This window comes from Phaenicophaeus curvirostris, chromosome 20 (genome assembly GCF_032191515.1).
Source record: "Phaenicophaeus curvirostris isolate KB17595 chromosome 20, BPBGC_Pcur_1.0, whole genome shotgun sequence".
In the NCBI taxonomy this organism is placed as follows: Eukaryota; Metazoa; Chordata; class Aves; order Cuculiformes; family Cuculidae; genus Phaenicophaeus; species Phaenicophaeus curvirostris.
The window spans coordinates 6,901,748-7,147,170 of NC_091411.1; the positions used below are offsets into that span (position 1 = coordinate 6,901,748).

Sequence of the window (245,423 nt, forward strand, 5' to 3'; positions counted from 1 at the left end):
AATCCTGACTTTTGCATGTCTGGGACAAGCTGCTAGACCTCTGTGGGATGGTAAGATAAACCCTCTCCCCTGCCACCGCAAACTAGCCAGGCTGTAGCTGCTGTAATAGTAGGATTACAGGAGCAGAGGATCAATTATGCAAAATGATTTGAAAAAGGCTCCACGTATATTTTCTGCTGCATATATGTGTTCCCTGGGATGATACTTAACCTTTTATGCTTAATAAGAGAGCATTTTCTCTGTGTGCAGACAGCTGTGACTGGCGGCAGGACTCTGGGCATTACCATGGCCAGTCACTGATTAATATAGATGGTCATTTCCAAACTGATGATTGTAAAATCACGATGGTATAAAAAGGCCCAAAGGAAAAATTAACATATGCTGCTGCATTGAAAATTATTAATGCGAAATGTGTATCACTAGTAACTGTGTTCAGCTTACAATACTCGCAGCTAAAAATCAATTCTGAGGCCTCTAATGAATCAAGTAGTCTTTATTGGCACAAATTACAAGATTAGAAAGTAAATTATTTCACGATGGATTCTCTGGAATTGCAAAGAGCAGAAATGTATCTTTACCCTTGCTCCATGTAGTAGAAATGACAGTCACAGTTTTCTTCATACGGAGGCCATGTGTGCTGAATATCCTTACAATTAATTCTTACAGATGCTGTTCACATACCCAAACACTCTCCTGGATTATTTAAAAGAAACAAAATGCCAACAAAGAGCAGGAAGGCCATGCTATTGGCTGCCTCCTGCTCCCCCCAGTAGCCCTTGGTTCCACTCCCCTTGTCCAGCCCCGAGCAGATGGTGCCCATCTCCTTGCAGGGACAGGGCACCCAATTTGTGAGGGATAGGAAATGGGGGTGATACCGAAAATGTTGGCAAATTAAAACACTCTAAGTCTTGGTTTGGAGTTTTAGAAGGCAAGCATCCTTTATCAGGCCTGGGCAACATGCAAGAATGATCTCCATCAATTATGTGCAATGAGACAAGGGACGGTTACAGAATACATTTCCTACTTACATGCATATGTATAAATCTTCCCAGAAATCTTATGCTATTCTATTACTTTCCAAGGTCTAATTTTAATATTATGAAACTTTGTAACAGTCAAAACTTGCTAATTTGGAGCTGGCTTCAGCTCTCTACTTGACCTTGTCTTTCAGATTAGTAGGGATTCCAAACAGAGGTGATTGCAGGAGATACCTATTCAGTGCAAATTGTTCCTTGCACAATATAGAATCATAGAATAGTTTGGGTTGGAAGGGACCTTAAAGATCATCCACTGCCAGCCCCTGCCATGGGCAGGGACACCTCCCACTAGATTAGGCTACCCAAGACCCCATCCAACAGAACTGCTTAGATGAAACTTAGATGTATTTTAGCTTAAATCAAAATATTCCACATATTGTATCAACACAACAAAGAGTAGGAAACCCTTGCTGTCGGCTGCCTCCCACTCCCCTGGACAGCCTGTGGTTCCCTCTCCTCTCAAGGGGAGGGCACCCCAGTCCCAAGGGATGGGAAATGAGGTGCAGCCAGCTGGGATGAGGAGAAAGATGCCTTGAAAAACTCAATAATCAATGCCAATTTGATCATTAAACAGGTATTGCTTTAATAAATAACAATGGTGGACACGTGGGGAATTATTTCACCTTATGTGCCCATTGAGGCTGGTTACAGGATTTTTATACTGGTTAAACATACATATTCATATGGATTGCAGGAAACTGGTTAAACATACATAGACTTACACTGGTTAAACGTACATAAAACTCATTATCACATCTTATCACCCCCTCTATATGTACATCACAGCTCCTTTGTGTTTTCAGAATCCTTTTATGCTCTTTATCTTATCTCCTTCCTCGTTGTGTCCTCTTGGTGAGCTCAGGTTTCTTTCAGGTTTGTTATTTCTGCTTGGACCATCAGGGATAAGCTTCTTTAAGGTACACAATACATGCTCTGCTGCTTGTTTGAAGCAAATGGAATGGTTGGACTCGATGATCCAGTGGGTCTTTTCCAACCTGGTGAGTCTATGATTGAAATAGCAGACAAGCTAAACTCCTGTTACAATTATATTCTTTCTTACTGCAAGCCGGCCAAGATTTGATTCTTATTATTCTTATTATTGCTTATGCTAATCCGTTCTCTTAACATAAGGATTTATTCCTTCCTTCAGGAGGCTTTGGGGCGCTGCAGCCCCGTGGAAGACGAGAAACCGTTGTTGGAAGATGGAGGCGGCGGGCGGGGAGCGCCGGGAAAGAAAGAGGAGCGGGGCGGGCTGGGCTGGCAGGGGAGGTGGGGTTTGGAAAGCTCCTCCACAGGCTTGCGATGAGTCCGGGGGGAAGGAGGAGGAGGAGGCGGGGGGCTCGGCTCGGTGAATGAATGGGCGGCAGCCGCTCCCCTGCTCCATGGCGGCCGCGCTGAGCCGCCCCAGCCCCGCGCCCCAGCCGCGTTTTGTCTCGGGCTCGCCCCGCTCCGAGCTCCCCAGACATGTTCAACCAGCAGCAGTTCCAGCAGCAGCTGCTGCAGCTCCAGCACCTCCTCCAGCAGCAGCAGCACCACCACCACCCCGCCCCGGCGCAGCAGGGAGCCCGGTAAGCGCCGCCACGACAGCGCGGGGATCCGCGGCCTGCGCGGAGCCGCCTCGGCGGGGACCCCGCTCTGCTTGGGGGAGAAAGGGGGCAGCTCTGTCACAGCGAGGTTTGGGGGACGGGGAGGGAGCAGCTCCCTCACAGCGGGGGGAACAGGGGCGAGCGGGTCTCCCTCACAGTGGGTAGAGAGGGGAGAGTGGGTCCCCTCATGGCGGGTCCCTCCCAGGTGGTGGGAGAGGGAGAGCAGCTCCCTCACAGCGGGGTCTGGGGAGTGGGGAGATAGCGGCTCCCTTACAACGGGTCCCTCGCAGCGAGGGGGACAGGGGTGAACGGGTCCCGCAGAGAGGGGGCCGAGAGGGTCCCTTACAACGGGTCCCCATCCCAGAGGGCTTTGAAGGATGGGGAGGGCGCAGCTCCCTCACATCATGTCCCCTCACGCTGTGCAGAGAGGGTCTTTCACAGCAGGGTCCTCACAAGGGGTGGGAGAGGGGGAGCAGGTCCCTCACAGTGGGTTTTGGGGAATGGGAAGGGAGCAGCTTCCTAAAAGGGGGCTTTGCAGGATGAGGAGGGAGCAGCTTCCTCACGTTGTGTCCCCTCACGCTGTGCAGGGGAGGCGAGTGGGTCCCTCATAGTGGGTGGGAGTGTGGGGGAACAGTTACCTTACAAAAGGTCTCTCAGCGTGCAGAGAGGGGCAAGGGGTCCCCTCACGGGAGGTGGGAGCAGCTCCCTTACAACGGGGCCCTCACAGCTGGGCGGACTGGGATGAGCGGGTTCCCCTCACAGGAGGTCTCTCATAGTGGGCAGAAAGAGAGGCAAGTGGGTGCCCTCACACTGTGCAGAGAAGGGGCAAGCAGGTCTCTCACAGAGGACTTTGGAGGAGGGAGCAGCTCCCTCTCCATCCTCCAAACCCCGCTGTTAGGGACCCGCTCTTCCCTGTCCCTCCTGCTGTGAGGGACCTGCTCCCTCACTCTGTGCTGAGAAAGGAGCGGGCAGGTCCTTCACAGGGGCTGGGAAAGGGAGAGCAGCTCCCTCACGGCAGGTTTTGGGGAATGGGGAGGGAGAGGCACGCAGGTCCCTCACAGCTGGGGGGATGGGGATGAGGTGGTGTTTGTGTGTGTGTCCCAGTGGCTCCCTCGTAGTGGACAGAGAGGGGCAAGAGGGTTGTCTCATAGCAGGTCCCTCACAGAGGCCTTTGGAGGATGGAGAGGGAGCAGCTCCCTTACAACGGGTCCCTCACAGTGGGGGGGACAGGGGTGGACGGGTCCCCTTACAGTGGGTGGGAGAGGGAGAGCATCTCCCTGACAGTGGGTCCCTCAGAGTGGACAGAGAGGGCTGAGCAGGTCCCGGCACAGCAGGTCCTCTCCCTCACGGCAGGTCCCTCACAGTGGGTGGGAGAGGGAGAGCAGCTCCCTCACAGCAGGGGGGACAGGGATGAGCAGATCCCCCTCGCAGTGGGGCTTTCATAGCAGGCAGAGAGGGGGCGAGAGGGTCCCCTCACACTGGGCTCCTCACAGTGGGCATTGGGGAATTGGGAGGGAGCAGCTCCCATACAGCATGCAGAGAGAGGGTCAAGCGGGTCCCTTGCCGGGGGCTTTGGAGGATAGAGAGGAATCAGCTCCCTCACATTGAGTCCCCTCACCCTGTGCAGAGAGGGACTGAGTGCATCCCTCACAGTGAGTGGGAGAGGGAGGGAGCAGCTCCCTCACAACAGGTCCCCTCATAACGGGACCCTCACGGGGGTGTGGAGGCGGGTAAGGGTCTCCCTCACAGCGGGAGTGGAGCAGATTCCTCACAGTGGTTGGGGAGCAGGCAGGGAGTCCTCCTCACAGCAGACCGAGGGGGTGGGAACAGCTCCCCTGCAATGAGACCCTCATGGTGGGCAGAGAGGGGTGGGAGCGGCTCCTCACAACGGGCTGAGGACAAGAGGAAAGCACCTTCTCTTGCAGAAACACCCAAGAGCACCAGCCTGAAGCACTGGGGGTGGGCAAATTGGTTCCCCTGACCCTCAACCTTTGTTTTTTCTTCCTCTGGCTGCTTCTCCCTGCCCAGATGAGGGGATTGAACTCATTCTGAGACCTGTAGGTTGGGAATGGAGAAAAGGGCACGTAGTGAGTGTTTTCCCTGAAAATGCAAGGAGTAAAATCACTCTCAGATAGCAGCGTTTGTCTTTGGTGAGCAGAGATTTGTAGAACTCACACAAGGTCTCTGAAAGGATGCGTTTGTTTGCAGTTCTCTGTAAAACCTCTGGAAATGCAAAGGGATGTGAATTTAAGAAGAGAGTTAATTCCCTCTTTAATAAATTGTAATAATTACTTTATCCTTAAGGCAGATGTCTCCGAGGTAAATGTGGGAATCTGTCTGTTCTGCTAGAAATAGAACTATCTAAATACATATTACCATTTTTGTATGCTTTGTACTGTAAACAAAACTGCCCTTAAAATGCCAGCGTGAGCCTGGCTGTGAGATAGCAGAGGTGCACCGCACCCCTTTAAAAGTCCGATTTTTCTGGTATAAGTATCTCAGCCTTGAGACTGGAACCATCTAGAGCAACAAACGTGAAGATAAGCTACTGTAAATGCCGTGAAAAGAGCTGAGTTTTTCTGCCAGTGTGGTTATTTTGATCCGTGTTTGTACCTCTTCACAGCCCTACCAGGCTCAGCTGTGTCAGCAGTCCTGCTCAGAGCTGGGCCTGACCTTGCCGTTGCCTGAAGAAGCGCCTGCCAGTTCCTTCAGACTTTTCTCTCCTGTCTTCTCCACCCTCCTTAGGGCTGGAGAGTCCTTGTCTGCTCACCTCTTCCTCCTCCTGTTTTAAATATGAAGGCTGTGCTTTATTTTTCCTCACCGTTTAAAGGGCTGGCCTGTCTGGCCCCATGTGGGAGGCATTGGTTTTGGAAAAATGTGCTTTAGGCTAGTGAGAAAACTCCCTGTTTTTCAGAACTTTGTTGTTGTTGTGTTAAAATGTGGCTGCTGATTTACATTGCTGGTTTCTGCTGAGGAGTGCTGCATAATTCTGTAGAACTGCAGTCAGCTCCTGGGCTTTTTTTATGCTGCTTGACAGGCTTTATGTGGGCTTGGTGCTAAGGAGTTCTCTCTGACCTCAGATTCCTTGATAGACAATCTGTCAGCTTTGGAAATTCCAGGAGAGTGGAAGAAAGAGGATACAGTGCCGGTGTATGGTATCTTTTCATGCGTGTATATCAGCATCTCAGCTGTTCTTTGCTTTTCTCTTTTATACTTGTTAGACACCTGGAATTGAAAGGTAGAAGTTTTTTGGGGGGGTTTATGATTAATTCCTTCTTTTCCAGGGGTTTGCCACCACCGCAACAGCAACAGATGCTGAGCTTACGGGCAACAAATCAACCATCTCTGCTCAATGCCAATCCTATGCTTCAGCGGGCCTTACTCATGCAGCAGATGCAAGGTACTGTCGTTATGGGAGACACTTACTTAGTAGAGTTATTTAATCATCCTTCACGGACTGGAAACCATAGTGTGGCTATTTCTTGCTGAACCGGTGCAGTCCTTGTATTTGGCAGTCCCGTTTGTCATCTTATTTTTGTCCATATCACTGTGGTTCTTCAATTGTTGAAAATGCCACATGCCCAGCTATTCACAACTGGGAAAAGCACAAGAAGGTATCAGGTTAGATACTAAATTTGTGCCTTCCCTCTTAGGCTTGGTGGAGAGTATTCTTCCATCAATATATTTAGATAAAATGCTTTGATTTTTATTATTTGTTTGTCTTTCTTGGTTGGAAGGTTACAACAATTTGATTCATGTTCTGATATGTACAGGCTAACCTTGTTTGCAGTAGAGGCTTTTCTTTGTCCAAACAGTGCAGTAGGAACAAATGAAGTGTATTGTGATGGAAAATCGTTCAGGTTTCAATTTTCTCGTGAAATTTTGATTCTCTGAAATGCCTGTCATTTGTGTGGTGGATAATATCACTGTTCTTTTATCCCTGTGTTTCCACAAGTGGATTTTTTTGCCAGATGTGATGTTTGCAACGTAAATTTGTAAAGCTGCCTTAATTATAGCATTGCTAACATAAAGATATTGGGAATACAACTGTGTTTTTATTTTTGCTTACGTCTTAACCTGACAGCTCTTTTCAACACACAAAATCAGTACCTGGGATAGTTTTAAAGTGCCTAGTTTAGTTTAATGCCTGCAATTTTTATCATGCCCAGATGTGAAGACAATAGATTTATTCTGAATGTCGTTAACTCTCCTTTTGTTCTCTTGCCCATTTAACGGAGAGGGCTCTCTAGTGACTCCAGTGGTTCTCTACAGATCTCTCTCAGGTTGTAGGAAACTTGCAGTGAAAAAGGAAAAGCCATGCTCTGAAGACTGGTGTTTACATTTGCACCAGGAAAAAAGCTTAACTCCGCTCTAGTCAGCCGTACTCCTTTCAGATGCGTTTGGTGTTAGCTTGTGCTGACCTTGTCCTGAAAGCAAAATCTCCTATTGAGAGGTCATATTTAAACAATATGCCGAGGGCCTAAGGCAAATGAGATATGAGAGAGCAGGATAAGGTGTGTTAATGAGCACTCTATGTGCACTCTGACTTAGTGTTGTTCCTCTGCTTTTCACCTCCGTATGCTTAGCTGAGTTGTGACTTCTCGCTTGATAATCTACATCAGCTGGTTGCGGGTAACATACTCTGGCTGCAGTGAGATCTGATTTTTTTGGTCATTTCAGTTTGGGTTACGTGTAAGAATGTCTGATGCTGTAGTATTTCTATACCTGGGAAACATCAACATAAATAATTCACAGACTCTATGTGGCTTCAGCAGTGGGAATAGGAAAAATAAATACTTTAAGTTGAAATAGATGTGCAGTACTAAACCAAGAGCAGGAGGTGATTTCTTGCTTTATAGATTTTTGTTTTAATACACCTTTTAGAGTAAAGGATTATTTATGGTAAGTAATGAGAGATTAGATTACTTTTGAAGACAAAACATGGAGGACTACTTCCTATTGTATTGCGGGCTTTAAACAGTGTAGCTTGGTTTTTTCAGATTTTGGGAGCCTGTCTCCAACCTTCTCTGCTCTGTTTTGACAGCTTTGAAAGAGGCAGAGTATGCAGTAATTCAAGTGAGGAACTAAAAATCACGATATAAGTCCAGGTTGCTAGATTGGTGGAGAGCTGAGGATGTGCTGCAGCATCTGGGCATTCCTGTTCCCTCACCCCTCAAGTGGGGATAGCAAGGACTGCCTTCAGAAGGAATTATTGATGCTTAGTCTGTGGATGCTGAAAAGAACCATTCAGAAAGCAGAGTATTATAACTGGAAATGGCAGAGTCTCAGGTGTCAGAGTTTGGGTTGACATATTGAGGCTGCATGATAACCAGGTGGCAGAGAGAACAGTGGAATCTCTTGTTTGAAGTCCAGTGTTGTTTTACGTGAAATGCTGCTACTGGCCTGTGCTAAACAGCATCCATACCGTGGTTTGAGCTGCCAGCTGTATAAATGTATGATGAATTTTCCTTTTTTTACAAAGAATCTCTGCAAAATGAGACCCTGTTTATTGCAAACACAAGCGTTAGTGTGCTCAGATCAAATAATTGCTCTGATGATTTTAGCCTGCAGTGACAGTCATCTTTAATTAGCCTGATATGTCGTAATAATTGCTATCCCATCAAATAGTTCAGTAAGGGCTGAAGAGGGCGGAGTATAGAGCGCTCACACAGTGCCCAGTGAAGTCCAGGGTCTTGCATAGAGGAGCGTTGCCCCTCTCCCAGCTTCTTGTACAGGTGGGAGATTTTTCTCTCTCCTTGTACACTCTCCTTGTACAGGTGGGAGATTTTTCTCTCTCCTTTGCACCCTGCAGTGTGGTGACCTGCTGCGTGTTTGCATTCATAGGAAACCTGCGTGGATTTAACATGACAGCGCCAGCACTGCAGCAGTTTTTCCCTCAGGCTACGAGACATTCCCTCCTTGGGCCACCGCCTGTTGGGGTCCCGTTAAAGCCCACTCGCCTGGGCTTCCCCAACCTTCCCTTCCAGCGGCAGAACCGGACCTTTCGCAAGGTGGGCTTGTAGTTTCCAGCTCTTTGGGAGCTTTGTGCTCTGTTTCCACTTGCAAACGAGTAAATGCTGGCTGAGCACTTTGTTCTTCACTGAGGCCAGAGTTCTGCCCCATTAGCCTTCCAAAGCAGTTTGTTGGTCCCAAACGACTTGCTGCTACCACAGACGCATCACTCTGATTCTTTGGGCTGTTTTGACCTTTTTTAAGATTAGGATCATATTTGTTCTTATGGATTTTGTAAAATCTATGATGTTTTGTGTAAAAACCTTCTTCACTTCCTACCATTAAGACCACTTCTGTATCCTGGAAATGGTTATTGGATTCATTGACTGGTACTTCTCTCCTCTTAGATTAGCTTTTGCATATTGGGTCCCATTCTGTCTAAAAGACGTGGTGAATGAGGTAGAGTTCCACTCTTGGACTGGCCTTTCTCCACAATCGAAAGGAAGGGGGATAATTGGGACGATGCTTTTTCCCTGGCCCTGCATCTCTTGCCAGAGTCCCTCTAAAGTGATCCTACTCTGCCAGCAGCTGGGACTCCTGCGCTGGCTACTTAAAGCACTGGAGAAATGTCATGGGCTGCCTGTGGCTTTAAAGCATGTTGCTCTGTTTAACCGTGTAAACGTGCCCAAAGCACAACAGTCCTTTGTAAACTACCTATTCCTTTCCATTACCCTGTGCTGGAGTTCCTGTGCCTGCCCCACCGTAAAAGTCTGATGGTTTGGGCAGTTTGTTGGCTGTGAGGAAGGACCAAGAGCTGGTAGTGACTCTCTTCCAATTGCAGGACTTCCAGAGGGTTCCTGACAGAAAGCGGGAATTAGATCCTGGTTCTTCATCTCAGACACAAGGTGATGAGGGAGTGCAAGCAGGAGCAGAGCGGAACAGCTCCTCGCCGTCCACAGGTAAGGGGGAACAAATACTTCCAGACCTTGTCAACTTCTCCTTGCTACTCCTGCAGCAATGACTGGAGATGGCTTTATTCTTAATCAGCTATGTTTCTCTCTAATTGTAAACACTTAAACTGCCTGTCACTGCCATCTACTATTAGCTTCTTATATCCTTTTTCCTGGATATTTTTGGTTTTTATAAGCCAGCTCCATCTCTATTGCATGGAAACCTCTCAGAAATCACTTTGACCCTGAGCCCCATTTAAAATGAGGCGGGGGGGGAAGGCTGTTTCGAAATCAAAGCTTCCACATTGCCTTACCCGTGCTGACCTCAACACCTCATGGAGTCAAACACGTGAAGCAGAACCAGTTGCAATCAGCCTGTTAAGGAAAAGATGAGTTGAAGGAGTACTGGTATGCCAGTTGTCAGAGCAGAAACTGCTGTCACTGAATCTGTTAGTGTCAGATACAATACAGATGTGGGAATATTATTTCTGACTGAAGAGTGCCTAATCTGGAAATGCAGGGATGAAATGAAATTGTAACCAGTGTATGTGTAGTGGTGAAATCTACCTGTTTAAATAGTTGCTGTCAGATAGATGTGCCGCCTTGGCTTACATGAAATGTTCCTGTGATCTGGACTCTTGTCACCTCAGGGTAAGACGAAGACCCACTTAGTAGACATAAATGTAGATTTCTTTCTGGACAACACCTCGTGCAGTGACATCTGCAATAAAACTCAAATAACTTAGGTTGTTAGCTAGCCTTGTCACTGCAGTTCTCAAACTCAGAATGAGTGGGCGTATGGTATTATTTACTCTCACAGAATTTAATGGCATTGCCCGCTCAGTTGGGGAGTATGCTCAAGGTGGCATGGTCTGCTTTGCTAAGGAGATCTCCTTCTGTGTTCCTGCAGAGCCAAGAACTCCAGCAGATTCTGTGTTGAACACTGAGCCTGCAGCAAAAAGACTGAAGAGGTATTTATTGAATGGGGTATTGAAGTAGCGACTGGGTTTAGAGCTATTGTCTGGTTTTATTTTCTAATAATTAGCACTGCACTGTTCTGGACTGATGTCAAGGATGTAGGAGGTATTTCAGATGCTTGTTGACAGTTCAGAAAATCTCATGATGCTTGCTGAAATTCAGGGTGTTGCAGGGTCTCTGCTGTGGTTGATCCAGCTATGGGAATGAGAAATAAGAGATGCAGCTTATGGAAACCTGGAACAGAGTGGAGTTTACTCATGTGTTCTGCCAGGATTCTTGTAAGAAGCAGAGAGGTTCTATTCTGGTCCAATCTATTTTCCTAATTTTCTTCCCTACATGTCAAAAAGAAAAATGAGCAGCCATTTATCAGCAGAGACGAAGAGCCATGGAATATGTTAGGCTACAGTAGATGTACGAAAGGGTAGTTTATTTTGAGGAGTGAGAGAGGAAAGGGAATCAATAGTCCCTGTATTCAAGCCTGTATCTATGAATCTTGAGTTCTATATCTCTTCTGCAAAGATTGTCTTGCCAGTATCCCTGTCAGTTGGGTAAAAATAGACAAAGCCAATCCTATTATCCGCAAGGGGAGCCCGTCTTGGCACTCCCTGCCTCCCTGGGTGCAGGAAGGAAGAGCCAGGGCTGTATTGCCATCTAGTGGGAAGGTACATCACGTAGCTCCTGGTGCCATCCGTACGGTGCCGTTCCACTCCCAGAACTGTCATCGTAACTGGTGCAGAGGGAGAAGAGGAAGGAGTGGATGCAGATTTCTGGAGGCATTGATCTGCGAATTCTCCAACATATGTTAATGACTATGAGTCAGGACTCCTGGGTCCTCTTATCTTCCCTGTTAACAATTCACCATGTGGCTTCAGACAAGTTTCTTCACCTCTCTATTTCCCATCTGTAGATTTGGGATTAATGGCTAGCTTTAGGGAGAATATTTCAGGATTACTTCGATGTTCAGATCCCTTGATCATGTAAAACATTAAAGAGTGATAAATATTGTGTGAGCAGAGACCATCGTGAATTATGGACTCTAATTAGCAAGAAAGTGAATAAATTCAATTAAAGCTAAGTCAAATGCATTTGAGTGTATGCTTTGTTAATCTGTTTGCCAAAGCTAATTTAATTTTAATTACGTTAATATTTAGTAGGGTATTAATCAAAGTCCTGTTACGTACACTGAAAAAAGAATCAAGTCTGAAGAATGACAAATCTCACTGCAGCAAGCCTGCTATTAGGAAAATCCTTTTGTAAGCAGTAGTTGGGGACTGCCAGATTTGATGCATGTATTATGGCTGGTATTTACTTAGAATAGATCATTCCTTAGCTTTTTTCTGAAGTGTTTCCATTCACTTCCAGTGAACAGATGACAGATCTCTGAAAAAAATAGTTTGCTGTTCTCATATTGCCCTTCACATATGAGAAGGGCATTCCCCCATCCATGTCACAAACCTTTGTTTCGTGGTTCATTGTTCCATTTCCCTTTGGCCAGGAATACCAGCCTCCTCCTTCATTTCAGGTTTTTCCCACTTCTGCTTTTCTCCTGTGTCCCATCTGTATGCCTGGAACAACATCCTCATTCCAGTGCAGAAAGCACTCATCATCTTCATATCCTTGAACACCCACTTCTTCTAGCATGGCCTGACAAGTATCCATATAATACTGTTCCCTCCTTAGATCATGCCTGTGATGGCTTTTGCTCCCCTAGACTGCTCCTTAGATTTGTGGTGTAGACTGCAAACCCTTGCCCTGGAGTGCTGTCACCACCTCTGTGTGGAGCAGTGTTGAGCCTGCTGGCAGCACTTGACAAATAAGATGAATGCCAGCCACTCTTATTTCCTTCGTGTTTGCACTGCCTAAACCCTGCTGCATATTTATAACCACGTAACCCAGTTACATTATGACTTATCAATCTGATAAATTATCGGGGGGGGGGGAGGTGTGGAGCGCTGGATGCGGTACCTGCACAGTCTGTGTTCTTGTTTGTGCAGAACACAGTGCTCCCTCTTGGCAGGAGGACACCAGGACATCAGTGGGTGGGATATCGAGCCAGCCTGAGAGAGAAGGCGTTCAAGCCATAGTGGAAAGCATTCTCCATGATGGAAAAATGGGGGATGGAGAAGGATACTGTAAAGTGCACTTTGTGCCCTCTGGAAGTCAACCGGTTATTGTCAGCAGTCCCCTTGCAATCTTTTTTCTCCTTAGCAGCTCACCAGTACCAAATAAAACAAAGCCAAGTCCTTTTGTTTTGCATCTTGTACAGTTCCACTTCCCCCACAGGCAGAACTATAGGGACTCTGGGACGAGACAGGACTGATGGGAATGCAGCACGCAGTTGGGGTGAAATCCATGTACGACACTGCTCAGGGCCCATCCAGTTCTGGCAGTCTTTGCTCCCTCATGCACAGAGCAGCCTGCAGCACCGTCTGGGTATTGCAGTTCCCCTGCAGGCCACCAGTCAAGGCAGGAGTGAGCTCTCAGACTCTTATTAAGAGTATTTCCTGTATGAACTTGATTCTCTACAGGGCTCCTGCAGGAGAGAACAGTGATCAGGAAAATCAGTTGTAACTTTCCTGTCCAGATTATTTGGCTGTTTCTGAGTCTGTTCTAGAATGCCCAGTTGTCATTATTAACTTTTATGTCTGACCAGTCCTTGCCTGAAATAACACTTCCAGTAGTTCATTGATTTGGGTGTTTAGTGATGAGCATGATAGCTTAGATCCCAGTCTGTGTTTTGGTGTGTCTTCTGAATCTCTTTGTAACATGGCAAATAAGGTTGTTTTCTTTATATCCTTGAAGCATGACTACGAAGTCTACATTGGAGGATGCCAGAGACAGCAGGGAAACCGGAGAGCCAAGCACCTGTGTCCAAGCTGATGGTGAGTTGTTCAGCACTGTGGTTTGGACTTCTAGGGCGTTCCTTGCTGGAACTGCACCTGTAGATCAGCATCTGTAGATCCCACGGGCCTCATCAGAAACGTCCTTCCTTCAGTCATACAGGATGGGGAAAGGAGGAGAAAATCTAGGAACTGAATCCAAACATAGTGCCCTAATACCTATTGCCTACCGAACACAAACACGTTATGTGACGGTTCCCTCTTTAATAAGGATTTATTTGGAGAAAGGTTTGTGAACTGAGCTTATGGCTGACAGCACCATGAGAAAAGCTCCCTGACATCATTCACCTGTTGCTTTGTTTTTTCTGTCATTGCTATTTTGATTTAAAGGAGCTGAAAGGACTCTCTCTTCCTAGGCACTGGCAGTGCAAAGGAGTACACAACTGAAGATCTCTCTAAAGAGAGGAGATTCTCTGATGAACTAAAGACTCCTGAGGTGAGTAGACACCACTCTGTGCAGAACATACAACCTCCTCCTCCTCCATCCCAGAGAAGCCAGTTGCCACTGGGAACCAGATGGCACCCACGTCTGGAGCTCCGTCTCCTGTTGTAAGCTGTTGTCCCTGGCAATAAGGCATAATATGTCTGCAATTAGTGCGCAGTCTGCTCTGACTTGCTGCTTTTGTACCTTTCTAGCCTACTGCTGGCTGTTTGGGGATGCTGGGGTTCGTTAAGTTTTCAGTATTCACCTGGAACGATGCAAAGTTGAATTGAAAGAGTGTTGTGGTTTAGCCTCAGCTGCTTGCTCGCTCCCCCTGTCCCTGGTGGGATGGGGAAGAAAATCAGGAAGGGAAGTAAAACTTATGGTTTGAGACAAAGTTTAATAAGGCAACACAGGTATAATTATAATAAAGAATAGACAGAACAAGTGAGGAACAGTTGACTGCCATTTCTCACCACCCGACAACAAGCCCGTCCCAAGCACTGATTGTGAATCAGTGAGCTCTGGGCCCCAGCTAACATCCCATTTATTTATTGAGCATTAGACGTTACGTGATATCGAATATCTCTTTGGCGAGCTTGGGTCAGCTGCCTGGCTGTGCTCCTCCCAGCTCCTTGTGAACCTGTACACTTGCAAATCATGGGAAACTGAAAAGTCCTTGATTTTTTTAGCAATAATTGAAAATATAAATGTTACCAACATTCTTCCCATGCTAAATCCAAAACACAGCAGCTACTGGAAAGAAAATTAACTATCCCAGCTGAAATCAGGAAAAAGAGCCACTGGAAAATATATGTATAGAGGGCCATAGCTAATATATCCTGTATGTTGCTGAAGAACAGATGTAAAAAACTTCAGGTGATGGTAGTAAAGGCACAGCTGCTGTGGCACTTGCCATCACAGCAGGTACCACCAGGTGATGGGAGTCTGTGCTTTTGAAAGGCAGCTTGGAAAAATGAGGCACAGGTGAAGACAGCAACCTGAGAGCCTTTTGAATGAAATAACTTGCCCACAGGTTAGATGTTAAACTGTGATCTTGCACAAAGCTGGAAGCTGACAAAGATTTAACCCATGGTGTGACTCCGACTGGATAGTCTTCCATAACTGGTGGCTTTTGTTGATGCGGTCCAGTGTATCATTCTGCCCTTGTTTGAGTTTCTTACACTGTCTGGTGTGGTGCTGAGCTGCCATTAGTTCTGCAGGGGAGAAAAGGGAGCTGATCGTGTGCCTTAACACCACGTTGATCATTGCTCCAGCCTCCAGAGACTGGGTCATGCAGTGTCTGCAGTGGCTCTGGAAACAACCATCTGTTCTGATAGGCCTGGTACTGTGACACAGCTATCACTGGTTTGGCAGCGTTGGAGAAGTGTGCGTGAGAGTCTGTCGGATTAGCCTCATGGCTTCAAGCTTAAATGAATTTCCTTAAGGGGCAGAGCACTTGGGTCACATACAGAAAGCAGGTGTAATTTCTAGTGTCTTTTATTGAGAGACTGGACTTAATGTTGCGTTCTTTCAGCAGGTGTTGAGCTCTGGTGGTTCACTGAAAGTAACCATCCAGCAGAGCAGTGAGAGCAGAGCCATCAGTACAACAGCTCTGAAACCAGGGCACTGGGCCTGTGAGGTGGGCACCGCCGATCCCAACCCTGAATCAGCCCTCAAATTCTACTGCTATATCTGCAAGACCAACTGCTGCAGCCAGCAGGTAAAACCCCACAGGTCTGGCTGGGAGATGGGTGGTCAAGAGAAGGGAATTGGATGGCCGGCTGCTGTGGGGAGGCGCAGCAGGAGACCTGTTAGCAAGGGCTTATGCCTCAGGAGCAACGAACGTAAAAAATGTTGACAAGCATGCATATAAAATAAACCTCTCCTGAGGAGCTGGCAGGCAACCTGCTTGAGAGCCAGTGTGGGTGGATCCACAGGCAGCCATGCTCTCAAGCTTTTATACCATTTCATTGTTAAAGAGGAGTCAAGAGAATGGAAAGCATAGCTCGTACCTGTTATTTTCTGTATTTCTAATACATTTAAATGGATTTTTCTCCTAACCTCTCTCTCAGAATTTCCAATCCCACATGGCTGGAATTCAGCACCAGCAGCGGCTTGGGGAGATTCAGCACATGAGCAATGTTTGTTTTGTTTCACTGCTGCCCATGGTGAAGGAGCAGAAGGTGCTGGCAGAGAAAGATGGGTAAGTGTTGGTCTGCACTAGAAAACGCAATCTGAAATTAATCTGCATTGGTTCCAAAATTCCTCACTGCTCCAGGGTGCCCCTGTGTTTTTGGTAAGGTAGAAAATCCTTCTAGTTTCAGGATCCTTAATATCCTTCAGGCAGCTTTCTTCCTGCTGAAGGGTACCAGTGTTGACTTCAACCTGCTGTGTAGTTTTTAATATAGTGGATCAGGTCGGAGGCTTGTTTGAACAGCATGAGCTAAAACAACCTATGTAAATGGTTAGAAAGGAGAGATGATAAATCCAAGCCTGTCAAGACAGGAATGCTGGGGAAAGCAATGCCAGGAACAGATTGCAGTTGGCAGTATTCCATGGAGAAGGTAAAAAGGTGTGACTTACAGATATATCTATTGTCACTTCAGAGAGATGCAGCAGCGCTGGTGTAACACTTGTCAGATACACTTCACTGGGGATCTCATCAAACATCGCAGGACCCAAGAACACAAGGTAACAACCATAGCGTGGACTTCGTTTGCACTGACATTTGAGGGGATTGAGTGGAAATGTCTGGCTTTTCCTGCTCCCCAAGCAGCAAAGGAAAAGTGATTGGAGTGGAGAGATGCAGAGAAAGTTCTGCCAGTTACAACCTCACTGTTCAAGGGCAATGCTGTGCTACCTGCTGCCTCTGAACGCTGGCACTGTTGGAGTTTCCAGTTGTCATGGTCTGTCAGTATTGCCTAAAACACCTCTGGTTTATAATTCTTGACTTTTCTCAATAAATAGGGCCTATCATACTCACCTAATCAATCGAATGGAGGAATGGGTGGGCAGCCTGTAAATTGTCAGGCTAAAATTTAGACAGGCTATGATATTTATTGGCTTCAAGGGGAGAAGTGCCAGAACGCCTTTTAGAAGCCACATTTGTCTTGCTCTGCATGTTTTCCATCTTTTTGGCAGATAAGAGCTAGGGACTCATTTCTGCTGAAAATACGACTCCTTTTGTAACCTCCCTGTTTTAGATGCAGGGCTGTGACTTTGTCTCACTCAAGATTTGTCTGCAATTCTCCAAAGTAGTGCCTCTTGTGGCTTACTGGATCATCCTTCTTCCCTTAGCTGGCCAAACGCTCGCTTCGTCCTTTCTGCACTGTCTGCAGCCGCCACTTCAAGACGCCTCGCAAGTTTGTAGAGCATATGAAATCCCCCGAACACAAACAGAAAGCCAAAGAGGTAATACTGCACAGGACTGGAGGCAGCTGTGCTCTGGAGCAGGTTAACTTTCTACTTCCCTGACTTGCAGGGATGAAAGGAAGGCATGTAGTTCTTCCAAGCCAGTTTCAATATTCGTCTTTGGTTGGCCTTTGATTGTTGGAGCTTGAATGAATTGAGTGAAAAAGGGAAAAGGAGTTAGACATGTCTAGAAGCATGATAGCTTGTGCCTCTCTGAGTCTTTTCTACTCATCAGATGTGGCCTGTTCAGAGTCTGGGGTCTTCCTTGGTTAAATGGAGAGGGTGAAAAAGTAATCTGATCTTTCTTTTCCATACCTGACAGGTGAGGCTGGGGGAGAAGGAGTTGGGCAGCCCAGAGGATTCGGAGGAGTTGATCACGGTGGATGCTGTTGGCTGTTTTGAAGATGATGATGAAGAGGAGGAGGAGGAAGAGGGGGGAGCTGGTGAGGAGGAAGACCTTGATGTAGCACTGATGGAGAATGAGGATTCTGCTGCCAAGCAGGTATGCCACGCAAAAGGAGAAGGGATGATCTATCTGAGAATCTGCTGTGGGCTTCTGTGACTTGGTTGGTCTTGGCTGGTTGAGGCTAGGGTTTTAAGAGTTGAGCAGGAGGGTGAGGACTCTGGGTTTTTTCTGGAACACAGGACAGTGCAAAAGAGAATCAGGCACTACTTGTGGGATGCAGGAGAGTTTTTGCTGTGCCGTACAGCTCCTACTGGTGCCTTCAAACACTACCTTGTTCTTGAGAGGCATAAATAATGTTTTTTCAAGGAAAAGAATTTCTGACAGACATTGAAAGGGTCTTTTTGCATACCCCAGCAGCAGCTTGGTCTCAGCAAGCGTAGGTTTATCTTGAGAAATATCATTTTCCCAGTAGCAAGCAGTTACCAAGAAGGGGTACGTGGATAAGCTACCTAAGGCTGGGAGTGCAAGGGGCATTTTTAACCTGGTCATGAAGTGGCCTCCTGACCAGATGCTGTGCAAATCTTTCTGGTATGCAAATCCTCTGGTTTGCTCCCAAACTTACCAGAAAAATAGACGAGCCCAGGAAGGGGGTTGGCATACATACAGTAGGCACTAATGTTCTTTTGGTTTCCAGACTGGGCTGAAGGAAGTGTCTTTGGAGGATTACGAAGGAAGCGAGAAGTATTGTCCAGACACAGCCTATGGTAAGCAAGCAGAGTTAAGCAAAGGCCCGCAGAGTCTTCTCTGGCCACATGCTGTATCTGTAAGAGAGGATGGTCTCTGCTGACTGCCATAACAAGTTCTTGTGCCATAGTGCTCCAGCATCCGCGTTGGACTGGTGCAAGTCACTGCTGCCTGGAGAAAGGGCCAAACGTTGCTTTATTACCATATAGTAAAATGTAGGGATGTGATTGATGTTTGTCAGCTGCCTTTTGCTTTGAAGAAGAGAGGATGAGAGCCAGGGACCTTATTGAGGTAGGAAATGTGATGAGTAGGGCAGGACTACTGAAGAAAGTCGGTAGCAAATGAGGGATGCTCTGGAAAGATGGAGCCCGAAAGCACACTGATGAGAATGCTTTCCAACAGAAATGCAGCTTGTACGGAGATACTGAGCAGTACTGACAGTATCGAGCGCTCTGCCAAGCCCAAACTGTGCATGTTTCCTCCGCTTCAGAACCCCCACGCTCTACCTAGCGGTTATTCAGACATGTTGCTGGGCTGGTGGGCAGTGTTGCCTCCAGATGGCTGTCTCTGGTTCCCACCCTGTAAGTGATTGACTTCCAACCTCTAACGGCCACTCATGTTGTGAGGAGGGCAGCTCTGCAGAGGCTGTTTTGTGCCCAAGGAGAGCTCTGTTTACACCGATCTTCCATATTGCTGTAACCTTCCACTACCATGTGGCAGATGGAATAATGATTCATGCTGTGAATGTTCTCTGCGTGTTCCTCTTGCGCGCCTGCTGTCTTCTGCTTGGTTTGATCCCATTACATTAGATCACATGTTCTCTGTAGTTTTCCATTGTATTCCTTTTCCCCTTTTTTCCCTCCTTAATGCTCTGTGTAGTTTCTTTGCTCTGGCAGCCAGATTTCTCTCTGAATATCAACTACACAGCCATTCCATGGTAAGATGAGATATTCAGCAAGTCATCTTGCAAATCCCTGATTAACAGAAGCAAAGCTTTCCACTTTTCTTTCCCCCCCTTCCCTTTTAACATACTTTCATTATTTGAGTTCCATTCAATGTGATCTGTGATTTCCCTTCCCCTCCCGTTTCGCAGGCCTGGATTTTCTGGTCCCCGTCGCAGGTTACCTCTGCAGGCTGTGTCACAAATTCTACCATAGCGACTCTGCTGCCCGGCTCGCACACTGCAAGTCCCTGATGCATTTTGAGAACTTTCAGGTTAGACCCTTTGGCGATTGCATGGCCTGGCATTTGTTACCCCCGTGTGTGTCTCTTCAGCGAACCCACCATGTCAGCTGTCTTGTCTCCAGTTCATTTCTATCATCCCTGGTGTCTGTTGTGCCTCCTGGTGTGCTTTGTGTTTGTCTTCCATCACCCCTGTAGATCTAAAACCAGTCCAGTCCTGCTTCTCAGCTACCGCTGCTGTCACCTTGTTGCCCATTTCTGGCTGGAAATCTTCCTCAGAGTATCCGCTCTGTTTGCTGAACCTGTGGAGTCTGTTGTTCAGTCTAGGCCTCTTCTCTGCTAGACAGATAACAGGTCAGGATGGGGAAAGAACAAGAGACAGAGGCTGTTCCATTTAAAGAAAGCTGGCACATGCGCATCATCTTCTGCGATACTGCAGGAACAGCTGCTTTAGCCAAAATTGCGGGTGTGATTCATCCATGAAGCGGCCTGGTAAAATCAGATATTCCCTATAGAAATCTGGAAATTTAACATTACAGACTCTTTATATGATGGAAGCGACAAGCTGGTGAGAGTCCATTTGGTCCCCAGGGTCAGCCTGCAACAGGAAGTCTGTCTGTCTGTCTGCTACCCTTTCCTAGAAACTCCTGAGCACAAAGCTCTGCCAGCTGGTGCTGTTCCTTTGCTTTACTGGCTCTACCTAAAGAAGCCGTATTGCCCCTTGCTGCTTTCGTATCTAGAAGCTTTTTCCTACTGGGCTGGCCTGAATCTGCCTCCATCGTTCTGTCCTCGTTGACTTGCCAGGGGGTGAGGGGCCTGCATCAGTCCCTCGTGGTGGGTACGCAGGGCGCTGTCTCGGCCCTCTCCCGTGAGCACTGCCTGGGCCCTGCCTGTGCAGGAGAGCGGGATTCCCTGACCCTGGCACACTGACTTTGTCCTCTGCCTGCACCTGAAACCCACTTCAGCAAAAGCCGTTGTGCTTCTCTATCACAGGTGTATCCAGCCTTAGTTAGTGTTTTTTAAAAGAACGAATGTTGGTGTTTTTCTAGCCTTTGGCTATTCCTAGTCAACCATCACCGCCTTCGGAAGGGGGTGGGGTGCTGGAGGAGCAACACTTAGAGCAGTGAATTTGGAATGACAAGTAGCAGAAGACACAGCTGTTGCTGTATGGTTGCTCATCCTCTCTCGCTCCCGCAGCAGTCATTTCAGGAACGAAGGAATCGGCCCTGCAGTTTCCCTGGCTTATTTTATATCAGCACAGAGTGAAACTGCGGCAGCAGTGTGTCTGCCTCCCTTTTGGCCCACTTAGAGCTGAAATCAGACGTTCTCCAAATGGATGCTAGAGCGACCTGAAGGGATTATTTATGACTTGTCCATCCTTAAACATCTGCAGGCAGATGATTATTATTCTTGGCTGCCTGGGTGCCTTGGGGTTGTCGCAGTCAGAGTTAAATCACTGCCAGTTTCTGGGGTGCTTTCAGCAGGGGGTTTCAAGGCAGAGAATTGGTTGCTGGTGAGGCTGTTTACAGCATCATTCTGAAACCAAATTGGAATGCTTGCACCTAGTTTAGTTTGGGTACAACATTACAACTCAACTGACATAATTCCAGTGATATCGCACGTTTGGTGTTTGAGGACAGGCAAAGAGCGATCCTGCAGTGATGAAATTAATTACAGTTTAAAGCTGCCTGTGTGATGTGCTGTAATTCCACACTGCGGACTACAGTAGCACTGCTGAAGGCAGTGGTGAAAGCCAGGGCACTCAAAATCCTGTCCTGAAGTTGTCAGGTGTATCACTAGTGCCAGTTCAAGGGACCCTTCAGCAGAAAGTCTAAAGTGAGTTGATTTGTGAAAGGAATTCCTGTGGAAAAGAGGGAGCTTTGTTTTATTTCTATAGTTCATGCTCTGTGTGGGTCTTGAAGACCCAAGTCCTACTGCATGTTATAGAGCCGTACAGAGTTTTGGTCATGAAAATGGCTAGGAGCATTTTAATCTCTTCACAGACCTCTACTGGCTCATCATGATAGCGAGCGCCAATGAGTCGTTTAATTGATTATATGCTTATCTTCATTCTGTAGAGAATCAAGATATTTCTGCTATCTTAGCGTTCCCATTGCAGTGTCAGTGGCTGCACAGATTGTATCAGCAGAGTGAAAAAATCGTTTAGCTTTTGCTGATAAACATGAAATCACAGCTCTGTAGCCGAGGGCAGCGCGCAACCTCACGCATCCAAGGTGCGTGTCCAGAGTTATATCCTGGCGGTAGCTGAAGTAAGAGCTGTCACTTGCACTGTTACATCTACAAAGTCCTTACTCTGAGATTAACAGTTGCCAAAAGGTGATTTTTGTCTCGGGAGCTGCAGGTCTGCCATGTACTCGCTCAGCAATAAGTAATGCGAGAGGGACTTCAGTTTTTAATATCGCCACTTTTCCTCACAGGAGCTGACCCTTCTCTGCTCGAAAGCCTCAGCGGCCAGGCCGGGAGAGCTGCTGAGACAAGTCATGCCCCTGCAGATCCTAGCTGCGCTCACCACTGTTTTTGTGCAGGTTTTCCTGGACCAGCTGCCGCTTGCTGCAGTGACGGTACCAGAGCGGGGCTCGTCTCTCACCTTGCTTTGTTTGTATTTGCAGAGATACAAGGCAGCGAGGCATCGCGCCACAGCTGCCTACCCCGAAGCTCCTTTGCATTCCCAGGGCTCCAGCTCCCAGTTGCTGGATAATACAAACCAGCCTCCTGCTACAACAGGAGAAACCGGCAAGAAGATGAATGTCGCTTGTGGGATAGGCAGGGCGGGTACAGAGCCCTCAGCCCTGCAAGAACAAGCTTCGAGGTGTCTGGAGGGTAAGGGTGAGCTGGCCGCCTCTGTAGCAGAGGGGAGAAGCCAGGCCAGCGTGACTGATGACACCTGTGGAATCACGGTTGTAGAAGAAGAAAACCTGCAGGAGGAGAGCAAATCCACTGCTGTGAGTGCCGAGTGCCTGCTGCTCAAAGACAGCCGCGCAGGGGAGGTGCTGGGACACGCTGTGTCCGAGGAGGAGGAAGCCAGTGCAGCCGGGCGAAGCGAAGGCACGGATGACTGCCAGGATCCAGGGGATGGAGGGGGTGTAGGACAGGATGAGGCAGCAGACGCAGGCGAGGAGGCAGCGGCAGAGCCTTCCTCCCTAGCCAAAGGCGAGACAGCCAGTCTTGCCTCTGCTGGGTGCAGACGCTCCAATAGGCGCAAACCCAGATAGAGTGGCCTTAAAGGGAGAGCCCTTTACATACGATATTTGTGGGAAATGTTTATTTTCTGAGTCTTTTAATAGAGCAAAAACCTTCAACTTTACTGCTGTTTTTATTTTAAGAATAAAATAAGCCTGGCTTTAGCGTGTCTAATACAGGATGGTGTTGGTTATTACTTGTACAGCTGGGATACGACTATGTGGAAAGGCTGAGGCTTGGATTGCTCAGCCTGAAAGGTGCTAAAGTGATTTCCACAGGGGCCAAAGCTCATGAAGTAGATGGATGCAGACTTATTTTTCACTAAGAATTCTTTGTAGTTCCTCTCTTGCTTCTTTTCCAGGCATGGGAAAAGTTTCTCTCTTGGGAGTGTGCCCAATCCTGCTCTTCAGAACAGTTTCCTTTCAAAGATGCACACTCTTGGACAAGCGCCGTGCTCTTAAGCGAGGCAAGAATGTGCATCTTGGTCCTTTGTTAATACTATACGGCTTAACACAGGCTGTTCTCCTAGCAGAGACTCTCAGGAACAAATTTTGTTTCAAACTGATTTTAATAAAACAGATTTCTTGTAAGTAACTTTAACTTTCAAAAGAACTCCTTTAATTCTACAGAAGAACAGTAACTCTTGCTTCATCGTGCTGGCCCCAGGCCCTCCTCCCAGGATCACCAGGTTCCTGACCAGAATGCTCATGGGAGCTCTTGTCAGAAGGAACAGGGAGGTCTCTGCTCAGAGCCCAGGTCTCTGTGGTGTAACTAACACTGTGCTGGAGACAACCAGGCTGCTCTGCCTCTCCCTGGAGCCCGAATCCTTAATGGCAGCACAAGGAATCAGGCAGCTTCCAATCACAAGTCAAAACCATCACCTTGGTAGCTTGTCTGATGTGCCTGGAAGGCTACGTGACTGACTAGTGTTCGGGGGCCACCTGCCAGTGCTGGTGTGGATAACAGGGAAGCTAGTTTGAAGGCAGGAGCTGGCCTAGGGCCTCTCTCTCCAAGTTTGCTGCCAGTTACCCTTAGGAGCAAGCCTGGAGCTGGGACAGCCCCTGCCAATTGTGCTCTTTGGGAGAGGAGGCCAGAGCTGGAGTGCTCCCTGCCAGGAATTGACAATGGAAGAGCAGGTCAGGTTTCCCCTCTCTGAAGAGGGCCTGCTTGCAGCCAGCCGGCTCTAACTAGGTGTCAGTGCCGGTGGGGAGCAAACAGAGCCAGCTCCCCACCTCCACCACTGTGCTTCCACATTCACGGCACAGCTAACGGAAATCGGAGCACAGCAGCAAATGGCAGGATGCGGCCACAGGAAGGAATGAGGAACCTCTACTATTCAAGTTTTACATTAAATCAGTGACCACTAAGTGTCTGTGACCAGTACTAGACAGGAGGCTGTGACCCCTGCACATCCGTCTCCATGTTCTGCTGCTCGCTCTGCTGCTGGAACTCGAGGCGGGCCTGGCGGTTGGACTCCAGCAGTTCTTTCAAGCTTGCATGTAGATAATCATTCTTCTCCTCCAGGTGATCCAAGCAGGAGTTGATCTGGTCCAGCATGGAGTTTATTGCTGCGTATTCTAAAATGAAAAGAAAGGAGAGACTGAAGGATGCAAGTATATTGGTTTTGCCATTGGGGAAGGCAGCAGGAGCAGGGATGAGCCCAAAGGTGCTGCAGTGGCACCAGCACTTCCAGAGGGAGGGACGTGTGAGGTACCAAGTCCAACCATGGGATGTTCCCACACCATTAAGGCTTTGGGTACTTCAGATAAAACCCAGACTCATTCGGGATCATCCTGACAGGTGCTTCCCAAGGTAGTTTCTTATTTACAGCATTTGTTCCAAGTCAGTGTTTGCCTCAGTACAGTGACGTTCCACAGTGACACGTATTAGCACCGTTAATTGGATGAAGGTGGCTGTGCTACTGTGATGAAACACTTGCTTTTGGACTGCTCCAAGCAATATTTGCGCAATCCCAAAGAGTAACAAAAAAAATGACCCTGAAAAGCCAGACAAGATACACCTCTGCTGACAATTTATGCGGGAGCCCCAGGGTGTTTACAGGCAGAGCCAGGCCCATACCCCTTTCTGAAGCCGCACAGGCTGAGCGGATGCAGGGAAGCAGGCGGTGAGCTGTGACCTGCAGGCTGACGCCTGTGAGGAGCGTGGGCTGCAGGACAGGGAACGATGGCTGCGCGGGTGGGACAAACCCACACGTCACCGGCTGGGGCTGGCTCCTCTCCACTCGGCTCCTCTGCCAAGCGTGACGCAGGAGCTCCTGCCTGAATTGCTGCTCTGAGCCAACAGAATACACGGAGACAGCGAGGAGTAGGAGGATGTGCTGCAGGCCTGCTTGTCCGATGGACGAGGGCTGAGTTGTGCTGAAACCCCTCAGCCTCATCAGCCCAACTGTGCCCTTCCTGCTGCCCCCTCAACATTTCTGTAGGCAGGGTGCTCACAGCCCCCAGGCTGGTCCCCAGCAGCTTTAAGAGAACCGTGAATATTTAAATATTGCAGCCATTTGCATTCTTAATAGTGAAGAAGTTTCATTAAAAAAAGAATTGTTCTCCTTTTCTTAGACTACTTTGGAACCACTCACAGCAGTGCTGCAGCATTTAGTTCTTTGGAGAATTGCGTAGGCTGCATTTCAGCTTGTTTATAAATGTTCGCCCTTGAAGGTATACGCAGGGGTGGCACCATGAGCCAGAGCACTGCTGATGCCCTTGCATTTAAAAACCAATCGCACAGACATTCTTTCCCCAAAAGCAGCAGGTACCAGTATTTTGCAAACCCTGTTTCAAGGTATGCGATACCTGAATCAGAATCACAGAACGGTTTGGCTTGGAAGGGACCTCAAAGCCCATCCAGTCCCACGCCTGCATGGGCAGGGACACCTCCCACTGGATCAGGGGCTCCAAGCCCCATCCAACCTGGCCTTGAACTCCTCCAGGGATGGGGCAGCCCCCACTGCTCTGGGTAACCTGGGCTAGGGCCTCCCCACCCTCATAGGAAAACATTTCTTCATAAGATATCATCTAAATCTCCTCTTTCAGCTTAAAACTGTTCCCCCTCTTCCATGGGTTAGAGCTCTTCACTTAAACGCAGTATTTGATTCACCACATTCCAATTAAAAAGTGAGCAGATCCCTAGCAGATATGGTAATGACTTCTGACAAGTAACATTATTCATCAGCTTGCTAAGAAGTCTGTAACCACTGCACAAGCCTAAGAGTTCTCAGTGCCTAGAGCTCCAGTGATGGCTATTTAAGTTCTACAGCCCTGGGAAGTGAAAAAAAATATTTACAATTTCAAAATAAGCTCTAAAAGCATTTTGATTGTCTTCTATTAGTTGCAGGCATGGTGTGGTTTTCTGGAAACATAACCCTAATGAGAACGTTGACCAGGAGTATGATAATCACATTGTTGACTACTTCGCATTCTTACAAGGACAGAAATAAGGACAAATAAGGTTTCCTTTTTGAGGAAGGAAATGACCCACAGCTTCAGCCTCATGAGACCAGGAAACAGCTCCAGGCCTTCGGGAGCAGCTACTGCACACACAGCCCCAGCTGCATGACGGAACAACTTAATGCAGAGGGCACATTTAGCGACTGTCAAATCCACTGTCTCTCCCAGCTCTTCAAAGACTCTGAAACATTAATTGGTGAGGTGACAAAAAGCAGTGCACGCTCTCGGGGTGGTTCAGGGCAGACCTGAGCCTCCCATCACTGCAGATGGGTCACAGCCTCGACTCCAAGATAATGATCTGTCCAGATTCATAGAATCATAGAATCATAGAATCACCAGGTTGGAAGAGACCCACCGGATCATCGACTCCAACCATTCCTATCAAACACTAAACCATGTCTCTCAGCACCTTGTCCACCCGTCCCTTAAACCCCTCCAGGGAAGGTGACTCAACCCCCTCCCTGGGCAGCCTCTGCCAGTGCCCAATGACCCTTTCCGTGAAAATTTTTTTCCTAATGTCCAGCCTGAACCTCCCCTGGTGCAGCTTGAGGCCATTCCCTCTCATCCTGTCTCCTGTCCCTTGGGAGAAGAGCCCAGCTCCCTCCTCTCCACAACCTCCTTCCAGGTAGTTGGAGAGAGCAATGAGGTCTCCCCTCAGCCTCCTCTTCTCCAGGCTGAACACCCCCAGCTCTCTCAGCCGCTCCTCGTAAGACTTGTTCTCCAGCCCCTTCACCAGCTTTGTTGCTCTTCTCTGGACTCGAACTCCAAAGTTCTGTCTCCATGGTTGTCCACACCTTTACACCAAGAGAAACTAATAAAACACCCAAGGGTGGCTGCAGGCTGGATCTCTGCGCCCCATCGCTGGGTGGGAATCGTGGGATGGGTTGGGTTGGAAGGGCCCTCAGAGCCCATCCAGTTCCACCCGCTGCCGTGAGCAGGGACACCTCCCACTGGATCAGGGGCTCCAGGCCCCCTCCAGCCTGGCCTGGAACCCCTCCAGGGATGGGGCAGCCCCACCCTCACAGGACACCGTTCCTCCCAAGGTCTCACCCCAGTCCCCGCTCCCTCAGCCCAAGCAGCGCCCGCAGCCCCCCCGTGCCCAACACCCCCCGCTCCCGGGAGCAGCCCAGCAGCCCCTGGGCACACCCGGGCCTCCTCCCCGGGCCTCCCGCACGCACCTTCCTCCCCGAAGCTGTCCCCGTCGTCGTCGTTGCCGTCGCTGTCGCCCGCGGCCACGTGCGGGTCCCCGTTCGGCCCCGCCATCGCCCCCCCCCCGCCCCACGCCGCGCGGTGCCGGCGGGGACGTCAACCCACGGGGGCGCCAAACCAATGACGGGGACGGCGCGCGGCCCGGCGGGGCGGGGCGGCGCTGCGGTAAAACCTGTGGTTGGCGCGCAGGGCGCGGGGCGGGCGGCGCGCGGGCGGGCGGGCGCAGCAGCAGCCGCCATCGCCCCCCAGCGGCACGGGGTCACCTGCAAAGCGGCTCTGCCCTGCGGGAACCGGCCCGGTTCGCTCTGCCCTTCCCTGTCTTTGGCCCAGTACCTCATACACCCCGAGGAGATGTAATCCTTGTGTGTTTTTATTCATCCCTCGGGTGAGGTGTCGCTGGGATGAAAATAACTTGCAATTAGAGCATTAATTCAAGCGCGCTCCTGAGACAAACCCAGCCCGAGCTCTCTGTTATTAACTGGGTGCTTGCGGCAAAGGAGAAAGAAAAGGTTATGTCCTCATTTAACATCGCAGCCAGCTTTTCTCCTCCCTATGGGGTAACCCCGCTGCAAGCACCCTTAGCAAGTTTGTGGACGACACTAAGCTGGGTGGAAGTGTTGATGTGCTGGAGGATCAGGAGGCTCCAAAGGGATCTGAACAGGCTGGACCGCTGGGCTGAGTCCAATGGCATGAGGTTTAACAAGGCCAAATGCCGGGTCCTGCACTTGGGGCACAACAACCCTGTGCAGCTACAGACTGGGAGAAGTCTGGCTGGAAAGCTGCCTGGAGGAGAGGGACCTGGGGGTGTTGGTTGACAGCGACTGAACAGGAGCCAGCAGTGGCCCAGGTGGCCAAGAAGGCCAATGGCATCTTGGCTTGGATCAGAAACGGCGTGGCCAGCAGGTCCAGGGAGGTTCTTCTCCCTCTGGACTCGGCACTGGTGAGGCTGCTCCTCGAATCCTGTGTTCAGTTCTGGGCCCCTCACCACAAGAAGGATGTTGAGGCTCTGGAGCGAGTCCAGAGAAGAGCAACGAAGCTGGTGAAGGGCTGGAGAACAGGCCTTATGAGGAACGGCTGAGAGAGCTGGGGGTGTTTAGCCTGGAGAAGAGGAGGCTGAGGGGAGACCTCATTGCTCTCTACAACTCCCTGAAAGGAGGTTGTGGAGAGGAGGGAGCTGGGCTCTTCTCCCAAGTGACAGGGGACAGGACGAGAGGGAATGGCCTCAAGCTCCACCAGGAGAGGTTTAGGCTGGACATTAGGAAAAAATTCTTCACGGAAAGGGTCATTGGGCACTGGCAGAGGCTGCCCAGGGAGGCGGTTGAGTCACCTTCCCTGGAGGGGTTTAAGGGACGGGTGGATGAGGTGCTGAGGGACATGGTTTAGTGTTTGATGGGAATGGTTGGACTCGATGATCCGGTGGGTCTTTTCCAACCTGGTTATTCTATGATTCTATGACCTGATAGCGACCTTCCAGTACCTGAAGGAGCTGCAGGAAAGCTGGGGAGGGGCTCTTGATCAAGGACAGCAGGGATGGGATGAGGGGGGATGGATTTCAGCTCAGAAAAGGGAGATTGAGACATCTTGTTTCCAGTGAGAGCGGGGAGGCACTGGCCCAGGTTGCTCAGAGCAGTGGTGGCTGCCCCATCCCTGGAGGGGTTCAAGGCCAGGCTGGATGGGGCTTGGAGCCCCTGATCCAGTGGGAGGTGCCCATGCAGGGGTGGGACTGGATGGGCTTTGAGGTCCCTTCCAACCCAAACCGCTCCGTGATTCAACGACTCAATGATTCTCCAATCCTAATCACTGCGAGAGCGGTCACCTTGATCCCCCTACACCCGCCCTGTGCGGAGCTTATCGCCGCTGTCATCTAGCCAACTCAACGCGCCGCCTCCATTTCTGCTTCAGGCCGCCATTTCGGGGCGTGTCCGCCATTTCGGGGCGTGTCCGCCATTTCGGGGCGGGGCCGCCATTTCGGGGCGTGGCCGCCATTTCGGGGCGGGGCCGCCATTTCGGGGCGTGTCCGCCATTTCGGGGCGGGGCCGCCATTTCGGGGCGGGGCCGCCATTTCGGGGCGGGGCCGCCATTTCGGGGCGGGCCCCGCGCGCCGTGCCGGAAGATGGCGGCGGGCGGTAGGGCCTGGGCGGCGGCGGCGGCGCTGCTGTCTCCATGGCGGCTGCGGGCCCCTCGCCGGGCCTACGGCTGCGGGGCTGCCGCGGCGGGGGGAGCCGGGCGCAGGGCGCTGCTGGGCGCTGCCTTCGCCTTGGGCGGCGGCGCCGGCCTCTACCTGGCGGCGCGGCACAGGCTGCGGGAGCACTCGGCCGCTGAGGTAACGCGGTGCCCGCGGCGGCTGCTGCCCCCGTTCCCCGTGCTCCCCCGGCCGCAGGGAGGGCGCGGAGCGGGTGCCCCCGGCTGCTTTTGTGGGGAAGAAATGTTTTCCTGTGAGGGTGGGGAGGCCCTGCCACAGGGTACCCAGAGAAGGGATGGCTGCCTCTCAGTGCTGGATAAGAACTACGGGGAAAAGCTTTTTAGCAGGATCTGTAGCAACAGGACAAGGGGTGATGGTTTTAAACTGAACGAGAAGTTCAGAGTAGATACTAGGAAGAAAATCTCACGCTGAGGGTGAGGGTCCAGGCTGCCCAGAGCAGAGGTGGCTGCCCCATCCCTAGAGGGGTTCAAGGCCAGGTTGGATGGGGCTTGGAGCCCTCGATCCAGTGGGAGGTGTCCCTGTTCACGGCAGGGGGTGTTACTGGATGGGCTTTGAGGGCCCTTCCAACCCAAACTGCTCCATGATTCCATGACACCTTCACAACACAGGGATTCTCAGGGGACCCAGCCTGGCCGTTCCCACCATTGAATGCTCTGTGATTCCCACCTGGGCTGAAAATCAGCCAGAAAACATGGGAGAAGCGGCAGTGATGGGATACCTCTCATATCTTTGTCCTCACTCCTATTATCAGCACTAGGATCAAGGGAAATATCCTACTTTTGCCCCATCCAGGGAGAAAAAAGAGTTCTGGAAGAAGTTACCCCAAGAAGCTGTGGCTGCCCCATCCCTGGAGGGGTTCAAGGCCAGGCTGGATGGGGCTTGGAGCCCCTGATCCAGCGGGAGGTGTCCCTGCCCGTGCCAGGGGATGGACTGGATGGGCTTTGAGGGCCCTTCCAAGCCAAACCATTCCATGGTTCTGCAGTAAATGCTGTCAGGGAGGCAACACTGTACTTGAGCTGTGGGGAATCCATGTCAGTGAGGGCTTGCTGGGGAGGTGAGGCAGCGTTGTCTACTTGTTCAAGCACCCATGGGGGTTGTGTGACCCAGTACGTTACAAAGTGAGGTGCCTGCATTTGGTTTATAATGTCTGAGTGCCTGTCAGATTGTGAAAGTGACCTGTGCTGGGAAACAGCCCTCCCGGAGGCCTCACTGCCCCACACCTTCCCTGCCTTGTCTCAGCTGTGTCTGGGTTGGTTCATCTCAGGAATCTGGATTTGGACAGGTAGATGAAAATCAGCAGCAAACTCTGCTATACCCTCCCCGTGGCTTCCAAAGAGGTTACTGGAGGGGAGATTGGATTGAAAATGCAGTTGTGGTTCTGATTTAGAGATGATTTAAATACAGTTATGTTTTTCTTTAGTTTCAGAATTGTGTTTAGAGGGGTAAGCTGTAGAGATTTAAATTATTTCTTTGGCTGTGAGTAGGTGTTTCCAGCAGAGTAAATAGATACTGAGAAAAGCAAGTATTTGGTCCCCGTGGAAGGAGTATATTTGTGATGTGATTTGACGAAAGCAGCTGTTAGCCAAGGTATTTTGATGATCCGATGTTGAAACTAAATGTCAATTACTATGATTTTGTAACAAAAATAAGGGTGGAAAGAAGGTAGTATTTATATTTTTAGTAGAAAATGGAAGTTTCTGGTCTCTTCCTTCCCCAGCTGCCTGCCAGGAACCTCCAGCTGACTCTCTACCAGTATAAAACGTGTCCTTTCTGCAGCAAAGTCCGAGCTTTTCTTGATTATCATGGACTGTCGTATGAAATTGTGGAAGTGAACCCAATAATGAGGAGAGAGATTAAATTCTCTACCTACAGAAAGGTGCCTATCCTGCTCGCCAATGCTGGAAGCCCCCTGGTAAGTCTTACTGTGTTGAGAGCTTGATTTCGCCACAAGCAGTGGTTTGGAGGTTTTGACTCTGGTTTATCACATGCAATGTAATCTTTACATCATCTTTTATTCTCTCAAGAGCCTAAGATTTGTTTCCTACTTCATGGTTTCCTATGCCTTGGCCTTATTGGAGTTCTTTGTTGGTCTTTCTTATGTAGTTTGTGTAGTGACTCTTCAATCTGGTGATTATACTGCTTGTATCTTGTGGGAAAAGAATGAGCTCTCAAAATACTAAAGATTCAGCTGAGCCTTTTTTTACATTGATGTTGCTTTTCCTCCTTCACTTCCAAGACCCTAAATCCAGAACCTGTTAATATTGTGTGTGTACCTGGCCTCTGCGATACTGTGAACAGTCTCAGAAAAGGTCTGATCATGGGACTGTGTAGAGGCACAGGGACTCCTGTGGAAATGCATGGGAGGAACAGCAACTGCAGTGCTAACTTGGAACCTCAGCACGTAGGGAAAACTGTTTTGAAGAATCTCCTTTTGCATTTCACCAACTTCTTTTAAAAGACATTTGTTTTAATTGTTTTTCAGCAATTGAATGATTCCTCGGTTATCATCAGTGCAATAAAGACCTACCTGATTTCCAAGTAAGAAAACAGGATGATGGGAGACAAGTCAAATGTGAATGACCCTAGCAGACCAAGGACTGGGAGGGCCCTGTGAGGCTCAGTCATAAGTATCTTGCTGACCTCATTCTACAAAGCTCTGGGTGTTTTTTAGCCCAGCAGACCTGACCTTGGCTGAAATGGTGTGGATGGTGCGGTAAAGCAAAGTTTTTACCTTTCAGAGCTACACTTTTTTCACCCATGAGATTCTCTTGGCATAAAATCTATTTTAACATGGACTAATGTTAATGCTGGAACTAAGCTTACCTTTATTCAGTTATGACATCTAAGATGGAATGAAATTGCTGTGCCTGTGGCCTGTGCTTTAGATCTGTGCGACAAAGCATGTGAGAATGGGAGATAGCTGTATGCCTGCAAAGGTTTCTATTCTGACACAGAGAAAGGTATATACTGATAACAATTATTTGCAAGCAGCTGTTACGGAGTCTTTTCAGTACTTATTTCAAAGAGAATTTGGAGCCTTGTGCACTTATTCTCAGAATAATACATTTTAAAGTGTGCATCTTTTGATCTGTCCTTTTGATCTGCCCATTTTTATAGCAGACAGATCAGAGCTAACTATGTTTCTGTCCACAGGAGGAACAGCTTAGAAGAGATCGTGTCCTTTTATCCTCCTATGAAAACAGTGACTGAGCAAGGCAAGGAGGTATTTGAGTATGGGAATAAATACTGGCTCATGCTGGATGAGAAGGAGACAAAGCGGGTCTATCCTGTCAATGAAGTGAGAGTGTAAGTGTTCTTAAGTTTCTGGGCCCTCCAGGTAGGGTCACAGCCTCCTCCATATGTGCTCTGGGATGGTGCAGATATAAAATCCTGCAAGTGCTAACAAATCTTGTCACACCCCTTTGGTGTTTTAAAACCTGGGGAGCTGGAGTGGTTTTGCTGTATTTCTTATGTAATCTGAAACAATGCTGTTAGATGGTCCAGTTCCCCCAGTCCTAGTCGTGCAAGCCTTCAGTTGCCTCCAGATTCTTTCTCGGCCATTCCTTTGTCACGTACGAATGTTCTGGAGTGCTATTTTCCCTTTCTGCCTTAGCTCTCCTGTTGGGAGGAGAAGGTAGTGCTTTATCTTGGTCTTAATTTTAGTTTGAGGCTCGAGGAGCCTTGCCAGAGATAACGATCCTGAGTGCGTTTCAGAGAGGTCACCAGGGTAGGAGGTTTTGACACTTGTGTCCTTGGCAGAAGCTCCGGCTGCCTCCTGTAGCCCTGCACTCTGTACTGCCTTCACTGAAAAGTCTTTTCTGAATGTTTGCAGGGAAGAAATGAAGTGGAGGAAATGGGCAGATGATTGGCTCGTTCATCTCATCTCCCCCAACGTTTACCGTACCCCCAGAGAAGCCCTGGCGTCTTTCGATTACATCGTCCGGGAGGGAAAGTTTGGAACTGTGGAAGGTTTCTTTGCCAAGTACCTGGGGGCTGTTGCCATGTTTTTTGTTAGCAAGAGGCTGAAGAAAAGGTTGGTACCACTGAGCACCAGGCACACGAGAGGAATATCTCCTAACCCTCCTTAGCTGTGAACCCCAGGCATTCGAGGGTCAGAACCTCAGTGATTTAAACCAAGCTGTTGAATGCAATGTGAGTAACAGTGGTACTTCTTCAACTGGAGGTGCCAAACGCCCCCTCTACTCATCTACTATTTAATCACTAAATAGTATATATCACCAATTTAAATCACTTTACTCCCAAATACTTTCCTCATTCCAAGACAAAGATCAGCCCATAACATCAGAGATGATAAAAGGTTAAAGAGAGTAACATACCAGTGTTTTCAGACTAGTTCTTTTCTTTACCCAGACATCACCTTCAAGATAATGTCCGAGAGGACTTGTATGAAGCAGTTAACGAGTGGGTGAAAGCTGTTGGCAAACATCGCCTCTTCATGGGTGGAAACCAGCCGAACCTTGCTGACCTGGTAAGGGATGAATTCCTGCATCTATTCTTAGGTCTGCTACCGATTATCCAGTCGCTCATCTGTGTGAAATTGTTGATGCAAGTAGAGGCAGAGAAAGAGAGTTACATGAGATACGTTGTCGATGTGGTTTCTGCAGGAATACCGTTCCCACGTGAAGGGGACTTGGATTACAGAGGATTTGTTGTTTTCCCCCAGAGAAGCTTTTCCTAAATGGAACCAGCAGTTCCCATTTGCAGGAGCGTGTTACTGGTCATGCGGAAGCATGATAAAAGCTGATTACAGGCCAGGCCACTGCTCTGGCTCCTGAATGCTGGTGGCTAAAGCCTGACGCCTGCATGGGCTTTATGACATTCACTGTTGCTGGGTTTTCCTTTGCCAGCAGCAATGCAGAGCACAGCAGGATTCATTCCCTGCACCAGCAGTTCTCCGTGGAATGTAAGTGAAGCAGTTCACACCAGGGCTTGATGCAGAGATGGGATTAACTTTTGCCCATAACTACGTGTAGATCCTGATTTTCCCTTACTATTTCCTCATGGAAAATCGTGCATACTGTTAACTGCCTTTCTGCTCTTCAGTCTTCCTTGCTTATCAGAGCAGTGGTCTAGATGGCAGGACAGGGTAAGGGCCCTAATGGCTAGGCTAGCGAGTCACTCGGCCGTTTTCCACCGCTGACACTTTCAGCGTTGTTCTAATCCACGTTCTCTGGCACAGGCGGTGTACGGGGTCCTCCGGGTGATGGAAGGGCTAGAAGCCTTTGACGACATGATGGTTCACACCAAGATCCAGCCTTGGTACCAGCGCATGGAAGAAGTCATTCAAAAAGCTGTGGTTGCAGCCTGATGCCAGCTGCAGCTGCCTTCCTGAAGTACTTGCATGGTAAAACACTTCAGAACGAACAGCATTTATTTTTTAAGAGTCAAAAGGACTGGTCGCACCTCCTGGACCGGCGTGTGGGTGTGGACACTGTCCCGTTCAGAATATGAGGTTGCAGAGAGCAGAAGGGATCCAGCTGAGTGTATGTTTGAACGTGATATTTAGAGGGAAGGGATCAAATGCTGCTGGAGAGAAGCTCTGAAGTGAAGAATGCAGCACATAGGCTTCTTTTAGGCAAGAGCAATTCTCCTTTAGAAGCGAGCTGCTCTTGGCTGGTGAGCGTTACAGCCATCCCAGATACGGTAGGTCTGAGTGGCTTCTGCTTCAGGCTGTCTTCCGCTACTCATCCACGTCATCGGAAATGTTTTGCTGACTGAGACACTGGATACTAGTTCTTAAGTGACAATTTTTCCTGCAGTAGAATCCTGAGGGAACTGGAGGAATCCGTGGTACTGGGGAAGGCATCCTTCCTGTGACAGAAACAATGCTGCGCTCGGCAGATGGTACGCTTTTATTCTTCCATGTAAACGGTTCTTCCCGTACTTGATTCTGTACAGTCTGCAGGGATAAAGGCTTGCTTCTTTCTGTGCCCTTTGCGAGAGCCGTGCGTTCTTCTCCCGCGTTACGCCCAGAAAACATGCTCCACACAAACCACCAGTGCCCAGTAGTGATGTAAAAGATTAGAATGTGAAATCTCTCTGGAATACCTCTGAAAATCAGTTTTAATTTTGGAAAAAGAAATGTTAAGAGGAATGTGTGCCCCGGGGGATCTGTAGGTGTTTCTGCCCTACAAGAGTAGCAGGATTTGCTGTTGTAGCCATGGGATTAGGAGCTGCCCCTGCAGGGAGCAATGTGAAATAGTCGTGAGCTGTGTTGTGTAGAGATACCTGATGGCTGTTGTAGCGAGAGATGATGCATGTCAGAACTGAAGGGATCTGCTCTGCGGCCCAAGGCTTACAGTTCTGTAATTATCAGCCAGAAACCAGGTCTGTTTTGGCAGAAGAGAGGGCAAGTTCCAGGGAAGCTGGTTTGTGGAGGCATTTCAGGTACAGCCAAAGTTGGTCTGTGATGCCACTGCTGGCAGGGGCTGGGTACCGTGACAGGGTGAACAGCAAATCATGGAATAGTTTGGGTTGAATAGGATCTCAAAAGCTCATCCAGTTCCACACCCTGCCATGGGCAGGGACACCTCCCACTGGTTCTGGTTGCTCCAAACCCCATCCAGCCTAGCCTGGAACACCTCTGGGGATGGGGCAGTCTGGGCCAGGGCCTCCCCGCTCTCACAGGAAAACAAGATCTCCTCTCAATCTCCCCTCTTGCAGTTGAAATCCACCCTGCCTCATCCCATCCCTTGCTCTCCCTGATCAAGAGCCCCTCCCTAGCCTCCCTGCAGCCCCTTTCTGTACTGGAAGCTGCTCTAAGGTCCCCACAGAGCTTTTTCCAGGCTGAACCACCCCAATTCTCTCCGCCTGTCTTCATCCAGGAGGTGCTCCAGCCCTTGGATCATTTCTGTGGCCTCCTCTGCCCTCACTCCAACAGCTCCATGTCCTCCCTGTGCTGAGGGCTCCAGAGCTGGACGCAGGGCTCCAGGGGGGGTCTCAGAGCAGAGCAGCAGGGTGGAATCTGCTTCCACTGCTCTGATGCGCAGGGGTGAGGGGCAGGTCCCAGATGTAAGATGGGATCTGTATCCAGTGAAGGAGCTGGAGAACAAGGGTTGTGGGATGGGCTGTGGCACCTGGGGCTGCTTAGCCTGGAGAAAAGGAGGCTCAGGGGAGACTCCTCAGCCTACCGCTCGCTGAAGGGAGGCGGGGGCGAGGTGGGTGCTGGATCTCAGGGAAAAATCATGGAACCACAAAATCACCAGGTTGGAAAAGACACACCGGATCATCGCGTCCAACCATTCCTATCAAACACTAAACCATGTCCCTCAGCACCTCGTCCACCCGTGCCTTAAACCCCTCCAGGGAAGGTGACTCAACCCCCTCCCTGGGCAGCCTCTGCCAGTGCCCAATGACCCTTTCCATGAAAATGTTTTTCGTAATGTTGAGCCTGAACCTCCTCTGGTGGAGCTTGAGGCCATTCCCTCTTGTCCTGTCCCCTGTCACTTGGGAGAAGAGCCCAGCTCCCTCCTCTCCACAACCTCCTTTCAGGGAGTTATAGAGAGCAATGAGGTCTCCCCTCAGCCTCCTCTTCTCCAGGCTAAACACCCCCAGCTCTCTCAGCCGTTCCTCATAAGGCCTGTTCTCCAGCCCCCTCACCAGCTCCATCGCTCATCCGACAGGGCTCTCGGCCCTGGCAGAGGCTGCCGGGGCGGGTCCCGATCCCTGGAGGGGCTGAACCCGGGGCCGTTCAGCCGCGACCCTCCCCGCGGTTCCGCCGCCCGCGGAGGACGCGTCCCGTTTCCATGGCGACGGCGCCGCTAGGTGGGGGGGGTCACGTGGCCGTTCGAACGGGCCAATGGCGCGGCAGCGCGCGACCGCGGACCCGGAAACGCGGCGGCTCCCCCGGCTGCGGCGCGGCCTCCGCTCGGCCCGGCGCGGGGTCTCGGTGGCGCCGGCTCCTCCCGCGGCCTCCGGAGCGGCGGGGGCCGCTCGCCCGGCGCTTCTCGGTGAGCGGGGTGGGGCCGCGGGGGGCGCCGACAGCGACCGCCTCGCTCCTCCCCGAGTCTACAGGGACAGCGGGAACCGGGCGGGGGCTCCCCGGCCCGAGGCGGCTCCGCAGCCCCGGAAAGGCCGCCCGAGCCGCTGGCGCGACCCTCGTTGCCAGCGGCAGGCGGCGACAGCGCTCGGGGCGAGCTCTGTGGGTTCTGTAGCCCGTGGGCACGTTTGGGCACGGGGAGGGGGATTGGCCCTTGGGGAGGAGGGGGCTGCGGCGCCCAGGGGGGTTGGAGCCGGTCAGGGGACGGGGATGTTGCGCTTTCGCTTCCTCTGCTTGATCGTAGACTGAGCTGCCCCGTGGAACTGCTCCTAACGGACGCGGTGAGGGCTGCGCTCGGTCCTGGGCGCGTCCCGCTGAAAGGCAGGAGCTGGGCTGGGTCTGCAGGCGGGGCTGACAGGCTTGGCGAGCTGCAGAGTTAATCAAAGAGCTCTCAAGAGTGCCATAAATTCTACTCTAGCACAAGACTTGTACAAAATCGTCCTCTACCGCATTACAAGCAACGCTTTACTTGTCAAAGTTGCTCTTACACACTAGATTATGAAGGAAACGGCGTGACCAGCAGGTCCAGGGAGGTTCTTCTCCCTCTGTACTCGGCACTGGGGAGACCGCTCCTCGAATCCTGTGTTCAGTTCTGGGCCCCTCACCACAAGAAGGATGTTGAGGCTCTGGAGCGAGTCCAGAGAAGAGCAACGAAGCTGGTGAGGGGGCTGGAGAACAGGCCTTATGAGGAACGGCTGAGAGCGCTGGGGGTGTTTAGCCTGGAGAAGAGGAGGCTGAGGGGAGACCTCATTGCTCTCTCCAACTCCCTGAAAGGAGGTTGTGGAGAGGAGGGAGCTGGGCTCTTCTCCCAAGGGACAGGGGACAGGACGAGAGGGAATGGCCTCAAGCTCCACCAGGGGAGGTTCGGGCTGAACATTAGGAAAAAATTTTTCATGGAAAGGGTCATTGGGCACTGGCAGAGGCTGCCCAGGGAGGGGGTTGAGTCACCTTCCCTGGAGGGGTTTACGGGATGGGTGGACAAGGCGCTGAGGGACATGGTTTAGTGATTGATAGGAATGGTTGGACTCGATGATCCGGTGGGTCTTTTCCAACCTGGTAGTTCTATGATTCTGTGAATATTATCATAAGGTTCATTAACTAACCCTGATATACCACATCTCATCATCCCATGACAGACACTAGTCCTTTGGTAATCCCTCCTCCCTCTCATTTCTTCATGTCCCACCAGGTCAGAAGCTGTTGACGCTGTGGCTGACTCCCAGTTCTGTGTGTCCCACTACATGTCCCTCCTGGGCAGTGGTAATCACACTGCAACACGAGTCTGTGTGGCGCTGCATTTCCCTGCGGCATGGGTGCTAATTTGTATGCATCTCTTCAGCCTGCACAACTGCATAAACCTGTCACTTCAACACTTCCATCAAATTTTGCAGAATTTGTTGACAATTGCAGATTTTAGGAGGGTGTTGGGTTTGGGAGAGATGCTACAGGTACCCTGGAGCTGTTCAGACTTTGTTTCCTTATGAAACTGGTTTAAAATTGCAGTTAGAATTAGCAGGTTTGTTGCCCATCGTGTAATTATACAAAACATTTCCATTCAAACTAACCTTCATCATCATCATTACGTAAGGAATTACAATCTCAGTCCTTCCTACATTCCATGCTTGCCAGAGGAAGCCAGAACACACCAGGTTTTGTTGTTTGGGTTTATACATTTGATGTGTTTGAGCCTGCGTGTTCCCTTAAATTGAGAGGAAGAGGATGCTCAGAAATTGGCACCTTTTCGTATTAGTGATCATTTTATTATTTTTGTCAGGTGTCCTGGATCCATCAACGATGAAGTAACTTCAGTCTCTGCACAGAACACGCTGTCAAGCACCAAAACCTTTAGAATAACGTAAGTAATTTTACTTAAGCTGACAAAAAGCTTTCTGCTGGAATCAGATTAGTGCTGCTGGTAGATTTTTCTAAGATTCGTAATTATATTATGGCATTACCTCAGCCAAAGCATCAAGCTCAAAGGTGATGACTTTAACCCTGCATCTCTAGGCTTATCCATGTTGTGTTAGGTATTAAGGTTATGCGTTTATTCTGAAGATTACAGAATTGTCATAATAAAAAAGCCTTTAAGCATTTGTTTAACTTCAAAAAAACATTTTAAATTAAGCACCTGGGTAAGAGTTTACAAGGTGAGGGTTCTAGGATGGAAGGATCTGATGGTTTCCTGTTGATTTTTCTTAACTAAACTGTTATATTAACACTTCTCCCTCCCCTTTCACATTTCTCTTCATAATCCAGTTGTGTTTGTTACTGGAATCCTAGATCTGCTCACTCGCTCTCTCTGGCCTCCAATGATTTTAACAGACACTTGCTATCTATCCAACTGTATTTGGTCTTTAATAACCCTATTAAAAGCAGAAAATACCAGGAGCAGAGAAATTATTTGTATCAATCATAGCTTTACAGCAAAATAGCGTGCAATTCAAAATGACAGATGCTACTAAAAGAACCCTCAGGCTTTAATGGAGGCTGGCCATTGTTGTTCTCTGGCCCAGAGGGAAATGTTACTTCCAGTTTCCTTATTCACAGGTTTCCTTTCCCTGTATTGCCCTTTCCCGTTTGTGGGAGAAGAGCCATGAAGAACCGTTCCTCATCTCCCCCTTTGCACGTCCATGTGGATGAAAACACCCCTGTCCATGTCCATATTAAAAAGGGTCAGAAAACCACACCTTCAAAACACCAGGTAGGAGCGTGTAGCTGGGTGTTTGTAGGGGCTACAAAGAGAAAGGCGAACGGGCCTAGAAGCACCACAAAATCTTCAAAGTCTTTTTTGCTGTCGTATTGGAACCGTAAGACTTTAATTCATATTCAGTGGTGAATTTTCAGTGATGTTTTTTAAGATGATTCAAATGTGATACTGAATACACAGTTACTTCTTGTGTTCAGGTGTGTGGTTGCGAGGAGCGTTGCTTCCAATATGATGTGGTTTGGGGAATATTTTTTTTCTTGTATTTCCTGTATTTTTTCTCCTGATAATGGCTTTTCTTTGGCTTCATTCCTGTTTTTGTAGAAAAGTTTGGGGAAAGGCAATATCTGGGCATTTCAAATTCCATCTTGATTGTATTAAAATAAATATGTTTAGAAAAAAAAGAGCCTGAATTCAAACCATCTTTTGGCCTTAAGCGGTTTCTCAGTCTGCTGAGCCGTGCAGCAAAGAGGTTCTCTTCGTAGCCCTCTCCACAGGAGGTGGGAGGCGACACTGGAGCTGAGTTTCCAGCTGTCTCCTGTCCTCTGTTTTAGTTGGACATTTATGTAAAGTCATTCTCAAGAGGTGATGGCAGTTGCACATCCTGTTCGAAGTGCTCTGTTAATTCTGTGCTTATTGCTAATGGCAAATACTATAATGGGTCAGAGCCTGTCAGTGAAATCAATGACTCTCGTTAATTAATTGCCTGTGGGGAATATTTAGAACGTGTGGTTTTTCTCAAAGGTTAGAATTGTGCAAAAGCACTTCAACTTCCCTTCAGTTAGAGCACCTTGAGTTCAATACATATAAATGCTGATCTATTTGTTGTCTGCAAAGCAGGGAAAACACTTCAGGTGCCATTTATAAGCAATCGTGCCACAGTGTTCTTTTCTTTCTGGCAGCTGTAGCTGCTCTTTTGTGAGAGGAATCTAGAATGGAGAAGGAATCTTCCAGGTTGTTCCTTCTTCGTGTGAATGGGTTGTACTGTGATATCATTTTGTGTCTCTCCATACAGAGACTTCCTTTCCCCAGGCCCTGATCTGCTCCTGGCCTGCTGAGTAAGGCTCTCATCACATCACAAGTGCAAGTATCCCAGATGTAACAGTCGCTACGTGATAAACAAGAAGAATGCGCTATGTCTAGCCATACTGTCAACCAAACATGCAATAGCCTTTCCTTCTGGCCCATTTTGGCTCCTTCTGATAGCTGCCGATGTGAAACATGATATTTTTGTGTGAATGAACTTTCATCAGGTTTTGCAGCACTCAAAATTGTAAGTGGTTCTTTAAAAGCCTGTGATTTAATTTGTTTTCTCTTTTCTTTAGCCAAAGTGCAAACAGAAAACAAAAGGGGATACCATGAACACATACCGAGCTGCCCGGATGAAAACTAAGGCCCCCTGGGTGCCCCCAGGCAAAACATCCCTTCGGGCGTCCACCCCCAAATGGGAGGTATGGCTGATTTTGTTCTTTAAATCAAAGGTTTGTCTGAGATTGAAGAGAGCAGTTGCGTAGTGAGGGAGCTGGGCTGGTCTGAAAGAAGGCTTCTATCTCCTACCATCCATTTTAAGTGTTTTCTACAAGTCTTTTTCACTTTTAATATAGAAAAATTGGAAATTAACTAGCAGCTTATGGCCATATTGTGCCTTTCTGCTTCTAGAAGCCAGACAAATTTCTTTGTTTATTGTAGTTTTACCAGTCCCCTTCAGGATCTCACCTGGAGGCACAGCGAGGGGCTCCTACGCTTGGTCTCCCCTGAAGCATGGCGTGTGTGTGTAGTGTTGCGTGTTATTTTCTGTCTCGTGGGTTGATAATTTTGCCTTTTGTGTTCCTGACTTTTCCTAGATGAGAATTTGAACTTCCATTATTTTTTCTTGGTTTTTTTTTTTCTGTTCAAGTCTTTCTACATCCCTGACCTCTCCCTGATGGAAATGAAAAAGCTGTTTACCGATTTTCTATTCCTTAATGCAGTGATGTGACCTGGTCTCTGCTTTTCGCAGAGTTGGGGTTAGAGTACTATTTATACTAAAAAAAAACCTGATGTGTTTTATTTCCTACTAGGGGCCAACTCACCGCCTAGAAATTACAGCTCCGGATTCTGAAAAACTGCATTTAATATCGCGTCTGAGTGACCTCTCTACAGATGAGGAGGATGCTATTTGCTGCAAAATGAACAAATATGAGAAGGAGATAGACAGCCTGATGAATGTGGTGGGAAAGCTAAAAAATGAGGTGAGGAGGCAGTGTGAAGACCTGCTGGCTCAGGCTTTGTCACTAATTGTTTGGCAAGAGGAGCCTCCCTGCAATGGAGTTAGTTTGCTTAAAAAAAGCCCCGGTCAGAGTTGTTTAGAAGAGCTGAGCTATCCTGGGGAGAAATTAACTAAGCCCTACTATGAAATGTTTTAAAACGTTGTTTGTTTAATAAAATGTTCCTATGCTTCAGTTTTCAAATAATGTGCCTTCTGCCTATGCCCCAAATCTGAAAACTGGTCCTTCCAGAAGGTAAAAAATACAATGTGATGATGTTTTATTGTCAAAGAACCCACTTATTCAACAAGATGGTTTCTTCCGATTCCGTTTCAAGGTGTGCAGCCCAGTGATGTGTTTTCCAGCCTCTTATGCACTCCCCACCATTTAAAAAATGGATAGGAGAAGTTTCTGGATTTTATGAGATGCTCTGCCAATGGGCCAACTGCATTTTTACCTTTGGGTTAACACTGAGGGCAGCAAAGCTTGTATTTGTAATATATACTCAAAACTACATGAAGCTGAAAGCAGTGACCAGGAACAGGATTTGAGTGAAGTGGATTCTTTTATTAAGTGTTTTCCAATTTATTTATGCTGCAAAATTTAATAGGATTTCCTACATGATTGTAAAACGAAAATCCATTTTGATACTTTTAATTGAATTTAAATGTGTGATACTGTCACTTAAATCCATAGTGTAAGATCACATTATTTTTATTAGCTTTAATTCTGCGTGAGCCAGGGAATTTCCAGTGACCTTGACCTTTTCTGCTCCAAAAAGAAACAAGTCTGGTAGAGTAGTTCCGTCCTCCCGTGTTCTCTCTTTTGCACATCTTCTAGTGCTCTTAACGGCCAAAGGGGGTGCACGTGTCCTTCATGAGGAGCAGTAGCCGACTTCTGAGCCCTGTTCAGCTCAAGCAGTTTGTGCATAACTCCAGTCATGCTGCCAGCAGTGACACTGAGCTGCCCCAGGGCCTCCTGAGTAATCTAGGATGGATAGATAGAAACAAAATGCCAGGGACTATTTAGATTGATCTCACCCAGCTCCCTGGATCTCACAAAGCGATAGTGGAGCGGTGGGAGCCATCTCCAGCATGTGAGCTGCTACCAGAGCTCCATCCCTGCTGTGTTTGAGGTCTGTTACATGTTCTGTGACTGATGACAGTTTTTGGACTTGGAGCAAGGATGCGTGTGTCTCCCTGTGTTTGTGGGGTGGGAGGTATTTCCAGGCAATTAGTGAATTAATCTGGCTGTACGCAGGAACAGCCTGAAAGCATCTAGGCAAAAAAAAGCCCCAATCCATCACCCTTTGTTGTTTGGTGCAGCTGAGTAGCTGGTTCGCTGGTTTGGATGCAGAGTCTGTGTGTCACTTTAAAAGCACCTGGTTTATCTGAAGTTCTATTTAAATATCTTCATCAGGCCAAGCTGCAGAAAAAGGAGGAGGAGCAACAAATCACAAAGCGTCTCCTTGAGGAGCAGAAAGAAGAACTGAATGAGGTCACACAAGAGCTGGTAGAAACAGAACATGAGAATACGCTGCTCAGACGCAATATTGAGCGCATAAGGGAAGAGAAAGATCTGACTGTGTAAGAAAGCTCCAGTCCTCCATTACTACTGCAAGCAGGAGCATTTATAGGGCACCTATCCATTGCTAACGTTATTTGGGGCTGCTGAAGAACTGATGTTCTTGAATTTCTTGTCACCTTTTGAATTGTGGGCTTCAGATGGCAATAGCAGCAGAGAAGGGCTCTGGCTTTATGGTTGGGATGGAAAACACTGCTCTGGGAGGAACCCGAGAGTGGTTGGCCTGTGTGGTCATCTAGAGGGTCATCCTAGCTCTGCAACTAATATTTTGAAGGTTAAGAGATGCTGTTTGAATTGTGAGGGTATCAACAAAATCAGTAGACACAGAGCTGAAAATCAGAGTAGTTTTGGCCTTTGTAAAACAATCAGCCTGAGACAGGAGTGGCAGCCTCTGAGAGGCCTGAATCATGGTTGTTTGGGTTTTTTTCTTAGTGACCCAAAGGTCACTTAGGAAATGTCACCAGTAAATGCTCTGTGTTCGTTTTTTTGCAGAAAACTTTGTGAATACTTATAAGATTGTAAGAGCTGGCTAAAAAACTTTGAGCTGTCTATCTGGGTGTGCTTTTCTGTTTCATGTCCAGCCATTTGGAATCTTTTTTCTGTTGTGGCTTAAGTGCCCAGGAAAAGAACAGCGTTGAGTTTTGTGTTTAATAATGTGCACAGGCTTTGGTAGAAGCCCAGTTTGTCCCCTCTAAATTCCAGTTTCATAGCTGTGATCCTAGCAAGTTCCTGCTTTCTACTTACTGGCTTCTATCAGAACAAGTTCTGCACTGAAAGAGGGTAAATCTTAGGTAGTGTTTGTTTAGAGCTGTATCCCAGTTCAAATTTTATTCTGAGTTTTAACCTAATCAGCTCTATATCAATAGTGGCTGGTACAGCTGTCAAAGCTTCTTGTTTCTCTGATGGCTGAATTCTCATTACAGGCTACAGAAAAAGTGCTTGCAGCGGGAGAAACAGTGTTTGATGTCCAAGCTGAATGAGGCAGAAAGGGATGGAGCAGCAGCAGCCAGGGAGATCCACGCCCTGAAAAATACAATTGGGAGACTCAATGTTGTAGGTGTTGTCCTTTTTTTATTGCCTTTGCTATGTTGTCCTGTTACATGGCTGCCTTCAAAATGTAACATTACAGTTGCTGATCCAGTAAAATGGAAGGAAAAGTGGAGGGATTTAACATGCTTAAGGTGTTTGCTGGTTTTGTTTGGAAGTGGGGGGTTTACTTGCAGCATCCAGTCGCCTTCTGCACACGTAGTTCTGGCTGTTGCACTGCTTGTGCTTCTAACAGCTTCTTATGTTAATCCTACATGTACAATTATTTTCTTGTCTTTGTTTTGGTTTGATTTTCCTCTAGGAGAAGCACATGAGCAGCTCAGACATTAACGCACTGACAAGACAAAAAGAGCTTCTGCTCCAGAAATTGAGCACCTTTGAGGAAACCAACCGGACACTGCGAGAACTTCTTAGAGAGCAGCATAACCGGGAGGCAAGCAGTGCTGTGTGCTTGAACGTGAACGATTACAGGAGGCTCTGTTGGACTGAAATGGAGTTTGAGAGCCTAAAATTCCTCTTTTTTTATTTTGTTTTTTTTTTTTTTCCCCAACCTCACTGTTGATTCTGTATCATGAGGGATGAACAGGTTCCTTTAACCTTGCCCACGTCATAGTGTAAGACTCACTTTTCTGCTGATGGTAACAGTTCTTTCAGCCACCCATGAGACTGGATAAAAGGACTGAGTTTTTCCATGACCTTCCCTGAGTAATGCAAGAGTTCAGAAAGATCTTAAATTGTCATGCTTTTTCTTATAATTAGTAAAAGACTATAATAAGTGGAAAAGTTTTATGGGATGGGTGATATGTAAAATATTTAGCAAATTTGGTGCTTCTGGGTATTTTTTCTGCTAATTGCTGCTGCATCTGGGAGAAAGTGGTTGATTTGCCCAGTTCCACTTGTAGAATCAATAGAAATAATTTTTCTCCCGCATTTCTTTTGTAGAAGGATGCTCAGAGGATACGGGAGCGGCAAGCAGCACTGCTGCAACGACTGTCTGATTCAGATGCAGAGAAAGTGGTAAGCAAACCAGCAAACCACAATCTATTTTTTTCCACTGCTCCTCTGATTAACAACCCACATTTCAAAGCAGATTGATTTTCATACCCTTTGAAAGGGCTCAACGCAACTGAGAGCTACACATAAGCGCACCGTTAGAACTTACAGTATTCAGCCACAAAGGAGAACTTTAGCCAGTTCTCACTGTGTTTAGGCACAAATTATTCTACTTACCTTTTTTTATGGTATTGAATGTGCTAAGTAAGAGTTGTCCTACAATATTCTGAGGGTTGGAGAGAAGAAAATACTGACTGCTGAAATATCTCTGACACTCAGAATTGAATTCTTCAGTTTGTGAATCATCATATTGTTTCTGTGTGTTAAGCATGTTATCCTTGGAGATAGAAAAGCACAAAGAGGGTCAGCTCTCTGTATCTGCTCTGTTACTGAACAAGCGAATGACCAGTTTATGTTCATTTTCTTATCTGTGAACTGAGAGAAGAGTTCTTATATTGCCAGAAGTTATAAAATTTGCTGTGAGATATAGGTAATGCCCTTTTTTGTATGAGTATATATTCCTGTCAGGTCCTTGTTCTTGACTGGGTATCCTATGCCCTGATACACAAGTGTACGTGCATCCTTTCTGCTTTCTGCTTGAGGAGTATGCAGACGGTTTTTCTGGGGCTGAGGCTGCTGTTGCTGTGGATACCAGGCAGAGAGTGCTGCGGATCAGAGTCTTGGGAGGGAGGCAGTTCCCATTCCACCTGCCAATCTAAATGTGTTGGTCGCTTAACATCTGAGTGGTGTTTGTTTTCCCAGCAACTTCAGATGAAGCTTCAGGAGAAAGAAAAAGAAGTGGACGATCTTACCGTTCAGATACAGGCAGAAAAGGTAGTTTCCTTTTTCTGTTTTCCCTTCCTGCTCCACTTCCCAGTTCTGTAGAACCACAGATAGTCCAAAATAAGGGATTGTATTTGCAGACAATTGCTGTTTAAGGGATCAGATGACTACCTTGCTTATAAAACTAGACAGACTGCTACCTATTACCACGCACTTGTGGATTTAATCTAATACTAATAAAACAACCATCACAAAGACGAGTAGGTAGCACTCTACTTGCTCTGGCTGATCACTGAATTGCCTTTCTGTTTATGGTCCGTTGGTTCCTAATGCCAAATTCTAGTCTGTTGCCTTGCTTAGGAAGTAGAAAAAGGAGAGTAATGGAAGAGATCGGATACGAAGGATGTTTTTCCCTAGAACAAATATTTCAGGCCAATCATTCACATCTGATGTAAAATAAATGGTGACTAATTTGCTGCCCACGTTGTTTGAGCAGTGGAGTCGTGAGGGTCCATCTGAGGGAAGTGGAGGTGGCTGGAGACAGCGTCAGATTTCTTCACTGAATGGTTACCTGTTAGAAAGGTAACCTCTGTGAGCTTGGTGAGGAGAAAGTTGTGTGTCTTTACTTCTTATTTAGGACCAGGCAAAGTCAGCGTGTGAACTGTCCAAATCCATGGAGGTTGTGAGAGGCCGTTTACAAGCACAGCTGCGAAATAAAGAAGCTGAGAACAACCGTCTGAGTACCCAGATACGGGTGTGTCTGCAGTGGGGCCTGGGGTTTGTGTCTTCATATACTCATTAACTGAACAGACTGGTGAGGGAAGGAGCACTCACCAACTGTCCTTCTGCTGTGTTTGGTAGCCTGAAATATTGGCTAGTGATGTTTGTACAAGCCATACTTTTCAAATGAATTAAGAAAAGAAAAAGCTGTTAATTTCTGACACGTGCAGGAAAACCAGAGCCATAAGGTCTATGTGCATTTATTAGATTTTTTTTTTTCCAAAGTTAATTACTACATAATTATATAAAAGTTGGCTTGGTTTTATTCAAGCATCAAGACAGATCGTAAACTATTTAATTGCAAGTTTAGATTGGACATTAAGAAAAATTTCTTCACAGAAAGGGTTATCAAGCACTGGCAGAGGCTGCCCAGGGAGGTGGTTGAGTCACCATCCCTGGAGGCGTTTAAAAGGTGCGTAGATGAGGTGCTTGGGGACATGATTTAGTAGTAGATGGGTACAGTTGGAGTTCATGATCTCTAAGGTCTTTTCCAACCTAATGATTCTGATTCTAATTTGCTTTCTGGGAAAAATGCTGTTCTATGAGTTCCTGAATTTGATCGCGCTCATGCACATTTTCTGCACTGTTAATGAGGAGGTTTATCTTGATCAAAATCTCACATTTAATGTAACTGTTGATGTTGTTATGATGAACAGATGTGTGTTAATGGTTTAGAGGACCTTTAGTTCTGTTAAGATAAATAGATGCATAAAGCAACATCGTTATACGTTAGTATTTCAGTTAATAAAGAGAATATTCTCGGGTACATCAAAAGACTTGTAGTCCAGTATTTATCTTGGTCAGGAGAGGAAATTGGTATTCTAGAAAGCAGAAGAAAACAAGGTTTTTGGAAGGAAAGCAGATGTCATGCTGACACGTCTGTCAGCACTAGGACAGGGCTGTGCAGGTGAAATGTGACTGCAGGTACTTCTAGGCTGGAGGTCAGGGGGTTATGTTCTCTCCACCATTTCTAGGAAGTGAGCTGCTGCTGTGGGTGTGTGGGTACAAGGACATTATTCCACGTGGTGTGTTTTCTCCCCCGCTACAGAATCTGGAGCGCAGTGAAGCTCAGCATAAGGCAGAGGTGGAGTGTATCACAGAACAACTGAAAGAGCTGAGGCAGAAGGCAGATCGGGATAAAGAGGCCCTGAAGAAAGCCATCCGTGCACAGAAAGAGCGGGCAGAGCGGAGTGAGGAGTACGCGGAGAGATTGTCAATCCAGCTGACAGAAAAGGTACCTGATAACACAGGAGGAGAGACCTCATTTCAGATCATTCATCTAAACCCTTGATTTCTGGCAGCAGCCCTGGGGAGAGCCTCTGCTTTCAACTAATGAGATTTATTTCTATCTTGATGCCTTGGCCCATTTATGCTAAGTTTAGAGCAAATCCAGTTTTCTCGGCTGTCTCTATATACACTGCATGTCCTTAACTTAGGACATGCAATAACTTAGATCATACTAAACTAGCAGATCTGATTGTTTGCGTGGTTCTTTAGGAATGTTTGGAGATTGACAAGAGCCAATGAAATAAAATCTGGTAGTTTTGGCTGAAAATTCTGAATGGAGTTGGTTGTTAATCAAGAAACTAATCAGAGCAGAAGAGTACAAAGATGTAAAGGTGTACTGGAATTTCATGTTGAAAATGGCTGAAGGGTATAAAGAAAAAGTAGAGAAGTTAGGACTAAAACAAATCAGAAGGAAACATGGATTTCACACTACTTGATTGTTTTTTCTCCATTGTTTTTATAATTCCAGGGACCAGAGCCACTAGTAGAATCTTTGTATTTGTGATAGTTCATTTACCTTCAAAGAGGTTTCTTCTTTTGCTGTCTGTCTGTTGTTGGCTGACAGTCATGTTGGAGAACGCCTCTCTCTGAAGGATCGGGAAGAATAAAATAAATACTTGTCCTCAGTGTTTTGAAAGTCGTAGTGAAGTCTCTGCACATCATGCTTATCTGCACATTGTGCTTATCCTTATTGGCATCTCTGCATGTTGCCTGCATATCCCACGTCCCGTTACGTTTTTGTTGCCCTTACTCTTTTCCTCATGCTTTTCTTCTGTTCGACAGGACAATTACGTTGCTGAGGCTCTGTCTACTCTTGAGTCCTGGAGGAGTCGCTACAACAAAATAGTAAAGGAAAAGGGCGACCTCGAATTGGAGATTGTTAAGCTGAACAGGTTAGAATAAAATTAGTGTGGAGAAACAGGCATGAGTGGGGATGAGTTTGAAGTTGAAGGATAATGTAATTGAATTTAATTGGATGATTTCATCAAATTGAACAGTTTAATTGGATTGCTTGTAAATATCCAAACAAAACCAGCACTGCCTAAGGGCTAGAGCACAGTTTGGAGAGACAGAGATGTGGCTTGTGCTGCTGACTTGCCACAGCAAAGACAGGCTTTTTTAAGGGTTTGCTGACCTTTAAGACTCTCTGTTCCTTTGCCTTTTTGTAATGCTTTGAAAGAATTAAGATTATCTTTTTTTTGACATCTATTTGAGATGCTTGAATGGACGGGATTAGAAGAGATTTGCAGTAGAGTTTGTGCCAATTTTGTTTTGAAAGTAAATAAATGTGTTGGTATAACTACAGTACAGTTATTGCTGCAGGAAAAAATAGGTAGTATGAAATGAGGGAAGTAATGTCTTTATCATGGTATCTTGAAGAGAAAATGTTTGAGCTCCAGGAGGACAACTCAAGTTAATTTCCAACAGGCTAAGGAGATTGAGGTAGTAGAACAGTGTAATAGATAGGTGTACATGGATAACTGGAGGAGGAGGATGAAAGGATAGGGAAAAGCCATTTTTCTGAAGCAGTTTTCAAGGTCCAGGAGTCTTATTTGTTTCTGTCACTTAAGGATTAATTTTCTTCCTGTATGGCAGCCGAGTTGCAGACTTGCTGGAGCAGCAGACAAGCCTGGAGGACAAGATACGGGAGGACAGAGAAGCTCTGGTGGATAAACTGCATCACCAAACTACAGAGGCCACTTCTTTCAAAATGGAGAATGAAAAGCTGAAGGTCAGTTATTCCAGGAGTTTGAAGCTGAAATGCTAGGGGAAGAAAAAGATAAACTATAACAAGTTGCTTGGTCTCTGAGGAGAGAGTTGAACCTCACCCATCGCTGCCATTTAGTTTCAAACCAGTTTTGCCATAATCTGAGTGAGATAGGGCAGATGTGCTGGGAAGAGACAAAAAGAAAGAAAGCAAATGTTCCGTGAGGCCTGGGGTTGTTCCACATTTTGGGTTTCAATCCAAGTATTGTTTCTTCCAGCTGGGATCTTACATCTTGTCCTTACATCTTCGTGCTGCTGGCCAGAGAACAAACAAGTGTAGCTTATGCAGAGAGAATGGTCATCTCCAGAATAAAAGAAATAACTGGCATATTTCTCTTGTTGTCTCTTAGCAGTGGTGATCTTGTAAGGGACCTACATAATTTTCTTCTTGAGAAACTAGGCATCGATCTGAATAAGGAGTGGTCTTAATCCAAGTAGCATTGAGCATTCAGGCAGATGGAAAGGTTGCACATCCATCCCAAACCTCTGTGCTCTGCTGGTGTAGATTTGGCAATGCAATGAAGTCTGGGAAGTTTTACTAACTTACACTGATGAGTCTTTTCTCAGTCTAGACACATGAGACTGCTGGCGTGGCAGTTACTTCCAAGCAATCAATGGAAGATATTTTCTTTTTTCAGGCTAATATGGTCCCAATGGAAGAAAAGCTGAACCAGACACAGATGGAAGTGCAGCAGCTCAAGAGTTCTATCAGGAACTATGAAGGATTGATTGAAAACTACAAGTCACAGGTAGGCATCTTATAAAAAACCCTCAGCCCTCGCACAAACACATTTTCTCCCTTTGCTGATGTGGCTTATTCTGTAACGCCTTAGCCCTTTTGCTTGCTCTTGGAGGATGTTGTGGTTTCATGTGGTTTGGGTTCTTTTGTCTCTATTAGCCCTACTTTTTCTCAAACGGCAGCATCCAAACTGCCATGTGCTGTATGTCCAACTGTGGAGGACTTGCCTTCCTCACTGCATGCTGATAACTTGGTCATTGGGAAGAGCTGACTCTCGCAGCAGAGATCTCGATTAATGGAAAACAAAAGGCTGGTTTTAATTATTTCACTTTCCCTACTCCTTTTCGAAAGGTAAAGGGAAATAGTGAGATGCCTTCTGCCACTTAGTGTGGCAAGGACTGCTCTTTGGCTGCTTTGGGAGGATTTTGGTTGTGGTGGTAGTAGGAGGATAGGGCAAGAGGGGAGAACATTTGGTGGAAAGCCCGAATGATCCAGATGGCAGAAGCAAAAAGTGAACTTCTGAATATCGTTCTGGGGTGGTTAGTGTGGCAAGACACTTGTTGCTGATCCTTGAGGCGTTTTAGTTACTCCAAAGCATTGCATGTTGTTTGAAAAACTATATATTATAGATAAAGTATGTGGGTTTTCTTGAATGTCAAGGTGCTGAAGACCCGAATGGAAGCAGATGAAATGGCAGCAAAACTGGAGAAGTGTGAGAAAGACAAAAAGATGCTACAGGATGAAATGAACAAGGAGATTGAACTGGTAACTATTCCTCTAAAAACTGATGTGTTGCAGGCATTCCTATATCTCAGTGTTCTGAATGGTTGTGAATAGGAAGTGAAAGGCTTACCGTGAGTTTGCCTTTTCCATTACTTTTTTCTCAGGACTTGTTAATTCCACAAAATTTATTGAAAATTTGGTCGCTTCTTTTTGACAACAGTGTTCTTCAGAGATGTTTGAATTGCGTAGGGTGTCCTTTGCTGCAGAAATAGTGGTTTAGAACTGGAGACTAGGTACGTTACGGCATTGTCTGACGTGGAACAGCTGCCCTCAAAAGAGAGGTTGTAATTCTAGTAAAACTGAAGCCTGGGATCCAAAATACTCACTTTATCCATAAAGAATGCCAAATCATGAGAGGAAATCGTTTAGAGTAGGAGAAGACCTTAGGCTTTGAACTCCAGCACTGGCCAAATATCCACACGATGGCATCATGGTTGCAGACTACCAAAGCTTCACTGAAGTTAAGAAATTTTTTAGTCTTGACTTTACTAACATTTAAAAGTTCTTCACGTTCTCTTCTTTGATTATAGGCAGGCGTGCGCTTCCAGAGCCAGCTTGCTGAACTGGAAAAGCTGCCCGAGATCCTAAAGGTCACAGAAACACAGCTAGCAAAATGTCAGGACCAGCTTCAGAGTTATGAGAAGAAGAACATGGACCTGTCTGCCTTGATTACAGAACTCCGTCAGCAGGTAAGGGACTGGCAGAAGGTACCTGCAGCACTGCAATCCGCAAGTCTGACAGCAAGATGAATTTTTAATCACAGGAAGGTTCAAACTTCGTCTCTGTTGTCATCTCTTTTTGAAAAGATTAAATGTGCGCTACAAAATAAAGGTGTGTGCCATGTCTTTGTGCAATAAGTTAGTGCCGAAGCTTGTAGTGTTTGTTACTATTTGAAAGAATTCTCATCCTTCTGTACAGAACCGTACTGGGACTGGAATAGCAGCACTGAAACACTTGCTAATGCCAACGCTTGCTTCTGGTGCTTCCATCATCCTGTCAGCTTTCCCTCTTGTGTTGTTTTTCGCTGATTATTGCTGTCCCAACCTTGTTTTCTCACCCTGATTTCAGGTTGTTTTTCCCATCCTTGGTTTTTGTCTCCAGGAGGACTGTGTAGATATTGCAGGACAATATAGACAGGCATGACTTCTACAGCCATGCCCTGGGACACAGCAAATGATCTTGCAGTCTGACTGCTTTACTCTGGTTGGCTTGGAATTATAAACCTTGCTGGTATTTCAGGCTCTGTTTGTGGGCTGCTGCTGTTTGTGTGGCTGCTTTTATTGCGTGTGCTTGGCTGTGCTTACGTGTGGCTGCTCTGCATGCAACTGTTTACGGATCCAGCTTTTCATTTGCAAGATGGGGAATTTTCTCATACCTTTCCAAGCATTAATTGGAAGCATCAGAAAAATGGATATTTAGTGCTTTACTTTTGTATCCACTGTTCCCTCTCTGGGGCTCTCCAGAAATTATGAACTCTCCGGAAGGAAAGCTGCATTCTTTTGAGGTGCTTGGTCGTGTGTGTGTAGTGACTGCTCTGTGAAGTAATTACTTACTGTAATTTTTAGATTGAGCTCCAGGGGGACAAAATGGAGATGACGAGAGAGAGGTGTCAGTCTGCCCAGGAGGAGAAAAAGCATCTCACCTTGAAGGTGGAGGAGCTAGAAAGGTTAGAAATATTAGGCTGTCTTGCTCTCTTAACCTTCCATTTCCATCCTCTTCCCATTTTTTTTTTCAGGGGATTGAAACAGCTTCAGCCTTACTCCAGTCCCCCAGGTGCCTCCAGGATTCTGCACTTTTGCTTGTTCTGCAGAGATCTCTAGTTGGTAGCTCTCCACTGCAGAGAGACTTATAGGTTTTGCAGCACCTTTTGTGAATATTGTTAGCAAGGATGATGTTTTACACAGCAGATAAACCGACTCCTTGTCCAATCTAGCCTGACGATGCTGAGGTTACTGCATATTACAGTATTTCTGCCCATGTTTAGGAATCCCTTTTAGTGACAGTGTCTGGGAAAATGCAGGTATGTGGATATGCCGTGTGTCCTTCGGTCTTTGAAATTTCGATTTGAGAAATGAAGAGGTGTTTCTTGGGGCTCTCATCTTTCGAGAGAAAGTAGAATCTCTTCCCAGGCTGGTGAGGGCATGACAAAAAGGCAGCCTGAAACACACTCCATTTAAAATGAATAGGTTTCCTTCCCTTATTGTCTTAACTCAGAAAACTAGAGACAACGAGCGCCCAGAACATAGAATTCCTTCAGGTCATAGCAAAACGTGAGGAGTCGATCCACCAGTGTCAGCTGCGGTTGGAGGAGAAGACCCGTGAGTGCAGCTCCTTGGCACGCCAGCTGGAGATGGCCATCGAGGATGCCAAAAGACAGGTAAGTAATTCATTGTGCTTTTCCCAAAACTACACAGACTTTAGAAAAGAATGCTGGAAACACCTCCTCAGCCTGTGACCAAATTCATGAAAATCATCCTGTTTGGTGAAATACAAATAATTAAATGTGCTGGTGCTGTTTATTATCACTTAAACCATGGGAAAACTGAACCCTGCACTCCAGTCTGCAACAGAAGAGAGGAAAGCACAAGACTGAGCTGCTGCTCATGAATGTGTCAGGTTAAACTTTATAGGGCTTTTGTGGGCAGTGGGATAGGGGAAAGTCATTCTGCATCCAACCCTTTAACAAAGTTGTTCTGTTGTTACACATAGGTGGAACAGGCTCGAGAACGAGCAGCGTCTAGAGAGAGGGCAGCCCATTCCAAGTTGTTGGATTTGGAGACCCAGCTGAGTAGGAATAAAACAGAACTGAATCAATTGCGTCGGAGCAGAGACGATGTGAGTGACTCGCAGGGGACACTGGTGCTGTGCTGGTGGTGTCTACAGGAAAGGTTTTCTAGGAGAGAGAAGGGGAATCTTTCATAACGTCCCATTTCCCCTGCTTGTCTACTTGAGTTTTACTTGGAATTGGGTTGGCGCATGGATCAGGTCAAGTTGCTTGTCAGAAATGAGTGTATTTAATCCCCTGTAATTATAGCTAATCAGTTTGAAAAGCCTAACTGCTCAGCTGCGTTGTCGCCTGTTTTTATCAGCGGGTTGCTGAATGGAATTGGAAATGAGCAGAACAAGTTCTAAATATCATAGCACCATCTATGTCATCTGCTGCTGTGCTAATTCCTGCCATCCTCAGCGCTTTGGGGGAACAGCTGAAGTTTGATGTGAATAGGATGAGTTGCTGCCTTTCAGCTTGTGCTCTGTACTTCTTTCTGTAGGCAGAGCGGCAGTTTGAAAGCCGCCTACAGGATCTGAAGGATCGATTGGAGCAATCGGAGAGCACCAGCCGCAGCATGCAGAACTACGTCCAGTTCCTCAAGTCTTCCTATGCCAACGTTTTTGGAGAAAGTGCCTTGCTGGGCTTCCCCATCCACTCTCGTTCTTCTCCGTGAGGACAACACTCTCCCTGTACCTCTGCCTCAAAGCACAAAAGGAGCCCTGTTCCAAAGCCATATGTTGTTTAAAAAATAGGTCGGCATTTCAGGATCACTCTTAGAAGTTGTCCTCTTTTCCTTGCAGCGTGAGACAATAAAACAATGGTGGCACGTGTGCTAAGTGCAGAGTATCAGCAATAACGGAGTCGTGTTGGAGGCTGGGGTTACACCACAAACTGTGCCCCAAAAATAGATGTTTTTGCAGATGATGGAAAAGGTGCTTTTCATCCTGCAAGCTCCTGATGGTTTTGGCTTTTAAAACCTGTCAGTGGTTTGTTAAGCATGTTAATGTTTATGGGAGCTCTTCCCCTTTTTGTGATTTTTTATTCGTTCTGTTTCTTCGTTGGGAAGATCATGGGGGGGGTTGTTTGTGGTTTTTTAATATTTTTTTAACTATTGAATATTGTTTTGATACATTATAGATTGAGCGGTGGGAGAGGGACCACCCACCCACCAGAAGTGTGAAGCTGAAAATAACCTAAGTGCCTGAGCTTTCCACTTAAACGAGATTTATCTCCTGAACAACTGCAGTGTTCATAAAGAGTTTTATACCAGAAATAATGATTTGATAATTTTGGTTTTACTTGATTCTTGTATACTCTCTGATCTTCACCTTCTTTTCTGAGTGCAATGCTAATGTTGCTTAATTCCTCTCACACCGATTTCCTGATCGTGAATATCCCCAGGACTGAGCCAAAACCATCTGAACTCAAAGGAAAGATTGTGGTTTAACCTCAGTGGCACTTCAGCTGCAGTCTTGGTGTGAATGCCACGTGAATTCAGGGTGTGCGTGAAATACTGACTTGCTCTGAAGCCAATACAGAGCAGCTATGGATACTCAGTTTTATCAAACCAGCCTCCACCTTCTGAAAAATCGTGTCCTCAATGGGTCAAGTCCCTAACACTCACGTGCTCTCAGGTGCCCTGTTCTTTCCAGTAAATGGTTCCTAGGGGGATGAAAATAAACATTGTTTTTATTTTTCTCTCTCTTGTATCTTATTTATGTGTGATGTGGTCATCAGGTGGTATTAGTCATCAAGGTTTTCCAGCTTAATTGTTTTTGGAGACCTCTGGAATTGTGTGTGTGTGTGTGTTCAATGCTTTAACAATCCTGAAGGTGCTATGGTCAAACAAACAATAAAATACGTTTTAATTTGTTTTAGTGGAGTTTTCCTCTTTATTATGCTCTTATTTTGAGAGAAACAACTACAGAGGGGGCTGTCGGTGCAGGTGCCTATGCTCCAGCCCTTTCCTGTGTTCCCTGGGTGGTGGTTTCTCCTTGTCCGCAGGATAAATCCCGCAGCGCAGGGTCACCCCCAGCCCTCCCTCCTGGGGCTGCTCTGTGAAAACACCCAAAATCAGAGCGGAAGAGAAGGCTCAGGGGAGGCCTCACTGCCACGTCCCAGTGCAGAAAGCATGTCTGCCAAGAGGATGGAGACTCTGTGAGGAGGCACTTGGAAAAGACAAAAGGGTAACGGGTATAACTTGACCTTGGGGAGATTTCGACTGGCTTCTAGAAAATTTTTCACTGTGAGAACACTGAAATAACCTCCCCAGGGAAGTTATTCCTCTGCACTGGGCCTTTCAGGGCATGGCTCTATAAGGCGCTGGGCCATCTCATTTAAACTACAGATCCCCTAAATGGCTGGACCAGGTGATGCCCGAGGCCCCTTCCGACCCGGCATTCTGTGCTCCCACACACAGTTTTGGGCACCACAGTATAAAAGGAGATGAAGCTGCTGGAGAGCATCCAGAGGAGGGCAGAAAGCTGGGGAAGGGTCTAGAGGAGAAGCCGTAGGAGTTGTAGCTGAAGTCACTTGGTCTGCTGAGCCTGGAAGAGGCTTGAGAGAAGACCTCATCACCGTTTACTGCAGCCTCACGAGGGGAGAAGGAGGAGCAGGCGCTCCATAAAAATGATCAAAGGACTGGAAGCCCCCTTTGAAGAGGGGCTGGGAGATTCAGGGTTGTTCAGCTTGGAAAAGACTGCAAGGGGATCTTAGTGAGGTATTTCAGTACTTAAAGGGGGCTTATAAGACAGATGAGGGAAAAGTTTTTAGGAGAGTCTGTAGCAATAGGACAAGGGGTAGCGGCTTTAAACTAAAAGAGGAGAGGTTCAGACTAGATATAAGGAAGAAATTTTTTACCCTGAGGATAGTGAAACACTGGAACAGGTTGCCCAGAGATGTAGTAGATGCCCCACTCCTGGAAGCATTCAAAATCAGATTGGATGGGGCTCTGAGCAACCTGATCTAGTTGAAGATGTCCCTGCTCACTGCAGGGGGGTTGGACTAGATGACCTTCATGGTCCCTTCCAACCAAACACATTCTATGATTCTATGATCTGTCCTCTCTGGTGAACAGGGACAGGACCTGAGGGAGCAGCAGGAAGATGCTAGGGGAGGGCCAGGCTGGACATTAGGAGCAGGTTCTCCCCTCAGAGGGTGGCGGAACCCTGGAGCAGCTCCCGGGGGAGCAGTCACAGCGCCGATCCTGATGATATTCCACAAGCATTTGGAATAGAAGGGCTTGAGTTGGGGGAGACCTTAAACATCACAGCACCCTGAGCCGCCTGGCGTGAGGGTTGGGGTGCCCCGTGCAGGGATAGCACAGGGACAGCTCTTTGCGGGTCCTTTCCAGCTCAGATCATTCTGCAAGAACAGGCGAAACCTCCGGGGCGGGACTCGAACCACTATCCCACGGCTGGTCGGATTCGAACCACTATGCCGATGGGGCGGGACTCGAACCCGGGTCCCGGCGGCGGTGAAGGTGGGGAGGGGGGGCGGGGATTCGAGCCTGGATCCCTCTGGGGCGGGGCCCTTCGGCCCGCGCGCAGGGGGCGGAAGCGGAAGTGGAGGCTCGCGGGGCCGGAAGTGGAAGCGCAGAGGCCGGAGCGGCCGGCGGCTGGCGGGGATGTCGCCGCCGGAGCTCCGCTGGCGAACTCTGGACGCTCTGCGCGCCTCCAGCAAGGGCCGCCTGCGCTACAACCGCCACTGGCTGCACGACGAGGTGAGGGGCCGAGCGGCACCGGCCTCTCCGAGCGCTGCCGCCCTCCCCGAGCGCTGCCGCCCTCCCCCCCGGCTCCCTTCCCCGTTACCCGTGGCGACCCCCGCGGTGTCGCCTCCATCCCTGCGGCCGCCGCTCCTCCGGGCAGGGCGGAGGCACGGGAAGCTGTTACTGTTAGGAAAAGCGGAGTATCTTTGATTTAAGCTGAAGTCTCATCTGAGTAATTGCATTATTTGAAAGGCGGGCGGGGTGTCCCTCTGAGGGCGGGTCGCTTCCGAACAGCGTTTTCGCAGTCGCTGCTCGTGCTTTGGCGATGATAACGCCTCGTGCTCGGTGTGACCTGTGCCCAGCAGAGGTGTCTGCTGGAACCCCCGCTGTTCGCAGCCCTTCCCTGGCTCAAAGGCGAGGGCAGGCACGGCTGGAGCCAAAGCTCCAAATCAGCGAAAGATTTGACTGTAGCAAATTTCATAAAAACGTTAACATGAGTCCTTGGAAAGCAATAGGATACTCATAACATTTCTGGAAGAATTTATCCATATCCATGTAAGTGGAGAATCCATCCTGTCCCAGCTGTTGTCTCGCTGCGCAGGATCGATAGGGATCACTCCCTCGCCTTGCCCAGCCCTGATAAAGGATGCTTGCTTTCTAAAACTCCAAAACAAGTTTTAGAGAGTTTATTTGCCAGCATTTTTGGTATTGCAGGGAGTCTGGAAAAAGCATGGAGAACAGTGAAATGAAGGGACAAACAGGCCCTGAGAGGCGGCTGTGGAGCACCTGCTGCCCTGCGCAGATGGTTTCAGTGTTTAGTGTTTTGTTGCTTTCGTGATGTTCTGCGCTCACAGAAAGTGTTTTGCCTTTAGGACGTCTTGGAAGGATGCATAAGTCCGGTTGCACTCTCCCCGTTTTGCGCCTTGGTCCTGGACAAAATGGCTGTGCAATCCTCCCCAGAAACCCCAGACTCCAGTTCGTCATCGAAAGAATCCACACCGCTCCCAACGCAGGAGAAGGTTGGGCCTGCTGGCTGCCAGCATTCCTCGCCTCTTCCTTCTGCAGAGCCGAGCAAAGCCAAGGTAGCACTCTGGCTGTAATCCGTACGTGAGCAGCCGTGAGAAAAAATGTGTGAACCTGCCGTGTAAATTGTCTGGTAGAAGTTGGGTTTGCTCTGTTAACTTGTAGGGAAATGCATGCTGAGTTTTAGTTTTCACCTGGATAAACAGGTGATAACGTTGATGCTAGCGGGGTTTGCGTAGAATAGCGTTTCATAGCAGGCCAATAGCAAACTCCTTTTTTCACCATAACTAAAGAAAATGTAGTTAGTGCTGCACGAGTGTGTGGATTAGCAGCATGGGATTCATCCGTCTGCAGGGGTGAGGTCCCAGAGCAGGGTCAGGCCTGTTGTAAGAGTCTCTGGAGTCTCTGAAGGGCTCCGAGGCGCTGTGGTGCTCTCCGATGAGGGAGAAGGGCAGGAAGATGCCAGTGAGTTGTGGAGGTAAGGAAGTCGATGAAGCACCTGGAAAGAAAAGAAGTATTTTTTGTGCATTACATGATGACTTTGCCAGATAAAAATGATACTGGGCAGTGAAGTTTTGCATCATCTTGGCCCCATTTTGACTTAAGAACTATATTGTGAGGAAAATACTGTAATAAAGCAGCAGGATCTGATATAAGAGAGAGTCTGAAGATTACTGAAGTATGATTCAAAGTATAAAACTGATTTCTTCCTGCATAGCACCTTCACGGAATGTTAAAAGGATGTGGGGAGTCTCTAGGTGACAGCTAGCATTGAGGAAGGTCCTAGAGGCTCTTGGTATCTCTGCTCCCAGTTTTAGTGACTGGGAGAAGTAATTATCCCAACCTCATATAGCTGGAGGGTACTCCAAATGCTGAGGCTGCGCTGCTGGGGCATTAACTACTCTAAAAAGTTGTGCATTGCTTGACCCCTTTGTCTGTTTCTCTACAAATCATGAGAGCTGATTTACCTGGTTTCCTCCACGAGTTGCTGGTATTGCATTCAGTCATTGATTTTGCTTATTTGCTGACCACGCAGGGAAGTGAAGATCTTAGTCTGCTGGAGATGGATGGGGAAGTTTTTCCATCAGATCCACCATCTAAACTTATGCAATACGAAGGCTGCATTCGGCTGTATGAGAAGATGCACAGGTTGAGAGCACAGGTAAAATAAAAACCCTTGAGGTTGTATGTGACCCAGAAGAGCTGTGTAACCAGACGTAACAGCGCTCCGGTAAAAGCAGCAGGACTGTGAGTTATCTTAAATCTTGGTCTGTAAGGTTTAAATAACCACAAGTCGATTCTGCTGGCCCACTTTGGATAATTCAATTTGTAGTTTGTTCTCTCCAATTTCTGGTGCTGACTGTCATGGTGGTTTTGCACCTCTGCAATCTGCAGGAGAGGCTGAAGCATCGGCAGGAGCAGTATGAGCAGATGGTGAGGACAGCGTACAAACAGGCTTGTGAGCAACTGAAGCGCTTTGACGAACTGAAAGAGCTAAAGTGGCGCCAGGAAGTCCAGGATTTGCAAGAAATGATGGAGAAGAGGTGAGATTAGCTCTCATTTTTTGTATCTGTGAAATATTATAGCGTTTAGTCAAAGTGAGGATTAATTCAATGCCATGGTGGTCATTGGTGCCTGAAAATCTCACTTGCTGCTTTTCTTCCATCAACTGTTCTATTATTGTTTGTCTTTCAAGGTAGATATTTGGCTACTGTTGTGGTATCAATGGTTAGAAAAATGCTGCATTTGTGACAGTTAAAGTTCTTTCAGCTTGGTTAATTTTAAAATTAACTTGCTGTGTGTTTGTATTTTGTCTCATTCATGTCTTGAACATGGTTTTTCTGTCTTTATGCATATTGCAGCTCGAAGGAGGCTCAGGGCAAACAAGAGAAGCTGAAGGAAGAACACCGACACAGAGCAAAGGTCTGAGACTTTCATACAAGACCGTGTGGTGGGAACTGGAATGGCAGCCCTGGAGTGGGATTGTATTTTCTGGTGCTGTCCTAGGCACCTGCTGCATTGCTGTGGAAATGCAATAAAGCCACATGCATTGTAGAGGCAGGAAGGACCTGTACAGCTGGAGTCACCAGACCAGCAAGGACCTGTAATGCTGGAGTTATTCAAGTATTTTGTGTGTCTTGTGTCTTTCTCTCCCCAGATATTAAACCTAAAACTGCGTGAGGCAGAGCAGGAGCGTCAGCGTCAGGAAGAGCTGGAGCGTTCGCGAAAGGGAGAGGGCCAGGAAAGACTGCGTCGCCTTTATTCCATCCAGGAAGAGGTGCTGCAGCTTAACAAGCAGATTGATCCCAGTTCACACAAAGACTTGCCAAAGATCAATCTTTCCACATACAGTAATCGTGGCAACGAGATCTGTGGGCTGGTGTCAGGACTCATTCGCACCACAAGCGAGGTACAGGCTCTGGGGTTGTTCTTCACTTTGGTTGTCATTCCTTCCTAGAGCTTCCTGAGGTTCTCTTCAAAGGCAGCTTTGTTAGGAGGCTGTTAAATAGGATGTCACAGAAATGTTTTTAGATGCTTCTCCCATAAAACATCTAATTTTAAAGGAGAATTCTTTTCTGCAGTGCTTTAGCTGGTTTTTGAAAATGACTTAAAAAATGCATGAGGATTTCTACAGGAGAAGGATTGAATTCTAAAACACTGAAAACTCTTGATGCTGTAAAGTTCCTTTTGTATACAACTGTGGAAGCAAAGTGCTTCAAATTGTTAAAAACTTGGATGCATTGTGATCCTCCTACACTCAAGCCTTTTTGCAGTAACTAGCTTGATATTTTTTTTTCTCTGTAAAGGTTAAAATGTGCAGTTGGCTCCCAGGTTGATGCTTGCTCTCGCTCTTGGGCTGCAAGCAGTGGAACAAAAGATTGATGCTTTATTGCCTTCTCTTCTTGACAGAGAGGTTTCCCTACTCAAGCAGACGTGGCCAATACCGAACGAGCACTGCAGGAGATGCGAGGCTTGATAGCCAGCATGCAGCAAGAAATCGCTGCAGCTGTGGAAGAAAAAAAGAAGAGGGATGAAGAGGAAGAGAGAAAGAAACAGGAGTTGCTGAAAGCAGAGCAGATGAAGGCTCAGGCTACGGCTCCCGCACAGCAGCTGGGGGGAAAGCAGCAGAAAGGAGGTCAGTTGAGCTGGGTTTTTTTCTCCTTCTTTCCTCCTTTTCCTCCTTTCCACTCTTAGGCTCAATATTACTTTGGAATCTCATTGTTCTGGCACCACACCTACTCGTAGCCTTTACTTTTAGCACAATTAGCAAAATGGATATAGGACCGCTGGCAGCAAACTTGAAATGAAAGCGACACAGCATATATTGACTGGAGCAAAACCTGCTCTTCCTAGACTGTATGCCAAGTGTTGGGAGTATTAGAGAATAAGATTGTGGATTCTTGTTAGTGTAGCTGGGTCATACAAGGACAGGCCACTGAAACGGCTGCCTTCTCGTGAGTAAGTTAAGTCCAAATAACCTGCATAAATACGCTACGAAGCTGAAGGTCTCCTGTATAGCTTGCAAATTTGTAGTTCATTTATGGACGTAACTAAGTTTGGGGGCAAAAAGCAATCATGTAGCTGTTAGCTCCTTGGAATTTAAAAAAGAAAAATTCTTAAAGTTTTCCAGAGTTTTGGGTTTTTCTTAGTCTTCTGCTGTTTTGTTTTAATATCAGGACTTCAAATTAAAGGAGATCCAAGTATCATGCAGTGGTACCAGCAGCTTCAAGATGCTGCTGAGCAGTGTGTTGCTTCTTTCAGTGAACTCAACAACTGCAAAGACAACAAAGAGGTAGGAACACATGATTAATAATGCTGAAGAGTGATTGACTGCATTTCTAGAGGAAATAGAGCTTTCAATGAAAAAAAAACCTAAAAAAAACCCGGTCTAACTCAGCAGCCTCTGTTAACGATCTGTTCATCCAAATTATCATAGTAGTTTAGTTGTCTGTAAAGGTTTTCAAAGTTGTTTGTTTGTTCTGCAGGTTAAGAGGATAAAAACAGACTTGCAGAAAGCAGCTACGATCCCTGTGAGCCAGATCTCTACAATAGCAGGTCAGGAAAACAACGAAAACCCAGTCCAACTGAAATGCCTTGTGCTGCAAAGATTTTAATAGGATGCAACCTATCCAATGTTTCTATTGGATAGAGTTGGAAAGCTGCTGTGGATGCAATCCAGATCTTTCCAGAGTGTTGTGTGCTTATGTTTTGAAGGTCTGTTTCTTCCCTCCGAGGCGTTTTGCTTCATCATGATTCAATTTCCTTAATCAGATGTAGCAAACAAGCAGTTTGAGATGCTTTGCCCTTTGGGATGTAGGTCTCGTTTTTGCGATGTTGTGATGTGGTCTCATTAAGATTTGTCTGTGGTTTCCTGACCTTCTGTCTCCATACATTCTTTATATGTTTGCAGGCTCTCAGCTGAGAGAGATATTTGACAGGATCGATAACCTGCTCTCTGGAAAGCCTGTTCAGACTGGAGGGCGAACTGTGTCAGTGACTCAGCATCCACAGGCTCTGGATTTTGTTTACTACAAACTTGCAGAAAAATTTGTGGTGAGGAAACATTCTTTGTATTTGGGTGGCAAAGGTAGCTTTAGGAGATTTAAGAGATTCCTTTTTGACACTGTCTTCAGCTACTAAGAACAAAATTTCTAGGTATTCGGCTTGCATGTATTAATGTCCATATTGGTTAGAGAAAGTGCTTTCTGGATTTAAAAAAAAATAGTGAAAGAACTTAGCTCTCTTTCCCTGCCGTCCGCTATTTTTTCTCTTCTAAAAGGAAAGACTATTTTAAATTCCAGGCTTACGTGTTGTATATTCTGAACTAGTTAGGTACAGTGCTGGTGGAAAACGAGTTGATAGTTGATTTATCATAAAACTGTAGATATGCTCAAAACCTTACATCTTGGCAGCACTGGGGTGGGGGGAAGGCCCAAGAGGTGAACTTCTGTCCCTGCTGTGTAGTTAGCACCTCCCAAGAAATGAAATGTCACTGTTGAAGCTGCTTTTTGAAATTGGCAGTGTTTTTTTTTAATAGTCATTATTTGCTGGTTTGGGGCTGTTTGAAATTGTCTTTTGTCCCTGCAGTGAGAAGTATATGCAAAAAATTAGTACGTAGAGTAGAACTGTGACTGATTTATAAACACTTGAAAATGGTTGTTTGGAGTGAAAAAAAAATCTTTGCAGCCTTGCACTTTGTGCTTGTATTTGCTAAGTCCTTTTTCAGTCCTGAGACAAAGTTTATTGCCATCCTCTATCAGAGCTGGGAACGTGGGGCTTTACTAGCTTTGCTGTGGTTGGCTCCATAGCCATGGAACCATTAGGATCCTTTAATAGAGGCTAATTACATCAAAAAGATGTTGAGGTTTTTTGGGGTTTTTTTGTCTGAGAAATGGCTCAAACGGATGGGGACTGACTTTCCTTTCTTCCCTTCAGAATCAAGGAGAAGAAGAAGTAACTTCTCACCGTAATTCAGCTTTCACAATTGCTGTGGTGGCCTCAGGAATCTGGGAAAGGCACCCTCGATTCGGAGACCTCTTTTTAGCTCATCTGCACAAGAAGTGCCCCTACGCTGTGCCCTTTTACCCTGCATTGAAAAAAGGGACTTCTATGGAAGAGTATCAGAGGTAAATTTATTACTGGACTTGTTCAGCATGAGCCCTGCGAGGGAGAAGCCTGTATTCTGCATGAACTCTGCTTCTCCCCACCTCTAGTTATGTGCTGGAATAGACTCTGGACTTCACAAGCATGCAGCTCCCCTGGCCCTTGTTTCCCTGGAGGATGCTGTGTCCTTCAGCTTTGGAAGTGTTCTTTTGCTGCTTCTTCCTTGGCCTTCTCAAAGAACAGTTGATAGTTACAGCTTGATTCACGTTGGTTCAATACAGAACCCAAGATATTCTACATGGTATAAAATAGTGGAACATGTGATCCAGAGGGATAATGATCACCTTTGTGATAATTCCTGCATGGTTTTGGAGTATCCCCGTTGTCAGTACCACTGACTTAAAGTAAGCAGAGAACTGCAGGGACTCAAGTGAACATGTTTTGCTGTACTAATACTGAAGCGTCTTCTCTTATTTAGGATACTTGGATATCGAGTTGAGGATTCTATGGTGGAACAGCAAGATCGTTTTCTTAAACGGATGTCAGGATTTATTCGTCTTTATGCTGCTCTCATTCAAGTCCGGTGGCCTTACGGAAACAAACAAGCGGTATGTGTGCACGGCATTGTAAGTACAACCTTGTCACTATCCCAAGGGACTATTAAGTGTGTTATAAACTTGATATATGGTTAAGGTGGGTTATACTTAAACCAGCTCATAATGGACTTGAAGGGAGATGGTCATAACCACAATCAACAAAGCAACTGGTAGTGCAGAGCTTTGCTCCCTTTCTTTATATTGTTATAATGATCCAGTTTTGTGTTAGGCTGCTGTAAAATAACTTTATAAAGAAGAAAGTAAACCAGAAAACTGCCTGTTTTGATAATAGCATTTTGTGAGTCATAAAACAAGTGGTGGGTAGCATTTCTGTTGCTTTACAGGCACATCCTCATGGGCTGAGCTATGGATGGCGCTGGCTTGCTCATATATTGAATATTGAGCCTCTGACAGATGTGACAGCTACTGTTCTTTATGATTTTCTGGAAGTAAGTGATGTGGATAACTAATGATTAAAGAGATCTGAATTGGTGACATCTTAGGTTCTGAAGGGAGTGCTGAGGTGATGTTCATTATAATTTTTAACAGCATGGGGTTTTAACTTGTCCTTATTCCTTCAGAAAGAAATGTGAGCATCTCCGTGTTCTTGCAAGTATAGCTTGGGAACAGAAATATTTAGAAGTGGAAGTTTATGTATGCAGCTTCTGTTATTGCATTTGGGTTCTGTTTAAGGTGTCTGGTGTTTTAAAAACAGTTGTATTGTCCTAGAAGACTAAAGTCTGTTGAGCTCTTGGCATCAGCTCATACAATGCAGTGAGATCCTATGGCCTTCCCAGCTGAATTACTTCATAGAACAGGATGGGATTTTCAGGTTGTAAAGGACGGTCCTAATGTATATTAATCCTATATCCTGGGATATAGTAATCCTATATCCTGGGCTGTGCTAGATAAGACCAAGTGTTAAAAGCTGAAGTCAGGGGACACAAATGCTGTTGAACACAAGCAGCTTCTGTGCTTGTCAAATGCCTTCTGAAGAACTTCAGATATAGAAATGAGAGTAAAGTACCAAGTGAAACATGGGGAACCTGCTAGTAGTGGTGGAGCCTGAGGAATATTTGTCCTGCAAACAAAAGCGAATCCACACAGCAGTAGTCAAGGTGGGGGAATGTCCACAACGTGCCCTTAGCAAATGGTATTAGGGAAGAGGGTGTTTTTGGAGGGAGTCTGGGGTGAGAGGAAGAATAACAGAAAATTGATACATTCATCAAGAAAAAAGGTCATTGTGCTGGCAGTAATGGCAGTTAGAGGATTTCTTTGTATTACCATTGGTGTAAGTATGTTTCTTTAAATGTCTGGATAAAATATGAAGTGGTTGACATCGGAGTTGTCCCACTGGTGTGAAATTCCAGTTCTGGTCTTTGTGTCTTTCTGTTCCTTAGGTGTGTGGCAATGCTCTCATGAAGCAGTATCAGGGTCAGTTCTGGAAAATTATGCTGTATATCCAAGAAGAGTATATCCCAAGGTATGGTATCTATAGTTAGGAATGTCAAAGAATCCTTGTTTTTTTACATCTGAGTGTTTGCTCTTGGATGAGTTGTCCATCTTTTCCAGTCCCTGCCATTTACCCCAACTCCCACTTGTAAAGCAAACCCAACTTTCTAAGTAGATTTTGAACCATACTGTTATTTTTGCAGAATGGAAGAGATTATCGGGAATGACCAGATGGGCGCTTTCAGTCGTCTCAAGCAATTTGTGGAGGTAAGGCAGGTTTTGGGTATTTTTTCAGTTTTCAAGCATCTTGGTTCTTTTCCCCCTTTGTTCAATACATGCATCACTGTGATAATGATGCTGGCGCTGCTGATCACCCCAACCAAGCACGGGGATGTAACCCCCTCCCTGGTAACCTTTCAGTTACTGAATTACCCTAAATGACAGTTTAGATATCAAACATCTCACTTCTTTCTTACCTCATATCTGATTTGTCTCAGTGAAAACAATAAACAAAGTTCAGTGAGTAAAGCGTTATAGGTTGAGGAGGATTCTGCTGTGTCATTTCTGTAACAGCTGATTTTTATTGGTTGCTTCCTTATTTTTATCTGTTGTCCTGATCAAATACACGAGGAAATGGACACTGAGCCGCAGTCTATAGCGTTTGTTTAGCTTTGTATTCTGCATCTTTTCTTTTTAAGAAAGCTTGCAAAACTGTGATTATTTGAGTTGTTTTGTGAATGTTGACTTTGATTATTTATGGTATTAGAACGCGATGCTTTCAGGGTTTGTGTGTTCATTTCAAATTAAATTTTGATACATTTTATTAGCAATTTGATTGCATTTTCTTATTATTTGAATGTGTGCAGTAAGAGCCATCAACACTCCTTAGAAGAGACGGCAAATTAAAGTACACGTTTCTTTTTCTTTTGTCTTTTTCCACTAGAAATGCCTACAGCAGAAGGACATGCCATTACCAAAGGGCGCCCTGGAGTCTTCCTTTTGGAAATCATAAATTTATTTATATTTCTTTCTGTCTGGGTGTCGGTGCTTTCAGACCTGGCTTCCTGGCAAAATATTTCGTATAAAGAAGGAATATTCCATCATCCTGTTAATGTTTGGGTTTATGTTGGGCAGAACAAACTTTGATTTCTTTGTGGTTTTGTGCAAATAATTGGAAGTTATTCTTTGTTCTGAATTTTTATAAGTTCTCATATATTAAATTATAAAGGAAAAGTCTTCAATTTTTTTATACATTTCAACTTGTGGGAAATGTTTTAATTGTTGTATCCTGAAGACTTCTGGTTTCAGAAATTAAAGACTTCTGGACTGATGATTTGCACAGCGTTGTTCTGTTTCTGGAAATGAAATACCTCACAGCTTGATGAAATCTTAACAGAATAATGACTCTCAGAAACTTACTGCAAGAACTTTATTTTTGTATTTATTACATCTGCCTTTTATAATTGAATTTTTAATTATACTGACGAACTTGCATCCTGTTCATCTCAACAATGTCTTAAAACCACAGTGAGATGAGTGAAGGCACTTGGCCCAGCAGTGCTGGCATTACCTCTGCTGAATGTAGAGGGTGTACTCTCTGTTTAGAGATACTCTGTTTTAGGAGGTTTGCAGGGATAACAGTAACTCCATGGTTCTCCATGGTTCCACAGTTCCTGAAACTACAGAAATTCTGTGTCTGTTATCCATGAGATGGATGGAAGCCAATAATCCATTGTCTTATTTAAAAAAATGGCAAAATGGCGCATTAATTGTAGCACTTTTGCTGATGTTCTGCCATCCTTTGAGGAGGAAATGGTGCGTGTGAGTTACTTGAGCTGCATTTTCTAAGGACTCTTTTTCTGTAGGTGGATTTCTTCCCCATCAGTGTATGGGTTTTATATATCGAGTACTGTAACACTTCTGTACCAACGATGGATTATTCTGAGAGTAGTTTATTGTAGAAACCTGCTTAAATTAATAATAAAGTTTGGATTTTCTTTTTAACCTGAAGCAGTTTGGTGTTTTTTTTTTTTCTTTTGGAGAGGGATGGTCAAGAAAATCTACAACTCCTTGGTGAATACAGGAGATCAGAGTGACGGGAGATTTGTTTGATCCATGGTGCACTGCCCTTGAACTATTTTGGTGGTTTCTTAAGATGAGAAAATTTGTTCCTGAGTTCTAGAAAGTAGCGTGTTATTTTTACAGTGTACTCTTGCAAGTTAAAATTGTTACTATTTTTACCAGATTCCTTTTGTTATTCCTGGAGGCACCGAGATTTGAAGCCAGAGAAAGCGTGTTGAAGCCATATGAGAGTCTGAATTTAATTTTTATATAGCTTTGGAGAGAAAGGGTTGTAACATACCCTGGGATTCAGGCCTTTGAAACCTTTAACCTTGGCTTTAAAATTGACTAGTAAATAAGTTAAATTTCTGTTGGGTTTATATCATATATTTTGTAAACTGACTCTGGAGTTGTTTAGATGGATGTTAGGGGTGATTTTTCTGGGGTACTGGCAAGCTCCTTCCAGTTTTTTTTTGCCAGGTGGTGCTGCAGCAATATAACTGTCATCAGTAATGTTGAAAATGTTGAGGTTTTCCTATACTGAGTGGAGATGTTTTAATTACATCTCTGCAGTTGTGTTGCTGAGACACTTTGCCAAGGCAGTAATTGGTGCTGTCTGTGAGGAACCATCATCTGCCTGTGCCAAGACGCAGGGAGCGATGTGATGATGTTTATATGAGATACGATAGCTTGCTGCTTTTTTGCTGACAGGTATCTGTGGGAGCAACGCCAAGTATATGAAAGATTAATTGGGACTAAGATAAAGCATGAAGCTGGTACCAAGCATATTAAAATAAACATTATTAAAAAGACCAGATGTTCCAAGCTCGACACACAGGATGACGCATCTTGAATGTGTGAGAAGGCCAGGCTGGAAAAAAACGCCTGGGAATAAATGAATTGGAGATATGGCCGAGAACAGTCGCAAGAGTGTGGAATAGACAAAACTAAAAACATTCTGTTTGTCTGAAGGTCGGAAAACCGAGGAACTATATAAAGATCTGCCTGAATGAGAGAAGCCAGGAGCAGTAGAAGTGGCAGTAGTAGAACTTGTTTAATGTGGCTTCTGTATGCCGTGCTGATTAAAAGAGTATAATTGAATAATAACCTCGGGTGTGGAGGGGCTTTTTACCTCGGGTGTGAGGTTTTTTTTACCTCGGGTGTGAGGGGTTTTTACTGCAAGGAATGTGTCTCCTTCATTGCTGCAGGTACCAGGGTTTTGTAACATTTGTAGGAAAAATATCAGTGTATATTTTTAGAAGTAACTAACACGGTATCCTTTTCTGCCTCGGTAAAGGGCATCCAGGTACTTAGATACTATTTCAAAATCACTAAACAGCATTTTGAATTAAATGATGAGTGCACTTCAAAACAGCCATAATAAATATTCATTTTTAGATGTAGCTTGGCATTTCCTGCTTGAACTGATGGCTGGCTACGTCATGCTATTCTGTTTTCTGTCATTTTAGGAGTTTCGAATATTAGCCATTTGGTGTTAGATGTGATGCTAGTCAAGTCATGTCTTCCCCATGATATTTTCATATGCATATTCCTATCAAATATGACAAAAGAGAGCATCTCAGGTGTGAAAATACTGCACGTTCAGGAGGAGATGCATTCAAACTGCTGAGAGTCACATTCTCCCATGGAGACAACAGTGCCGGGCGGGTTGGGGTGCAGTCGCTGCAAGTGTGCTTTTTCCTTTTAAAGTACTTTTATTAAATAAAGTGTTATTAACTCAAAAAATCACTCAAACCCACTCATTGCTTTGATCTCATGAAGTTCTGAAGTTCTTGCTGAGCTCTTTATAAAAAAATAGAGCTTAGAGTAGGCTTTCTTTGCCAGATCTGTTTTAAACAGCTCGATTATACGGATGTCTCATTTTCTTTTCGAATTTATGCATCAGCTTTTCAAAAATAGATTCCTCCTGACGTTTGCAGCCTTTTGATGCTCTGTCCTTGCCAGGGCGCTTTGTGCCTCCGACACCGCTCGCTGCTGCTTCAGAGGCCGCTTTACCCGTCTAGATTTTTAATATTTATGGATATTTTTTAATATAGATGGGTACGGCTGCCTCTTGGAAGCAGCAGCTTCAAGATCTGAGCTCCCACCCGTATGTATTTTTAATATATACGGGTTAAAGCTCATATTTTTTGATACAGGTGAAAATTCGTGAGGCTGCTGAGGGACGTGGTAAAGCCTGGCCGAGGAGAAAGAGGCAGAAACAGCAGCTCTGGCCACGCTGGCCACGATTTAATCGTGAATTATTTGAGCCTCGCTGGGCGAGGGGCCTGAGGCAACACCCACCCCGCCATTGCTGAGGGGAGGAGGACACCTCCCGCCCGCCGCTCGGCCTTTTCCGTCGCCGTTCGGCACTTTCCGTCCCCGCTCGGCCCTCTCCGTCGCCGCTCGGCTCCCCCCGCCCCTCTCCTCACGCGCCGCTCCCGCAGAGCTCGTGCGGGCGGGGCCCCCTCCGCGCCCGATCGTTTCCGAAGCCCTTCGTGTCTTTCCGGCAGCCGGCTCTGCGGCGCATGACGTCACCTCCGGCCGCCCTATATAAAGGCGGGCGCGGGCGGCGCGCGGGGGCCGTGGCGGAGGGCGCGGGGCCGGCGGGGTTCGAGCTGCGCACCGACCGACCCGGTGAGCGTCCGCGGCGGCCGGCGGAGCCGCCCTCTCCGCCTTCCGCGGGCACAGGGGGACGCGGGGAGGGAACGGGGGGGCGAGGCCGCCGCGCTGGGGCCGGCCCTGCCCGCGGGGCTCCCTGGGCTGCGGCTTCTCTCGCCCCTCCCGGCGGCCGGGGGGGGGTTGGCCTCAGGTGTGAGGGGGGGTTTCCCTCGGGTGTGAAGGGCTTTTTCCCTCGGGTGTGAGGGGGAGGTTTTCCCTCGGGTGTGAGGGCTTTTTACCTCTGGTGTGTGAGGGTTTTTTTTTTACCCTGGATGGGAGGGTTTTACACCCCAAAGGTGAGGGTTCTTTTATCCTGGATGCGAGGGATTTTTACACCCCAGAAGTGAGGGTATTATTTTACCCTGGACGTGAGGGGGTTTTACACCCCAGAGGTGAGGGTATTTTTATCTTGGATTTGAGGGTTTTACACCCGAGAGGTGAGGTTCGTACCCTGGCTGTGAGGGGTTTTTACACCCCAGAGGTGAGGGAATTATTTTACTCTGCATGCAAGCGTTTTTTTACCCTGGATGTGAGGGGTTTACACCCCAGCGCTGAGGGTATCTTTTTACCCTGGATGTGAGGGGTTTACACCCCAGCGCTGAGGGTATTTTTTTTACCCTGGATGTGAGGGGTTTTTACATCTCAGAGGTGAGGGTTTTTCACCCTGTATATGAGGGTTTTACATCCCAGAGGTGAGATTTTTACCCTGGATGTGAGGGATTTTTACACCCCAGAGGTGAGGGTATTTTTACCTTGGCTGTGAGGGTCTTACACCTTAGAGGTGTGGGTTTTTTTACTTTGGATGTGAGGGGGCTCTACACCTCAGAGGTGAGGATTTTTTACCCTGGATACGAGGGGTTTTTACACCCCAGAGGTGAAAGTGTTTCCGGGGGATCCGCCCCGGGCAGCCTCGCCCCGCGGCTGCAGCCCCAGCCCTGGGTCGGGGGTAGAAGCGTTTTTTGGTCAGGGTTGACAGCGCCTCGGCCCTGGGGGTGGGATGGAACATCGCTCGGCCCTCGCCAAGGTCAGCGAGGAAGCAGCCGAGGGGCTGGGCTGGCCCAGAGCCCTTCCCTGGGGGAGCTGGAGATCCGTCTGGAATGACCAGCGACCGCTCCCAGCCGAGCAGGAAGGCGTTCAAAAGAAACCCTCTGTCCCTTTCATATCTGTGTCGTTGTGTAAGGTTTCATCTGCATCGCTTTGTGCAAAGGGCAGGTGCTGTGGTTTCCTGCTTAAAAGAATCGGGATTTGTTCCTCCTCTGTTAACTTTGTTCTTAAATTTAATCAATCAGAGGAATGACAGCTTTTTCTCAGTTTGTTGCGCTCAGACACCTTGTCTGGTGACAGTGATATAAATCTGTACTCCTAAATCATAAATATGTTAAATATCATAGAATCACCAGGTTGGAAGAGACCCACCGGATCATCGAGTCCAACCATTCCTATCAAACACTAAACCATGTCCCTCAGCACCTCGTCCACCTGTGCCTTAAACACCTCCAGGAATATAAATATAAATATATAAATATAAATATATAAATCATAAATTTGTAAATGATTACTGAAGTAGGGTCACCATTTGCCCCGATAATTAAGGAAAAGCATAAGCTTTTGTAATTGTATGGTTTTTTTCAGCAGGTTTGTGTTGATGAGGATTTTCAGTAGCTATTTTACCATAAAACAGCTACATCTTCCAGTCTAAAATGTACGTGACTACTGAGCAGTCCTTCATACATATTTAAAAGGGTTCTGGAGATGGCGAATGAACATGTTAGGGAGGAAAAAAAATAAAACAGACCAAAAAATCACCAGCTCAGCCTGAAATGGTTCTGCATCCTTCTGGAAAAAAAAAAAAAAAATCCATTTTCTTTTGGCATTTTGTTTTCAGCAAAGTGCCAGAAGATTCTGATGACTGTGTTCACTGAAAGGCCTCAGTCAGGGATTCGGATTTATTCAAAACAAATATTAAATCCCATTGTGTGATTTTTATGCTGTTAAATGCAGCTAGCAATGATACTTATGTGAAGCCTTCGTTTGTCCTTACTTATAAATTGTGCAGAGAAAATAATGAACAAAAGTGTGAAAATGGGATGCTTTCTGCTGCATTGTGTGCAGGATCTGTAACTGCAGTGATGTGATTGTCAAGCTGTGGAAAATACTTGAACCAAGGCAGCAGGTTACATTGTTCACAAGAAGTAATTCCATTCTTGTTGAAAAAAAAACCAAACCCACCCATTCTGGTCAGATTGAAATAGAATTTTATTTTAAAATCAGATTTAGCTGCTATGTTTCTGTGAGATTCATAGTTGATGAAGTTAGTGAATGTATTTGTGGTTAGTTTTTTTAATAACAAAGAAAAAGGCAGGAGCAATAACAAAAGACTGTCGTTTAAGGTTTTTTTGCATGTTTTTCTCCTGCATGGCAGAAAGGTGGGAGAAGCCTTAAGTCTCCTGAAACAGGGTGGTTCCTCCTGGTGTGAAATTCCTATTTCTCAACTATTACATTTGGAGCTAACCTCTGTAATTAACGCAAATATCTTAGTATCTTTGCTGCCTTGTTTTTGCCTACTTAATGTATTTATGGGATGATAAGATTTTATTCATAAATATATTGCTTTTTGGGGACAATTCGTTGCATGGAGGAAATGATGTGAATTCCTCCCTTTTCTCTGCTCTGTGTTATTACAGTGTGGGAGTTTGTTTTTTGCATTTGTCCCTGGAGTGTAGGCAGCAGAAAAATGGGGTGGAGCTGACTGCAGATGCTGTCGATGGAGATTGCCAAGCGTTTTCTGGCATTGTGCTCCCATAGCTGACCGTGGATCAAACGGAGTGGCAGGCTGCCTTCTCCCTGCTGCAACCGATACACGTTGAACTATGCAAATGCCACGAGAGAAATGCAGTCGCTTCAGCAGGCACAAAGCCATATAACTGCAGTTGTCCATCAACTGCTTCAGGGATTGCAGTGTGCTCACAGGGAAAATGCAGAGCTGGGGGAGGCAAAGGAATTTTCAGTTAGAAATTCAGTGGCTTTAGGTACACTTAAGAACGGTACGATTAGCCATCTCAGAAATAACCTTCTGTTGCAACTGCTGCTTGTCTGGGGTTTGACTGTGGTAACTGAAAGTGACAATCTTTGTAGATATTTATTTTCAAAACCAATTCATAGAATCGTGGAATCACAGAATTAAGTTAAAAACCTTCTTACTGAGTTTGTGTCTTCAAATTAAGCCATCCTGCTTGATTATGCTGCAGCAAAATGTGTCATTTGCCACGTCTGGATAACTTTCTTCACGTTCTCTTTTGACCTTCAGGTAATGGTAGCCTTTGGGTTTTTTTAAAGCAAGCTGGAAAGGTTAATATGTACCAAATCAAGTTTTCCTGTTGGTATTTGTAACCTTTTTTGCATGGGGAGGTCTGTTGCTCACAGAATCTTGCCTAACGATAATGCCAAATTGTCCTCTTTGGCAAGGCACGAAAAGCAAAGTATGAAACATGTGGTGTGACTGAATATGTATGTAGAAAAAGAAAAAAAGAGTTGAGCTATGTCCTTCTACTGGTGAATGTTATCTTGGTTTCCCCCTCCCTTTTAGACTCTACATTCCTTCATCATGTTGTCGTCATTTCGTAAAGTCAAAGTCCAGGTATTTTTACACAATGCATGCAGTGTCATCGCCATCCTTGCCTGCCGTTATTGCAGTGACCTACTTGTGACAAACAGCCGTTCCTTTGAGTGGTTTCTTTAGAGCAGGCGCTTTACTTGTACTTCACCGAGTCTGATCTGCCTGTCCTGTCGTACTTTGAATTTCCTAATCTCTATCTGTGATGCATGATGTGTGAACGTTTCCTAGTTGTTGCAGTTCAGTATGATCGGGTTTTGATATGGATTAATTTCCTGAGGAATTTGTGTTTTAAAAAGGACTTGAGCAGTGTATTTTTACTTATGGCATCGAAAACCCGATCATGGTAACATTTATGTTGTAGAACATAATGCGTTTGCAGTGCGCTTTGGTTCCTGTTCCAGCTACTCACATAAATTTATAACCCTTATATTGTTGTTGTGTAGCTGTTCATACAACCATGTCATTTTTCCCTTCCGTGATGGTAAAATACATAGGATGTTTGACCCAATCTTCAGCTAGGTAGCACAAGCAACTAGATTTTATTTGGAAATGATAGTAATGTAAATGTTTATACCACAATTAAAATTACAATGGAAAGATAACAAGTGGGAATGGAGAACACTGGGGTCAATTATATAATAGCACATTACCTGTACAATCTGCATTTCTGCAATGCAGACAAGGTAATTGGCTTTCTTGGGAGTCTCAGCAGAGCACAGTCCTTGCCAGTGCTGCATAGTTTTATCAAAGGTCTGTGGTGATAGCAAGAACAGAACAAAGCCAAGAAACCCTTTGTATGTAAAGGGACCACATTCAGATAGGCAATCAGGTGCTATTATTTACATGGTGGAATTAAAATTTTAAGGCTAAATGGCAAAAAAATGAACAGGTCTTTCTGTATTTCAGAAGTGCATAGTCAGGGCTGTGCGCAAACCTTCTAATCAGCCTAAATCACTGGCTTTGCAGACTGCTTTAGTTCAGATGAAATTTACCTTTCTTTTTTTTTTTTTTTCTTTTAACACTACAGTTTCTTAAGTCCCTGTGAAATCTACTTGTATCTCGGGGCTTGCTGGAATTTCACCTGCGCTGCAGTTAAGTCTGTATAAGTCTACAGCACTGTGGCCCCTTCAGCACGTATTGGGGTTTTGTACTGCAGCACTTGACTTATTTTTCTGGCTTGGAATTTGTAACAAGGAGTATTTGGACACAGGGTTCTGCTGTGAGAAGTCCACCCTTAACATTTCATTGTTTTGTAGATTTAAATTCATAACAAACCAAATGACCAGGTGTTAATTTTGTCTCAGTAGCGTTTCAAATCTCTGGTCTAGGGTGTATGACATGGCATCCTTCAGTGACTTCTTCGTCACGCTGTGTGCTCATGCAGTTCCCTTCACAGGCGCAGGAGCCAGCGCTGCGCAGACTTCTCAGAAGGAATCTCTTTTATTTGCCTGCAGTACTCGTACGTACTAACTTAGCACTCGGCTAGGCAGTCGTATTGGTTTTGTGTTCCAGACATACGCAGTGGCTTGCTTCTTCCCAGCATTTTGAGAAAGCTGTGAGTGGGGGAAAGGAAAGCCGGAAAAAAATGAACGTTGTTTTCTTCTTTCCCTCCATCCTTTCCTTTTGAAGGTTATTTTCACCTCCACTATTAGAGTTCAGGGCTTTTTTGCTTAAGGAAGAAAAAGATCAGCGATCCATTCCTGTCCCTCGAGAGGGAGGCAGGAGAGAGCTGCCAATGTCAGTTCTTTTGGCCAGACTTAGGATCTAATAATGAGAAATGGGAAAAAAAAAATGCATCAAACTGCTCATGTGTGCATACTTGGGTAGCAGGGAGTATTTGATAAGGAAAGTACTTGTACTACAGGCTGTTACTGAATATACGTAACACACATCAGGACTTGTCTGAAGAGAAAGTCATTATTTTACTACAGCTTGAGATAGCGATCTATATACTGATGTCTTGCTTTTCTCAGGCAAAGTGGTTTAGTTCTTTAAGCTTCATGTAATTGTTTGTAAAAGTAAGCTGAAGTCTTTATGGTGCTGAATGTATTTTGCATTCTAGTTTTTAGATCCCCAGAAACATGTATTGGTAAGGGAATGCTGACAGCTCTTGTGTATCCGCCCAGGCGGCTCCGCCGTAATTCCTGTTTAACCCACCTCAATGCCGCTGTCTCCTGAACTTGAATGATGTTGCTGACATCATTGTTGTTGCACTGCAGTGTCTGTAAATATCTGCAGTTGTGTATTCCCATGCAAATTTTAGGGTACCCTCATGTACAATTTGTAGTGTCTGGGTAAGGCTCATCATCGTAGATTGAGGGATAGGAGTAATAAGGATTTTTTGGTTGTTTTTTTTTTCTTAAATTTACTTTTTTATTGGCTTTTTTTTTTTTTTTGGAAGAAACACCACCACAATGGTACAGTGCAAAGAAACGTTTCTGATTATTTTTTCAGCTAGGCATAAGCTGGCAAGTTGCTTTCTAAAATACATCTTGCAGCATAAAAGTACAGTGGCAGGTGCCTTTGGGGACAGGTAAGATCTGCTGGTTTGGGGACATCCTTGCAATGTCGCCTGTCTGGGCTTTTGGGAAAGCCGAGGCTCCTGGTGGGAGCCGGCTGGTGCTGTTCCTCCCACCCTGCTGCCTGGAAGCTTCGCCCTGCCTGACCTTATCAGCCAGCGCAGGCAGCAGCAGCGATGCAGGGAATGTTGTCTCTGCGCACAGCACCAAGGACGAGGCTGGTTATCTGGGGTTGGGCTGAGCATTCGTGTACGTCCTAACAGAAACCATGGTTTTTTATGTTAAAAACGTAAAGCGTAGCTTCTTGTTGGCTTTTCTCTTGCTGGGGCTGCAGTGGTTTCCATAGATGCCTTCAGATGATGTAGTCGAACTGAGAAGATGTAGGAACATCTTGGAGAATGGCTTTGTATTCAAGGGGGCTGCTGCAGTTTGAGTGTGAAAACACCGGAGGTAGGCTGCATCGTTCTGCAGCATCGATGACTTTTGAGTTCAGGGTTCCCTGGTGACTGCTGATCGGGCGCTGGCAGAGCACAGACTTGCTGACGTCAGCTGATCTGCTGCAGGAAAGAACAGTCTATTATTGCTAGAGCAAAGCACTTCTTTTACAATTGACTAGCTCGACTTACTGTAGTTATAAAAGGAGCCTTTCTTTTAACAAATTCGGGTAAAAAGATAAGCCAGATTGCACAATGAGAGGCAAACCAGCTACCAGGCTAAGTTACAGGAAGTTTTCTAAAATACGAAACTAATTTAAATGATAGTTGAAATAATTTCATTATTTGCATAATTTAATAATTTAAAATATTTAATAATGTAAAGTGATTTAAAATCACTTGGGCTGTGGAGTTTATTTCTAATTCTGAAGTACAAGTCAACAGCAAGAGGCTGTGCAGTTTCACAGCCTAACTAGGACTTCATTTTCTCCCAGTAACGTCCCTAACCAGAATAAGCAGAGGGGGGCTGCAGTCCTGCCGTACCTCTAGACTAACTGCCCCTTTGTTATTGCTGAACACCATTAAGTTTAGAAGAATGTTACCGGAATTCAAACACTGCACAGGAAAGGAAGGTTTTAGCGGTAACTTGCTTTCCTGGAGAGAAAAGGCTGTTTGAAAGAGTGCTGGCAAAACCAGCCGCTTTCTCGGGGAAGCGGATCTGCAGTTGAGCTCGGGTTATGTTCCAGGTTTTGATCTTTTAATACTCGGATACTCTAATCAAGTGGAGCCTTTGGTACCGCTGCCTGATGAAACCTGGACTTCGTTTATATAATACAGTCTGCACTGCCTATTTGTTTTTTTTCCTTGCCCTCTTTTGACAGTAATGAATGAAACGCCTAGAGCTGGAAGGGAAAGCAAAGCTGAATTTTCTTTCCTTCCTTCAAGTGCCGCAATGCAGTTGGGGCTCAGAGTTCACAGGAGTAACAACTGCTGCTGACACCACTGTCCTCTTGCAGGGTGGGGCTGCTGGAAGGGAGCTCTGGAATGTGTGGATTCGCCCCCATGTGTTCCTTTCTGTCAGATGGTCCCTTTACAAGTGCTTGGAGTCCAAATGGAAAACATGGCTACACAGATCACTTTCCAGCCTGTGGAGTTTTTCATACAATTATGCAAGTTGTGTGACTAATTAAAGCATGTGGCTAATTAATGACTTAAATACTAAAACTTAATTTTTTTAAAAAAACCATATGTTAAGAGATCGCCTGTGCCTTTTGTGCAGTCGTAGGCTGGGTGCCTTCCCTACCTTTTTGGTGGGAGATACATTTAACTTGATGCTTACTGAATTTATAATAAAAGCATTAAGTGAGCTATACCTGCAAACCCTTGTACATCAAGGCATTAATTTTGTAATTGTTCAAGCACAAAGTGTTTGTTGCAACAGCTTCTTGATATGCAAAGTGAGTTGTCAAGTAAGTGGGTAAATGTCCCAACTCTGATGATGAGGATACTAATTTTATATTTGTGTTACAGTTCTGTTCTAAGGCACAGTTCTGTTACTGAAAATGAAATTGCTTTTTGAAAGTTTAGGAACTGGAAACTAAAGGTTACGCCAATTTAATTGAAAGGAGATTAGGCAGCACAGCAGTGAGTTCTTCACTGTCTATGGTAACAATAACAGGGTTTAGTGTATAAAGCAACACGCAGGGATTTTCAGTTGAAGCGTCAGACCAAGATCACAAGTTATACAAAATGCTCCTGGACTTGTCTGAGGTCAGGTCTGTGAAGCAGGGTGAGCCTCTGTATTTCGTATGAAAGGCTGTGTTGGGAGTGGCAGAGTGGGTTTGTAACTCTCTTAATTGTCTGGGAGGACAGAGAAGAGACGCATCTTGCACAAAGATCTATGTATAATACATATAAATATGTATATATACATATTTCTGTGGACCAGTTAGCTGTTGGTTAAACAATAATATTCTTAATGTATATTGACTATTTTAAATAAGATCATTCCAGTTTTTGTATGTTATACAGGAAACATTTTGTGTCTGTATGTCTATGTATATATGTGCACAGAAACAGTTTTAACATGTGTAGGACACTTGCATGCTACAGTTGGTGGTGATGTGGCCTTTGCAGCCCTATTTTTCCAAAACAAGTTCAGTGTCTTTGTAGATATTCCTTTCTCATTGTTTTCTTCTAGAAGTGTGCTGGTTTTTTTGTTTTGTATGTATAATATTTTTAATATACATGGCTGCGTACCGAGCATACAACTGTAAGTAAACCACATTCAAGTTTAAAAACGCCGGCCTCCCTTTCATGGATCGCTTCCTACCCTGCTATTATTTTATAATACAAACAAAACTTTTTTTTTTTTTTTGGCTTTCAGAAAATGGATCCGAGTGGTGTAAAAGTGTTGGAGACAGCAGAAGACATCCAAGAAAGGCGTCAACAAGTTTTGGACCGTTACCACAGGTTCAAAGAACTGTCTTCTCTAAGGCGCCAAAAACTTGAAGACTCCTATCGATTCCAGTTTTTCCAGCGTGATGCAGACGAGCTTGAAAAATGGATCCAAGAGAAACTGCAGATAGCATCTGATGAAAATTACAAAGACCCAAGCAACTTACAGGCAAGTCCTAGTGGCATTTTGTGTTCCTGCATTGTTAACGTTGGGGCAAACCAGGTCTGCTGGGACAGAGCTAGTGCACAAATGTGCCTTGATCTGAGCAGGGTGAAGAAACATGAATGCAAATACCTGCAGCCTTGCAAAGCGTTCTTCAAAAGCCTGGTTTCTTTGCTGATGTAATTGGAATATTTCTGATAATGGATTAGATGCTAACTCAGCATAGGAAAAAGTTACACAGTGCAATGTAGTGTAAAACCAGTTTTGGTTAATCCTAGAATTTGTCGGATGCTTTGACTCTGTAATTAAATGTGAATTAACTCTTATTGCTTCCACCTAAAAAGATATTTATAAACAATTAGTTATGTGGGTGGAACTAGCTGGTGGGTTCTCAGATGTTTGAATGCTCCAGTGTATGACAGCAAACACAACAATGAAATAACTTAATTTGGGGTGTTTGAATCCACCTGTGAAACATATGGTACAGCTATGATTTCAACTGTGGTATTTTATTGTTTGTTTGTTTGTTTGTTGGTACTGAATATGCATAAAATACACTAAAAATCTTGATGTTGGGAAACGTGGAGGAGGGCTGTGCAGCAAATCTCAGTCATGTTCTTTGATGTTATACTTGCAGGGGAAGCTGCAGAAGCACCAAGCCTTTGAAGCTGAGGTGCAGGCCAATTCAGGGGCTATCGTTAAACTGGATGAGACTGGAAATCAGATGATTAATGAAAGCCATTTTGCATCTGAAACCATAAGAGTGAGTTTTAAAACTCTTCCCCACCCCCCCCAAAAGCCTTTTTCTTCAACCCTTTCTGCAGGTTGCATGGATAACTCTGTATTCTAAAAGACTTCTCAAAATTCTGCAGATATTTGATTAGTGAAATCGCAAGAAAATTTGTATTTTTCAAGCTTACAGGTATTTTTCTCTTTCATGAGCACCCAGCTTATATCTGTTCTTGGATCCAGTTCTGAGGCGAGCTATCTAGCAGTGGAGTCCAGGAGCCTGGACTGGTAAATCATCAGTAATGTAAAGATGTGTTGAGAGTCATAGGGCAAACGATTAATTATACTTGCAGTCCTTCCCAGAAAGGGACAATATCGAGAGGCAACAAATCCACAAGGCCTGGTGTCAAGGATGTTGACCACTCATTTTTTTGGTCCTTACAGATAGTGTTTTCATTTTCTGCAATGATGACTGTAAGTAACACAAGCAGCCACACCAGTAAACTTTAGGCATGTAACTTCTATGTGCTCTTTCTAGTGCTGTTTACTTTCTGATTAAGTTTTCCTGGCCACCCATTCAAATCTCTTTGAATTTGCATTCTGTGGCTTTTTCTGTGAGCAGCGTACAGCGCTCCATCTGCTGTTTGTCTGACAATGAACGTCCCTTAGGACAGATGCTTCCTCGATAACAAGCAGTAAGCTTTCTTCACATCCTTTTCTGAGACCTCTGTTTTTTCCTTTCTCTCCAAATCTCCCAGCCAACGTGATGACAAATGTGTTTTAAAAATCATTGCTGCCGCACCAGATAGGTTTACATTTGATGTTTGAGTGATTATCAGCATTTAAGAAGTCTGAGCAAACTGTATCTTCTAAGCAATGAATTGACCTGGGAGTTATTTTTTACTGTTTCTCCTCCGTTTTCCTCTGGTTATGTTGGTGTTCTCTTCTATTCCTACATATACGTACGTGTGCATTCCCCATCAGTTCTGTTTATCAGCTTCTTCCCTAGGACTCATTTTGTTAAATCTGCTGTTTCTGGACCTTCCAGTTGTTTCAGTGTTGGTTCTGGCTGCATTTTATGTTTAACACAAAGAAGTCCTCTTAGAGGAGTTTAAAGCTATTTTTTCTTTATAAGATTTGGATGCGAGCTCTTGTAACTTTTCAGAAGGAGAACTCTTGTCATATTTTTGAGATGATTATCAAACTTAACTATTAAGTTCATAATTTGGTTGTAGCTAAGAAGAGATGGTGACTAACAAAAGCAGATTTTTTAATACGTTATATAATAAAAAAACTGAGGTAATGATTATTTTGGAAATCTGATTGTGATTGTATAATCTTTGCCACAAATGGGGGGAGGGGGGGAAAAGCTTTGCAGTCGAGTGATCTTAAATAATACTGTGTCTTAGCTGCTCAATAGAAGTTATTTGTGTTCTGTTTGGAGTGGTAATTTGCCTTCTAACGGTTCAGTCTTTCACGCCGTACCGGACTGCGCAGCGCCCAATAGTAACGGCTACCCAAGTTGGGTCCCACATACGAGTAGGTGATTCTTGTGGCTGTGCGGTGCCGTTCTTTATGAAATGTCTTCTTTCTCCCTTGGTTGATAATTTGCACTCTGCTTTAGGGCAGTGGTAGGCAATAGTTGTGTGAGCTCTTTCCTCCCTTGGAACCTACCAAACTGAACTTTCTAAATGGATTAAGCGTGTGCCTGCCCATGCTTGATGTTCAAAAGCTTCTCTAGCATGACTTTCAAGTTTCAGGTCTCAGTGAGCAAAGTATTATACATGATGGGTGGAGCACATGCTTTCCTGTTTCACAAGTTGCGTTTCTGTGTGGGAGTGTGGTTTTTATTTTAATTGTCTATAAAATTTATGGTTGTTCCCAAGAGTTTTGAAAGGCAGAGTGCAGCCAGAGAGAAACTCAACTTTAAAACCAGTAATTGCTCCTAGTTATTCAGTATTATGTTACTACACAATGCTGGGTAAATAGATTAACCAACTACTGCTAAGATAAATGCTTAAAATATTGTGAAGTGGCACAGGTTTGACTTGAAACAAAATTTGTTGTCTCGCATATAAATCCCAAAATGAAAATAAGATTCCCTTATTGGGAGCTGGTGTGTAAAAGACTCGGCATTTGAAGGGGACAGTAGCAAATTTTTGTTCTGACTTCAAACTAGTGTAGAATTTAAATCAAATTTTATCTCAAAATGTTTACCTCCCAATTATGTAACCATAGCTATTTGATAGCTTCGGTAATTAATAACAAGTGTGTAAATACTCAGTTCAGTAATTTCTAATTTTATGTTTTTACCTCACTTCACATAATTTGAAAACTAATGGCTGGACATCAAATTGTTATGAGCTTTGTCTGCCTTTTGTCTAAAATAGCGTTTAAGATGTACAACTTGAGAAAAAAAAAAATCTTCTGCTAAGGTGAGGAAGGGAATAAATCTTATTTTCGCGGATACAGGATTTTAATAACAACATGCTGTTGTTCTAGACTCGACTGCAAGAACTGCACCGACTATGGGAGTTACTGTTGGAAAAGATGAGAGAGAAGGGAGTCAAACTGTTGCAAGCACAGAAGCTGGTGCAATACTTACGGGAATGTGAAGATGTCTTGGACTGGATCAATGACAAGGTATAATTATTGCCTGCCTCTGCTGTCTTCTTGATGGGAAACTTGATGTGTTTGTGTGGAAATTTTTTATCAACATATAGTTGCTGGAGCTCAGGTAATCAGAGACCTTTTAAAGGCACCAGTGCATTTCATAAGCAGTCGGTATGCAATCTACAGTTCCTTCTTTAGCAGCCACAAAAATAGGTACTAGACTCAGGGAAGAAGCCTGCAGGTTGGAGGGCATAGCTGAACATAACTCTCTTTGCTTTGAGGAGACCTTTGTATTTCTCACAGTTCTCAAATTCAAATTTCCTGTAAGAGAAATGTACGACATGTAAAAGCAAATGTTTTTATGAATCTTCTAAATGATTTGTTACAGAAAGTAGGCAGCCAAACCAGCAAGCAGTGTGTACGTAATTGCTTAATGATTTAGAGCGTCTTTAGATACACATTACATTGTAAGGACATGAGCTGCAGGAGGATGGTTGGCTGTTAGTCTTTGAACTCTGAGGAAACAGACCACAACCCACAGTATCAAGAAAACAAAGCCACAAAATTATCATATAGCTTTTCTTAACAATGGTTTATTATTATGTGTCAGCGTGGGTTCTAACTGTTCCTGAACATGACATTTTCTTTCATAAAGAAGTCTTGCATCAGAAACCAACAGCAGATGAGCGTAAAATAAACAAATTCTAGTCACTGTACTCTGAAATAGCATGGGCAATTATTTTGTAGCTTTACAAGTATGCTTTTCTGTGCACATTTTCTCTCAGTTTAGGTTGTTTCAGTAGTGATAGTTGTGTACAGGACAGAAAACTTAAGATAGAAGTACTGGTTATATTCAATAAAGTGAAAAATTAATAAGAGCAAGTAAGGTGAAAAAGTAATGCACTTAAGGATCTTCTGTGTTTTCTGCAATAATGGAAAGAAGGGGGACACGGGAGTGGAGTTTAATGCAGGAAGCGTTATAGTTTTAGATCTGACTTTAAGCACGGTGACCGTAACTGTCTTTGACCTGCTCAAAATGAGGACAGTTTGTTTCATGATGGTTAATAGTGATTTCCCATAGGTTATACTGAAATTGAATTTTTTCCCTCAATGTGCTAGGAGGCAATCGTGACCTCAGAAGAGCTTGGACAGGACTTGGAACACGTAGAGGTTTTGCAAAAGAAGTTTGAAGAGTTCCAGACCGACCTTGCAGCTCACGAGGAAAGAGTAAATGAAGTGAACCAGTTTGCTGGCAAGCTTATCCAGGTAAACATTCATGTGTGTTGACAATCAGACTTGCCAAGAGAGGTGTAACACAGCAAGCTTTCATCTGCAATTTCTTCTTTTCCTCTCTGATTTTGTAGCAGGTCTTTATAGTTTTACTTGGTGTGTGCTTAGATCCTTGGCTATCTTAATCCTGAATGGTCATTGTTTGATTCACTTGTTCTGCTGAACAGCTTGAGTAACTGCCTCAGCTGAGAATGCCCCTGAAAATGGAGAGTGCAGTGATTACCAAGGGAGGCTGTTGTTTTTGGGGTTAAATGTATTTTCCTTGGACAATCAAGATTAACAGATCTTCTCTTCTGGTGTGTCATCTGGGGGCTTGATGAAGGGTGGAGATGGGGCAGGAAGTTTTGCATTCCAGGAAAAAAACTATACTGTTAACAATCCTTTTCTCATTGACTAATTAGTACATAGGAAAACTCGAACTACTACGAAAGTACTGAATGCTGCTTACACAGTGAGGTTTCAGGAAAACTATTGTATTGGGTGATCATCTGGAAAGTACAGTAGTTATAAAATGATCTCTTGGAAAAACAGTGGTGTTTTAAGGTTTTGTCAGTAGATGTAAAACCATGGAACAGATGAAAATAGAATTTTTTCTTTTGCTTACCAGGAACAACACCCTGAAGAGGAACTGATAAAGTCCAAACAGGCTGAAGTCAATGCAAGCTGGCAGCGCCTCAAGGGGCTCGCCCTTCAGAGGCAAAGAAAACTCTTTGGGGCAGCTGAAGTTCAGCGCTTCAACAGGTACGACCTTGGCTGGATTTGCTGAAGTGATGTAATGTTTGTGTGGATGTTTAATGATGCACTCGGCTTTGTACAGTAGCGTGAGAAGAGCTGCTATTGTCTGTTATGTTTTTGCTTTACTCTTCCTCATGCCTTGTTGAATGAGAACCTTGTTCTAGAATTACCCTAGAATAGCCCTTCTGATTCAGCTTTTCAACACTTGGCAGTTTTGTTCATTCCTGCGAATGGCAATTTTGCTTCCCTTTCCTCCGAGGGCTTTTTCCCCCAGTTCTGTCCTAGATGAGCCCTAAAAGGGGTGTGTTTTTGTTGTTGGATGGATGTCAGTCCAGATGCCCTGGGGTCTTTGAGCAGTGTCTTTCTATCCTCATTTCCATCTGCAGCAGTTTGAGATTTGCTGTGATTAAGTTGGAGAAGTGTTCAGAGGAAAATGGGAAATGGACCTGCTAGGTGATGGCGCTCAGTGGTGCGATAATTCCTAGTTTGTATCTGGTGATGCCCTCTGAAGAATGGCAGGCAGATATGCTTCAGGGCTTTCTGAGATGTTTTTAAAAATAAGTCTATTTTTTTAAAGGTTTTTGGTTTTGTGGGGGGTTCTTTTAAGAATGGTTATAACTGGCTGTAGTGTTTATGTACATGGGTTTGTATGCCAGTATATCTGGCAGGCATACAGGAAGACATCCTGTATTCTTCCTCTTTCTGTACAAGATAGACTGCTTTCAATTTGTGCTTTGTTTTGAAGGGATGTGGATGAAACAATCAGCTGGATTAAGGAGAAAGGGCAGTTGATGGCCTCAGATGATTTTGGCAGGGACTTGGCCAGCGTGCAGGCTTTATTGCGTAAGCATGAAGGCCTGGAAAGAGATCTTGCAGCTCTGGAAGATAAGGTACCCATACAAAATGCATTTTACCTAGAATTTAAACGAGGTAACTGCTTGTGTAAGGCAAGAAGCTTATTCACTGTTTGTGACTGGGTTTAGGTTAAGGCCCTTTGTGCAGAAGCTGACCGTTTGCAGCAGTCTCATCCGATAAATGCTTCTCAAATTCAAGTGAAACGGGAGGAGCTGATTGCTAACTGGGAACAGATCCGGACTCTGGCAGCAGAGAGGCATGCTCGCCTTAATGACTCCTACAGGTAGGAATACTGTCATGCTGCAGTTACCTTTCCTCCTTATTTGAATTTGACAAAAGGCTCTTGGGAGGAGAAGAAATGGATGTTGTTTCCCAAATTTTTGCAAGATTCCAGTGTTTTCAGAAGCAATCTTGTTCACCATTTTATAATTTACCGTACCTTCTTGTAGTAAAAGAAATATTCATATGATAAGATCTTGTTTCTATGCTAGTCTGACTGTCCATGCAACATAATCTGTCAGGCCACTATTGAGAAGCCGTGCTAAAAAAGAAACTTACCCTTATATGGTGGTTAGTTTACATCCTTTCTGGTTTTTTTTTTCTGCTGTTTTTCTTCCCTGTGATGCAAGATTTATGGTGATGGAGACTTACATAAGTAATCCTTCTTCCTTTGCCTACCCTGTCATCATCTCTTCAGATCAATTAACAGCAAATTGAAAAGGGAAACAGAAACTGATCACTCTTGGTGATAAGTGTTAAGCACGTGCCAAAGGCAGTAACTGTAAAGGTGTGCTGAAAGGAATCGGAGGATTTATTTGCTTGTTTTAAGGCATGTGTGGATGGAAGGTTCTGTCAGTTCTCCCCACACACGCTGTTACAGTCGTGACAGAAGCAGTCCTGTGGGCTGTCTTGAAACACTGAGAACTCTTGATTTCTGTTGTCTTCAACATGCAGGCCTGTAGTTAGGAATATTCCTTTTACTGTCATTGTGAGTTATGTGCAAAATTTGTCACTGAGAAATTGATTTTGAGCCTAGAGTTTTCCTAAGTTTTTACGGAAGTCTTTTGTTTATTGACAATATATTTATTTGTTATTCTGATTGCATTTTTTTATTGTCTTCTTTTGTATCTCTCTGAGGAACAGCTTTTATGTTTGTAATCCTTTCTTTGGGGTAAGGATAGAGAAATGAATTATTTCCAACCATCTTTTTCTTGTGCTTTCCTAAGGCTGCAGCGCTTTCTTGCGGACTTCCGAGATCTCACCAGCTGGGTGACTGAGATGAAGGCTCTGATAAATGCTGATGAACTTGCCAATGACGTGGCTGGAGCAGAAGCCCTTCTAGATAGGCATCAGGAACATAAGGTAGAATGGTTATAGCCAAATCCAGTCAGCAACACTGGCTGGTTTGTATGTCTAACGCAGTATCTGAGTCAGAACTACTGGCGTCATATCACTAGAAACCTTTGAGCGTTAGACCAACACCGTCCTAGGCTGCTGATCTGTTTAATGTTTTTACTTTCTTCTTGCTAGTAGATATACGCGAATAAATAAGTGCTTATGAGTGCTTATGGTAATATTTTAGAAAAAATTAGACCTAAGAGCAGTTAGCTGGACCAAAGACTGCTTTAGTCCTCCATCACGAGGAGTTGCTCTAAGCTAGCAGAAAAAGTGCAACTTGAAACCAACCTTATGAGGAGCGGCTGAGAGAGCTGGGGTTGTTTAGCCTGGAGAAGAGGAGGCTGAGGGGTGACGTCATTGCTCTCTACAACTACCTGAAAGGACGTTGTAGAGAGGAGGGTGCTGGCCTCTTCTCCCAAGTGACAGGGGACAGGACAAGAGGGAATGGCCTCAAGCTCCGACAGGGGAGGTTTAGGCTAGACGTTAGGAAAAAATTCTTTACAGAAAGGGTGATTGGGCACTGGCAGAGGCTGCCCAGGGAGGTGGTTGAGTCACCTTCCCTGGAGGTGTTTAAGGCACGGGTGGACGAGGTGCTGAGGGATATGGTTTAGTGTTTGGTAGGAACGGTTGGACTCGGTGATCCGGTGGGTCTCTTCCAACCTGGTTATTCTGTGATTCTGTGATTCTGTGATTCATTTTTGTTTTAACATCTGAATTTATGCTGACCTTATCTGCATTGTAAGGTAGTACATTTTATTTTACCTTTCAACTTGAGTGCAATGTATTTAAAGATAGTAAAATGTTTATCATTTGCTGTCCAGGCTGCTGTCTCTGTATTTTCAATAGTAGCTTTCATGTTGTGGCACTCTCTTCCAAGATAAATTTTGGTAACAGATTATTGGCATCCCCTTTCACAGGGAGAAATTGATGCTCATGAGGATAGCTTCAAATCTGCTGATGAGTCTGGGCAGGCTCTGCTTGGTGCTGGGCACTACGCTTCTGACGAAGTTAAAGAAAAGGTAAGTTGAGAGCAAGAGCTCCTAGAATAATTTTCCCTTTCTTCTGCATCCCTTAACAGAAAAGTTCTTTTCCTGTTAAGATGTAAGCTACTAATTATCATCCCTCTTGATTACAAGGCTTTTTAATTGTATTTAATTAATATGTGTTTCCAATTCTCGAATTGACAGCTTCTGCCTATCTATTGGTAAGAATATTAGGACTATTATTACTGTTGATTAGGAACTGTACGTCTTTCCTCCAAAAGAAAAATGGTTTATCTATTTATCTAAGTTTGGATTTGCTATCAGAAGTTTCAGCAAATACTTAGTATTTCTAAATGTTGGGTTTTAAACTTGAGGGGCCTCTCATGAAGTCGGCATGTTGAAATGTCAAACATTCAAATGCCATAAGCAAGGGTGGGCCAGAGAGACTTCAGAGGCCAAGAGAGCAGGATGGTTTGGTAAAAAGCTTCTCTTACGAGTAGGTCTGCAGTCAGAAAGAGCAGTTGTCCATCAAAATTCTCTGTGTAGATTAATTTGGAAGAGGAGAGGTTTCTGGCTGAAGTCAGAAGGTTGTATCTGCTACTTAAGCTTCATAGACTGAGAAGAGGCTTCCACCGTACAGAGATGATGATGATGTCAGTAACAGGAGAATGATCCTTTACACAGGAGGTCGTTTTCAGTCCAGTGTTAACCAGTCAAGTCACAACTTAATTTTTACTTTGAGGTGGAAATGAGCCAGACTGTTAAATAAAATTATTGTATGTTCCTCTTCCCAATCCATCAGCTGACCATCCTCTCAGATGAAAGAACTGCCTTGCTAGAACTATGGGAGCTTCGCAGACAGCAGTATGAGCAGTGCATGGACCTGCAGCTTTTCTACAGAGATACTGAACAAGTTGACAATTGGATGAGCAAACAAGAAGTGAGTGCATGTCTTTAACTTCAGATAAGGTTGATTTTGTCTTCTGTGGACTTCACAAGTGCTTTTTACTAGTAACAGTGACTGCCACTAGATGAGCACTGGGGTGCTGTGCAGTTGTTTATCTGACTGCCCAAGCTGCTGCAAGGGCTGTTTCCATCTGATGCTGGAACTGTTAGTTGTGACAGTTTGGCTTGAGATGGCTTTCATGTGTGTTAACTCTTGTAAAATGCTGCTAGAATAAGAAGCTAAAAAGAATTATTCAGAACCTCTGGCTGTTAGAGGCACACAGGAAATGCTGTCCCAGTATATCATAGTTTACTTTTTAATTCTATTGTATGGTAGGAAAATTTCAGTGGCCACGCTTGAGTTGGCTTAGAGCAGCCAAGCATGGAAACATAAAAATCAATGTGTTTTGTTTCCTTACTTTAGGCATTTCTGCTGAATGAAGACCTTGGCGATTCTCTGGATAGTGTGGAGGCTCTTCTTAAGAAGCATGAAGACTTTGAGAAATCCTTAAGTGCCCAGGAGGAGAAAATCACAGTAAGACACATTAGATGATCACTAAATGGGCAAGAAGTAGAACAAGTAAATTTGTTGACTGGGGCAGAGATGCTGCTGCTGGGTGACAGAGAAGGATGGGGTTTGCTCTGGAGAATGATCCACTGATATGTGGGATGCATTCTCTGAGTGATATGTATTGTCTCTAAAATGGAAGATAGTGGAAAAGATAGGATAGGGTTTGATTGCTGCCACGGAGAGCTGAGTTACCCAGTGCTTGTGCATTACGCCAGCACTCAGATGGATGAAGATTTGTCAGAAATCTGCACTTTTACACATGTAAGGTGATGGTACAGATGAAGGGTCTAACAATACTGATCTTAATGGGTTTCTATTAGTTCTGCCATGATAAAGTTTTGAGAATGAGTCTACTGAGTAAACTTACTTAAGCAATTTTTACTACACCAAGTAAATGAAAACTGTCTTCTCTTCAGGCATTAGATGAGTTTGCTACTAAGTTGATTCAGAATAACCACTATGCCATGGATGATGTTGCTACACGCAGAGATGCTGTAAGTATCAAAGATATATTTGGACTGTAGACTTCAAATCATGTTCTGCTTTATTATTTTAAACGGTGTGGTTGCAGTATATAAGTCAGCAGAGCTCTTCCAAAAGTGCAGGTACAGTGATGGATCTCAGATGCTTAAAGAATTTAAAAACCTTTGCTTTTTTTTTTCTTGTTTTTTTTCAGCTGCTGAGCCGCCGAAATGCCCTTCATGAAAGAGCTATGTACCGTCGTGCCCAGCTGGCTGATTCTTTCCATCTGCAGCAGTTTTTCCGAGACTCTGATGAGCTAAAGAGTTGGGTTAATGAAAAAATGAAAACTGCAACAGATGAGGCATACAAGGTAAACAAAGATGAACGCTAGAGTGATTTTAAGGCAATACCAGGCTTAATGTAATCACTCTAATGATATGAAGTGGCATCGGTTGAAATGCTGCTGATGGTAGGCAGTATTAATTGCACCAGGAGGAACTGCAATTTCTTCCAACCCCAAGGGGGATTTTCCCATCGTGCTGTAATCATGCTTATTCAATAGCTCAAGTGTTCTGATTTCAAAAGCATATTTTTGGTACCAAATCCTCCGGTGACATCTTGGCATGTATATAAGCGTAGTCTAATTTTAAAAAATCCATTGGAGACCTCTAGATACTAATTTTGGATTGAAAAGCTCTTATTCTTTCTTCATCTGTAGGATCCATCAAACTTGCAAGGCAAAGTTCAGAAACATCAGGCTTTTGAAGCAGAGCTTTCTGCTAATCAGAGTCGTATTGATGCGCTGGAGAAAGCTGGCCAGAAGCTGATTGATGTCAACCACTATGCATCTGATGAAGTGGCAGCCCGCATGAATGAAGTTATCAGCTTGTGGAAGAAACTTCTGGAGGCCACTGAGCTCAAAGGTACGACTTGCTCAGAGGAGTATGGGCAGCTCTTTCCTAGAGAGATTAGCTGGAGCAGATGGGGAGTGAGTTGACTTAAGTTTTTTCACTTCATTTATCTTTTCCTCTTGCCACTCTGTCTCTCAGGTATAAAACTGCGTGAAGCCAATCAACAGCAGCAATTCAATCGCAATGTGGAGGACATTGAGCTGTGGCTTTATGAAGTGGAGGGACACTTGGCTTCTGATGATTATGGAAAAGATCTTACTAGTGTTCAGAATCTCCAGAAGAAACATGCCCTGCTAGAGGCAGATGTTGCTGCCCATCAAGTAAGGGAAATAATTTTTCTTCCTGTCCTTTCAGATCTGCTCACTCAAAAGCATTCACTGCAGAGATGTTAGAAGGTCTGTGCTTCTGTAAATTTTTTCTAGCTTTGGGCTTTACAGTTTATTTATCAGAAATCATTTTGAACTGAAATGTAAATTGCATGTCTCTTAAGAAAAGTATCTGCGTGACTTTTTGAAAAAGCTTATTTTTGTCAAATAATTCCATCTTATGGCCTGCTGACAGCACCACATTGTTTTGTGCTGTGAATGCCAACTTAAAAGATGTGCTGTGCTTTGCGTAGGAAATAATATCCCCTTAGACTCTCCATTTACAAACAGCTTATTCTTGTTCAGTTTGTTTTCATGTAGCTCTAAGAAATGGGAGGGGAGGGGGAATAGATCAGTTTTTAAATATAGAACTTCATAGCAAATGGTTCCTTTATTTGCAAATGATTTTTAGAGGAATTAAATCCAGAGCAAGAAAATCAACAAAATCTGGGTTCCCACAGCTGGAACTATGTTGTTAACAATTGAGAGATGGTTCATCCAGAGTGGCACATCTGTAAAGTTAAGAACTTCGAGAATCTTTTGTTTGTTTTATGAAATTGGCAGATAGAAGCCAGTTACATTTGTGTAATGTATTGAATGTTGTCCAGGATGTAATTACTACTGAAATTACTGCACTGACGGTGTGCAGCTGAGGTTCTTTTCTTCTGTGACTTATTAGCTAAGACCTGGAAGTCTTTTCAGTTGCTGCAGCCATCTTGCAGAAATTCTGATGTAACACTATTGCTAAATTAATTTTAGGATCGAATAGATGGCATTACCATCCAGGCACGCCAGTTCCAAGATGCTGGGCACTTCGATGCTGACAATATCAAGAAGAAACAAGAAGCTTTAGTAGCTCGTTATGAAGCTCTAAAGGATCCAATGGTAGCTCGTAAGCAGAAACTTGCAGATTCTCTTCGCCTGCAGCAGCTTTTCCGTGACATTGAGGATGAAGAGACCTGGATTAGGGAAAAAGAACCTATTGCAGCGTCAACAAACCGAGGTCAGTCCGAGATGTCCAGGATTTAGGTGTCAAAATTGCTCTGTTATAACTTGTCTCTGTAGGGAATATTCCTTGAAAGTTTCAGAAATGTTTGTTGTAATTACCGTTGCCTGGAGTTGTGTATTTGCCATCACCCATGGTTCTTTAACTGGTACTTTTACAATTCCAATGGGTAACTTAGTTTTCGTAGTGCTCTGTCTTAGTTGTGATGGTACCTACTCTGCAAATTTGCCTAGCGCTGATTGCAGCATCTTTGACTTTTTTGTTCAGGCTATTGACTTTGAATTAGCTGATGAACTATTTTATATCTTTCAGGCAAGGACTTAATTGGCGTCCAGAATCTGCTAAAGAAGCACCAGGCTTTGCAGGCAGAAATTGCAGGCCATGAGCCCCGCATCAAAGCAGTCACCCAGAAAGGAAATGCTATGGTGGAGGAGGGTACGTCTCAATGTTTTAACTCTTCCTCTTTCAGAAATCTTGACGTCTTTGTGCTGGACTTTGTTCTCTTGCCCTGTGCAATGAGTAATCATTGCCTGTTCTTATCCAGGCTATAGGCAGGTACCTCCTAGCAGGATGGACTTTGGGTCATTCTTTCACCTGAGTATAAAAATAGATTCCTTGATGGAAACATGTCACCATTTTCACAGATTTCCATCTGCTCTTGGCAAACACGAATGAACCCTTTATTCAGCAGCTTTATGCCTATGATATTTAGTCTCCATTTCTAAATCTATTAAAGGTTTCTATCTGAGATATATAATCATGATGTGAGAAATGATCCTGGACAAAGGCAGTAGGAGTCATTCTTGCTTTTTCAATAAGTATGTATCTTTATTTCTGACTGGATATTCTTAACACCAGAATACTTAGAAAATTCCCCTGATTCCAGGATTCATAACACAAATCTGAAATATTTCGGTTGTCAAAAGTATGCCACTGGGAAGAGGTGACCTTTTCTGTTTCATCATTGAGATGAAATGTTTTGGTTTTAATGGTTAAAATATTCCTAATACAGTTTGACTGACAGGTACAGTGTTTTCCAGTCTGAGGTGGAAGGACAAGCTGGGTTATGTTTTCATTATTGTAGGCAGACTAGGCTACATAAGTTTAGCAGATCCAATTTCTGTGACTTTCAAGAAGTACAAGTAATCTTTTCACGTTAGTTAGTTATGTCTCCTTAAGTCCTTCAGTTTGCTGCCTTTTTGTTGTCTAGGACATTTTGCAGCTGAGGATGTGAAAATCAAATTGAATGAGCTGAACCAAAAATGGGACTCCCTGAAAGCTAAAGCATCTCAGCGTCGACAAGACCTAGAGGATTCCCTGCAAGCTCAGCAGTATTTTGCTGACGCTAATGAGGCAGAATCCTGGATGAGGGAAAAGGAGCCCATTGTTGGCAGTACAGACTATGGAAAAGATGAAGACTCTGCTGAGGTATTTGAGATTGTTGTTTGAATCAGTTTTGCATAAACACAGCGAGGATTTGTTCAATGGTAAAAAAAAAAGCTCTGCTAATTTCAGGATTCTTAAGAGAAAAGGCAGATAATTCTTGTATCAAGCTGAGTTTTGGCTCAGAGGCAAAAGTTGGCAGTTTTTCCTGTGTCTTGATTTTTGCACGTGAAATTCTGCTGTGCAGTGTTAAACCAGTTTTTAGGAAACTTTACATTTGTATTAATTTTTAATAGGATTTTAGTAAAGTACAGCAAAAGTAATATCAGCAAATTCCTTGTTTGATGTTGCATTTCAGTATGAGTCTGATTTTCAGCAGCTCATTAGTCTGGAAGTAATTTTTTTGTCTCTAGTTATTTTACTGGTGTCGTTCTGTAGCCAAGCACCATGTCCCAGACGCTGCTGACTGACGCTCTGTCAAAACGAAGTGCTGTTTAAAGGCACGATTTCAAACTTAACACTATTTCCAGAGTGATATGTGGGATTCCTGGTCAGAACAGAAGAGTGTTTCTCAGATAAGGTAGAGGAAAAGCAGCAGAAGCATTTGGACTATCAAGCCCGTGAATAAATAGAAGTCGTTATTCCCATGGAAGTCACAGGACTGGCAGCCCTGAAAAACCCACTTTCCCCGTCTATGGAGACAAAGTACATAGTTTAAGCTGAATAGTATTTGTGAAATGGCTGGGTGTACACATTGTTTTTATCATTTGTTTTCAGGCTCTTCTGAAGAAACACGAGGCTTTGATGTCTGATCTTTCTGCTTATGGCAGTAGCATACAGGCATTAAGGGAACAGGCCCAGTCATGCAGGGTAAGGCAAGGTGCTAATGATGTTGCTAAAATTCTTGGTTCAGCAGAAGTTAAAGAGAAAGCTTAATAACAGTTGTTAGTTTTGAGAACTTACTGCAGGCTGTTCTTGATTTTTTTCAATAAATTCAGTGTTCTGCTTTTATAATTATAAAAGACAGCTATGTTGCATGGCAAGAAAACAGTATAATGTGATGGGTTTTGAGATTTGAGTACAGACAGCACCTAAAGTAAGTCTGTCTGCATTACATTTATTTCAACAAGTATAATTTTAAGGCCCTTATAGCAGCTTTCACTAAGGCTGAAGTATATTTTAGGACAACTATGTTGACTATAATAAACATGGACCAACTAATTTTCTCGCATACTCCTTCTTTGTTAGCAACAAGTTGCTCCCACAGATGATGAAACTGGAAAAGAGCTTGTACTGGCACTCTATGATTACCAAGAGAAGAGTCCCCGGGAGGTGACTATGAAAAAGGGGGACATCCTCACTTTACTCAACAGCACCAACAAGGTATGCTCCTGCTCTCTGTTTTGCTGAGCTGCTTGGCTCACTCGGTGTTCTGTGGAGTGGTTTTTGGGTTTGTTTTTATCAATGAGAATGTTCAAAGAAGTTAAAGAATTTGCACATTTAGCCTGTATTCCCATTCAACCCTTCAGCGTTACCCCTTCAGCTCATTCTCGTGACTCGTCTATAGCTGCCAGCTTTTCCCAGTCAGACAACCAACTTGCACTACAGGGTGTATATCTGTGGGAAAACTTACTTCCGTGCTGTTAAGGAATTTTTTGACCAAACACAAGAGGAGACACAGAAGTAAGGCGTAGATATCTTCAAGAGACAGTTTGTTTGAAAATATTTCCATGGAAGGAGGAAACTGGTGTGAGCATCACTGGTATTCTTGTGTTAGGAGCCTCTAATTTGCAGCTTTCAGTTGCTCAGAATACCTTGTGCTTGATCCTTGTCTCACAGCAGTTGGGTTTTTTTCCCCCCTCTTTCTTTCCAGGACTGGTGGAAGGTTGAAGTTAATGATCGTCAGGGCTTTGTACCAGCTGCCTATGTCAAAAAACTAGATCCTGCCCAGTCTGCATCCCGAGAGAATCTCCTGGAAGAGCAAGGCAGCATAGCACTGCGACAGGAGCAAATTGACAACCAGTAAGACCTAACTGATGAGCTATGACAACCATCCAGCGTTTGCTGGCTTGGCCTTTGCCTCACATATGCCAGAAGTTTAGATTGATGCCTCTTAACACTAGGGAGTGATTAATTGGAGCAGAATGAGGGGCTCCTTTACCAGCAGTATCATACTGAGTTGTTTTATCCTTATTCTAAATCTTCTTGTTGCTTTCCCCATTTTTTAACTGTGAAACTCATGACACTAGAGCTCAACTTGCTGTCTGACTTCAGTATTTTATGTGTTCCTTTTGTTGTTGTACCTAACGACTTAAACTTGTTTGTGAGTTATATATCTGTCCTAAGCAGCTCTTGTATTTGTAGTTGTCACTTCTAAATGTGTGATCTGTTTTGAAGAGCTTTCTTAAATTTGGTTACATAAGTACAGTGCCCTCCCTATACAGGGCTGCCTCTGGAGGTGACCTCCTTGGGAGCTGTGACTGCATTGGCGCTAGCTCGTTACTCTCTTTGCTGATATGTGGTGCCATTATTTGTTGCCTTTATATGGGCTAAAATATCCCCCCTCTCCCTTTTTTTTTTCTTGTAAAAGAGGAACATGCCATCGCAAATAGAGAAAATTGTATGGCCGCTTTGGTAATGACCTCTTGAAGCACATGGTGGTTGTAGATTAGTTCAAGAAAGGGCTGTGGGCGATAGCTGTGAACTACTGGCTCATCTTATCAAACCACTTGGAAGCCAAAGCTGAAAGTTTTATGCATACTCCCATCTGTTCGCACAGCTGCGCTGTCATTCTGCGCAATAATTTCTTCCCACTCAGTTGTTTTGAGTCACCAGTTATGACAGTGACGTACAGTAATTGCTAACTTTAGCTCTAGTATTAAAAAAACAAAAAAACTCACCCAACCAAAACCTCACATAAAAAAGACTCCTCAGAACAAACAAACAAATAAAATTAATAATAGAAAAGCTTGTACCAGTGAAAAGAAAGGAGGCTGGAAAGCTGTGGCAAGTTATTCAAGGTCTCCATAAAGTGCCTTTCGCTATGAGTTTGCGTGCTGCTTTTGAGAACTAGAACAGCCGTGCCTTTTTTAGAGCCAGGGAGAGGGGAGTGCCTTTTAGTTTACAAAGACATGGCACAACGGTCAGGAAATGAGGAGACCTTATAGAGAGAGTTCAACTGTACTGCTGATGATTCCTTACGTGAATTGTACTCCTGGTCCGATTTGCTTTGTTTGCTTCTGAATGACATCTAATTTTCTCCATTTAAATGTAACTCTTAACCATCTCCTACCACAGACAACCCACGGATGGAGCTGCTGCTTTCATTATTTTTGTTAATCTGACTAATTTTTTGCATGCATTTGCTGTGCTCCCTCTGTCTGTGCAGGACTCTCATAACTAAGGAGGTCGGCAGTGTATCTCTGCGTATGAAACAGGTCGAAGAACTGTGAGTAGGATTAGCCCTTTCTAAACCATGCTGTCTCCATGCTGTCACTGTTCATTCTCCCTTGGTTTGTTTCTTTGTTTGGGAAAACTGCTCCAAAGAAACATGAAGGAAGCAATTTCTGCAGTGTGAATTATTTTAGTTTAGATGAGTGTTGTGGTGTTTCGTGTGTTCTGTGTAGCCAGCCAGCTGCACATCTTGTTGGTCATCTCCATGCTGCTAGATTGGTCAGTGGTGTTGATTTCCATTATGCTGATTTTGCTTATTAAATGAGGGGTTTAATGATATCCAGCCTATTTTCTCAAAAAGCATATCTTGCATTTTCTGAGGTGCAGATAGAAATATTAGTTTGTTGATATATCTAAAATGTACATAGCCAGTGTAACACGACATGAATACCTTGGCGTTTGGGAAAGATGGGGGTCATCAGAGTTAAAGTGACATTCATGCTGGATAGTCAAAAGGCATTGGCTTAATTATATAGAATGGTTTTTATTAATTATAACGTTAACTTAATTTTCAAAATTGTATTCAAGTCTTCTGGAAAAAAGACCAAATTTACATTATGGTCTTGGAAGTTGCTGGGAGATCCAAAGCAAGAGTGTTCACTGGCTGTGCCTGACTGTCGTCCAATAGAGAATATGATTCTTGAGAATCAAAAGTGAGAGTATTATTTTAATCTCTGAAGTGTTGTAAAGCAACTTTGAGGGAAGGTCTGCTGATAAAGGAACTTTGCCCTAGATCATCTGTGAACTTTGCAAGTGTTTAGTACCTGAAATTGTATGCTGGGGCAAACTTCCACCATGGGGGCAGGCTTCAAACCAGTGTGTTCCGCGTGCAGTAGCTCATTCAAATCAAGGTAGAATGTTTCAATTCAAACCCAGTATGAAAGATTGTCAGTTTTTTCTATCCAGCCTTAAACTAAGATGGACAGGAAACCACAAAGTCTCTGCTTCCATGAAAAGACGTAGAGTTGATTATCACCTTTATGTATAGCCCAGGACAGCAAGGATTTCTTCAGCAGATGTTGTGATCTCTGACTTAGGAAAATGAAGAGTTCAGTGATGTAGCAGGTTAGGAGGTGCAGTCGTTCAGTATTTGCCTGTGTGCTCCACAGTGGAAAATAAAATCATTGCATGGCTGCCCTTTCCAGTTTGAGGCCCCTGCAGAAATCTAGCAGTGTCTCAGGTTATTTGATGTAATAGCATCAAAAAGGGTATCCTTGTGGCTTAATAATGAGACTCAGTTGCGGCTGTTGATCACTGCAGGAGGTCAGTGTGCAATCGGAGTCAGGATATTAAATAAAATTCTAGATGCAGCTGGAATATCTCATCTTCAGAAGGCTTAAAATAGGGGAGCAGTAAGAGTGGGTGTTAGCGTGTGGCTTTTCTGACGGTGGGTTCTTTAAAGCAGTCACTATATGTTGTGAAAGAGATCTGCAATTCAGTTTCAATGACTATAAGAGTTCCATTGGCTTTTCTCAGGTTGGTTAATAGAAATTGAATACAAGACATCTTTTTCTTGTGGCTTTAAGTAAATGGCTGGTCTTCTGAGGTTTGGTTGCCTGTTCAAACCGATTAAACGTTTTAGAGGCTGTACTATGCATTCATTCTAATGTAAACAAGGAGTGATTTCACTGATGATGTTGGGAGTTCCACAGATACAAAACCGGTGTTGAAGTGTTTGAGTCAAACGGAAATGAGTTTTACGAATTTTCCAGTTGAATATAGTTGCATCAGTAAAGAAATAACACGTGGTTTTAAACATTCAGCAGATTTTTACACAAAATAATGTCTAGGTAAGACGTTTATCCCCAATAGCTGGGAAGCCAGTGGATTTTAATAATCTGATGGCAAACTTGATGTTCTATAGAAAACCACTTTCCAGAAAATAGGACCCTATGGCTTCCGTGCTGCTGTAGCTTGAGAGCCTACGTTGACCTGAGCTGTGATTTGGGTTTGCTTTTGCCCAATGAAATGCTGCATGCGACAGGTCTCATTTTGGTGTGTGTATCCATGTAGAGGAGAAACATGTGGAGTTTACATCTACTTAATCATCCGCGAGTAGATCATTCTGTAGAAGGACAGCGTGTGGAGTGCAGGGATTTCCCACATCTTTGGTGATACCAGTACTTGGTTAATTGCTGTGACTCTGCTTGCTCCGGTCTGACTGCCCCCTGCTTTCCTTTTCTCCTCGTCCCAGGTATCACTCTCTTTTGGAGCTGGGAGAAAAACGTAAAGGCATGCTGGAAAAGAGCTGCAAAAAGTTTATGCTTTTCCGTGAAGCTAATGAACTTCAGCAGTGGATCAATGAAAAGGAAGCAGCGCTCACAAATGAGGAAGTGGGTGCTGATCTGGAGCAGGTGGAGGTGCTACAGAAGAAATTTGATGATTTTCAGAAGGTATGTTGAAACACTGTATAATGTATGTGTTTGGTCTCTCCCCTCAGGCTTTCTGATCATATATCCATAGTAATTTTTTATAGCTGAGCATGGTCGAAAAGGAAACAAAGCTTTCGTTTGGAATAAAAAGGTGTATATACACTTTTGTAAATTTTATTTTGTGAGCATGGTGAAAATCCCACATTCAGACTCCTACGGTTGGTGCAGTCTCCAGGTTGCTACATACTTCCTAGCTGTTAGAGAACTGAAACTCTTTCAACACATTGAAACCTGCCAAGCTTTGGAGGAATTCCATTTTGTGTAAAGTATAAGCTTCAGTTGAGCTGTTCCTCCTCCTTTTTGTTGAAAGGAAAGATACATTTGAGTTTCCATCTGTAGAGTTTTTCCCCAAGATAAGAAAAAATAATTCTCTGCTTCGGAAGGCTGGTAGGCTTCCAGATTTATTTTTTCTCCTACTGTTTGCAATACTGGTCGCTTATTATTTTTCATGGCATGAGGTGTGAAAGAATTGCTTGGGCAGATGTATTCATTCTGTCCACTTTGCTAAGATGCTGAGCACTGAAGGGCAAAGATGCCTGGCCTTGCGCATTGGAGAAGGCAGTGATTTGGCAGTTCCGTGGATATGATCATGTTTACAGCTTGAAATCTGGCTAACAAACCATTTGAGCCAACCTGCTGATGTAGGTGAGAAGATGATAGCAGTTACTGGACTTGGGATCTTTTAAAATAAGCGGATGGTTGAAATGAAAATATCACCTATTAAAATCCAAGTGCAAGTTCTCCACTACTTCTTTAACCAAGCTCCCTTTCTGCCTTATAGAAAGCTCTAGGTCAGTTTGTTTAGCTGGCAGCTTTTCAGTGTCTTAGTAAAGCTACTTTTTAAGTTGGCCCTTTAGCTTATTCATGCAGTATTATGGACAATGGCTTTAGATCTTCATGTTGGTAATGTTATATACTCAACAGTTTAATAGTTTATCCCATTCCTGATTGCTAATTAACTTTCTGTATGGAAAACTCTGGTGCATTTCTTTAATCCATTGACGCTTGGTGTTGGCAGTTGGGGTTCCTTGATGTAGGCTCTGATGTCTTGTAAGTTCCATTCAGTGGTAACTGAAGGTCAGCTCTGGCAAATTACAGCTGTTTACCAACCAAGTACCAATTTGATCCATGTTTGGCTTGAGTAAATATTAATGCTGTGATATTTCTCTGTTCTGTGCAGGACTTAAAGGCCAATGAGTCACGTCTGAAGGACATAAACAAGGTTGCGAATGACCTGGAGTCGGAAGGGTTGATGGCAGACGAAGTGCAAGCAGTACAGCAACAGGTCCACTTTTTCTCTGGCTTGGTCTAATCCTCTTGAGAAGCAGATGACTTTCTTCATTTCTTTTGTTTGTTGTCTTCTGCTTTGCGTGTCGCAGCAAGGCTCCAGCTGCTCATTTTTGCTCTCTGCTCTGATAAACTGGTGTTGTAACCAGAGAGAGGTACTTGATGCCTGTTCTGTAGTGTGGCCATCACAAGGGTACCCTTTGAACTGTTTCTTTTTAGATAGTGCTACAGCAAACTGCATCATCTGGAGCTTTTTTTTTTTCTTTTTTTTAGGAATGGGAAGTCTTTGAAATAAGATTGAAAGTCCTGGAGGGTCCATGCATTAGCTTTGCTTCACATAAATTTGATGTTTTAGCCTTTATTTCTTTGCAGGAAAAGTGGTGAGGAGTGCTAGGGAAAGAGGAATAAAACAGAAGCTGAACTTACAGTGGAGGGATTTTGTGGGTTCTGGTTTGGTGGTTTTTTTTTTTTAGTAGTATACCTATTTTTTTGCCAGCTTTTCACATACTTGTGCTGTTTCTGTGAATAATTCTATCCAGTGCCAACAGAGTATTGAAGCAGCTTGTTTATTTTCTGAGCTTTAAGTTGCTGCAGTGCAGTAGGTGGTTGAGAGGTCAAACTCCAATTTCTGCTACGCATTTAGGTTGTGAGAGCAACCTAGGGGGTTAATTGTGGGTTAATGACATGCTGGTAATGAATTTGTAGAAGGATGGAAGCGTAGCTCCTATCTTCCCTTTCTCATAAACAGTAAAAGTTTTCTTTCTGTTAGAAATTAACCATCTGTTTCTGTTTGTCGTCTTTCCTTTGCAGGAAGTCTATGGCATGATGCCCAGGGTAAGTGTTAATTTCTGAGATGGGATGGTAATTATAACAGATTTGGGATGTACAGGTAGAAGTTCAGCCATAATTATAGTTCATTTCATGAAGAAACTCAGTAATGACTTTGAGTGGACATAGAAAGATTATCTTATCTTTGATCTCTTTATATGCGAGGTGAGACACTCAGGAAACGAATGCAGAGCAGGCTAGCCCAAAATGACACAAATACTTGTAAAAAGTTATTTACTCTGTTAAATATTGAAGGAGAATTTCCCAAGATTCCTAGTATATTCTGATAGTTTTAGATTTTGTTTATCTTTTAAAGCTGTTTTTTCATGTTTTCAAACAGGATGAAACTGATTCTAAGACAGCCTCTCCTTGGAAGGTAGGTGTCATTACTTAGTAGCACTCAATAGGAAAGTAAAAAAACTACAGCACATTTGTCTTTTTTAGATGATACACTACCTCGTATGCCCTTCTTTCTGTTTTTTATAGTTCCCCTCTTTTTCTTTAAGACTGTTGAAAAAGTGATTTTAATGATGTCCTTACCTCAGCAAGTGTTTGAATTGGTATCGGTTTAGGGTTAGTGAATTTCACGTTGCTTTGCTTGTTTACTTCAACAAACAGGTTACAAATATTTGAGCATTCAGCAGGAATTCAGCTTCTTTCAGCATATAAAGGTGTCATAGGTGCTACTCTTGGTTTTAAAACTAAAAGACGCCTAGGCCAAGTCAAGTAACTACAGCAGCTCTGTAGGTACTGTGAGAATTGCTGGGATAGCCACAGAAATTGCCAGTTTGCCTCTATGCTGCAAAACTCTGGGATTTTTGAGCTTGTGCCATACAACTGATTCCAGTTTTTATACCAATATTTTTAGGTATTGCATGGCCACTAGATGTGAAATAGTCCCTGTTCACTCAGCGTGAGTTCTTTTTTTGCGTAGCAAGCAGAAAGAAGTGTGTTTATTCCTTAAAGTCCAAGCCATTTACATCAATATTCCTTTAGTAAGGAATATGTTGTAGTGCCTAGCAGGATCTTTGTCTTCCATTATTCATCTGCAGCTCGTTTTCTGCCATGGTTAGAAGCAGCCTTTCTCTGTTCATTAGTGGCTCACAGTGGAATCGCTGTCACCTGCTGATGCTCAGTGATATCTTGAATGTTTTTGACCTTATCCAGCATGGTGCTTTCCCCTAGTGTATTTCATTCCTATGTTTCATGTCTTGCATCCACCGTCTTAGACTTAAAGCTGCTTGTACATCTTTTAAGCTGTGTGAATGTGGGAAAACCAGATAAGTACGTGATGTTTTGGCAGCACTGTAGAAAGTGCAGCCGTGTCAACAAGAATTGGTGATTTTTTTAGTATTTTTTATCCTGAACAGTTTGTACAAATGTGTGTTGAATGCTAGAAGTCTCATAGTAACTAAGTTCTTCTCTGTGTTCATAGTAACTAAGTTCTTCTCTTCTCATAGCTGCACAGGGATGAGTTTTGCAAGTAATCACTGTTGGAAAAGTAGATTGCATATTAGAGGGAGCTGGTCATTTTTCAAGTTAGCCTTCACCAAGGTTAATGATGATCTTGAAGTATCTGAATTAACCGATAAGCTGATTTTTGCCAAAAACTCAGCCAAGAGATAAACCATTACATAAATATTTCTGTCCCTATGACTAAGGATTTAGTGGTTTTAAATTCACTTACTGAATGTTGCTTCTAAATTTTCCTTTTTGTTGTTAAGACTGTGGGTTTTGTTTCAATTTTACATGAACAAGGTAGTGCTCACATACAAATTTCCAACTCTTCTCACTCTGATCTATAATACCTTATGTATTGCAACTAATTATTCTTAGTTGCTTTTGTAATTTCCTTACCTTGATCTTCTCATTGTTTGCTTTTTTCATCTTAAGTAACAGTGTATTCAAAACACTGTTGTGAAGAAATGTATAAAACTAAAGAATTCAACAGTTTTCACTGAAACATTTAAAATGCAGGGTGTTTGTCTTTTCCTGCATTTTGTGGAGTTTTACGGAGTGTATTTTTGACCTAGGCCAAGTCATTATGGATTTTCAAGTTTTCTTTCAGTCTGACTTCAGTTGCAATTGGTTAGAATTGACTTTAATGCTTTTTTTTTTTTATTTCTGCCTTTTTCCACAGTCTGCACGTATGATGGTGCACACAGTGGCGACCTTTAACTCAATCAAGGTAATAATACAACTTTTTCTGAGCTGATTTAAAAGCCAAGAATGTTTTTTACCCTCTCTTTCTTTGTCTCTCATTACTTGTTATAAACCCTTTTGAATCAACTTATTGAAAGAACTATTTACACATGCAGCATTTGCTGCTCAGGTTACATCAATATCTTATTATATACATCAAATAATTTGGGTTTGTACCTCAGGAGAAACCCTTAAAGTAATTTTATTTAACCAGGCTATGTGAATTTGTGCATTCTTCTGGAATGAGGCAGTATATAGTAACCTTTACCTGCAGTGAAAGGCCAATCTTGACTCTGTTTATCTTACTGACTCCTTGATGAGGTTCATATACTGTAGAAGAAAGAGGCACAGCTATTTTAGGAAGTGTTGCAGCATTGCTGTCGGTATTCTCTGCATATGCCTGGAAATAAAGCCTGTGAAAATGGACGTGACGACAGGATTGTTGGTATCTTTGCAAATGTCAGAAGAATGAAGGAAATGTGGATAAGCACGGTGAACAAAGTATCACTGGTTACTAATGTCTTCTGTTTGACATTTGTTTGTTTTGCAGGAACTGAATGAACGCTGGAGGTCTCTGCAGCAGTTGGCAGAGGAGCGAAGCCAGCTGTTGGGCAGTGCCCATGAAGTCCAGAGATTCCACAGGTAAGGAGTTTGTATTGTATTTGGTCTTAATTCAGTGAAATGCTTTGTCTGTAAGAGTTCTAAAAATGTAGTTGGGACCTATTTTAAGCAAAACGTATTTCAACCCTTCCCTTCACCCAAATCAGAGATGCTGATGAAACAAAAGAATGGATAGAGGAGAAGAATCAAGCGTTAAATACAGACAACTATGGACACGACCTGGCCAGCGTGCAGGCTCTGCAGCGCAAACACGAAGGCTTTGAAAGAGACTTGGCAGCTCTTGGAGACAAGGTGAGATTGTGAGGAGGACAAACCCAAAAGCTTTCCTTTTATCTAGCAGAAGTAATTGAACTACAGAAAAGGTTCTTTTTGTCTTCGTGATGTTTATTTCCCTTCCGCTAACTCTAGGTGAACTCTCTTGGTGAAACTGCCCAGCGTCTGATCCAGTCTCATCCAGAATCTGCTGAAGATCTCCAAGAAAAATGTACTGAGCTGAATCAGGCTTGGAATAGTCTGGGAAAACGTGCTGACCAGCGCAAAGAGAAGCTTGGAGATTCTCATGACCTGCAGCGTTTCCTCAGCGACTTCAGGTAAAGACGCTATTCCACTCAGCCCCATTTTGTCTGCGTGGTGTGTTACCAGTCAAGTAGATGTGGCTCCTTGTTCCGCAGGGGTTTCTGAAGAGGATTCAGGAAAGGACTATTTTTTCTGTTGTGCCTGATTTCAATGGAGGGAGGGCAAAATTCACTGTTAATTTTTGTTCACAGGGATCTTATGTCTTGGATCAATGGAATCCGGGGCCTGGTCTCTTCTGATGAACTTGCAAAGGATGTGACTGGAGCTGAAGCTTTGTTGGAAAGGCACCAGGTATGTGAAAGATAAGCGTGTACCATAAGTGTCAACAAATGTTTCTTTTCTGACACTTCCCTTTAGATGTCCAAAAATAGATCAGTTCAGGCTCTGCTGCCTATTTATTTAATAACTCATCTCTGCCCCTTACAGGAACATCGCACTGAAATAGATGCGAGGGCTGGCACTTTCCAGGCATTTGAACAATTTGGCCAACAGCTTCTGGCTCATGGACACTACGCCAGCCCAGAGATCAAGGAGAAACTGGATATTCTGGATCAAGAACGGGCAGACCTAGAGAAGGCCTGGGTTCAGCGCAGAATGATGCTAGACCAGTGCCTAGAACTGCAGGTATTCTGCTGCATCTTTTGAAAGGAAAAATAATTCCTCCTTTCACAAGCAAGTTTATTCTTTCATAGTGTTGAGCAGTGCTCCTGGTCTGCCTTTCTCACACTTGGGAGTTTTTTCTCCCCAGCTCTTTCATCGGGACTGTGAACAAGCAGAGAACTGGATGGCTGCCCGAGAGGCTTTCCTGAATACAGAAGATAAAGGAGATTCCTTAGACAGTGTGGAGGCACTTATCAAGAAACATGAAGATTTTGATAAAGCAATCAACGTCCAGGTGAGGACACTAGCTGACGTAGGGGGAGATCATTCGGTTTTACATGGGTTATTAGCAAAAGAAGTTACTACCGTTGCAGTAAAGTTCAGTTCTAAATATTCAGCCATCTGGGATCTGCAGCAGAAGCGTAGAGTGGTTGATGCAGATAGGGTTGTATTTCACTGCCTACAAACTGTGTAGGAATAGTAGGAAGTATTTGTGTAGAACTCTTGCTTATTTTGAATGGACTTTTTTCTTTTTTTTTCTTTTATAGCAGAAAAAAGATGTATTTTTCAGTTTCTTGTAACAGAAAGCTGCCTGCTTTTCTTGAGAGGCCGCACTCCTGTAGCTTGAGGTCAAAAAGATGCTTTTCCCTAAATGCCACTGGTGAAAGATGTTCTGATTTGAACTCTCCAGTCCTGTAGAAAGTAGGCTTTCTTTATAGAGACACATTTACAATAGTCTGTGTTTGAAGAGAAGAAAAATTCTCCTCTTGTTTTATTCCAGACGTGCTTATCACTTGACCATAAGGAACTGTATTGTAATTTATGGTTTCTGTTTTCAACAGGAAGAGAAAATTGCTGTCCTGCAGTCTTTTGCCGACCAGCTGATCTCTGCTGATCACTATGCAAAAGGAGTCATCGCTAACAGGCGCAATGAGGTTCTGGACAGGTCAGTACTGGTTGAAAGAGAAGGCTCTTGGGCAACATTTTGTAGCTGTTAAATGCGATCCCACGTGCATTCCTAGTTTTTCATTCAAGATATGTATTTAATTGTGTACAGGTGGCTCCGTCTGAAAGCTCAGATGATTGAAAAGAGATCAAAACTAGGAGAATCGCAGACACTCCAGCAGTTCAGTCGTGATGTGGATGAAATAGAAGCTTGGATCAGTGAAAAGCTCCAGACTGCAAGTGATGAGTCTTACAAGGATCCCACAAATATCCAGGTGAATGTGATTTTCAGCTCTAAAATCAAAAACAAAATATAACTTAACTTTGCCAAGCTTATTCTGGTTCACAAAAGTAGGCTCAGGAATTCTTGTTCAGTGATAACAGAACAATGCACCATGTTGGACATGGTCTCCCTTGAACAAGGAGAAAATGGAAGTTACATTATGCATGAAAGCAGACTCAAAATAGAACTCACTTAATTATTGATGCATATAATTAATAAGATATGTGGTATCTGCAGCAGCAAGTTTCCCGAAGAAAACCCTGAGGAGCTATTCTGTCTTTCTCCTAGATAATAAAACAAGGAAATGGAGTTCTTGGGTCTCATCTCTGTCATGTGCTAAAATGTGAAGTCTCATTTATTTTCAGTATTAAGGAATAATTAATTGGTTATCTCTGATGTTTTAATACTGGTTAATGAAGTAGTATGAATGCACTGAACCGCTTCTCTTGATCTGTTTTATAGCTTTCCAAACTGCTGGTAAGTAGTTTGGACTAGCCCTGGTATGTGATATGTTTTCTTTGTATAGCTTTATGTGTGAGCACAAGGCCTGGTTGCAATCTGCTCCATCCATCAGTTCATGCAATCTCTTTGTTTCCTTTTAGTTCTTGACTTACATCCAGGGCCAGCTCTTGATCCTCGTTTTACGGGCGTGGCTTTTTTGTTAATGCCTATTCAGCATCATTTACTTATGTATTTGTTTTGCAGGTGTTCTGCATGATCTGTTTAATTCGTGGTGCATTAGTGATGTCCTTGGGGTTTTTTTAGGAGTTAGACCACAGAAAAATGGGATTTTTGTCCTCCTTTTTCAGAAATTTGGCTGTTGGGCCAAATGGGCTATTGTCGCCCTCTTGTCAGGATCCAGAGAACTGATAACTGAGAACCTGACAGTAACTCCAGCTCTGTTTGTTTGTATTTGTAGAATTAAGTGCTGAGGATAGAGAACTCAACAAAACAATAGAGGTAGATGGCTTAGTTCTTGCAGCAGTAGCGTAGAAGGGGTTAATATGGAAGGAGCATTTCAGGAAAAGATACAAACCAGGTGGAAAGCTGATAGGACTTGTAAGAATCCAAGAGGTGGAACAAAATGAGGATATCTGGAAGAAGACAGAATAAAGAAAGGGGAAGCTTTGGAGTAAGAAAGGAAAGAATAATTGTTTGTCTCTTTAGGCTGTCATACATTACATTTGTATTTAATTTTTAGTTGAAAAAATTAGAATTGTGTAAACAGGTTTTGTCTTGGATTTGCTGTCATGGTAATTATATGGAGATGTGCAATTGGCAGCGCTAATTTAATTTTGTGTTGGTAAATCTAGCTTTGAAGGAAGTGGTTTTATCATCTCAGCATTTGGGATTTAACGGTTCCCAAAATAAAGCAGTTCATGCAGAATTTCTCACGCCAGCGCTATAGTATTTTCCATCTTTTATTTTTAGCCTAACGCTTCCTTTCATTCCATTCTCTCAGGGCATTGTACACCCATGTCCGATGTTGCTAGCATCACCAGTTAATACTTGTAAATTCTGTCTTGTCATTTTCGTACTATTGTTCTCCTCCTGGTGGGCGGGTGGATCGTGTACAACTGAGAGAACTGCACCCTTCCTCCCACACCACGGCTCCTGTTGTTCTCATGGTGCTCTCAACTCAGCAGAGAAATCTTTTTAACCAATAGTTCACAGTTTTGCGGAGTTTATGGTTGTTAATTCGTTATTTTAATATATAACATGGTCACAAATGACTTTGACTAAAATCAAAACTGTGCAGAAAGCGGCTGCAGCAGTGATTTCTCTTAATTACCTATGGATTGGGAAGGGAAATGGGAATTTGTGAAATTACTGTAGGAGTAGAAAGGATGATTTACTGTGCTTCTGCTTAGGGTGTGCGTAACTGCTGCTTTTGAAAGGTGGTGGCTCTAGAAATGAGAAGGCTTTGCTTAAGTAACACAGCCAAGCTTAACACTAGGAACGTTGCATGGGCATCTGTAAAACAACTCCAGCAACATCTTCTGCGTACGTATTGGCTTGCGAACAGTTTTGCTAGATCAAAGCTTGATGGTTACTCAGGCTAATGGCAATTACTGAGTGAGCAGTAAGTATTCTTACTGAGAGAGAACTCCTTGAGATCAGGCCACATAGAAACCTCTTTATCGATGTAGATAACTCCCATGCTGTCCTCTTGGCCCATGAGAACAATGTAGGAGCCTTCTGTCCAGTCTCTAACAGTGCTGCTTTTGTCCTCTCCAGAGCAAACACCAGAAGCATCAAGCCTTTGAAGCCGAGCTCCATGCCAACGCAGATCGGATCCGTGGAGTCATCGATATGGGGAACTCTCTGATTGAGAGGGGAGCGTGTGCCGGCAGTGAGGATGCTGTGAAGGTCGGTACAACCAGTCTTTGAAGATGTGTTTAGCTTTTGCTTTGAGAAGGGTTTGGTTCTTTAGGGCATGATAGTGTCCCTCAAAACCAAATCTTGTTTTATAGAAGCTTTTCTGTTTCAACTGTGCAGTAGAAATTAGGGTCATCATTCTGCCTCATTCCCAAGGGTGAGAGATTTTCTGATCCTGTGATTGGGGATTTAAAAGTTGAACAGAATTATAGCCAGGCAAGCTAGGCAGGGTGAACCAGTAACGGTGTCATTTGCATATCTGGAACCAGCAGGCAGATTTCTACTTTATTCAGGTTTTGCATTTATCAGAACTTACGTTTTTAGTTTGTAGTATTAATCTTTCCTGTTTTTTAACAGGCTCGCCTGGCTGCCCTGGCTGACCAGTGGCAATTCCTGGTACAGAAATCAGCGGAGAAGAGTCAGAAACTGAAAGAAGCCAATAAGCAACAGAATTTCAATACTGGAATCAAGGACTTTGATTTCTGGCTTTCAGAGGTAACTGAGATTGGGATTGTTTACTTGCAGGACTTGTTTTCCTAATTTTTTATTCCCTTTGATGCTGGATTTTGTGGAGCAGGTCTAGATTTATTCTGAACAAATCTTTGATGGCTAGAAATCTTGTGGATGTTTTTGTTATTTATAAACAGTAAGATGAGAAGTGTATTTGCATAGAACCTGTCAGGAATTGTACAGGTGACAAGGCAAAGGTTTATCCACGCTGTAGGAAATGGAGAAGAGAATTTATTTGCACAGTTTTAATTAAAGGGTCTTGTGAAAACACAAGTCACTTTCCATCCTGCTTTTCCTTCTCTGCCTGCAGGTGGAGGCTTTGTTGGCATCTGAAGACTATGGGAAGGACTTGGCATCAGTTAACAACCTTCTGAAGAAACACCAGTTACTAGAAGCTGATATTTCAGCTCATGAGGTATTGCTTTCTCTTTTAGTTTTGGAAGATAAATAATAGACGTCAGCAAATTTTACAGATACCACTTCAGCGCATGCTGTAGTCATAGACTTGTTGCAATGTGCTTTCTTAGTAAAAACTGTGACTGCACAGCAGCTGGGTTATGATTTTTATACTGACATAGCAAACACAGTGGGGTTCAAGCAATTCACACGCTTTTGCACCTTTGTTTCCAGGATCGTCTGAAGGACCTGAACAGTCAGGCCGACAGTTTGATGACCAGCAGTGCTTTTGATACCTCCCAAGTGAAGGATAAACGTGAGACCATTAATGGGCGCTTCCAGAGGATTAAGAGCATGGCAGCTGCCCGCCGTGCAAAGCTGAACGAGTCCCACCGCTTGCATCAGTTTTTCCGTGACATGGATGATGAGGAGTCCTGGATCAAGTGTGTATTTTGGAAGTTCTAGGCTCTGGTGTGGGGTACATGCTTGTGCTGGCTCGCTAAAACATTCCTAGTCTGTAGTGTGGTTTCACAACTTGCCTTTTCCACGAGAAATCACCTTTGCCCCCAGTCAGGAAAGCTGTGTTCAAAATGGCTCCTTATCCAGTGCATTCCGTGCCTAAATCCCAGGAAAGCAAGTTTTGTACTGGGAAAAGTAATGCTGTTCAGCCCAGAGAACTGAAATTTGGCTCTGTTCTTTTGGGGAAAATTCCTAGCAAAAAATCAAACCTTTCTTTTTCAGTCTTTAGTACTTTCTTTGTTCTAGGCAGCTGTAGTGATTAATCCAATGCTCTTTCCTTATTGATATTAGTGTCTTGGGAGGAGGGAAGGAAGGGACCTTGATGTCAACATCATTCAAATTAGAGCACTCTTTTTTTCACACTTGTAAGATAAAGAAATAAAATTGGATAACGGCAAGTGAACCTTACAAAAGGCATCAGTCGCAGAGAGGACAAAGTACAGAGAAACTCCATCTTTTAGTGAGAAATTATGGGCCTTTTGCTGCTGCCTTTCTTTCCCCTGCACGTTCCTCCGTGCTGCCAGGAGCCAGCTGCGCTTTGCTGATAACTCACATAGACAGTTTCTTAGATCCAGGATTTTTGTGCAGTGTTCCCTCATTTGCAGTGATTAATGGGTTGGTTTTGGGTTTTTTTCTATTGTCAGGTTTGACCTATAGAAGTAATTTTCACACTTTTTTCTTTCTCTTTTTTCTCTGCAATTCAGAGAGAAGAAGCTGTTGGTTAGCTCAGAGGACTATGGCAGAGACCTAACCGGTGTGCAGAACCTTAGGAAAAAACACAAGCGCTTAGAAGCAGAATTGGCTGCCCATGAACCTGCTATCCAGGTAAACACCTCACCCCTTGATAGATTCTGTATAAGTGACATCTTTCTTGGCTGTGGCAAACAGGAAAGCTGGTGACTTTCCATTAACTGAGTTGTTTTGCTTTTGCAGGGTGTTCTAGACACTGGTAAGAAGCTTTCAGATGATAACACGATTGGGAAGGAGGAGATACAGCAGAGACTGGCTCAGTTTGTGGATCACTGGAAAGAGTTAAAGCAGTTGGCAGCTGCTAGGTGTGTGAGACATGGTTTTGTAAAATTTGGTTATTTGGTATCCATTATAACAGTTTTGCAAACTTGTGATGACTGGATTTACTGAATTCCAGGGTTTTAGGTATGGGTCATTAGTTAACGATACCACGTCCAAGAGACTATCGCAGAGAGCTTTAGTGATAAAGTTCCTCAGCAGAAACACGAGTTGTGCTGCGTTTAGCCTTTTCTTGCACTAGTTAGAACCCATAGACTTGAAATGAACTGGCCTTAGTCTACTGCCAGGATGTTTTTCTGACTAGAAGCTGGGGAAAATGATTCATTTTAGCTTTGTGGCCTGGAGAATCCCTAGAGCTGTGGACATGGCAGGCTGCTGCTGGAGAGCAAAGTGGGAATGATGCCGTGGTGAGGGTTCAGGCTCTGCATTCTTTGGGTTTTGCTGCTGTAGTTCACTTTTACACCTTGTATCGAAATGCCGTAAAGCAACACTGGGACTCATTTCACATTTCTTTTCCCAAACAGGGGTCAGCGTCTAGAGGAGTCCCTGGAGTACCAGCAGTTTGTAGCAAATGTTGAGGAAGAAGAAGCCTGGATCAATGAGAAGATGACATTGGTAGCTAGTGAGGATTATGGGGACACCCTTGCTGCTATCCAGGTAGGGAGAAAGTTGTGATATCTTTGTTCTTGGTGCATTGTTGTTGGTTAGAGCTCAATGAACCTTTTCTTGAATTGTCTTTCTGATTTAGAAGTTATTGTTGGTTCCTTTTGAAGGCCTACTTCGTAAAAACAAACAAACCAACCATGAATTCATTTTATAAAAGCATCCCTAGTGTGTTATTGCCTGCGGAACTGGCTTGATGTAGCTTTGCATCTTGTGGGCAGTCCTGCTTCATTCAAATGGCTGAGGTTATCTTGAAAGTCTGCATCAATCTCCTTTTGTCCACAGAAAAACAGCAAGATGTGCTACCCACACAATCATTTTTGTCAGAAAAAGTTTGTTAGCTGATTTGTAACAATAAATTTTTTTTAAGTGGTGAGAAATTATTCTAAAAAGTGACCGTCTGGTGTTTGCAGGGCTTGCTGAAAAAACATGAAGCATTCGAGACCGATTTTACTGTCCACAAAGACAGAGTGAATGATGTTTGTGCTAATGGAGAGGATCTCATTAAAAAGGTGAGCATAAACTGGTAAAGAAAAACCTTTGAAGGCCTCCCAGGACACTTTCTCTTCAAGGCAGTCTTGCTCTTCCCTGAGGACTGGTTGTCATCTCTTGGAAAAGAGCTCTGACTCATTTTTCGTGGCTGACTAAGCTCTTCGTGTAAAGTGCTTTTGAAGCTGTTCCTTGGACAAAGCCTTTTGGTTCAAGTCCTGGCTCTGTCACCAGCTTACAGGATGCCTCGGAAGACCTTAAGATCATGTGCTGTGCATTTTTTTCCTCCTGTCATGCAGAACAATCACCACGTGGAGAGCATCACTGCCAAGATGAAGGGCCTCAAAGGCAAGGTGTCGGATCTGGAGAAAGCAGCGGCGCAGAGGAAAGCCAAATTGGATGAGAACTCGGCCTTCCTGCAGTTCAACTGGAAAGCAGATGTAGTGGAATCATGGATAGGTATGTTCTGTATTGGGAGACAGTGCCCTGTCACAAGGGCGTTTGAAACGCTCTTTCATTTCATTAGATCTCAAATAGCTTCACGCCTGCTCTTGAAACGAGCAGACCCAAACCAAAAGGTCACCTGATTTGGAATAGAAGGGATGTCTGAGACGGATGTTGACATTCTTACTGAGTTTGTTGTGTTTTCCAGGTGAAAAGGAGAACAGTCTGAAGACAGATGATTATGGACGCGACCTCTCTTCTGTGCAAACACTGCTCACCAAACAGGTTAGTGCTGATGCTGCTTCCCACCCCCTCAGCGATGGGGAGGACAGGTGAACTCTTCCACAATACACAGGGATCTGGTATTTATGCAGGATATCAAACAGTTAAAAATACAATCTAAAATACTTTGTTCTTTTTTTAATGTTTCAGGAAACATTTGATGCTGGACTTCAGGCTTTCCAGCAGGAGGGAATTGCAAACATCACTGCTCTGAAAGACCAGCTCCTAGCAGCCAAACATATCCAGTCCAAGGCCATCGAGGCTCGGCACGCGTCCTTGATGAAACGCTGGAATCAGCTGCTTGCAAATTCTGCTGCCAGGAAAAAGAAACTCTTGGAGGCTCAGGAGCATTTCAGAAAGGTGAGCGGCCGAACCATGGGGCTACAAAAACCTAATGGGTCTCTGAAAGAAACAGACGATGCTTTGGTCTTCTGCAGCTTTTTCATTTACTGCTAATGATTATTGAGGATCCTGGAGGCCGGTCGTAAGAGTTTTTGGATGTTTGCAAAAAATAAGTACTGAAGGCAAACTGCTGCTGATGCATGTTCATTCCAGATCAACTCCTAAGCGATATTTGTGTTACTGCATAACTGCACTGAATGACTGGATCGTTTTCTCTTTCCAAGGTTGAGGATCTGTTCCTGACTTTTGCAAAGAAGGCTTCTGCCTTCAACAGTTGGTTTGAGAACGCTGAGGAAGACCTGACAGATCCCGTGCGCTGTAACTCACTGGAAGAGATCAAAGCACTGCGAGAAGCTCATGATGCTTTCCGTTCTTCACTTAGCTCTGCCCAAGCTGACTTCAACCAGCTGGCAGAGCTTGATCGCCAGATCAAGAGTTTCCGCGTAGCCTCCAACCCCTACACTTGGTTCACTATGGAGGCTCTTGAGGAAACCTGGAGGAATCTACAGAAAATTATCAAGGCAAGTCACAGAGGGAGACTTTTGTCATGGGTTATGACCTTTGAGTTCCTGCCTGGAAGTTACCCTCCAAGATAATCAGTACAGGAGCTTGTTGCTATCCTACAGATGGAAACGCCTCCAGATCTGGGAGCAAAGAAAAAGTTCCATTAGCTATGAACTCGTTTCCATGGTCTAACATTTGCAGTCTTTCAAAACATAGAGCACATGTCCCTTGCTTCCGAACTGTAGCGTTTAACGTTCTTGTTGTCCGGTAAAGTAACTGTTGGTTCAGTTCCAGTTCTCAAGACAGCGGTAGGAACGTTCTGTGTGGTCATCTTAGACGATGTTGTCTGGATATCCAGGGCACACTGAGCCTTTGGTCTTGTTTTGAGCTACAGAACTGTGCTGCTGTGCAGCTCTGGGGGGTTTGATGAGGGCAATCCTATTATTTCTCTTTTTGAAGTTATTTTTGTTCTTTTCTCAGGAACGTGAACTGGAGCTGCAGAAGGAACAGAGAAGGCAGGAAGAAAATGACAAACTGCGCCAGGAATTTGCTCAGCATGCCAACGCTTTCCATCAGTGGATTCAGGAGACCAGGTAGAGTTTGTCTTCCCAGGAGCTGCCCTTGGGGAACTCCTCAGCTAATCTCTCTCTCTGTCCTGTATCTCTCTGGTCAGCCTCAGTTGTAAATGTCTCCTGCTGAATAACAGCCACTCAGGACTTATTTCCTGCAGCTGGGATTTGAGGGAGGCCCCATTAGCCACAAGGAAAAGGAGAAGCCCTGAAACACAGTACTTAAAAAATGTTTCTGCTTCTAAATGAATTTTCCTGCAGTAATTCCAGTTCTCCAGGACTTTACTCTTCGCTCTGCAGCACAGCGGGGGGGCGTGGGGAACCATTTGCTAGAAGCAGACTGAGCTGCTGGTGGCGTTTCCGTTAATGCTCTTTGTGTATCAGGTAGAATATTGGAAACCTCACCAGAGTTTCAGTGGAGAAAGCAGCTGTGAAAAAATCACTTGCCCTGGGCCTAATGATACCCTCGCCTGGGAGAAAAGGAGGAAAGCAGTAACAGCTGTGTTAGAAATAAAGTCTTGAGGCTGAGGAGCAAGTTTAGAAAAGAGAAGTAGTGGTGCTGAGCCAGTGCCCCCGCGCCCTGGCTGAGCACCTGCTTGGGGTTCAGAGGAGGCAAGTTCTGTTTTCATGTAATCCTGTGATTCTGTGTCTTTGTGTGTTTACAAATGGTTCTGTAGGTGTCTTCATGAAATAACGGAATATAAATACGATTTTTAACTTTTTGATGTTTGCTTCCCACCCAAATCTGTCCCTCTCTCACTGTCTTGTCTCTGTCCTGCTGCCTGATGTCTGGATCCTCCCATTCCACAGGACTTACCTGCTAGATGGGTTAGTATTGAATTTTATATCCTTAAACACTGGGTGATGTGTTCTGCTCTGTGTGTGTTCTTCTATCGTTACAATCGCTTGTGAAAGCTGCGCTGAAACCCCTTTTATTTGAAAAGCTTAGCTGTGTGGCTGAGGTGCAGGCACAGGAAACCAGATTTTGGAGCAGACCAAGTACAAACACAGCCATTTCCTAGTCAAAAGCAGAGGAAATTATTAATGGGCAGCCGCTGGCCTAACTGGGAAATCGGAACGTTTGTTCTTGCTCTCTGTGAGGGCTCCCACGAGTTAATCTGATGAGATCTGTGAGAACGTGGAGTAGTCTGCCTTTGGAAAATGGCTGATGTTCCTGCTTTTCCAGCTTTCAGAGGCTTCCTTAGTGAAATAAACTTTTCCATTATAACTGTTCTCAGAACAATTAAAGCCTCAAATCTTGGCCATTTTTGGTAAGGAGGGAAAATTCCTATGAAGAGGACTTACTGAAATTATTTATTTTAAAAGCTCTTTATTATGCTAATAAGAGTGGCCCATTTTTTAATCTGTCACATAACCGTGCCCTGCAAAGATATTCCTAATAGGAGGAAACAAAACCCTTCTAGGAGGAGCCCGTGAGCTCGCCTGGGTTTTAAGTCCAGTTTGTGGCTGTGGAATAGTTCCTGGTGAGGATGCACACTGGCCATTTGTCCAGAAGCAGGAGGGAATAACAAGCTCTGTAAATGTCCTCATGGTGTTGTTGGGCTGCCAACCCCTTTCCATTTCTTCAGTATGAAAACCCCACAGCCCAGCAGCGGCTCCGTCAGCAGCCCCGGTGTGAAATCTAATGAGCGGCACATGAGCCAGGCAGGGCCTGCGTGTCAGCCAAGCGCCAGGGAGGGGCCAGGCCTTGCTCAGAGAAGGCTTTTCAGAATAAAAGGGTGGAGCCTCAGCAGATAACTGCGCTTCTTATTTGCTCTGTAACGATTGCAGTGCCTCGTTCTGCTGTTTCTGCTGGATAAAAATACTTTGCCCCATTTTTGTTGCACAGTTCGTTGGAACCAGGCAGATTTTCCTGGAATGGATGCCAGATTCCCCACCCCTTCGTAAAGCCATGTTGTAGATTTTAGTTCTGGTGTCCAAGAATGAACGAGCAGTAAGGAGCCATTTACTAAAAGACATGGGGTCAGAGTCGGTGATCGCCGTGCCAGACTTTTTTGTTGAACAAATTCCCCAAAGGCTGCTGCTACGGCAAGCGGAGTTTGTCTGTAATTCTGCGTGAACAGATGAGAAACACAGATTGAGCCCCAAGGGGTGGCGGCTGCGCTTGGCCCCCCTCGGCAAGGGGGCAGGCAGAGCTTCGGAGGCGCTTTGAGAGAAAAGCTGCTGTGTGCACACCTTGCTTCTCCGTGTGCTGGAGCTGCTTGTGTGTTCCTGGTGCTGCCTGGAGCAGGGAGGCCGAGGAATTCCATGTTAAGGCAGAAGAAAGCCGTTAAAGAATCTGGATGAGTTAACTGCAAGACTTGGTCTCTTAGTGAGACTCGCTTGCATGTGACTTGTACAGAAATAACTTGTTATTTTTGCGTGTGTGCAACCAGCACTTGAACACGTTTCCCTTCGCTCGGTACGTGCTTGTGTTTGCTGCAAGGTGGTGGTGCCGGCTTGGAGTGTGGCTCCAGTGCAGTGGCCGTGGTTGGGTGTGTTCTTTCCTCTGCTTGCTTTCTTCCTTTTTGGAACTCACCTGGTTTCTTTCCTTTGACTAGCATAGCGTACCGTCGTGTCATTCGTGTCTATCAGTATGAAGTTGGGGATGATCTATCTGGAAGGTTTTTTCCTCTTTATTTTCTTACCTCACGTTGGTTTTCAAACGCACTCTTTTAATTCCAAGGCTCGCTTTCCTTCCAACTAACTTTCACGGCTTAGAGATGCTTGGAGGTTTGTTTTCCTGTTGACTCTTTTCGTGGTTGGTTCCCAGCTTCCTGCTCAGGGTTCGGGGCGTGCGCTTTGTCTCTTTAGGCGTGCGTTGAACCCGAGCCCTGATCCCAGGTGAGAAACACCCAGGTGTGCTGCGCTGCCACTGCTGCAGCGACTCAGCCCCTGAAACCCCTGCTCAGGGAGAACAGACCCCAGCGGGGGCACAAACCCGGGTTTAGCGCCTTCCATACCAGCTTTAGGAACCCAAATCCGACAGCTGGAGGAGGAGAGGGCAGCCCACTCGCTGTCGTTCATTCTGAACTCTCCCCACACACGCAGGAAGGTGAGAGAGTCTTAAACGCTGCTGCTTAAAGGTGGCTTTGGACTCTGGGGGAAAAAGCCAGTGTCTGGAGGCTTCCTGCAGCCTGTCCGCGTGCAGCAGACCTTGGCGACCATTGCAGCTGCAGCGCACCCAGCAGCTCCGTGTGGAACTGGGACTGAGGAGTGGCTGAGCCTCGGCTTCTCCTCACAGGAGAGGTGGGGTGAAAAGGCACTTGTCCACCACGCCCTGCTGCGTGGAAGAGCCCCGTGGTTCTCTGCAGAGACAACTGCAGTGTCACCGTCACTTCTAAACCAAAACCAGGAGTTTTCCAGCTCTCTTGTCCCCATTTTATCCCCTGTAGCTCCTGTACCTGACAGCAAACAGCGACCCCAGCGAATCACCCGTGGGGGGGGGGGTGTGTGTGTGCTGGGCACGGGGCGGGACTGCACCGCGTGTCTAATTCCGTGAGGGCCAGTACAGCGGGCGCTTTGGATCTGGCATGAAGTGTGGCTGCTGATGGTGTTGCCTTTCAAATGGGGCTAGAAATTAACTATAGCAAGAAGTAACAATCAAACAAGATGCACCTGTCACCCTGCAATAGGATGAGTCAGAATAAACAAAACACTAAACCAGAGTTTAAATATCTTCAGGAGAACAATACGGCTGTAAGCACTGATCCTTTCAAGGAAGGACTGTTAATTTCAAGCCCCACCTGCCATTTTTTCTGGGAGAAGCGCTCTTTCTCACTCTGGTTTTGTTGTTTAGGTCTTGTATGGTGGAGGAATCGGGAACACTGGAATCGCAGCTGGAAGCTACTAAAGTAAGCAATGCTCACCTCTCGCTAACGAGCCTGTTCCAGCCGATGGCTCGGGAACAGCACAGGGATGGGAACGCCCACGACTGTACAGCAGCAACATCTTATTGTCTGTAGCTGAGGAGCCCTTCGGGGTGATGTTTATGTATCCAGTGTCTGCTTCTATCACAAGCAGTTAAACAACGTTCTGATATAGTTTTCCTGTTGTTCTTTTCTCTAAACAAGCTGCGTTGGGCAGAGGATGTGGGAGTTTCAGCAGGTTTCCTAATAAGAGGGGGTTTTGTTTCACAAACTGTTTCACAAGCCCTGTTGACTTCCAGTAGCGGGGATGAAGAGGAACATTGTTTTGAATACCTGCCAGCCTGTGCTCTGACTTCTCCTTGATCTTCTCCTTTTCCCTTCCTCGCGGCAGCGCAAGCACCAGGAAATCAGAGCTATGAGGAGCCAGCTGAAGAAGATTGAGGACCTGGGGGCAGCCATGGAAGAGGCCCTTATCTTGGACAACAAATACACAGAACACAGCACCGTGGGGCTGGCGCAGCAGTGGGACCAGCTCGACCAGCTGGGGATGAGGATGCAGCACAACCTGGAGCAGCAGATCCAGGCTCGGTAAGGGTGGCCCCAGGGTGGCTCAAAGCCTCTCTGACTCTGAGGGGCAACCATGTTCTGTGCTAACGAGTCTCTGAGGGGTGTGGGGAGCTTGGGGATCCCCCTGCCTCCCAGCCCTCTCCAGAGGCTGAGCTTGGGGTGTGGGAAACAGCTCCCGTTGGCCACAGCATCAGGGGGGAGTCGATTTATCCTGCTGGACGGTGGCGACACGGGGCGGCGTTTGCTCGTGGCGTCGTCTGCTGTGGGGCAGATGGACCCCAGCAGGTCCTGCAGCGCAGGAACCACTCACCAGCTCTGCCACTTCCTTTTCAGAAACACGACCGGAGTCACCGAGGAGGCACTGAAGGAGTTCAGCATGATGTTCAAGTGAGTCGCAGGGAAAGGGCGCTGGAGGAACGTGTGTGAGATGGGCCTGGCACGTGGGTGGCTCCTGTTCCCAGGATTCTCTCCCTGCTCTGCGGTAGCTCCTTTGTTGTCTACCCTGTTTTGTGCCGAGCAGCCCTGAAGGCAGGAGCCTGCAGAGATGCCGGCTGGGTGCAGCCACAGCTCCCCGAGAGCCACCTGTGGTGCAGGAACTGGGAGAGCCGCTGCATCCCAGCTGGGAACAGAGCCAGTCTAGATGCTTTTTAGGCACAGAACATTGTGCTTTTACGTACTTTAGATACAACCATTTATTGATCCACGCTCATTTGTCCAGAGCGGGCTGGTACCTGCTCAGTTTTTAGGTACTAGGCAACCGACGCCTTACAACGTGGGTTCTATTTTGTGTTTTTAGGCACTTCGACAAGGACAAATCCGGACGACTGAACCACCAGGAGTTCAAGTCTTGCTTGCGCTCCCTGGGCTACGACCTGCCCATGGTTGAGGAAGGAGAACCTGACCCCGAGTTCGAGTCCATTCTTGACACCGTCGATCCCAACAGGTACGGGGGCGGCACCTTGTGTTTCTCTTCTGAGAAACGTTGGGTCCGTGTCCTGTGGGGAGTCGCTGGGAGGTCTCTCGCACACCAAGAAGTGATGATGTTGCCAAGGGGCTGTGGCTGTTGTCACAGCAGCTCCTGTAAAGCAGCCTTGAGGAGGGGAAGGCTGACACCTGGGAAGGAGTTAAGGGCAGAGGACCTGGTGTTGACCATTTACAGCATTAGGTCTCTCCCAGCAAAGCCTCCCGCGAGGGTGCGGAAGCTTTGTGCTCGGGGCATTCCGGGGTTGTCTCACACGGTTTGTTTCTCTGGCAGGGATGGACACGTCTCGCTGCAGGAGTACATGGCGTTCATGATCAGCCGCGAAACAGAGAACGTGAAATCCAGCGAGGAGATCGAGAGCGCCTTCCGCGCCCTCAGCTCGGAGGGGAAGCCCTACGTGACCAAGGAGGAGCTCTACCAGGTGAGCACCAGCCGTGCCCCACGGGGGAAGGACGGGCGGAGGCTCTTCCCTCGTGGAACGAGGTGACAGCTCTGCCGGGAAGCGTTAACCACCAAAGAACTGCTTGGGACGGGAGCTACTGGGAGGCCTGTGGAGGGGGCACATTTCCTGGGTCAGTCCCCAGAAACTCGTGCTTCAGTCTTACATGAGATGAGAGGGAGAGGTCTCTCCAGAGCGATTCACAGGAGAAACCGAGCCAGCAGGAACACGTCCTCCCCGGCCCTGCCCAGGCAGCAGGTTTTTCCTGCCCCAGCCCCGCCAGCTGGCAGAGGAACAGAGAGGTTGTGCCGCTTCCTTGTATCGGCGACCTGCTGCGTCTTCTCTGCGGCGGGAAGAGGGCTCAGGCCTTGCAGCCCTTAGCCGAACAGCGGCGGCAGTCGCAGCGTTTCCGCGCCGGGTGCAGTTGTGCTGCTGGCCCTGGGAGGGGGGAGAGCAGCAGCCGCCCGGCGCCCCCTCCACCTCTGTGCTCTCTCTTTCAGAACCTGACCCGGGAGCAGGCCGACTACTGCATTTCTCACATGAAGCCCTACATGGACAGCAAGGGCAGGGAGCTTCCTTCTGCTTACGACTACATCGAATTCACACGTTCCCTCTTTGTGAATTGATCTACGGCACTCGCACTGAAAGATGCAAAGAACACGCTCCCGTTTGCTGGCTGTAGCTCTGCATGTGTCTCCCTCGTTGTGTTCTACAATAATCAATGTTACTTTATGATGTAACCTTAAAGTGCTTAGCTTAAACTCTTAGGGAAAAGAAACGTATTGCGGTGTGTGCTTCAATAAAAGTTACTGGTCGAACCACATCATCCTGCGTTTATCGTAGAATCATAGAATAACCAGGTTGGAAGAGACTCAACGGATCACCGAGTCCAACCATTCCTATCAAAGTTTAATGATTCAAAGTTTAATGGTCCAATCATGTTTAATTGATGTGGATGAAGGTCCAGCTGTGGATGTTTGAGGTGAGTTCATACCTTTCCTCTCTCAGAGCCGCGAGGAGCTCCGGGCAGCAGTTCTGCTGCCTCAGTCCATCATCTCGCTCGCCAGCTGCTCCAGCCGAGCCCTTTCCCAGGGTAGCTGCTCCGTGAAGTCGGAGCTCAGCTGCCACACTGTGACGGTGCCGGCAGCATCTCCTGCTGCCAGGAGCCGGGGCTGCCGGCTGTTGAACTCCAGGCAGTACGCGGGGCCTCGGCCCAGCGCTAGGGACAGGGCTGGCTTCTGCGAGCTCTTCTCCAGGTCAACCAGGTGCACGGCCCCTGCACAACAAACCTTGGTTGCCGGCAGCAGCTCGGGATCCGCCTGCTCCCAACCGGGACCCGCTTCCCCCCACCGGTGTCTGGGCTGCGACAGCCGACACTTATTCTGCTGTCGGACCTGAACCAGCTCTGCAAAATCCCCAAACTCAAAAGTGCCTGGGTGGTTTTCTAGGGAAGAATTTCTTATTTTAAACCGTCAGCTCTAGAAGTAAACGCCAAAACTGAGGAAGCTGGAAGTGAGTTTTAGGGGCTGAAGCGCTCTGGGAAGCTAGAAATGATGCTGCACTGAGCGCACAGTGTGAACTGTGGTGGGGAATGCTCGTTGATACCATTGACTTGTACTAATTACCGCAGCACAGTGTTAATGTTGTGCCTGGGAATGGGCCCTGTGGTCACTTGCCTTCCCCAGCTGCAGCTGCAAAGAGCAGGGGCCGGACTGGAGACCAGCGCACGCAGAACAGGTATTTCTTCGATAGCTGCAGGGAGAGGAGGGGCTCCACCTGCAGCAGGGAGTGCAGGTGAACTTGTCCGTCTGTCCCACAGCTCAGGAAGAGGTTCCTGGGGGGCGAGGAAGCGAGAAACATCTCTTGGCCTCATTGCTAAAGGTACAGAATAAAAATGAGTCGAGGATGGTAATCTGGGATGATCTTGGTGCTTTGCAAAGGTCTGAGCGCGTTCCCTACAGCTGCACTTCCCCCACTGTCCCTGGGCTGGGGGCTGCAGACACACTGCATCGTTACTGCCAGCAATTAAGTCTAATGAGGGCTGAGGGTGGGCTGAGCTGCTGCGGAGAGACGGGCGACACTGGCACCACGTTTGTCTCGTTCCAATCCAGCGCAAATGGGGCCTTGTCAGCGGGATTCATGGAAACGCGGCTTGGGGCCTTTTCCATGGATGGTGGGAAAACGCAGGCAGAGCTGGGAGCTTCACTTTAAAGCTGGGCAGCTCCCCGTAAGGTCTCTGAGGCACAGACCCCTTCAGCGCTCAGAAATGACCTTATCCTAGAACCACCAGGTTGGAAGAGACCCACTGGATCATTGAGTCCAACCATTCCCATCAATCACTAAACCATGTCCCTCAGCACCTCGTCCACCCGTGCCTTAAACCCCTCCAGGGAAGGTGACTCAACCCCCTCCCTGGGCAGCCTGTTCCAGCTCCTCATCTTTAAATTGCTCTCCCAGGTGAGCGTCCAGGCTGCACTGAGGCAAACTCTGTGGTGTTCCTTGTGTTCGTGCCCACACGCAGCAGCTTCCCCAGAGCCCAGGGACGTTGTTTCTCCTGCGCTGGGACAAGCTCCCAGCACCCCCCTCCCCGCAGGGCTCTCGGAGAAAGGCGGATTGTGTCCCCCCCACGCAGCGGAACGCGCAGCACTCACCTGTGGAAGGGCGAGCAGCTCACGGCGTACACGGGGCCGCCCTGCGGGGAGAAGGCGAGCTCCGCCGGCGCTCTGAGGGGAACGGAACCGCCCGGGCGAGGGAGAGCCAGCGCCTCGGCTGCCGTGGAGCATCTCAGGGAGCAGCCGCCTTCCACGCCGACCACGAACACGCGGGGATCGAAGGGGGAGAAAGAGAGCGAGGTGATGCCCACGGCTGCCTCGCCCCAGGTGAACTGGGAGAAAAGAAAGCTGCGGTGAGCCTGCTGCCACCCCACGAGCTGCTCCCAGCGCAGCCACGGTGCTCACAGCTCTGCTCAGGCTCTACCCCCCGCTTGGCAAAGCTCCTCCGAGGAGCGGTTTCGGTATGGGAAAGGAAATGGGTTTCGAGGGTTAGTGTTTGAGTTCAACAGGGGCTTTCCCCAGCCCTCGGTGGGTCAGGGGTGAGCTCTGGAGGCAGGAGCGGCTTTGCCACAGCCCTCCCTGCCCGGCTGAGCTCTCACCTTCTTCAGCCGAGTGCTGCGCGGGACCTGCTGAGCCACCACGGCGAATCCTGTGGCCAAGCTGAGCCGGCCGTCCCGCTCCTCCCTCCACACCAGGATCTTCCCATCTGTCGACACGCTCCACAGCCGCCCGTGGGCCCCGGGCTCGGCGTCAGGTACCCAGATAACCTGTTCCAAACACCGCGGGCCGATGGCGAGAGGGCTGTCGCCACTGTCAGGCCCCAGCTCGGCAGCTCACAGCGTCCCACCTGCCCCCCACCAGCACGGGAGCAGCACCAGCCATCGTGGGGCCACCTCGGCTCCTGCTGGGAGCCAGCACGCAGCTGTGGAGCTGGGAGGGAAAGCCCTGCAGGTGTGCGGGGCTGAAATCTGTGCCCTGGGTCACCTGCCATCGCTTTGGAGCCGTGCTGTTCATGGCACCGTCACCCAGCGCCACTGCCCCGACAGCAGGTGAGAAAACACACGGCCCACCCGGAGCCACAGACCCCAAAAGGACAGGAACCACCAGGACGCCTGACTGCAGAGCACACTGCGATCCCTCACGTCGCCTTAAGCTTCCCACTAAGGATCCACTACAGGTGCTGCTGGCTCCATCTGCACCAATCAACAGTTACAGCACAGGAATTGTCCTGCTCGTCGTTTATCCTGAGCAGAGATGTTATTTGTACAGAGTTTCCAGTTCAGCAAACACCTCTTTGGTCAGCCAATCACAAGAGAACGTAACCGCCAAAGTGTAGAGGCCTGACTGAGCACTGCTGTGACCAGCAGGGCCAGAGAGGTTCTCCTCCCTCTGTACTCAGCACTGGTGAGATCGCTCCTCGAATCCTGGGGTCAGTTCTGGGCCCCTCACCACAAGAAGGATGTTGAGGCTCTGGAGCGAGTCCAGAGAAGAGCAACGAAGCTGGTGAGGGGGCTGGAGAACAGGCCTTATGAGGAACGGCTGAGAGAGCTGGGGGTGTTTAGCCTGGAGGAGGCTGAGGGGAGACCTCATTGCTCTCTGCAACTACCTGAAAGGAGGTTGTGGAGAGGAGGGAGCTGGGCTCTTCTCCCAAGGGACAGGGGACAGGACGAGAGGGAATGGCCTCAAGCTCCACGAGGGGAGGTTCAGGCTGGACATTAGGAAAAAATTCTTCACGGAAAGGGTCACTGGGCACTGGCAGAGGCTGCCCAGGGAGGGGTTTGAGTCCCCATCCCTGGAGGGGTTTAAGGCATGGGTGGACGAGGTGCTAAGGGACATGGTTTAGTGTTTGATAGGAATGGTTGGACTCGATGATCTGGTGGGTCTCTCCCAACCTGGTTATTCTATGATTCTATGATTCAGGTGAAGCACCAGTAAGGTGAGTAAGAACTAAAAGTATGAAACGGAGCAACAGCAACTCGGGCCTCCCCCAGCCCCGCCTGCTGTCGCTGTCCTTTACCTGATAGACGGGGTCGGTGTGAGTGTCGTCTGTCATCCCCGTCCTCCGGAGCACGGGGTCCTCTCTTCTGCTGGTGTCCCACACCAACAACTCCCCGCTGAAGAGGCCACCTGGAAGGGCAAAGAGAAAACACCTGACATCCCATAGCTCAGAGCAAACGCACAAAGCAGCAGAGAAACCCACAGCTCCACAGGGCTGGTAGCAAAACGCAGGGCACAGTCGCTCTGGGGTGAGAGAATGTAACTCCACCACAAGAAATGGGCTCTTCCTGCCTGAATCTCCTGTCACCTCTCCCTGAGGAGATGGTATAAAGACAGATGTCGCTCAAAAAGCAGCAACTTGCAGTTCAGAAGCAACAGTGCCACCAACTGAGCTTGGTTCCTCAGTTTGAGGAGCTGCAATGTTGTTACCTCAGCAAGAAATTTCAGGCTGAGCTGAGAGAGGGAAGAAATGATCTAAGCTGAAGGAACTAAGGGCACATTTCAGATGGGAGCTGAGGCAGGAGCAACCTACCAGCTATCAGGGAAGGCTGGGAGGGGTGGAAAGCCAGGCACATGACGGAACTGGGAACATCCACCACTAGGTCAGGGCGCTGTGGATTCAACCCTCTTCTGTCCAGGTTCCAGGTACAGACATAGGATTTTTCCGTGCTCCAGTCTCCATCATCCAACCTGAAGAGGAGAAAGCTCTTGTCTTGCCTTGGCTGGTCCACAGAGAATCCCAGCCCAGCAGAGCTCTGATATGCCCCTCTTGTCATTTAAACGTGCAGCTTTGTGGCTTGAAATAAAACTGAGACGAAGGGATCACGAGACAATGAAACTTCTCTGCAGGGTTGTACCTACACTGTGTGCGTCAGTGCTCAGCGGAATAAAGCGCCTGCAGGTAAATCTCAGATACGAGTCACTATTCCAAGACCAACCGACCATGCAAAGAGTGGGAATAATCTAAAGGGCACAGACAGAAAATTGCTGTCAGCATCTGGGAATGAAAGCCCCAGAGACCAAATTGCTGCTGATTTGCAAACTGGCTGAGCTGCAAACTACTGTTCCCCCAAACCAGCACCCAAAGATCCAGGGTCTAAGAATGGATAGTGAGGAAATGTCTCGCCTGGAGGCCTGATGGGGCTGAAAAGATGACCTGAATCTTGCTCGGCCTGAGAGAAGCAGCATGATTTGAAGTCCAGGTGCCTCCACACATTCTTCACAGCCCCCAAATGGTGTTGGCCCCGCACACACGATGCCACACATCCCACTCTAGAGGTTTCCATCCCATTCTACACCCATCGCACTTGTTTGCCACAAGTGTCTCATGAATTATTGCTCTGGGATGCTATGAGACACCTGCCACTCTCCTTCCCTCGTTATTTGTGTTTCGTTCATCACAGGTTTACCAAGCCCTGACGTGAGCCTGGCACTAGCACCTCGCTGATGGGTGTCACGTCCCATCCTGCTACAAGGAGATGACACAAGGGACACAGAATCTACAGGGCAGCCAGTGGATGGGACAGGAAGCAATTATTCTCAGCCTGATTTCCACTGCCTCTCTTTGACACTCTCAGTTCTTCTATCGGAAGAGACAGTGAGCAAAGAAAAGGAGCAATTTTTCATCAAACAAGGAGTTGAGCTGTGAAACTTCTTATTAAAGGGTTTTGTGGATGTATTAAAGGATGCTACTAAAATTTATAGATTCAGAGAGACTCCATAAGCTCACGGAAGGGAATTCTACCCAGGGATGAAACCCCGACACAGAAACCACATTTTCATCTGAAAGCACCAGTGGGCTGGAAGAGCAGAAGGAACAGTAACGTACAGGTTTGCTGTGGTTTTCTTTCCTCTATGGTTTAGGAATATCCTTTTTTGCTAGAGCTTTTGATCTAAGGTAGTGAAAGGAAAAGGAATAAGGGAAGCAGTGGGGCAGAGAAAGGAGAGGCTGCTGTGGACACTTACCCTCAATTCAGAAACGCTTAAACATCTGTTAGCACATGTCCGTGCCCGCAGGCGCAAATGGGCGCCAGGCTCACCCGGGGTGCTAAGAAACCACATTAAAGCAACACCCCCTTCAGCACAGACTTCCAAACCTCTCCCTCTTGTATTTGCAAGCGCATCTACTCTTCACGTTTTCTCTCCAAATACAATCTAGCTAGAAACAAACCAGTAGGAGTTCATGCATCCATTTGCAGGGCTGAAGGGAGGCAGAAGAAATAAGATCCATAGTTTAAGACTGCCCTGAGATTTTGTTTCTTTCAATATGAATTATTTAACTTGTGTAAGGGTTGTGTGTGTGTGTATATATATACACACAAACACACATACATGTCACATTTATTACTGCAGAGAAAGAAAGCAATCCTATCTATAATCCAGGTCAGCCTGAGATGTCCCATCGCCCTCAGCTCCTCTCAATCTGTTCAGATACTCACCGGCCATACGAACAGGCAATAACAGATCCTGTTGCATTCCATGAGATGCTGGTAACTTGTAGGTTTTGATCCCGAGCCTCTGGGTACGATAACGTATGCAAACACAACACCTAGAAGAGATCAAATTCAAGCACGAAGGCAATAATCTCCGATCGCAGAGGAATGAGATCTGTGCACGCCCCAGCGTGGGCTTTCCCACTGGCCCAGCAGCACACAGACAGCTGTGGAAAAGGTGCTTAATTCCTAGGAGAGGGGGAAAAAACCTGCATGTGAGCCTGCCAAACAGGCTGTCACTTCGGAATTACCCCTCTCAGACGGCACACTCCAGGGGCTACATGACAGCTCTGGGAGGCTGAGCTACAGGGATTTACGACAGACCACAGGTACGATGCCAGCAGAAGCAATGGTTTTAAAACGACTGCACCAACATGTACTGACTGATGGAAACCACTGCTGCTCTTGAGGTCTGTGCACGAAACCAATATAATCCAAGCAGGAAGAGCTGCCAAGTCACCATCTTCCGCTGTTCCTAGATACCTGCTGGTTTGGCAGGCTCCAAAGGGACTGCTGGAAACTGAAGGTAAGACTACACCAGCTGTGGGCTTCCCGCTCCCAACACTGCTGCAATGCAGTCCCGAGGAGGAAGAAGAGTTTTACCAAGCAAGGCCAGGCCACAAGCAAGGGAGAAAGCTGGGGAAAAAAAACTAGGAATTCCCAATTATTAGAATCTGGCAAGAATAATTGCAGCAGTAAGAAATGGAACTAAAACGTCAGAGACACTGCAACCACCACCACATGGGTAATGACAGCGATTTGAATTCTGTCAACTCACTGTTTCATTCTGATCCGTCCAGTTCACCTCAAAGCCATCAAAGGCACGGCTCTTCCAGTTTTTGTTCAGCTCTTTAATGACAGCATCCTCCACTCTCTTTAGGAATGACAGAAGGCTACCGTAATCTACTTGGGCTTCTTGCTGGAAGTCTGGGGCAGCGTCTCTACTCTGGTCCGTCTGCACCGCGGCCTCTCGGGCAGCGCGAGCCTGCACCGCGGCTTCTGCTGTGGAGATTTTCACCGTCTGGCAGCTTTTCTAGTAAAAGAAGACAGACGCTGAGTACCACAAACAACAAAGAGCGCTGCACAGAACGCTGGGAGCCCCTTCCTGGCATTTCCTAGGGGCACTGGGGGAGCACAGGGCGGCCTGGGCGGTGCTGATGGCTTGGCGGCCTCGCCTGACCTGGGCCCAGAGACGCTCAGCGACGCCCGAGGCGCGCGCTGCAAGCACGGGACGGGGACGCCGGGGGAAAGGGGGAAGGCGTGAGCGCCCCCCGGGAGGGAGGAGGGGGGCAGGCGGCGAGGTTCCCGGGGGAAGGGACGAGGCCCCTCACCGCCGCGCCCGCCGCGCCGCGCCCGCTCCGCCACAGCGACTCGAGGGTCGCGCCCTCAGCCGCGCGGTCCCCGAACATGGCGGCGCCGCCGGCCGAGAGCGGCGCGTCCGTGACGTCACGGCGAGCGACGGGGCAGCGCGGTGAGCCGCGCGGCGCCACGTTGGAGAAGGGCAGGGCGGGCCCGCGCTTCGCCTCCGGTACCGGCGGCTGCCCCGGCCCGCGCCGCCGTGGATGCCGAGCCACGGGGAGGCTCCTCCTCCCCCCTCGGCCGCAGCCGCGCGGTGACAGAGGCGGGCGGGCGCGGGGGCTGCCAGCAGTTAAGATGGCGCGGGCGGCGCTGCCCCTCGTGGCCGGGTTGCCGCGGGGCCGCTCTCCGGAGGGTGAAGTGTTTCACAAACTGGGGGTGAGGGCTGAGGGGGAGGAGGTGCTGCAGCTGCTGAAAGCGAAGCTCCAAGAGGTGAAACGGCCCCTCCTTCAAAAGCAAGGAGAGAAGCAGTGGCCAAGAAGGCCAATGGCATCTTGGCTTGTATCAGAAACGGTGTGACCAGCAGGGCCAGGGAGGTTCTTCTCCCTCTGTACTCGGCCCTGGTGAGAGCGCTCCTCGAATCCTGTGTTCAGGTCTGGGCCCCTCACCACAAGAAGGATGTTGAGGCTCTGGAGTGAGTCCAGAGAAGAGCAACGAAGCTGGTGAGGGGGCTGGAGAACAGGCCTTATGAGGAGCGGCTGAGAGAGCTGGGGGTGTTTAGCCTGGAGAAGAGGAGGCTGAAGGGAGACCTCATTGCTCTCTACAACTCCCTGAAAGGAGGTTGTGGAGAGGAGGGAGCTGGCCTCTTCTCCCAAGTGACAGGGGACAGGACAAGAGGGAATGGCCTCAAGCTCCGCCAGGGGAGGTTCAGGTCATTAGGAAAAAGAGTTTTCGCAGAAAGGGTCCTTGGGCACTGGCAGAGGCTGCCCAGGGAGGGGGTTGAGTCACCTTCCCTGGAGGGGTTTAAGGGACGGGTGGACGAGGTGCTGAGGGACATGGTTTAGTGTTTGATAGGAATGGTTGGACTCGATCCGGTGGGTCTCTTCCAGCCTGGTGATTCTATGATTCTATGATTAAGCCCCAGGGCCCAGGTCCTGCCCCGCTCTGGTTCCTCCTGTGGCTCGCCACGAGCCTCGCGCAGGCTGCAGAAGTTGGTGGTGTTCAGCCGAGGGGAGAGAAGGCTCCGGGGAGGCCTGGGAGCAGCTTCCAGCGCTGAAATGGGCTCTAGGGAGGGGCTCGATCAGGGAGAGCAGGGATGGGATGAGTGGAATGGTTTTCAGCTGTTTGAGATGAGATCTTAGGGAGAAATGTTCCCCTGTGAGGGCAGGGAGGCCCTGGCCCAGGTTGCCCAGAGCAGGGGTGGCTGCCCCATCCCTGGGGGTGTTCAAGGCCAGGTTGGATGGGGCTTGGAGCCCTGATCCAGTGGGAGGTGTCCCTGCCCATGCAGAGGTGGGATGGGATGGGCTTTAAGGGCCCTTCCAACCCAAACCATTCCGTGAGTCTGCGATAGTCTGCAGCACAGCTAAGGATGTAAATGCACGCCTGGGCTGGACCAATGATCCTTCTAGCCCCGTAGCCTCTCTGGTTAGCACAGGAGTTAATCTGAACTTCCAGAACCTCGGGAAGCTCTGCTGGGTAGTCGGAGCCTGCTTTCCAGTGCCAGAATGCGAGTGTGACCGTTGCCTGCTGCTCCTGGCACCTCTCTTCTGGTCGCTGCCAAGGGACAGTGAATCACAGACCAGATGGGATGGCTGGCTTGGCCAAGAAAGGTACTTTTTATGTCCTTTTTTTTTGTGGTATGGCTCATTTTTTCTTGTGTCAAACATCAGGACATGCACGACAATACTTAATGAGAAAATACACTCTGCTGACCTTTTCTACAAATCCTAATAACACAAGTGAGACATCCCAAAGCCACAGCTCTGGAACTCTTGTTATAATTTCAACCAGGTGTCCATAGCCACGCGTTTGAGGCTCCTTTGTCATCTTCATGTCTAGTTCAGCTCTCTGCTTCCACCTTGTTCTACGCATCCATTTACAAAGCAGCTTTAAAAGACAGGAGTATTGGAAACAACGTGCTGGTTTGGTGACAGCAGGATTCCAGTCCCTTCTCTTGCTGTTCTGCCCCAACACGTTCATCCATGAGCTGGGCTGTGACCTCATTGCTCTCTACAACTACCTGAAAGGAGGTTGTAGAGAGGAGGGTGCTGGCCTCTTCTTCCAAGTGACAGGGGACAGGACAAGAGGGAATGGCCTCAAGCTCCACCAGGGGAGGTTTAGGCGCGACGTTAGGAAAAAATTCTTTACAGAAAGGGTCATTGGGCACTGGCAGAGGCTGCCCAGGGAGGGGGTTGAGTCACCTTCCCTGGAGGTGTTTAAGGGACGGGTGGATGAGGTGCTGAGGGATATGGTTTAGTGTTTGATAGGAACGGTTGGACTCGATGATCCGGTGGGTCTCTTCCAACCTGGTTATTCTGTGATTCTGTGATAAAACAGTGCTCTGCTGCTGTCGTTTGTGAAATCCTAGTACAGCACTTACTGCAAAATGCTTGTATTTTAAGAGATAAGCCTGGAGATGCAAAACAGTGATAAGATAATCTGTCCCCGAATGAGTGAAATCAATGTATCTTCTATTCCAATTCAACGATCTCCTGGAAGTGCATAACGTAAGCATTGCAGGATGAGTTTTTCTACTGCAAATAGTTTAATACAGGAAGTAGGGGCATTTTTTAATCTCAGTTTACTTCATGTTGAGTAACTGATACTAAATATTTGAATGAAATAGCAGTTTTTCTTAAGAGGCTCTTAATGTTTATGATTTATCATCTATAAATAGGTCTTAAGTCATCACTAAATTATCTTTAATTGGTATGATTAAAACTGCAAAGGAATATTACTGCTTGAGAGTAGAGTAAATATCACAATTGTGACTTTATATACAGTCTGCATCGTAATAAAAGTGCTAAGGGCAGACTACAATTTAAAAACTTTAAATAACTTGTCAGTGGGAATTTAAGGAGAAAAGTTTGTGGGTTTTGAGATGGCGAAGGGAGATAAGAAAAACTGGAATTTGGATATGCAAAACAGACCAAAAGTAAATAAATTTTGTCAGCACGTCATATGCAAAGTTCCTGCAAATGTAGTACGTGTTCCCGGTAACGTGGTGTGTGTCTGGACTTTTTCTCTCCTGAAGATGAGAAAGGAGCAAACAGCTTCAGATGATGGTTCTAAGTAACCGCAGATTTGACCTTCATTATTCCAAAACCTCTGATTTGCAGGGGTTTCAGTCTATCGATACTATTAAATAAATCATATCTTGCTTTTTCTTTTTTTGGCATGGCAGCATCAGATACAGAAATAGGTTTGGTTTGACATAGCAGCACTACTTTGGAAATAAGGTAAAATCGGGGAGAACTGGGAAAGGGTTGTTACTAGCCTGAGGCTACTAAGTCTCTCTAAGTGGCTATTATTACTACGGTGATGATCTGTGCTGCTGCTTCTTTTGTGTCTCATAAGACAAAGTATTTGTAAGTCTTCACTTTCACGTAATGAAGCAATCAGCATCAGAAAACAAACAAGAACAAAAGAAGGCTGAGGTAAAGAGAAAGTAGTGTGGGAAGAAACTCGAGGAAGAGGGGGGAGAAAGCACCAGAAAAAAAGGCTGAGCTACAACAGTTAGGGTGCGCCTCGAGGATATCATTTCTATGACCTGGAGCAGCACAAGTATCCTAAGCTACATCTCAGTAAAAATTCACCCACTAGCGGGTGCAGTAGCTGCAGTAGCTGCCCTCTATTTGTGATAAAAGAAACAGCTGAGCTCTGGTAGAGACTCCAGACAGCTGAAACGGCAGCCTCTGACCAAAAATAGAGAGACATAACTCAGCCTTCCCCTTTTACACCTTTGTCTCTGTTCCCTCCACCCCAAAGAGGTGCAAGTAAGGATGAAGAAAACAACATGCACAGTTCAAACAAGAAAAAGAGAAAGAGCTCTCTGAGTTCAGATTGTCAGTGAGGGGCTTGCAATGGCATTGAAGGATTGCCTTTTGCCAATCGATGCTTCTGTTCAGGGGAACAGAACTTTTAACATATTCTTGTTTGTTTTACAAAAACAATATATAGCCAAACTACAAAACTCTTCAAACAATAAAAAGGGTTTGTATCAGAGCATCGTCACTCCAGAACCTGCTTGTCTCCCCAGCTGGTAGAACCAGAGAGACCTAATCCTGTTTTGCGGATTGTTCATTCAAACCTGTACCTTGCTGTATTGCCTAGTGAGACAAACTTGGTTTGGCTGAGGTCTGGGTACTTATCTGTATTGCCTTTTAGTCTAGTTTTGAACTAGATCTTGATTGTCATCTGCTTGAGTGTGAAGTTTTGTGCTGTATTGATCTGGAAGTTTGTCTCACTGAGGCTCCAAGCTTTGCATTAAATGGAAATATCCCTAGAGAAAAATAATCCAGATACTACCCAAAAAGAAAGTGGCTGGAAAGACCCTTTCACCTGCAGCATTATTCAAAAGGACCCCTCTTCAGGTTCACCAACAGTCCTGTGTGGCTTGTTCCTCAAACTTTTTATCTGCAGTGTTTGCTGTGATGCTACTCATCTCATTCTCACTATATGCCGCAAGCATTTATTTCACCCTTGCCAAAGGCCCACAAGGTAGAGAACTGCCGGTACCATTTTTTGATAGGGAGAGTCTCAGGTGTGAGGGTTAGATGATTTGCCAGATCATGCTGGGAATTCAGGGGAGAGAAGAGAACAAGACCCAAGTTCCTGAGGTGCAGAGCGCTGTTTCAGCCATAGCTGATGCATATTTGGTGGATGCGTTGCTAACGTACACATCTTATTTCTTTTTGTTAGAGATTTGTGATTTTAAAACATCGAGTGTTCACGCATTAACGAAATGTGACAGAAAAACAGGACACCACCACTGCTCACTATTGAAAACAGTGTTCAGGTAGACAACCAGATGCTCAGCGGTGTAACGAGGGTTCTGGCCCTTGCATGGACTTGGTGCATTACCTCAAACTGGATGAATCCTCCACCTATTTCTTCTCTGGTGCCATTCATAAATGGCTTGTGCCTCTCCTTTGATCTCTGACCTCCTTTTTGCTGTTCCCCCTCCCAAATGTCCATGCAAATCCTTTTTTGCTTTGAAAACTATACTTTCGCTTAAGGCAGAAAATGTGTTGCCTCATATTTGAAGTTCTGTGAGATACGATACATTATAAAAATAATCCATCACCATTGAAATCATAGCTCTATCAGACTTCATAGAATTAAGAGTTGGGGGGGGTCCTTGTTAAATATTCCGAGTCTGACTTCTTGCACTGAACAGGTATTGCCTGTCCCATATTCACTCCTGCACTGATAATGATGAGAGAAATATTTCCAGCAGTTGTAACAGAGGTGGGAAGGAGAGCAAGGGAAGCCTGCTTTGTGGCAGGTGTCTGCACGCTGCCACCACAGGGGCGCACGGACACCGTGCCTGCAGGTTTGGAACGGCAAGCAAGAGGTGGCGCGGGGCCAAGAGCCATGCCCTAGCCAATGAGTCATCTGTGAAAGGCTCAGGATTCCCATTCCTTGCTGTCATGGTGCTCCAAACAGGGTGGCAGCTGGGAGCCTCTGCCTTGGACGGAGGCTTGATGCTGTCAACAAGGTGATTGGCAGCATCTCTCTCCTTTTCGACTCAGCAGCCGCGAGTTCCTGCTGAGATTGTACCAGCATGCCCACCGTCAAGTCTCCAAAATAAACATACGATCTGGCATGCTGCTCTGAAAAGGTAGCTGACCTTTTGCAGTGCTTTTCAGTAAGAAAATGCTGAGATCGCACTAATTAATCCCATGTTCAGTAACCATGCATGACTAGAAACTGTTTATCAGTTCTGTGCATCACTTCATCAACCTATAGTGTTTACGGTGTCTCAAACGCGTGTTGGAATTTTAATTGGTACGTATGAAGCAACTGGCTGTCTCAGCAAGCGCTGCAGGCTCGTCTGCATTACTCGTCTGAGTGGGGTGGTTGTCCTTCGTGGAAGTGTTGTTTCAAAAAAGGACATTTAGCAATCAGAGTTACATTCCACTCAGTACCATCAGGGTTGGACTTGGGTAGAGCAAGCAGGCAGCATTTGCCTGAGAGAAACCTGTAACTTTATTTAATTTCAAGTATACTACTTTAATTTCTTATACCTGATTTCTATGAACACTGAATGATCAAATCATAGCTCTACTGTGGTACAGATATATAATTTAAGAGTGGTGGATGAAATACTGCTCCTACCATGATGTTAACTAGAACAGGAGGAAAGACAGATTTACAAGGACTCCTTTTATTGATATATTTAACCTCCATTTAGAGAGTTTGTGTGCCGTCAGTTTAACCAGACCTGCAAATCATCTCACACTGTGAAAGCCACTTCCGAAATGGCAAATAAAAATATCCCATCTTGATTGGTCTATTATCCCAAGTATAACAAGGATCCCTAAGGATCGTGGAGCATATTACACAAACACACACAGAGAGAACTTTACAAAATTATGTGCTGCAGAAAGATTATCATCTTCTGAAAAGCACAAGGAAGATGAAGGGAAGCAGAATATCTTGTATAGACAAATTGGATCTGTCAGTGTGAGTGTTTCTACTGGTGCAGAAAATGCCAAGGGATTTGTAATGATCACTTTATCACCTCTGTAAGATGGCACTTGCACCTTTAGGAGAACAACAGGGTGGCAGTCTGGTACTCAGAAACAATAGGATGAAGCACCAGTACATCCAGTTTATGTATTTTTTTTTCTTCAGTGTGTATGCAGAGTTCCCAACACAAGTACTGATGCCAGTTTAACTTAAAAAAAAAAAAAAGAGTGAGAACATTATAAAACAAGGCTTAAGGAGGCATGAATGTGGTGCTCTGTGGTAAAGCGTAAAAGACAATTGCACCAGTTCCATGCTGGTTTTGGAACTCGATGTAGCCAAAGTCTATTGAAATATATATTTGTAAGTGGGAGTGGTGGGGAGGGAGGATGCACTGGAATGAAGCCTGGAGCTGAAATGCTGTCGTAAAGGCAGTAGGAGGAGGGAGAGCTGTAAACTGGCTGTGATCCTCAAATGTAAAAAAGTCCGGAAACATTTTAATGCCAAATTATGTGACACCTTTCATTCCTGTTTCTCTTTTGTTCTTAGTTTTCCATTTAAGTGATTGAAGCTTTTCCTATTTATGCTACCAGTTGTGGAAGCAGGGCTGACTAAAGGCAGTTTGATTTTGCTCTGTTCTAGCCTTGCAAACTCCTGCTTATGCAACAGCCTGTACCTTTAATAACACCAGCAGAATAGCATCAGTACTGAAAAAAAACCCCAAAACCCAGATTTCTTAGCATCAACACGGGCTGAGAGAACTTGCTGCAGTGCTGAGATGTGACAGGAGGCAATTTATAAGGAATGAACTCTGACAGTCACTTTATACAGCTGATTTCCAAAGATCTAGGCACTAAAGATGTGGTAATGAGGGTACTGAGGCTTCATAATTAATTATACTAGCATCTCTTTGTTATGCTCTACAACAGTAGTGCCTGGCTGACATTTCAATAGGAGTCTGGTAGAATTCTTTGTTATTATTATCCAGGAGTACAGTTATACCTTAGCTCCCAGAGGGACTCGTTGCATGTAAATGCCTCTGTGAATTGCCAGGGCCTTTGGATCTCAGTAAAAACCCTTGAAGGAGACCCTGCTGGATACTGAATGGATGTCAGTAAAATTTCTCTAGTCTAGAGTCTCTCTTCAGATGTGGACCCTCCTCCCCTTTCATTTCTTCCGTCCTTTCCCTCCCCCCGTCCTTTCCACTATATTGGTCCTGCTCACATGGCTTGAGAACAGCGATATCCAGCACTTACTGAAACCTCGAAAAGAAGGAATACTGACCTGAACGGAACAGTGAAGAAAGTAACCTGAAAACAGGGAATATTTTCACATGCCTGACTTTTCAGTGCAATAAAACCAGTGCTGAAAGAAGGAATCCCAGAAGCGGTGAGTCAGATAATAGATGTACAACTTTGGTGGGAGGGAAATAGTCCCTACTTGGTTTTACAACCCTCCTTGCCCCCCCAACTTTGTAAAGGCAGATGAAATTATTTTCCAGTCATACACTGGAAAAGCAAACAGTGAGTTTAAAGGTTATTTCCTTTGTGTGTTTGAGAGATGTTATTTTTGAATCTGAAGGGGGAAGGATGACTTTTTGTCCATAATATCAAATCTACTCTGAAAACTTTTACAGTATCACCTGAGGGAGCAGGTCTGCTGTTTTGATCATTGATGTATTCCCCTTGCTTCTGTGAATTTAAACAAAGCTTAGGGAAAACAAATGTTGGTTGTTTTTTTCTTTTTCCACACCAGTTACAATTGCACAGTTTGACCTCTTCTCAGTAAGCAAGACTTATGCAACCTGTTCCTTACCCTTTCCTTGTTCATTCCTCCCTTCCCATGACCCTCTTTCTCCTAACATTGCTCATACGTCTGCACCAGGGAAATGGATCAGAATACAAGCATGAGTTAAAAATAGATATTTTTTATGGAGACTATTTCTAATTGAAATCAGTTTCCTGATTCAATTTAACATGGGGCTACACAAAAGAAATCCTGCACCAGCACAACGCAGGGACAGGGTAAGGGGAAGAGAGGAGTGTGTGGTGGGGAACGCGTAAGTAGGAACTTTTACCAAAAAATAGTTGTCAGACTGTGCCCTGGAAGACTTTGCATCTTTCCAAGCCAGAATCACCTCTTTGTTTTGTGTCCAGATAGCACCCTGTGCAAAGGCATCACAGTCACAGAAATCTTGGGTCCTTCAGAACTATTGCAATACCCAAAAAATAATAAGCGTTCCTACAGACTGACACAATTAACCAAATTCCACTTGCAGATCTTCATTGTTGGCAACTCGTGCAGCATTTTATGTAGCGAAAGTTGGAGACTCATTCTATTCCCAAGTACCATGGCTGGCTCAAATGAGGAATAACTGGCATTCAGCTAACCTACCAATAAAATAATTACTTTCCTCACAGAGCTTTTTAGATTTAACTAGTTTTTGAATGAGCTTTGACATTCTTAGGTGAAAGGAATAATGTGTACAGTGTATTATTATAGCAAAAACTGTATATGACAGTTCCCTACGTATTTTCCTCTTTTCTGTTTCTCCTTTTCTGTCACTGTACTCCCACGTAAGGCTCAAGACACTGGGAAGGTTTGAATAATGTCAGCTTGAAACTACAGAATTGTAAATAATGTACTCGCTCTTCATTGAGCAATGCTCTGTGTGTTTATTTTAATCTAATATTTTCTGGATAGAAATAGGGGTTCCTCTGCCTGAGAATTCAAATATCAATAGGTCTCTACATAACAAGGGAAGTTTTTAATGATTCCCACAACAACAGCTACTACTTGGTAACAAGACAATGGAGGGAATCCACATAGTGTGAAATTTTAGTCTCTACTGCTATTCCTGAGGGATCAAATCTCCCAAGTGTTACCCAACTTTGTTTAGGATTCAGCGTTTTCCTGCTGTAGGACTGGAGAGATGATAAATAAGAGTTTCAGGAATCGGCCAAAGTTAAAATCCTGGAAAGCAACCATTTATAAATTCTCTTTGTAGAAAAGTTGCTCCCTCTTAATTTCTCATGAATGAAGAAGAGGGAGAGGTCCTCAGCAGTGCTCTACCCCTACTGCCTAGTTATCCTTAAACTTTGATTCAGCACTCACATAAATTTATAATACTCCATGATGTTTTATTTGTATCTATTGTGTCTCCTTACAAAGACTCTGTCTAGCGCTAGAGCTTCTGCCCTAGCTGTGAGGAGCGAGCACCACTGAAGGAAATTGAAGACCCATAGTTTATTCCCCTTGGAATTATTTCAGGGCCTTCTACATAAAACTTCTGTTGGCACAGCTATTCCAGAATAACTCCCAGTGTAGATACTGCAGCGTTACAGGTTGGAAGTGTCTTTACTCGTGACTGATCATTCTACCTCGGAATACTTCTTCTAAGTGGTCAGTTTTCCCAACAACTTCTGTTTAGACCTTTCATTACATGGGAGTAAAATAAAGCCTCAAATGTAAACACAAAGCCAACCACAATATAGATCATTTAATTGCCAGATTATTTCAAATAAACTCCTTGGGCTTCAGACGTTTTCTGTGAAACTGTAGCTGTATTAAACTTTGTTGAAGCCTTCCACTGCCTCAGTGCCAGAGGCATTTGCTCTAATACTGTCCTGCAAAACTAATAAGTTTTGTATCCCTATGGATGGCTTCTGAACACCCACTGGTGGGAATACGTCGATGAAATCTAAATATCTGCCCTTATAACACCCTGCAAGTGCTGCAGACAGTGAAGAGTCACGTTTGCTTAAGCCAATACATGTTTTCAAACCAAACTTTTGTGCATTTCAGATCCTGTCTTGGACTGGGAACTCCACAGGCAAGAGGAGATGGATATTCACATCTGGAAGTGGCAGTAGCACATCTGGACAAGTTGATATTTAAAGATTTTTGCTCTCAGAAACTACTATTCTGTAGTCCTGGATTTATAACAGCATCTCTATATGTGACTGTTGGTAGAGTGGGTCAGGGGTTAACAGCCATGGAGTATCAATGGCTGAGATATAAACTCTGAATGAAGGTCATGAAGGGCAGGAAACTCCTCCAGTTAAATGTCTCTCTGGGAAGAGACTCCTAATTTCACAATGCAGAATGTACCTTCAAGAGACTTTTCCAGCAGTTTCCCTTACTATTCCAGAGGGCACATGTCGGTTCAGTTCCCACATGTCTGAAAAGCTGATGCCCCGTGCTCAGAAGTGTCTTAGGTTTCATTGACTTTGAATTTAAGATTATTAAGAATATTTTGACTGTACTTATCTCTAGGATCTGGGAACAAGCACAAGTGTTACAGGACCATCCAGCTCCTCACGGATTACAGACAAGTGCTCTAATGAGTTAAAAACGTTGGTATAGAACAAAATAAACATCAGGTTTAGCGACTGTGTCTAATGGAAATTTAACAATAAAAACCGCAACAATCCAAATAGAAACACTGGATTTATGCAGCTACATGCTATTAGCGACTCCCTGTTGTCTGCTTCAAAGGCAGTTATCAGCCCAGAAGTATTTTCATCCGAGGGTTTAAACGCAACAACTGCGAGGGCACGTGGAAGATTCTTCCGTCATTATCTAACCCTTCCGTTCTAATGCAAGTGCTCGACTGGAAAGGTCTGTGACTAGTGGAGATGGATAAACAGTTGGAGGGGAGGTATTTGCCTGTTTAATACATGTGCCAAACTGCCTTTCTAGGGTCACAGAAGCTCGGTGGTTCCTGGGGGCTGTCAAACTGATTACACGCAGCAAACCAGCCGGTGTGTCCCTGCCTGCTGCTTAGCGAAAGCACTGATATGCCAGTCAGACTTCACTATCACGTACAAGCTTATGTGTGCTTGGGATGTTGTGCAGCCTTCATCTCACTGGTGTACTCGGTAATTGGAAAGCTTTCATATATTTTAAAAATTTCATCTTGCCCTCCAAGGGGGAATCTTTGTTCCTAATACGGAGTCCAAGTCTGTAAGTTCTTTGTGGAAGACCAGACTCCCAGCATAGATGTACAATTGTAACGCAGTTGGTTGCATTTCAGCAGTTGTAACATGATCCTTGTTTTACATTTCTCTACAATAATTTCTGTAAAGGCTGTGAGATTCTTTGGAATGGAAGGCTGTAAAAACGTAAGTTGCTATTAATTATATTGACTTGCATGATTTTCTGTATTCCCATTTTGCGCTACAGAAATACTCAGAAGGAACTTGGAGTACTCTTGTGCTCTTCTTCCCTTTTCACACATCATTGCATTGTATTTGAGAGGATTTAGCACCCTTTCTGATTTCACTTGCCAGATCGGAACATTTGCAGCTGACTGTTTAAAATTTACAGCTGTCTTGACAGTCCAGAAACTGAGCATGATTAGCAATTACATCTCTCTTGTAGTAACATACCTGACTAAGGAAAGAAAGACTGGGAGGTCTGAACTTTCACATCAAGGAACAAATATGAGGTTATCTCTACAAAGAAGCTCTATTTGTTCAATTCTTGAGAAAAACACAGTTACTGCTACACTGTGTGTAAACTGTAAGGCCATTAGTCATTATCAGCTGCTACCACATTTCCCTAACATCCCAAATATACATAAAGGAAAACTAACGCCAGTTTGCTTCATTTGTCTGACAGCGTCATTGCCCTCCACGAGGCTGCACGGATCGAACTCCCTTATTTGTCAACACCAGAGTACTCATGCTCTGAGTTTGAAAGATGCCACATACAGTACAGTTTTGCAACCTGAACTGTGCAGCCTCAAGTTTAAACAAAAGCAGAAATGCTAACTCTGTGATTCACAGGGAACAGAGCAGCATAACCACCTAGGCAGTACAGGAAAGAAACGTTACTGTTCTATTGCATTTGATGTAATCAGAGCCGACAAAGGTCTTACAAGATGAGAAGGAGGACATCATCTTCTCTAAATACTTAAACACACACACCCTCCCATATCACAGGATTGTAACTTACATTTTAACCCCTTGACAGTTACAAGGACGAAAGCTGACGTAGAGGTTAGCTACAGATCATGGAAAAACATTAGAAAGAAGTGACGGAAGGTAATATATAATTAATATGTACTGTCTTTTCTTGCAGAATACCTAGTTTTACGGTAGGATAAACAGATCACAGAAATGTTTTTAATGGTACAGCAGTTAAAATTCAAGACTCCTTGACTTCAGTTACATCAGTGGAACACCTTAATCACTTACTTCAGGAATACCTAGTAACTTATAGACTAAACAAGGGATTCTAGTAGGGAGCTGGCAGATGCCACTTGGATTGTTGTGTTCCTGCTTGGAACTGGGTTTCAGATGTATGGCCCATACTTTTCAAAGTGTGGACCTTCAAAGGCTAATCTAGAGAAAGACAGTAGTAAATTACAGAAAAAAAATCAAGCAGATACAACTGCATAGCGAAGAGACTCAAGGGGGAAAAAGAAGGAAGAAAACCAAGCCACATATAGGAGCTTACTTTGTCTGAGAGTCAAGATACCCCTATTAATTTATCTTGGAAGATGCAGACAGGGTATGAGAGGAGCGACCTGGGTTCAGGAAGGCCTTGGGGCATCCCTCTTGGGGAGGATTTGATCATCGCAGCTTTATAAATCCAAGATTCTTTGCTTACCTTCTGTGCCCAGCAGTGAAGAGAGCTCAGTGCTGTATGTGGAAGCAGAGGACACGCAGGTGGCAGATCCTCTCTCCTGCTGTTTGCACGGGGAAGCACAACATGAACCGTGGACTTGCTGTAGCTGTTGTGGGTGGGGATGGAGGCAAGGACACAGCTGGTGGGAAGTGACAGCTGGGAATACAAAAGAAAAAGCTGTTGGGATTTGGAAGCGACAGGTGGAAGCGGGAATCAGAAAACTGTAGCAAGACCTCCAAGGAGGCAGGAGTTAATCCCAGCCTCCTTGAGCGAGTCCAGTAGAAGGGCAACTTGGAAACAAAGACAAAAAAGGAGCAGGGAGAATACAGTAATGTTGCGTGACTGGAAGGCAAATGCAAAAGGCAAGTTCTTACTTCATCAAAACTGTACTTGTGTGTTGCAGCCTGGTCTGTATTGTAATACTTATCTGCAAAAGCCACGCTGCGTATTTTAAGAGTGACTTACAGTGCTACTGTAAGAACGAAGAGAATCATGGCTGAGGCTGCACGAGCTCTGCCGTGACAGGTGGAGAGGAGAGGGACAAGAGTGGTTACTGGAGCCCGCCTGCTCTCACTGGGGCGGCAGATGTGACCTTGGAGCTGCGCTCCTGCGTTAACCAAGGGAAGGATGTGACTGACAGGGCCCTGTGCCCTCACCCAGCGAGCGCAGTGGTCATGTTCCAGTGCAGGGAACTCTGCAGCGAGAGGGGGGTGGCTGTGGCTCCAGAGGTCAAGATCCCCCCTCACCTCGGCAGCCGCTGCGAGGGGCCAGGGCTGGTTGTGGGGAGACCTCAGGCATCTGCTAGGGGTCCCTCGGGGATGGGTGATCTCCAGTGCTGCCACCCCGGCCGTGGGGACCAGCAACACCACAAGGGGGCCCTGAGGGTGACGCTGAACAGGCAGGCAGAGCCGACACGCTTCCTCAGGCCTCAGCGAGGGATCTCCATCCATCGTGTCCAGCCAGACAAGAGCCGAAACAGGATCTATTTCCCTCTCACGTGGATATGGATAAATTTCCCCAGAAATTTTATGCATATTCTGTTGCTTTCCAAGGACTCATTGCGAACTTCACGGCAGTTAAATCTTTCGCGGATTCGGAGCTTTGGCTGCAGCCGTGCCTGCCCTCGCCTTTCACAGAATCATAGAGTCACCAGTTTGGAAGAGACCCACCGGATCATCGAGTCCAACCATTCCTATCAAACACTAAACCATGTCCCTCAGCACCTTGCCCACCCGTGCCTTAAACCCCTTCAGGGAAGGTGAATCGCCTTTGAGCCAGGGAAGGGCTGCGAACAGCGGCGGTTCCAGCAGACACCTCTGCTGGGCACAGATCACACGGCGCACGAGGTGTTATAGAATCATAGAATCATAGAGTCACCAGGTTGGAAGAGACCCACTGGATCATCGAGTCCAACCATTCCCATCAAACACTAAACCATGTCCCTCAGCACTTCGTCCACCCGTCCCTTAAACCCCTCCAGGGAAGGTGACTCAACCTCCTCCCTGGGCAGCCTCTGCCAGTGCCCAATGACCCTTTCTGTGAAGAATTTTTTCCTAATGTCCAGCCTGAACCTCCCCTGGCGGAGCTTGAGGCCATTCCCTCTCGTCCTGTCCCCTGTCCCTTGGGAGAAGAGCCCAGCTCCCTCCTCTCCACAACCTCCTTTCAGGTAGTTCTAGAGAGCAAAGGACGAGCGGCGCCTGGGAAAACGCTGTTCGAAAGCGACCCGCCCTGAGAGGGCCCCCCCGCCTGCCTCTCCACCAGCACGACCGCTCAGCCGAGCCGCCCCCGGGGCTCAGGGCGATCCCCGCCCGGCTCCAGCCGCCCCGGCGAGGGGCGCGAGGCGCGGCCAATGGGAGGCGGCGGGGGCGGGGCCGGCGGGCGCGCTCTCTGCGCCTGCGCGGAGCCGCGGGCGGGGGGCGGGGGGAGGAAGCGGCGCGCACGCGCGTCCCGCCGCCCCCGAGGGGGGCCCGTCGCGCCTGCGCGCTGCGGCCGCCTCGCCGCCACCCCCCCCTTCCCGTGCCCCGGAGCGGGGGTGCTGCGCATGCGCGCCGCGCCGCCCGCCCCTCGCCAGCAGCAGAGGAGGAGGCGGCGGCGGTGGTGATCCTGGCCGCGGGGAGCGCGAGGCAGAGCCAGCGCCGCTGCCGCCCGCTCTGATCCGGCAGCGCCCCAGGACCGGGCGGAGGAGGCGGCAGCGCCCCGGCGGCGGCGGGAACCCGAGCGGCGGCGGCGGTAGCAGCAGCAGCAGCAGCAGCGGCGGCGGCAGCAGCAGCGGCGGCGGCGGCAGGAGGAGCCTGTGCCCGCCCCCCCGCTCAGCCCCGTTACAGCCCCCCCCCCCTCCTCCCTCCGCGCTCCGTAGCCACCACCATGTCGGCGCCGGCGGCCAAAGTCAGTAAGAAGGAGCTCAACTCCAACCACGATGGGGCCGACGAGACCTCAGGTGAGGCCGCGGCGGGGACGGGCGGGGAATGGCGGCCTCCGCCTCGCGGCGCGCCGCACCGACCGCCATTTTCCCCAGCCGGCCGGGCCGGGCCGGGGGCGGGAAGCGCGCGGGGCCGGCCGGGCGGATGTGCAGGCCGCGGCGGGAGGAGGCCATGTTAGCGCCCTTTTGTCTGCGCTCCGCGGCCCGGCCTCCCTCGGCGCGGGCGGGGCCGGGCGGGGGGCGCTGCGGCCGCGCCGGAGCCGCGGGGACCCCCGCGCTCCCCCCGCCTCCCGGAGCAGCATCCGCCGCGCCTCATTGTGCGCCGCCGCCGCCGCCATGATGCGCGCCCCGGCGCCGCGTGGTGCCGCCCGGCCGCGGAGCGGGGCCCGCCCGCCCCACGTGCGATCGCGGCGCCGCCGCCGCCGGGGGGGGTTTAAAGGTGCCGGCGGCGCGGGGCCCGCTCGCGCACGTGCGCGGCGGCGGGAGCGGAGCGCGGCCCTCCCGGAGACCTCGCGGGGCGGCGGCGCGGGGCGCGCTCTGCCGCGGAACGGCCCTCCCGGGCGCTCGCTCCGGCTTCGGAACGCGGCGCGTTCCCGGTTAGGCTGCGCCCCTTGGTATTTCTGTCCCCTCTAGGTTATTTAACCTCTCTTCAGACGCGTTGCTTTGAGCCGACGTGGCTTACGGCGTTTTAATTAAATGTAATTAATCGATTAGGACTGACTTATCGTTTAAGTCGACTGGTGAGGCCGCGCTGGGGGACGCGAGCCGGGATTTGTGGGGTGAAGCGTGCCCGCGCTCGGGACGCGGCTCTCGGGGCCGGTAGCGCTGCCGAGACTCGGTAGCGATCCCCGGGCGCTCCGGGCACAGAGGAGCGGGAAGATGTTGGGCGAACGGCCCGAGCGACTCCTCAGAGCAGAGAATGGGGGGATTTTGATGCATTTTCGTTTGTTTTTTTTCAGAAAAAGAGCAGCAGGAGGCAATTGAACACATTGATGAAGTACAGAATGAAATAGACAGGTAAATGCGAACGAACTTCTGAGGTGTTGTAGGAGAAGTCAAAATGTAACTTCCAAAAATAAATCTACTTAATGAAGTAAGCACTGGGTAGGGGTTCTCACTGTCTTTAAACTTCACCAAGTTGTGCTCGTGTTATGATTTGATTAGATTGTGTATGACAAAAAAATTATAGTATCTTGGTTTCTGATTAATTGTAGGTAGTTAAAAAGGTAGAACTTGAATTTAAAATTCTAAATGAATTGTGATAGTTTTGATGATAGCAACTCGTTTCTTACTGGTTTTTTTAGTTGGTGTGTATGCTATTTTGCAAAATATATTCATGTCTGTAAGCAGAACCAAAAACTTGGTTGAAAAGTTAGGTTTTGTTATACTTTTTTTAAAATTATATATTCACAAGTTTGTAGAATAACGTGTCCATGAAACATTAGTTTTGTATCCTAAAACTCTCTGTGGACTCTGCGTTAGTGCCTGCATGGATCTTGTCTCTGTCCTACAAAGGCTGCAGGTTCTGCTGAGGCTCTGCCTTTGAGAAACTGTTGTGGGATCAGGGCTCAGCAATTGTACGAAACCAATTAACTGTTGCATCTTAGGATTTCACTTGTGTGGGCACAGAATTGCTGTGCTGTAGCTTGCTTGCCCGCCTGACAGTTATGAAGAGCAGGTGACGGTGTTGTTATCCATCTTTGGGTCTTGTGCAAGCAAAATGTTTAAGAGGGGAATACTGCTTTACTTTACCTAAATAAGGGTCTGTCCCTTCTCTAATGGTGGCAAACGTACAGCGCGTTAGGAACATCTCATAGTGATCAGTGGGATTGTTTCTGGTGGGACGTTTGAGTCACTACAGGTCTGCACTTCAGTGTTTTGTTTGAGATGCCTCGTGTTGAATGTGGCAGAGTGGTCTCATCAGACCCATTCAGCTTCTTCGTAGCTACTGGTGATGTCTGTACCTTTCGGTTCTTTCTGGTTAACGTGGCTCTTTCCATCACAGACTGAATGAACAAGCCAGCGAGGAAATTTTGAAAGTAGAACAGAAATACAACAAACTCCGCCAACCATTCTTCCAGAAGAGGTCAGAATTGATCGCCAAAATCCCAAATTTCTGGGTAACAACATTTGTCAACCACCCACAAGGTATAGTCTCAATAAGCCTCTTTTCCTGTAGATTCAGTGTTTGCTTGCTTGTTCTGTGAGTGTTTTGCAGCTCTGAGGGTTTGCTGGAATTGTTGCTGGAGCAGAAGCCTGCTTCATATGGGAACACTTCCTTGTTGGCCTAGAATGCATTTTATAAGCTTTATGTTTCTTGCACTTGTTGACCACAGGAGCGGCTTGGCCATTAAAATCCCATGGGGGTTTTCTTTATGCATTTTAAATGTCAAGTTTCCTACTTTAAGTTAATTGGGCCCTTTAAAAGAGGGGGGAGAAGGAAAAGAAAAGGAATTACTGTTCGTTTGTAGCTCTGTAGGGCTCTTGACTATCAACTGTTTCTACAGAACAAGTTTGTAGACTACTTGTGTTGGGCGAACTGCATGTGTGACAGTGTGTTACAGAGAGAAGGGCAGATGTGCATAGATAGCTTTTTCTGCTTTTTAACATTAAACTTTGACAAATGTAATGCAGTGCAAATCGCACAAATGCCAGTAGTTTGCTGGCTGGGAACTCTGAAAAATGGTCTGTGAGAAGCTGACTTGGGCAAAAGTGTTGCTTTTCAAGTCTTGCTTGCCATCAGTTTCCTGTGTTTCATCTGCGTGATGCACTCTTCATAGCTTTGTTAATGTGAGGTTCCTAATTCTTCTTAGTATCTGCACTGCTGGGAGAAGAAGATGAGGAAGCACTGCATTATTTGACCAGAGTGGAGGTGACAGAGTTTGAAGACATCAAATCAGGTTACAGAATAGATTTTGTAAGTACTTGCAATAATTTCTGCTTTTGAGTTGTTTTGAACATAATTGCATACTGGGATGTAGTTTGTAATTCATCTCTTTATTTACCCATTTAGTACCAGGTTTGACTTTCTGTGTCTTTGTGTTTTGTGGGTTTTAACTCTTGGCTTTCAACTCTGCAGTATTTTGATGAGAACCCGTACTTTGAAAATAAAGTTCTCTCCAAAGAGTTTCACCTCAATGAAAGTGGAGACCCATCTTCAAAATCAACTGAGATCAAATGGAAATCTGGGAAGGTATGGACCTGTGCCTCTGGGAGAGGTGATCGCTGCTCTATGTGATACTATCACTTTAGTTATATTTCTTTTATTTATTGGGGTTTTTTTTAATTGAAGTTGCCTTATTATCCGTTAACTGTTAAATTTGGAGTTGTGAGGACCGCAGAGTTTCAGGGGGTCTGACGAGGTGTGTGATTTTGTTGTTGGTTTGGTTTTTTTTCCCCTTCCAAGTCCATTTCAGTTTTCATCTTTGGAGAAATTGCAGCCATTCAATAAATATGGACATGTCTTTGATCCAGATAGTATTCAAACCTAATTAATTTGTTGTAGTTAGTTTCTGTAAAAGTTTGGAGCACTTTCCTGTTACCCTGAAGATCTTGGAATGAGTATTTAACAGCAGAACTGAGGGTTGTGGTTAAGTCACTGCTTGTTTTGTCACCTGCAGACTGAGAAGAAAATCTTTTTTCATTGAAAGCAGAACTTTTCCTCTTGTGCTAGAAGTTAGTCTGGTACAAACCAGCTGAGTGATCTTTAATGTATACTACAAAATGAATGTGAATTACAGAATTGTTCTTCATTAAACAGTCCAAACCTATAACTACTGTAATTCTATCAAGAAAACAAACACTGAAAATTGGAACTACCGTATGATCAGAGAAAGAATTGATTAAAATACCAGAGAGTAATATAGTTTTCGGATTTAGCATACAGATTGTTGCACGCTTATTAAGATTCTGATGTGAGGAGGTAAATACAGGACTCCTGTGTTTTCTTGTGACCATATGTTTTAGCAGTTCGTGTGGGTTTTTTTTTCTTTCACTTACTACAAAGAATAGCCTGGAGACTTCAAAGCAGGAAATCTTAGGATAAGAAGGCTAGGCAGTTCTTTTATCTCCAGTTCAATAAAAATGGATCGTACAGGTGTGGAGACAAGTGTTTGTTAAATTGTGTGTGTGTGGCAGTCATAGCGTTTAGCTACAATTACAGCTACTCTTGGAGTAGCATTTAGCCATTGTGAAATCTTCTAAGTTCGGTGTATCATTAAACGCTTGTCAAACTTGTGCTTCCCTGTGGTAGGGAAACATAAATCAAATGCAAGATCCTGTGAATTCTTAGTATTTCAGTGAAGGTCATTGAAAGAAAAAGGTGGTTTTACTGTCCTTGTGTTCATGAGAAATGCAGTATCTTCTTCTGAGAGTTGTTTCAGTTCCAAGTGTTTCTTAAAAACTTCTTGTGGTTAGAAAAGTACTTTTCTAAATGGTGCTTATTAAAAGGGGGGAGGAAAAAAAAAGGCTACATAAAGACCACTTACTTGGGGAACTTTTTAACTTTCTTTCCAGGATCTGACAAAACGTTCTAGCCAGACACAGAACAAAGCCAGTAGGAAGAGGCAGCATGAAGAGCCAGAAAGCTTCTTCACCTGGTTCACTGATCACTCTGATGCAGGGGCTGATGAACTAGGAGAAGTCATCAAAGACGACATCTGGCCAAATCCATTACAGTACTACTTGGTGAGCGTAGCTCAGAGCTGGGTGCCCGTCCCCTCAGTAGCACTGTGCAAGTGGAAGTGAATGTGATCACTGTAGTTAATGTGGTGTGTGTCTTCTTAAGGTTCCTGATATGGATGATGAAGAAGGGGAGGGAGAGGAGGATGATGATGATGATGAAGAGGAAGAAGGATTGGAGGATATTGATGAAGAAGGAGATGAAGATGAGGGGGAGGAAGATGAAGATGATGATGAGGGAGAGGAAGGAGAGGTGAGTACTCTCACCCCCTGCCCTCCCATCATTTGTGTATGAGAGTCAAAAGAGAGACTTTGTAAGAGTCTTAAGCCATTGTAACAAAGGTAAAACAGTTCTCTGTACGATTGCTGACGAGGTGTTTAGAAGGAGGAAGCAGAACCTTAACTTGTGGAGTGCTTTTAAGTGTAGTAACAAGTATGTCTGTGTATGTGACACAGTGCAGAAAAAGTAGTTGTAAATTTATACAGGAGGTGTTCTGGAAGAACTAGGGCGTCAGCGTAACAAAATTGTTATTGAACTAGTGAACATTCTGGCAAGGCTTTACTGGTAAATCGCTTGTGTCGATGTATCCCGTTCTGTCAACCTCCCACCTATTGGTTGGTTTCTGCTTATGGCCAGTTCAGCTAAGACTGTAGGGGTCAGGAATTAGACATTTCTTTTAGTGTCCAGTGGGATGCCACAGACAGAATTCAGGGTGTTTGTAACTTAGTTTAGAATGTTTTGGTGTTTGTAATTGGGTGTGTCATGTCTGAATTTCAGCAGCAGTAAATGACTTGGATTAAGATAGGAGGAAAGTTGTGGGCACTGGGCTCTGTTACGGAACCTGGGTTTTAGCATATGAAAGTTGAAGCATTTTGCTTTTCAGAGTTTAAAATGGGGGGAAGAAGATGACCCCTTCACTTTCTAAACGTTAAACTTATGTCAATGTAGCAACTCTTAAGTCACAGTAGCTTTTCAGACCTAATGTTTTTCACTGGGACACCCAGCTGTTAACAGATTTCTGTGTAGACAGGTACTCTGTGTAGACAGCGAGTGTTGCAGCTCCTTAGTGAAGAGAGAGAGATCTTCGCGCAGCGTGCCATGAGTAACGCTGGATGGCAGTAAAACAGTTCTGGTTATTGTATTTAAAAGTTCGTGCTATCTGAAGTTCAGTGATCAGATTTTTTTAATTGTTGCTTGTCTTTCAACAGGAGGATGAAGGAGAAGATGACTAATTGAACACTGATGGATTCCAAACCCCCTTTTTACCTTTTTAATTTTTCTCCAGTCCCTGGGAGCAAGTTGCTGTCTCTTTTTTTTTTTTTTTTTTTTTTCTCCTTCTTGTGCTCAGTCGCCTTGTTCTCTTGAGGTCTCTTTTTCTCTCCTCTACACCATGGTTCACAATTTATTTTGGGGGAAAGACCTTGAGCAGAATACAGTGGAAAAGAGTCTACCAGTTTCTGTTTCAAGTTCATTTTTATCCCTTTCTGTCTCAAAACAAAAACTGTTTATGGAATAAACACACCATGTTCTGTGGGAAAAAAGAAAACCTTCTGCTCCCTTCACTCTGCTGGAAGCTGAAGAGTGCTAGGCCCCTGTGTAGTAGTGCATAGAATCTAGCTTTTTTCCTTCTTTCTCTGTATATTGGGCTCAGAGATTACACTGTGTCTCTATGTGAATATGGACAGTTAGCATTTACCAACATGTATCTGTCTACTTTCTCTTGTTTAAAAAAAAAAAAGAAAAAAAATGAAAAAAAAATGGGGTTATAGAAGGTCAGCTGGGGTGGGTTTCAGATGTTGGGGTGGGTTAAGTGGGCATTTTGACACCATGGCTTCTTCTCCTTTGGCATGTTTAATTGTGATGTTTAACAAACATCCTTGCAGTTTAAGATGACACTTTTAAAATAAAATCTTCTCCTAATGATGACTTTGAGCCCTGCCACTTGATGGAGAATCAGCAGAACCTGTAGGATCTTATTTGGAATTGACATTCTCTATTGTAATTTTGTTCTTGTTTATTTTTAAATTCTTTTTTTTTTTTTGTTTCACTGGAAAGGAAAGAAAGATGCTCAGTTTTAAACGTTAAAGTGTACAAGTTGCTTTGTTACAATAAAACTAAATGTGTACACAAAGGAACTGGTTGGTCTTCACTGAAAGAAACAGTTTTAATGTCCTGTTCTGAACTTGCTTGTAGTTTCTTGGCATTTCTGGGGGCATTTGGTCAGTATTTATGTAGTGCAATGCAACCTTGTGGTTGTGTGGACTGATAACCAGTTCAGCTAGTTTCCACTATTTCAGTACTTGTAGAATGTTTCATTTGGTAGTTAAACTACTGCACACTCAATTTCTTGAATTACCTGACTCTGTAATACGGGGCTGTTGGAGCATTCGCCTTGTGTGAGAACAGGTTTATGTTACTAATGTTTTGAAAAAAGAAAACTCACCTGATTCTTAATTTTTTTTTTTAAGTAGTAACGTGCAGTACTGTATCTCCAGTAAACCAGTTTGCATGAAAATACCATGCAAACTCAGAATAAAAAGACCAAGGGGTCTTATAATTTGGGTGTTTCTGTAAGTCTTTTCGGTTGAAACTAAATCTTAAGGGCAAGCTAATTCTTGGACTACTTCAAAGAGCAAGATTCTTAGTGAAGCTCATGCGTATGAAAAGTTGCTCCTTCACTGCTGGCTTTCCTCAGTAGCAGCATGTATATATGCTTTAGATATCCTGTACTCTTTCATATTAAGAGACTGCATTTGAGTAGCTGTAACAATTTCACGTAGAGGTTGTTGGTACTGGTATTCCACAAAGTGTAATGAAAGTTGTTTTAACATGCTGTGCTTTTGAAATATTTAAAAAAAATGTTGTATCAGCTAATCTAAAATTCAAACAGCTTGTTCTCTTTGGATGTGTAGAAAAGACTGTCTTCTGGGAAGACTTGCTGTTATATTCTCTGATTCCTTTTCCTCACAGAATTTGCTATAGTCAAATTCATCTATTTTTGATGCTTAAGAGTACACTTAGCAGAACAAGATTCATCTCTGTTTGAGACATGCCCAAATAACGTGCGTGGGGGAAACATTCTGTAAGTGTCTGGTCCAGCTTGGATTCAATCCAGTTATTGGAGACAATGCGACATCCAGTCTGCATGTGATCGATGCAAAAATAAGGCAACCATTTACTTAATTCCATCTCGACAGAAGCTTCTGCCCTGATGCTGCCTGCAGAGCAATGTGGAATGTTAATCGTTAATGGTTTCTTACTGCCTAGGGAGAGAAGGAATGGAGCCTACAAAGTGTATAAATTTTTAGATTTTTTTTTCCTTCTGATTCCTTTTTGTTGTAAAATTGAAAACTGCTTCCTGTTGTGGTAGAGGGTTGATGTGCTATTGCTTGCCCTGATGCCTCATTACTTAATTTTTATGTAGTCCTAATTGATTGTAGTTCTTTAAGGAAAATAATTTTTTCCTAGTCTTCAATGCTTCAGGAAAAATACCATGCCGTTGTTGTTACACCTCTGTTGGTTACCAGCGGAAAACCTCTAGAAACTGTTCTGAAAGTAATCAAGGTAAATACCATGAACAAGAAGTGAGAAGTCTGGAAAATGAAATGCTACTTCTGAGATTTTTCTTGCACGTTCTTTAGGATGTTACAGGGTGGCACAACACTCCTGCTGCTGTTCTGATAATACTGAACTTTGGTGAAACTCCTGGCAAGGGCTAAAGAGTAAATGAACGTGCTGAAAAGAATGCAGCATAGAATCCACTTGTTAAGTGTGATCTTAATTTATTTCCTGACAATGGAAATGAGTAGGGATTAACATCTCTGCAACAGTGAAGAAATACTACAGATGGCCATCATGTGCTCTGACTGTTCACTTTATGTCTAACTTGGCTGAATCTATGTAATGGGTGTCCATTTTTACTTGATTTGATATATGTACATGCGTATAATGAATTTAAAGGTAGACATCCACCTTATATAAGAATGGAAGATTTATTCTTCTTAAATATGTTTGTATCTCATTAAATTCCCCATGGCTGATTGAGCTCCTCACCTCCGTTTTATCCTGCTGAGTGAAATTGTGAACGGTGGAAGCTGGATTCAGGTTTTATGGCCTGGATTTCCAGGGTTAAGAGTATGGAGTTGGTGGTAGTTTAATGAAGGTGAAGTGACTGTGCTGAGGCTGTATGACTTAAATGACTTGACAGTTAACTGCTATAAAATGCAGTCCTTTGTAATTTCTAGTGCCAAAGGAAGGCAAATACATCCATGCGTGTAAATACAATTGGAAAGGTTTGGGTTTTAAAACGGATTCTGTGTTCATACTTGTCAACGTTTTTTTTTTCCCTGTAAACAAGCATTATCTGAACAGATTTCTCCATCATTTATCCATTCGTTTGAATCTGTAAGCTTCTCTTTGTACCCTACTAAAACAGGTGCATACCAATAGTGCTCTGTTTATTGGATACTGTTCCTGAAGTTTGAAGCCATGCATCTTTTTTTTTAAGAGACTGAAATCGATGAAATAATTTCTCTGATGTACCTTCAAGATATCCTTCTGTTTGAAGGAATTAAAGAACGTTTAACTGTTACTTCACGGTCCCCTTTCTAAGAGTCTTTTTCAAAAGAATCAGTTATTAGTCCCCCATTCGGCATTGTTTTTCACGGGTGAGGCCGATAGTGCTTGCTGCTCTTTGATGGATAAGTGCAGTAAGAGCGAGAGGAGGTCAGAGGATGCTTGCATCCGTTGGGGAGCAGCTCTGTGCTTAATCTCTCGCTCTCCTGGATTAAAACCGGAAACTTCTAAGACTTTTCTCTTGATCTTCACCTTCTCTAAGTGAACATACTCGAGTGGAAGGAGTTGCGTTAAGATCTAACTCCCGCTACCTGCTCAGGGGCCGTGCCCGGCTCCCCGAAGCTTCGCTACCACCCGGCATGGATGTAGCGGCGCTGCTCCTCCCTGGGAAGGAGCGTGAAACGGGAGAGCTGGCCCAGGTGAAGGGCGGCAGGCTCAGAAAAGCGAGAGCATCCTTCCCCTGTGCGTTTCCCTCCCGAGTTTAGCGCCGGTATAAGCGGCCCTCCCGGAGCCGGTGTCGATCCTGTCCCGGGTCCGCGATCCGCGGGCTCTCGGTTGAACGGCGGTCGTAGCCCCGCGGACCCTGCTCCCCCTTCCCCGGGAGTGCCCGCCGTGCCCCGCGGGGTCCTGGACGCGATTTTCCATGGGACGGGGGCTGTGGAGGGGGCAGGAACCGCCGATCCCACGCACCGGCCGCCGCTATCCCCGGGGACAGCGGGATCCTGCCCGTGGGACTGGGAACCGCGGCGGGGAGGGCTGCAAACCGCATCCTCCTCATACTGGGGATCAGCTGCGCTCTGACTTCTCCAGGCTGGGGAGCTCCTTGGCTCCGGCTCTCCAGGCTCACCGGGAGGGTACGAGACCTGAAGGAAAGGGGGCGAAGCCCCCGCGGGAGCCGAGGGCAGCGGTGAGCAAACCGGCCCGTGCGGCGCTCCAGCCGAGCCGGCCAAGCCCGCATCCCTGTGTGCCGGGACAGGCTGTGTCTGCTGAAGGCACGGCAGGATCCCTGCTCCTCTGAAACTCCACCTACACCCTCCAGTTTGACTTTCCAGTATTTCTACTGGATGAACAGCATAATTGAAATCGCTCCTTCAGCACTGCACGGAACCTGGACCACGTTACAAATGGCAACAGGTTCCAGACAGGTTTATATTAATCTAACGCACTTGCTTTGTTAACAGGAGCATCTTCAAAGTTTTATAGAAGTTTAAGGCTTTATCAATTCAACTCAGCTAAGCTAGATTTAAATTTTACACTGACTGGTGATTTCCTTTTACTAATAATTCAACTGCAGACCATTTACAAAATGTTTATGCCAGAAAAAAAAAAAACAACAAACCAACCAGTTCTAATTGAATAAAAGGAAAACATTTATGTTCATTATAGAATCACAGAATTATTTGGCTGGAAAAGATTTTCAAGACCATTGAGCCTAACCGTACCTGTCCACTAAACCACATCCCTGAGCACCTCATCTGCTTGTCTTTTAAACACCTCCAGGGATGGGTACTCCACCACTTCCCTGCGCAGCCATTACAGTTGTAATAATAATACTAATAATATTATGCAGCACTGCTGGGGAGGGACCTTACAGCTGTGCTCTTCACCACCTGAAAGCAATGAACGTCTTTTCCACTTTTTTTAAACACCAGCCCCTGACACTGTGTGTATCAGTACTGGTCCCTCACCACGGAACATGATGCAGCAGCACGGTGGGTTTTCACTCGGGGTAGTCGAGGGATTCTCCCAGCCCTGCCAATGCATTGTGGTTGTTTTTTTCACTCAAATATTTAGCTGAAACCCCCAATCCTGTGTGTAGACAGACAGTTTTGCAGAGAAAAGATAAAAAACCCCAGCATTCGAGACAGGCATTGCCTCCTTTCAATGCAGCAACTTAGGGAGGTGATTCTGCCCCTCTGTTCCTCTCTTGTGAGACCTCATCTGGAGTACTGTGTCCAGTTCTGGAAGCCCCAACATAAGTAGATAGACCTGTTGGAATGGGTCCAGTGTAGGGTTACAAAGATGATCTGAGGGCTGGAGCACCTCCCATACGAGGACAGGCTGGGAGAGTTGGGCTTGTACAGCCTGGAGAAAAGGTAGCTCTGAGGAGACCTTATAGCGACCTTCCAGTACCTGAAGGGACTACAAGAAAACTGGGGAGGGGCTGTTTAAAAAGGCTTGTGGTGATAGGACTGGGGGCAATGGGGATAAACTGGAGAAGGGAAGATTTAGACTAGACATAAGGAGACATTTCTTTAAGATGTCGAGGGCCTGGCCCAGGTTGCCCAAGGAAGTTGTGGCTGCCCCATCCCTGGAGGTGTTCAAGGCCAGGTCTGATGGGGCTTGGAGCCCCTGATCCAATGGGAGGTGTCCTGGATGGGACTGGATGGGTTCTGGGGTCCCTTACAACCCAAACCATTCCATGATTCTATTTTGTTCCCTGAGGGCGAGGCGCAGTTTGCTCGCTCTGCTACCAACAAGTGCCGAAAGAACCAAACAGCCTCAGGGGAACTCAAGCGTTTTTAACTCAGCAGTAACCGGGGGGCCAAGCCGGTCCGTTTCTCCTCCCAGATCCCTGAGGAGACCCGCGGCTGTAACCCCCCCCGCTACTCCCCGCGGCGGGCGGTACCTGCGGCTCCTCGGCGGGCGCAGCTCCTGGCCGGGGCGGGACCGGCAACGGCGCCCAGTGCGGGGGGCGTGAGGGGAGAGCGCGGTGTGACGGGGGGAGCGGCGTGAGGGGAGAGCGCGGTATGACGGGGGGAGCGGCGTGAGGGGGGAGCGCGGTATGACGGGGGGAGCGGCGTGAGGGGAGAGCGCGGTGTGATGCGCGTGCGAGGTGCGTGAGGGGAGGGGGGGGGGCGCGCGCCCTTAGTGTGAGGGGAGAGCGCGGTCTGAGGGGGGGGCGCGCGCCCATTAAGGGAGGGGGAGGGCGGTGTGAGGGATGGGCGCGAGCCCAATGAGGGGAGGGGAGGGGGGGGCGGGAGCCCGGGGAGGGGAGGGAGGGGGGGGCCGGGAGCCCGGTGAGGGGTGGGGGGGGCGGGGAGCCTAGTGAGGGGAGGGGTGAGGGGGGCAGGAGCCCAGTGAGGGGAGGAGGGGAGGGGAGGGGGTGGGGGGACGGGAACTCAGTGAGGGGAGGTGGGGGGGGGGGCGCGCGCCTATTAAAGGGGTTGGGGGGGCAGTGTGAGGGGAGAACGCGGCGTGTGTGTGGGGGGGGCAGCCGCGCTCCCAGCATGAGGAGGGGGCGGCGGTGTGAGGGACGGGGACGGAGGGGCGCGCTCCCGGGGCTCGGTGTGGGGGGGGGGGCGCGCTCCCGGGGCTCGGTGTGGGGGGGGGGGCGCGCTCCCGGGGCTCGGTGGAGGGGGGGGGGCGCGCTCCCGGGGCTCGGTGTGTGGGGGGGGCGCGGTCCCGGGGCTCGGTGTGTGGGGGGGACGCGGTCCCGGGGCTCGGTGAGGGGGGGGCGCGGTCCCGGGGGGGGGGGGGGCGCGTGCGCGCGCGCCCGGGGCGGGGGCGGGGCCGGGCCCGGCAGGGGGCGCCGCGCGGTGCCGCTCGGAGCGCGATGGCGGCCGCGACCCCGCAGGTGAGCGCCGGGGCTCGGAGGGGCGACCCCTCGGTTTTCCTTCTCCCCGTCCTCCTTCTCCTCCTCTCCCCGCCTCTCTCGCCCCCAGCCCCGGCTGGGACGGGGTGGAGGGGGCTCGGCGGAGCCTCGCGGGCTGGGAGAGGCGGCGGGTGCGGCCGGCTTGGGCTCGGTTGGTGCCGCCGAGGGCGTGGGAGGGAGCCGCCCCCGGGGAAAAGCGTTTGTTTGTGGGAGAAACTCCCCGGAGCGCGGGAGAAGGTTGAATGGGAAAACGGTTCGCGTTGGAAGGGACCTTAGGGATGCCCCGCTCGCTTTCCTTGAGGCGTTTCGAGCCTCATGTGGGAAAGAAGGGATGGGGAGAGCGGCACAAAGAGCGCTGGGCTCTCCCCGTCGTGATCCCTCGCTGCTTCCATCCTTTCCAGGAGCTGGGAAAGGCGCTGGCTCCGGGCAGGGTTGCGATTGCCTTTTTTTCCAAGCCTTGCGGTGTCTTATATTTTTTCCTTGTGGTGAGCGTGAGCCTGTCCCACGCAGAGCCCATCCCCAGCTGCCGTGGGAGAGGGACATTGTACATCAGCTTCTGTTCCAGCGGGGAAACTCCGAGGGCCAGGTGTGCGCTGGGTTTGTGCAGGTGAAGCTCGTTGCCAGGCTGGGGGAGTAGCTGAACGGATGGGGGTCTGCCTGTGCTGCAATCCAAAAGCGCAACTGCGGCTTAGGTGCTGTAGGAATTGCTGCTGGTTAGGAAGCAGTTGTAGAATCACAGAATCGTGGAATGGTTTGAGTTGGAAGGGAGCTTAAAGATCATCCAGTTCCACCCCCTGCCCTGGGCAGGGACACCTCCCACTGGATCAGGGGCTCCAAGCCCCATCCAACCTGGCCTTGAACACCTCCAGGGATGGGGCAGCCACCTCTGCTCTGGGCAACCTGGGCCAGGGCCTCCCCACCCTCATCGGGAAGAAATTCTTCTTAATGTCTAGTCTAGATCGTTCCCCTTCCAGTTTAAAGCCATTAAGTATAGACACTTGGATACAATGTGAGTCCAGCAGAAGCCCAGGATGAGTTGTGGCAGCCCCACTACAAGTACTGAAATAAAGCTAATTTAAGCTAGCGTGGATGTTTCTCTACAAGTTCTAAATGTGTCTTGGGATTGCATTGGAGATGTATCCTGGAGGACTGACCTTCCATGGGAGCCCAGGAACAGCTGCAGCGCAGGCTGTGGCAAATGCAAAACAAAAAAATTCTGAGTCAGAATGCAAAATGGATCAACGCAAACGCAAATTCAGCTTCCATAATAGAACATTTTATCTTCCTGGTGCAAACAATGCCAATGTTGTGACACTCTCTGATCTACAGAGAGGAAGAAGGATCCATTAAAACAAACCATGCTTGCATTCTAAATATATTTAGAGAATTGGCACAGTGCATTGACTGGTGTTCAGACTAGCTTTGGCAGAGAGGGAGGTGGAGGAAAATTGACCCAAGAGCTGCCTAGACTGTACCCGTTCTCTGAATCAATACCCAGGTCTCCGTATTCAGCGCCCTTTATCAGTATTATTCTTGCACCGTTACTCATCCCGTTGCTTTGGGCATAAGCAAGGGGTGGATTGCTTATAGCCGTTTGGATACAAAATAAATCTGTGTGCTTTTTCTAACTATTCATTTAGAATTGCAACCAGCAAACTCCTTTTTGTCACTTCTAGACTGGATAAAGAGCTTTTTGATTTTCAGCTTACAGCTGGTAAAGGTTGCCTGTGACTCAGGAACTCCATGATTCAAAGTTCTTCCTCACAAAACTTTGGATGTTTTTCAAAGCTCTGGCTTAGTTTGTTCCTGGCTCAACCAATTGGGCGAGAACTTCCTGGAACCAGGATGTTGATCTGAACCTTTTTGTTTTGTTACCAATCTGAACAACTCCTGTTTTGGCTATTGTGTATCTGCTGCAGACCCAACTTGGTTTGAGGCCAACTTCAAAATAGACTTTTTTTCCTCCTTCTTTAACTGTTTTGCTGGGAGACTGGAACTGAGCAAAAACTGATCAAGGATGTTTGGTTTGGTCTTCGATTAAATAACTTTCTATGTGATGTAGGCTTTGGATGCACCACGCACTCCTGAAGTCAGTGATGTGTGTGAGTAACACAAAACCAGTGTGGTTTTGTTGGAAATGTGGTTAACTGATTAAAGAGTGTGAAAGCAGGTTGGGATTCCCGAGTTCTTTCTTGAGTCACTGACATGCTGTGTGACTAAGTCGGCCAGTGTAGTGGAGCTTGACCGTGCAGCCGTTTCTTTTGCTTTTAAGTAGGGAGTGCGATGAGTTGTTAATTAATATATTAGCCGCTCCGAATGCCTTAAAGACACTCTTCTTTCCATTGAACAGAGAAACATAACCTCTTGCTTGGATCTGTTTGTTACCGTGTTGAGTAGCATCCTCATTGATAAAGCTTTCCCAGCTCCTGAGTCCAGTGCTTATTTGGTCCATGAGATGTTCCTGTGCTGTGTGAGTGCAGAGCCTGTAAACAGAGCATGTATGTCCAGAGCTGTTGATGAGGCATATATCACTGGAACAAGTAGTATTGAAAAGGTTGTAAAACAAAGTCCAGCACAAGCTTGAATGCAACTCAAAATAGTCAGTATTCTAAAATGGCCTTACTGCCTATAAATCACAGGCAGAGTAAACACTGAGACAGCAGTCTGCTTACCTTTTCAGGTGAAACAGAAAGTTAAGTTTACTCTTTTCCTTGCTCATTGGTAGAAACAGCTGTAGGATTTACATTTTTCTTTATCAGAGGTAACAACTGGGAGTTAATGTGTGTTTGTGATTTTCCTAAAAAGCTCTAACAGGTTAGATGAGCTGTGTCCTTGAGGAGTCAACATCAAGCCATATTCAGATTAAAATCTGTATCCACTACATCATACTAGTAAAAGTTAACGTTGATCAGAATAAGTGTAAATATTGGCTGGGCTTTGATACTGAATATCGCCAGGTTGTGTTTTAAAGCCTCTTGCCCAACGCTGCTTTGATTGCAGGGCAGCTGTCTCCTGCAGCTGGGCAACGGTGTGAACTTAATGGATCCGAGCTTCCAGCAAAAACTTGAGGGGGAGAAGGAACTACTTCGTCGTGCTATACAGAAAGAACTGAAAATTAAAGAGGGAGCAGAAAACCTGCGCAAAGCAACAACAGACAGAAAGAATCTTGTTCATATAGAGCACGTGCTGAAATGTTCCAACCGAAAACTGGAGCAACTGCATTGGGAACTTCAGGAACTTAATGCGAGGATTGTAATAACAGACAAAGAGGGAAGTAAAACAGGTAGGTCTTGGGTCATGATTGATGGGAAAATTGTGTTATAGTCCTTCAGTATTTATATATGTTGAATTGATACATTTTTATGTTGGAGGCTCACTAGCAGTGGAGTTTCCTATGTTTGTATTTAGCTGATGAGATGTTCTGTGTGGTAAAAAGTTGAGAATGGGGCAGTGAAGGTGGAAGTAGGCAGCACGAGAGATCAATGGAGGCAAAAGACCAGCTGAGAGTGCTGGACAATATTCAGGAGCGGGCTGTAGGTGAAGAGGTTTGAACAGAGCTCGGCAGTTAAACATCCAAGTATTTTACAGGATGAGTGAGTATAGAATTGGCAGAGTGCTTGTTAGGGTGGGTTCACTGGTAAACTAAGATGGATACAGGCTTGAGTGTTTTTTTAAAGTGTTTCACAGTCAGTTTTGTAAAGACCTTTTTGTACCTTCTTTTATAGCCTAACCTTTTTTTATAGACTCATCCATCTGTAACCCAGTGAAATGACACAAGAAAAGATGACTAATCCTGTTGATTGTATCGTTTGTGCAGATGGATCTATCTCTCCAGATCCTTGTCTCTGGGAAAGAAACCCAGACCCCATGGCAAGGAAAATTGAAGCTCTGAAAAAGCAGCTGCATGTTGAAATGAAGGTGAAACAAGGAGCTGAGAATATGATCCAAATGTATTCAGCATCCAAGGTAAACTTATTATGAAGCTTAATTTGGTAAGAACAACAGTGTAGATGGTTGTGATATTTTGATTTGTTCAAAACCTCTGCTCATGAAGAACTGCAAGCACAGTTAACCAGCAAACCACAGGTCTCAGTGACTGCAAGGTTTGGTATTAACTGAACGTGCCCTTGACCTGCCCTTTCCCTTTACAAACAGAGATAGTGATCTTGAAGTCCTTAATCCTCAGCAGTATTTCCTTTATTCACTGCTTATTTGTACCATTATTTATGCCATTTCAGCATCTCCAGCTGTAAACACATCATTGTGATACATTTTTAATCAGCGTGGTTCTCTCTCTGCTCTTGCCTTCCTTTTGGCAGGAGCGGAAGCTGCTGGCTACAGCTCAGCAGATGCTTCAGGACAGCAAGACAAAGATTGAAATAATCCGCATGCACATTGTGAAAGTATCTCAGTCAGCAGGAGGGATGGAAGATACGATGGATCCAGCAGGTAAGGTGCTTAAAGTAAACTGACAGAGCCTGGAAGACATACAGCCAGAGCCCCACGATCCAGAATACTCAGTCAGTTTTTGTCCTCCCCATGTTTCATCTCCAAAATGGACAGTGCGAATGGGGACCACCATCAGTCCTTTGGAGCTGCGTATTGAGGAGCTGAGACATCACCTGCGCATCGAAGCTGCTGTAGCTGAGGGGGCAAAAAATGTGCTGAAAATCCTAGGAGGTAGTCGGGTACAGGATCGCAAGTTTTTGGCTGAGGTAAGCACTTACTCGGGCCTTCTTGAGAGGGTGGTTTCATGCCTCAATTTAAGTGATTTGGCGTGAGTGAGCAGATTTAACCAATAGTTATTAATTTGGGAAGTTCTTGTCTCTCTGTGAGGACAGACTGACCGGGATCCCATTCCCTTTAGGGGTAGCGTTCCTTGAAATTTCTCAGGAACATCAGAAGTGACACTGATCGGGTGGTTAGAATCATAGAATCATAGAATAACCAGGTTGGAAGAGACCCAGCAGATCATTGAGTCCAACCGTTCCCATCAAACACTAAACCATGTCCCTCAGCACCTCGTCCACCCATTAGGATCTATGAGAAAATATTTCATCTTGTTCCTTTACTAGTAAGATGTTATCTGATCTGTTTTTGAAGCTTACTCTAGTAGTCCATAAAGGATTAATAGTACCTGGACTAGGGCTGTACACTGAAAACTTCTGCCAGCTTTCTGTTCTACTTCTTATTGCTAGGCTCAGGGTCGTTTGCAAGAGTCCTCTCAGAAGATTGACCTGCTGCGCTTGTCCTTGGAACGTCAGCTTAGTGAGCTTTCTCCTGATCACCCCAAAAGACCACTCATCAAGCAGGAACTAGTGAATACTTCCTCCCTGGGAGCTCGGCATGGCAGCATCCAACCCACTTCAGTCATCAAACCTACAGCCCTTACTGGTACGTAAATCTTGCATGGCCTCTTGTTGTGGAGAGGACAGAGGAGAAAATGAGTTTAGTTTCTTCTTATTGTAGTAATGCCTCTTGTTATATGGACATTTGATTTTCTAGGAACTGGGCTGATTTCTTCTAGGCCAGCCACCGCTGTCTGATCACATAGATTTGCAGTCTGTTAATCTGGGGTGTTAACCAAGAATCTGAGAAATTCTTGGACCTCTGTGAGAACAGGCTGGACTGGAATCACTTCATCTTTTACATAATATTATTCTTTACTCTCCCCAAATTCCTCAGGAACGTTGGAAGTGAGGCTGATGGGATGCCAGGATCTACTGGAAAATGTCCCAGGACGTTCCCGAATGACCAGTTCTTCTCCCATCTGTGGCAGCCCAAGTGATTTGAGGTCTCTTTCCCGAACACGAATTGGCCTTGGTATCCATGGCCGTAGTGTTGCAGGAAAGTACCTGCGGAATGAAGAACCATGTAGTGAGTATGGGGTTCCCTGTTGAATTGTGAGGGAGGGGGTGCTTCTTATCCAGGTGCTCGGCTAGCTCGGTATGCGTGTGATTATAAGAAACCTATATTCTGCAAAACTGGGTCTTCCTAGTACTCTTCCAGAAATTACATTGGCTTGCGATATTCACCTGCAGCATGAGATTTTCTTTGGCAAAATGTTGTAATTGGTGTTTCCTCCTTTGGCCAGATGAGGTCCTTGCTGTGCTCAAAGTGGACAATAAAGTAGTTGGCCAAACAAACTGGGGACCGGTTAATAACCAGGCATGGGACCAGAGCTTTGTCATTGATCTGGACCGGGTGAGTCTGCCACAGATTCCCTGTGTTGTATTTGTTTTCCCGTTTCACTGGTTTGCTTGTTTAGCTGGCGTTCCACTTGATTCAACTCTGTTTTGCTGCTGTCCACGCATGCTTTTATGTGCTAGTTAGCCTAGTCTTCCTCTGAAGGCAGTGATTCAGCCTGAACAGCATCTGTTGTTCTTCTCTCCTTGTCTAAGCAGTTTTATTCCATCTTGCCAGCAAAGTGGCTCTCTCAGGGGTTTCTGAAATGGGGAGCCACGACAGCCAATCTCCGAGAGGGTCTGTAACTAAGAAAGTCTGAGAACATCAGAGACAGCAGGGAACAGAAGAATTAAATAAGTTTCTTAAGCATACACTTTAGTTTGCTGATTTTTTTACAATGTGTGCGCCATTTCCAGCATGTAACTCTTCTGCTTTAATTTTCTCCCCACCACTCACCCATCCCACCAGTCTCGAGAGCTAGAAATTGCAGTTTATTGGAGAGACTGGAGAGAACTATGTGCGGTGAAGTTTTTGCGTTTGGATGATTTCCTTGATAATGAACGTCACGGGATGTGCCTCTCACTTGAACCCCAAGGAGTGCTTTTTGCAGAGGTATAAGCGTCAGCTTTCTGTTTATGTTTAGGGTGCCTGTCCTCACAGCAAGTGTTTAACCTGGGACACAAGGAATGGAAGTAGCAATAAGCTAGAAGGGTAGAACGACACCTGAAGTCCTTTCGCATCAGGATCACATATAAGAAACAGCATGATGTAATAGTTTTACACGTGCCATAGCCTGGAGTGACTCTTCAGCTGCTCCATTGTAATTATATGTATGTGCTGTGAAAACTGTGGGGTTTTATTTGCTTTCACTCTGAGTCATCAGTTACACTTTAATTAAACATACGGCTTAATGGTCAGAATTGAATCACACAGACTGTAGAATCAGAGGTCCAAATTCCCTCTGGGTATGCTTATTTTATCATCTTTCTGAGGCTAATAATAATTTGAAGCTCCATCAATGAAGAGATCATCCGATAATCCTTTAAAAGCTGCAGTACTTTCTGCTTTGTGTTGTGATGGAAGCTCCTGTGGTTATCTTCCCAAAAGTAGGATCTTGACCTCATACCAAAATTTGCCTCCTCCCTTGCCTTCTTTTTTGTGGTTTTGTTTTGTAGGGTTGGTTTTATTTTTTGTTTTTTACTTTTATGCCACACCCCCCACTATTTTACCCTATAAGTGGCTGTGTTTTTTATAAATGGCTTTACAAATCTGGTTAATTTTGTTTGGGATATGAATTGGTTCTAATTCTGGGGGGGTTGGATTTCAGGTAGCAGAGAATTCCAACATCTAAACCCACAGTTGAATTAACAGATGCTTAGAGAAGGAAACTAGAATAACACAGTCTGGAGTTTATGGGAGTGACTCCTATGTTACCAGACAGACACAAATGCAGAATCTGATAAGAGAACAGGCACGTGTGAAAGTTTGTTCAGAGTGTAAATGAAGGATCCTGACAAATCTCCCTTGCTTCTCTGACAGGTGATGTTCTGTAATCCCGTCATTGAGAGAAAGCCAAAGCTGCAGCGGCAGAAACGCATTTTCCCCAAACAGAAAGGTGAGCTGCTGGAGCACTGACTGCTCATTATCTAGGGTGTGGAGGCGAGGGCAGGAGTTTGCACGAGCTGGCTGGCATGCGCTCCCATCCCATTAAATTTGTGAGACATTAAAATGCTTGCTAATTACTTTGTGTAAGTAGGTCGGTTCTATTAGAATGTGAAAGTTTGTTCAGTCACAAAAAGCGCAGGCAGCCTGGCTTGCGGCGTGGTGTGTAATGCGATATTGTTGCAGTGTTTCCATTCACAATTAACGTTGTTAGGAAGATCTAATTACTAGTTATTTAACAGACCACTTGGCAGGATCGAGGAGTGAAGCCCAAGAACTCAGTTTAACCAGCGGTACTGTTACTGATGAACAGATATTGGAAGGTTTTCTGGAAAACTCTGAATTATACAAGACTGTAGCATGAACAGGCAACTGGTTGCCAGATCTTTAGAGCTGGCATCTCAGATTAATAGTTTATGGACTGGAATAACTTGCACACTTTCTTTTTTTTGTCTGCAAATGCTTTCTTGTGAAGCTCAATAAGGTAAGATTTTACATACTTGTAACTCCTGGCAGTGGAGATAAATGAGATTTTATATTTGTATTCTTCAAGAAGTAGTAAAAATAATGAAAACATCCCAAATGTTTTACTTTTTTTTTTTAAGACATTTTCAGAACTTTACGTTAATGGGCTGTGTGGTGAAAGTGCAGTGTTGAAACAGAAGAAAACCTGACTTTAAATTTATAATGTTTTATGCAATTTGTACTTGAGGATTATGATATTATATGGAGCTGAACTTGATGAAACAGATTTACTGTTTCACCTATCGTTATCATCATTATTAAACTTGCTTCCCTGAAAAAAGCCCATTCTCCCAAGGCTGGGCTCTCTTTTTGGGTACCCTATGAATGTTTGGGTGAAAACAATAATTTAGCAGTATGAGAGATTGTAATTTGAGTGTTGCAATCTCACTGGTGTTTTGGCTCTGACTCCTTCAGGGAAGGAATTCCTCCGAGCTCCTCAGATGAACATTAATGTTGCTGCTTGGGGTCGCCTGATGATGAGTTTCCTCCCTCCGTGTAGTTCTGTGAGCACTCTGAGCCCCCCACTTCACGATCCCATTCACACCGACTTCTCTCCAGTTCCCCCGCAAAGTCCTGCTGATTCAGTGTCCAAATTGAGCAGGTTAGTCATGTTCTGAGTGCTTCTGGGCGACGCTCTGGAATGGCTGTGGGATAGATGTTAAAATTCTCTTGCGCTTTTCTAAGGTGGATGAAGATACTGATGAGAAAAAGAAGTCTATCTGTAGAACTTAATTCAGGGTTTTAGGAAAAGCTGACGCTGCCTGAAATGTTGTGGTTGTTGTGAGGTGTTCGATATGCTGTGGCTGGCTCTGGTTATTGTTAGCAGTTGGATCGGTTTCCAGAATTGCTCTCCTAACCAGCAGTGTCTTCCGGAGCCAGGGGAACTTCAGCAGCTTTCTTTTCCTCTGCAGTGAGGTCTGTGGGCATAAAAGTGATGAGAAGTTAATGCTGGCATACAAAAAAACCAAACCCATAAAAGCAGATCTTCAGAAGTTATTTTATATACACAAAAAGGTGTACTGTTTCTGTCCTGTAAAGGAAAGAAAGCTCCACTAATTAAATGTCTTCACCGGTACAGAGACTGAACTCTGTGCAAGGTCACGGTGTGATTGTTGTGGTAAAAACGCACTCTTCTTTCGCAAGGTTACATATACCAAACAGTAGCATTGATGTAGCACTTTGAAGGCACAGAGCTAAGCTTTTAAATGTGTTGCAGAAGAAAGTGCTCTCAAAATAATGTTTTTAAATTGTTGGAAATAGTCTTACAGAGTTGATCGTTCTAGAAGTGATTGTTACCCCTGATTCACAAGAGCCGGAAAAGAAAAAAAAATCGAGTCAACTCCTGTGTCGCTGTTAAAATCAAGACTTCCTTTAAGTTCTTGATAGTGACTTATTTCTACACGCCTATGCTTCCTTAATTTTATAGCATGAAAGAGGTAGTGTTGCAGTGTGACTCTAACCATTGCCAACTTAATAGCTCGTTTTCTTTTCACTCATTTAGGGAAGCGTAAAGCTTGTTGGTACTTCAGTCACAATGAGTGAACTGGGGAGTTCTGGTGTCCAGCGTGTGGGACTGAGCTAAACTTGGTTTAAATAGCAGAGGTGATACTGGGGTGTCTGTGTGCAGTGTTCTCCCCTAAGGTGATCTCCTTCAATTTTGTCTTGCCAATGCAGTGACTTTCCTGTGACAAAGCTTACGTTTGCTGATGAAGCACCACCCAAGCCTCCACGCCTTTTTCTGGTGGGCAACTCCAAAGAATCCACACAGTCTCCTGCAGATTCTCCGGTAATCCTGTGGGCTAGCAGGGAGACTTTTCTTTGTTGGTTGGCATTCTTTCAAGGCCTGGTGGTTTCTTATTTGTTAATTACTAGAGAAATTAACCATACTTAAGGCAGGCACCTCCTTAGTAGCTGGCTCATCTCCAGGGATTCAGAATCCAGTGAGCTATTTTGGCATGGAGTCTTCATGAAAAGTGTTGCATCTTTTTTGTTTTTTCTTTTTCCTTGTTCCTTTTATTCTGCTTCTTCCTTCTCCCTTTCTTGTTTTCCCTTCTCTTTTTAATTACAAGTTGCTTTTCTTGGAGAAACAAAATGGGAGGGAGGTCAGCATTGGGAGTTCAGGGTGAGAGTACAGCACTGCCCAGAGAAAACGGGGAAGTAGGGTCAGCAGGTTTTTCAGACCACGTTAAGTTCTTTGTCGTTAAAGAAACTGGGCAAAACCAAGAAGAGCTCTACTTTTCTGATAGGAAGGAGCAGGAAAATTGTTCTGAGTAGTATAATGGTTCATGACCTGTGTTATACCACATCATACCCTTACTCATTTGGCTTTAGTGATAAAAACTGCATTCTTGATCATTGTGACTCTTTCTGGGACATGAGGTGCCTTTTTTCCTGTAAAGACGTATTTTATCTTAGATTTCTAAAAGCATTTATTTTGAAGGGTTTGACCTATAAAAAGTGTTATACATGGGAATAGTTTTGTGTGACCACAGAAAATCAGTTTTCATGCTGCTTCCCTCCAAGCAGAGGTGAGGACCAAATGCAAGAACTTGTCTGTGGTTGTGCTGGATCATGACAGCGGAGAAAATTTGGATGTGGGTGTTCAGGTCTGACTTGTCAATTCCAGAGGATGACACAGTGTAATTTCCTTTCTGTTCCTAGTGTCTGAAGAGGCTGCATGTTGAAGAGAAGTCTTGCAGCTCTGCTATGACAGAATTCCCAGTCCGGGCTTCTCCAAGGTAACTGGACAGCACGGGCTGTCAGGTCATACATTAAAGAGACACTGGGCAGAAATTTTTTGAGCATGCTATGTAGCATTCTGCCCAAGGTGTGCTTTGGTTTCTAAGTAGCAGACTCGCAGTGCTGAGGGTAGACAATACCATGAAAGGTCTGCTCTGAACTGTACTTATCTGCTGCACCTTACCCACTTACAACCCCGATACCTGGCCTACCGATAGACTCTACGCTACAATGCGTAGATGGTGAAGTCACTTAACTGTCTTCAAGTGCTTCCTTGTCTTTGGGGTTTTATGATCTAGCATATATAGATGTGTCTGTATGCTAAATAATACCTTTCAGAAACACTTGGCATCCCTCAGACTCTTCTGTTTCTATTGGTATGCATATTATGCTGACTTTCATTATGAAGAGAGGCATAAAAGATTAAGTTGTTTATAGTCTGTGGCAGTTCCATACACACAGTTTGTATGTAACAAGGATACACAGCAGTAAGGGTACTAAAAACAGGACAAATGGAAAAAAAATACACTACTGCTGCACAAATACTGACCAAAAAAGCACAAATAGCAAAATCTGTCTAAGCTGATCTTGCAGTTCAGATCATAGAATTATGTTCATAATTTCAGTATCGCTTTTGTGGGATCTCATCTTTAAAACCTTGTAATCAGGATACAGCCAGACACCTACCTGCCTTCTCTCTGAGAAGGCTGAGGAAGGAGTCGAGTCCTTCATGGGTAGATACTGAGCCCTTCATTTCACTTTCTGGAGGAGTATGGAGTGTCTGCTGCGTTTTAAAGATGATCTTGGACTAAAGTGTTTAGGGTGTGGGTTGGTATTTTTCTCTTTTTAAGTTCTTCCCAAGCAATTCTGCAGCCTGAGTTTCCTTGGTAACACCTTCTGGCTGACATAACATTCTATAGCATCTCTTTATTCAGCTACTCTTTTCCCAGCAACATCTTATGTCTGTTGTCTCACTGTGTTTCATTTCCAATTCCTGTTTGAGAACTTCTTTGTTCTTATCCCTTTTCCTGCTGGCACTTGATATACATGTTCATGGCTGATTAGCACAATTGCTGTTGAGTCTGCTGACAGGAGTGTAGGCGAAATTGAATTTTACTACCTCAAGAATGGGGGTGGAGGAGCACTAGTCCTGTTATGGGAAGTAACAGAGTGCACCAGCTCTGGAGGGTCAGAATTGTTGTTCCTCTTGCCAGTACAGGTGGAAGTCAGAATACTGCCACTGGGAGCAGTTTCCTCACCTGATGGTTACCTGTTTCTTTCTTCAGTGGCAGAACCGCAGCAATGAGCCTGAGTTTTTAGGATTTCAGCTTAGCCCAGAGGTGGTTGACACAGCTCTTCGCTTGCTTTCCCTTTTCCTATACGGCACATCTGCCCTAACACAAGTTATCTTTTGTTATCTGTTTATGCATCTTTTAGGTATCGTCTCAGCCATTCTTCTTTGTTTGTCTGCAGGAAAAGGACAGTTCAGCTTGAGGATTTTCACTGCATTGCTATGCTGGGACGTGGCCACTTTGGGAAGGTAGTAGAGAAGTGTGCACTTTGTGGAGGAGGGCAGTGGGGCTGTGGTTTCGAAAATAGGCCTCAGAGTCCGAATAGAAATGCTGCAGTGCAGAAGAGCTTTGTTGCAATGCAGATATACAAAACAGACCCAGCCCAACCACACAAGCAGCTGGTAACTGTTGTTAACAGTCAAGACTCCTGAAGATTTGTGGCTTTAAAGCCTGGAGAAAACCATCCTGGGAGTGCTAAGTCATTTCATAAAGCACACTGTTACCATTCCTTTCGTTATTATGGTGATGACTAGCAGAATAGCTCCATTCCCAAAAACTGTGTGCGTAGTTGTTTGCTGTGAGAGCTTTGAGGCGCTTGTAAAGCACTCGGCCAGTTGTGATACTGCTGTTTTTGAAAAGAGTATAACTGGAACTGGCATCCTTCTGGACTGCTGCAGCACAAGGAGCAGAAGGAAAGTGCTCCGTTTCTGGAGTTACTTGAGCTTGGTTTTGAGAATAACTGTCTGGAATGGATGGAAATATTTTGTGTCAGTGAAAGTCAAAGTAACCTTATAAGGAAATAACAGATTTGTTTGAAGTACTGCTTTCCCATTGTCTTTCAGGTACTGCTGGCCCAATACAAGCCAACTGGGAAGCTGTATGCTATCAAGGCCTTGAAGAAGAAAGATATTATTAGGAGAGATGAAATTGATAGGTGAGCTTTGTTTAGAGATGTTGCTATTGCTAGAGGCTACGTCAGTACACCTGTAATCAAATATTAGTGACTGTGGTGTGTACTGGTCATGGTACTGTTAAGGTTAAATGTAACCTTAAGGCTTGGGTAGCTAAAATGAGGAATAAAGAAACTTATAACAGCGCTGCTTCCTAGCTTCTGATGGAATAAGCCTTGAAGAACCCTCTAAAACTCAAAGTTTAGAAGTACCTAAGATAAATGTGCTAGCCCACACTTTTTATTTCTCTGACTTAATATGTAAAGATGTTCTGTTCTTCATTCTGCCTTTCTCAAACCTGGCCAGTTTTAACATTGACTTATTTCTTGACTTCAGCCACGTTTTAACATTGACTTCTTTGTTCTTTGAATCTTGGCAGCTTGAATTGTGAGAAGCGAATATTTGAAGTGGTCAATTCTTCAGACCATCCATTCCTTGTGAACATGTTTGCATGTTTCCAGACACCCCATCATGCTTGTTTTGTGATGGAATACACCCCAGGTGGTGATCTCATGATGCGCATCCATGAAGATGTCTTTCCAGAGCATATGGCGCAGTGAGTTAGAAGTAGTCAAGTTTCCAGGCACTATAAAATTTAATCCGGTTCCTGACAACTACTTCTCTCTTTTAGGTTTTATACAGCCTGTGTAGTCCTGGGGCTCCAGTTCTTGCATGAGAAGAAAATTGTCTATAGGTAATGCAGCAAAGAATCGAGTATAAGACAGTTCAGCAAGTTAAAGTTTATTTTTCCTGTAGTTGTGTGTCTGGAGCTCACTATCTTGCCAGGGTTTCTAATCTTTCCGTCTGTCTCTATTTTCCCCATTGCCTGTTGCTATCAGCATGTTCATCGTGCTTACAGTAAAGAAAGTCATCTAGAAGCTATTCCTCTGGCATGTTGCAAGTGATTCATCCTCTGTGACTTGTCAATACGTTCTGGGGGGCATCTGTAAGTCGCCGCTTTCTTTTTTCCATGATAGTCAAGCAATTTGTCATGCTGTTGTGGGATGCTCTTTTCAAGATGAACGAGCCTCACCCAGCTCTAAGGTGCTTTGTGAACCTTTCATTAAGAGAAATTAATTAAGGGAACTCTTTGAAATAATGCCTTATCTAAACCAGATGTAAACTTTACTCGATTTAGATTTTATTCTCTTTATTAACATCTAGTTTCTGCCTCTTGCAAAAAAAAATATGTTGATGGCAGCCCTCAGACTGTATCCACCAATTCCTTTCCTCTCCTTTACCTGCAGGGACCTGAAACTGGATAATCTGCTTCTAGATGCTGATGGATTTGTGAAGATTGCAGATTTTGGATTGTGTAAGGAGGGTGAGTGACTTTGGTGAAGCCGTAATTCAACTGTCAGAACCAGCTTAGGATCTGGGCTTTAGTAATGTGTTTACAAATACAGGTGCTGAAGTGATTGTGTGTTTATATTCATTGCATTCGATGTATTCATACATTGAACTTATATTCATCCCCATTGTAAGAAGAAAACAAAACCCACCAAAACAGAAACAAAAAGCTTCATCTGTCCGGCCATGATGGACTTGGAAAGAGTACTTTGTTCTTTAATCTTCAGGAAACTTATGAAGGAGCTTACAATGTGCTTGTTTTGCTCAAGGGAGCCAGAGTATAGGATACTGCAAAGTACGTAGTTGAGTAAATGAGCAGTGGAATCAGCAGGAAGTTTCCCTGGTTTTGCTGTTTATTTAAATATTGTCTGTATATTTCTTATTTGGATTTTGTAGAGGCCCAGCTTTCACGCTTATTGGCATTTACAAGCATTGATGAGAGTCTTCGCCTAGTTAACAATGTTAGAATATTAAGTGATAATCTGTGGCTTTCAGAAGGTGAGACTGTGTGATCTATTTAGGAACATGCTGGTTTTTACAAAAGTGTTCTTTTCCTACAGGAATAGGTTTTGGAGACCGCACAAACACCTTCTGTGGCACCCCTGAATTTCTGGCTCCAGAAGTCTTGACTGACATCTCGTACACTCGGGCAGTAGACTGGTGGGGACTGGGTGTACTCATTTATGAGATGCTTGTTGGTGAGGTAAGGCCACCTTTCCCCAGGAGAATCTCACTAAGCAGTCTTGGGGAGAGTAGCACCTGACCACTGAAAGTAGCCAATTAGTACTTAAATTACATTTTTCTTATTCATAGTGCTTGCCAAAGACTAATAAATCCATACAACTCCCCGCTAGTCTCATCCCTATTTAATAGTGAGGCATGGGTGCTATGTGGATTAAATAATATAATGTCACAATTGCAGTCACCATTCCCTGGAGATGATGAGGAAGAAGTCTTTGACAGTATTGTCAACGATGAAGTCCGGTATCCACGATTCCTTTCATCTGAGGCACTTGCTATAATCCGTAAGGTAATGGGTTTGATGTGTCTTTGGGAGCCCGAGGAATTTGCACTCACTGTCTAAATGGTTCCAGAGGGACTCTATTAGGACCAGATAGCATCTGTATGTGTCATCTGGAGCTGCCTACGCAGGCTGAGGAAACATTTAAAATTTACATGCTTTTCCTTTCTGTTTCTTTACCCACATGCTGCTCTTCTGTCTGAGAGTGACTAAACAGGCTTCTTGCTGAAGTCTGTTGCTGTTGACTCTGAAATGGAGAAGTGTTGAGTCAAGGGCAGGAATGTCAGAGTAATTCCGTGGAGGTGGTTGGATTCAGTTTGTGAGTGTGACCCGGCAGTCACAGGTGCACAGTTAAGAGGAGATGCACCATGCAGTTTATAGCCAGTCTCTTATGAGCTAGGTCTGAGCTTTTACTGGCAGATTATGATCCTGTTGCAAAGTGAGAATGAGAAGATACTGAGGGGTCAGTCCATTTTTGTTTTACCTCTGGAACATTATTTCTGTCTGTTCTTGCTCCCATTGTTTAATTTTGAACTGATATTTCCTGCAGCTTCTTCGGAAATGTCCAGAGCGTAGACTGGGAGCAGGGGAAAAAGATGCAGAAGAGATTAAAATCCAGCCTTTTTTTAAGGTAGGAACTCATATTATCACCGCCCCTGCCCATCTCTGGTGTTCGAGCTGAGAGTGATTTGCCTTCTGTTGGTATTGAGACATATTCCATCAGTTACCAGTGAGGTCTTTGCTGCAGCTTCTGTTGCGCCTCATTGCTCTATTGAGGAATATGTGTTGCAGTTCATGTTGGAAATGACATTTACTTTGGATCAGGGGTATATGTCTCTTTAGGCAAAGGCATTACCGTTCCTCCTCCTCATTATCCATCTGCCAGAAGCTGCTGGCCTTACAGCACCTGGCTGGCTTTGCACTGGAGTGAGAGAGAGCTGATCCACTTGGCCACAGCTGCACTTCAGTTTTGTCCCTCCTAAGTGGAGTTTGAGCTGTCACTGTTTCTTGGTGTTCTAAGAACAGCCTTGGGCTGTATGGAATCTCGGTACTGCCTGGGCCTGTTTGTTTGGGGCCTTGTCTCAGTTCTCTCTCTCTCTATTTTTTTTTTTTTTTGCATTTATTAGAAATAAGACACATTGCAAATGATCTGGAAGGGAGCTGCAATCCTCCCTCTTACTTTCACATCGCGTAGATAACGTTAACGTCGGTCTGGCTTGTTCCCTTCCTTCTCTTGCAGGAAATGGATTGGGACGCCCTGTTTGCCAGGACTCTCAAGCCCCCTTTTGTGCCCACTTTGAGAGACCCCACTGACATCAGCAACTTTGATGAAGAGTTTACATCCCAAAAGCCAATCCTTACTCCTCCAGAGGAGGTTGCTGTCCTAACGCGTAAGGATCAGACTCTCTTCAAGGACTTTGACTTTGTCTCCAGGCGACTTTTAGATGTTTGATTCCCGTGCTGTAAGGAATATGAACAGATTGTTACCACCTTGAGGAGTGTAGAGAGGACTTGGCATGGACAGTGGAAAAGTCAACATCATCCTAAAACTGGTAGTGCTGATGGCCCTGGGAAGAGTGTGACTTGGAAGCCAAGTTAACCTTCTGTGGGGTTATCAGCCTCTTTTATTGGACGGATACTGGATGTCAATTATCTGGAAGGAGTAATGAATGTTTGACTGGATGTATTTTCTGCTGTCCCTGAAAATAGATGGAAATTTGGAATTTAATCTGGATTTAATTTAACGAAATCAAATAATCTCTCCAACCCAGATTACTCCTTGCAAAAAGCCTGAGCGAGTAGCAGGACTTTTCAGAGTTGCAGAGTAACAGGGGTAATGGCCACTTCTTGCCTCTTTCCTAGAGAAGGTATGCAGCATTCCCTCCTTGTAACGATTTTATACCCATTCGTACTCCTAATTATTTAAGCCAGGGAAGGAATGGATTTTAACACAACAGTGATTCAAGCAATATCTCATAAGGAGTCTCTGTCTGCTTCTTTGAGGATGCTAAGTCTTAGCTATTGTTTTTAAGGATATGAAAAAGCCACACTTTTGCACATGCTTCTTTTTTGAAAATAAAGATACCTTTTCCTATAATGAAATCTCAGCTTTTCATTTCCTTTGTGTTAGCTGAGTGTTTCCCAAATACAAATATTATTTCAGCCTCCAGCTCTGCCTTGCAGTGTAATGGCCATTTAAAGCAGGACACACACTTCCCTCACCTGCTGGGTGGCTTACTGTGCCCCTGCAGCATTCTGTGACTTCTCTGGAGGTCAGGGCCACTGTGAAGTGGGAAATAGCAGACTGGATTGTCAGCACAGGTGAAACCTAGCGCTTCTGTTCAGAGAGAGAGGCATAAAGAACCAGAAAGGGTGTATTATTTAATAATTATTTAATAATTTAATTTATAGTACAGTAAAAAGACTCTGAATTACCATCCTGCTGCATTTAGAAAAAGAGTTACCAAACAGAGCAAAATCGTGTGTTTCGAGCTGTGACAAATGTCTGTTTGACTGATAGGTTATAAAAACAGAAATCGTGAAGTGGCAGAGGAGCCACGCGACAGCAGGCACCACACTGACACAGACGGACTCCGGGATCTGGGTACTGTGCCTTTGGTATGAAAACAATCCTTAGTGTTCCAATATCCCTTTGATAGGAGTTCCTGCCCTGAACAAAGCAGGCTGGACACAGATTACAAATTGGAGTTGGTCAAACAGCTTTTGAACTGTTGGGCTGCATTAGTGACTGCACTTTCATGAGGACTCATCAACCATAAAGCCTGAGTGCATCCTACCAGCTGTCCAGATGCACTCTTGAGCTGATACTAATGCCTGAGCCAACACAATTAAGGCACAAAATAATTTAAACTCATCTCTATGGAACAAACAGGACCTAGAATCTTTCATCTTGCATCGAAATTTTGTCCCCTTATTACAAGGGTGCAGGTACGTTGAGGTAGCACCACCAGCAGTGTTACCTGAGCTGGGGAAGGAGCACCCGCCTCTGCTGCTGGTTCTCTCCCCACAAGTGACAGGAGAGGCCTGACCATGAAGTCATCAGCAGAAATAATTCAGTAAGTAAGCATTACTTTTCTGTCCACGCTAAAGGGGATGGCATCATTCTTTGCTGACCTCAAAACAGTCTGTGAATTGTTAACAGTGCTGTCAGCTTGAAGAAAAAAACAGTTAGGAAGCTGGTCAGGGCATCGCAAAGCACTGGCTAATTATCTCCTAAGTGGAATATGGTGCCTTGTAACTGTTACTCACACACATTAACACTATTAAGCCTCAAATCCTTGTGAAGAGCATGAAGTTTAGGCGCATGGTCAAAAAGAAATTTGCTTTTGACTATCCAAATACATATTTCTATTACACGGCCAACGCTACTGACAAAAGGCACCGTAGGTCTCTCAGGGAGAAGCAAGGCCACAGGAATATTGATGCTGGCTGGATCTGTCTGTAATAGCTGCTGTTCTCTAGCAGCAAAAGGAGAGAGAAACTTCAGGGAAGATAAAGGAATATGGGCCCTCACACTACTCTGGAATCTCTTCTGGAGAGATGCAGACGCAGGTAACAAAAGGAAGTAAATTTAGAGAGATACCTTTGCTCAGTCCCCAAATCAGCCCCGCTGGCCTTCCCAGAATCAGTGTCTCCCCTTTAACAGTGTTACATATAAAAAATAACCCTGACTATCCTTGATATATAATTTACAGGTTGTGGAACAGGTTGCATAGTTCATCATGTACTAATGTTCCGTGCAAGGAAACAGCAACAATTGCATCAGAAAAGCTCCACCAGGCGCTCCTATTGCTCCACCAGGCAGGCACGATTGTACCTAGACAGGCTCGCTGGTCCTGTGAAAGTAGATGTTCTCCCACGCAGTGAGGCGGCATGAACAGAAGAATCTCCAGAGATTGAGGAGCACCCCTTGGTCAAAGGGATTCTCCAGCTCGGATTGTCGCAGGTAAGAGATGCGATGGTGGGACATGAATTCCCAGGTGGTGGTGTTGCATGAGATCAGATAGAGGTGGGAGATGAGCAGCAGCAGGACAACGATGGTGAATATGCTTATCAGGAGGAAAGCCCCGAGGAGGAGAGCGTTGTGCTGCAGCCAGTCCCACGACTGTTCAAAGTGGAGGCCTGACCTTTCAATTCAAAGAGAAATAAATTCACAGTTAAAGATGTAGAACTACAAAGAGAAATAAATTCACAGTTGAAGATGTAGAACTAGTTATGTGTGCCAGGCAAGCTTGATGGCACATTTGATTCATAGCCAGTGAGCTTCTGATAATCATTTAGTACACACAGTTAATCAACTAGGAATTCATGAGACTGCACCAGTAGTGACTTGGACTCCAAGAAGTTTAAAAGGTGCCAGCTCCCCTGACAGCAGAGACCATCCTCTCAGTTAACTCCTCTCCTGAGCAGGCGAACAGCTAAAACAGAAGCTGTAAACAAAGACCGTATTACAGTAACTGGCACAAAATTAGTTAGTTTTTGTACTGTTGTTAATTCTGTTAATTAAAGCTTAAAACAAAGACGACCAATGAAACCTAAATTATCAGATTCTGCACAGCTACTGATCATCTGTGTCATCCCTGAGCAGATTAGGGCGGCCCAGAACAGCCTGATATCAGGATGCAAAAGGGTGAAGATACAACACCAACCCCGTCAGTGCTGTGTTCCCTTCAGCGTGGCTCCGGGAGCACAAAAACCTTTACCAGTCTCTGTGATCAAAGTGCTGCCTCCAGGCCTTACCAAGCAACATGACCTCCCCACAGCAGAACGACAAGCTGCACGCTGAGGTAGACAATGAAGAGAGGGTGATTCTTCTCTCCTACACAGTTCTCGATCCAGGGACAGTGGTGATCGTAACGCCGCACGCAGTGCTGGCACAGCCGGCAATGCCTGGCTCGCATCGGTTGCTGCAAAACAAAATTGATAAAAAGATATCACTTGAATTCCTTCCTTTTACAGGATTAACTTGCCTCCTCTGATAAGTTATGCAGATGGCATATTAGTTCCCTGTTGTTCCTTTGATAGGAATGGTTGGACTCGATGATCCAGTGTGTCTCTTCCAACCTGGTGATTCTATGAAAACCGCACCCACACACTTAATAGTCCACTCGTTCAACTCCCTGGTTGGTAGAAGAGGACATCATGCAATATCATCTTCCACCACAGCAGTACTGCCCCAAAAGTACTCAAAGTTGAGGCGGCAGCACAACATTAACATTGCAAAGACAACTAAAGGGGATCGTGATTCCCCTGGTACAGATCCAAGTGAGTGATATTCAAATTAAATGACCCTACTCCTATCTATACATCTATTATCTATCTCTTTAGGGGAAGTCCAGTGCACAAAGGAAGGAGATGGAGCCTGTGTGTTCTGTTCAGGAAAGCACGAGCAGTGTGATATGGTGAAAAACTAGGGCCACAGCTACTGAAGTAAGTGTGCAGGGATGGGATGTCCTAACGGGACTGCACGGAGGAGGGAAGTGTCTCTGCTTCCATGTGAATACAGGATGCTTGCACAGGAAAGCAGCTCAAGTACCAGGAAGATAAAAGAGCTGGGTAAGGAAAATAGTGTGTGTGCCTCCCAGGATTTGTTCCCTGAAGCGTATATATGTTTTGCCAGCTCTTCCTCTTGCAATAAGCTAGCTTGTCCTGGTAGATATTCCTCAGGAATTTATGGAGACTGGGATAATGCTTGATTTTATTAAACTGATAAGGATCGCTCTGGAAAGAGAAGTTTCTAAGCTTTAGGCAAACTGTTTTAAGAGGTAATTTAATTGCTCTAATTTTTCTTCATGTTATCTTTTACAACTCGGGGTAATGTTCTGTTGGTTTAGGCCTCCAAACAAACTCACAGCTACCAGCAGCTCTGATGTGTTACGGTCAACTGCTTTTCTGAGTCTCTGTCAAGGTATCCTCGAGACAACCTTTTTGCCACTACTGTAAGATCTGACTGACGTGGAAGTAAGAATGTAGAATACAATTTTCCCGTGGCAAAAGAAGATCCTTGTTCCTATGAGCCAGCAAGGACTTGTTTCATCCTTGGAAAACTAGCATATGTGCATTGCCATCACTACTCCACCTCTAGCTACACAATTGGATCACTTTTCAGTTCAGGACTGTATCTGAATTCAATTTTCAAGTCATATTTACTTTTTCTGTGAGTTTTTCAGCAGGAGGGTGACCCTGTGACAGAATTCATCAGACCTGCCATGCCTCCAAAACCACTGGGCAGCGAGCAGCAATGACAGAGCAGAAAAACACCGGCAACAGCAACTGAACAAAGATGTTGCTGAAAACGTAAGCCTGCAAGGGGGTCATCCCACTCTCTTGCAGTTGGGTAAGGATGCCTACCTTCACCATGCAGTAACCGCAACGCCGCGTCTGGAAGCTGCTTGGAACCTGGGGTGTCACCATGCTTTGTTCGTCACTCTTGCCTCCCTGCACAGAGAACAGGGAGTGACTAAGGAGGCTTTGTGCGCAGCCATCTGAGCTACAGCAGCGATCACCACAGCTGGAGCAACGAGCTCTCTGGATCCTTTCAGTAACAGTTACACAGTGCTGGCTGTCTCTGTCAGTAGGAATGTCAAAATGAGTCCTCAGAATTCCTGCAGAAGCTGCTCTTTAAATACCGTGGCATGAAACTCCACTGCAGGCAGTTAAGGCACAGTGAGAGAACAGGTTACTGTAGCAATCAAAAGAACGTTTGGACAGAGGCAGAAATAACTGTGAACAAGATACCAGGCCCATCCCAGCACTACACAAAAATAAACAAGGTCAGGCTTCACTTCCAAACACAATAATGATGTCTTTTCAGTACAAGCAGTGCTACTTATTTGTAACACAGCCAACGTTTACATTAATGATGGATGATTTAAATGGACAAGGCTTTTGTCCTACAGTCTGTAAGGCAGTGAACCTGGAGTAGACCATCTCTCAGCTGCTGAAACTTTGCTTTGGCGTTTACTCCGCTGTAACTTTTTTTTGTGTACACATCCTCTGAGAGGACAACAAATCTATAAACAGATCGATAAACAGAGCTGTGGAGAGCACTTTGTTTGAAGCTTGCCGTTCAGTTTGGGTATTTAGCACTCGCACCACACAGCAGTGGTCAGCACGATCTTGGTTATGCGTACAATTCCATAGGGAGCTGCAGCCTCTGATGCCAGAGAGGACTATAAGCATGGTATAAAAGACACTGTTACAGTCTGTGAACCTTACTGCAGTTAAGGAATAGGAATTGGAGACTCTCTGCCCTCATTGTCAATAGTCTGTGTGCGTTTCCTTTATGTCAAATGCTGCAGAAACTGTTTCAGAGTTTTCTTATCTAGCAGAACAGGAGGAAAAAAAAAAGCCTATAGATTTCATAGCCTCACCACTGTTTTCCATTCCTGAGGTGATATACCTTCACTTCTTCGTCATCCTTAACAAATCCTGGATCCATAAGGGACACCTTAAAGTAGAGCAGGACAGAGCACAAAACCAGCAGGACAAAGCTCAGCGGCTGCAGCAGCTCTCCGCGCTCCTCTTGTTCTCGCAGATCTGAAAAAAGAGCAGAGTTCCTCGAGATGATCCTGCTGGCCTTAACGCAGGGGTCCCACATCCAAGGAGGGCAATCAGGCAGCGGGTAAGAAGGGGAGACGCTGGGCAGGAATGGGGTGCAGAGCCTGCAGCTCCCCCCGGGCAGCCCCTAAGGTCCCCCAACCCCCAGAGCATCCCCCCCCAGGACCCCGCAGAGCCCGGAGCAGCCCCCAGGAGCCCTGCAGCCCCCAGGGCAGCCCTCCAGCATCCCCACAGAAGCCTCACGGCTCCCAGGGCTGCCCCCTAGGAACCTGCTGCCTCCAAGACCGCCCAGAAGGCCTGCAGCCCCCCAAGGTCCCACAGCCCCTGGGGGGGGGTAGTCCTGCAGCCCCCCAGGATCCTGCAAGCCCCCAGAGCCCTTACAGGACTCTGCAGACTCCAAGAGCCCCCCAGCCCCTAGGGCAGCCCCTAATCATAAAATAGTTTGGGTTGGAAGGGATCAAAATCATCGAGATCTTAAAGCCCACCCAGTTCCAACCCCCAGGGACACCTCCCCCTGCATCAGGCTGCCCACGGCCCCATCCAGCCCGGCCTTGAACCCCTGCAGGGACGGGGCAGCCACAGCTTCCCTGGGCCAGGGCCTCCCCGCTCTCCCGGTGAAGAAATCCCTCCTTGTGTCTCTCTAACTCTGCCCCCCGTCCCGTCGCCACAAGCCTCTGTAAACAGCCCCTCCCCGGCCTTCCTGCCGCCCCTCCAGGCGCTGGCGGGTGGCTCCGAGGTGCCCTGGGCGCCCCCTCTCCCCGGGGCTCCCCTCACCCGTCCGGTGCCGCAGCAGCCCGAGCGCCAGCCCCGCGCTCAGCCCGGTGTGCGCCGCCCGCACGGCCAGCCCGGCCCGGGCCCCCATGGCGGCTCCGAGCGCGGCGGCCGCAGGGGCGGGGCCAGCGCGCTCCGGGGCTCCCCGGGGCTCCCCCTGGGCCTGGCGGCACCCGCAGCTCTGGGGCTCCCCTGGGTCTGGGGCTCCCCCTGGTTCTGGGGTTCCCCAAGTTCTGGGGCTCCCTGGATCTACCCTTGGTCCTGAGGCCCCCTCGGTTCTGGAGCTCCCTGGGGCTTCTCTGGGTCTGGGGCTCCCCTGGGTCTGGGGCTCTCTGGATCTACCCCTGGTTCTAGGGCTCCCTTAGCTCTGGGACTCCCCAGATTCTGGGGCTCCCCTGGTTCTGGGGCTCCCTGGATTTACCCTTGGTCCTGAGGCCCCCTCGGTTCTGGAACTCCCTGGGTCTCCCCTGGTCCTGGGGCTCCCTCTGGGTCTGGGGCTCCCTTGGTTCTGGGGCTCCCCCTGGGTCTGGGGTTCCCCTACTTCTGGGGCTCCCTGGATCTACCCCTGGTTCTGGGGCTCCCTGGGGCTCCCTTGGTTCTGGGGCTCCCCGTGGGTCTGGGGTTCCCCAAGTTCTGGGGCTCCCTGGATCTACCCTTGGTCCTGAGGCCCCCTCGGTTCTGGGGCTCCCTGGGGCTCTCTTGGTTCTGGGGCTCCCCCTGGGTCTGGGGTTCCCCAAGTTCTGGGGCTCCCTAGGGCTCCCCTGGTCCTGGGACTCTCTTGGTTCTGGGGCTCCCTCTGGTTCTGGGGTTCCCCTACTTCTGGGGCTCCCTGGATCTACCCCTGGTCCTGGGGCTCCCCTGGTTCTGAGGGAGCTGGGGCTGCTTAGTTCGGAGAAGAGGAGGTGAGGTGAGACCTCATTGCCCTCTGCAGCTCCTGGCCAGGATGCTGTGCTGAGGTGGGAGCTGAGGTGGGAGCTGGGCTCCTCTCCCAAGGAACAACAGGACAGGAGGAAACAGCCTCAGGTTGCACCAGGGGAGGTTCAGACTGGACATCAGAAAAAAAAAATTCACAGAAAGAGTTATGGGGCCCTGGCAGAGGCTGCCCAGGGAGGTGGTGGAGTCCCCATCCCTGGAGGGGTTTAAAGGAAGGGTAGACGAGGTGCTCAGGACAAGGTTTAGTGGCCGATCGGAATGGTTGGACTCAATTATCGACGAGGTCTTTTCCAATCTAGTGATTCCATGATTCCAGGGGAGGGTTAGATTGGATATTAGTAAAAGTGTCTTCACTGAAGGGTTGTCAAGCCCCGGCAGAGGCTGCCCGGAGCAGCGGTGGAGTCTCCTTCCTCCTATTTCAGCCACTGATGACATTGCTAAGCGCTAGGTTTAATGCACGGTGGGTATCTAATGGATACAACAGAAAAGTTAATTCATTCGGAATTGTAAGGAAGCAACCGTTGTGCGTTGAGTTTTGGTTTTTTTTGCTTGGTTTCGTCACGTACAAACATTCGAACCAGGCCTCTCAACGCAAGGCAGGTGAATGGACACAGGAAAAGCAGACACTTGCTCTTTATAACAGTTTTTTTTCTTTAAGCAAAACAGGGAAATACATGTTCGGTTAGCTTAAAAACTTTTTTTTTAAACAAGAAAAGAATTACAGAGAGAATCAGTGACAATTAAATGAAATCAAACTACAGTCTGCTAAAGCAGAAGTGTTTCAGTTCAGCAGGAAATCTTCCTCATTCCTTTTTTAAGTGCTGTCTTCTCATCCAGCCCCCTCGTGGCTTTTCATCCATTCCTGACAACCATTATCCTCTGTGCTCCGTACACACGGTTGTCCTGGAGACCAGCTGTTCCCCTACTTTTCATTCTCCTTTTTTTTCAGCACCTCTGCCGTGGGGGGCTCCTCCCTAAACAGCCTCTTTCCTCTGGAGTCGTGCCTGATCGCAGCACACCTGTAGCTCTCATCCTACTGGTAATTAATTGTGTTCTTCAAGTGATGAGAGGGGAACAGGCTCACAGCTCCAAGACTTTTCTTCCCACTCATCTTCTGCAGCGAGCCGAGGCGACAAGCTGCGTAGGACGCGGTGCTGAGCAGATACCCTTTCAGCCGGTAGGAAGGTGCAGGGGAATAACAGCTACGAGGCAGATGAACTCTCTGCAGCGTTACTAATTGCCACAAATATCAGTGCTAAACTTCCTTGGCTTGGTCTAGATGAGACAGGCTGGTGCTGTTGGCTGTAAAGCATCATACAAGGAGATGCCAATCTGTCCAAGCGATTCCTCCCACAGATCGTGTACAATGGAAGCACTTGGGGAAAGTTGCCTTCAATTTGCTCTCTTATCTATTGCAGAGAGGTGGTGGAGAGCTGACGCCCTGCTCTGTCATCAGCCTGGGCTACTGAACCATGAGATGTTCTCCAGCCACAAAGGAAACCACGTACAGTCAAGGTAGAGGGTTCCTTTGGTGGCCTGGGCTCTGCAGAGAACCTCTGAGTCAAGTTAGTGCTCTGTCTGCTGAACATTTGGATATTAAAGGAAAGGCAGCAGTGGAGACACAGATGAGTGTGAATGGGACAGTAACTACAGAGCACAAGGAGCCCCCCTGCCACACCTTTACGCGCTAAACTTATCTCCAGTTGGATTTGCAATTAACAGACAGAACCCTGTTCTGGTTTTCTGGGCAGGGTTGATGTTGGCTCTAGAACTGTGGGTGGAGTTGAAGTCTCCTGGTTCATTCCCTGAGAGATTTGTCTGTAACAGTCAAGCATTTCAGGGCATCTGACTTTTCCTTTTATGTTAGAGCTTTATAAAAAAATGAGCCGCTCTGCCCTCCCCTCTCGTGCAGAATATTGGTACGACGGCTGCAGACAACTACTCTGTTTTGTGCCGAGCGCTGGATCTACGACAGCAACTCAGTAACTCCTTGCCCTGAAAAAGTGCCTTCAGGTCACGGTAGGTGCATTGTGCCTGGGGTTCAACACCTCCTGGTGTTTCAGGTAGAGAAATCCGGGTACAAACTAGTTCCAAACTTTCACTTACAGGAATTCCTGGATTACATTTAGGTGTTCAGAGAAGACCTTTCTCTCTTTTGCTCCTCACTGCAAGCAAACGCTATTTTTTCAGCTCACAAAGTTTGTTGAAGCTTGTAGCCAAAGCTCATGTTACTCTAACAGGGATGCTATTTCTTTTAAAATACTCTCTCAGTAATTTACCTTGCTGATGGCCTGACGCAAAATTTTGTGTGTAGCTACGTTCAGAGCAGTTCTAGTTCCCCCGTGCCCTGGGATCAGTGTCAGATTTTGGAAAGTTAAGCTTTTCTGGCAGGCTGGCCTGACTTCATCTCCACGTTGCTGGGAATTTTAAACCTGATAATCCTCGATCAGGCTCAGGTACAGCTGGGTACGAGAGCAGGGAGGACGAGGTTACAGTGTGAAACAGAGGTTTGATGCAGCTTGGATCTTGTTAGTCTGGGATCCCACGGTGCAGCTTCAGTAACAGCTGAATTTCTAGGGGCACTGGTTGGAAAACTCCAAACCTCTGGAGCCCTGAGGCAGACGGAAACAAGCCCTCGGCTGTTCATTAGCCTTGATGTGGCTGTGCCAAGATCTCAGCCTGATTGTTTGGCTCGGATTACAAGGTAAGGCTGAGGCTGCTTAAGCCAAGACAGGAGTCCCTAAGCCCCAGCAGCCTCCCCAGCAGGGCTGCTGCCTTCTGGACTCCTGGGATTCTGATCCCTCTTGCAATCAGTCGTGCATCCCCTTCTGCTCCAACACAGTCAGGATGCTGAGTCTTAAATGCTTTTTGCCATAATTCAAGATTTTAGGGGTTCAGGAGCTTTTACCGTATGGTCATTAGAAAGGAAGAAAACCTAGTGGGTGGCACCGTCACGTGAAACAACTTCAAAAGGAGAGCAGAGCTGAATGGAAAACTAAAAGAGTAAAGCTCGACTCCCCTAGCGCCCCGAGGCTCTCGCAGCCTCTCTTAGTTTTGCATCTAGAAGGAAGATCAGCAAATATTACACAGAAAACAGATCTTGAAATAAGCTTTCCTGTCTCAAAGCTTATAGGGACACAAATTCTCAGGGAACAGCAATAAGAAAGAGAAAAATACATTTCAATCAAACGACTGCAAAAAAAGTATAATTTGTCAAGTTTTGCAAACCATAAGAAAACAATTCAAAAGTGACACAAAAATATATATAAGATTGAAAAATACTTAAAAGAAAAAAGTACAGATCTCACAATATCAAAACAAATGACGTATGGTTAAAAAGAAAAAAAAAAAGACATTGAATAACACCATATTGTCAGAAAAAGTAAACCTTTGCAGGGTAGCTGTGTTCTGTCATTTAAAGTGTCAGTTTGTGTCTCTAGGATCCATCTATAACGTGCTCAGCAATGACAACATCGACTCTGAGCGTTAGAAGAACCTCGTAGCAGCGAGTCAAATCTGAGAGCAAAGTACACAAGGGAAGAGAGCAGCGAGGCTGTGCTCAGAGGCCTGACATGCCTAACTGTGGGGTTGTGGTCTCCTCTTACTGCTACCAGACATAAAATCTCTTTTAAATCCCTCCTAAAGGAAGATTTCTCAAAGAACTGTGGCGGGGAGAGGGCTCTGAGCATGGACTGCACGCCAGTGGAGAGCCTGGCTGCGAGGAAACCTTGGCTACTGGCTTCCTGAGCCCCTACGGGTCTGGGGTCCGGCAGGTGAAGCCCATCGCGGCGGAGCTCTCCTCTCACCTACTTGATGGTGCGAGCGGGACTGCGCTGGTAAGAGCTAGTGGGAGTCAGAAAAAGAGTAGGGCCTTCGGCTTGAAAGAAAAGGAAGGAATGAGAGGTGCTGTTTCTTGGGGTCGCCCTCCAAACGGTGCCCAGAGATGCCCCAGTCTCAGAAAAGGACTTTACCACCTCCAGTTGCAGCATGGAGCGAGCTTCCTAAAAAGGGAGATTATTTTGCCGCTGAGCACGGCTTGCGCTGATTAGACTGGAAAGAGCAGCTCTCCAGTCCGTTACTGGGACTTGCACAAGGGGCACGAGCTGCTCTAGACTGGGGCCCAGCACAGCTTATTATGCAGAGGGGAAATACGCTCTCTGGCATTTGTAGCCCTTCCCCGTAAAACAACGCAACTAAAAAGGCGGTGAAGGACCGGAATGAAGAAGCGTAGCCCTTTGTGAACAAACATCATTCCTTGTTGCACAGAAAAGCTGTGTTGCCGTGGATGTCTAACTTTTGATGGGTCAGCCCTGACCTTACGCAGAGCTGGGTGTGCTGGCAGCTCGCAGAGGGGACAAAACACTCTGCTGTGCTTTAACGGGAATGTCTGACTTCCAAATAACCTACATACCATCAGCAATGCTTCCACTAACGTGAATCTTCTATAAAACCCCCTTAAGGGAGTGAATCGACTTAAAAGAGCTTTCTTCCCCACTTACAAATACCACTAAAAAGGTCAGTTCTTTTGGTCTAACTCTCTGGTATTGTGTCCCCCAGCCTCTCGAACCAAATAAATAACTCGGCGCTGCCTGCAACCCCCCAGAGCAGCCAATACTGGTTCAGGACTGGTGTTCTCGCAGACATTTCAGGACCTCATGCAATACAGCAAAAGGGGGTTTTCTAAAAACTGGGAAATAAAAACGTCACACTAGCGATCACACAACTAGGTCTTCAAGCTCAGGATCACGTGAGGCTCTCTGTGTGGTCTAAAGTAAAAACGTTAAAAGATACATAATGTAGTTGTCTTTGTTTTTTTTGTTTTCTTTTTATACATAAATCATACACACAGAACTTCAACCTGAAACTTCATAACAAAAAAAATTCCACTAATTTAAGGAAAGCATTTTGTTGTGCAAAAAGTCCCTCCCCCCTCCCCTGTTCACCTTCATCTACTGAGGGTCTCACACACACACATGAAGTTTCCTTCCAACAGGCAAGTTGGTAAGAAAGAGTCCTCCCTATATACAGTGAATTAGAGAGAAGCTGGATACAGTGCTGGCAAGAGGCATTAGCTGATTGCCTCTATCTGGAAGTGTCCATGTTCTCCTCCTTAAAGTTACTGCAGTGCTCTATAACTTTCCTAGGGATAAAACAAGGACAAGGAGAAAGGGTTTAGTGTAAAGCTTGTTGCACAACGGTTGTGGGACAGTAATGTAAGAACTGTCCGACGGCTCGATCTCTGTGTAAATGTTCACTGTTTGCAGCAGGCAGCCCCTTTCGAGCTGTGCATCAACCGGGAGTTGTATCAAGACTGCTTACTCTACAAAAGCAGCTTAGAGCTCACAGTTCATCTCCTCAGAATTTCATCACGTTAACACGCAGCCAGATCCGTATGTTCATTCATCACCCCCTTCCCAGGTCGCCAGGTAACTCTGAATCCCATCAGGAAACGCAGGCACAGAGATGTGGCCGCTGTCCTCTGTCCCTGCTTGCCCTCCTCTTTTCATTTACCGTTCCTGCGCTGTCCCATCGCCAAATGCGGAATTCAGACACCCCTGATACGTGAAACCCCTTCATCTGTGGGCAACACCTGCTGCCCAGCCACACGGTTCGAGTTCCCTGCTCATCACCACCTCTCTTTATATTCCCCCTGCAGGTACGGAATTCTAGCTCTCTCTTTGCCACCGATTAGAAACTGCAGCTGGCTTCGAGAACTCAGAAAGAACAATTCCAAAGGAAGATCACATAACAGAGTAAGTTGGGAAAGCTCATAAAGGTGAGAAACCCTCTTATTCTAACGGTGTGGTCAGCAATTTTAGTGGCAGGCAGGTAAGATTCTGGACAGGGAGCCCACACAAATACAGAGAATAGTGATCACTGGAGTCTGTCGGCGTAAGAGCCTGGAGAAGAGGAGGCTGAGGGGAGACCTCATTGCCCTCTAGAACTACCTGAAAGGAGGGTGTGGAGAGGAGGGAGCTGGGCTCTTCTCCCAAGTGACAGGGGACAGGACGAGAGGGAATGGCCTCAAGCTCCACCAGGGGAGGTTCAGGCTGGACATTAGGAAAGAATTTTTCACGGAAAGGGTCACTGGGCACTGGCAGAGGCTGCCCAGGGAGGGGGTTGAGTCACCTTCCCTAGAGGGGTTTAAGGGACGGGTGGACGAGGTGCTGAGGGCCATGGTTTAGTGATTGATAGGAATGGTTGGACTCAATGATCCAATGGGTCTTTTCCAACCTGGTGATTCTATGATTCTAAAAGATGCAATTAGCAATGTGGCTCCCCTGTCCAAAAAAACACTTCTAATTTGCCTGGCATCCACCAGTTCTCAATGATCAGTGTGTACTGCCCATCTATAAACACCACCCTTGGCTTCTGTTTTCATCCTTGTTTTCCTGCTCTTCTCCTGTGTTCACTTCTAACCCCTCACACACAGTCCAGGCCTTTCTTTGGTTCCCTTCTGCAATGCTAAAAACTAAACTCAAGCTAAGCTGAGTGTTTGATGACAGTGTGTTGGTTTCCTACCGGGCCATCTCCTTGGTCTCTTGCCGTGCCGAGGCCATTTTAATCACGTCCTTCAGCAGGGGAATCCCACCTTCTTTGATCAGCAGCGGGCAGTACTTGTCAGCTGCACAGAAAAGAATAAAACGGGTCCTTGTGAACCTTCACAAGAGCGGTAGAGAGGGTGGCGTGCGGGGAAGGAGAGTCTTGCGGCCCAAGAAGCCACAAAAATGATTCTTTTTTATGGAGCCAGCCTGCTCAGGGTGCGCTGGCTGTGAAAACAGCAGATGCAAAATGGCTGAGAATGTAAGAGCACGGCCAGAAGGATCAAAACACTGAAGGAATTTCCTACGCGCTAAGTCTCATTGTTTTTTGCTTGGCTCTGCTGCCTGGGCATTCCTGAATCATTCAAGGAAGGTTCCTCCACCAACATAGCTATGCTGGGAAGAGTTTTTGACCTGACAAGCTCAATCCCCACCCTCACTTTTCCAGTGCCGTGGGTGTGATTGCAAGAAGGGAACTTACGGTAGACAGAGACCAGGTTATAGAGTGCCCAGGTGGCCCAGTGCTGGCTGACCGGGGAGATCCCTTGTGGAAGAAGTCGAAGGATCGGTTCAAACGACCTGCAGGGAAACATCGCAGAAGTTGGTAAAAACTCCAAGAGCTGCTCCTTTCAGCGCCTTTGCCACAGAAACTCTGTGCTCACAGACAGCACAGGAGTAAATCTACTGGCAAGCCAAAGCTTCTGGCATCAAAGACCAAGCCTTGGCAACGCCGGCAGGCTCACAGGCCCCACCACTAACAACGCTGCCCAAAGAGCTGCAAAGAACGCAGCCGAGTTCAGGAACTGGTTTCCATCCTCCGTCAGTCATTTCCTCACGGCAGCTGAAACCCAGCAGCGCTGATCTTTCTGTAGAGGAGCCAAAGCAAAAGTATCCCCGAAGCTGGCTGCTCACATGCAAGGGTTGCTGTGTTTTTTCTGACACCAATCACATGTCTATACTGCAGCCCAGGCACTGGAATGCCATTCCTTCTGGATCCCTGCCAGGCACTATGGGAATACAGAGCACCTGATACCCTCTCACACCAAGGGTTCTGGAGGATTCCACACGTTGCATTAACTCTTGAAGGGACTTCTGGGAACTGTGTCTAAATATCCCTTAGAGGAGGGCAAAAGCTATAGCAATCCATGTGACTTCCAGAAACAAAAAGACTTCAGGAGGTGGAAAGGACAGCAGTCTCAGAGGAAAACATCCCAGTCAGATCGTGGGTTTCCTGAACTACGCAATTTCACCAGAAGATGCAGGAGAAATTCTGCCAGGCTCCCACACCTCTCCCACGGGAATTGCCAGGCAAGGTGGCCAATTTCAGCAGCCTGCGTAACATGTTTCAAAAGATGTAAAACCCTCTCTACAGAATATTCCCCCAAGGCTGTTTCTCCTTCACTCTGAACAGAGCCTCCGTGCCGTGCTACACCTCTCCTCTTCCCTCTGTTGGTGTTTGCTTCCTGAGACAATCCTGGCTCCTACACGAGGAGGCCAAACTTTTCTGTTCCTCACCTGTAATTGATATTTCTCCTGGAGTTGATATCCCAGCTCTGGATGGCTGCCCACATCCTCTTTACAACTTCCTCTCGGTGGGGCTCACATATCCCCCAAGCCTCTGGACCATCAAACATGATATGGGAGAGCACTCCACAGGCGTTATAGGACACCTCGATGCCATCTGCTTTGCTCTCCAGCAGGTTGCTGCCAAGACAGAAGAGATCATTTAGAGGTGCTGATGCACCAGATGTTTATGAGTCTCCAAGCGACTGAGAAGCACTCGCCCTGCCCTGGCCCAGCTGCTCGTTAACCCGACACTCACCTGAACACGCTGATGAACTGGGAGGTCATAAGCTGCGGGCGGAGCTCCTTCACTTCCGCTACGTTCCCCAGGAGGCCCAGCATGTTGCGATGCAGCTCCTGTTTCTCTGGGAACTCCTAAAGGAGCAAAGAACAGGGTCATAGAAAAACAGGGCTGTGGTGAAACTGAGAATAAGGAGCTCTAGAGAGAGATTGTACAGCACATCTAGTATTTTTGGGTAGTCAGCGGTGGTTCTCGAGTGCCAAATAGGATCTCTGGTGTTCAAGATACAAGTGAAATGAGAGATTCAAGGCCAGGGCTCCTGCTCTGCCTAAGGGAGACTGTGTACGAGACAGGGAAAAGGAAGGTGCGTTGTTTCTCTGTTCTTCGACTGGTTGGGTGGATGGATGTGAGAAAGAAGAAGATATGTAAGCTTTTACTTTTCTGTTTGTGCAGTGTAAGAAATGCTGCTTATAGATTAGTGTAGCCAGGGATCCTGCCCCAGGACTGCATCTCCGCTGCTAGTGCCAGCAGCTCTCTCGAGGAAACCAGACACACTTACTTTCAAGCACTCCAAGAACAGTTTCATGCCGCTGTAGTTCAGGAACATCTCGCAGTTATCAGGTGTTTCATCAGTGATGTTCCAGAGGGCGCTCCAGGAGAACTCCATCACCTGATCACACTACAGAGCCAAAGAGAAAAGGACAAAACCAGAGCTTTTTTTATCATGGGAGCCCAGTGCAAACCAACCACTTGTGTTGCCTCTCTGGTATCACCCTGGATGGCTCCAGAGGTAAGAAAACCTTGTTATTCACTTTCAACTTGTCAGTAAGTGGGGTTTTTGCTTAATACTTTTACCTCTCTGGCACGCTGCCCTGCTCCCACCCTGGGACAGGAAATTCTGAGTGCCAGCTGAGATCTCTTGTGCTCCTTACAGAAACTGAGCTGGCTCTGGACTCATCTCCATGGCCAAGTGAGACTGAAAATACTCTATGTACAGTTTTTCTGGAGGAAACACTCACCGTTTTATCAGCCAACTTCTTCTGAATCAACTTGAGCATTGTCTGTGGGCAGAGGAGAGGTGAGAGTGAGAAACAGTTTGAGAATTGCAGAGCTAAAACTGACTGCTGTAGTGCTGCAGGGCCGGCTGCTTGATCCCGTTTGGTATCTTTTTCTCTGAACCAGTGGGATGGACTAGGTTATGCTCAGTTTTGCGAGTGTGGACTGAGCTGAACTACATCGCAGTCCAGTTTTAATCTATATGACAAAGTCTGGAATGTGGTGTATCTGCTCCAAAGGCCGTTGAAAAGGTGAGGGATACGGGCTGACATGAGCTGGGAAGCTGGAGCAAATTTGGATTGATGCAGGAGGAGCTGTTTACAAGATGGTACCAGTTCTGGAAGAAACAGGATGCAGTGAAGGGGTAAGGTATAAAGTTACACTGCTTGCTTGCTCTCCGAGATCATGAATTCCCATACTCCAAGCCAGTAAAAGATGCCACGTGAAGGGACAGGTTCCAGGGAGGTGACACTGCAGGGACACTAATTCCCCCTCGTGATACTGTAAGGTTGGATCAGTGGCTGGATGCGTTTGGTGAACTGCTGCAAGGGAATCGTGCTAACCTGGGTTAAGGACAAGTAGACACCTTGGGACCATACCAACCATGACAAACCCCATCTTGCCCACAGCTTCTTTATGATCGTTGTCCACCTGGCAGACCAAAGCGTTACAGAGGTGCACAGCGATGCGCTGGATAGACTCATCCTGCCGGCTCTGGTTGAGGATGTTCAGCAGCAGCTCATTGACCCGGCGGTACTGGAATTCCAGCTCCTCAGGAATGCTGAAGTTGCACAGTGTCAGGCAGCAGTTTCGCTGTACCTGGGTCAAAAGGAAGCAAGCACTGGGCCTGGTGGCCAAGAAAACATGGACCCTATCACCTCGCGTTCTCTTGCTGCTTGGTACTGAAACTATTTTCCTGCACTTGGGACACAACAACCCTGTGCAGCTCCAGACTAGGAGAAGTCTGGCTGGAAAGCTGCCTGGAGGAGAAACACCTGGGGATGTTGGTTGACAGCAACTGAACATGAGCCAGCAGTGGCCCAGGTGGCCAAGAAGGCCAATGGCATCTTGGCTTAGATCAGAAACGGCGTGGCCAGCAGGTCCAGGGAGGTTCTTCTCCCTCTGGACTCGGCACTGGTGAGACCGCTCCTTGAATCCTGTGTTCAGTTCTGGGCCCCTCACCACAAGAAGGATGTTGAGGCTCTGGAGTGAGTCCAGAGAAGAGCAACGAAGCTGGTGAGGGGACTGGAGAACAGGCCTGATGAGGAACGGCTGAGAGAGCTGGGGGTGTTTAGCCTGGAGGAGGCTGAGGGGAGACCTCATTGCTCTCTGCAACTACCTGAAAGGAGGTTGTGGAGAGGAGGGAGCTGGGCTCTTCTCCCAAGTGACGGGGGACAGGACGAGAGGGAATGCCCTCAAGCTCCACCAGGGGAGGTTTAGGCTGGACATTGGGAAAAAAATTTTTCATGGAAAGGGTCACTGGGCACTGGAACAGGCTGCCCAGGGACGGGGGTTGTTTAAGGGACGGGTGGACGAGTTGCTGAGGGACATGGTTTAGTGTTTGATAGGAATGGTTGGACTCGATGATCCGGTGGGTCTTTTCCAACCTGGTGATTCTATGATTCTGTGATTTTGTTGCTTAACTATGACCACTAAAATTTTTGTGACCCTCCAACCTAGCGCTGTGCTTTAGCTGTGGCGTATCACCACCCTCTTCTCTCCGCCTGTCACTGCAGCACAGCCAGATGCTAACACCAGGCTAAAGACTTAATACAGGGAAGGATTGTGGGAGCTGAAGGATGTGGGGCTGCTCTTACCGTGACCTCCTGGTAGGACTCCATGCCATTCAGCACCACCTGGATGACCTGGCGCCGCAGCTTTACGCTCTGCTCCATGCGGTACTCAGAGTTGGTCAAGTAGAACAGCGCCGCGCTGCCTGTCACCTGGATGTTTTTGTCATCCTTGTGGCACTTGAGGGCTGTGATTACCAGCTGCGGGGAAGCAACAAGAAGCTGGAGCGTCACTGACCTGCTGTCAAGACTTGCAGTGACTGCCACGAGGAACACGTGGCCCAGGCACTGCAGGAACAAGCTTATGAAAGCTACTCGGCTCTGCTGCGCTACTGGGGCTTTCTCCGGAACGGCCTGATCTGGTGTCCCAGGGCGAGGAAACGACTGGGACTGCAAAATTTCCCTTGTCAAGGTGAGGTAAAGGCTAGTGTGGGGCTTACCTGGAGGGCTCGCAGCAGCTGGCTGCAGCGTTCGATACGAGCAATGTCAAAAAGGAGGTTGATGGCCCGGGAAGTGATTTCTGGCCGGTGTTCAGTGTAAGCCTCAATAGCATTCAGGACTTGCTCTTCGTTCTTGTCTCCACTCACCTGGCACAGAGGAACAAAGAGAGTCAGGGAAGAAATGATGAAGAAGGAAAACCACTGTGAGAAATGAACTCTGAGGGTAGATCTGAAAGGTTGAATGGTACAACTTCCCTCTACCCGGCTACTAAGATTAGGCCCAGGACGAGAGCAAAGAGGTTGAGTCCCTTCTCAGCCCAGAGGGACAAGAAATGGCACTTTTGGGGAAGAAGGATGCTATTCCCAGGATTCCTATTGTCTTAAATACTTTTCTTATAGTTGCAGACATCCTGGTCCTTCAGGCAGGCTGATTTTTCCATGTCCTTCTCTCAAGACGTGTTTTTTAACCCTTGTAAAAACCATGTGGGGTACAGGTCTTGCCTTCTGGCAGTTTTCCTTCATTATCAAGCAGCTACTGAAAGGTCAGAGCTCAGTTGTCACACTTGAGGTCTCAAGAACTCCGCTCTACTGTCTCTGCCAGTATTTTTCGTGTTCTTTCAACCTCTACCAAGTACCCTCTGCCACTGTTGCTGTGTCCTCGTTACCTTGTAGGCTGGAATATGCGTCAGGCGGCAGAGAGATGTTTCAAACAGGCCCAAGAACTGGAGCGGTCGTTTCAGACCCCGGAAGGGAGCTATGCTGCTCTTTGCTGGCTCAGTGCTGAGGGGGGGAAAAAAAAACCGATATCACTCGCGTCGGTACCATGTTTCCTCAGGTATCTCCTGCCACAGAGAGAGCTGTCAGGTCTCCAATGACTGACTGCTCTGCTCCATAACTAGAGGAATTAGCTGTGATCATGCCAGGACACCAGTTTTGCTGTCGTGCTCCTTATTGACCAAGTGCCAGTATTTTTTTCACCAGCTCTGGAAAGGAGACAATATTGTCGTGCTTGTTTTGCTTCTGTTCAGAAAGTGCATGGGGAGCAGGAGGGTGGAGTTCGTGGCTGATCTGGAAAACTAGACTTCTAGGAATGCTCCTACTGAGGCGCACCAGGATTTTCAAAGGCTGATGTGCCCAGTATCCAGCTTCAATCTGAATATCTGCCTTTAGATTCCAAGTTTCTAAACCACTAGGCCTTCCTATGAACAGTAGTGTGTTGACTCAGCTTAGAAATGTTCTGTCTTGGCAAGAAATTTTAGCGTAGAAAATGCATAAAGGGCTCTGGAATCCTTTGAGAAGAAATATAAAACACTGCAGGAGATCCTGGAAGAATGAGTGTGGAAAAGGAGAACTGAAATACTTCTTCAGATACGTATGGGAGGCAGACAGGATAAATTCTTTATTACTCTTGGAAGTCCTTACATGTGACACCTACAGGAATCACAGCCAATTCCCATACTGGTCTCTAGTGTCAGGAGAAACGAGCAACATTTGCATCTTGCTTCTTATTATTTATTAGACCTACAGAATTTGGAAGCTCAGAAGAGGGAACTGTTCTCAATTAATCTCTGACTGCTCTATCAATGCAAGCAGACCTCAGTAACTGCTGTTTCCTTACCTCATCTGGCCCATCTTCTCCTCCATGCTCGGGATCGTGCAGTTCTCCAGCATGGTGTGCCCTGAGATATCGAGCGAAGTGAGGTTTACCAGGTTTTCCACAAACAGGTTTAGAACCCGCCGAGTCAGCTTGAACTTGTAATAACTGGACAGATGGTCTCGGGAGATATCCAGGTGCCTGCAAATGACAGAGAGGAGCTCAGAGCCTGGGAAGCGTTACCTGGGGCTTCTGCCTCTCTACCAGAGGAGGATGACAAGACAAGTGTCATTATTATTATTATTTACTTATTATTTCCTTCACAAGATAAGGCAATGTGGTTCTGTAGGATGGGGCAGCAGGATCTGGCCCTGTGTCTAACCAAAGCACACGGATATCTGGTTGAGGTCTAACTGGAATAGAGTACAACAAATCATTTGGCTGCGCATCATAAAGGAAACTGCTCCAGGCTCAGGAACTGCTTTTCCCGAGCTCCATCACAGCAGCCACCTGGGCATCTCTGCCTGATGATTAAGATGCACCGAGCAGATCTTTGCATCCCCAGAAACAGAGGTTGCTTCATCCCACAGATTAAGTTACACAAGTTTTTGTCTGCTTCCCAAACCTTGTAACTTTTTCCACCCCAGGCTATTATGCTGTCCTGATTCCACCCAGGTATTTAAATGCTTCGGGAAAACCCCCAAAGTGCTGGGAGTGGTAGGAAAAACTGCCCAGCAGCCGTGTGCGGTGGGTTCCTGAGAGGTCAGGGGCTGCTCTTGCCTGCCAAGCAGTAGCTACGGCCCTTGTGAGGGGCTTTTCTAAACTGCCTGAGACAGGAGCCAACAATCCTGCTCACTAAAGTGTTTTCTCCCCATTGTAAACCAGGTTTCATTGTGAGTCCCTGGGATTTAAAGTACTTGGATTTAGAAAACATTATCCAGGAGCTTCCCTAGAACTGTAGGTCATATATTAACGTGGAACCCCCTAGTGTCTGCAGGCAGTAGAGACGATGCCAAAGCCCTTGCGAAGCATCCTTCAGGTGGATAGTAAAGCCCTTGTCTTTGGCTTGGAAAGCCCTGGATCCCTTTCCTGCTGCTGCTGTGCAGTCTGACTGGCAACTGCCTCAGCTCCATGTCAGGAAATCTTTTCACTGTCAACACCCGTTTGTGTTTACACTGCTTGTTGCCCTGGTTGCACCACCCGTGCACAGAGTGCTCCTACGGAGCGCAGCAAGGTGACAGCCCGAGCTGAGATATTCCTAATTTTATCTCAGAGCCAGGCTTACGCTTTGGATGTCCCTGTTCCACACCTGGCTTGGAGGACTGAGTTTTGCAGTGTGATTATCACTATGTTAGTTGTGATTTTTTGCCATCTCTCAGGTATTCTACTGGTTTTTGTTGTTTGGCTGGGAGAACGTGGTTGGCTTGGGTTTGGATTTGGAGTTTTTTTACTTTTTTTGGTGTGTGTGTGGTTGTGACCTGGATGTTTGAGGTTTTCTGGAGGGGGCATTGGTGGTGGTGTTTATTTTTCCAAGAGGGAATTTGCGCTGAGTGGTGTCCTTTTGTGAGCAAAATGCACACTGGCTTTACACAGGTCAGACTTATTTCGAGTGAGCCTGGTCAGGGGAAGGTTTATAACTTGCAGCCAGCAGCGGGTGGCTCTCCGTTAGCAGGCGAGCAGACTGTTTCTAAGGCCTTTCCCTATCAGTGGGAAAAGGATAAACAAGGAAGAACAGATCTGCTGACCTGAGCTTGCGAAGCTGTGCGATCACTTGGATGTGCTCCTCTGAAAGGTCCATGTTGTAAAGCACTAAGGAAACCAGAGTGTCCTTCCACTGGGTCAGAAATCCCACATCGTTCAGCTGGATCCCAGAGAGATCAAGAGCTGCGAGGGAGGCCAAAGGCCGAAGCAACGTCTCCACGTTTACCCCTTCGATCAAGCGGCCCAGGTTCAGGAAGCGCAACCGACTGAAGCCTTCAAAAGTAAAGTCCTTGACCAAGACCTGGCGAGTGGGGTTCACCAAACAGTCATCCTCACAGCCTCCGGGGTTCTCCTCCTCGTAGAAGATATTGCAGCAGCCAAAGAGGCTCAGGGAGACGAGCGTGTGGCTGAAGCTCACCAAGGTTTGCAGACTCTTGGCTGTCAGCTTCTCGCAGTTAGTCAGGTAGAGCTCAACAAGATCCTGGAAGATGGAAACCCAAGTTAGAAATATCTCACAGGCCACGTGCCCACCCTGTTTGCTGCAGCACCTCCCACCGGGACCGCGTGGGACCACCTATCACTGAACTTAACCAGTGTCCCCATCCCACTCTCTCCAGAGGTTCTGGGAGCCTAGAAGAGAGAAGCTGATGTTCTCCCAAAGAAAATTTGGCCAGCGAAGAATGGATTTTTTGGGATCTCTGGGTGCCTGGGATTCTAGCGGGTGCCCGTGCAGCAGTGCTGCTGTGGGAAGTGGCAGCTGGAGGGTCTCAGTGTGAACCCACCTGCTTCCTGATGGCTTCCAGATCCTGGTCCTGCACAATCTGTTCCCGCAAATGGATCCGAGCTAGCCTGGTGCTCCGGGGATCTGAGAACAGGGTGAAGAAGCTTTCATGGGGTTCAAAGATGCTGTCTGTCTTCACCATCTCCACGTACCTGTATTGAAGCAACGGCATTAGGACAGCATGATGTAAAAGGCTCCAGCACCTTTGCTGGTCATGAGAAAATCACATCACCAAGCAAGTAAAAGCACTCGGACTCCCTCCTGATCATCCAGAACAACCTTTAGGATAGTGGGAACAGGACTACTACCTCTTCTTGCATGGAACAAACAATCATTAAGAAAATCTCGGGCAAAGATTTGTGCAAGGTCACGTGCGTGCGAGCAAACCAGATCCTGGCAAGCGTGGACTCCTGCATTTCCCCCTGTCTGTTTACAGGTAGCAGTTTGATTTTTTTTTTTTAATTTCATTTTCAGAAAATTAGCTGGTCACAGCTCCCTGCCAGACTTTGTGGGCAGTTCAGCCAAGAAAGACTGCGACAGCCAAATTATAAAACACTGGAAAGAGGTTGCTTTTGTAAAGGTATGGGAACAGCAGCCTCAACATTTAGCATCCGTTAGCACCTGGTCCTCTTTTTTCTCTGGTTTGAGAGTTGCAATGCTTCAGTGGTGGGAAACAGGAAGGTTCTCTGGTTGCTTATTGATGTTTTTGGAAGCAGTGAGGGTTTCACTCTGAGTTCACCATTTCCACAGAAACTGGAATAACATATAGCAGTACAATGACCCCTGGGGACACCTCCTTCCAAAGTTCATGCAAATCTTATTTCCAATATGAGGCTCAATTATAAAAAAACCATCCCTATGAATTCTTTCTCATGTTTTTCCCCCCTTTCCCATCACTCTTTTTGGAGAACTCCCCCTCCCTGAGCTCCCGGCTCCGTCCCAAACCAGACAACAGCTTTTCCACAGGCCTTGAAACGTACTCATTGACAAGTTTGTCACAAATCTCGCTTGGCAAGAAGATGTCGGGATGGAGCCGGAGGGTTTCGTTGTCCAGCAGGTAGCAGAGAGTCCCTTCCAAGTTGCGAAGGCAATAATCTGTGCACAAGGTCATTAGTGACTCGGGGCTATCAGATGCCATCTTGAGGGGAGTTCTTGGAAGGGGAACAGCAGAAGGAAGCCTTGGATTCAGTAGATTCTTTCCTCGAATGAAGTTCCAGGATGAATTTACAGGCACATCAGCAGAGCTACAAGTAGAAGGGGGAAAAGATCTGTTCAGAGGCACATTGGCAAGCGTCCTGCAAAGCTGTTGCTCCAGGAGGATGTTGATAGTTGTATTTACAGCCCATCACTTGCTGACCTCAAAAGAACCTGCAGTATTTTGGCCTCTCTGGCAGGGTGCCCTTAATTCCTCAGTATCTCCATCCCCAGGAGATGCTGCGGAAATGAGTTAACTCGAAATATCCTTGGAAATGAGGCTACACAGCAAGAAACTGTTTCATCATTACAGGGGTTATCTGGCTGACAAAGGCCCTCTGAAAGGGAAGTGGCAGAAACCACATTGCTTGGTTTCCTTCAGAGCAGGTTGGATAAACCCCTAGAAAACTTACTGCTGGGATGGTCAGATCCTCAGTGGGATCTGGTGGCCCCATATCTTGTGCCTCTATTTCTATTTGCCACCCTTCCAAGTGAAATTTCATGTTTAAGCTGAATGATTCTCTGCAGCACCAATCCAGAAGCTTCCTGTGAGTCCCTGAACCATGAAGTGGATCAGAAGGCAGAGAGAAACACAGGGACTGGTTTGGCTTCCCTTTGAGCGCAAGGTTTATTCACGTGCTAGACATCCAGTTTATCTGTCACAGAGTGACTGACCTGGAAAAGGTGAGATAGTTTTGTCCTCCTTTGTTTCTAGTACAGGATAAAGAAGGCAGATAACAGGGGGAAGCTATTTCTGTCTAACTTCGTGTCTCTGCTGCGCAGCCTGGCTCGCTGGCGTGGAAGGAGGGCTGGCTGGAGCCCTGGAGGTGCTCAGGGCTGGCTGAGGACCAACAGCATTTTGCTTTCAAGGGGTCAAATCACATTAGAAGCAACCCTAATGCCAACACTTCTCTACACCTCCACGGACAAATTCTGTTGAAATACTCGTTTCCGAGACCTCCCTGCTGGCAATGAGAACCCCTGTGCTGCAGAGTCAATTGTTATTCTCGGTGCCACTGCTGGGGAAGCTGTTGCAAAATGTCCTTAACTATATTCTTGTTCTGACCTTTATCCTGCAGCTGCAAAGATCAGGACACTTGTCTGGGTCTCTGGTTTTGAAAAAGAAGGAAATCCATCATCCGCAGCCCTCCCCTTTGCTGCTAAGCCAGGAGAGACCAAGGATGCAACAAGCTGCTGAGTGCAGCGTCACTGGCCGTGAGGGGAATGCAGGTGGGAGGAAGCCATTCTGTCTGCTTTAGAGTCAAATCTGCTTTACCTCCAGAATGAGTCCCTCTTGCAGATTTTGCCTGCAGCTTGCTGGAGAGAATCTTTCCAGAAAAGCAAAGTCCCTGCAGCCAGTGTTCTTCCACTGTTTACTACCGACGGCCACAGAACTCGAAAACAAATTCCCATTGAACATCTTTTATCACGTGCAGCTGGAAACGGCCAGTGCTTGGGACTTGTCCAAGCAGCTTAGAGCACTAAAGAGCGAGGACTGCCTTCCTGTGCCCTGACAATCCTCTGTTCCCCCTCTGCTGAGACCAGCACAATGCAGCCGCTTGATCCTAGGCCTGGAGAAATCAGCTGCCCTTTAAATCCTGTGCTGCCCGTGATCCACCTACAAAATCCCACACCGAAGGTTAATATTAGTGATGAAGTCATTAAACCGTCCCAGTAAAACAACCTCCTGATTTATTCTGGATGTTTGAGTAGAATCCAGCGCGGCTGCTGCGATATTTGGCACAGGACCCGACACAGACCAGCGTCTCCTCCTCGGTTGACCTCAAGGAACGACACACGGGCAGGGAGGGTGAATTAAATCAATAGAGCACTGATCAATATTGGCTCTACTTACAAGCTCAAAGCGTTAATAAAAACAAATGAATGAGAGATGCTGACAAATCGTTAGTATTTGCCTAATCATGATCTGCCGGCAGCTCTCCACGGGCACAGCGAGCTGCCTGCCTGGCAGGAGGAGCTCCAGTGCTTTCCAGCCACGGGCAATCGCCTGTCTGTGGTTCTGTCAAAGACAGAAATGTGAAAGATGCTGAAAATCCACAGGCAGGAATTGAAAGTGACTTAGAACCGTGACTGCCAATAGCTTTTCCAATTTATTTTTCGAACAGATTTGCTTCTGTCCTAACACCCAAAGGAATGGAGTCTCTCAGAGATAAAGGAGCAGGCATCCTGTACTCCCAGCCGCCTCCGTGCAGTAGCGGCACCATCCACGGACCCAAAGAAAACCACAGGACACGCAGCTCCGCTCTCCACCACCACCAGCCTTCCCTGGGCTGCCAGCCCCTCTGGCAACTGCTGCTTATTTCATAGAATCACCAGGTTGGAAGAGACCCACCGGATCATCGAGTCCAACCATTCCCATCAATCACTAAACCACGTCCCTCAGCACCTCGTCCACCCATCCCTTAAACCCCTCCAGGGAAGGGGACTCAACCCCCTCGCTGGGCAGCCTCTGCCAGTGCCCAGTGACCCTTTCTGTGAAGAATTTTTTCCTAATGTCCAGCCTATTTGCAGGCTGCCTCGGTCTCCCCGCTGGCACGTGCGGCTCCCTGGCCAATATTCTCTACCTTGGACTTCAGACCGATCTCCTCTCGCAGCCGCTCTCTCCAGGCGGCTGCCCAAAGCCAAGCCTGACTCACGGTGGCTCCAGGCCAACCTCAACGATCACGCTGTTGCTAAAAAATGATTGGCAAAGCTGACTTTTTCCAGCGTCAGGGACTCCTCCAAGGAGAGAGCCGACAACCTGAGCTGTGAGGCGATGACAGTGGAGTAACAAATTTAATGTCAATGCCAAGTTTGGCACAAGATACATTTTGAAGAAAAACTGCAATGTCATTTCAGCTGGTGTTTCACAGCTGCAAATCCCTGTGTTTTTATCAATTAATTAACAGGTTATTGCAGCTTGTGCAGGGAAATACCACCCCTGAGGTGGGTGCAGGGACACTGAGGCAGGAGCAGACTGAACTGTTCTGGCCCAGCAAAGCCTGCGATTTCCAAACCTGTCAGCTAGCAGAGACTGAGGCTGTGGTGAGCCGACCCGTGCTAGCGGGGAAGCTTCCCGATCCCCGTACCTGCCTGCGGTGAAGATGGTTCACCGGCTCACCGAATTATATCACACATTTCCTTTCTAGAGCCCCTCCGCCCCAGAGGTCACCCCGCAACCTACCGCCACTGCTCCGTGTGGTCTCTGCAGCCCTGCAGGCAGGGCAGGGCTCAACCCCAAACCAGACGGGCTGCAGTGGTGCGGGGCCCACCTGCTCCCAGCAGCCCCCCGGAGGCGGTGTGGGGGCTCCTGGGGGGAAATGTGGGCTCTGCTATGGGGTCAGTGGTCAGCACTGCCTTCCCTCCTTTCCTCTCCTCCCTCTTTCTTCCCGTTCCCTCCTCCTCTCTGCCTATCTTTCCCTCCTTCCCCCCTTTCCTCTTCCTCCCTCTCCCTCTCTTTCCTCCCTCGTTCCCCCCTTTCCTCGTCCTCCCTCTCCCTTCCTTTCCTCTCTCCTCCCTCCTTTTCCTCTTCCTCCCTCTCCCTTCCCTTCCTCTCTCCTCCCTCCTTTTCCTCCCTCCTCCCTCTCCTTTTCTTCTCTCTCTTCCCTCTCCCTTTCCTTTCTCCCTTTCCTCCTTCTCCCTCCCTCCCTTTCCCCCCTCTGCCTCTTCCCCTTTCCTCCCTCTCCCCTTTCCTCCCTCTCCCCCCCCCACCCCCTCCTGCCGCTCCCCCGGGTTCCCCCGCGGCGGGTGCCGGGCTGGAGGCGGCGGGCACTGACCTGGCCCGGCCCCCGGCGGGCCTCGGGGCGGGCAGGGGCTCCGCGTCCTCCCGGGCCCCCGGCCCCTCTCCCCCCGCCGCCGCTGCCGCTGTCAACAAACCCCGCCGTCACTTCCGCCAGCCGGGCGCGCCGCACCGGAAGCGCCTCCGGTTCGGGTGTCCCCTCAAACACCCGCCGGGACGGAACGCGAGCGCCACGCCGCGCGGTCCGGGCTCCCCCAGCGCCCCCTCTCACCCCCCAACCCCGGGTTCGGTTCTGGGGCCGGGGAGGGGGCGCTGGGGCTGCTCAGCCTGGAGAAACCGGGGCGAGGGGAGAGCTCATCGCCCTCTGCAGCTCCTGGAAAGGAGGGCGCGGCGTCTGGGTGCTGGGCTCCCAAGTTACAGGCGATAGGAGTGGAAACGGCCTCAAGTTATGGCCTTATCGCTCTCTCCAACTCCCTGAAAGGAGGGTGTGGAGAGGAGGGAGCTGGGCTCTTCTCCCAAGGGACAGGGGACAGGACGAGAGGCAATGGCCTCAAGCTCCGCCAGGGGAGGTTCAGGCTGGATATCAGAGAGAAATTTCTCACAGAAAGGGTCATTGGGCCCTGGCAGAGGCTGCCCAGGAAGGTGGTGGAGTCCCTGTCCCTGGAGGGATTTAAAAGATGGGTTGACGAGGTGCTGGGGGATGTGGTTTGGTGGAAGATTGGAATGGTTGGACTCGATGATCCAAGAGCTCTTTTCCAACCTGGTGATTCTATGATTCTAAGTCATCTCTAAGTCTAAGCCATCATTGGCCCAGGTGGCCAAGAAGGCCAATGGCATCTTGGCTTGGATCAGAAACTGCGTGGCCAGCAGGGCCAGGGAGGTTATCCTCCCTCTGGACTCGGCAGTGGTGAGGCCGCTCCTCGAATCCTGTGTTCAGTTCTGGGCCCCTCACCACAAGAAGGATGTTGAGGCTCTGGAGCGAGTCCAGAGAAGAGCAACGAAGCTGGTGAGGGGGCTGGAGAACAGGCCTTATGAGGAGCGGCTGAGAGAGCTGGGGGTGTTTAGCCTGGAGAAGAGGAGGCTGAGGGGAGACCTCATTGCTCTCTGCAACTACCTGAAAGGAGGTTGTGGAGAGGAGGATGCTGGGCTCTTCTCCCAAGTGACGGGACAGGACGAGAGGGAATGGCCTCAAGCTCCACCAGGGGAGGTTCAGGCTGAACATTAGGAAAAAATTCTTCACAGAAAGGGTCATTGGGCACTGGCAGAGGCTGCCCAGGGAGGGGGTTGAGTCCCCTTCCCTGGAGGGGTTTAAGGGACGGGTGGACGAGGTGCTGAGGGACATGGTTTAGTGTTTGATAGGGGTGGTTGGACTCGGTGATCCGCTGGGTCTTTTCCAACCCGGCGATTCTATGACTCTATGAAAACAGCCCCAGCTCCCCCAGCCCAGCCCTGCTTGCCCGATACACCACGTCCCAAAGTGCCACAGCCACACGCTTTTTTGACGCCCTCCAGCGTGGACACACCGCCCTGGGCAGCCTGGTCTGAGGCTTCACCACCTCTTAGATGAAGAGTTTTTGCTTAATTTCCAACCTGACCCTCCCCCGGCACAACCCGAGGCCGCCCCCGCCCCGCCTCTCCCTGCCCTCCCGGCCGGGGCGGGGCGGATCCTCCCCCCGGGGCCGGGTTTCCACCCGGAGCGGTTTGGCGGCGGGGCGGGGGAGGCGATGTCGCGGCTGCACCGGAGCCGGTGGGGACGGGGCTGGGGTGGGGGGACACGGCATGGGGGGGACACGGGGTAGGGGGGACCGATCGCTCTGACGGCTCCGCTTCCCCACAGGATCGCGGACTTCCAGGAGGTGCTCGGCGAACCCACGGTGGCGCTGGGCAAGCTTCGACACCTCTGCTTCAGCGGTGAGAGCCCGGTCCCAGCTCCAGTCCCAGCCCCGATCCCGGCTCCAGTCCCGGTCCTGACCCCTGTCCCAGCCCTTGCCTCGACCCCGGCCCCGCTCCGATCCCGGCCCCAGCCCTCATCCCAGCCCCTGCCCTGGTCCCAGCTCCGGTTCCAGCCCCGATCCCGGTCCCAGGCCCGATCCCTGTTCCAGCCCCGATCCCGGTCCCAGCCCCGTCCCTGTTCCAGCCCCGATCCCGGCCCCAGCCCTGATCCCAGCCCCTGCCCTGGTCCCAGCTCCGGTTCCAGCCCCGATCCCGGTCTCAGCCCCGATCTCGGTCTCCCCCTCCACCCCCGGGAGGTGTTTGGAAGCGGTGGGTGTTGGGATTTGGGCTCTGTCGGGTTTCAGCGCTCCCCGCCCGGCCTTCCAGCGACTGCCAGGCGATTCTTTCCTTCCCCCTCTCCGAGAACTTGTGGGCTCCGTCGTTCCTGCCCTGCCCTGTCCACCCAGCTTCTGCTTCCAGCACCGCGCCTGTCCCCAGTGAGACTCACCCCTGTGAAACGGTTCCATTGCTTCGGCTCTGTCCTGTGCGCTCCCTGTCCATCCCAGCCTTCTGCTTCCAGCTCCGTGCCTGTCCCCACTGGCTCTAATTCCAATGAAACTCCTTGTCATGGGGAGAAGAGCTGCCTCCTCGCCTGTTTGTGTGCCGGCATTCGCACAACACAGTGAGGAGTCCAGGGCTAGCGCGGTGGTTTCTCTAACTTGATGGTTTCTCTAACTCGATGGTTTCTCTAACGTGGTGGTTTCTCTAACTCGATGGTTTCTCTAACCCGATGGTTTCCCTAACGTGGTGGTTTCTCTAAAACTGTGATTTCTCTGCCTGCTGTTCCCCAGGAATCCCCTTTGACGGTGGGCTGCGCTGCCTCTGCTGGAAGGTGGGTTTTGCTCGGGGTGCCTCTGTTTCTTGCAGATGATGCTTTAGGTTTGCGTAAGCGTGTACTATTTTGGGGCACTTAAAACTGTAAACAAACAAAATATCCAGAGCTTAAAAGCCACTCAGAATTTGTCAGCGGTTTGTGGCGCTCAGCACTGGCACAACAGCCCTCGGTGCTGAGCTGGGAGTGCATTTCAGTCAGGTTTGCTACGGATCAATCCTACAGACAGATCTGTGTTGAAAACAAGCCCCTGAAATATCACTTGGCAAAGCTCTAGGCTTTCTGGAGAAAGCTCCCGGTACTCTCAGAGACAGCTCCAGCCGCTGCGTGTGGTTTGCTCGCCTTACAGCTGTAACAGCTCCTTCTCCAGATACTCATTTGTGTGCATGTTTCCCGTACAGATACTCCTGAACTACCTCCCTTTAGAGAAAGCCTTATGGAGCTCTTTGCTGAAGAAACAGAGGTGAGGACGTGGGTGCTTGTTCCTCTATTTCTAACAATGTCTGTGGAAAAGGAGAATAGTTTCTTAAATAATTAAGTACTCTCATAAAATGAATTGTTCTCATGTGGAATGCAGTGTTCCTTAGGCTGCCTCCTGGCTTTGGTGGATTGACCTCCTCAGCCAAACTCAAAAGGAAATCAAATGTGCCTTCTGGCTGAGCAGTGTGGGACAGAGAGATGTGTTTGAACCCAGCTGGGATGTTTATGTTGAATTTATATTCTGCTTCATTGCAAATGCCTCTTTTCTTCCTTCAGGGATCTGTATTCCCAGTTCCTAAAGGAAATGATTATCCAGCCTGGGATTGCCAAAGCCAACCTGGGTGTTTCAAGGGAAGATGTGACCTTAGAAGATCACGTAAGTGCTGTTAAGCCTTCCTGTTGCAGCAAATTCCCCAGGGCTATAAACTTGTTCTGGATTCTGGACCCCTGGGCTGCTCTTGGCTCAGTTCTTGGTCAGAGAGAACTTTGTCCTCCTAGCAGGAGGGACGGTTCCTAGGTACCAGCTTGGCACTTGTGTCTTAATAATTCACACTGAAGGCTACTGGCAAAGCACCAGGAGTTCTGAAGAGAGCTGTTTTCAGCTCTGCAAATCCCTTCTCCCTCCTTTGGGGCTGGCTGCCCAGGCTGCGGTTCTCCTAGGGAAAGGGAGAGGCTCACAAGAGGTACTTCTAGCAAAGAGACTCACTCCTGGGAGCTCAGGTCCATGGGTGGCCTCGGCGCAGGCTACTCCAAACAAGGGATATAAAAGACACAGGAGAGTCAAGTTGGACTGTGGCACGGAAAGCAGGAGACTTGCTTATTTCTAGTTCTACTGCTGGCTTTTTTATTTTAATTGACTTATGTCCTGCATCCCTCGGGTTTTTCCTTCTCTGAAAGCGCTTTTAAGAGAATGTGTTGGGGGAGGGAATGCAGTAACTGATCAGAAGACACTGTAAAATGATACAGCTGCTTCCACGACTGGCCCTGGTCGTTACCTTCCCAGCGAGCGTGCTGTCGTCCGTGCCACTGTGATCCTGGAGGCTTTGGCGCTGTGAATCCAGCGTGTTTGTAACACTTTGCACGTTGGCCGTGATCTTTGAATCTTTTGAAACGCTGGGGTTGGTTTTTTTTCTCAGTTATTTGTTAACTTTGCGCAGATCTTGACCTAGAGAGAGGAAAGCGTGCGTGGAGGAGGAGTGAAGTTTGTCAGACTGTTCCTATCACTGCGTATTTCCTTTTTCCTGGGGAGAACGGTGGTGATTAATCAGACTTCTGGGAGCAGAGATAAAGGGGGGTTCTTGTAACTGATAACCGCAGTGCCTGTGGGCGGGTAACTCGTACCCAAGTACAAAGACCTGTCTCTGTTGTACAGGTTGGAGCTGCTGTCGGGAATCTTGTTGATGTAGGACAAGGTACCTGCTTTGGGAACCAAGTCATTAAGAGGCAGATGAAAAACGACTGGAAATATTGTCTTCTGCCTCTCAAAGTGAACCTGCGTGCTCACTTGTTTCACCATCTCTGCTCTGCTTCCCGCATGCTGTTTGAATAAATAACACTAAATTTAGCCAGGGAGGGGAAAAAATTAAACCTGGTGTGTGGGGAGTGCTGGCACCGGATGCCAGAGGGCCAGCAGAAGTGTTAAATCAGTGTGTATTTACTGAGGATTTTGATCCCTGTGAAACGTGCGTGTTCTGTTTCTGTTATTTATTTCTTCAGCCTCTCAATCCAAACCCAGACAGTCGATGGAATACTTACTTCAAGGATAACGAAGTGCTTCTCCAGATAGACAAGGATGTCAGGTACGTGAGGCGTAAAGACTCGGATGGTTTAGTTAACACTTTGTACTTCGCAAACGCCATTTAATATTAAACCGAGCCTCCCGCTCAACATGGGGCAGGTACTTCCTTCTTCTTACAGGTGATTTCTTTCTCTCTCTGCCCTAGGAGGCTGTACCCCGACATGGCATTCTTCCAGCGCCCGACAGACTACCCCTGCCTTTTAATCCTGGACCCCCAAAACGAGTTTGAGACGCTGCGCAAGCGAGTGGAGCAGACCACGCTCAAGTCACAGACGGTGGCACGAAACCGCAGCGGGGTTACAAATGTGAGATCTGGGGGCTGTCCTCGGGGCAAGCAGAAGGGTCTTTATTGGGTTTTCTCCTGGTTCTCTCTGCTTGTCTGGTGGAATTGAGCAAATGCCCAGCAAAACCTGTGTATTCTGTTGGCTTCACAGCTCTGTGGAACCTGTTGATGTGCCTGATGGTTGGTAGGGCATTAGAGATGTATTTAGTCTTAAGGGTTACTTTCCTGACTTCTGGTGGAAGTTGAACTTGAAGAAAGTTGTATTTTATGCTTGACTTGCATTCCTGTCTGGGAACAAAGCACTGAAAGGTTAATTTAATGAAGCTGAATTTTCTACATAGTCTTTCAGAACTGTGACTCATAAACCTGCAGTTAGGAGAAGAGCCAGATATCTGCTGAAATGCATGTTGTCTTTCCTCTTTCATGAGCAGAAGCACCCTGTGCTGGTGGGGAAGGTGCCTTCTACCACAGCAGATCTGTGCTTTTCCTCATACTACTAAAAAAAGTGGATCTGCAGTGCCTCGGTGCTTCCCTAGTTACTTGTCTTGGTTCCAATCTTTTGAGGGGCTCTGTGTGTTAATATCTTATTGCGTGAACAAAGCTGCCTGTTGCCAGTCGGTTATCCTGGATCAACCCTCACCTTGCCTTGCTTTCCAGGTGAGCTCCCCTCTTAAAACAACTCCGAATTCTCTGAGCGAGTATGAAGTTCTTCCCAATGGCTGCGAAGCTCACTGGGAAGTGGTGGAGCGGATCCTGTTCATCTACGCCAAGCTGAACCCCGGGATAGCGTACGTTCAGGGGATGAATGAAATCGTGGGGCCTCTGTACTACACTTTTGCTACAGATCCTAACAGTGAATGGAAAGGTGAGAGACTCTTGGCCGCTCAGTAATGGCTGTTGTACTGCATACTCTCTGCATATAGAACCATTTTGGGAATGAGACTCTTTAAATAACTCTGGTTTGACTGTTTGGGGCCAGAAAGCAAATATAGCAAGAGATGAGGAGTTTTGGGAACCTCAGCAGACTGATAGAAACTGTGAGTGATAAGGACGTGGGAAATGAGGAGTTTTGAGGGGGTTTTGTTTGGTTTGCATGGATCCAAGTTGCACTTTGTGAAACTTAAAACCCGTTAGAAGCTCTTGTTTGCTCGTGCCGCGTAAGAAAAGAGTAGAATGGGAGCGTTTTTCTTTTCCTTTGTGGGAGCTCCGAGGGCGTGTGCTGGTGGTGGGGAGAGCAGATGGTGTACTTGGGCATAGATAAATGGTCTGTGACCCCATGTCACAAAGACCTCATGTTGCACACAGGGGCTGTGTTTGCAGCGGCTTTGTAGACATTTCTACTTCAAAATACTGTGTCTTGTCTTGTCCCGGGCCAAGCAAGCCAGGATCTTGTGGAATCCGCTACTTGAATCCTGTATAGCAACGGGATTAAGGAGCCAGAGCAGTTTCAAGCCTGTGTGCTTCTGCCAGTGATGCTTCCTCTATTCCTCCATCATTCTTTAATGTTTTGTTTTCCAGAACACGCTGAAGCAGACACTTTTTTCTGCTTTACCAACCTAATGGCTGAAATTCGGGACAACTTCATTAAGAGCCTGGATGATTCTCAGTGTGGAATTACCTACAAAATGGAGAAAGTCTACTCCACTCTGAAGGAAAAAGATGTGGAGCTGTATTTGAAACTGGTGAGGAGCTATGAGTTTCTGTTGGAATGCGAGGAGTGTAGCTTAACAGCTCCTCCCCTGCCTGACTGTGAAAACAAACAATAGTTGTTGCAAAGCTGCCAGCTGGGTGTCCAAGGTGACTTGGCCACATTCCCTGGTCACCTGGGTTGGGACCGAGTTGGAGATGGAGTCTTTAGTCTCTTGTACCAATCAGGCAAAGCATGAGGTTTGCTGTAGCGTTCTTGGAGTCTGACGTTACAGGAGTTGTGTAAGCAAAAACCATGCCACCTCCAACACTTGTGTTGCCACTGGATGCCCTGAGAGTGCTAAAACTGCACGGAGATCATTCCAGAAGTAAACCTGAATCAGGCAGACTGGCCCATCCCGCTCACCCAATTCTTTTCCCTTCATGCAAGGGTCTCACGGTGCCTTGGGTTGGTGTGGGTTTTGTTGAAAACATCCTTGGGCCATTCCATGTGAAAATCCAAGGAGAGTTTGGAAGGGAAAACAGTTCTTGTTGCTCCAACCTTCACCAAGTCACATTGAGGGGTTTGTGTTTAGAGAAATCGGGCTACATTTCTTTTATAATCCTAGAGGTGGTTTGTCAGCACAGTGACACAACCCATGGCCACCACTGTGGCTGGTGGATGATTCAGTGGAGGAAAACAAACTGCTTACAGTTTGAAGGGCAGGAAGTGGCTTTGGCCACGCAGCAGCCGGTCCTTAAGAATATCAGCAGGATCCTGAGCTTGTGTGACCTTGATTAAACTTACAGTCCCTTGGATCTAACAGCAGCAAACAAGGAAGCTTCGGGCTAGAAGTGCTTACAGTATGTTTTGCTGACCATCGGCGTGAGCTCTGTTCCATCTTTGTTTCTTTTTGCGAATAGCAAACCTTTTGATAAAGGCAAGGCTTCTGGAAGGGAGAGGAAATCCTGACAAACAGCACCTCCGCTGGAGGGGGAGGGCTGCGGCTTTGGAGATAAAATGCTGTTTAAATGGAAACATAAAAGTGACTTGGCAAGTTTAACGGAACTAACACAAGTCGTGGCTTTAGAAATAACAGCTTCCTTTGCTCTGTGTTGTGGACAGAGGAGCATTTTCTGGCTTGTTTGTAGGCATGGAGCGTGGCTGCATTTAAAATCTCTCAGTCTAGCCTGAATGTGAGAGGCTTCAAAGGAGGCAGTGGGTTTGTTGATGCTGTGGGGCGAGCTTAGGGTGGTATCAGGATGGGGATGGGAGCTTGGGGCGCACTGGCTGAGAGCACATGTTCATTCTTTGCCTGGTGCATGTCCGACAGCAAGAACAGAACATCAAACCCCAGTTCTTTGCCTTCCGCTGGCTGACGCTGCTCTTGTCCCAAGAGTTCCTGCTGCCAGACGTCATCCGCATCTGGGACTCCCTCTTTGCTGACGATAAGCGCTTTGATTTTCTCCTGCTCGTCTGTTGTGCCATGTTGACGTAAGTACAGAGCTAGCCTTCCTGTTCTTTTTTTTCTTTCCCTAATTTACCTAAATCCACGGGTGCACGAGCCTTCCGTAGGCATGTGTTAAATCATCTGAAGCCTCTACAGGGGCACAGTGTAGTCTGGTTTAAAAGTTCCTCTGTAAAGAGTTGAAAGTAGCTGGCATAATTTCCATCTTTCAGACTAATCCGGGATCAGTTGCTGGAAGGAGACTTCACTCTGAACATGAGGCTGCTACAGGTAAGGATTAAATATAGTGGCCAGGTTGGATGGGGCCTGATCTAGTGGGAGGTGTCCCTGCCCATCACAGGGGGCTGGAGCTGGATGATCTTTAAGGTCCCTTCCAATCCAAACTATTCTATGATTCTATGATAGTGGGCACAGGGAGCAATTGGAAGAGTCCTAAAATAGTGCTGTGAGAGAGGATGTGCCTGGCTGAGGAGAGGTACCGGAGTACGATGTCTGCACAAAGAAAAATCTTGTGGCATGATCATTACTGGAAGTGGGAATCTCTTGCTTGTGCAGCCATTCTAGCCTACAGAGAAATTATCACAGGGAGGAGGTTTCTTAACGTTCCTTTGGTTTGCAAAAGTAAAGATGCAGTAAAGATGTGAAACCCAGTGCAACGTTGTTAAATTTGTTGGCCAGAGGCTTTAGTTCAGTTCTGAGATCTGTGAGAACCCAAGGTTGAAAACACCTGCGCTGCAGAGTGGGAAGTCTCTGATTTTGCCAGTTCTTGCTTTGGGCTGCGTGAGATGCTGGCTTTGAAAAGGCTTTCTGACGTGAAGATGGCCCTTGTGGCACATCCTGTACCCTCAGAGGACCAATTAAAAGAAAAACAACCCTTCTTGAAGGATATTGAGGGTTGATCAGGTACAAAACTGGGAACTGTTTGCAGCGTGTTACAGGCCATGAGTGCTGCTGTCGGGGTTCCCCTGGCTTCAGTGGAACAATGTGTACAAGAAATGCTGGGCAGTCACTTACATCCCTTTGTTTCCTTGACAGGATTATCCTATCTCTGACGTTCATCTGATTCTGAAGAAGGCAAAGGAACTTCAAGATTCCAAGTAGTCCCTGAGCCCAAAAGAAGGTGTCGAGAAACTGTGTGGCAGCAGATCCCAGGAGACGTCCTAACACAGTGGTGGGGCCTTAAATCTCTTCCTGGTCTCTGCAGGGCTTCAGGTTTAGTGTTTGGGCTCCTGGCCACCTTGAAGATTTCCTTCTACTCTATTTATTAGGTCAAGCAAGGACTGATTACTTCCCCATCTTCTTGGGTCCTGCACTCCAGATTTTTTCAAGTCTCAAATGCCTCTGTGCTGCTAAAAGCAGCTCTTTGTATCTTTTTTTAATGACACTAAGTTTGAGGAGAAAGAAACTGCATATCCCTGAAGGAATGGACTGCTGTGTCGTGGAAGTGACACATGGACTAACTTCTGATGGGGAAGGGACTGGCTGAGTCCAAGTGGATTTTGGTGGGTGGCTATGGAAGGATCTTCGTCCTGTGAATGGAATGTATCCCAGTGAAGTCACACATCCTGCTCTTCAAGTAGCTTCTGGATTCTTCTTGTCTACACTTTGCCAACCCCGGGGTGTGCAAAGAAGATGATTGGAACAGCTTCTGGTGACCGTCATCTCATATCTGGCAGTTTGGACCCCTTTGCCTGGGAAAAAGACCTTGAGAAGCTGAGACGGGAGGACACGATAACAGCTGGCAGCTTTGTGCACAGAAACTGCCTGAATCCAGAATTGCCTTATCAACGAGGTCTCCTTGAAAGCAAGACTCTGGTGGTTTTAATCAACAAGTGAAGCGCAATTTGAAGTCAAGCCTTACTACGCACAGCCTTAGAGCAGGAGCTGCTTTCCTGGCTCTGAACTGGAGCATATCTAGCTACAATCAGGATGCTGAAATACAAGGAATGGGCATATAGTGATGTGCAATGAAGACCCGCTGTACTGAGAGGCTTATACAGGCACAGCACCGGGGTTTCTGCCTCAGTGGCTTGTGAGACACTACCCTGCATAAACTCTGGTCACAGGAACCTCGATGGTGTCTCATAGTCCTTGCCGAGTGAGACTACAAGTGAGAGTTTCTGGTACAATCCAGTGGGCAAAAGAGCATTTCGGTCGTTAGCCGGTCGCTGGGGCTGATTCACTTTTCTGTGTATCGGTTCTGTACCTGAGCCGGACATTTGTCCCTCCTGAGAGGGAAACGGCTGCATTTCAAACACAGGCTCCGGTGAGCACCAACTGAGACAAACCCTGAAAAGCACTGCTAACCTGCCAGCAGCGTAACGCTGATCAGAAACTGTAATCCTCAGAGGGAGAACTGCCAGCACCTGCGTGCTGCAGAAGCTCTGAACACTAATCTGGCATGCTTTTCCCTTTCTCTGTGTGCTGTGCTGGCTCCCCTCTGCGTAGCTGTTTGACACTGCAGGTTTCGTATTTATGGGTATTGATTTGTTAAAGGTCAGTTGTCTTTGTAAGAGCTGCTTAAGCTGCTGGTGGCCTAGAATCGCCCTGGCAGGAGGGATGTTGTCAGCCTTCAGCTTTTTTACTAATGTTTCCTTCCCCGAAAGCCGGTTCTTTACAGGCTACTGAATTCTCACAAGGGTGGATGGGGAGACCAGAGCACAGGTTGGTGCATGACTTTATGTTTTTATTGGCAATCCCAAGCAATCTCTGCCTCTTCAGAAGACGCTCGAGTGACGCTGAGGCAGCCAGGTTTTGCTGCTGTGTTGGAGCAAGAACAACTGAAGACTTAAAGCAATCTGTAACTAATACCAGTGGCTGACTGTCCCTTTTTGCTGCAACCCTTTATGGAGGGTAGATTTTTCCTCCAAGGAGTGTGGCACCAGGACAGCTGTGTGATGGATCATCCTGTCCACTCTGACCACCGGACAGATGTTCTTCTTGCTGTCCTTGAGCCCTTTCGGGTGGTCTCATCCTTGCTGGGAATCAGGATGGCCAAACGGCTAACGGGTAGACACAATCGTAGAACTAGGAGGTCAAACTCTTAGGCAGAATTGGACCTCCTCCAAACACAGCTGCCTCAGAATCGCTCTAAATACTGCTGTAGCGCTCTCACATTCCACATACAAGCTCTGCTCTGACCTCCCAGGATACCCTGGCTGTTCATTTTGGGTTTCTATCCATTTCAGATCTCCCTGGCAAGTGCAGGGTTGCCTTACGCTGTGTTTTCTCACTGGTAACAGCACCATCCGTGAGGGTGGATGGCTGGCATCTCCTCAATGTCACCTGAGAAGGCAGCAGGCAAATTGGCATTAAAGCATTACTTGTAGATGAACTTTGCTTGTTTTCAGAGTAGCCCTGAGGTTGACCTCCTGCTCTGAGTCCGATGCCTTGGGGACCTTTGTGGCTTTGCCAGTGAGGTAGAAGCAACGGGGTAACAGAGATGGAGTTGGTGGTGGCCACTCAGAACACACTCAGATGGTGAGTTTGTATTTTGTGACCTAACCTGGAGTTACTCACAGGTTGGGAGCGGAATGGAGGCTGGAGATGTCTTTGGAGAGTCCGGGGTGTCTGCGAAAGCAGAGGCTGTTGGCGCTCCATGCGTCAGAGACTTGGCTTTGCTGTTCAGAGCCCTTTGCCCGAGAGAGGAACAAACCACGCTTCTGTTTGGCTGGAAAGAATTCCCAGACTAAGCTCTTAGAGAACACTTCATCACTTTAAAATTGTATTTACGCTTCATTTTAAACACTATTTTTATAGTGCTCCCTTTAACCCCGGGAATGTCTTTGAGCCAAGGGCTGGTACGGTGCTTGCTGTGCTGGAGGTGAGGGGGATGTTAAACACGGTTTTCCCCTTAAACACAGCTCTCCTGTTTAACACCGACGCTGTTAAACGCGGCTCTCCCATCTCCCATTAAACACCATTCTCCTGTTTGACCCCGTTTAATGCAGCTCTCCTGTCTGATGCCATTAAACGTGGCTTCCCCATTAAACACTGCTCTCCCATTCAACTCCATTTAATGTGGCTCCCCTGTTAAACACTGCTCTCACGTTTAATGCAGTTCCCCTGTTTAACACGGCTCTCCCGTAAAACACTGTTTGATGCAACTCTCGCTTTTAATGCCATTAAACGCAGCTCTCCCATTAGATGTGGCTCTCCCGTTTGATGCCATTTGTTGTGACTCTACTGTTTTAATTTTGTTAAAAGCTGTTCACATGTTAAACACCGTTCTCTCATTTGTCGCTGTTAAATGTGGCTCTGCCATTAGATCAGCTCTCACGTTTGACCCTGTTTACATGCAGCTTTCCCGTTTAACACTATTAAAAACATCTCTCCTGTTAAACACCATTCTTCCGTTTGACATGGTTACATATGGCTCTCCCGTTCAATGCAGTTAGATGCAGCTTCCCCGTTAAACACCATTCTCCTATTTTACCCCATTTAACGTGTTTCTCCCATCAAACGTGGCTCTCCTGTTAAACGCAGTCCCCCTGTTTAACGTAGCTCTCCCATTAAGCTCCCTCTTTGATGTGGCTCCTGCAGTTGATGCTGTTTGATGTGACTCTCACTTATTGCCGGTGAACACTCTTCACCCGTTAAACACCATTTTCCTGTTTGAAGCCATTAAACAAAAGCTTTTCTCCCGTTTGACACCATTCTCCCATTAAACACTGTTGACCACAGCGCCACCGTTAAATGCCATTCTCCCGTTTCATAGAATCATAGAATCACCAGGTTGGAAGAGACCCACCGGATCATCGAGTCCAACCATTCCTATCAAACACTAAACCATATTCCTTAGCACCTCGTCCACCCGTCCCTTAAACCCCTCCAGGGAAGGTGACTCAACGCCCTCCCTGAGTAGCCTGTTTGATGCCATTGAACATGGCTCCCCTGTTAAACCAAGGCTGTTCTCCTGTTTGACGCTGTTTTCCAGTTTGACACCGTTAAACACAGTTCTCCCATTGAATGCTGTGCTGTTCAGCGCTGTTAAACACGCCTCACGCGTTAAACACCGTTCTCTCCTGTTTGACACTGTTAAACACCGTTCTTCTGTTAAACGCCATTCTCTGGTTTGACGGCATTGAATGTGGCTCCTCTGTTAAATGCTGTTCTTGCCCGTTTGACACCAGTAACTGCTGTTGCCCCATTTGACCCCGTTAAAGGCCATTCTCCTGTTAATCATAGAATCATAGAATCACCAGGTTGGAAGAGACCCACTGGTTCATCGAGTCCAACCATTCCTATCAAACACTAAACCATGTCCCTTAGCACCTCGTCCACCCGTCCCTTAAACCCCTCCAGGGAAGGTGACTCAACCCCCTCCCTGGGCAGCCTCTGCCAGTGCCCAATGACCGTTTCTGTGCAGAATTTTTTCCTAATGTCCATCCTAAACCTCCCCTGGTGGAGCTTGAGGCCATTCCCTCTCGTCCTGTCCCCTGTCCCTTGGGAGAAGAGCCCAGCTCCCTCCTCTCCACAACCTCCTTTCAGGGAGTTGGAGAGAGCAATGAGGTCTCCCCTCAGCCTCCTCTTCTCCAGGCTAAACATCCCCAGCTCTCTCAGCCGTTCCTCATAAGGCCTGTTCTCCAGCCCCCTCACCAGCTTCGTTGCTCTTCTCTGGACTCGCTCCAGAGCCTCAACATCCTTCTTGTGGTGAGGGGCCCAGAACTGAACACAGGATTCAAGGAGAATAAAATGCTGTTCTCTCCTGTTTGACACCCTTAAACACCATTTTCTTGTTTAACCCTGTTAAACACAGCTCCCCCGTTGAACAAACACTGTTCTCCCATTTCATAGAATCATAGAATCATAGACTCACTAGGTTGGAAGAGACCCACCGGATCATCGAGTCCAACCATTCCTATCAAACACTAAACCATGTCCCTCAGCACCTCGTCCACCCGTGCCTTAAACCCCTCCAGGGAAGGTGACTCAACCCCCTCCCTGGGCAGCCTCTGCCAGTGCCCAGTGACCCTTTCTGTGAAAAATTCTTCCCTAATGTTCAGCCTGACCCTCTCCTGGTGGAGCTTGAGGCCATTCCCTCTCGTCCTGTCCCCTGTCCCTTGGGAGAAGTGGCCGTTTGTCCCCGTTCCCCACGTCTCCCCCGTTACACAAACGCGTTTCTCCCGCCACACCCCGTCCCCTCACGGTTTTCCCGCCCCCCTCCCCGGGTGGGCCCCACCGGGTGGGCCCCTCCCCTCGCCCTCCCCTCGCCCTCCCCTCGCCCTCCCCTCGCCCTCCCCTCGCCCTCCCCTCGCCCTCCCCGCGGCTCCTCCCCGCCCCCTCAAAGCGGCGCTCTGCCCTCCCCACAGCCCCATTCCACCTCGGCCCCGCCCCCTTAAAGCGGCTCTGCCCCTCCCCGTGTCCCACCCCCTCCCTCCCGCCGCCGCGGCCCCTTTAACCCCGCCATGGCGCGGTGGGTGCTCCCTGGTGCGGCGCTGGGTCTGGGGTTCGCGCTGGGCTCATGGCGGCGGCGGGAGCCCGAGGGGCTGCTGGCGCGGTTACCCGTGGTGCCCGCGGTGGCGGCGGCGGCGGCTCCGTCGGCTCCACCCCCGCCGGGGAGCCCGGTCCGCGCCGAGCTCGCCAAGTACGGGCTGCCCGGGCTGGCGCAGGTGCGGAGCCGCGAGTCCTACGTGCTGTGTTACGACCCGCGGGCCCGCAGCGCGCTCTGGGTCATCGAGCAGCTCAGCCCCCGCGGCCTGAGCGGAGCCTCCGAGCGCGACCGCTGCGAGTTCCGCGAGGACGACTCGGTGCACGAGTACCACCGGGCCACCAACGGCGACTACCGGGGCAGCGGCTTCGACCGCGGGCACCTGGCGGCCGCCGCCAACCACAAGTGGAGCCAGCGGGCCATGCAGGACACCTTCTACCTCAGCAACGTCGCCCCGCAGGTGGGACGCGGCCCGGTTCGAGCGGCCGGGGCGAGGCCTTGGGGCGCCAGAGGCCGCTCCCGGCGCAAAAAGCGGGATAGTCCGAGTCTGAGGTAGAGCAGAGTGAAGTTTTGTCTAAGCCTGGAGGAAAGAAGGCTCTGAGGAGACCTTAGAGCGACCTTCCAGTACCTGGAGGGGCTGCAGCAACCCTGAGCAGCTCCAGACTAGGAGAAGTCTGGCTGGAAACTGCCTGGAGGAGAGGGACCTGGGGGTGTTGGTTGACAGCGACTGAACAGGAGCCAGCAGTGGCCCAGGTGGCCAAGAAGGCCAATGGCATCTTGGCTTGGATCAGAAACGGCGTGACCAGCAGGGCCAGGGAGGTTCTTCTCCCTCTGGACTCAGCACTGGTGAGACCGCTCCTCGAATCCTGTGTTCAGTTGTGGGCCCCTCACCACAAGAAGGATGTTGAGGCTCTGGAGCGAGTCCAGAGAAGAGCAACGAAGCTGGTGAGGGGGCTGGAGAACAGGCCTTATGAGGAACGGCTGAGAGAGCTGGGGGTGTTTAGCCTGGAGAAGAGGAGGCTGAGGGGAGACCTCATTGCTCTCTGCAACTCCCTGAAAGGAGGTTGTGGAGAGGAGGGAGCTGGGCTCTTCTCCCAAGTGACAGGGGACAGGATGAGAGGGAATGGCCTCAAGCTCCACCAGGGGAGGTTTAGGCTGGACATTAGGAAAAAATTCTTCACAGAAATGGTCCTTGGGCACTGGCAGAGGCTGCCCAGGGAGGGGGTTGAGTCACCTTCCCTGGAGGGGTTTAAGGGACGGGTGGACGAGGTGCTGAGGGACATGGTTTAGTGATTGACGGGAATGGTTGGACTCAATGATCCAGTGGGTCTCTTCCAACCTAGTGATTCTATGATTCTAACTGATTGCCTGTGTCCCTCTGGTTGTCCTTCTAGAATCCTCATTTGAACCAGCATGCCTGGAATAACCTGGAGAAGTACTGCAGAAGCTTGGCGAGGAGCAACAAGAACGTTTATGTCTGCACAGGACCCCTCTTCCTGCCCAGGTAAACGTGAGGGCCAAGCTGGGACTGTGTGGAAAGATGCCTTGTGCTGGTTTTCTTGAGCTACAACGTAACTGAGATCACTGGATTATTAGATGAACAGAGCAGACTGCAGACCTCTTCCCTGCGAAGCTTTGAGGTTTTATTTCATGGACTGTTCTCCACTTTAGAGCGTGACTTTATTTGCAAAGATCTTCATGTAGCACCAAAGAGCTTCTGTCTCATGTTGAGATCTCTTCAGCAGCAGGAAATAACTTGGAAAGGCTTTTAAGGAGGGACATTGGGAAGGGATTTGAGGGGAGCAGACTCAACACACAGCTCAGCCTCATCGTGTTTGTTATGTAGCCTCTGTTTCAGACCATTTTCACACTCCTACTGCAGAAGCAGGGTCGCTCCCTGCCACACTGAGGTGGGGGCTTCCGTAGGGGTGGTGGAGGGCTGAAGGGGGTGGATGTGGGACCTGACTAGGAGGTAACATGAGATGTTGCTGTTGGTGCAGGATGGAGGCCGATGGGAAGATGTACGTCAAGTACCAGGTGATTGGGAAAAACAACGTGGCCGTCCCTACCCATTTCTTCAAGGTGCTCATCTTGGAAAAGGAGAGTGGGGAGATTGAGTTGCGCTCATACGTGATGCCCAACAGCCCTGTGGATGAGAAAATCCCCCTGGAACGGTTCCTGGTTCCCATCGAGAGCATTGAGCGAGCCTCGGGGCTGCTCTTTGTCCCAAACATCTTGAAGAGAACAACTAACTTGAAAGCCATCACAGCTGGAAACAAGAGTTGAACCCCAACTAGACAAATCCAGGTACCCCGTGGGAAAAGACTCACAGCAGTCATCTGCAGAGTAGTAGTTTCTTGTGTGATTTTAGATGTGGGAAATAAGAATCACACCCATGCTTCTCTGCCTCTCCCCTCGCTTCGTTACCAGTGAAACACGCACACTGCACACGGGAAAGGTCCTGCAGGAGGCACCTGGGCACTTGGCCTTGTAGCAGCTCCCTAGAACTTGCTGCAGTGGGGATTGCACCCCTGTAATCACTCCCTTTAAGTTGTGTGGCTCATTACGACACAAAGGGAAGTCACTTAATTGCTGCTATTTAGCAGGGAAGAATGGGTGCAGGGGGAGGAGAGGGTCCCTCTTTCTGTGGCCAAAGGATTTTTGGATTGTTTTGTCTCAGAAGATGGTTTTAGCAGTAAAGTTTTGAACACCCACAGCATTGGTTGTTTCTTATCTGCTCTTACCAAAGCCCAGAATATTTTGGCAGGAGCAGGGAGGACAGAGCCCAATTTTCCAGCTGCTTTCCTGTTTGAACTCACTGTAGGCAGAGCTTAAGGCAACACAGGTGAAGCCAAACTGTAACCAGCTTTGCTAATGTGGTTTAGCCCTGAGGCCAAACTGAAGCTCCAATTTTTCCTGCTGTTGGGAAGGATGAAGCCTTGGAGTCAAAGCAGGGGAATCAGGCTGACTGAGACAGAAACTGCTGCTTAGAATAAGGACCAAGTTTTGACTTCCTTTAAGTCTGAAGGCCGTGTGGAACCAGAAGCACAGAGCATGCAAGATCTCTGGACACTTAGTGCCCATCTTCCACACCAAGACACACAAGCACAGCCTCCAGGACAAGCTGAGGTTCCGTACTGCTTTATTCCCCACCCCAGATGTCTGAATTACTAGCAGCAACCAGTCCTTGGCTGCACCACAAAGGCAGGAGGGCGCAGATACTGGTCTGACAGACAGCCAGACACTTGGTCAGGCAACACTGCCAGCTTCAGTCATGCTGTGTTGTGGCCCCATCAAGCTCTTGGAGTGATTTGCGCAGCACCCTGCGTTTGAACAGCCGCTTAGCAAGGCATTCCACAGCAAGGTCAGTGTTTTTTTTCCTTCCTTCAGCTGTTGCTGGGTGTCTTCACAGCCTCATTGATGTGGGGTCTCAGAGCAGAGAGAGAAATCAGCAGTGCTTCCTGGAACAGACCCAGGTGGCCGTGTGAACCGCAGCTCCCCGAGGAGCACCGGGCAAGGCATTTCCCCAGGAACACCAGCCTAGCTGCACGTGGCACTGCCAGAGACAGAAACGCGGCGCCGTGCCGTATGGCGCCCACCGCAGCATTAGCCACCCGCCCTACCTCAGTCCGGATGGTTCGGCTGCCCTGGCTGGGGCACGTGTTCAGGTAGAAGTCAAACAAGACACTCGGGTCGGTGACCTCCAGGTTTTGGTCCACGTCAACGCCAGCTTCCAAGCCCTCGAGCCCTCCGAACACGACCAGGGCGTGCCTAGGGGAGAGCAGAGGGGCAGGGCAAGAGGGGAGGTTGGCTCTTACCTGAGACAGATGCTACAGGCTTCACGTAGAGAGCTGCTTGTGTGCCTTCAACCTTCAAGAACTGGATTTACAGAACCAGTTCTTGACTTGATCTGCAAGAAGCAGACTCATTTCTTTTGTTCAGGTGTCTGGATCTGTTTTCGAGCTCCTCTGTGCCTCAGGAAACATTACATTAGGAAAAAATTCTTCACAGAAAGGGTCACTGGGCACTGGCAGAGGCTGCCCAAGGAGGGGGTTGAGTCACCTTCCCTGGAGGTGTTTAAGGGACAGGTGGACGAGGTGCTGAGGGACATGGTTTAGTGTTTGATAGGAATGGTTGGACTCGATGATCTGGTAGGTCTCTTCCAACCTGGTTATTCTATGATTCTGTGATTCAGAATCGGGAAGCTGCGTCCCTTGCTGACCATGCAGCTCCCCAGCAAAGCCCCACAGCACCTGGCCAAGGTGACAGTCCCTGCTAACAAATGCATTGGGAGGATCTGCTCTAGAGAATTGGGGAAGGAATTTTCTTTGTCTTACAGTAATTCCCCCAGCTTGTGTCAGGCAGAGGAACGCGCCTTGGTGTGAGAGGGAGCAGCAGAGCGCAGGACAAAGCCTACAGGCAAGCGTTAGTACCCAGGAGAACATCGAGGCCCCAGTGCAGCTCTGCTGCCTGCATCAGCCCTCACCAGGGGCTCCAGCGAGGCCAAGCAGGCAGGATACGAACCTGAAGGAGGGGAGAGTGGCCTGGTCCACGGAGCTGCCCCGCTCTGAGGTCCCAATAGAGAGATCGTAGCCTTCCTTGAACGGGCACTCTGAAAAGACGGCACCTGGGAAGCAAACAGTCTGGGGTTATTCACGCGGTGCCCTCACCTGCACCATGTGCCTTCTGGACAGGATCAAACGCTCCACAGGTGAGTAAGAAGGAATCACTTTTCAGTGCCACCAGTGCATTAGGAGATAGAAGAATGATCCCTCTTTCCTACGTAATTCCCTTTCTGCAGGAGTCTCTGGCACTCAACTGCAGCATCTTTTCCTCAAAGCTCAAGCAGGTGCCGAGAGCCATTCCTTGACCAATAGCTTGCGATTTTCCTTGGAGGCTCTTGAGGCCAAATGTCACTGCTGGCCTTGATGTGAGTGAATGGGAGGCAGTTATCGTGGAAATGGAGATGGAAAGTATCAACTTGTTTCCTGCCACAACACAGACATTTGGCACAACAGTGAGTGGAAGCCCAGGGCAGAGCACTGGTGGGTGCCAGGTGATTCACACCCTTAAATTTGGTAGCCACATGGCTGCATGTGTAAGCTGCCTTTGAGATCAAGGATTTCAAAGAGACATTAATGGGTGCTGCAGATGTGCAGGCAGCAGGCCTGAAACTGGTGTGGCAGCCCAGGCAGAGAGCAGAGAACTGGTGCAAATACTTACTCAAGCAGGAGGCAAGGCGCACGCTGTAGCCCCAGTACAAGCCTGAGGCGGTCCGAGGATGGTGTGAGGACACCACGGTGCCTTTCCGCACTTTGGCTTCTGAAAGGGATGCAGAGAGGTTAACAACCCCTGCGATTGACCAGGGAGAGCTGGAAGAGGCTGAGGGGAGACCTCATTGCTCTCTACAACAACCTAAAAGGAAGTTGTGGAGAGGAGGGAGCTGGGCTCTTCTCCCAAGTGACAGGGGACAGGACGAGAGGGAATGGCCTCAAGCTCCACCAGGGGAGGTTCAGGCTGGACATTAGGAAAAAACTTTTCACGGAAAGGGTCATTGGGCACTGGAACAGGCTGTCCAGGGTGGGGGTTGAGTCACCTTCCCTGGAGGGGTTTAAGGGACGGGTGGATGAGGTGCTGAGGGACATGGTTTAGTGATTGATGGGAATGGTTGGACTTGATGATCCAATGGGTCTTTTCCAAACTGGTGATTCTATGATTTGACCAGCCACATGTGGAGCTATGGTAAGTATCTTACTAAAATTGTGTGTGGAGTGAAGGGCACATGCAGAGCTGCTGGGTGCCTTCAAACATCACTAACTCGAAGGCTCTGATACAGAAGAACCAACTCCCTGCAGGACCGAGGTGGATGGAGCAGTGTGTTACCTGGCTTCTGCGGTTCCTCCAGGCGCACAGTGACTCGCAGACCGGGCTGCAGCTGTCTGTCGATCTGCACCTCCTGCAGTGACAGTCACCATCAGCATCAGGTGTTCTGCAAGTACTGGGGAAGGTGGGGAAGGAAGGGGACCCTCTGAGGAAGCAGGGACTGTTCTGGCCTGGAGCTGGAGTGAGAGGCTCTGTGACCAGGGCCTGTGTAGTTCATGCAGGGCAGGCTCAGGGTGGCCTGGTCAGCATTCTGAGACTTAGTTTGCTGCTCCAAGGTTCAGCTCCAGCAGAGAGGCAACGATGTGTTAGAATGGGCAGACCTGCCAGGGCTTGGGAAGCTACAACCATTACCAAGCCAGAAGGGGGAAGACAGTAAGAGCATTAGACCCCATGCCAGCCTGTGAGAGCCTTCCAGAACTCAGCAGTACCCACCCTGCCGGCTTCAGATGTGCCAGAGAGTCAGGGGAAATGGTCTGTGGGTAACAGACGTACCTTCCTCATCCCACAGTTAACAAAAGAGCCTTTGCCTGGCTTAGTTGGCCGGTCCAGCACTACGCCTTCTCGGTACTCTGAATCCTCATCCACCCGCATGTGGTGGGGGCTGTCCAGGGGGTTGAGCAGCCCTAGAATGCGCAGGGGAAAAGCAGCTGCTAAGGAGAGGACACAAACGATGGGAACATCCCCACCCTGGCCCAGCACCTCCCCTGCGCTCCCAGTTCAGCGCACGCCGTGCAAAACCAGAGCCGGAGCACAGGGACGGGGAGCCAAGAGCTTGGGACAGAGACAGCAGAAACACTACCTGCAAACTGCAGATCCTCATGTTTTGGAAAAAAGGATTTCCTCAAGTACCTGTTATCAGAAGGGTAAAACATGAAAGCAGTTTTTTCTGTGGCATCCAACCCTCAATTCTAGCCCTGCTCTGCCTCAAAGGAGCTAAGTGCAGAGAAAAGCTTGCCTGATCTAATGTGTGCTGCAGGTTGTATCCCGCATTCACTCCTGAACCAGACATGTCAACCAATTGAATCCCATGTTCCCACAGAAGTATGTGGTGTGAGCAGAAAGCGCCTCCTGTGCCTGCAACCTGTACCATGAGATACCCTGCAGTCCATTCTGATGTGGGGGACTTACTGAGGGCACTCCAAGTACTGCAGGATCCGAGCCAGCTGCACGCAAGCCTTGCCTCTCTTCCCAATTCCTTCAAAGTCCCCCTCCACGCTCCTGTGAGAGAAAGAGCAGCCTGTGAACTCAGCGTGAGATTGTGCAGCCCGGAACAGGCAGGCCTCCAGGAGACCAACTCCTTAACCTGAAACCAGCAGCAACCTCCAACCCTAAGAAATAAACGAGCTGCCTTATAGAAGGGCAAGTGCAGAGACTTTTAACTCTTTGGGACTCTCTGTAAGCCCAAGATCTATGTGTATTGACACAGCCTGGCAGCTGGATGCAGGTTCAGGCTGAAAAGGTGAAGGAGAGGCATTCATCTTCCATAGGGATACAGGCATGCCCTGGACCTACACGGCAATGTGAAAGTCCAGGAGAGCTTGACCTACTGCTGGTTTCAGCTTAATAAACGACTGAAGAACCAGAAAGCAGAAAGGAAATGCTTTCTGCAGAACAAGGCGGCTCCTCCTTACTTTACATCTTCCCCCTGCTCGTCAAACACCACGATCTCATCCACGCAGAAGATGGCACAGGCCCGAGCAATCTGTCCAGCGAGGTACGTCCGCAGCTCCAGCGACTGAGCGTTGTTGAGGATGGAGCCCGGCAGGGCCACACTCAGCGTGTAGTGACGCCCTGGGGAACAGAGAGTGATTAAGAGAGCCACAGTGGGATCTTATTTACTTCCCTCTGCACTTGTGGTGGTGGGCAAAAAAGCAACCTCTAATTCTGAGATTTTAACCACAGATTAACCAGGGTCAGCATTACCAGCCGGTCGAGGGAGGTGGGATTTTCCCACTCTGCTCTGCACTGGTGCAGCCCCACCTCAAGCACTGGGAACAGTTTTGGGCACCAGAGTATAAAAGGACCTAAAGCTACTGGAGAGTGTCCAGAGGAGGCCACAAAGTTGGTCTGTTCAGCCTGGAGAAGAGCAGACTGAGGGGAGACCTCATTGCAGTTCACAGTTTCCTTGCAAGGGGAGGAGGAGGAGCAGGTGCTGATCTCTTCTCTCTTTTGACCAATGACAGGACGTGAGGGAATGGCAGGAAGATGCCAGGGGAGGGTGAGGCTGAACATCAGGAGAAGATTCTTCCTCCAGAGGGTGGTGGAGCACTGGAACAGTTCCTCAGGGAAGCAGTCATGGCACCAAGCCTGACAATATTCCAGAAGCATTCAGACAGTGGCCTCAGACACACAGTGTGAGGGTTGGGGTATGGGGACACGAGTTGGACTCGATCACCCTGGGTCCCTTCAGACTCAGGTGATTCTGTGACCCTATGGTCTCTATATGGTGCTGGCTGTGCCATGTTTGTGCCTGCAGATGCACAGGGGCTGAACCTGAACAGACCGGGACGCTTGGCACCACCTTTTACTAGTGTGTGACCTTGCCAACCCCCAGGACCAGGCTCCCAGCTCTCCCTGCTCAGGCCAGCACAGCAGCATCACCTGCATCTTCCTTCTGCTCCTCCTGCTCCTTGGGCTGCTTCTCTGCCAGCTCCTGCAGCCGCTGCTTCTCCAGCTTCTTCAGTAGCTTCATTTCCTTCCATTTCTTCTTCTCTGCTTTCCCTGCAAGGCAGAACCGCATCTGGCTTTAAACACGGAGTGTCTCCTGAGCACTCTTGTCCCCTCACCCAGCTCTTCCTGGCCCCTTAATATTGAAAACACCAACAAATAAACTCTCTAGGCTCATTTTTGAATTTTAGAAAGTGAGCATCCTTTATCAGGGCTGGGCAACGTGAGGGAGTGATCCCCATGAATCCAGTGCCATGGGATGAGAGCTGGGACAGGATGAATTTCCCACTTACGTGCACATGTATAAAATTTTCCCAGAAATCTTATGCATATTCTATTGCTTTCCAAGGACTCGTTTTAATTGTAGAACCACAGAATAGTTTGGGTTTGAAGGGCCCTTAAAGCCCATCCAGTCCCACCCCTGCATGGGCAGGGACACCTCCCGCTGGATCAGGGCTCCAAGCTCCATCCAGCCTGGCCTTGAACCCCTCCAGGGATGGGGCAGCCACCTCTGCTCTGGGCAACCTGGGCCAGGGCCTCCCCACCTTCATAGTGAAGAAATTCTTCCTTATGTCTAGTCTAAATCTGCCCCTCTCCAGTTTATCCCCATTGCCCCTCATCCTGTCACCACAAGCCTCTGTAAACAGACCCTCCCCAGCTTTCCTGTAGCCCCCTCAGGTGCTGGAAGGTCGCTCTAAGTTCTCCTCGAAGCCTTCTCTTCTCCAGGCTGAGAAGAAACGTAGTTCTGCTTCACCTTAGATGAAATTACCCCGTTTTTTGTACCAGCAACGGCCTGTGGCGCCGCCCCGGGCCGCGGGGCCTCCCCGTGCTCCCAGCCCGCACTTACTCTCCTGCTTCCAGCGCCGCCAGTCCACCTTCCTGTCCTCGACCTGCGGGAGAGAGCGACTTGTTAGGGTCGGGGGCCCCTCGGGGCAGCGGGGACGCCCCCCTGCCCGGCCCCGCGCACCCCACGCGGCCGCTTCACCGCGCCGCCCTCCGCCATCTTCCGCGAGGCCACGCCCCCCGTGAGGCCACGCCCCCAACGGAATCCAGAGACCACGCCCCCTACCGGGAAACCACGCCCCCTACCGGGAAACCACGCCCACACCCTGTAGAGGGGCGCCCACAGGCAGACCACGCCCCGTCAGGTAAACCACGCCCCCTAGAGCTAGATATACAGACTAGGAGAAGCCTGGCTGGAAACTGCCTGGAGAAGGACCTGGGGGTGTTGGTTGACAGCGACTGAACAGGAGCCAGCAGTGGCCCAGGTGGCCAAGAAGGCCAATGGCATCTTGGCTTGGATCAGAAACAGCGTGACCAGCAGGTCCAGGGAGGTTCTTCTCCCTCTGGACTCGGCACTGGTGAGACCGCTCCTCGAATCCTGTGTTCAGTTCTGAGCCCCTCACCACAAGAAGGATGTTGAGGCTCTGGAGCGAGTCCAGAGAAGAGCAACGAAGCTGGTGAAGGGGCTGAAGAACAGGCCTTATGAGGAATGGCTGAGAGAGCTGGGGGTGTTTAGCCTGGAGAAGAGGAGGCTGAGGGGAGACCTCATTGCTCTCTACAACTACCTGAAAGGAGGTTGTGGAGAGGAGGGAGCTGGGCTCTTCTCCCAAGTGACAGGGGACAGGACAAGAGGGAATGGCCTCAAGCTCCACCAGGGGAGGTTCAGGCTGGACATTAGGAAAAAATTCTTCACAGAAATGGTCATTGGGCACTGGCAGAGGCTGCCCAGGGAGGGGGTTGAGTCGCCTTCCCTGGAGGGGTTTAAGGGACGGGTGGACGAGGTGCTGAGGGACATGGTTTAGTGTTTGATAGGAATGGTTGGACTCGATGATCCAGTGTCTTTTCCAACGTGGTGATTCTATGATTCTATACTAAGGGATTTAGCCTGGATGTAAGGAAGAAATGTTTTACAATGAGGGTGGTGAAACACTGGTTACCCAGGAAGGCAGTGGAGACACCTTCCCTGGGAACGCTCAGGGTCAAGTTGGATGGGACTCTGAGCAACCTGATGTGGTTGGAGATGTCCCTGCAGGGGGGTTGGACTGCATGACCTTCCAACCCAAAGCATTCCATGATTCTAAAGCCCGGACACCTGCGTCTGGTGCCTTTGCACAGGTGCTGCGTGTGTGCTGGAGGACGGGGAGAGGCACCTTATGCCTTGTGTCACGGTCCAGAGCAAGAGCCCACGCACTTGGGGGTGTCGCAATTAATCTTTATGCTAATCATCTAATCTCGCAGCTGTGTATTTGTTTTGGTGACTGCAGCTTTCCCAGCGCCTGGCGACTGTGTGGGTGCCAAAGGGCCTCCAGCGGTGCCCTCAGAATTCGCCTCCGTCCCACAGGCGCTGCAGCTCTGGCTCCGAGGGGATTGGTACCACCAGCCTCAGTCCGCAAACCTGTGAGCCTCTGCCTGCCAGCCCAGGTGGGATGAGCAGCCAGCACTGCGGGACACAACATGGGTGACAGAAGCTCTCCAGGAGAGCTGCGTCAGCCTTTTAATCATTACAGAGACATTTACTCTTCAATAATTGCAGTAATTCGTCTTTAATAATTCAACGGCCACAAGTCTTTTGCACGTAACTCTGCGTGATTGATGAGGCTGTTTTACATTCTTTTTCAGGTCAAAAATCGAGAATGATGCAAGAATTTAGCTTTAAAAATGCTGCTTGTGTTGCCCCACCAGCCCAGCGGGTGGGAGGCTGTGGGGCCACCAGCAGCAGGAGCAGCCTGAGGCTGCTGTCCCTTGTCCTCCCTGGCCACCACGTGCGTCTGTCAAAGGCCTGAGGGTTTCGCTTTGCAGCCTGAGTGATGCTGCCAAGCCCTGACAAAGTGCCAGGAGTGGCTAGGGGGGTGCATAAAAAAGGTTTGGCAGCAACAAGGCTATTTATGGAAGCCTGTTTTCCAGGAGGAGCCATTTATGATCGCCTCCCCCAGAGATGCACAGAAAAAAAAACAGGAAAATTGTTAATTGAGACAGCATTTCACTGGCTTTGTAATTTTCAGGATTACAGGGATCAACCTGCTGATGGGTGGTGATACTGCACAGTCCTGTGGGAACCTGGGTGCTGGTAGAGGTGCTCTCCTGGGGCACAGGAGCAGAACTAGCGGGGAGGAGAAGTCACAACAACCCCCCAGCAGAGCCTTCGAGGTAGGTCCTGAAACACCTTTTCAGAATTTGGTAGTGGAAGAGACTCCCGGAGCCATCCTTACCTTGTATCTTGCTGGATGCATCCCAGAACTGATTAGCAAAGTCTTTAAATGTAAGAGGAGGAAATGTCAAATACTAGCAGCATGCGTGAAGATTCAGCTCTTGCAGGGAACTGTGCAATCTTTTAACAGTGACAAAATGTCAGAAAATATGGTTGGAAGCACAAAAATAAGGATATATCACAGTTTGTAGCCGAGCGAAGGGAAAGGAGGAAGAGCAGTCATGGCTGGTGAGGACCAAGGAGAGCCTGGTTTTCTCTCCGATGTGCTCAGGGACTCGTTTTCTCCCGTTTCCATTTTTGCAGTATGTCATTTGCTGCTTTCAGCGTGGCTTCCTCCTAAACAAATACCACAGGTTTTGTCAGCGGCTTCCAGCTGCATCCCCTTTCTCCTCACGGCAGTCGTAAATACCCTGTTCTCATTCTGGAGCATCACGAATGCCCCGTGTTTAGTTTGACACGGGTTCGGTGTCACCAGGGCAGGCACAGCCACTGGGCTGCTCAACATAGACCCCGAAAACTCCCTGCCTGGGCCAGGAAATGTAGGACACCGACAGAGCAAAGCTTAGGGTGGCATTGGCTCAGCTCACGTGCCTGCAAGCTTGACAATCCACTGTGCGTTTCTTGTCATTCATCTCATTAAAGCAGCCCAGATTATTACCCTGACCTCCCCCTCCTTCCTGCCACTCACCTTTGCGAAGCAGAACCGGATGAAATGGTTGTAGTTGTTCTTGTGGGCCCCGCTGTAGAAAGCGGAGAGCGGAATGGCAGCAAGTCCCTGGGAAGGGGAAAACACACGGAGCTGAAGTTATTGCTCTTGGACTGATAAGCAGCAAAAAGGACCAGGTGCATTTACCTTGTTCTTGACCATCCACTTTGCAAATCTGGAGTCATAGGGCTCGTCGGAGTCAGGGACATCAGGGACATCAGATTCTGCAGGAGAAACACAGCAACAGAGAGTTTGGGGCTGCTGCCAGGTATCTCGGCCAAGCCCAGGGCCTCTGGGAGCGTGGACAGGGAACGTGCTGTTGTCCCTCCCAGCTTTGGTAGTGGTTTATGCACGTTCCTGTCCCCGCTAGAGCTGCCCCCCCTGCTCATCTTTGCCTGAGCAAATTCTCAGTGCTGACTCACTGAACTTGGAGATGTCTGCCACCAAGAAGTAGGTGCCCTCAGGGACGATGGGCTTCATGCCCACAGCATCCAGGCTCTGGATCAGCCAGTCTCTCTTCTGCTGCAGCTCTTTGGGCAGTTGGATGAAGTAGCTGTCTGGTTTTCCATAAAGCTCGAGCTCCCTCTGGAAACCCTGAGCCACAGCGTCCTGTGAGGAGAGAAGTGCCCAGTGGGCAGATGGTCAAGATTCACTCAAGAACCCGAGTCTTTGCTCTGATACAATTCACACGCGTGGTTTAGTGGTTGATAAGAATGGTTGGGCTCAATGATCCTGTGTTTTTTTTCCAAGCTAGTGATTCTGTGACAGATGACTAGGAAGCAGGGGGTGATTTCTCACTGCACCAAGCTCAGCTCTTTGCCTTCAGCTCCTCCTAAATGGCCCTTTAGGCATGTCAATACAAAATAAGGAATATTTCCCAGGAAAGCTGGACTCTCCCTTTCCTCCTGAGCATGGTAAGGGGAAGGAGCCTCTCCAGGGCACCACACATCACCCTGTCTTTGAGTTTCAGGTCATCTGTGGGCAGAAGGACCCTCTCTCCCCTGTGTTCAGGGGTTTGGGAAGCGCAGGGCCGGTCGCAGGGAGCTGCCTTACTTGGGCCACGGTGGCACAGTGATACACTGAGTTTTGGTGCACGGTACGGAGATGCTGCAGCAGCCGGTTGGGTCCCACAGTCCAGCCCACCTGTGGAGAGGAGAGGAGAGAGGTGGTAAGTCTCTGGGGACCCGCTCAGGCTCCCCTTTATTCGCTGGCTTCACTGCATTTTCCAGACAGAACGTTGGTACTTTCAGAGCTTGAATTTCAAAGCCAAGTGTGCAGCAGCGGTGGCCCCAGCGCAATGGGACTCATGGCCTGGAGCAGAGGGCCAGGGATGGAGAGAGCACAGGATACCACACGGGGGGAATTCACCTTCCATCCTGTGGCACTGAAGGTTTTTCCAGCACTCCCAATGATCACCGTGCGGTCCCACATCCCGCGCAAGCCGGCTGGCAATGAAGAGAGAAACACAAATGACAGAGTTCCGCGTGCTCGCTTCTGGGTTGCACTAATAACCAGTAATAATAACTGGTTATTATTAGTAATAATAACTAATAATGGTGGGAGGTCTTTGCCCAGCATAAATGGTGACCTTTTGTGTTCACAACATATCTTTTGCCTGGAGGAGCCTCACAACACATCCCAAGCAGGCAGCCAGGTTTCTCAAGAGCATCTCTTTGTAATTAATTGTTTTCATACGCATGCACCCAGCCCCAGAGGCTCCCAGAGATGCCAAGCACCATCACCCTGCAGCAAGGTGTTCGCGTGTTACAGCAACAGGAAGAACAAGCCTCTGAAATCATATTGAAATGGATGTCCCAAAACTAGAGACACCCAGAAACTGTGGTTTTACAAAGTGTGGGGAAAAAATAACCCAGTTTCCCTGGAGCCAAAGGGTTCTTTGCTCTGGATCTCACATGGTGAATCCAAGGCTGTGTTTCCTCTGACTGGCTCTGGAAGTCAGGGCTCTACATTAAGACCTGTTTTGGATGCTGAGACTGATGTGCAGTAAAATACCTCTAACAGGGATGTGCATGCAAGCAGCCCAGGTAATTTCCAGGAGACCCCAGTGAAATCAACAGTTCTTTCCCTGAAGATGCTGTACCACTAGGAGACACCCAAGCTCAGCCTAGCCGTTCTCCGTACCGATGCGGATGTGCTCCTTCCCATCGTAGACCAGCCACTCGTACACTTCGTCACTGATGCACAGGACATCATGCTTCACACACAGGTCTGCAATGAGCTCCAGCTCCCCTCGGCTGAATACCTGCAGCAGAGATGTAGCAGGAGCATTTCTGGCTCCTGCCTGTCCCTGCCCCTCTGCAAAGGCTGCAGGCCCTGCCTGCACCGTCTCCCAGAGCAGGCTGGGCAGGAGCTGGCTGCGATGCTCTAACAGGTCGAAGCCACTGCTGACACAAAAGACCAGGCTTAAAATCACCAGAAGAGTGAGTGCAGCGTGTGGTGCTGCCACCAAACCCATCTCCCTTATGTGCAAGGAAGGTCAAGCCAGTGCTACACTGCGAATGTGGCCAGCCAGAGGCATTACCTTTCCCAGAGGGTTGTTGGGTGAGTTCAAGACGATGACTTTTGTCCGTTCATTGAATTTAGAAGCCAGTTCATCTGGGTCCAGCTGCCAGTCTGCACTAGACATCAATTTTCCATCTTTTGGAGCTTTCTAGAGAGAACAGAGGGGAATCTTGGCTTGCTTTGCTACCTCTAGACTTTGCTTACTTCTCATCTCTTTGCTCGCTTTGCTACGACTCTTCCTTCCAGAAAGGAGGTTGTGGAGAGGAGGGTGGTGGGCTCTTCTCCCAAGGGACAGGGGACAGGACAAGAGGGAATGGCCTCAAGCTCCGCCAGGGGAGGTTCAGACTGGATATCAGAGAGAAATTTCTCACAGAAAGGGTCATTGGGCCCTGCAGAGGCTGCCCAGGGAGGTGGTGGAGACCCTATCCCTGGAGGTGTTTAAAAGATGGGTAGATGAGGTGCTGAGGGACGTGGTTTAGTGATTGATAGGAATGGTTGGACTTGATGATCTGATGGGTCTTTTCCAACCTGGTGATTCTATGATTCCTCAACAGCTTTGACTCTGATCCACTCACCGGTCTCAGCGGGACAAACACGGGCGTCCCACCAGCCATTTTCACCATCGGTTCATAGCAGTCGAAGAAGGGCTCAATGATTATCACCTGGAAGAATGAGAAACATCAGCACCCTCCTGGCCCTGCTCAGGCCTTCCCCGGTGGAGGGAGAGCAATGGGAGGGACAAGAAATTTTAATCCCTGAATTACTGCAATGATGTTGCCCATGGGCAGTGACCAGGAAGTACAGCACCACTCAGGGCAAAAGGGGTTCTTTGTCTTATGCAGAAATAAGGCCGTGCCCTGCAGCAGGTAATTTTTTCCCTTTGAAAGTTCAGATACTGGAGAATGGGGATAAAATCATTTCTGCTTTGGAAAAAGACAATGAAAGCAGCTGCTGGCAGAGCCACAGCCAGGATGGGCTCTCCTAGGGGAAGGCTGCCCGTGCAACACGCCCAAATCTTGGGTTACCTCATCTCCTTCATCAACGAATGCCTGGAAGCAGCAGAAGAGAGCCTGGTATGCCCCCACAGTCACCATCACATTGGTCATAGGATCCAGGTCTCGTCCAAGCAGCTTCCCAAAAAACTGGGCTAGGATCTTCACCAGAGGTGGGTGGCCCTGTGGGGTGAGAGGAGGGGTGGGAATTGGGTTGCAGAAGCCTCCTAAAACACGGATGAGCCCTTGGATGGGGCCTAGGCAGCCAAGCTGCCTGTGATGGAATGTGCAGGGCGTCTTCCAGCCTGGCTGCTTCAAACACCCTGGAAAAACAGCCCTGGATGGCAGGGTGGGCTGAGCCTGGCTGGATGGTTTGCCCTGTTTATTTCTGCTGTGAAGCAGCCAAGGCTAATGGAGAGTGAGGGGATTGTTGCTGAGGAGCAGGGTCTGTCCACGCACGAAGGCACGGGTGTACTGGTGCAGCGTGTGGTTCTTCTCGCTGAGGGCTCTCACAAATGCCTCCTTCAGAAAATCCGGTGGGGGAAAGTCAGGGAAGCCCTGGCCCAGGTTCACTGTGGAGTAGGTGGCAGCCAGTTTTACAAACTCCACCCTGGAGAGAAGAAAAGGAGATAAAGAAAAGCATTTACAGAGGGTCTTGGCAGCACAGTGGCACCAGCTCTGCTTGCCAGCATCTTTTTGGAAGCGAGTGAGGTTGGTGTCCCTCCTGTGGAGCTACAGGTGGACAGGACCAGCAGAGGTCATTTCAGACCTGTTTCAGTTCAGACAAGGATGAAGCACGATTACACTGGGAGTGGTTTTAATTTGTTCCAGAAGGAAACAGCCATTGTGCTGTCTGGGTGTGTGGCCAAAGCCAAAGCTGTGCACTGCTGCTCATCAGACCAGAACGGGCAGGAGAGGTCTCACAGGTTTTCAGACTCATTTCAGTTCTGCAAAATTTAGCAGCTAGAAACCACGAAGGCCTCCACAGAGGGAAAAGCAGGCTGAACTCAGCGCTTGCCTTGAACAAGAGCTGTCTCATCAGCAGATTGTAGATTGAAACTGGGCACGGCAGGCTTTGAGGCAAGCCCATAAAAATCTCTCCTTTAAGCATGCAGTTTGCCCAATGCCTGTGCCTGGTGGGCTGGGAAGAGCATTTGCAGTATCCCTTCTCCTGCCCCTCTGCTTGCGGTGCCCCAGGTTGGGCTGAAAGAAGACGCTGAAGCCAGTTGCTGCAATGACTTGGCTTGGATTTAGGTGCTGCTGGCATCATTCGAGTGGATGGGCTGGATGGAGTGCAGTGCACTACAAGGTGCTCCTGCCTGCCTTCCCGCTGGTACGGCATAAAATGTGAGCAGCAGGTACAGGGCTCTGCCAGGGTAAAGTCTCTTGGCACAAACCTGCCCCGCTGTGCTTTCTGAACAAATGCAAAGTAGCCAAGGGAGATTATGCTGCCCTGTGCTGTGTGGCTGCAGTGGTTTCTCTCTGGTGTTAGGCTGCCTAAAACCACATGTACCACCAGGGTAAACCAGATATTGTCTTAACTCACCAGATATTCTTATCTATTCCCTCCAGCCTCCGAGCTTGCACTGGCTTTGACATTTTTGCCTGCAAAGAGAGAGAAAGAGAATGATTTTAAAGCTTTTACTAATGACAATGAAGGGGACGTGACCTCCCCAGGTATGTTTTTCCCAGTAGAAGGTGTGCCCTTTAGTATTGCTTCATGGGTTGTTGCTGACCCTAGAGCAGTTACACTGTTGCAGCAGCTTCTGGAAGAAGCTTCACATGCTTTTTGTGAGAGATCAAACAGACAAGAGCTGGCAGAGAAGGATATTTCATTTACAGGTTTCAACAGGAATTGAGAAAACAGATGAACAAAAGAAGCGTGTGAACACTCACTGGGGAGTTGGCAATACCTTAAGCTTCATTTTCAGTTGCAATAAATTGTGGGGCAACTGAGCTCAGCCTAGCTGTAAGAGCCTGGCCAATGACTTCAGGCTTTGCCTTCCACAGCTTTTCTTGTCCTCCATCAGAAGGACTTGTTCTCTACGGGCCACAAAATATCCCCTTTTCCTAGAAGAAAAAAAAATTTTTATTCCACACTGCTCTAAGGAGTAGCAGAAGTTGTATTTGCTCCTTTCCCTCCCTGGAGCCCTTGATGAAGGGAGTTGTTCTCAGTCCTAAACAAAACACTGGTTTCTGCACCTAAAGTTCATGGCAAGAGGGGAGCCCAGCACCAGGTCAGTCTGATGTACGGAGACACCAAGATACCTTTTGACTGACTGACAGATCTAATTTCCAAGTGCATCATGGCAAAGGAGGGTGGAAAGAAGGACAGCAGGAAACGTTGAAAGCAAAATCCTCCTTCCAGTTGGATAGGCACGGTGGGAGAAAGTAGGATGTGCTTGCTGGGGAATTTATTACGAGGATGATGAAAAGCAGCAAAGGCAGAATTTAGTAGCTCAACAGTGCAGGGAAAAGGCAACTAGACAGCAAATGAGACAAATGATGCTCAATGCACCAAGAAGAGCCACCGTGGGGATGTGAGGAGGGCATCTCTGAAGCAACGAGCCAAGAAAACGATTGTCACCACAACAAATAAAATACATTTGAACAAGGACGTGAGAACAGCTGAGATGTGAGCAGCAGAGCTGGGATGTGAGGGGACAAGGTTTGTGCTCTTCTGTTCCAGGTGAGGATACCAGGTCAGCCTCCCTCCTCAGGCTTGACTGTGGCAGTAATTCCCCACTTACCTGCTCACATCTGCTGGTCCCAGAGGGCTGCACCAGAATATTGAAACTGCCCCAATGATATTTTGTGTTGAGGTCTTTGGATTTTTGTACAGCTTCAGCCCTCACTAGGGATCTTTGCAAACAACTTGCTGAGGAGCCCTGGGTTTCAGAGGACACCAGGTGGACTCTGTGCTCCCCGTGGTGCCAGGCAGGCAGCCAAGGGTGAGCAGAAGTCGCTGCCTCGCCGGGTGAGGGGAGCCCCACTCTTCTCCTCCAGCCCCATTCCTTGCTCTTTCTGCACAAGCTCATGGATACTGCAGTCAGCAAGACCTGGTGCTGAGCTGATTTTGGTAGGAACAGAAGGATTTGTGGCTTGACAAGACAACTGGAGGTGAAATATTAATGGCTCCAGCGTGATTCTCTTGTGGTGGGGCTACTGCTGGCCACGGTTCAGGGAATTTAAGAGCATTGGCAAGTGTGAAAGGGTCACTGGGGAAAAAGGTGCTTTAAGCCTAGAAATTCCCAGTTCTGAGGAAAGGTCCTGACTGCTCCAGCCCTTTCAGGAAGGGTAACAACAGATACTTTCTTCTTTTGACATCCCATCCCCAGCCTGCAAACTGTTGCTATGGACAACTGTCCATTGGGCTGGAGAACAGCCCCAAATCTGTTTCAGTTCTGCTCCCCAAACCAAACGACGTGTTTCTCCAGTTGCTATTTGCCTGGCAGCCAGACAGGATAGTTCAGTGCAAGTGCAGAAGACTTAGTGGCCACAACCTTCTACCACTGACTCCCTTACTCTACGTGTTTGTATCTCTAAGAGGGATGTTGATATTTCCCAAGTACTTTGCAACCTAAGAGGCTTTAGCAGAAGAGACCATCAGGAGAGGAAACCCCACAAACAACGAGCTTTTTCCTGTATAAAGAATATTCTCTTGCATATGAGGTGTTCCCTTTCAACAGACTACCTGGAAATGAGCACGTACAGAGGAGATTGCACCAGTGTGGCTTTTCCTGACGTGCCTTATCTGCCATCGCTGCCAAGGATCGCTCCTGGGCAGTGAGCTCCGCGGGCTCTACACCGCTGCAGCCTGAGCCAGGGACCAGGCTGTCAGCCAGGAACAGTCACGCTGGGCATTCTGTACCTCGCTGGAGTGTGAGCTATATCCAGCGTTGCTCTTTCTCTCCAGCAAGAAGTGTCGCAGAGACGGTCCTGCTCTCCTGAGCATGCCACGGCTCCTGCTGTCTCAGTCCTGCGGGCACGGACCTGCATTTCCCCCAGAGACAAAGTAGAGGGGTGAGAAAATCGCTCAGCCACGGCGGGGGTAAAGCAAAGGCTCTATGTGCCTGGGCACAAGGCAGGTTCAGCCCCAAAGCTGTGGTTATTCTGCCATGGAAAGGGAAAGAGGGAATGAGCTGCCTTGTGCGTTGTCACTGCAACGTCCAACAGTGCTGGGACTGTACTTTTTGTGCCTGTGACATGCACGAAGTCGGGATCACAACCATGGCTTCTGCCTCCCGAGGTCCCTTTTCTAGGCTCTCCCCGCTTTCCTCTGCACTGGGGACAGCGGTACAGACCCCAGAGAGAGGGCATCCTCTGGGAATTCAGTATTCAGCATTAGCTTCTCACCCAGTTCCATTGATCTCAGCTCTCTCTCACCTCTGCCTTCCTCCCTGCAGCCCCTTCACCTTCCTCCCTGGTGGAACTGTGCTTTGGGCTGCTTGGACTCACTGCCTCTTGGGGCTGGGGAGCAAAACAAGGGGCCTTAGGGGTGTACACTGGGTAAACCCACCTCTTCCTCATCCTTCATGTTCTCCAGATACAATCAAAGCAAGAGTGCTGCTGGTTTAGAGAATCTCTGGCCTCTCAGATGCAGCAACTCCAGGCTGTTAAATCCCAAGCTTTATTCTGATTAGCAAGATGTCAGCTTCCACCTTCAAAGTGATCTTGGTGTTTACCTTTCCTTCAAGGCCCCAAACAAGTTGATTTCTGTGCCTGATGCAGCCTGTTCCTTCACCTCAGGTCTCCTCAACTATCCTACAGCATTGCTTAAACCGGTGGTAATTAAGCTAAACCAGTTTAATGTTAATTTAGGTACTTCAGATAAAAGCTGCAAGTCTGGAGGATGCGTGCACCCTCATTTTGACCAGCTGTGGATTAATTAATTACCCAGCTGCCAAAAAATAAATTAAAACAGGTTTGAAGCCAGCCAGCCCACAGGTAAGTTCTTGGTACTACTTCGTGTGCTTCCCATCCTTACAGGCAGGAGGTGTCCCCTCTGTTTACATATCATGTTATTTCTAACAGGAGTGCAAAGCAGCTCTCAGCTGAGACCAGTGGGATTTTACATCTCTTTACCCAGGTGAGAAAAAAACAGTGCAATTTATGGAAAAATGGGAAGCCGCGGCACAAGATTGCTCAGGACTGCAAAATACCCCCTCTGCCTTACCTCCCCAGCCCTGGACAATGTTCTGGAGCAGGGTCAGCCACCAGAGAGTGAAAAAAACTGAGAAAGTGAAAAAACCCTGAGCCTCTCTCCTGCTTGGTCGCTTCAGGCTGTGCTGTGTGTACGCTCCCTGCAAGGAAGCCGGGGCTCCTCTCACTGTGTCGGGGTGCACGGTTCGGAGCACAGGGAGGATTTTGGAGGTGACAGCAGGAAGGTCACCGCGGGGACTGGTCACTCACCACCTCCTGCCCTCCAGCCTGCAGGCACCAGCCGTTTCCTCCGTCCTGGTGCTTCCCAAGCACCAGCTTGGCCACTCGCAGGGTTCTGGGAACAAGGGGGGCCCTGAACCCGTCGCAGTGTGGGCGCAAAGCCACAGCAGGAGAACAGACAAATACAGCAGCAGCCAACAAGCGCACGCATGTAGGCACAAGGCAGCTCCCAGGGGATTAAAACCAACTTACATCAAGCTGGGCTACGCTGCCTTATGCTGCGGAAGTCTGGCACAACCGCCCAGGCTGTATTTGCGCTCATACCGCTCTCGCCCTGTGTCTGAAATCCTTCATCTGCAGTTGGGACTTCCTGGGAGGAGTCGTAGAGGCTGCAGGGAGGCAGGAGTCGAGCTACAACACTGATGGGCAAAATCGTACCGGGGAATGGGAGATCTCAGATGGCTCTCAGAAGCACCAGGAGTGGAGAGGGCTTTTGGGAGCAGATCCCTTCCTCCTGGAGGCTTGGAACCAGAGCTGCCAAAGGATTTTGGCTACCTGGGAAAACATCTCAGCATATCTTTCAGATGGAGGCTCGTACCTGCATAATTCTAGTGGGATCAGTTCTATGGTATGGCTGTAATTACTTTGGCACGGCAATGGCTGGGAATTTTCCTTTGAATGAAGCCTTCAGTCATTTTGAAAAATGAGTTTTTAAGTCAGTCACTCTTAAAAATTTCACCTTGAAGGTTTAATATTATTAGAGAAGAGAATGGGTCACAGGTACAGCAGCTGAAGTCATCACCGTTAGGTTCACCAGAGGATGTTGACCTTCTGTTACCATACAACAATTTATGGTTGGACTCGATGATCCGGTGGGTCTTTTCCAACCTGGTGATTTTATGGTGGTGATTTTATGATAACCCAAAGTGGGATCCTGCAGTACTGTCTGCCCCCTGGGCTGCGGGCGGGCAGGGAGGCAGCAGCCTCAGAGGGGGATTTTGGTGCTGGGATGCAGGAGCTAAACTCCTCCTCTGTCCTTCGAGAGGTGACAATTGCTTAAGTGAGGTACAGAGAGCAAATTGTCTTCCTTGACTTCCGTCTTCCCTTTGTGACGGGGCCTTACATGCACTAATGAATCAGGTCGTGTAGGTCTCCTGAGTGAGTAATTACTGTATCCCTTTCACAGTAGGAAAAAGTGAGCCACAGAGAAAGGAAGTGACTGACGTCCACCGTGCTAAAGGTTCCTGAATCCTAACCTGACGTCCAGCTGCTTGGCTTACAGCATCCCTGCCGTGACTAAGTGGAAGGGAATGTCTGCGCAGGCAGATGTGAACTCTTTGTTTATTAAACTTCCGTTTAACTCCCACACTGAAACAAACAGATGGAGGGGAAAAGTTGTGTTTGCTTCTGTAAGAATGTACATGGCACATCCTGAGCCATCTGCTAGCTCAATGCCATTTTATCCTCTCCCTCTTGCTGCCCACGCTATGCTGTCTATGCCCCCTCCTCTTCCAGCCTTGTACCTTCCCTGGTTGTTGTTTGTCCCCGCACTGAGCTTACTTGACTTGCTAAATTAGCAAAAGCCAACCTAGTAGAAAATTAGACAGTTCTGTGTCAGGTCCGTGAGCTGAACTGGCTCAGGGCAGTGTGAGTGCTGAAGACACTGCAAGGGAACAGAGCTCTGGGTAGGGACTGGAGCTGAGAGGAATGGGGAGAAGAAGAGATGGACGGGCTCATGAGACCCTGTCTTCTCAGGCAGGATTTGGTCTTTCTATTGGTTCAACAGTAACATGCAACTTCACCTTAATGTCCTCTTGAAATTCAGCAGAAATTGCTGGATACCGTGCATGTGACCAGCAAGGAAAGGACACACCTGACCTGCTTGGAGTTTGTACTGTGAAACTTAGAGAAAATTACAACCCTGTTCTGGTCATTTTAATTTAATGAATGCATCTAGATGTAAACAATTCTTCTTACTGTTTTTTTTTTTTTTTAAAGCAAATAGAGCTACTGTACTGGGCTGGTGAGTATCTACAACACTGTCCCCTGGCAGATGGGATCATAGCTTCTCTGGTACAGGTCCAGTGCCTACTGAACAGGATGCTAAGAGCTTTACCGTTCCTAGAAAGCCACAGATACGCTTATTTTACTGTAGCAATGATCACTGATGTTCAAATTGGCTGCCTTTAACCACTCAGTACTGCTTCTTTTACACCATGAAAATATAATGAATGCCTTTGAACCATCCTTTATGAATTTTTCAGAAAAATGATGCTGCCCAGTGTCCTCCACTGAGTCAGCCAAATGAAAATAGCGCTAGTGAATCAGCCTACTTTTTTCAGGTACCACAAAATTACTGTTGGATATGTCTTCGTAACACACTGGTGTTACTAATCCTGCTGCAAGGAAAACACACACTGTTATTTTTTGGTGGCCTTAGTTCAATGAACTGCTCTCGTGAGACTTTGCCTGGAGCTCTGCGTCCAGTTCTGGAGTCTTCAGTGCAGGAGGGACGTGGATTTGTGAGAGCGAGCCCAGGGGAGGGCATGGAGATGATCTAAGGGCTGGAGCACCTCCCATATGAAGAGAGGCTGAGAGAGTTGGGGTTGTTCAGCCTGGAGAAGGCTCCAAGGAGACCTTTTTGCAGCCTTTCAATACTTAAAGGGGGCTGATAAGAAAGATCATGGAATCATATAATAGTTTGGGTTCGAAGGGACCTTTAAGCCCATCCAGTTCCAGCCCCCTTGCCCTGGGCAGGGACACCTCCCACTGGATCCAGTTGCTCCAAGCCCCATCCAGCCTGGCCTTGAACACCTCCAGGGATGGGGCAGCCACCCCTGCTCTGAGCAACCTGTGCCAGTGCCTCACCACTCTCCTAGCGAAGAAATTCCTCCTAATGTCTAGTCTAAGCCTACCCCTCTCCAGTTTATCCCCATTGCCCCTCATCCTCTCACTACAAGCCTTTGTGAACAGCTCTTCCCCAGCTTTCTTGTAGCCCCTTTGGGTGCTGGAATGTCGCTATAAGATCTCCTCGGAGCCTTCTCTTCTCCAGGCTGGAACAACCCCAACTATCCCATCCTGTCCTCATATGGGAGGTGCCCCAGCCTTCGGATCATCTTTACAGCCCTCCTCTGGACCCATTCCAACAGCTCCATCTCCTTCTTATGCTGAGGATTCCAGAACTGGACGCAACACTCCAGGTGGGGTCTCAGGATGGGGAAAAAAACTTATTAGCTGGGTCTGTAGCAGTAGGACAAGGGATGGTGATTTTAAACTAAAACAGAAGTTTAGACCATATCCTAGGAAGAAATGCTTTCCTGTGAGGGTGGGGAGGCCCTGGCCCAGGTTGCCCAGAGCAGCGGGGGCTGCCCCATCCCTGGAGGGGTTCAAGGCCAGGCTGGATGGGGCTTGGAGCCCCTGATCCACTGAGAGGTGTCCCTACCCGTAGTAGGGGTGGGACTGGATGGGCTTTAAGGCCCCTTACAACCCAAACCATTCTACGGTTCTATG

The 245,423-nt window shown here is 47.2% G+C and overlaps 15 protein-coding genes across 25 annotated transcripts; 9 read left to right on the top strand and 6 right to left on the bottom strand.

Moving 5' to 3' along the window:
- The first annotated feature begins 2,307 nt into the window (after positions 1–2,307).
- CIZ1 (CDKN1A interacting zinc finger protein 1) lies at positions 2,308–22,848 on the top strand. Its single transcript, XM_069873303.1, has 15 exons — positions 2,308–2,605; positions 5,908–6,023; positions 8,468–8,634; positions 9,417–9,534; positions 10,436–10,496; positions 13,306–13,385; positions 13,760–13,839; positions 15,365–15,547; positions 15,900–16,030; positions 16,434–16,518; positions 17,125–17,238; positions 17,561–17,740; positions 18,339–18,408; positions 19,482–19,603; positions 22,201–22,848. The coding sequence occupies exons 1-15, from the start codon at positions 2,502–2,504 to the stop codon at positions 22,801–22,803; spliced, it is 2,214 nt and encodes a 737-aa protein (XP_069729404.1). The 5' UTR covers positions 2,308–2,501; the 3' UTR covers positions 22,804–22,848.
- A 472-nt stretch (positions 22,849–23,320) lies between these two features.
- Positions 23,321–27,498, bottom strand: BBLN (bublin coiled coil protein). Its single transcript, XM_069873313.1, has 2 exons — positions 27,414–27,498; positions 23,321–24,348 (listed from the first exon to the last, which is right to left on the bottom strand). Exons 1-2 carry the CDS (start codon positions 27,496–27,498, stop codon positions 24,155–24,157), a joined length of 279 nt encoding a protein of 92 aa, XP_069729414.1. The 3' UTR covers positions 23,321–24,154.
- A 2,029-nt stretch (positions 27,499–29,527) lies between these two features.
- PTGES2 (prostaglandin E synthase 2) lies at positions 29,528–35,599 on the top strand. The gene is made up of 7 exons (XM_069873308.1): positions 29,528–29,767; positions 31,365–31,559; positions 32,130–32,185; positions 32,801–32,953; positions 33,480–33,680; positions 34,019–34,136; positions 34,848–35,599. The coding sequence occupies exons 1-7, from the start codon at positions 29,558–29,560 to the stop codon at positions 34,974–34,976; spliced, it is 1,062 nt and encodes a 353-aa protein (XP_069729409.1). The 5' UTR covers positions 29,528–29,557; the 3' UTR covers positions 34,977–35,599.
- Positions 35,600–40,259: 4,660 nt separating this feature from the next.
- ODF2 (outer dense fiber of sperm tails 2) lies at positions 40,260–57,091 on the top strand. Its single transcript, XM_069873237.1, has 19 exons — positions 40,260–40,407; positions 41,736–41,861; positions 42,471–42,641; positions 44,076–44,242; positions 45,164–45,293; positions 45,589–45,720; positions 46,230–46,304; positions 47,103–47,174; positions 47,761–47,877; positions 48,952–49,137; positions 49,974–50,083; positions 50,787–50,922; positions 51,596–51,706; positions 52,357–52,461; positions 53,010–53,168; positions 54,045–54,145; positions 54,694–54,856; positions 55,189–55,314; positions 55,749–57,091. Exons 1-19 carry the CDS (start codon positions 40,300–40,302, stop codon positions 55,920–55,922), a joined length of 2,469 nt encoding a protein of 822 aa, XP_069729338.1. The 5' UTR covers positions 40,260–40,299; the 3' UTR covers positions 55,923–57,091.
- A 1,754-nt stretch (positions 57,092–58,845) lies between these two features.
- GLE1 (GLE1 RNA export mediator) lies at positions 58,846–69,640 on the top strand. 2 transcript variants are annotated; one of them, XM_069873187.1, is made up of 16 exons: positions 58,846–58,970; positions 59,828–60,037; positions 61,015–61,140; positions 61,374–61,522; positions 61,841–61,901; positions 62,137–62,388; positions 62,889–63,114; positions 63,656–63,771; positions 63,965–64,034; positions 64,390–64,532; positions 65,415–65,605; positions 66,061–66,190; positions 66,523–66,627; positions 67,579–67,661; positions 67,834–67,897; positions 68,574–69,640. In XM_069873187.1, the coding sequence occupies exons 1-16, from the start codon at positions 58,875–58,877 to the stop codon at positions 68,640–68,642; spliced, it is 2,091 nt and encodes a 696-aa protein (XP_069729288.1). In that variant the 5' UTR covers positions 58,846–58,874; the 3' UTR covers positions 68,643–69,640. The 2 variants fall into 2 exon arrangements, with proteins under 2 accessions (XP_069729288.1, XP_069729289.1); XM_069873188.1 differs by lacking the exon at positions 58,846–58,970 and having other exon boundaries at positions 59,930–60,062.
- An 11,667-nt stretch (positions 69,641–81,307) lies between these two features.
- SPTAN1 (spectrin alpha, non-erythrocytic 1) lies at positions 81,308–123,880 on the top strand. 5 transcript variants are annotated; one of them, XM_069873403.1, is made up of 57 exons: positions 81,308–81,547; positions 82,179–82,304; positions 84,773–84,913; positions 86,003–86,149; positions 86,781–86,914; positions 87,654–87,798; positions 87,892–88,046; positions 88,990–89,125; positions 90,079–90,180; positions 90,947–91,084; positions 91,514–91,624; positions 92,077–92,154; positions 92,337–92,492; positions 92,841–93,045; positions 93,172–93,353; positions 94,158–94,401; positions 94,717–94,839; positions 95,615–95,832; positions 96,565–96,657; positions 97,036–97,170; positions 97,661–97,809; positions 99,176–99,235; positions 101,435–101,633; positions 102,853–102,957; positions 103,770–103,793; positions 104,128–104,163; positions 105,928–105,975; positions 106,540–106,631; positions 106,757–106,901; positions 107,019–107,200; positions 107,378–107,477; positions 107,613–107,810; positions 107,935–108,081; positions 108,629–108,732; positions 108,844–109,006; positions 109,477–109,491; positions 111,253–111,384; positions 111,751–111,888; positions 112,214–112,318; positions 112,534–112,742; positions 113,523–113,643; positions 113,752–113,873; positions 114,372–114,504; positions 114,924–115,022; positions 115,299–115,458; positions 115,652–115,728; positions 115,876–116,085; positions 116,352–116,648; positions 117,112–117,224; positions 118,011–118,028; positions 119,762–119,824; positions 121,000–121,054; positions 121,461–121,657; positions 121,970–122,023; positions 122,433–122,579; positions 122,892–123,039; positions 123,558–123,880. In XM_069873403.1, the coding sequence occupies exons 1-57, from the start codon at positions 81,311–81,313 to the stop codon at positions 123,681–123,683; spliced, it is 7,497 nt and encodes a 2,498-aa protein (XP_069729504.1). In that variant the 5' UTR covers positions 81,308–81,310; the 3' UTR covers positions 123,684–123,880. The 5 variants fall into 5 exon arrangements, with proteins under 5 accessions (XP_069729504.1, XP_069729505.1, XP_069729506.1 ...); XM_069873404.1 differs by lacking the exon at positions 119,762–119,824; XM_069873405.1 differs by lacking the exons at positions 109,477–109,491; positions 119,762–119,824.
- Positions 123,881–123,948: 68 nt separating this feature from the next.
- DYNC2I2 (dynein 2 intermediate chain 2) lies at positions 123,949–131,517 on the bottom strand. The gene is made up of 9 exons (XM_069873402.1): positions 131,431–131,517; positions 130,878–131,132; positions 130,046–130,155; positions 128,140–128,297; positions 127,627–127,736; positions 126,209–126,376; positions 125,709–125,941; positions 124,734–124,891; positions 123,949–124,333 (listed from the first exon to the last, which is right to left on the bottom strand). Exons 1-9 carry the CDS (start codon positions 131,506–131,508, stop codon positions 124,101–124,103), a joined length of 1,503 nt encoding a protein of 500 aa, XP_069729503.1. The 5' UTR covers positions 131,509–131,517; the 3' UTR covers positions 123,949–124,100.
- A 15,475-nt stretch (positions 131,518–146,992) lies between these two features.
- SET (SET nuclear proto-oncogene) lies at positions 146,993–153,953 on the top strand. Its single transcript, XM_069873702.1, has 8 exons — positions 146,993–147,155; positions 148,097–148,154; positions 149,143–149,285; positions 149,951–150,054; positions 150,217–150,330; positions 151,653–151,823; positions 151,924–152,070; positions 153,027–153,953. The coding sequence occupies exons 1-8, from the start codon at positions 147,083–147,085 to the stop codon at positions 153,048–153,050; spliced, it is 834 nt and encodes a 277-aa protein (XP_069729803.1). The 5' UTR covers positions 146,993–147,082; the 3' UTR covers positions 153,051–153,953.
- Positions 153,954–159,893: 5,940 nt separating this feature from the next.
- Positions 159,894–177,860, top strand: PKN3 (protein kinase N3). Of its 2 annotated transcripts, none has more exons than XM_069873191.1 (22): positions 159,894–159,970; positions 162,989–163,271; positions 163,806–163,954; positions 164,308–164,437; positions 164,552–164,703; positions 165,187–165,382; positions 165,674–165,865; positions 166,083–166,192; positions 166,643–166,786; positions 167,714–167,789; positions 168,776–168,962; positions 170,036–170,147; positions 171,023–171,099; positions 172,574–172,640; positions 173,235–173,326; positions 173,722–173,898; positions 173,974–174,036; positions 174,590–174,666; positions 175,253–175,395; positions 175,615–175,722; positions 176,264–176,344; positions 176,954–177,860. In XM_069873191.1, exons 1-22 carry the CDS (start codon positions 159,950–159,952, stop codon positions 177,164–177,166), a joined length of 2,850 nt encoding a protein of 949 aa, XP_069729292.1. In that variant the 5' UTR covers positions 159,894–159,949; the 3' UTR covers positions 177,167–177,860. The 2 variants fall into 2 exon arrangements, with proteins under 2 accessions (XP_069729292.1, XP_069729293.1); XM_069873192.1 differs by having other exon boundaries at positions 159,942–159,970; positions 162,994–163,271; positions 176,954–177,859.
- A 237-nt stretch (positions 177,861–178,097) lies between these two features.
- ZDHHC12 (zinc finger DHHC-type palmitoyltransferase 12) lies at positions 178,098–184,160 on the bottom strand. Its single transcript, XM_069873328.1, has 5 exons — positions 184,069–184,160; positions 183,137–183,273; positions 182,086–182,172; positions 180,475–180,641; positions 178,098–179,861 (listed from the first exon to the last, which is right to left on the bottom strand). The coding sequence occupies exons 1-5, from the start codon at positions 184,154–184,156 to the stop codon at positions 179,552–179,554; spliced, it is 789 nt and encodes a 262-aa protein (XP_069729429.1). The 5' UTR covers positions 184,157–184,160; the 3' UTR covers positions 178,098–179,551.
- A 1,469-nt stretch (positions 184,161–185,629) lies between these two features.
- Positions 185,630–205,812, bottom strand: ZER1 (zyg-11 related cell cycle regulator). 3 transcript variants are annotated; one of them, XM_069873653.1, is made up of 17 exons: positions 205,673–205,796; positions 202,576–202,741; positions 201,687–201,950; positions 200,708–200,858; positions 199,970–200,406; positions 198,249–198,425; positions 197,296–197,410; positions 196,631–196,777; positions 196,218–196,391; positions 195,004–195,219; positions 194,364–194,405; positions 193,904–194,023; positions 193,363–193,478; positions 193,056–193,244; positions 192,022–192,119; positions 191,521–191,623; positions 185,630–190,138 (listed from the first exon to the last, which is right to left on the bottom strand). In XM_069873653.1, the coding sequence occupies exons 3-17, from the start codon at positions 201,842–201,844 to the stop codon at positions 190,081–190,083; spliced, it is 2,301 nt and encodes a 766-aa protein (XP_069729754.1). In that variant the 5' UTR covers positions 201,845–201,950; positions 202,576–202,741; positions 205,673–205,796; the 3' UTR covers positions 185,630–190,080. The 3 variants fall into 3 exon arrangements, with proteins under 3 accessions (XP_069729754.1, XP_069729753.1, XP_069729755.1); XM_069873652.1 differs by lacking the exon at positions 202,576–202,741 and having other exon boundaries at positions 205,673–205,812; XM_069873654.1 differs by lacking the exon at positions 202,576–202,741 and having other exon boundaries at positions 205,677–205,759.
- A 1,512-nt stretch (positions 205,813–207,324) lies between these two features.
- On the top strand, positions 207,325–218,759 carry TBC1D13 (TBC1 domain family member 13). The gene is made up of 12 exons (XM_069873435.1): positions 207,325–207,386; positions 207,477–207,550; positions 208,423–208,463; positions 208,865–208,926; positions 209,220–209,319; positions 210,660–210,742; positions 210,887–211,046; positions 211,682–211,889; positions 212,543–212,706; positions 213,985–214,145; positions 214,332–214,389; positions 215,155–218,759. Exons 1-12 carry the CDS (start codon positions 207,364–207,366, stop codon positions 215,218–215,220), a joined length of 1,200 nt encoding a protein of 399 aa, XP_069729536.1. The 5' UTR covers positions 207,325–207,363; the 3' UTR covers positions 215,221–218,759.
- A 1,767-nt stretch (positions 218,760–220,526) lies between these two features.
- ENDOG (endonuclease G) lies at positions 220,527–223,282 on the top strand. Its single transcript, XM_069873626.1, has 3 exons — positions 220,527–221,009; positions 221,944–222,053; positions 222,550–223,282. Exons 1-3 carry the CDS (start codon positions 220,527–220,529, stop codon positions 222,833–222,835), a joined length of 879 nt encoding a protein of 292 aa, XP_069729727.1. The 3' UTR covers positions 222,836–223,282.
- A 392-nt stretch (positions 223,283–223,674) lies between these two features.
- SPOUT1 (SPOUT domain containing methyltransferase 1) lies at positions 223,675–230,118 on the bottom strand. Its single transcript, XM_069873436.1, has 12 exons — positions 230,067–230,118; positions 229,947–229,989; positions 229,034–229,153; positions 228,064–228,223; positions 227,561–227,650; positions 227,232–227,281; positions 226,925–227,055; positions 226,433–226,505; positions 225,773–225,871; positions 225,074–225,176; positions 224,173–224,320; positions 223,675–224,010 (listed from the first exon to the last, which is right to left on the bottom strand). Exons 1-12 carry the CDS (start codon positions 230,100–230,102, stop codon positions 223,936–223,938), a joined length of 1,128 nt encoding a protein of 375 aa, XP_069729537.1. The 5' UTR covers positions 230,103–230,118; the 3' UTR covers positions 223,675–223,935.
- A 1,508-nt stretch (positions 230,119–231,626) lies between these two features.
- KYAT1 (kynurenine aminotransferase 1) lies at positions 231,627–242,319 on the bottom strand. Of its 3 annotated transcripts, XM_069873433.1 has the most exons (14): positions 242,166–242,319; positions 240,403–240,524; positions 238,078–238,136; positions 236,991–237,141; positions 236,565–236,714; positions 236,115–236,201; positions 235,559–235,687; positions 235,159–235,279; positions 234,385–234,461; positions 234,070–234,159; positions 233,439–233,625; positions 233,164–233,240; positions 232,999–233,085; positions 231,627–232,646 (listed from the first exon to the last, which is right to left on the bottom strand). In XM_069873433.1, exons 2-14 carry the CDS (start codon positions 240,484–240,486, stop codon positions 232,578–232,580), a joined length of 1,368 nt encoding a protein of 455 aa, XP_069729534.1. In that variant the 5' UTR covers positions 240,487–240,524; positions 242,166–242,319; the 3' UTR covers positions 231,627–232,577. The 3 variants fall into 3 exon arrangements, with proteins under 3 accessions (XP_069729534.1, XP_069729535.1, XP_069729533.1); XM_069873434.1 differs by lacking the exons at positions 240,403–240,524; positions 242,166–242,319 and adding an exon at positions 240,226–240,378; XM_069873432.1 differs by lacking the exons at positions 240,403–240,524; positions 242,166–242,319 and adding an exon at positions 239,282–239,435.
- Between the last annotated feature and the right edge of the window lie 3,104 nt (positions 242,320–245,423).

Excerpts from the sequence above, each read along its gene's own strand:
- BBLN (XM_069873313.1), bottom strand. The coding sequence starts at position 27,498 with ATGGCGGGGCCGAACGGGGACCCGCACGTGGCCGCGGGCGACAGCGAC. Across the intron at positions 24,349-27,413 it reads GGACAGCTTCGGGGAGGAAG|AATACGCAGCAATAAACTCC; the intron begins GTGCGTGCGGGA and ends TTTTCATTTTAG.
- SET (XM_069873702.1), top strand. The coding sequence starts at position 147,083 with ATGTCGGCGCCGGCGGCCAAAGTCAGTAAGAAGGAGCTCAACTCCAAC. Across the intron at positions 147,156-148,096 it reads TGGGGCCGACGAGACCTCAG|AAAAAGAGCAGCAGGAGGCA; the intron begins GTGAGGCCGCGG and ends GTTTTTTTTCAG. Across the intron at positions 150,331-151,652 it reads TCAAATGGAAATCTGGGAAG|GATCTGACAAAACGTTCTAG; the intron begins GTATGGACCTGT and ends CTTTCTTTCCAG.
- KYAT1 (XM_069873433.1), bottom strand. The coding sequence starts at position 240,486 with ATGCTCAGGAGAGCAGGACCGTCTCTGCGACACTTCTTGCTGGAGAGA. Across the intron at positions 235,280-235,558 it reads CCAACAACCCTCTGGGAAAG|GTATTCAGCCGAGGGGAGCT; the intron begins GTAATGCCTCTG and ends TCTCTGCTGCAG. Across the intron at positions 233,241-233,438 it reads GGCAGACATCTCCAAGTTCA|AATCTGATGTCCCTGATGTC; the intron begins GTGAGTCAGCAC and ends TTTCTCCTGCAG.
- ZER1 (XM_069873652.1), bottom strand. The coding sequence starts at position 201,844 with ATGGCATCTGATAGCCCCGAGTCACTAATGACCTTGTGCACAGATTAT. Across the intron at positions 195,220-196,217 it reads AGTCCTACCAGGAGGTCACG|GTACAGCGAAACTGCTGCCT; the intron begins GTAAGAGCAGCC and ends CTTTTGACCCAG. Across the intron at positions 190,139-191,520 it reads GAGACCAAGGAGATGGCCCG|GAAAGTTATAGAGCACTGCA; the intron begins GTAGGAAACCAA and ends TTTTATCCCTAG.
- TBC1D13 (XM_069873435.1), top strand. The coding sequence starts at position 207,364 with ATGTCGCGGCTGCACCGGAGCCG. Across the intron at positions 207,387-207,476 it reads TCGCGGCTGCACCGGAGCCG|GATCGCGGACTTCCAGGAGG; the intron begins GTGGGGACGGGG and ends GCTTCCCCACAG. Across the intron at positions 211,047-211,681 it reads ACCGCAGCGGGGTTACAAAT|GTGAGCTCCCCTCTTAAAAC; the intron begins GTGAGATCTGGG and ends CTTGCTTTCCAG.
- GLE1 (XM_069873187.1), top strand. The coding sequence starts at position 58,875 with ATGTCGCCGCCGGAGCTCCGCTGGCGAACTCTGGACGCTCTGCGCGCC. Across the intron at positions 61,523-61,840 it reads CAAGAAATGATGGAGAAGAG|CTCGAAGGAGGCTCAGGGCA; the intron begins GTGAGATTAGCT and ends TGCATATTGCAG. Across the intron at positions 67,662-67,833 it reads CAAGAAGAGTATATCCCAAG|AATGGAAGAGATTATCGGGA; the intron begins GTATGGTATCTA and ends TTATTTTTGCAG.
- DYNC2I2 (XM_069873402.1), bottom strand. The coding sequence starts at position 131,508 with ATGTTCGGGGACCGCGCGGCTGAGGGCGCGACCCTCGAGTCGCTGTGG. Across the intron at positions 126,377-127,626 it reads ACACCGACCCCGTCTATCAG|GTTATCTGGGTACCTGACGC; the intron begins GTAAAGGACAGC and ends TGTTTGGAACAG. Across the intron at positions 124,892-125,708 it reads AGCTGCTCGCCCTTCCACAG|GAACCTCTTCCTGAGCTGTG; the intron begins GTGAGTGCTGCG and ends CTCGCCCCCCAG.
- PTGES2 (XM_069873308.1), top strand. The coding sequence starts at position 29,558 with ATGGCGGCGGGCGGTAGGGCCTGGGCGGCGGCGGCGGCGCTGCTGTCT. Across the intron at positions 33,681-34,018 it reads AGCAAGAGGCTGAAGAAAAG|ACATCACCTTCAAGATAATG; the intron begins GTTGGTACCACT and ends TTCTTTACCCAG. Across the intron at positions 34,137-34,847 it reads AGCCGAACCTTGCTGACCTG|GCGGTGTACGGGGTCCTCCG; the intron begins GTAAGGGATGAA and ends TCTCTGGCACAG.
- PKN3 (XM_069873191.1), top strand. The coding sequence starts at position 159,950 with ATGGCGGCCGCGACCCCGCAG. Across the intron at positions 170,148-171,022 it reads AGTCTCCTGCAGATTCTCCG|TGTCTGAAGAGGCTGCATGT; the intron begins GTAATCCTGTGG and ends TTCTGTTCCTAG. Across the intron at positions 175,396-175,614 it reads ATGAGATGCTTGTTGGTGAG|TCACCATTCCCTGGAGATGA; the intron begins GTAAGGCCACCT and ends TCACAATTGCAG.
- SPTAN1 (XM_069873403.1), top strand. The coding sequence starts at position 81,311 with ATGGATCCGAGTGGTGTAAAAGTGTTGGAGACAGCAGAAGACATCCAA. Across the intron at positions 94,402-94,716 it reads TGCAGCGTCAACAAACCGAG|GCAAGGACTTAATTGGCGTC; the intron begins GTCAGTCCGAGA and ends TATATCTTTCAG. Across the intron at positions 113,644-113,751 it reads CCCATGAACCTGCTATCCAG|GGTGTTCTAGACACTGGTAA; the intron begins GTAAACACCTCA and ends TTGCTTTTGCAG.
- ODF2 (XM_069873237.1), top strand. The coding sequence starts at position 40,300 with ATGAAGAACCGTTCCTCATCTCCCCCTTTGCACGTCCATGTGGATGAA. Across the intron at positions 42,642-44,075 it reads TGGGAAAGCTAAAAAATGAG|GCCAAGCTGCAGAAAAAGGA; the intron begins GTGAGGAGGCAG and ends TATCTTCATCAG. Across the intron at positions 47,175-47,760 it reads TTCAGATACAGGCAGAAAAG|GACCAGGCAAAGTCAGCGTG; the intron begins GTAGTTTCCTTT and ends CTTCTTATTTAG.
- ZDHHC12 (XM_069873328.1), bottom strand. The coding sequence starts at position 184,156 with ATGGGGGCCCGGGCCGGGCTGGCCGTGCGGGCGGCGCACACCGGGCTG. Across the intron at positions 182,173-183,136 it reads AGGATGACGAAGAAGTGAAG|GGAGGCAAGAGTGACGAACA; the intron begins GTATATCACCTC and ends TTCTCTGTGCAG. Across the intron at positions 180,642-182,085 it reads GCGGTTACTGCATGGTGAAG|CAACCGATGCGAGCCAGGCA; the intron begins GTAGGCATCCTT and ends TTTGTTTTGCAG.
- ENDOG (XM_069873626.1), top strand. The coding sequence starts at position 220,527 with ATGGCGCGGTGGGTGCTCCCTGGTGCGGCGCTGGGTCTGGGGTTCGCG. Across the intron at positions 221,010-221,943 it reads TCAGCAACGTCGCCCCGCAG|AATCCTCATTTGAACCAGCA; the intron begins GTGGGACGCGGC and ends TTGTCCTTCTAG. Across the intron at positions 222,054-222,549 it reads GGACCCCTCTTCCTGCCCAG|GATGGAGGCCGATGGGAAGA; the intron begins GTAAACGTGAGG and ends CTGTTGGTGCAG.
- SPOUT1 (XM_069873436.1), bottom strand. The coding sequence starts at position 230,102 with ATGGCGGAGGGCGGCGCGGTGAAGCGGCCGCGTGGG. Across the intron at positions 229,154-229,946 it reads GCGGCGCTGGAAGCAGGAGA|GGAAAGCAGAGAAGAAGAAA; the intron begins GTAAGTGCGGGC and ends TCTGCCTTGCAG. Across the intron at positions 226,506-226,924 it reads TTAACTGTGGGATGAGGAAG|GAGGTGCAGATCGACAGACA; the intron begins GTACGTCTGTTA and ends CTGTCACTGCAG.
- CIZ1 (XM_069873303.1), top strand. The coding sequence starts at position 2,502 with ATGTTCAACCAGCAGCAGTTCCAGCAGCAGCTGCTGCAGCTCCAGCAC. Across the intron at positions 2,606-5,907 it reads CCGGCGCAGCAGGGAGCCCG|GGGTTTGCCACCACCGCAAC; the intron begins GTAAGCGCCGCC and ends CTTCTTTTCCAG. Across the intron at positions 8,635-9,416 it reads AGAACCGGACCTTTCGCAAG|GACTTCCAGAGGGTTCCTGA; the intron begins GTGGGCTTGTAG and ends TTCCAATTGCAG.